We start from the raw sequence: 218,586 nt of genomic DNA on the forward strand, positions 1-218,586 counted from the left end.
AACCAGATGTAGATAACACCACCTTAAAATAACTAGGAAAGATACCTGTTACCAGAGGAGGGCCTACACTTGATGTTTTACATTGTGGGGAATCAGATACAACATCAAATTTACCATTTTAACTATTTTTAAGTGTAGAGCTTGGTTCTATTAAGTGCCTTCACATTATTGTGCCACCAGCACCACCATCCGTGTCCAGAACATTTTTATCTTCCCAAACTGAGAATCTGTACCTATTAAACAATAACTCACATTTCCCCTTCCCCAGCCCCTCGCAACCTCACAATTCTACTGAATACATCCTATGAATTGACTCTTCTAGATCCTTCACATAAGTGGAATCAGCATTCTTTTGTGACTGGCTTATTTAATTTAGCCTACTGTACATGCTTGGAGAAGGACATGGCAACCCAGTCCAGTATTCTTGCCTGGAAAATCGCAAGGACAGAGCAGCCTGGTGGGCTATAGTCCCTAGGGTCTCCCAGAGTCGGACACAACTGAGTGACTGAGCACACACTGTTCCCGGTGTGCTGTGGACCAGAACTGCTGCTGGTTGAAAGTTGAATGGACCTGAATGTTTTAAGTGGGAGTCATGGAGAAGGCAATGGCACCCCACTCCAGTACTCTTGCCTGGAAAATCCCATGGACGGAGGAGCCTGGTAGGCTGCAGTCCATGGGGTCGCTAAGAGTCGGACACGACTGAGCGACTTCCCTTTCACTTTTCACTTTTACACATTGGAGAAGGAAATGGCAAGCCACTCCAGTGTTCTTGCCTGGAGAATCCCAGGGACGGGGGAGCCTGGTGGGCTTCCGTCTCTGGGGTCGCACAGAGTCGGACATGACTGAAGCGACTTAGCAGCATGATGCAAAGTCTTCTTTTCTTAAAAAAAAAAAAATGATATACCTATATCACTTTTTAAAAACTGCTGCAGCAGCAAATACATTTTAAAGCATTTATTTGGTTGCAAAAGAGGCTGGACTTTAAAGGCCTTGTTCGAGGGCTCTTAGTTCCTGGGATAGGTTCTTTTTAATCTCACAGACAAGAGGCCATCCATTAATGGATGAGACTGAGCACTGAGCTTAAGTCTCAGTTCCCTTGACTCCTGCCCCACTGCTTCTCTCTTTGCCCCTGAACCCCTATAAGAGTATAACATATGTGAGCAAAAAAAAAAAAAGGGACAAGACATGCCTTTGATCTTTCAAGTAGAATTCCTGACACAGGAATACCTTTCTCGGACCCAGATTTTGGACAGTTTGATTTTCGAGCTGTGTTCTGGTTTTTAAAGCAAATGATTTAAAGAAATTTGTAACTTTTCTCCTCTCAGCTCTAACCTTAATTTCAAAAGTTTATGCTTTTTACTGAAATAAGACTCGCCTTACCAGCTCTAAAAACTGCGAAGAACTGACTCATCAGAAAAGACCCTGATGCTGGGAAAGATTGAAGGCAGGAGGAGAAGGGGATGACAGAGAATGAGATGGTTGGATGGCATCACTAACTTGATGGACATGAATTTGAGCAAGCTTCGGGAACTGGTGATGAACAGAGAAGCCTGGCGTGCTGCAGTCCATGGGATCACAAAGAGTGACATGACTGAGAGACTGGACTGAACTGAACTACCAGCTCTAAAGATGCTTTTGAAGTGGTTTTTGACCTTATTCCCTCCAAATCAAAAAGTCCTTCTTAAGTCACTGTAGGTAGGGTGCCTGCAGTAATGGCAAGCTGAGTCCAACTTTGTGTTTTGAAATGACCAGCTGGCTCTGAAAATCATCTCCCAAACTCAGTGGACTCTGGAGTCTCTGTTGTGAAATGAGGCAAGGCTTGTCAGTAACCCACCGGCCCATCTCATTACACCCAGAGCAGGAGCCTAAAAAAACAGGAGCTTTCACAGCAGTCAGTGCACAGACACAGTACCCATGGAAATAATTCAAAGGACTACAATAGGGAGATGGAAGACACGAGTTTTTTGACCTTTTAAAGATTTTTAGATATACAGATATATCCATTTAGATAGATTCTTAAAGATTTAGATAAGATTTTCTTTTGAGGGAACACTTGTGTTTCTTACAAGTCATCCTGAGTTGGTGTTTTTTGTTTTGTTTTGTTTTTGTTTTCATAGATTTTTTTTTTTTAAGTCCTTTTTTTTTTTTCTTTCACCCTACTGAGGCGGCAAGGCTGCAGGATCTTAGCTGTTCGACCAGGGATCAGACCCATGCCTCCTGCATGAGAAGCTCGGAGTCTTAACCAATGGACCATCAGGGAGGTCTCATCCTGAGCTGTTTTAATTTGACATCATTTTCTGGAAGGTTGAAACTAGAAAAGATTTCTCTTTTCAAGCAGGACAAGAAAGTCAGTGTTCTTGTCAAGACAGCTGGAAGACAAAACGGTGTAGCCACTGTAGTTTCAACTTACAAGTTAGGCTCCTGATTGTTCCATGAACAAAGTGGAAGGGACTTCTAACTTGAGGAGTGGAGGAAAGAGGATCTGGAAGGGGAAAAGTCAAGAATGAAGAGCGCCCAAGAATGCGTATTTCTCCACTCAGCTCTTAGACGTTTTTATCTGATGTAAAAAATATTGTCCAACCCAGCCAGCCTCATAGGTATACTCTTCCCCAGCCTTGACTGAAATTCTGCACAGACGAAGTTAAAGAGACAATGCTTTGACCACGATATCCAATCATTCTGCATCTGGATTCAAGCCAGAAGGCTATGTGCTAACAGTTTGTGTTTCTCCTTTTAAGAGTGCTCTGCTTTTGCAGGAAAACTGAGGATATTATATGAGCCTTAGAAATATTGGGGAGTTGATATATTTTAAAATGAAGTGAAAGTCACTCAGTCGTGTCTGACTCTTTGTGACCCCCTGGACTATATAGTCCGTGGAATTCTCCAGGCCAGAATACTGGAGTAGGCAGCTATTCCCTTCTCCAGGGGATTTTCCCAACCCAGGGACCAAACCCAGGTCTCCTACATTGCAGGTGGATTCTTTACCATCTGAGCCACCAGAGAAGCCCAAGAATACTGGAGTGGGTAGCCTATCCCCTCTCCAGTGGATCTTCCTAACCCAGGAATCAAACCAGGGTCTCCTATTAAAGGTGGATTCTTTAACAACCAAGCTATCAGGGTATATTTTGAGTGCTATGAAATAGTTTTCCTAAAAGGGACATACTTAACAATTGGAAGTGTATTAGCTCTAGCCTTCTTTCATGGATATGTGTGTGTGTGTGTTTAAAATATATCTAACATAAATTTACCATTTTGACCATTTTTAGGGGCATCGTTCAGAGGCATTAAGTACACTTGATGGCTATTTTAAAAATCCTTTACTCCTCTGAATGCAGAGGCTCCTTCCTATTTTGTATAGATCACACCCTGAACAGTGTTCAGGGACCTTTCATTTTTCAACTTCACAAAATTATGAGTTTTCTATCACTCCTTTTTGGGGCTTCCCTGGTGCCTCAGTTGATAAAGAATCTACCTGAAATGCAGGAAACCACCTGCAATGTGGGAGACCCGGGTTTGATCTCTGGGTCGGCAAGATCCCCTGGAGAAAGAAAGGCAACCCACTCCATAGCCTTGCCTGGAAAATTCCATGGACGGAGGAGTCTGGTGGACTTCAGTCCACGGGGTCGCATGGACTGTATAGTTGTACACGACTTAGCGACTAAACCATCACCATCATCCCTTTCTAAAAACACAGACCATTTCATAATGGTCCGTTGCTCCTCTGTGGTCTTTTATCCACTAAAGATCATGATTAAGTTTATCCTAAACCTGCTGTCCCCCAAGCTAGGCGACTTCCATTTCTTTGTCTACTAATAGAAAAATGTTTCTTCCCTTAGTTCCCGCTCTTAGTGGAGACAGTATGTCTGTACGCACAGAAAGGAGGGTGCTGGTTATGCTTTCCAGAGCAGCGTGCTGCACGCTATGTCACTTCAGTTGTGTCCAACTCTTTGTGACCCTATAGACCATAGTCCGCCAGGCTCCTCTGTCGATGGGATTCTCCAGGCCAGAATACTGGAGTGGGTTGCCATGCCCTCCTTCAGAGGATCTTCCCTACTCAGGGATCGAACCCGTGTCTCTTAGGTCTCCTGCATTGGCAGGCTGGTTTTTTACCAATAGCACCACTTTGGAAGCCCTACACTTTCCAGAGCAGACTGGATTTCATATATCCTGATCCATCATCATACCTCATGGCAGGTGTTTTACTTGTTTTTTGGTTCAGAAAATATAGGCTCAGGGATTTCCCTGGCTATCCAGGGGGTGAGACTTCCCCTTCCAATGCAGAGGTACGGTTTCGATCCCTGGTCAAAGAGCTAAGATCCCACATGCCTCATGCCCAAAAAACAGAACATAAAAACAGAAGCAATATTGTAACAAACTCAATAAAGACTTTAAAAATGGTCCGCATGAAAAAAAAAATCTTTAAAAAAATAGAAAGGAACATTGGCTGGACTATTAAAATTTTAATGGAGGAGAAAGCACCCAAACAAGAGCAAGGTTGCCGTGGAGACCTGCTTGATGCACACAGGTGCTCATGGCCCCTCCCAGCGTCATCCCACAAACATGGACCCTCGGTGAATATTTGTTGACTGAGTAAATGAATGAGAGGTGGTAGGTGTTAGGTAACATTCTAGCCCTGGGTAAGCACAGCAGTCCAAAATCAGAAGTAAGGGCAGGTATGGCAAGTTGAAGTGCAGGTAGCTTGTGACCTAAGGTGAGGATGTGGTTCAAGTGGGGAAGCAGAAGTTCTGAATGAGTTTGAATTTGACTTGTACCCTTTAGGTTGTGACCACCCCAAAAGATGTACAACTGGTTTGCAAAGAATGTATCCCGTCAGAATCCTAAATAAGAATTAAATAATTAAAGGGAGAGAAGAATTTATTAATTAGTTCTCTTTTCCCTGAACTTTCCATGCTTGTCGCCCTCCGTGGGCACAATCCTGATTGTTCAGTGTCCTCCAGGAGCCCTGGCCCTTCACACCAACACAACCACACCCAGAACAAGAATATTCTTCAAGCCGCACTTTGTCTTAGGTATGCCCTTCGAGTAAAGATTCCAATTCCTCAGAACTGGAAAAGCATCAGATCACATTCCCTACACACACATAAGCCATGGTCACCACGTGCTTCAAAGTCAATACGTGCTTGAAATTACTTGGTTGAAATACTGTGCTCTGAGTCTGAACACCAGATAGACACATTTGTGTCTCAGAAGAGGGACTCTTAACCTCAGTGAATGTAACCAATGGGATGAATCTGCGCCAGTTCTGGGCAACGTTCTCCTCTCCCCACCATCAGGGTGGAAGTGAAGGAATCAGTGACTTGGTAACTGGGTTATAGTCCTGTTCTCAGCCACAGGAAGCCACTATAGATTCTGTAGGGGAAAGACATGATAAAAATGCGTCAGAGGTTTAAAAAAGATTTAGAAAGTTTGCTAGAGGAATGGCATTTGTTCTAGACCTATTGGAGGATGCTGGGAGGGTATGTCTTCAGCTGCCATCCCCACGCTTGCTGCCGTTTGGAGGACACAGGGGGCTCTGGTCAGTGTTCCTGAGGATACCGCCATGGGCTCTGAAACACATGCAGAAGACATACCGAGGCTAGGGCTCCAAAGACCAGTAAAATAAAAAAAGGGTGATCGAGTATACTTGAGGCAAACAGAGAGGAGATGGTGAAGAGCTCTGCCTCTATGGACGAGAGAGGTGCCAGCCCTCCTGAGAGAGACACCCCCAGGTGACGAGGACTGGCCCACCAGCACCAGTCATTCTGTGTGGTTACAAAAGCCACGGTTCATCCACCTGGCTCCACCACTCTGCTGCTCCTTGAGGGCAGGGGTGCTTGTGACAGATTTTAGGGTGTAGCTTTGTACACTACTAGGCATAGGGTGATCTCTGCTATATTTATTTTCAAAATTACAGATTTTCCTCGTTTCGTCTTGAAAGGTGAATAGATGGGACCTCCCTGGCAGTCCAGTGGTTGAGAATCCACTCTTCCATGGGAGGGGGCACAGGTTCAATTCCTGGTTGGGGAGCTAAGATCCCACACGCTGCATGGTGCAGCCAAAAAAAGAAAGAAAGGGCTAAGTTACTCTGTGTGAAAAGAGCACAATAGAGAAAAACAGAGAACTGGAAAATTCAGTGAGACCAGAAATGCAAACTTGGGGTGAGTAGGGGAAGGGAGGGAGTAAAGAAGTGCTGAAGTGTGACCAGGCTTCAGGGAGGACAGCCTCGCAGGCTCTGCTAAGAAGGTGGACATGATCGCACAGGCAGGAGGAGCCCATTCAAAGTCTTAAAGCAGGGAAATGATCAAGTCTGTGCCTTAGAGGGATCCCTGGTGGCAACATCAAGGTGGGCATTTCAGGGAGCACGCATCAGCCCTTGTGTGACGGGGGAATAGAGGGCCAGACATTAATGGGAAAAGTCGGAGTAGCCCTACAACCAGTATTAAGAGAATAGAAAGAGTTGAAAATGACATCAAGTTTCTAGTTTAGTTTGACACTGAGCCAAAAACCAAGAGACGTAATCGAAGAAGAGAAGCAGCCGGGGAAGGAGAGATTACTCACTCGATTCTGAATACTTGGAGTCTGAGGAGCCTACACATTTCCAGGGACAGCCGTGGGTTTGTGGTCAGTAGTATGATGCTCAGAAGAGAAGCTGGGCCCAGAGACACAGTCGGGGGTGGGAGTCAGAAGCATGTGCCCCGATGGGGAGCCCAGAACCTTTACTTGGAGGGAGAGAAACAGTGAGCCTGGGAAATGGAGATTCCCTGCCCCCTTTGTAAAGTTCACTGCCTTGCTCCCTGTGATACAGATACCTAAACAGCAGGACAAGTGAGTGGAAATGACACCAGAATCTTCCCCAGAGTTCTTTACCTCCTGCACTGTGACAGATGAGCCACCCGTCCAGGTTCCGGGAAGTTTCTCTGGGAGCTGAGTGCTGTGGACTCAGTGAAGCAGGCTCTTGTGTGGAATCTGCTCACCCCTGTGCAACATGCACAGCCCCGAAACACCTCTGCTCCAAGCCCCGCGCCAGGAGCCCGAGCAGCGAGTCAGCAGGGCTCTCATCACTAACTGTCTCGAAACGTCTGAAACGTCGTGATGACAAGCCGTCCCAGCGGTTTCCAGGGGCGACCGAAGGAAGAGACCCCCGGCGGGATGCAGGACGTCAGGCTTGAAGGCGCAGCACAGGCCTGGGGCATGACAGTGACAAAGTCTGAGGGAACGCAGACTGCGGCAGTCACTGCTGAGTGACTTCTCAGTGAGGAAGAGGAGTAAAAGGAGGCGTTGAAGAACGGGACTTCCCAGCGGTCCAGTGGCGAAGAATCTGCCTTGCAATGCAAAGGACGCGAGTTTGATCCCTGTTGGGGAGCTAAAATCCCACATGCCTCAGAGCAACTACTGCGTCCTTGAGCCGCAACAAAAGATCCTACAGGACGCAACCAAGACCCCGCGTGCTGCAACTAAGACCAACATGGCCGAATAAATAAATAAAATTTTAAATGTTAAAAAAAAAAAAAAGTTGAAGAATGGACAGGAAAACGGGTGCCTGCCAGACGTCGGGGATGGTGAGTGAGTGAAGCAGGTGAAGAGAGTCGGTAATTAGAAACTCCTGTCATAAGATGATTAAGTCTTGGGAATGTAACGTACAGCACTAGTGAGCAATATGTTACATGTTTGAAAGTGGCTAAGAGTGGGTCTTAAAGGTTTCATCACACACGAAAAATGTGTGACGATGTGAGGCGGTGAGTGTTAGCTAAACTTACAGTGGCTAAACTTATTTCACGATGTACACACATATGAAGTCACTGTATAGTGTGCCTAAAACTGATACTGTGACGTGCTTAGTCGCTCAGTCATGTCCGCTCCTCGGTACACTATGGACTATAGCCTGGCAGACAGGAGACCATGAGATTCTCCAGGCAAAAATACTGGAGTGGGTAGCCATTTCCTTCTCCAGGGCATCCTCCCAACCTGGGAACTGAACCCTGGTCTTCTGCAGTGCAGACAGATTCTTTACCATCTGAGCCACCAGGGAAGCCCAAAACTAATACCTGTGTGCATGCCAAGTCGCTCAGTCGTGTCCAACTCTTTGAGACCCCGTGGGCTGTAGCCCGCCAGGCTCCTCTGTCCATGGGATTCTCCAGGCAAGAATACTGGAGAGGGTTGCCATGCCCTCCTCTAGGGGATCTTCCCCACCCAGGGATCGAACATGAGTCTCTTATGTCTAACCTGCTTTAGTTCATGTCAATTGTATCTCAATAAATGGAGGGAGTCAGGGGGAAGAAGTGGAAGACTAAAAACTGGAGGGAGAAATAGCTGTTGAGGAAACAAACTCAACAGTCATCCCATGAATATTATTACTTGATTAAAATAAGCCTTGACAGATAAGCACATTGAAGAGATCAGCAGAAATATCTTGCTGGGGATGCAGTCAGGGGAGGTGTTCTCCAGGATGTGGAACTTGAACTAGCCCTTTAGGCGCACGCAGAGAGAGAAGGGAAGAGATGTGGTCTCACACAGAATGGTGTGAACAAAAGAGACAAGCTTGTGAACAAACTGAAGTGATAATTGAAATGAAAGTGGCTATTTCAGCAACCTGAGATCTAACCAGTCCATCCTAAAGGAGATCAGTCCTGGGTGTTCATTGGAAGGACTGATGTTGAAGCTGAAACTCCAGTACTTCGGCCACCTGATGCAAAGAGCTGACTCATTGGAAAAGACCCTGATGCTGGGAAAGATTCAGGGCAGGAGAAGGGGACAACAGAAGATGAGATGGTTGGATGGCATCACCCACTCAATGGACATGAGTTTGAGCAAGCCCTGGGAGATGGTGAAGGACAAGGAAGCCTGGTGTGCTGCAGTTCATGGGGTCACAAAGAGTCAGAGACGACTGAGCGACTGAAAAAACAACAAATTATTTTTAAATGTTATTTATTTATTTTTGACTGCGCTGGGTCCTTGTTGCTGTGAGGGCTTTCTCTAGTTGCAGCCGGCTGGGCCTCCTCTCTGGTCGTGGTGTGCAGGCTTCTCCTTGTGGGGGCTTCTCTTGCTGCAGAGCACAGGCTCCAGGGCATGCGGGCTTCCACAGTCGGCGTACGGAGCTCAGCTGACCCGTGGCATGGGAGATCCTAGTTTCCAGACCAGGGGTTGAACCTGTGTCCTCTGCATTGTTGGGCAGATTCCTAACCAGTGGACCACCAGGGAAGGTCCCCTGACCGTTTTTTAAAATGGGAAAATACAGATTTGTGGGGGGAGTTGGAAGTTTCATTTTATCACCATCTTAGGTGAAGGCGAGTCCACTTTTTGGGTTGCTTGGAATCACTCTTGGCTTCACTTTTAAAAGTCACATCCCACAAACTCTTCTTTTAAAATCTGGCATCTGACTATCTCTGAGTCCCTCCTGCTCACACCTGCTCCAAGTCAGTAAAACCTCTAAGCTAGATGGCCAGCTCAACTGGGACCTCACACGGGCTGTCTGACCCTTGCCCTCGGACAGTCTACCGTCAACATTGCGCCAGGAGGACCCCCAAAACGCCCATCAGATCAGGCCACTCTGCTCTCTTTGCAAAGCAAAAGCCCTGCCAGTAGCCCAGGAGGCCAGGCTCACTCCGCCCGACTCTTCAGCCTCTGAGCTCATCTTCCAAACTTTCTCTCTCTTACCACTCTGGCCTCCCACAGGCCCCTGCCCCGGCCCTGGCCCATACTCTGCCCAAAATGCTCTTCCCCCATATAGTTGCCAAGTTAACTCTGTTCAAATGTCATGTTTTAAAGGCCTGCATGCCACTGCACCACCAACAATCATCTCCTCCTCCAAGTTACACAGGAGAATTTCCTCCAGCCCTTGTTACAGATGCTTCTTAAATATTCTCATCTCACAACCAGCTAGGGCAGACCTCCTTCCTTCCAACATGCTATGGTGGGACCCAGGCCAACGAGTCCAAGTCTTACAGTCAGGGGCTTTTATAGCAAAATGCTGACCATGACATACGTTGTAACAGGGTGGGTATGCGTGTGTGCTAAGTCACTTCAGTGGTGCCTGACCCTTTGCGACTCCATGGACTGTAGCCGGCCAGTCTCTTCCGTCCATGGGATTCTTAAGGCAAGAATTCTGGAGTGGGTTGCCATGCCCTCCTCCAGGGGATCTTCCCCAGTCAAGGATCGAACCCAAGTCTTTTATGTCTCCTGCATCAGCAGGCGGATTCTTTACAGCTGAGCCACCAGGGAAGCCCTGTATCAAGATGCAAAGAAATAAACATAGGAGAACATTCCTCACGAGAGACTTCTAATATATAGACTTGTCTTGACCTAAGAAGAATCCACTTACGTTGCTACAGACTTTAAATCTAGTTTTATAAACATGATTCACAACTTGATTCTCAGGAAATGTAAACACCTATTATACTTAAACAGACTTGAATCATTCTTTTCTATTATAATCTTATATATTGCCTCTCCCAAACAAACATAATTACACCTTTAAAAATTGTATAATAAGCTTCAAATTCCTTTATTTTGAGAATATACACTTCCTCCTTCAAACATTATTGTTTTCATTTCCTAAAGGTTTAAAATTAGCAAGATCAAACAAATCAGCCTAGAAATGTACAGTAAAAGCATTAATCTCAGAGAAGAAAGAAACAATAAGGCAAGGAATCACTGGACTTGAGATCTATGGGGCAGCTTCAGGCTGCAACACCAGCTTGACTCCTCCACCTTACTGTTAAAGAACTAGAGCCCTCGAGAGTGTGAGTAGGAATCACTCAGCTCGCTGACCACAAGCTGGTTCTGGAAGCCAGGCCTCCCCAAGGCTGGCAGATAATGTCGTTATTATACCAGACCAACCTGAAAATCAACTGGGGTAATTATGCAGCTAGCCAGATTTCATTAGTTAGTACTAGCTGTTACGCTCGGGGAAAACCAAGCCATGCACCACGATACCACCACTCTTACACGTACAGTGAGATTTGAGAATGTGCCACGGCTGTAAAGTGTGAGTAACTGATCTGGCAATTCACCCACTCGTTTGTCACAAGTATTAACTCCCTGTACCTATGTGTGTATTTATGACTATTTCTTAGGATCTAATGAGGAAGACCTGGATCAAAGAAGAGTGGGATGGGCTAGTCTTCAGGAGTGAAGACACAATGGAGACCTTGTCAGGTGAAATTATGGAGTGGAATGGTATCACCATGGTAACCAAGTTGGGACTTTGAACTTCTGAGGAGATCAGCCTGCCTGCTTATCCCCGGGGTATTCCCAATGCCAAGTTCCTAGTGACACTTACTCTCTTCTCCCAGTTCCCACCCTTCAGTCCTCAAGAGTTACAAAAATAAAGAGATGTTTTGGAGATATTTGTTCCATAATCTACAATTATTATGAACAAGAAATAAATTGATGGTAGCTCAGGGCATTCATACAGGACAGCACAGGACTGAAAATAGATGTTTATTCCTCACGTTACCATCTGGGTAGGAGTTAATTTCCAGAGTAATTTCAGAGATTCTGCAACTGTTTATATACCATTTGAAATCCTAGACCTCTACTCCCAGGAGACCATCACAGTCAGACTGTTTATGTCTCTCACCAGCTGAACGAGAGTGACTTTATTATCTTAAATGTGAACCCCCCTCCATCTTGCCCTCCTTCCTGTCAACCACCCTTCACCAAGAGATTGGAAGTGACATTAACAATCAGGGGACCTGGGAGCTTTCAGGATAAAGTCTATTTTCACTGAGATATAGAGATTTCACGGGCTTGTTCTATGTTTTCAGAAAAAAAAAAAAAAAACATATTCTGAGACTCAAATATGTTTAGCAAACTTACTTGTGCTCACTTCAAACTAAAGAAGGAAGCATGGCATATTTCTCTTTTACAACTCACTGTCCCAGGGTCTTAGGTATTTGGAATGCAGACTCTGCCCTGTTGGCAAGAATTCGGAATCAATTTACAGTGTGTGATATGATAACACATGTTCTGGATCAGTGGCAGGGGAATGTTTGGAGCAGTAATTCTGTCTGTCTCCCCATTACCAGAAAGGCTTGCTAAACTCACAGCTGGAGAAGTGTCTAAAGAGAACTAGGCTCTGTGCGTGCGCTTGTTTATAAAGGCAACACAAAACCCAGCCTCCAGGATAAATGCTAAATTAAGGCCATCAAAAATGAAATGGTATTTTCATCACAAGGATAAACTGGTATCAAGTCAAGATGACTACCTTTCTCAGCTAGAAGTCCTGCTCTATCTCTTCAGACAACTGGTAACACGTGATGGTTCACAGCAGCAGGGAGAGAAAACAGCCTTAGACCTGTGTTTACAAGAAGGAAATCAAAAGAAAGTGTTCATTTTTATAAGACACAGAAGGTGGGTGCGTTGCAGGGAGGTACAGAAGAGTCAAACAACGGGAACTGAAACTTGATCTCTCTGAAGCGTGAAGCAGAAGCGGAGACCTGGCTGGCGAGCCAAACGGTAAGGAGACATGTAAGTGCAAGTACGCAGCGAGCAGAATGTCCCGGCCTCATGGAGCCACGTGATACGCTTAGACAAGAAAGATCAAACGTTGTTCTTTCCAACGAGGTGAGTTATTTACTCATTGTGGTCAGCAGGAAGGACAATCTGTATAACGTGTCCCTACTTTCATATTTCTCTGTTTCTGTCATCTGTAGCATTCTGTACCTGTTTCTTTACACTTTACCCTACGTACTCCTCTCCAGATTGCCCTGAATGCACGAATGATGAATGGAGCGGTCGTGCAATTAAAATACTCAGAATACAAACCTCATGGAGCCAATCATGGCTGATTTGGTGTTTTAGACTGTTTCTCTAATTCAGTTAATTCATTTAAATAGACTGGCTTAAAGATCACGAGAAATCTCTTGAAAAAGAGTCAAAGATACAAGCATACAATTTTGCCACTACTTGTTCAAAACTAGAACCGAAAGAATTTATAAAGCCACCTATCCATGTAGGGTTAGAATTAAGAACACACCAGCTAACTTTGCAGCCTTTTTCATAGAGTGACTCCCTAGTCTCCAGAGGAGCCTTTTCCAGTTGGCACAGGGCCTCACCTATATTGTTGTATCTAATCCTCTCGACCTGCGTCTTACCTTTTAAAGTTACCACCTGGGCTTCTTTTTCAAAGGTGATCTGAAGTGTTAGGTCTTAATACTTGAGCAACATCTTCCCAGAGCCCTGTCTTCATTACGTCAACTTCCTTTGACAGCTAGAAAGGCTGTCTTAGCCATTTCCTGTTCAGAGTCCTGCCTGCTCTAAGCCACTGACCTGCACACTGGCTTCCGGCCTCAGGGCTGCTTTTTGTTAGTCACTCACTGGAGGGGCAGAGAGAGAACTGGCCACTGAGCCCATGCCCACTGAGGTGATCAACCGCACTCCTCACCACCTCCTCTTCTGCAGTCTTCCGATTGTTTATGACTATGACCTCCTGGGCTTCCTTGATGGCTCAGTTGGTAAAGAATCTGCCTGCAGTGCAAGACACCCCGGTTCAAGTCCTGGGTCGGGAAGATCCACTGGAGAAGGGATAGGCTACCCACTCCTTATTCTTGGACTTCTCTTGTGGCTCAGCCGGTAAAGAATCCACCTGCAATATGGGAGACCTGGGTTTGATCCCTGGGTTGGGAAGATTCCCTGGAGATGTGAAAGGCTATCCACTCCAGTATTCTGGCCTGGAGAATTCCATGGACTGTATAATCCATGGGGTCGCAGAGAGTCAGACACGACTGGGAGAATTTCACTTCACATCACGACCTCCTGAGTTTTCAGGTCTTGGTTTCTGTTTGTTTTTTAAACATTTATTTATTTATTTGGCCATGCTGGGTCTCAGCTGAGGCATATGAACTCTTAGTTGCAGTGTGTGGGATCTAGTTCCCTGACCAGGGATAGAGCCCGGGCCCCTGCATTGGGAACATGGAGTCTTACCCACTGGGCCACCAGAGAAGTCCCGTGGTTTGTGTTTAAATCCACACGCCTCGTCGTTGTTGATCCTGGCACTCACAGCCTTCCAAGTGGAGTTGCATGTCCCTTCCCCTTTCACAAGCCCCAGGTTCTGCCCAAATGAAACACCATTCTCTACCCTCTCCCGGCTTTGTTGCCACAAGTCCCTTTTGCTCCAACTACACAGTGCACTTTTTTTCTTTGTAAAAATCTTTTACATATTGTCATTGTTCTGAGTAGCTTTTCACAGAATCTATCATAGTTATCTTTGCCATTTCCGAGTTAGTGGATTTATTTTGGGTATTTCCAATTTGGAGCTATTTACAAGGAACATGGCCATAAATATCTTTCATTTAAAATTATTTCCTCAAAACAAACTTCCAAGAATATTACTATGTCAAATGGTATGGTCATTTTCACAGCTCTTGTTCTGTATTCAGGTTACCCTCAAGAAGTATCCGTTTGTCCTACCCTTGGCACTGTTTAGAGTGGGCTTCTTTGAATTCCTCCCAACACTGGGTTTTATAATAATTTGCTTTGCTGTTGTCATTCATTTAACCATCATGAAATGCCACTGGGAACTTATTTCAATTCTAAGTGAGGCTGACCTGTCAATAAAAAAATGTCAAGACTGAAATGTAGAGCAAAATAATAATTTAACGTAGAGCAAAAGTAACTTCCAAGTGGAGTGGGAGTGGGTCACATTTTCAAATTTATCAGGCCGACTCAGAAGAATTTGCCTACACGCTGGCAGGGAGAAACTCTTGATGGCTGTTTAGCCAAAATTGCCATTACCACTCTGGTCTAGAGTCTTCTCTCCTCACCGGTGACTGCCAAAGTCTCTTAACAAATTCACCAACCTTCTACTCTCCAGGTCCTTTACCCACAGCTCTGGTTTATGGCTTGGTTGATAAAGAATCTGCCTGCAATGCAGGAGACCTAGGTTGGATTCCTGGGTTGGGAAGATCCCCTAGAGAAGGGAATGGCTACCCACTCCAGTATTCTTGCCTGGAGAATCCTATGGACAGAGAAGCCTGGCAGGCTACAGTCCATGGGGTCGCAAAGAGTCGGACATGACTTAGGCATGAACCCCCACCACCACCAGTTTAAAGAGCTCACAGAGGAAATAGGGTGGGGGAAGGGTCAGGGGCACAGCCTGTTTACCGAGCTTTCTCCTGCATCTTGCGCTTCTCACCACTTTCTGAGAATCCAGATGCCTCGGAAGAGCTGCTGGCTGATGTTGGAGGCTCTCCCTCCAGCCCTTCAGCTGTAGGCGCCGCAGCCACTGTGCAAGGCTCACCCGCCGCTGTGCGTGATTCTGCCCTTGGCCTCTCGCTGCGCTGGAAGAGCTGAACCCCAGTTCGGGATGCTCCTGCTCTCACTCCAAGCTGTTGTTGGCGGCAGGCTTACTCAAGGTTGTGTTCCCTGTCTTTTGTCTGCCTGCTGCTTGGTTTCTAGGGCTTGCTTTCCCGAGCTGCTGGCGGTCAGGGGATCCCTAGAATGGCCAGGTGCAGGGAACTGATTTTGTGCGCAGTAAAGACTCTCCCTGGTTGCGTGTCTGCAGTTCCTTTCCCTAGGGAGGGGTGTGGGAGCTCTGGGTTTAGCAGGATGTGGAGTCCTTGTGCACCCTGAGCGGGAACGGTTCGATAATCCAGATCAGATCTTAACGGAGACGTTCCTTTTCCAGTGGGTGGGTAGTTTTACTTTGCAGTTGAAGGAAAAATAAGGAAGTCCTATATTGGCTTGGGCACCTGGGAATTGAAACACAAGTCACAATAAAATAACTGAAGTGGGGCCCTTTCACAACCTGAGGGCACTCGGTTCACACTGGCACTAACGGTGACTGGTAGAAGCATCTTCAAGGCCATCCCCTGAGCAACTCTCCTGCTGTGATCCTACCCACGCTTCCACCTGACCTCCTTCAAGCTCCCGTTTTTTCTTAATACAGGAAATAACAACCAACCAACATGTGCCAGGCGCTCTTCTACAGGCTTATATATAGGAGCTCAGTTTTCTGCTGCAACTTACGAGGTAGACGATTATCTCCATTTTACAGGTGAGAAACTGAGGTGCAGAGAAGCAAGGTAACTGGCCTGGACTCCCCAGCTAGGACCCTGGACTCTGCTGGCTGTGCTCTTAGCCAGTGGCCCGAGCCTGGAAGTCCAGGTCTGAAGCTGCAGAAAGAAGAGTCCCCCTTATCTCAGAACCATAACATCTGGCTCCCTGCTGCTGACCTGGCAGTTTTTTATTTGAATTTGATGTGCCAAACTTAACATGATTGTAATCTGAAAGCACGCAGATTCAGGAAGCTGTGAAGCTGCTTTACTCAGTGGATTTTGGAATAGTAAGAAATGAAAAAAAAAAAAAAAAAAAAAGCAGGCTTCCTGCTCTCAAGTCATCAAGTCTGGACAGAAAATCATTCAACATTCTTTACATAACATGTAAAGGACATTAGAGGTCATATTTTATGGCTTCACTTAAAGTCAAGAAAAAAAAGCTCAGCGATCTGAAGTGCCTTGTTCAAGGTCATGAATTGCAGTTAGATTGTTTAGATGGGTAAGTCAGCTAAGTGTTGCTGAAATGCTACTATTAGGATGCTATCTAGTTAAGGAACTCATGGCATTAGTTCAGGGAGTTCCTATAGCAACATAGGTTCATATGGCTTATTTCATATCCTATATCAAGATTACCTCACATAGACAGATCCATTTTCAACACTAAGCATGCCATTCTTTCTGGAACAATGACACATTCAACATCCAGAAATTGGTTGCACAGTATCAACATCCTCTCAAAGACAATTGTTAGTCTTCTTAGTGCCATTATGGCCTTTAATCAGTGTTTCCAATTCCTGTGTGCTTTGCATACATTTCTAATGATTACCATTCCTTCACTTCCCATTCACATGAGGATAAAGGTGGTTTTTCTCTGATGGTGAAAAATGTGGTTTCCAAATCAGCCTAGGTTTGCACCTTATTGCTTTGTGACCTTGGGCTAGTTGAGTTGAGGTGAGTTCAGTCACTCAGTTCACCCCACGGACTGCAGCACGCCAGGCCTCCCTGTCCATCACCAACTACCGGAGTTTGCTCAAACTCATGTCCATCGAGTCGGTGATGCCATCCAACCATCTCATCCTCTGTCGTCCCCTTCTCCTCCTGCCTTCAATCTTTCCCAGCATCAGAGTCTTTTCCAACGAGTCAGTTCTTTGTTAGTTCCCCCTCGCCTATCTGTGCCTCAATTTTTCCATCGGTAAAATAGGGACAACAATAGTACCTATACCCCACAGGATTGATGGCAGGATTAAGTGACTTAGTACAAGCAACACTTTTAGGATAGGGCTTAGCATAAGCACCGTATGAAGGTCATCATTATTTCTAGAAGAGGAAGCTGAATTATAATGGAATCACTTCAGACTGTTAAATGGAGCTGAAAAAGTACTATTTCTGCTTCCCAGATGAAGGCTGGGCCTGGTTTTATTACAGCTTAAGTCAGACCTTAAAAAAATAGTTTTTCCAAGATCATCTTCTAAGAAATTGACTCAATTTACAGAATTGGAATTCTTTTTTTTTTTTTAATTTTACAATATTGTATTGGTTTTGCCATACATCAACATGAATCCGCCATGGGTGTACACGTGTTCCCCATCCTGAACCCCCCTTCCCCCTCCCTCCCCATACCATCCCTCTGGGTCATCCCAGTGCACCAGCCCCAAGCATCCTGTATCCTGCATCGAACCTGGACTGGCGATTCATTTCATATATGATATTATACATGTCTCAATGCCATTCTACCAAATTGTCCCACCCTCTCCCTCTCCCACAGAGTCCAAAAGATTGTTCTATACATCTGTGTCTCTTTTGCTGTCTCGCATACAGAGTTATCATTACCATCTTTCTAAATTCCATATATATGCGTTAGTATACTGTATTGGTGTTTTTCTTTCTGGCTTACTTCACTCTGTATAATAGGCTCAAGTTTCATCCACCTCATTAGGACTGATTCAAATGTATTCTTTTTAATGGCTGAGTAATACTCCATTGTGTATATGTACCACAGTTTTCTTATCCATTCATCTGCTGATGGACATCTAGGTTGCTTCCATGTCCTGGCTATTGCAAACAGTGTTGTGATGAAACTATAAGCAAGGTGAAAAGACAGCCTTCAGAATGGGAGAAAATAATAGCAAATGAAGCAACTGACAAAGAACTAATCTCAAAAATATACAAGCAACTCCTGTAGCTCAATGCCAGAAAAATAAACGACCCAATCAAAAAATGGGCCAAAGAACTAAACAGACATTTCTCTTGAGCAAGGTGAGGGAGGAGAGTGAAAGAGTTGGCTTGAGGCTCAGCGTTCGGAAAATGAAGATCATGGCATCTGGTCCCATCACTTCATGGGAAGTGGGTGGGGAAACAGTGGAAACAGTGTCAGACTTTGTTTTTTGGGGCTCCGGGATCGCTGTGGATGGTGGTTGCAGCCATGAAATTAAAAGACACTTGCTCCCTGCAGGAGGAGTTTTGGCCAACCTAGATAGCGTGTTGAAGAGCACAGACATTGCTTTGCCAGCAAAGGTCCGTCTGGTCAAGGCTATGGTTTTTCCAGTAGTCATGTGTGGATGTGGGAGTTGGACTGTGAAGAGACCTGGGTGCTGAAGAGTTGATGCTTTTGAACTGTGGGGCTGGAGAAGACTCTTGAGAGTCCCTTGGACTGCGGGGAGATCCAGCCAGTCCATTCTAGAGGAGACCAGCCCTGGGTGTTCTTTGGAAGGAATGATGCTGAAGCTGAAGCTCTGGTACTTTGGCGACCTCATGCGAAGAGTTGACTCATTGGAAAGGACTCTGATGCTGGGAGGGATTGAGGGGAGGGGGAGAAGGGGATGACGGGGGGTGGGGTGGATGGATGGCGTCGCTGACTCGATGGACGTGAGTCTGAGTGAATTCCGGTAGCTGGTGATGGACGGGGAGGCCTGGCGTGCTGCAGTTCATGGGGTTGCAAAGAGTCGGACACGACTGAGTGACTGAACTGAACTGAGCCAATAATACCGAAAGAACATGGATTTATTTACTGTACATGTCTTTGAATAAATAATACTGTTATCCTTAAAAAAAATAAAAATAAAAAATAAACAGACATTTCTCCAAAGAAGACATACAGATGGCTAACAAACACATGAAAAGATGTTCAACATCACTTATTGTCAGAGAAATGAAAATCAAAACCACAATAAGGTACCATTTCACGCCAGTCAGAATGGCTGCTATCCAAAAGTCTACAAGCAATAAATGCTGGTGAGGGTGTGGAGAAAAGGGAACCCTCTTACACTGTTGGTGGGAATGCAAACTAGTACAGCCACTATGGAGAACAGTGTGGAGATTCCTTAAGAAACTGGAAATAGAACTGCCATACGACCCAGCAATGCCACTACTGAGAATTGGAATTCTTGCCAACCTTTTAAATGAAATCTCTATCTTTTCCAATAACAAATAAGAAAGGAAGAGAAAAATAAATTCTATTCTTTGTTCTACATTTTGAGTTCCCAAGTAGAACATTTTAATAGCATGTATAAACAAATAAGTTAACGCAGTCACTATTTTAGAGGTTTACACAAATAACCTTCTCAAATAGACTGTAAGCTAGTATGTACAAAGGTCAGTAAAGGGACAAGATCGGTAAGTCCAAAAGTGTTGTGGCTCCAAAGAAAAATGAGAGATTTTTACTGAATTTCATCTTGACCTTAATTTGTCACCTGGCAGGTGCATAGATGGGGTATGTTTTGTAGCTATACATGCAATAGTAACTCATTCTTAGTGACTATAGCTGGGCCTTCATAGACTTTTCTAAACCTTCCTACAAGCATCCTAAAATAAGTAGAATTAAAACACGGGCGGGGGGCGGGGTGGTGGTGGAATGGAAGTTTCCAAGTGAGTTCTCCTTTATCTTTGGAGACTGTATGACGCAGTAGAGCTGGAGTCCAACTTTAACTCCAGAGCAACAGTTCACAGTCAGTTTCGGTTTGTAGCAAGTGAAATAAGGACAATAAGGCTAATCCCACCTCATTTTTGCAAGGTTTATGTAAGAGCTGCATATAAAGTGAGTGCCCAGTGACAGTTCTCGCTTCTCTTTTGTATTTTTCAAAGATTTACTTACTTTTTGGCCATGCTGGGTCTTTGCTGCTGCGTGTGGGTTTTCCCCAGCTGCAGTGAGTGGGGGCCACCCTCTCGTTTCAATGCACAGGCTTCTCACTGTGGTGGCTTCTCTTGCTGGGGAGTGTGGACTCGAGGCTCACGGGCTTCCGTAGTTGCAGCATGTGAGTTCTGTAGTTGTCACTCACAGGCTCAGCTGCCTGGCGGCATGTGGGATCTTCCTAGACCAGCGATTGAACCCGCGTCCCTTGCCTTGCAAGGTTGATTCTTAACCACTGGACCATCAGGGAAGCCCCTCCTCTCTCTTTAGACGTAAGAAATAATATTTTGTGCTGGAGAGGGTGTGCAAAAACAGAACCCTCCTACATTGGTGGCCACTGTGGAAAACAGTACGGAGGTTCCTCAGAAAACTAAAGATAGAGTTGATATATGATCCAGCCACCCCACTCCTGGGCATAGATGCAGACAAAACTATAATAAAAAAAGATACACGTACCCCTATATTCATAGCAGAACTATTCACAATAGCCAAGACATGGAGACAAACTAAATGTCCACCGACAAATGAATGGATAAAGATGTGGTACATACATACGATGGAATAATACATAGCAATGAAAAAGAATGAAAGAATGCCATTTGCAGCAACATGGATATACCTAGAGATTATCAGACAGAGGAAGACAAATACATTATGTTATCACTTATACGTGGGATCCAAAGTGAAAGTGTTAGTTGCTCAGTCGAGTCAGACTCTCGGCGGACACATGGACTGTAGCCCGCCAGGCTCCTCTGTCCATGAATTCTCCAGGCAAGAGTACTGGAGTGGGTAGCCACTCCCTTCTCCAGGGGATCTTCCTGACCCAGGGGTACAACCTGGGTCTCCTGCATTGTGGGTGGATTCTTTATCATCTGAGCCACGTGACGCAAATGAACTCAAGTACGAAACAGAGACAGACTTACAGACACACGGAATAGACTGGCTTTGCCAAAGGGCTGGTGAGGGAAGGATGGAGTGGGAGTTTGGGATTAGCAGAGGCAAACTGTTATATATAGGATGGATAAACAACAAAGTCCTACTATCCAGCATAGGAACTACATTCAATATCCTGTGATAAACCATCATGGGAAAGAATATGAAAAAGGGAGTTTATATATACACATATATGTATCTGAGTCACTTTGATGTACAGCAGAAATGAACACAACATTGTAAATCAACTATACGTCAATAAAAAAAAGAATATTTTGATTAGAAAAAGCTGCCTCTTCCCGGAGGATGGAAGCACGCAGTGTCCTGGGTCTGTGGTTCGGGCTGTAAGTGCCCCTGCGGAATCAGAAGGCAGCTCCTCTCACTGCAGGAACCCTGGAGCCAGGGCCTGGCTTGGTGCGTTTGAGCTGGAGTCCAGTCCCCGGGCTCCACAGACATGAGCATGCACAGCAGCAGCCCTGTGTCTGTGATGAGGAGGAGCCAGACGTGTGCTTGTAAGGACAGAGGGATTTCTGAGAAGAGAACACAGCAAGTACAAAGGCCCTGGGATGGGGATCAAGCCTGGTGAGCTTGGGGGACACACAGTCCCCGGGCTGAAGAGCAGTTATCAAGGGGAAGCCTGTGGAAGATGAGGCCAGAAAGGCAGGCAACGCCAGACTGATCGGTTCCTTGCAGGATGAGGACAGGAGTTTAGATTTTATCCTAATTATATGGGAAACCACCAAAGGGTTTTATAGATGATATGAAATCTATGTTACAAAGATCATTTTGGCCACAGTCCAGCCAAGATATGTGATGAGCGTGGAAGCAGAGGGACCAGTAGAAGGTAACCTCGGGTGTCTCCATGAGCGACGGGGTGCTGACGTCCCAAGATTCAGAGGTCGGGCTAGTGGCTGAGGAATAAAGGAGAGGGGAGTGCCTCAGGACTTGGTCAGAGAGTTAGAGGCTATAAAGGAAAGTGGAATTAAATAGACTCCTTGCATACCGTCCATGAGGTTGCAAAGAGTCCGACACAACTGAGCAACTTTCACTTTCACCTGGCATATTACAGCCATAAAGAGGAACGAATCTGGGTCATTTGTAGAGACATGGATGGACCTAGAGTCTGCATATGGAGTGAAATAAATCAGAAAGAGAAAAACAAATATCGCATATTAACACACATATGAAATCGAGAAAAACGGTAGCGATGAACCTACTTGCAGGGCAGGAGTAGAGATGCATAGAGAATGGATATGTGGACGCAGTGGGAGAAGGGCGTGTGGAATGAATTGGGAGATTAGGATTGCATATACACGCTCCCATGTGTAACACAGATAGCGGGTAAGAACCTGCTGTATAGCACAGGGAGCTCAGCTCAATGCTCACTGATGACCTAGAGGGGTGGGAAGACAGGGCCGGTGGAGTGGGAGAGAAGCCCAGGAGGGAGGGGATATACATATGCATATAGCTGATTCCCTTTGTTATACAGCAGAGACCAACACAACACTGTAAAGCAACTATATAATTTAAAAAAAGACCAATTAAAAAAAATGACTCCTTGACTTTTGGTTTCAGCAACTGGGTAGATGGCTTCCCTGATGGCTCAGCGGGTAAAAAAATCTGCCTACAATGCAGGAGATACAGGAGACTCAGACTTGATCCCTGGGTCAGGAAGATCCCCTGGAGGAGGAAATGGCAACCTACTCCAGTACTCTTACCTGGGAAATCCTGCGGACAGAGGAGCCTGGCGGGCTACAGTCTATGGGGTCACAAATAGTCAGGCACACATGCACAGGTAGATGGCACTGCCATGGGCGGGAGGTTAAGAAGAGTAGGGATATAACAGGTTTGGATGGATGCAATCAAGAGTTTGGACATGTTCAGTTTGAGACACTTATTAGCCATTCAAATGGATATGGCAAGAGGCAGTTGGATATGTAAGTGTGGAACCTTAGGTTTAGGCTAAAATTCTAAACTTGAGACTTTTAGCTTATAAATAATAATTAAAGGCACAGGGCTGGATCTAGAGAGAGAGAAAGAATACAGGACCAAGACCTGAGTCCTCTTACTTTCAAAGGTTGGGCTTAGGAGGTAATGGCTGCAAAGTAGATTGAAGAGGTGAGGACAACTTCCTGGACGGTATAGAGCTGTCTATCACGGGGGCTGGGTGTGTGGTTCCCACAGACTTACAGGGACGGCCCTGGGGGGACAGGCTCCTCTCTGGAGAATAAACTAGTTTACTAAGTAATAAACACTGTTCCTCTGCAGCTATCAATCAGTATTTATTTTTGTTGCTTTCATTTATTTTGCTAATTTAGTTGCTATAAAATGATATGATAGTTCTTTTAATTTGCACTTGTAAAACAAACCAAGTATTACTTTACTGTTTCCTCTTGTTTTATGAGCATTCTGTTAATATCTTTGAGACTGGTTCTTGTAAATGATTATGGTTCACTTCCCTTTTTGTATTGATTTTTTCTTTCCTTCACTTGGGATTGTTTTTGACTGGAAGTAACAGAAAACTTGACTACAATAAGAAGGGGTTATTTCTGCTTACAAACAAGATGTTGAAAGGTAGACAATCCAGCAATTCTAGAAATCCTCTAGGATCAACACTTCACCTTTCCAATGCACCATCCTCAGCAGGGGTTTGCTTCCTCAGGCTTATCTGAAGGCTGCCAAACCTCAGGGCACTGTACCTATATTCCAGCAGGAAGAAGAACACGGAGCAAAACTCTTGTACTAGCTGAGTCTGTTCCTCTTCATCAGGAAAACGATAACTTTTCTTGAAGCCATGCCAGTAGAAGTCTGCTTACATCACATTGACCAGAAATTGGCCAAATAGCCATGCCAAGTTGCAAAGGAGGCTGGGAAGGTGACTACTTTTTTTATTCATTTCTCATTCATTTAATCATAACTAAACATGTAGCAGGACCACACTCAAGGCATCCTGTGTAAATCACATTCTAGCTTCTCTTTAAAGTTTTTTACTTTAATTTTATTGGAAGCTATCTAATAAAATTTAATCAGTTAATTTTTATACTGTAAAAATGTATGTTTTTTATTGCATGGTTTTATGAGTTTTTAAAAAACACAGAAAAGATGAGTTTTTAACTGTGGCTACTGCTGCTCCTGCCAAATTGCCTGATGTTCCAACAGTGGGAAAGGACAGTTATTCAACAAAATGTGTAGTTGGAAAAAGGTGTGAATACTTAATTGATGCTTCCTGAGATGAGATAAGGGCTTCCTTTGAGGTTCAGCTGGTAAAGAATCTGCCTGCAATGCGGGAGACCTGGGTTCAATCTCTGGGTTGGGAAGATCTCCTGGAGAAGCTAAAGGCTATCCACTCCAGTATTCTGGCCTGGAGAATTCCAGCAATGAGTTCAAGTGGAATAAAGAGTGAGAAGGGTCCTCTTGAGTCATGGGGGCAGGCTGCATCTCAAGAGTTCTCGACCATAATCCCTAGGTTTCTGCTAAGCTCACGAACCATCCCTTCTGTGCTTTTCTTCCCAGGCTAGGAAGAGGCTTGTGTCCCAGCAGTGACTGCAGTGATGATTTGATAGGAGACTTAGTTTTGTTGTCTCCACTGGGGTGAGGCCATGAATGTAAATGAATAAATGAACTAGAAAACAGCTGTTACGTGTACATTTTCATTAATCATTCCCATTTCCAGCATGTCTGAGTGATAAGAGATGACAGTGAATGGCAATGAATAGGTAATGCAAGTAACTGAACGTCAGTATCAAACTTACCATATACATGAAAGGCTGGCACATCCCCACAGGGTGAGCATATGGTAATGCCACTACAAGCATTTAGTGAGCCCACCTCCTGGATGCTTACCCTACAGTCTCTCATTTAATCTTCACAACCACCTTGTAACCTGGTGTGTTGAATCTTCTCTGGATTAGAGATAAATGATTTGGGCTTGACCCTTCCCTGTCAATTTTCTGTAGGATATGATGAGATATAACTCATATTTATAAACTGGCTTGGTTTTCATCTGTACTTGTTAAAAAAAAAAAGAACAAGGGTAAAGTAAGTCAAAAGCATGGTCAGTATCTTGCATGTTTAAAGTAAAGGTAGATTTAGTTGCTCTTAGACGTGGTTTAAAAAAAAACATATAGATCTAATTTAAAACTGATATACTCTGGTAAAATGTCTCTTTTTACCTTCCATGCTTTGATCTTCTGTATATAATTTGCATATCAAGTTAAATCATGTTTACATTAATTTTTTTCAGCTAACATTATTTCATACTTCTCCATAACTCTGCCACTGTAATGTGGATATTTCTCATCTTTTCTGGGCTTCAGTTTCTTCTGTAAAATGAGGCAGTTAGGCTATTATTTAATAGCAAAGTTTTTCTAGCTCTAATAGAATACCTATTATCACAGGGGAATAATAGAAATATAGCATGAATGACACAGGAGTCTTTTCTGGAGAAGAAGTTTACTTCAAAACAGGGATGCTACTTAATGGGCCATAACTTTCCTGTTGTTCATGAGTCAGCATGAAAAATACCTCCAGAGAAGGCTAAGTAGGTCAGATTTATCTAAGAAGACAGCTGTGTAATCCTGTATCCCTCTCCAACCCCATGGCACTGCAGACATACTTCTGGCTTTTGAACAACAGTCAAATAGCATTACCAACTCTGTAAAGTCCACAAGACCACAACTTGAAAAATTAAGCTGACCTTTAAAAAGCTTCAGTAGAAATACAAAATAGAGCTGTATTTACATACTGTCTATAGCCATTTTCTTCTATCTGTTAAGCCATTTTCATTGATTCTATGGTATTGGCTGGTGTGAAAAAGTTTCAGTAAAAAGTAAAACAGTTTAAAAACTAGTAAAAAAAAAAGTTTTTGCCTGTGACTGTTTATTAAACTATTTAATAAAACCTGTTAGGTTGCCGATGTTTGCTTGCTTTTCTTTCTAAGTAGTATGGTCAGAGACATATAAATACACATTGTAGGGACTTGCCTGGCAGTCCAGTGGTTAAGATATCATTTTCCAATGTAGAGGGTGGAAGTTTGATCCCTGGTCAGGTGGATCCCACATGCTTCTTGGCCAAAACCCAGAAAACATAAAACAGAAGCAATACTGTAACAAATTCAAAAAAGGCTTTAAAAATTATTTACTTCAAAAAAAATCTTAGAAAAAATACATATTGTAAATAAACAGGTCAATGAGGGAACTTTCATGTAAAAACATACTTCGAAGGTGCAGTTACTACCTAAGTGGACTAGGCAAGTATTCTTAAGAGGCCTCCTTAACACAGGAGAAGATAGACCTTCAGAGCCAAAGGGGCAAAAGCAAACCTAGAGAAGTGAAATGAAGAGAAAAAAGGGACATGCTGGTTTGGGACTGGAGATTATTGCTAAGGAAAGGTAGATGCTGGCAGGCAAGTGGGAAAAAAAGGCAAGGGAGGGGAGGATACCAGAGAGTAGATAATGCAACATGCTTTGTATTTTTAACATGGACGTTTTATGTTTATGCTAATCTTCTTAAATGTTAAGTTCTGGCCAAGCCATTATGCTATTTAACCTTGTTTAGAGTTATGCCCAGACAGTGTGAGGCTGGGTACACAGTACTGTATTATGTCCTTGGGAAAGAGAGGATCCATAATTGACTTAGTTCCCTCCGCATCTGTCCTGCTATTCGACCACTGCTTTGCCATTGTCTAGACTCTAAGGCACCAGAAGCAATTAAACAGAGGATCAATGTAAGCAGACAGGTGTGCCCCGGTCACTTCCCCTCTTTATATTGCTTTTATTTTCTGAATTTCATACAAGCTACTCTGGAAGCAGCAAATTAACTAAAAATATCTTAAGACTGCCAATACTTCCAGCTTGTGTAGATGGCTTCCTGAATAAACCTTTGCTGTTGATCCCGTTGGCATAGCATTAACTTAAAAGAGATCTCCGATCTTATGTGTACTTTTTGGTTCTAGGCATCAAAAAATGGAGCCAGAAAACACATTTCCGAGTATCACTTATATTTCCGCGGGAATGTTAGAGACAGGCAACTGACCACGTCCCAGACCGCAGCCAGATTTCAGAAGAGGCTGGCTAAATTTTGCAATAGGAATCCGAAGAGGAGTGTGTGCAGGGTCTTTGAAACTGTAAATCCTCTCCGAAGAGGCTTCCCCACCTGTCACAACTGGACGGTCTCCACCGAGGGTGCCGGGCGCGCCACCGCCACGCGGCGCTGAGGTCAGCCTCTCGGGTCTTGCGGGAGCTCTTTTTATGCTAAATTACAGACTTCGCAGCCACCGGATACCCTCGTTGCAGACTGGCAGTAGCCATGTGGCTGCACTCGCCTTTCCAGACAACCAGTGCATTATTTCCACTAATAGCCTGCCCAGAGCCTCCAGCTGGGCGACTCTTCATCCCACCACCCACCATCACCCGGCGTCCCCGTGGGTCATAACGCGATCGTGGCCCGCGTGCCCAAACCAAGCAGAAACCACCTCAAAGTTCCTGGCGACAGTGGCCCGGGATCCCTTCCGCCGGCTCTCAGAGCCCCTGTCACGGTCGCGGAAAATGCCCGGAGCCCCCGCCTCGGGGAAGGCGGCCGCCAAGGGGCCTCGAGCCGGGCCCGCGGCCGTGCATTCCGCGCGGGGCGGGGCGGCGGCCGCGGCGTTCGCATTGTCCACGTTCCCCGCGCCCCTCGGCGTTCCGTCCCTCCCTATCTGTGGCGCACACGCGCGGAGCGAGCGGCGCGCCCGAGGCGGGCAGGCAGCAGCTGCGGCGGCGGCGGCGGGGGCGGCGCGGCGGCGCGGGGCGGGGCGGGGCGAGCGGGCGGCGCGGGGGCGGGCCCGGGCGAGGCGGCCGGGGCGCCAGCGAGCGGGCGGCGAGCGCGGCGAGCAGCCGAGAGGAGCGCGAGCAGCAGCATGGCGGGGCCCCGACGCCCGCAGCCTGGCTGCTACCGCCGCACCGCCGCGGCCGTGAACCTCCTGCTGGGCGTCTTCCACGTTCTCCTGCCCTGCGGCCGCCCGGGAGGGGCTCAGGGACAAGGTCAGCCTGGCGCCGCTCCGCGGGCTCCTCTCTCCACCCCGCCCCCCCCCCCCTTTCTTTTGGGGGAACCGCTGAGATCTGTAAGAGGGCGAGGGGAGGAACGGGAAAGGGGGAAGGAGAGCCTGCAATTCCGGGCTGGTGCCCTCCGCCCCCCGCGGCGTCCGCTCCCGCGCCCCCGGCCACCCGAAAGCTGGGCAGTCGCGGGGCTCGGGGACCGCGGCGCGGACCGCTAGCCGCGCGCGCCCCGGAGCCTTTGTGCGCGGGCCCCGGGCGCCCCGGGCGCAGCCCCCGCTTTGTGTGGCGCGCGCTGGGGCCCCGCCGCGGCCCGGTTTCCTGCAGCTTTGTTCCCGGAGCCCGGCCGCCAGGGCCGCGTCCGGCACTCGCCCGCTGCAGCTGCTGCGGGATGCGGAGCGCGGGGTCCCGTGGGGTTCCGCGGGGTGGCCTGCCTTGCTCCCAAGCGCGAGAACCCGCGAGCCCGCACGCAGTCGCCTCACAGTCCGAGGGGCTGCCGGCTCGCACCGGGTGCATTGTGTTCCGATCTGCGGCTGGCTCTTCGGGTGGCCTCCGCTTCTGGAAGGGAAGGGAGGCTTGTTTTGGTGAGGCGGGTGCACGGAGGAGACGATCGGGAAACAGGAAGCGTTTCTTTTCCGTGCATTAAAACCGCGGTATGTTTTTTGGTGTTGGTGCAGCGATCGAGCCCATGCCGAACGTGGTGGAGCTGTGGCAGGCGGAGGAAGGGGAACTCCTGCTGCCCACTCAGGTGAGGACGGCCGAGGTGACAGGGCGGCTGCCGGGGAGCGGGGCGGGGGGAGGGGGAGAGGCTCCGAGGCCGCGGCCCCCCCGCGGCGCGGGCGCTTGGGCCACTTTGCAAGACAAATAAACGGTCGGGCCGAGCCTGAACACCTGGCCACGGTGGCCTGCGCGGCCTCCTCCCGCGCCATGTGACAGGGCGTGAGTCACGCCGGCCCCAAGTTCAGGAGGTGGGAGCCGAGGCCACCTCAGCAGGGCCGCGGCTCGCGGCGCCGGTGCCCAGGGACAGGGCGGGCCCCTCGGCCGGCTGTGGTCCAGGGTGGGCGAGGGGCCCGTGCCCTGATCTCTCGGTGAGCCGTGCTGTGTGCCTGAGGACCACCGGAGGATGCAGTGTTGATTGCAGAAATGTTAGTGAACGGTCCTTGCCATTGGCCTTAAGTAGCTTTGTTTGGATGAAGATGGGACTTTAAAGGATGGTGATCTTGGATCTTTTCCAAGTCCCTTTAATTTGTGTTAAAATACAGCCTCTTGTTAAGAACTCGAATTTAAGGCCCCCACTCCCACCCCATGCGATATAATGATGGCACGTGGAAAAGTCGTTGGTAAAGATTGGTTGGACATTTGGCATCATCCAGAATTTACCACTGCCATAGAGTACAGCAAAGCCTTTGTGTTTAAGGTTTTTTAACTTCAGGAGAAATTTTCATTGACTGCAGATGTACATATTTAAATGTGATATTGAGTGTCTTTGAGCAGCGACAGTATGCATGCACAGCATGGGAGAAGCATGTTTTGGGTACGTGGGGGAGTGCTTTGAATCCTCAGGGAATAGTCAGTTTGTGTGCCATAGTTTTGAGGATGTTCATTACTTCCTCCATTGGTGGTAGCACTTAATTCTATGTTGTCTCTTGTGGCTGTTTAGAAAACAGGATGTGTAGCTGGAAATTGGTGACGCTGTGCAGTTTTACATTTCGGAGTGCTGCTAGGTATTTGGAATATTCGTTTTAATACAGTGCTAATGAATAACAGCTTCAAGGTGGAGAGGTAATTTTTTAGAGGAAAAATTTCCTGACCCTTCGCTGAAGGCCAGGGTGCTGCATAAGACCAGTCCTTGGAGAAAAACTCCTGTCGGGATAGGGATCAAACAGTTTGTCCTCTTAAAAGTTTATTCCTAAATGGATCCCCACCCCCCCACCCCCATTGTAAATGGCGAATGTGTAGTGTTAAAAAATGCAATAAGATAAAAAGAACAAAATAGAAATCATTCAGTTCCTGATGAGAGAACCATACTTAACATTTGACATATTTACTTTTAACAAATAAAGTATGGTCATATTTGTGTATATCAGAGTTTTCCACAGAGGTGTTAGTAACATTTGGGGCTGGAGAATTCTTTATTGTGGGCGGCTGGCGTGCTGTCACGCCATTAGAGCATCTGCCTCTATCCACTGGATGCCAGTGGCTCTTAGTTCTCTCTCCCCCTTGTCCCTCCCCCCCTCCTCCCCAATTTGTGACAGCTAAAAATGTCTCCAGACGTTGCCAAATGTCTCTCGGGAGCAGAATTGCCTGGGTTGAGAAGCACTGGTGTATATCTATACATATTTGCATTTTTACTCAATTGTACCCTCTACCTCTTAACTGGTTAGTGTTGACAGCCAACCCAGACTGAAAGGAAAGTAAATTATAGACTTTCATTTGTTACAGCAGTAGCGGAAGGCCCAGTCACTGTCCTCAGAGGTGGAAATGTCAGTCTCTGATATGATGAAGGGTTTTATTTATAGGCTCAAAAGTGATTTTATTTAATTCTTAATTTCTGGTTTTGTTTATATGTATAATATAGTTTGTTTTGGTAAAATAGTGTTAGAATTTCAGAAGCTGTCCCTCTGGCATGTTCACTATAGGAGCGCTTATACCTAAGCTATTTTGATCAAAGCTGTAATGAAAGTGAAACTGATGTTCAAAATCATTTTCTAAATATTTCATCTCTGTGTGTATGTGTATTTTTTTGAAATTGTTTTACCGTGCATGTACCTGGGTAGGGGTAGGGATAGATGTGGGTCTATTTGTATTTATCTATCTAAGCTGCATGTCTGTCTCAATGGCTCGTGTGTGTGTGTGTGTGTGTGTGTGTGTGTGTGTGTGAGTGTAAGTGTAAACTGCAGAGAATTCTGAAGAGAGTTATTTTTAGGGAATTCTTTTCAAAGTAGTTTGAATTTTTTCAGAAAAAGTTCCCCTCATATGTGTTATGGAGTCAGCTCAAAGTAGACTATTTATAGGTGTTATTTAAATTTGAAGGTTTTCTGCTTAATGAATTTGTAAGTTGGGTTGCTTTCAGGAAGACTTAAAGATGGCTTCGGAAGCTAAGATTTGTCAGTGGTTGGTAAGATAGGAGTGTCCGAAGCTGTGGTGTTGCAAAATTGAATACTAACACTGGCCGACACTTGTCATTTGCACAGTTCTCTCTTTTGGAAATGTTTTTTTGTCAATTGGGCCTTTTTTCTTTTTTTCTTTTTCTAATGGCTCTCTTAACGGACCAAGAACTTGAATAATGCATCATTAGTAAAACCAGATATAACTGAGTTGTTATAAGCTGCCAGACCTCCAGGGTTTGACTCGGGGCTCCGTTCTTCCCGCCTCTCTATCCTGTTTCTTCATCCGCAGAATGGGGTTAATAGTGGTGCTGATCTCAGGATTTTGTGCCGATTAAGTGCCTTGAACTTAGTGCTTAATACAGGTTTCCTATTATTGTGGCAGTATTCTCATCTGACCCCTATATTTGGTCACTGGAGAGTGTGGAACAGCTTTCCTGCTTTGAAGGGGCTGAGCCAGTGCAGATAACTGAGCAGTAGTATGTGCCTAGCAATTGCATAGTGGCTCAGACTGTTGCAACAGTCTGTCTGCAGTACAGGAGACCCGGGTTCAATCCCTGGGTCAGGAAGATCCCCTGGAGAAGGGAATGGCAACCCACTCCAGTATTCTTGCCTGGAGAATTCCATGGACAGAAGAGCCTGGCAGGTTACAGTCCATGGGGTTGAAGAGTCAGACACAACTGAGCAACTCACATTTATTATGTGCCCAGCAATTGCATAGGTAAGTTATATTATTCATATCTTTTTGTTATATACTCTTGTTTTGTAAAATATTTTGGTCTAAGGACAGTAAAACTTGATCTGTGTTGATAACAAGAAGGGAGAAGAAAACATGTTATTTTACAGTTAGATTTACAGAATTTTCCCTCTCCTCTGATTGTGCTTCATCCAGGCTTTCACCATGCCAACTCCCAAGCAAATGCTTTTGTCAAATATTTTATTGTCAAGAAGTAGTTGCGTGTGTGCGAGACACTGCTGTGTGCCCCTTCTTACTCTTCCTCCAAGGTCAGAAACTTCCGGGATTCCCTGTGAACCATTTGACCTGTTCTGGGCCTGAGGCCTTTTGTGATCTGACCTTGTCCATGGCCTTGCTCGCTCCTCCAGGACACTCGTCTGCCCCTTGGCTAGCCAGGCCCAACACGGGTCTGTTGAATGGAACCATGAATTCTGTTGCCTTGCCGTCTATCCAAGACCAGTCCTTCCTGACCCCTACCTTGGCATTGGCACTGTCTACATTTCTCTTACCTCTTTGAGTTCTTTGAGGGTATGGATTTGTTTTCTTTCTCTTGTGTATGCCTTGTTGCCCTAATTGGGTTTCCCTTAAGAGAGTTTGGGCGTCTACGCTTGGTGGCCCCATTGTGGGGCATTCAGGGGTTCTTCCTGCTGAAAGAGGAGCAGTGGTCAGTGTCTTTTCTAGTTCCCTGTTTAGGAGGTTAGTCTTTCTCAAAGATTGATGGACTATCTTAGACATTGAGTTCTTATTATTAATAATCACATTTCTATTAGTTCTAGGCACAAGAAGGGCAATCTAGAATTTATTAATTTAGTCTCTTCAGCCTTTGCTGGGGTGAGAAGCCTCACTCCTAAGGGTCTGAGCCTTGAACATGGCTGCTGAGGAGGAGCAGCTGTTACCTGGTCCAGAAGCGTGTTGGTTTGGGATGGGGTGGGATGGGATGGGGAGGCCACGCTCTTCTGGCCTGGTTGGTCCATCTAGCAAAGAGCTGACCTGGGTTCAGATAGTACAGTGTTGAATAAGAAATGTTTTTGCCTTTAAAAATCCCACAGCTTGTTTATTTTACCCTCTCAAGCCTGAGTGTGTAGATAACGGAAATCAGTGGAAAAGTGAAACAGGAAATGGCAGAGTATCTCAGGTACTAAGGAAATAGCCTCTTGCTCCAGGCCAGGAAGCACCGCCTAGTATTTGGAAAGCTTTTTGTCATAGAGTTTTATTTTTGGTTACATCAGATTCCACTGTTAACGTCAAAAAATACTAACATGGGATGAATACTGCTGGCATTGTTTAAAAGCCCTCGAGTTGTTCAGTTCAGTCACTCCGTTGTGTCTGACTCTTTGTGACCCCATGGACTGCAGCACACCAGGCCTCCCTGTCCGTCACCAACTCCCGGAGCTCACTCAAACTCATGTCCATTGAGTCGGTGATGCCATCCAGCCATCTCATCCTCTGTTGTTCCCCTCTCTTCCCACCTTCACTCTTTCCCGGCATCAGGGTCTTTTCAAATGAGTTAGCTCTTTGCATCAGGTGGCCCAAGTACTGGAGTTTCAGCTTCAGCATCAGTCCTTCCAGTGAACATTCAGGACTGATATCCTTTAGGATGGACTGGTTGGATCTCCTGGCAGTCCAAGGGACTCTCAGGAGTCTTCTCCAACACCACAGTTCAAAAGCGTCAGTTCTTTTGTGCTCAGCTTTCTTTATGGTCCAACTCTCACATCCATACATGACCACCGGAAAAACCATAGCTTTGATTAGACAGATCTTTGTAGGCAAACTAATGTCTCTGCTTTTTAATATACTGTCTAGGTTTGTCATAGCTTTTCTTCAAAGGGGCAAGCGTCTTTCAATTTTATGGCTGCAGTCACCATCTGCAGTGATTTTGGAGTCTAAGAAAATAAAGTCTGTCATTATTTCCCCATCTGTTTGCCATGATGAAACTGGATGCCATGGTCTTAGGTTTTTGAATGTTGAGTTTTAAGCCAGCTTTTTTACTCTCCTCTTTTACTTTCATTAAGAATCTTTTTAGTTCTTCACTTTCTGCCATAAGGGTGGTATCATCTGAATATCTGAGGTTATTGATATTTTTCCCAGCCTTCTTGGTTCTAGTTTGTGCTTCATCCAGCCCGGCATTTCACACGATGTACTCTGCATATAAATTAAATAAGCAGGGTGACAATATACAGCCTTGATGTACTCCTTTCCCTATTTGGAACCCGTCCGTTGTTCCATGTCTGTTTCTAACGTTGCTTCTTGACCTGCATGCAGATTTCTCAGGAGGCAGGTCAGGTGGTCTGGTATTCCCATCTCTCTTAAGAATTTTCCGTAGTTTGTTGTGATTCACACAGTCAGAGGCTTTGGTGTAGTCAATAAAGCAGGAGACTAACAAAAAGAAGAACTGTCTGAATTTTTCTGTGATCCAGTGGATGTTGGCAGTTTGATCTCTGGTTCCTCTGCCTTTTCTAAATCCAGTTTGAACATCTGGAAGTTCACGGTTGACGTACTGTTGAAGCTTGGCTTAGAGAATTTTGAGCATTACTTTGCTAGCAGGTGAGATGAGTGCAATTGTGTGGTAGTTTGAGCATTCTTTGGCATTGCCTTTCTTTGGGATTGAAGTGAAAACTGACCTTTTCCAGTCCTGTGGCCACTGCTGAGTATTCCAAGTTTGCTGGCATATTGAGTGCAGCACTTTCACAGCATCATCTTTTAGGATTTGAAATAGCTCAACTGGAATTCCATCACCTCCACTAGCTTTGTTCGTAGTGATGCTTCCTAAGGCCCACTTGACTTCACATTCCAGGATATCTGGCTCCAGGAGAGTGATCACACCATTGTGATTATCTGGCTCATGAAGATCTTTTTTGTACAGTTCTTATGTGTATTCTTGCCACCTCTTCTTAATATCTTCTCCTTCTGTTAGGTCCATACCATTTCTGTCTTTTATTGTGCCCACCTTTGCATGAAATGTTCCCTTGGTGTCTCTGTAATTTTCTTGAAGAGATCTCTAGTCTTTCCCATTCTATAACACCCTCGGATGTTGACTCATGCTAAGACTCCGGAAGCTATGAAGTGTTGAGAGCTGATTTCAGATGAGGAAGTTGAGACCCCACAGTGGGTAAGTAACTTGTCCAAGGTGATAAGCACGCAGCAGTCATGGAATTTGAACCCTGGAGACGTTCAGCGTGAGATCGGGCTTTTGGCCCCCTTGCTCCTTTGTGAGTTTTAGCACCGTCTGACCAGAAAAATACTGTGGTGCTGATAAAGTGCCCATGTCTGAGAGAAATAAATGGATGTTCAGTTTCAAATTTTAAAAATTTGCTTAATTGAGTTTAAAAAAATAGTTATATCTACTGCTATTAACATTTTTAATTGGAAAAAATTTTTATTTAGCTATAATTGACATAAAATGTTCCATGAGTTTTAGGTTTATACCATAATAATTCTATACTTGGAGCTGCTGAAAAATGATCACCACAGTCAGTCTAGTTAACTTTTATTTATTTTTTAGTTTTTGGCCACGCCATATGAATCTTACTTCACCAACTAGGGATTGAACCCGCACCCCCTGTATTGGAAGCCTGGAGTCCTAACCACTGGCCCACCAGGGAAGTCTCAATAAGTCTAGTTAACATCTATCACCATACCTAGTAACAAACATTTTTTTCTTGTGATGAGAACTTATAAGATTTACTCTCAGCCAATTTCACATATGCTGTACAATATTATTTACTGTGGTCACCAGGCTCTACATTATATCCTTGTGACAAATTACTCATTTTATAAATGAAGTCCGCACCTTTTGACATCCTTCATTCATTTTGCCCAACCCCCGTCCCCCTGCCCCTGGGAACCACCAATCTGTTCCCTGTATCTGTGAACTTGGTGTTCTGTTTTTTTTGTTCTGTTTTGTTAAAGATTCCACAAATGAAGCGAGATCATACGGAATTTGGTCTTCGACTTATTTCACCTTGCATAATGCCCTCAAAGTCTGTTCATGTTGTTACAAATGGCAAGATTTCATTTTTTTAATATGGCTGAGTAATATTCCAGTGTGTTTTCATACCACATGTTCTTCATCCATCCATCCATCAGTGGACACTTAGATTACTACTTAGGTTGAGTCTTTGTGTTGGCTACTGTAAATAATGCTGCAGTGAGCTTAGATGTGTATATCTATCTATCTATTATATATCTCTTCAAGTTACTGTTTTAGTTTCTTTGGATCAATACTCAGACATGGAGTTGCTGGATCGTATGGTAGTTCTGGTTTTAATTTTTTGCGGAACCTCCGTACTGTTTCCATAGTGGCTGCACCACGGTACATCCCACTGGCAGTGCCCGAGGGTTCCCTTTTTTCCACATCTTCTCCAACCTTTGTGATCTTTTGTCTTTTTGATAATAGCCTTCTGACAGGTATGGGGCAGTGCTCACTAGTATTTAGGAAACAGATTGTGCTTAGCCCTGCAGACATTTATGCACACATACTGTGGGCTGAGCACTGTTTGAGGTGCTGAGGCTGTCACGGGGAACAAGGAAAGAAAACCACTGCGTGCACTGAGCTGCCTGTTTAATGGAGGCACATGGGTAATAAATGAGAAGTAGACAAAATTGTAAGTTATGTAGTCTGTTAGAAGGGCATCAGTGATAATGTGGTGGCAGACTGGAGGAAGATTTGGACAATAGGAATTACAGTTTTAATTTAAGAGGTCAAGGTAGGCATATGACTCTGCAGTCCCACGCCTGGGCGAGTATCAAGAGAAAAACATGATCTAAAAGGATACGTGTGCCCCAGTGTTCCCTGCAGCACTGTTTACAATAGCCAACACATGGACGCAGCCTCGATGTCCATCAGCCGAGGAACGAATCAGGAAGATGTGCTGCATGTATGCAGTGTACTGTTTCTCAGCATTAAAAAGAATGAAAGCGCCATGTGCAGCAGCATGGATGGACCTGGAAATTGTCACTGAGTGAAGTTAGAGAAGATATATCGTATGATATCCTTTATATGTAGCATCTAGAAAGAAATGATAAAATTAACTTCTTTACAAAACAGGGATTTACAGACTCAGAATGAACTTATGGTTGCCAGGGGGTAGGATGAGGGGAAGGGATAGTTAGGGAGCTTGGGATGGACACGTCAGTTCAGTTCAGTTGCTCAGTCATGCTCTTTGTGACCCCATGGACTGCAGCATGCCAGGCTTCCCTGTCCATCACCAACTCCTGGAGCTTACTCAAACTCGTGTCCGTCACGTTGGTGAGCCATCCAACCATCTCACCCTCTGTTGTCCCTTTCTCCTCCCACCTTCAGTCTTTCCCAGCATCAGGGTCTTTCTAGTGAGTCAATTCTTCGCATTAGGTGGCCAAAGTACTGGAGTTTCATCTTCAGCATCAGTCCTTCCAATAAATATTCAGGACTGATTTCCTTTAGGATGGACTGGTTGGATCTCCTCGCAGTCCAAGGGACTCTGAAGAGTCTTCTCCAACACAACAGTTCAAAAGCATCTATTCTTCGGCGCTCAGCTTTCTTTATAGTCCAACTCTCACATCCATGCATGACTACTGGAAAAACCATAGCTTTGCGACTAGATGGACCTTTGTTGGCAAAGTAATCTCTCTGCTTTTTAATACGCTGTCTTGGTTTGTCATAGCTTTTCTTCCAAGGAGCAAGCGTCCTTTAATTTCATGGCTGCTGTCACCATCTGCAGTGATTTTGGAGCCCCCAAAAATAAAGTCTGTCGTTGTTTCCCTATCTGTTTGCCATGCAGTGATGGGACTGGATCCCATGATCTTAATTTTCTGAATGTTGGGTTTTAAGCCAGCTTTTTCACTCTCTTCTTTTTACTTTCAGAAATCAAGACGCTTTTTAGTTCTTCACTTTCTGCCATAAGGGTGGTGTCATCTGCATATCTGAGGTTATTGATATTTCTCCTGGCAGTCTTGATTCCAGCTTATGCTTCATCCAGTCTGTATTTTGCGTGATGTACTCTGCGTAAAAGTTAAATAAGCAGGATGACAATATGCAGCCTTGAGGTACTCCTTTCCTGATTTGGAACCAGTCTGTTCCATGTCCAGTTCTAACTGTCGCTACTTGACCTGCATACAAATTTCTCAGGAGGCAGGTGAGGTGGTCTGGTATTCCCATCTCTTGAAGAATTTTCCATAGTCTGTTGTGATCCACACAGTCAAAGGCTTTGGTGTAGTCAATAAAGCAGGAGACTAACAAAAAGCAAGAACTGTCTGTCTTTTTCTGTGATCCAGTAGATGTTGGCAATTTGATCTCTGGTTCCTCTGCCTTTTCTAAATCCAGCTTGAACATCTGGAAGTTCACAGTTGACATACTGTTGAAGCTTGGCTTGGAGAATTTTGAGCATTACTTTGCTAGCATGTGCTGCTGTTGCTGCTGCTAAGTTGATTCAGTCGTGTCCGACTCTGTGCGACCCCATATACGGCACCCCATCAGGCTCCCCTGTCCCTGGGATTCTCCAGGCAAGAACACTGGAGTGGGTTGCCATTTCCTTCTCCAATGCATGAAAGTGAAAAGTGAAAGTGAAGTTGCTCAGTTGTGTCCAACTCTTAGCGACCCCATGGCCTGCAGCCTACCAGGCTCCTCCATCCATGGGAGTTTCCAGGCAAGAGTACTGGAGTGGGGTGCCATTGCCTTCTCTGTGCTAGCGTGTGAGATGAGTGCAATTATGCGGTAGTTTGAACATTCTTTGGCATTGCCTTTCTTTGGGATTGAAGTGAAAACTGACCTTTTCCAGTCCTGTGGCCACTGCTGAGTTTTCCAAATTTGCTGGCATATTGAGGACAGCACTTTCACAGCATCATCTTTTAGAATTTGAAATAGCTCAGCTGGAATTCTATCACCTCCAGTAACTTTGTAGTGATGCTTCCTAAGGCCCACTTGACTTCATACTCTGGTATGTCTGGCTCTAGGTGAGTGAGCACACCATTTTGATTATCTAGATCATAAGACCTTTTTTGTATAGTTCTGTGTATTCTTATCACCTCTTCTTAATCTCTTCTGCTGTTTCTGCCCTTTATTATGCCCATCTTTGCGTGAAATGTTGGTATTTGTAATTTTCTTGAGATCTCTGGTCTTTCCCATTCTGTTGTTTTCCTCTATTTCTTTGCTGTGGTCCACTTAGAGTCCTGCTGTCACAAGGGGGCATGTTTTATGCTTGTGTTTTGAATGGGAGCCAGAACCCTGCTGAAGTGTGGCTGTAGAGATTGGGGTGAGTGTGTCAAAGTCAAGTGTCGGTTGCTCAATTCCCAGTTCAGGAGCTTGGAGCCAGGTTCTTGAGCAGAGATTAACGTGGTGACCTTGACTGCCGGGTTCTGTAAGTAATGACTGATGTTGAGGAAGATGGGCCACTCAGGGACTGACACACAGGATGGGTTGAGTGCAGCAGTCTTTTTATTTGTTAAAATTTTATTATTATTTTTTATTGGAGTATAATTGCTTTACAATACTGTGTTAGTTTCCACTGTACAATGAAGTGAATCAGCTGTGTGTGTGTGTGTGTGTGTGTGTTCGTACTCAGTTGCTCAGTCATGTCTGACTCTCTGCAACCCCATGGACTGTAGCCCTCCAGCCTCCTCTGGAGCCAGTTGCCATTTCCTATTCCAGGGGATCTTCTTGATCCAGGGATTGAACCCGTGTCTCCAGTGGTGAAGAGTCAGCTATACGTATTCACGCATCCCTTCCCTCTTGAGCCTCCCACCCTCCCCCCTCTCTAGGTCATCTCAGAGCACCGAGCTGAGCTTCCTGCGTATATAGCAGCTTCCCACTAGCAATCGGATTTACTCATGGTAGTGTATGTATTTGTCAGCCCTAATTTCCTGATTCCTCCCACCTGCTCTCCTCCCCACCCCACGTGGCCACATGTCCGTTTTCTATTTCTGCATCTCTGTTCCTGCTCTGCTTACTTGGTTCATCTACACCATTGTTTAAATCCCACGTATATGTGTTAACATAGATATCTTTTCTCCTTCTGTCTGATTTTGTATGCAGACTCAGTGGCAATCTTTAAATTTTTTTTTATTGAGGTATAACTGATGTCAGTATTAGATAAATTGAGGTGATTCTTCTGCCCCCATCTTGTCCCTCTCCTGTGCCGACTCCTAGTTTCTTCTCTATGTCAGTGCGTGTTTTTTTTGTATTCCCTAGTTGTAATTTTTTTTAGATTCCACATGCAAGTGATATCATACAGTATTTGTCTTTCTCTGTCTTATTTTCATTTTTTATGGCTGAGTAGTATTCCATTTGTGTGTGTGTGTGTGTGTGTGTGTGTGTGTGTGTGTGTGTATCACATCTTCATCCGTTCATCTGTTGATGGGCATTTGGGCTGTGTCCATATCTTAGCTCTTGGAAATAGAGGTGCTGTGAACACGGGTGCGTGTATCTTTTTCGAATCAGTGTTTTTGTTTTTCTCAGATACATACTCAAGCGGAACTGCTGCCTATATGGTACTTCTGTTTTTAGTTTTTTGAGAAACCTCTGTAATACTCTCTGTAACCCCCATTCCCACCAGCAGTAGAGGAGGGTTTCCTTTTTCCACGTCCCGGAAAGGCAGCAGCCTTCCATAGCCTGGAAAGCCGTTACAGTGGTCATGTAGGCCTGGGCGCTGGTGGCTCGGGCTCATTTGCAGGCAGAAGGGGTGGAGAAGGACAGGTCTGCTGAGGGGACAGATCCTCTGCTTGGGGGTGACAGGTTTGCCCAGGGGTCAGGGGGTGTGAGGGCCTCCTGGACATGAGTGGGCCCTTGGCAGGGACCCCTGACGTTGCGAGTCTGGTGTGGCTGTTTCCGGGAGATGGTGTGCAGACCCTGGAGCTGTTTGGTGGTGGCGCTGCAGCTAAGTTAACTGGTCCTTCCCATCCTGTGGGGTCTGACTTAGCTTGTTTGAGCCTCAGCTTTCATAGGAGGGTGGGCATTGATGTAAACGTGTTTGAGTGAGAGGTTGGGGCTATAGACAGGGATTTGGGCCCTGTGGCTCCAGGAGCAGGTTAACAGTCAGAGGGCGTCAGTGCATGGAGGTCTGGGCTCAGGGGGCAGGGCGGCCGGGGGCAGGGCGGCCGGCAGGGCGGGGGGCTGGGGCTGGGGTGCGGAGGAAGAGGAGGGCTGGGTAGAAAGCCGCCCACGGTGCGGCTTCGGGAGAGGACAGAAGCCAAGGGCGTGAGTGCCCGCACTCGCCCGCGCAGCGCTGAAGTGGACCTGCCCTTTTGCTCCTGTTGCAAGTGCCTTGTCTTTTCACCCTCTTGGTGCATGTCTCCTGGCCACAGTGTAGCATGGTAGGTCGCAGAGGTTTTGGAAGTGGATCGGAGTTCAGTGTTTATGCCATTCATAGCATGGTCAGCTTTTTTATGTCGGAGTCGACATATATAGGGTGTTCATATAGGGGATTCTGAGCTATTCAGTACAGTTTTTATATTTGGGGATTTTAATTATCATTAAACTTTGGTGTGATTAAGCTTGAACGTCAGAAAAGGCTTTTGGAGAGGAGAGTGGTGTCCTGCCAGCTTTGAGACCGTGCTTTGCTGGCAGTCTTAAACAGGTAGACCGTCTGCTTGCAGTGTGCATCTGAGGAATCACTTGGTGGGCTCCGGCTGTCAGTGCACCATTATAGTGTCATTCTTTTCAGTAAGTGTTTATTGAGTGTGTGCTGTGTGGCAGGCACTGTTTTAGACAAGTTCATCACCCTTGCGGGATTTGAAGAAGGTTTTATTTTTGTTTTTTGGGAGATGGTGTGTTTCTCTGAAACAGCTGCTAAAGCATGTTCTTTCTCAATAGGGTGATTCTGAAGACGACACAGAGGAGCAGTCTCAAGAACAGAGGTAAGGAAAGGATGGGAGCGAATCCGGGTAAAGCTCCCTGCCCGCTTTGGATGCTGTCTCACGTCTTGGAATGTGTGTTTATGTATTTAATAATACCTGTGAGAAATGTTTCTTTTTGACATTTGGGGTATCTGGACTCTCTAATAATACGGTTTTGTTTGAAAATGAAGTTGCACCGAAAGCTCTGGAGACACCCCCCGTCCCAGCTTCACGCTCCTGTGACGTCCTTGCACGCTCCGTGCTGTACACGCTCGGTTCTGTCTACACACACCTGTTGGTCATCACGGTGCTAGGAGCCGAACACAACACTTTGACTAAGACCTGCTTGTGTGCAGTAGGGAAGCCAGACATTACTGTAAATAAAGCAAAACAGTTATGTTTATAATAAGAACTATCAGTAATTCAACTGCTGTGGGAGAGATGAGTGCGGTGGGTCACGTGGACAGGTGGTCAGAGGTGACGCTGGAGCTGAAGTGTGGGAATGCGTGGGGGCAGCCACGTGCCGGGCGGAAGGAAGGGAGGGTGCCAGGGCCCGCGGTGGGAGGCACTGGAGGCGGTGCAGGGGCCTGGAGACGGCCAGTGCGTTTCTGTAGGATCAGGGGTGAGGCGGGACCTGAGAGGAGACCACAGTGACGAGATGCAGCTGTATTTTTGTAAGCGTGAGGTGAGTGGGTAAAAGTGGCCGGCAAATCAAAAGATGTAAAGTCCATTTTTAAGAGAATCTTTGGTCCCAGGGCCCCCTGGGTTCACTGCTGTCAAACTGGGGTATCTGGTACCTTGGAAGGACCTCAGTACTCTCTAAGTGGTGCCTGGGCAAGAGGGTATGTTTCAGAGAATCGGCTTCTGGCTTCCCAGCATCCGTGTACCGTCCTGAAACTGATCTGAGATCGCAAGTCATCGTTTCCCACCTCTTCTCTCACAATCTCACTCCTCTGCTTTGCCGAAGAAAGGCATGCCTTTGACCGGGGCCTCATCTTCCTTTGTGCTTCACCTTGGGCAAAGGGACAGTTTAAAATACTGTTACTGGTTAGGAGAAAATGATTTAACTCTGATTGGATCACAGTGTCATTGGTAACTCTAGTGGTTTTCCCGTCTTTACTTTCTATAAAATTGAAGGAAGTGAAGTGAAGTCGCTCAGTTGTGTCCGACTCTTTGTGACCCCATGGACCATAGCCTATCAGGCTTCTCTGTCCATGGGGTTTTCCAGGCAAGAGTGCTGGAGTGGATTGCCATTTCCTTCTCCAGGGGATCTTCCCGACCCAAGAATAGAACCCGGGTCTCCCGCATTGCAGGCAGACGCTTTACCGTCTGAGCGGACCCAATCAAATTGGCAGTTGTTTAGACTATCAAAAGTTCTTTTTCTTTTTATTAATTTTTGCTGGTGTATAGTTGCTTTATAATGTTGTGTTAGAACACTGTACAGAACATTGCTGTGTAATGTATAGCAAAGTGAATCAGCTAAGCATATACATACATGCCCCCTTTTTTGGATTTCCTTCCCGTGTAGGTCACCACAGAGCATTGAGTAGGGTTGCCTGTGCTCTGAGTTTGGTCCTCATTAGTTACCGGTTTGATACATGCACGCATGCATGCTAAGTCCCTTCAGTCGTATCCAACTCTGTGCCGCACTGTGGACTGTAGCCTGCTGGGCTCCTCTGTCCATGGGATTCTCTAGGCAGGAATACTGGAGTGGGTTGCCGTGCCCTCCTCCAGATCGTATGCACAGTAGTATATATACGTCAGCCCCAATCTCTCAGTTCTTCCTGCTCCCCCTTCTTTCCCTGGTATCCATAGGATCTGTGTGTCTGTGTCTCTGTGTCTGCTTTGCGGATAAGCTCATCTGTAGCATTTTTCTAGCTTCCACGTTAACCATACTATACAATGCTTTTCTCTTTCTGACTCCTTTGCTCTGTATGCCAGTCTCTCTGTGCATCCACCTGTCTGCAAATTGCACAGTGTCATGTCTTTTTGTGGCTGAGTAATACTCCATGGTATGTATGTATACCATATCTTCTTTATCCATTCTTCTGTTGATGGACATTAGGGTTGCTTCCTTTCCTGTCTATTGTAAATAGCACTGCAGTGGATATTGGGGTGCATGTATCTTTCTGAATTTTGGTTTTCTCTGGATGTATGCCCAGGAGTGGGATTGCTGGGTCATATGGTAGTTCTATTTTTAGTTTTTTAAAACTAAAACTGTTACTGTTCTCCACAATGACTGTACCAATTTACATTCCCACCAACAGTGTGAGAGTTTCCTTTTCTCCACACCCTCTCTAGCATTTATTGTTTGTAGATTTTTTTGATAATGGCCATTCTGGCCGGTATGAGGTGATGCCTTCTTATAGCTTTGATTTGCATTTCTCTAATAATTAGTGATGTCGAGCATATTTTCGCGTGCTCGTCGGCCGTCTGTATGTGCGCTTTGGAGAACTGTCTGTTTAGATCTTTCACCATATTTTGATTGGGGTTTTTGCTTTTTCAATATTGAGCTGCAGGAACTGTTTGTACATTTTGGAGATTAATCCCTTGTCAGGTGCTTTGTTTGCAAATATTTTCTCTTAAAAGTTGTTTTTAATGATAGACTTTTGGCTAAAATGCTGAGGGAGTTTAGAGCATGTCGGGACAGTGCTGTAGCAAAGGTTGTTCTTCCATTCACACCTATATGAACAAACTTTCTCAGTGCTTACATTAAAAAAAAAAAGGACAAGGAAAATAAGAACAAATTGATGCTAATTAAACTTGTCTCATTCTAACAGTAATCACATACATCAATTAGGAGGGAAAAGACAGTTTATTCATCTCATTAAAGGATGCAATTTCAATAAAATTATGTTCAATTACCTCTGAAAATTTGTAAAATTTCTTGGTTTGATCAGTTGTGTGCTAATAAAATTATAATGATAATTCAGAAGAAAAAAATGAACACTTAGATCCTATGGTCATAAGATATTTTAAAAAATCCTGAAATCTCAATTAGAGCCCATAGTTTTGTTGAAAGAGGCTTTGAACATAAAGCTATTTTAGGTTAAAATCCTTTTGAGAGAATATCCAGCAGTACAGGAAAGTCCATCTGTATATTTTGATGATTATGAAAGTTATTGCAGTGGTATTTAGATTCCTTTGAATATAATTGTAAAAGTGTGAGTCGGATTAAAATTGCCAGTATTTACAATATGTCAGAAATTACATTTTTTGTAACCATTTAGATTCACGGTATATATAACATTTTAGCTGTTTGAGATTCCTTAAATATATGGGTCAAAGCTTGAAGTTTGTCACAGTCCAGTTTGAGGGTCTGGGAGCAAGAGCAGCCGAGTGCCGATGGTGGTTCCAGCGTGGCTGGCAGCGGGGGGGACGGAAGACACGGGCAGTTCTGCGGTGAGCTTTGGTTGACTCAGTTGTGGAGATGGAGACAAGCCTGGAGCAGCGATGATGTGGTGGGAAAGGTCTGGCGCAGGGCAGGCGGGAACTCTGCTTGGCTGCCTCCTAGGAATCTCAGACTTGATGAGACAGGAGGCAGTGTGGGCTCGGGAGTGAGTGTGAGCTGCTGGGAGCTGGGGGATGAGTGTGGGCTAGGGTGTGGGCTAGGGAGGCTAGCCTGCATCTTCAGGGGCCTTGTCCTTTGTACTTTTGCCCTGGATTTCTGCTTTCATAGATGCTTCTTTCTTATTACTAAGAACTAGTTTCTTCTCATCAGTTTCCCGCCACACTTAAAGATACGGAGTCGATTTTGCCCTTCTTCCTCTTTTGACGTAGATAATTGGCGTGCGGGTGTAGGGGGCGTTGAGTCAGTGGCTTTCAGACTTAGGGACAGCAGCTCAGTGAGAGACCTTTTACACTGTGATTACTTACTACCCACAGGCAGTTAATGGGGTGTATGACTATGTACTCCTGCTTATTTATTTGTAAAATAGCACTTAACCTGTGCTGCCTGTGGTGTACTCTGTTTTCTTCTCCATTTTAAAAAATTGTGGCAAAATCTGTGGAACCCCACCACTTCAGCCAGTCTGAAGTGTGCGCTTCTGTGGTGCTGAGTATATTCACACTGTCGTGCAGCTCTCGGCTCCACAGAGGTTGTTTCATTCTCTTTCATTGAAAAAACACCGGCTGCCACTGCCGAACTGATTGCAGAACTCCTTCATCATGACTCACTGTTGGCTCAACCCTGATTTGTATGTTTTAATCTTCTCAAGGACCAGTATTCCAGCGTTTTGCTGTTACTTTATCCCTCGTTGCTTTCCTTTTAGCTGGACTTCCAAGCCTCTTGGGTTTTTCTGTTGTTGTTGTTGAGTTTTTTTCCTTTTGTGTAAAGGCAAGATCATGATGAAGGTTGGATGCTGCAACCAGAAAACCTTCTCTGTGTCCATTTTCTGAAAATGTTGCTTCTGGCGATTTCACCATGAATTCTCTGTAAGTCTTACATCCTGGGATGGGTCTTACTGTTCATTTACCTTCTACTGTGCAGTTGGAACTTTTTTTTAAATGAAGATTTTTAGTACTTTCAAAGCTCATAGATTCTCTTGCTCCTTTTTTTTTTTTTAAATTAAACAAATTTTTTTTGGCTGCATCATGCAGTATGAGGGATCCTAGTTCCCCAACCAGGGATGGAACCTGTGTCCCCATGCCGTGGAAGCACAGAGTCTTAACCAATGAACTACCAGAGAAGTCCCTCTTGCTACTTTTAAGTGAAGCCTTTTGCTTTAGAATAGATGTAGGTTTATGGGAAAGTTGTAAAGATGGTACAGGGAGTTCCTGTCTGCCCTTGGCGCAGTTTACCCCAGTGGTAATCCCTTATGTTACTGTGGTCCATTGACGACAACTCAGAAACCAGTGTGGGTATGTGACTGTGAACTCAGCTCCACGCTTGATTCGGATTTCCCTGGTTTCCCCTAACGTTCTGTGTCCTAGGATCCTGTCCAGGAACCCACATGACTTCTAGTTGTCGTGTCTTAAGGTCCTTTTCGTTGTGACAGTCGGTCAGAGTTCCCTTGTTTTCAAAACCATGGCAGTTTTGAGGAGTTCATCCTTCAATTTGGGGTTGTCTGAGGTTTTTCCTCGTGGTTAGATTGAGGTTATGGAGGAGGAAGACCTCAGTTACAAACTGCCGTTCTTGTCACACAGCAAGGGTGTTGGCCGTCAACGGGACACCCCTTCAGTGCTGACCTTGACCACCTGGCAGAGGTACTGTTTGTCAGCTCTGTCGACTGGAAACTTCTTTGCTTACCTCTTTCCACACTGCCCTCTTTGGAGGCAAGTCATTAAGTAGAATAAGCTCCACTTACATAAATTGTTTAGAATTCCTCCATATGGGAGATTTGTCTGTTCTCTCTTACTGATTTATTCAGTCATTTATTTATGTCATGGATGTTTATTTTATACTTTGGATGATAGTCCAATAGTAGGGTTGTGCTGCTATTTTGACTTTTTATTTTATTTATTTTGGGCTGTGCCGAGTCTTCATTGCCGCTCGGGCATTTCTCTAGCCACAGTGACTGGGGGCTACCCTCTCGGTGCATTGTGGCGGCTCCTCTTGCTGTAGAGCAAGGGCCCTAGTGTGCTCAGGCTTCAATAGTTGCGGCACGCGAGCTCAGTATTTGTGGCTCCTGGGCTCTAGAGCACAGGCTTAGTAATTGTGGTGCACGGGCTTAGTTGCTCTGTGGTGTGTGGGATCTTTCCATATCAGGGATCGAACCTATGTCTCCTGCATTGGTAGGCAGATTCTTTACCACTGAGCCACAAGGGAAGCCCTGCCCTGCTATTTTAACACCCTTTATTCTTAACCTTATTTATAAAGTCATTAGTATGTCCTTACACATTTTTCAAACATTTTTGTGATTTTCATTTTAATTACTACCCTGCTGTGCCAGCGTTAATGACATCGAGGTGAACTGGAAGTCAGTGCAGGCAGCACATATGAATTCCACAGAATGAATGCTCTGTCTCTGAGAGAACCTGTGTAGAGGAACAGCTGCTAACTTGGGCAATAGATTTGACCACAAAACAGTCTCAGTACGTTCTCGGAAAAGTGGCGGTGGCCCTGACCTCTGGCACTGGAGAGAGTGCAGACAGAGAAGGGGGCTCTGTGTTTCCCTCCAGACTAGCCAGGGTGGGGTCCTCGCTGACTACTGTAGATTCTGGGGTGTGGGGTTTCTAGAGCAGCTTGCCTGTGATCTCAGACAGAGTTTGGGAAAGCTTTTAGGGTAATTGGCCTCATTGAAGATTTTGTTTATATTATCTTGACTTCATCTTCTGTGAATGCTATGTAATTGTACTTGGTTGAAAGCCAGAAAAGCAATATTTGAAAAACTTTCTCCCCTCGCTCTTCTCCATCCCCATTTTTCTCCTGGGTGTTCTCAGATATCAGCAGTAATCTGCTCCTCTGCTGAGAAGGATTGCTGTTGGGGATTCAGTGGCGGGAGCAAAGGGGAGCTGGCTGGCTTCAGCCCTTCTTAGAACTGGCTGCTCTCTGGATGCATCTCTGAAAAGCCTTTTTGGGGTCAGTTTGTTAGAATGTGAAAAATTTAAGCGTTGGCAAAGTATAAATAGTATGTTATTTCCTCTTTTAAAATGGTTATGTAAAACTTATCCATTCTGACTGGCTCTGGGGTGTCGGGGGAAGGTGGTTGTTGTTTTTAATGTACTTTTGTCTGGTAGCAGCGGCAACATGTGTTCTCCTGAAACCGTCTCCATTAGTTAGAGGAGAGTCAGAACATGAAGAAAATCTCGTTAACCTTTCAGCAACATTCTGAAAGATGTAATTGCAGACAGTAATGGCTTAATCTTCAGGGAAGCTTCCTTTTGGCAATGACTTGGTCTCAGAGCCCCCACAGGAACGGAACAACTTTCCGAAACTCTTCTTTGTTTTTAGCCCTGGAGTTCCTTGTCTGTTGATAGGGTCGTGCATTTTTAACCTGAGCTTGCCTCTGCCTCCTCTCCCGGGTTTTCATGGAGGAGGGACTTGAACCCGGTGGCACCTCCTGCCCCGGGTGGCACTGCGCAGTCCTGGAGGAGCACGCCTCCGCCCTCAGGAGCCGCCCCCTCCGCTGACCCGCGCCCCGCGGTCATCTACAAGCCAGAAACAGCGTTTCCCTCGCCTCCTGTCTGCTCCTTGTCCCCAGGGGGTTGCTACGTCTGGCTGCATCTTTTTCACACGGTCTGCTGCCTGGGTTTTACAGCTACCCTAGCCTGTTCTCCACGTCCCTATCCAAGTCATGTATCTAAAACTTGGGCGCGTCCTTGCCTGCCTTTCCTCTTACAAGCGGCCTTTCGGGGACCCCTTGCCTTCTGAGCCTGGCACAGAGGCCTTTTGTGATGCCGCTCTCCTCTGCACACTTTACCCCCCCACCCTTCTTGCTTCCTCTCATGCATGTGGCCCCTTTCCCTCTGCAGGAACACTTGTCTCTTCCCCGGCAAGGCCCTGACCCAGCTCTGTTGGTCCTGCTCTGCAGGGACCAGGGCAGTTCTGCTGGCTCCGGCGCTTACTCCTGTGTTTAAAGTCACCTATCTGTCTTGAGTCTCAGTCAGCGGATCCCCCAGCACCTAACCACTGGCTAACACCTAGGAGAGGATCTGCTAAATGAAGGGACAAACCCTCCTATCTTTAAGTCTCTGAAATTGATCGCTTGTCATACTTCATGTGCCTTTCGTATCCAAGCACACAAACCATACTTGTCACTGAAACCACGGTACTGGTATTCCTACTAGGGGTTGTGGTTTTTAAATTGGATTGTTGCAGTTGGTGTGTTTTTAATGAGAATGGGTTGTTAGCTCTGTCCCTGTGCCCTGCGGTGCCTTCTGCAGGGTCGTGGGGCCTGAGGGGTGCGGAGTGGACGTGTTCAGTCATGGTTTTCGTGGCTGTGACAGTGTGAAGTGAATTTCCTTAGACTGTAATAGGGCTCATAATTTGGGTGTTGGCCTTAGGATTACAAGCTTTTAAACAGGGTTCTTTGTACTTATTAAATTTGTTAAGCCACAAAATCCTTTTCATCTGTTTTAGGTGGTGAAATTTCTAGCAAAGCTTTTTTGACGCTTATATAATTTTTAGGCCTCAACTGAAATCACTTGGGAAAATGGTATAATAAGATCAGAATCTTATACTGATTTTCACGGAAAGTTTTGCTTTTCTTGAATATATATTTTTCACACACTCTGGTGTGATTCAGTTCAGTTCAGTCCCTCAGTCGTGTTTGACTCTTTGCAACTCCGTGGACTGCAGCACACCAGGCTTTCCTGTCCTTCACTGTCTCCCAGAGCTTGCTCAAACTCATGTCCATTGAGTCAGTGATGCCATCCAACCATCTCATCCTCTGTCATCCCCTTCTCCTCCTGCCTCCAATCTTTCCCAGCATCAGGGTCTTTTCCAGTGAGTCAGCTCTTCACATCAGGTGGCCAAAGTATTGGAGCTTCAGCTTCAGCATCAGTCCTTCCAGTGAATATTCAGGACTGATTTCCTTTAGGATGGACTGGTTGTATCTTCTTGCACCCCATGAACAGTATGAAAAGGCAAAAAGATATGACACTGGCGTGATTAGACTTGTGCTAATTTGTATCTTTAATTAAACAGGATATTTGAGCCAGCTTTAATGATTCCAGGTGTATTTTGAAGGGTTATGTTGATATTCCCGAAATAAAAAAGGGGACTTGGAGATCCCGAAACAGAAAAGGGGCATTGGAGAGGTTGGGTGTGTTTCTTAAGAACCTCTGTGTCCATTAACTTAGACTTGATCAAGTCGCCTTTAGGAGAAGTCGCTTAACTCGGTACTGAAGGCCCGGCCTCACCAGCGTCCTTCCCTAGGCCATCGCGTGGCCTGCCTGGTTACTTACTACGTTTCTGTAAAGTTCTGTAAAGATGTTGGAGACGTGCTGTGACATCAAGCCTCTTACTGCTTAAGGTGGCAGAGCCTGGGATTTCAAGGTTCAAAGAAATATAATTTCCCAAGGCAGTATTCTGTGTCTGGGAACACCAGTAATGAGATAATGGGGTCTCCTGGGAGCTTGTTACTTTTAAATGAATTGTCATCAAATTATTAGTTTGTTGTTAGAGTCTTGCACATAGGAAATAGGACTCCAGAGTAATAGTGATCCCTCCTCCCCAGTAAATGTGACAAAAGAACATTGCCACTTTACAAATAATTACTGCAGTAGTCTGGACAGTGTTTCATAGAGGTGCTCAATAAAGATGTTTTTGGAACCATTGCTTTAGGATTTACCATTGCATCTACTTTGTAAATGATGTGAGAAAAAGTCTCATTTGTGAACTGTAGTCCTTCCCAATGTTTTCCCCCAAAGTAGTGGGAATGTAGTTTTGAAAAGTCTGCTGTGGGTATGAAAATTCTTTTAAATTAAACAACTTATTGAGAATTTTCAGTCATTTAAAAATTACTCACTGATTATTCCTTTTTTTTTTTTCCTTCTGAAATCTTTTAATAAAATCCATGTTTCAGGAACACAGATAGCCTGTGTACCTTCTGGCATTATCTCTTCTCTGCTACACAGATGATGCTTACCCCAGTCTGAGAAGCGTGGGTTTAGTGCCGTTCCTGCTTTTACCCCTTACTCCAAGTCCCGTTGTTTCTACCCGTTTGTTCAAGTAAACACAGCTCTGCCTTCAGAGCATGTGGCTGTTGGGCTAAAACGACACTTGTCCAGTAGGAAAGATGATTTGCTATTTGTGGTATGTCCGGAAGTGCCCACTGCTGTGCTTGAAGTAGTTCCTAGGGAACAGCAAAGGCCACAGTGTGTGACCTCCCAAGTTGACCTTTGTGAAAATGTGCACGTTAATTCATGTTGATGTCATGCCTGGTACAACAGTGACTTTCAGGATTGTGCTACCCTGTGAATGTTCATTCCTTTATTTAGCTGCCACTAAATTGTTGATAATAGGTGAAGTCCAGTTTGAATAACAATGCAGCAGTGTTCCAAGTGATAAGTTAACAGCAGGTGTGTGTGTACATACTGTGAATTTTTGGTGGAGTAATTCTTCTGGGAACATGATTCATCTTTCTCTCTTAAAATCAGGCCATGTCAATCCAGTTAATCCGTTCAAAATCAGATTTAAGTCATTGCCCTTGTACTTAGAGTTTGCAGAGTCCTTTCTCGTGCATTGTTCTTAGAAAACCAGGTGGATGTGTGCTGGTTTTCCCATTTTGTAGCTGAGGAACGAGTTCATAAAGCCCAGCAGTTGAAGATCACAGAGCTGTGTGGTGGCAGGCCCGTAAGTGGAAGTGTCCTCTTTGTAGGTATACCCGTCTGTCTTGTCTCTAAAGAGGAATCGGTTAGATGACTCTTCTCCCAGTTAGATGTACTGGTGCCTGGGATTGATGGGTGAAAGCGGTCCAACTCTCTAGTAAGCTTTGGTAGTGTAGTGTACCTGGCAAACCCCCTGAAACAAAGGAGCATGGCACTTGTAAGACAGACCCAGAGCTGGGTCTTCAGTCAGCCTGCACGGGCTGCTAGATAGCTTCTTCTGGAGAAGGCAGTGGCACCCCACTCCACTACTCTTGCCTGGAAAATCCCATGGGCGGAGGAGCCTGGTAGGCTGCAGTCCATGGGGTCGCGAAGAGTCAGACACGACTGAGCAACTTCACTTTCACTTTTCACTTTCATGCACTGAAGAAGGCAATGGCAACCCACTCCAGTGTTCTTGCCTGGGGAATCCTAGGGACGGGGCAGCCTGGTGGGTTGCTGTCTCTGGGGTCACACAGAGTCGGACACGACTGAAGCGACTTAGCAGCAGCAGCAGATAGCTTCGTCAGTTTACATTGTTTCTAGGTGCTGCTCACCCACTGCCTGTCAGCTCCGTAGCTTTTGGAATAGTCTGGAAAGTGCATATCTGGACTTTTAGTACTTGGTGGAACACATGCCTGTGTAATACATGCTCAGAGGTTGCCCTCTGTCCTGGATGGACATGTTATCCTGTTAGCTTGCTTTGCGATTTTCAGCTTCAAGTAACAGAAAGTCCTGACTCAACAAGCTCAAACAATGAAGGAGTTATGTCACCTAACAAGAAACCAGGAGGCAGGGTGGTGCTGGTTGGATTTGCTGAGCAGTGGGCGTTGGCCGCGGCAGCCCTTCCCACTTGTCCGCGCTGCTGCGTCCCACCGCGCCCGGGTGGTGCTCACTGCCTGGGTGAGCATCCGTGGGCAGGTGAAGAACCTGCCTCCTGGGCCCCTTTCTCAGGAGCACTCCTCAGCGACTTCCCCTTACGCCTCACACTTCAAAATAGGTCCATCTCAGCCCGAACCCCTCCCGGGCGTTGGTCGTGGTGGGGCTGCTAGGCTTGGAAGGGGTGCTCCCTGCCTGGCGCAGGCTTTGTCTTTGAGGTGGGTGGGTGAAAGGGGATGGAGGGCAGGCTGGCTGCAGGGGTGCCAGCAGCTCCTCACTTGCGGCCCGGGCAGCGTTTCTGGACGAGCAGTCCTGGAACCAGCAGAATCAGCACCACCTGGGAACCTGTTAGGCCGGCTCCCAGACCCCACCCAGCCCGGCTTCTGAATCAGAAGCTCCGGGGCGGGATCTGCGACCTGTTTTCACAGCCCTCCGGGTGATTCTGGCGCGGGAGGTCCAGCCGAGGCCTCCGAAACGGCACATTTCAAGACACACCTTGGGTTGAAGGTGCAATGATGGGCGGGGGAGGCCGTCTCGGAGGTGAAGCCGGGAGGCCGCCTGCGCTCAGCGCGCGCACGGGCCGCCCCGGGCTGGGCGCAAACCTCGGATACCTGCACGCCCTTCATGCGCGCGCGCCGATGCGTTTCTCCTAAACGAGCTCTGTCCTGGTGATGGGCCGGGCGGGTCCCCCACCCGGGCCCACCGTGTCCCCGCAGGCCGTCGAGGTCGGCTTCCTGGGAGGAGGGAGGAACTTTCTGGGGATAATTCATTCATTATAAGGGGAAGTGAGTCTGGCAGAAAACCTTGGCCCAGTAACAGAAAGTCTCAGTTATGGGAGGGGAGTGGCCACCGGCGGTACAGGGTGTGTGTGAGCGCGCATCTGTCCCTGGCCCAGCTCCCTCTAGGCACGTGGCTCTGTGTGTGTGTGTGTGTGTGAGTGTGAGAGAGAGAGAGAGCGCGCGCGCGAGAGCGAGAGAGAGCGAGCACGAGTCTGTAGGGGGTTTGTTGGGGCAGGAGGATATTAAGTAAAAACTGAGAGAAATGTTCTAAATACTCTGTGAGGACCTGGGGTCGGGGGGGGAGCGGCAGGGGCGCCGCCCACTCTGGGGGGCACCTGGCCATCCCGCCTCACACCCCAGCCCCGTCAGGGTGCCGGCCTGGCTGCAGGAGCCGGGATGGGACCCTCGGGTTGGGGGAGCTGGAGAGAAGGGCGATGGTTGGGGCCGGGGCCTGGGGCGGCGGAGCCTTGGGAGGGGGGAGGCCTCCGCCAGCCAGACCAGACAGGGATTTCCCGGGGCTCTCGTGGCGCAGTGGGGGCTTTTGCCCCAGAAGGGGCAGGAGGCGGAAGCCCAAGCTGAAGCGTGCTGTGTTCGCTTCCTAGGGCGGCCATAGCAAAGGACTTACCAGTAGCTTGAAACAACAGAAGTTTATTCTCAGTCCTGGAGACCAGGAGTCAGAGCAGCGCCCCTCTGCCTCCGGAACCCGCAGGGACTCCCTCCTTCCCCCTCTTAACTTCTGCTTCTTGGGCCATGACCTTCGCCACTCCGGCTTGCAGCTGCATTCCTCCGGCTCCCTGTGCTGTCTCGGTATCTGCACATGGCTGTCTCAGAACAGCAGCATACTGAGTCAGGGGGCCGCCCTACCCCAGGATGACCTGATCTTAACTAATCATTTCAGCGACCCTGTTTCCCGTAAGGTCTCATTCTGAGGTCCTGGCGGCTAGGACGTCAGCGTGTCATCCTAGGGGGACACAGTTCAACGTATTATGTACAGAGGCTCATTTGTGAGCCTTTCGAGGGTCTCCTCACCCACACCCCGTGCCCTCCCCTGACTCTGGGCCTTCTAGGAATTAACTGGTGTTGGGCTGGGCGTTTGCATTCTGAGAGCTGCACTTATAGTTAGGCAGCTGTATTTGTAAGAGCACATCCATGGGAATTCTTTTTTTTTTTAACACCAAATTGTGGACACCAAGTACAAGTATTTTTTTATGATTTTTTTTTTAACTTGGTGGAAAAATTGGGAAGGTGGAAGAATATTTCAGTATACACCGAAGCTTAGCAAATAGGCAAAGCCTTGCAATCAAACCACAGTCCTTAGGTTAGAATTCAGAAAAACACAATTACTGAAACTGCTGCCGGGTGGTGTGTGCTGTGTTGGGGTGTGTGGACGTACCTTAAACAGGTTTCATTCCCAGTTTAAACCCAGCAAGTGAATCCGTGTGGGTTGACCCACATGCTGAAGCAGATCCTTGTGAGCCATTCATCAGTTTGAAGGGAGAATCCTTTTGTTGTTCCCTGGAAGTGCTTGAATCAGCATGAGTCTTTTTCTGCTTCGTGTACTTGGCCTGCGGTTACCCAGGTGTCTGAGAGTGCCAACCGTGAGGCATCGGTGCTGGTGCTGTGGACTTTAATACTTCATCTAGCAGTCTCCTTTCAGGTGGATGGATGTTCCATTCAAATTGCCTGTTGGTTTGACTTTCATGTAACTTTAATTAGTAGATTAATGCTTTGGGAACATCTGATCTGTGATCTTGAAATTGGTTACGGTTGGCGTAATTCATGGGTAATTAGGTGCCTTCGCAGTGACTCCTCTAGTCATTAGAGGGCTGGGGTAATTTGAGGTTGAAATGTGAGAATGAGGTGGAGAAAGCTCTTGTGCTCTATCCCTTAATCTTTTAATCCATTTAACCTGGTTTGTAAATTCAGGCTTCGTTTTAATTTGAAATATATTTAGGTAGCTTGAAGAGGTTTCATTAATTCACCACATTTAGACCATAATTAAGGGAGGGAGGTTATTCCTAATTGCCTAAACTCCTTAAAGTTACCGTGGGTACAGCAAGAATCCATTAAAAATGTGTTGCTCCCTGTTGGAAACTGAAATTCCAGGTTGAAAAAGTGAGCTGACAACCAAAAGAAACAGGCATGACAAAAACAGAACCCAGTTCGGAAGTATGTTTGTGGCATGTGGTGTAGAGTTCGTGGACACACACCTATGAAGTAACCTGGTTTCTTGCTGAGTTTAAGGAGCATCTCTCACTTAAATGCACACTATTTACATTTTCTTTTTATTTCTGCTTTTGAATTGGGGGTTAAAGGGGAAACTGGAGAAGGAGAGAGATGCTTCAGGAGACCTGCACACCTGTAATACTGACTAATAAAAGGAGGGAAGGGGGAAGTAAATGGAATAAGAAACTGGGACAAAAAAAAAAACCAGCTAGATAGAGGGTCTGGATTGCATGCATTTGGGGGTCTGTGCCTTCCTTGCAGCTTGGAATTTTGATCAGGTAGATGGTGGTTATAGGTGTTGGTGGTTAAGATGTTAATTAAGTCTCCAGTCTTTTGTATTGTTTTCTTAGTGACCTATGTCAGTTTTCTGTCCCTCTATAAGTAAAATCCTTCAGGTGGTTGGTAAAAATCACTTTATTCCTGTTTAGCAACAACTTTAAATATGTTGTCACACTAGTCATTTTTTTCCAATTTGTATGGTTTGCATTTTTTTTTTAAACATAGTAAAAGCTCTCCATACACATTTTATATAGTTTATCTCTGTGTTGCTTTTTAGTAGTACAGATGGTCTCTGACTTAGGATAGTTCAGTTTACAATTTTTCCACTTTACAGTGTCGCGAAAGTGATACACATTCAGTAGGAATTGTATTTGGAGTTTTGAGTTTTGGTCTTTTCCTAGGCTAGTGATAGGAGGTGGCATTCGATCTCATGATGCTGGGTGGGGTGGCCATAGCTCCCATCAGCTCCGCCATCACAAGGGGAAGTAGCTGATACACTGACAGCCATTCTGCTCCCCACTTTTAGTACAGTGTTCCGTCAACTATATGAGATCCTCAATGCTTTATTATCAAATAGGCTTTGTTGGTACATGACTTTGCTTAACTGTGGGCTAACGTAAGTGTTCTGAGCACCTTTAAAGTAGGCTGGACTAAGCAATCTCTGGTGTTTGGTGGGTTAGGTGTATTAAATGCATTTTTAACTTACAGTGAGTTTGTCTGGATGTAACCTCATGGTGAATAGAACTTCCGTACTTCTATAGAGTAGTTTTTTTTTTTTTTTAAGGTTTCTTTTTGGTTTCCCAAATAAAGATTCTCAGTATCTGAAAATTACTTAGGCTATTACAGTATGTAAGTTTTCTAAACGTATATAGCTTTTGGAGTATTTTTCCTGTAATGTCTAGTTCTGGATGTGTTTGGTGACACTCAGTGCATGTTACTTCTACTGTAAAATAGAAACCTGAGTAAGACTTTAGCATGCTTACTATAGTAAGTAAATATTTAGCTTTTATTTCTTATGAAAAGACCTGAAAAGTCAAGTTAGTTCTGGTCTTCAGGGAGGAGGGCTAGGAGGGGAGGTTGACGTGACCATTTGACGTTGTATATGCCGCCGCACATGGGGTTGTCAGATTGGCCCTCTGCCCTTGGAGCTGTGTCCTCCAGAGGGGGTGTCTCATTCAAGTTTGTACAAAAGCACCATATGGGCACGTCCTGAACTTGGCTCTGCTTGCTACAGTTTTTATTATACTGAGCATTATTCCTTTTGTAGCCTTAAAAATCCACTTAGGTATTAATTAAAACGTTAATTCTTTAAGCATGCTTTAGCATACTGGTTTTCCTGTGCACTTGCTAACCTGTTGCACTTTTCAGTGTAAAGCACATAGCTTTGTGTTCTCATTTGATCCATCTGACCTTGTAAAGGAGACACCAAGATTCTGTGTGTAGAGAACTGACATTTGTTGAACATTGAACATTTCTAGGGGTTTTCGAAGTATCAGCTTGTTTAATTCATAGGCCAAGAGGAAGTAGCTGTCTCTCCATTCTGCTGTGACTCTGAGGCTGTGCCTCTAGAGGCCTGAGTTCTCCCACAGCCGAGAGGAGTGGAGCTGAGATGGGAGTCCAGCTGTCAAACCACCAGACTTTGGGTTTCTCCCATCTATAGGTGTGATGTCAATGATTAATAGAAGAATTAGAAAATTCTCACTTGCTCTCATTTCTGTCTTCCTGCTCTAGTTTCCTTTTATTCTAAGATGAGTAGAACAAGAAAAACAAGATGGAATAGTGCCATTTGTTTACACGTCTTGAAATGTTGTTAATCCATGTAAGCTGGAAAATGCAGCACTGAGTTATGGGATCTTTGACCTAAAGATTAAAAGAACAGTGAAAAAATACATAATTTAACCCAAGGGAAATGATCTAATATCCACCGTGATGGTGACTTACAAATTAGCCTGTGGTTGGATTGTAGGTAATTCTTAATAATTAAATGTGTAGTATTATTTTTCTTTTGAGTTCACCCTGGATTAAAAATAGAGGGAGCTTGCTGAAGATCTGTGTTTTCATCCACCCTTATTCAGGTCTTTACATTTTACAAATTTTAATGATGTTTCAGCTGGAGATGTTTTCAACGACTATTTTGAATTGTCATTAATAAATGACTATTAATAAGATTAATAATAATTAATAAATGACCAACCAGTCCGTCCTAAAGGAGATCAGTTCTGGGTGTTCATTGGAAGGACTGATGCTGAAGCTGAAACTCCAGTACTTTGGCCACCTGATGCGAAGAGTTGACTCATTGGAAAAGACCCTGATGCTGGGAGGGATTGGGGGCAGGAAGAGAAGGGGACGACAGAGGATGAGAGGATGAGATGGCTGGGTGGCATCACCGACTCGATGGACGTGAGTCTGAGTGAACTCTGGGAGTTGGTGATGGACAGGGAGGCCTGGTGTGCTGTGATTCATGGGGTCGCAAAGAGTCAGACTCGACTGAGCGACTGAACTGAATAGACATTAATAGATATGCTCAAACTTTGTTTAAATCATTGTTTGAGTTTTAAGGTTAGACATTAATAGATGTGCTCAAACTTTGCTTAAATCATTGTTTGAGTTTTAAGGTTATCCATAAAATAGCTCATATTTCCTACATTTTACCTGGGGAAAATGACTTCTGCTGTACTCAGTGGTTAAAAGATAACATGCCAGTAATAGGAAGCTGGTATTTCATATTTCTGGAAAGCCCTGAAGTGTGCTGGTTAAACTAGGACATTATGAACTCAGGATCTGCTCTCAAGGATTGTGCATCATTTTAAGGGAAGGAACGCATGACTTTGAGGACACCTGGATTAATGTGTGTTTATGCCCTGGGTTGTCAGCTTAGTTCTTTTTATTTACATCTTCCCTGGGCTTCCTATGATATTGAATTGGGGCTGGTGGGGGAGGAACAGAGAAAGTGTGACGTGGGGAGGTTGAGGAGTTGTGGATGGGAGTGGAGGAGCCTTTCCTCTTCTCTCAAATAGGTGTTATGAATAATACCTCCTGCGGAGTTTGTTGTAAGAAATAAGTACGGTGTGGTATTTGGAACAGTCCGGCGCGTGTAGGAGCTCCAGTCTCACCTGCTCCGAGGTGGAGAAGGTCGTCCTTGTTTCAGCTGTGGCTGCCTCTGTATCAAGGGGCCCTGCTCTGGCTGCACCCGCCCCTTCTGCAGGGGAGCATGCTTTTTAAATGAATGGTTGCATTTGAGAAGTCAGCACTAGAGCAGCCAAGGCCCCAGGCTCAGAGTTTGAACCCTGTTTGTGTGGCTTTACCAGCTGTGAGATCTAGAGCCTCAGTTTTCTCATCTATGAAACTGGGACAGTCACGGGATCAAGTGAGGGTTAAAGGGGTTATGTGTAAAAGAACCTCTTCAGCATGGAATATGCAGCACGTATCAGAGCGTGTACATGCTTTAAAGACATTATACTATGTGTCTTAATAAACAGCAGACTGTTTTACAAAGACTTACGTAAAATGATATTCTTCTTTCTATGGTGAGAAAAAATTGAGAACAACCTAATTTCTATGGGGAAAGAATTAGGAACAGTGCATGTATCCCACAGTACATTCGTATAGGTGGCAGTGAAATGTTTGCAAGAGAGAGAGGTTCATGATAGTGAATTTTTAATAGAAAAAAATTACAGACGGATGTTAACTAGACTTACTGTGCTGCTTATTTTGCAGTCTATACAAATGTCAGTATGTTTGTACATATGAGACTAATAATAACGTCGTATGTCAGTTGTACTTCAATGATGGAGTCATTTGTCTTAGAGGGTGCTGTTGGCTCGGTGGGTCTGTGCCAGGTACTGTGATAAGCTTCCTTGTGTGTTACTCTGTTTTGTTCTTCTGACAGCTCCCGGCCTGCTGCCCCAAAGGCGGAACTACCTGTGTGACGCTGCACAGAAGCATTTGTGTAGTCTGGAGGAATACGCTACAAGTTGTTACAGTGTTTTCATTTGGTGGTGAAATGTTATTTCTGGTTTTACTATACCGTAATTATACGTATACCATATTATACCGTAAGGTACATTAAAAAATAAGGCACCTTGGCTTAGGGAAACTCACAGTGAAGAGGGGAAATAGACTGAGAGTAGCTAACCACATTCCCTAATCGCAGCTAAGCACGGCCACCGGGAGAGCCCCTCCCGGAAGGTGGTTCAGTCCAGTAGTAGACCTTGCTTGAGGCCGGTCACCTGCAGAGCTGTTTGGTTACCTGGAGCTGGGTTTCAGAGGGGCGGGAGAGAGCTTGTGGCCTCAGGGGAGGGCAGTGCTCTGAACCCTGGCTCTTGTCTGACAGGGCTCTGCCAGCTCTCTACCCTTTCCTTGCTCCATCCTGGGGAGGTGTGAGGGGCACCAGGGTAGGCGTAGTAGCTCTTTATCAGACAAGTGTGACATGCTTCGGCCTGTTAAAGGATGTGGCTGTGCCTTAGGGTTAGGGAGTGGCCCGCCCTGGCCAGAGAAGAAGCTTGAAGCCGAATCCCTTCCCTTGAGGACCAGCGGGGTCCGGGGCCCTGGGGTGGGGTAGCTGGGGTCAGAAAGCGTGGGTTGGAGAGAAGACCATTTGGAGTCAGGGTGTCAACATAGATCGGGCTTTGGCTTTCATGGACAGGAATTCTTTAGAATGGTACCAAATAATCCTTGGCTAGAAGCTGAGCCTAAAGAACAGTTTTAAAAAACTGTAAATCACTTAGAAAACATGTAAATCACTGAATGCTTTACCTAAGCAGAATTTTCTGTAGAAGTCAGGTAGACAAATGATAGACACAGGCTGCCTTGTTCCCCCAGGGTTGGGGAGGTTCCCGGAGGCACAGGGGTATTTTTCTTTCAAGACCCCCCCATGTCATCATTCAGCTGGGGCGCCTCCCACGGCCACCCCTCCCGTAGCCCCCGAGGCAGCGTGCAGTCAGCCTGAGTCAGCCCCATCTGCACGGATGTGTGTGTGCAGGGACCACGGCCGTGTCACAGTTGTCCCCTCACTTTTGCCCGGGACTGGTTTAAGACTGGACGTTATGAGGACGGTTTTGAAGGGGACACTTTTGGGGACTTGGAGGAGCATCCTCCCCAGGTCCCTGGAGCACTGCTGAGGCTGTGATGCTGGGCAGAAAGATTGCACGGGTCCCGCGATGTCCCCGAGCTGCTGAACCAGACAGACCGCTGGGGACTGTGTGCTCCAGGCGGTGGGTCTTGTGAGTCATGTGAGAGAAACGCTCCTGTTTACCTTGTTTCAAGTTCAGCTTCGTGCTGCTTGAAGCTGAAAACATCCTGTTACACCTGTGTTTTAGGCGTCTCGTCTGCAGCCCCTGAGATAAACAGATCACAAACCCGAGACTCTCTCCCAGTTTGAAACTTTTTGCTCCATAGAATCGTCTGCCTAGAGAGTTAATTTGGTTAAATTAGGCCTTATATTTTGTTGTCCATATATTTAAAGATGTATTTTTGAAGTCTGCATCTCAGAGCATTTTCCACGCCGTAGTTGAAACGCGTCTACTGGTGCCACTGGGTCCTGTTCTATAAAAGAATGTTAACTTGGGCTTTGAGCTCACAGCCTTTGTGTCCGACTCTTTGCGACCCCATGGGCAGTAGCCTGCACCAGGCTCCTCCGTCCATGGGATTTTCTAGGTAAGAGTGGAGTGGGTTGCCATTTCCTTCTCCAGGGAATCTTCCCAACCTAGGGATCAAACCCAGGTCTCCTACATTGATAGACAGACGCTTTACCATCTGAGCCACCAGGGAAATCCTGAAAGTGAAGTTGCTCAGTCGTGTCTGACTCTTTGCGACCCCATGGACTGCAGCCTACCAGGCTTCTCAGTCCATGGGATTTTCCAGGCAAGAGTACTGGAGTGGGTTGCCATTGCTTTCTCCAGGGGATCTTCCCGACCCAGGGATCAAACCCGGGTCTCCCACATTGTAGGCAGACGCTTTATCCTCTGAGCCACCAGGGAAGCCCTGAAATTAGAAAGTGCTGGCAAACATCAGCACCTGGATCGCTATCAAAGACTGCTCTTTCCCATTTTTTACCGTTTCATCTGTGTTCCCAGAGATGCCTTTCAAAATGCAGAAATTTCTTCTCTTGACACTTTTCAAACATAAAGGAAATGTGTAAACATTGTAGAATGGACACCCAATGCCGTTTTTCCGAGATGCAGCTTCTGTTGGCATCCTTAAAGCTTTTGATAGCAGAGGCCAGTGTTTCAGCATTTCGAAGTTGCTGGCTAAATTAAGAAAAACACTGTGTTGCCTTCCCTGCCTTTTCACATTTTCAGATTTAAGGCAAAGCTCCTTTTCTGTCTACCTGCTGTTCTCTGAGTCTGTGTAAGTTTGAGGGGGTGGCTGGGAGAGGAGAGTGGAGGCCAGAGGGAGAGCATCTTGCCTTATCCACACGCCCTGCCCAGTGGGTTCTGGGCAGAGACAGGGGTCCCCGGGGGCCTGTGCAGGAAGCCCTTTCCCTCCAGTCCTTTATCATCTTTTGCCCAAAGAGGGTGAGGGAGATAGTGAGGGGCCCTGCCCTGCTAGAAACTGTTCCTCAAAGTCCACTCTAGGCAGAGAAGCAAGGTTGCAGCCGCAGAGCCGGGCCCAGGCCAGCTCTCCCGCCCCTCTGTCTCGTTTCCGGCTCGCTGGTTCATTTGAAATCTTGGAACATGTGTGTGAGTGAATTGGTTCATAAAAATGTTTTTTGCAGGATTCTGGAAGAGAGGCTGCCCATTCTTTAGTATGGGTATTGCACAGCATACATGGGCATTGCACTATGTGTGAGAGAGAAACGTGTGTGTATTTTTGGGGTGGGTAAGGAGGTAGAGGGTGAATACAGTTCTTTTAAACTCTGTCTTCACAAGATGCAAATTATTTCCTGCCTTAGTATGTATGCAGAGTGCAAACAAGGAAGAGTTGAAATGCCGTGGTCCTCCGGGACCCTAGGATCTTCTCACTCAGTCCTTCTGCGGGAGGCTGGGGCTGCCACTCGCCCTCATGCTTTCCTCTTTCAATCACTTTGGAAACTAATAGTTAGAAGCTGGAAATCAAGAAGTTGCCATTTGGAAGTTTACACAGCATATGCGAGAGGGTCTTTCCAAACTTTGCAGTTGTATCAGCTTGGAGCTTTTGCCAGCCCTTCTTGGAAAAAAAAAAAAAGCCCTTTGGAGTTGAGAGAAATGTCCCAGTCCCGCACAGCCCGGCCGGGTGTGCCTTGTAGTGTGGCAGCCTGTTCCTGTTGTCTTTCTCTTGGAATGCAGTTTTAGTAGAGAACTTGGGCTGCCTCTGACTTTCCAAAACCTTTATCTGGCTTATCTTAGGCATTTTTTTTCTTCTTCTGTGAGTATTGATATTGAGGGCTGGGCCAGGCCTAAATGCACTGTTTTATGGCTCTGAGATTACGCCTTATGCCTTGTGAGCGCTGGTCCCTTTCCCAGGGTTGGTGATGCAGAGATGGCAGACGCTGGAGTCCCTGCAGGCTCCTGGAGGTGTGGCAGCCACCAGCGCCTGCCGTCCCCTCAGCTCCTATTACCAGGCCCAGGCATGTCCTCTGGAGCCTCAGGCCTGCTGGGAGTCGTCTGACCTCCTGCCAGTGAAGAAGTCAGTCCTGCTATAGCGTCCTCTACGCTTGATTGGTTATTCAGCCTCGGCTTGACCTCTCCTGGTGATGGGGAGCGCGCCTCCTCCGAGGCTGGCTTCCCGTGGTTGATGGTCTCGTTGCTGGGCTGTCCTGAGCTGGGTTCCCATCCACTGGCTTGGCCTCCACCAGCTGCGTCCACGCAGCCTGAAGCCACGCAGAACGAGACAGCCCTGTCTCCTGGAGGACAGAGTTCTTCACAGGTTTGAGAGACAGTTGTCAAATCTCATCTCTTGATTGAACATCTCCAGGCTAAATTATTCCTCATTGTTTTTCAGCTCTGATGTTAACTTGATCAGAACTTTTTTGAGAGTTTGACCAGTCCTGGATAAAGAATTCAGTTGAGATCTGAACGGTGCCACATGGAGAGAACTAATTTCTGTCTGGACTCTCTTTGTCTTAATGAAGCCTAAGAATTTCATGAGGACATCTGCACAGTCCCTTCCTGCTTAGACTGTGTTGATCTTATGGCCAGATGAAAACAGGAACAAATGCAAAACAAAACAAAAGCCTTTAAGCCTTTCTTTTTCTTGTATCCTTTTTCTTCTTTTTGCCAGTTCTCTTTCTTAATATTTACTCAGGTAGTCAACTGCCCTCTTTAAAAAAATAACACTTTAAATGTAAGTATTTACATTGGGTCTTATAAGGTTTCATCCTGTTGATTTAGACCTGTATTAGCCTGGTGGCTCAGAGGTTAAAGCATCTGCCTCCAATGTGGGAGACCCGGGTTTGATCCCTGGGTCGGGAAGATCCCCTGGAGAAGGCAATGGCAACCCACTCCAGTATTCTTGCCTGGAGAATCCCATGGATGGAGAAGCCTGGTAGGCTACAGTCCATGGGGTCCCAAAGAGTTGGACACGACTGAGAGACTTTACTTCACTCACTAGCCTTTTGAGCCAAAAGAAAATTACACACACATACACAAACACACAGGCACTTTTTCCCCCTAGTTGTGAAAATTGAGTCCCAAATGACCATGTGACTTAGTCTCCTCTCTCTCCCCAGACCTCATTTAATATGACAGGATAGAAATTTAAAAGGTAGAAAAAGCCCACAGTATACAAGTGTTTGGGGGAGGAGTTACCAGTTGATAAGAAATTTCTAAAAAATCCTGGAAGATTGAAAATAGATGAAGATGGTGACTGATGAAGGAGACCAAGGAAAGCCTACAACCTGGCTCTGAAGGGATCCTCCAAGTATACTGTGGGTCTTCAGACCAGTAAGGAGAAAAGATTGGTTCTTGAAGGCTTCTCTTGGGAGGCATTGAGACTGGTGGGGAACAGGTCAGGTCACTAGTGAAGACACCACGGGGGGACTCCTGGTCAACCCGTGCAGGATGGCTAATGAGGGCATGGGACTTAGAACGCCCACCTCATGAGGCTGTGGAAAGTGTTCAGTAGTGTGTGCAGAATGCCCACTGTACTTTCCTGGGGAGTGGTGAGTGCTGTCCAGGTATGTGCAGATGTCACTGCTGTTCTTACTATTGCTGCGTCTGCTCTGCTCCCTAGGGAAGTGGCGTATTAGGGCCAGAATCAGCTTCATGAGACAAACTCAGTGCCATAAACAGGATGGCAGTGGGGTAAACAGGACAGATGTTCACCTTGAGGCTGTTTATCTGAGAGCCCAGCGGGCAGGTCAGGGCTGATGTGATGGTTCCATGTTGGGGGTCCCGTTCATGTCTGTCCCATGGAGGAGGAAGGTGCTGCAGTAGCTTTTGGCTACCCCCTCCCCCAGGTCACTTCCTGGAGGTAGTCCCCAAATTTCAACACACATCTCATTTCCAGAACTTAGTCACGTGACTGCATCTCAGTTGCAGGACAGGCTGGGAAAGGAGTCTTCTACAGCCATATGCCTAGTTAAGCATTTCTTTTAAGGAAGAAGGAAAAAACAGCTGTTGGTAGCCAGCATCTTCCTTGTTGTCAAATTTTACTTGTTAGTAAAAGCAAGAGAGTTCCAGAAAAACGTCTATTTCTGCCTTATTGACTATGCCAAAGCCTTTGACTGTGTGGATCACAATAAACTATGGAAAATTCTGAGAGATCGGAATACCAGACCACCTGACCTGCCTCTTGAGAAACCTATATGCAGGTCAGGGAGCAACAGTTAGAACTGGACATGGAACAACAGACTGGTTCCAAATAGGAAAAGGAGTACGTCAAGGCTGTATATTGTCACCCTGCTTATTTAAAGTATATGCAGAGTACATCATGAGAAATGCTGGGCTGGAAGAGGCACAAGCTGGAATCAAGATTGCTGAGAGAAATATCAATCACCTCAGATATGCAAATGATCCCACCCTTATGGCAGAAAGTGAAGAGGAACTCAAAAGCCTCTTGATGAAAGTGAAAGAGGAGAGTGAAAAAGTTGGCTTAAAGGTCAACATTCAGAAAACTAAGATCATGGCATCTGGTCCCATCACTTCATGGGAAGTAGATGGGGAAACAGTGGAAACAGTGTCAGACTTTATTTTTGGGGCTCCAAAATCACTGCAGATGGTGATTGCAGCCATGAAATTAAAAGACGCTTACTCCTTGGAAGGAAAGTTATGACCAACCTAGATAGCATATTGAAAAGCACAGATATTACTTTGCCAACAAAGGTCCGTCTAGTCAAGGCTATGGTTTTTCCAGTAGTCATGTATGGATGTGAGAGTCGGACTGTGAAGAAAGCTGAGCGCCGAAGAATTGATGCCTTTGAACTGTGGTGCTGGAGAAGACTCTTGAGAGTCCCTTGGACTGCAAGGAGATCCAACCAGTCCCTCCTAAAGGAGATCAGTCCTAGGTGTTCATTGGAAGGACTGATGCTGAAGCTGAAACTCCAATACTTTGGCCACCTCATGCGAAGAGTTGACTCATTGGAAAAGACTCTGATGCTGGCAGGGATTGGGGGCAGGAGGAGAAGGGGACGACAGAGGATGAGATGACTGGATGGCATCACTGACTCGATAGACGTGAGTTTGAGTGAACTCCGGGAGTTGGTGATGGACTGGTGTGCTGTGATTCATGGGGTCGCAAAGAGTTGGACACGACTGAGTGACTGAACTGAACCAGATCCCAAATTCCTGGAATATAAGATTGGTTTCACCTCGTTGGGATGTCACACAAAGGTTCATTGACATATTAACTAATAAGTTGGTTGATTTATGAGTTATGTGTTAAACCAGGCATTAAACCACAGAAGCTTTTAGTATGGCTGAAATTCATTTAATAAGAGCTCCACTGAAAAAGTTCATTTGAGCATTACTTTTGAAGGGAGCTGCTGATAAGGAGCACATTGGAAATGATTGAGATGGTCTTGTGAAGCTGATTTCAATTATGCTGTCCTGGTGTGGAGACAGTTTGCACAGATTGCTTGGACTGACTGCTTACAGTGGTCAGTGTTTGTTAACTTCTTGTGATTTGATCCCTCTGCCCTGCGAGTGCTTTGAGTCTCCATCATCACTCCTGGGAAATCCGCATCTTAGATTTTTCACATTATTCCCGTGTGTTAGGAGGATGAGCATGGGGTCCATGACCCTGTTCCTAGAGATGAAATTTCTAGAAAGCCAGTTACTACAAAGTCTCATCTTGTAGGATGTTCTTTTTTTTTTTTTTTTCCCCAGCCTTCCTGGCTATGTTTATTTCTCTGGACCCAAATGCTTGAGATTTATTTTTAGTTGGAAAAACTCAGAGATGCCTCAAGGTTAATCTTAAACTATATACACTGTAAATTGAAGCTAAAGACCTAATTTCATTTTCTTACACTTTAACTCGAAGAGTACTTTTTCACTTAGGAAATTTCTCAAGAACTGTTAACACTTAGCAAATGTTCATGTGATGTTTTCCATTGCTATAACTTTCTTGTTCAGTTCACTTTTTCCCTTACAGCTTTTTAGAATGCAAGAGAATTTTCACATTTCAGGGATTTTGGTTATTATTCCTTCTTGCCCTTGGAGCATAACGTAGCTTTTAAACATAAGCCGGGACAGGACTAACCATATTAAGTAGGGTAGAATTGACTAGGCTAAGTGGCTAATGGATGGCTATTTAAAACACGGTGAAATGAGTAGATTCTGTCTCAGTGACTGTCGTTTTCAAATTCAGTCATTATTTATTCTAAGTTCTATTTAAAGCAAGTACTAGGATATAGCTTTGAAAGAATTGTTAGGATATATATGGGATAAACCTACTAAATAGTTAAGAAAAAGTGTTAGGTGTGTATTAAATTCATGCTTTAATTCAGTTTCATGGCCAGAGCCAGGACAAGGATCGAGGGAACCTGGGTCCTGCCCCTTGCTAGTGATGTGACTTGGGGCAAGTCATTTGATTGCTGAGTTTACTTCACCACATGCAAAATAAGGCTACTTGTGTACCTTGGCAGCCTCACTGTAAGAATTTAATACTGTGCTGGTTATGGAAGTGCTTTGAAAATGATTGAGGGTCATGAGTATCAGGTTGTTAATGGAAGAATCACAGCTGAGACTAGAAGCAAATCTTTAATAAGGAAGAGGAAACAGAAAACTCCCTGCTTTTCAGTTATTTTTATATATATATATATATGTCTTTGCTTTTAAGTGAATAATGAAAGCTAAATGCATTGGTTGGTTGTATTTTATCCTAAGCAAGGAAAATATTGACTTGTTAGAATAATTATTTTGTGGCTTGGTTAATCTGAGTTGTAATACTAGCTTATAAGTGATGATTTTTTGTGTTTTCATTCATTCCATGAACTAGCAAAAAATTCTTTAAACAAAGTTATCAGATTTTCTCCTGTCAAAAGGCTTTTTCCTACAAATGAATGAAATTTAGGGTATATGAAAAACAGAATTGTTGACTCTGAGCCTCTTCATCACTTCAGCCCGACAAGATGCCTTTGTCAAGGATAGATGTGCTCACTTAAATCTTAGCTTGTTTTCCAGAGTGAGCAGCGTCGCTGAGCAGTGGCAGAGCTTGGGGTTCCAGGGGGCCTGTGAGAGGGGGGCTGGGGCTGGCCAGGAGTGCATTGTAGTGTGAGAGCGAGTGTCCGGGGACCTTGGAGAGGGGATCGGCACAACCTACATGTATTTTTGCCCGTAAATAGTTGCAGGTAATACCTGTCTATCAGAGAAGGCAGTGGCACCCCACTGCAGTACTCTTGCCTGGAGAATCCCATGGATGGAGGAGCCTGGAAGGCTGCAGTCCATGGGGTCGCTAAGAGTCGGACACGACTGAGCGACTTCACTTTCACTTTCATGCATTGGAGAAGGAAATGGCAACCCACTCCAGTGTTATTGCCTGGAGAATCCCAGGGACAGGGGAGCCTGGTGGGCTGCTGTCCATTGGTTCTCACAGAGTCAGACATGACTGAAGCGACTTAGCAGCAGCAGTAGCAATACCTGTCTGTATTCAACTGCTAAACTCTAAACTCATTCTTTAATTATAAAGAATTAAATTCCTTATAATTCATTCTGTTTGGAAAAATGAGTTGTAAGCCCCATGACACATCAGTGGCATAAGAGTACTGTAAGTTTATTTCCTGCTGATATATCTCATGCCACTAAAATGAAGTGAACAATAAAGTAATAAGGAGTCAGAAAATGCGAGTGTACACACATTTGTGTATCACTTGAATTAGAATTTGAAAGCATGTTATGTACTGAAAAGAAAAGAAAAATGTTAAGTCGTGATTCTCCGTATTCAGGCTGTCATTCTGTTTGGAAGAATGAGTTGTAAGCCTCATGACACATCAGTGGTATAGAGAGTGCTGTGAAGAAGGCTGAGCGCCGAAGAGTTGATGCTTCTGAACTGTGGTGTTGGAGAAGACTCCTGAGAGTCCCTTGGACTGCAAGGAGATCCAACCAGTCCATTCTAAAGGAGATCAGTCCTGGGTGTTCTTTGGAAGGAATGATGCTAAAGCTGAAACTCCAATACTTTGACCACCTCATGCGAAGAGTTGAGTCATTGGAAAAGACTCTGATGCTGGGAGGGATTGGGGGCAAGAGGAGAAGGGGACGACAGAGGATGAGATGGCTGGATGGCATCACTGACTCGATGGACGTGAGTCTCAATGAATTCCGGGAGTCGGTGATGGACAGGGAGGCCTGGCGTGCTGTGATTCATGGGGTCGCAAAGAGTCGGACACGACTGAACGACTGATCTGATCTGATAAGTTTATTTCCCACTAATATATCTCATGCCACTAAAATGAAGTGAACAATAAAATAATAAGGATTCAGAAAAATGGAGGTAAGAGAGAGACTCATCAGTGAGCAGGAGAGGACTTGAGAGGAATCAGATCAATTTGGGCATCAAATTGGAAGCAAGACCCAGAATTTTGCCAGGGCACCTCCGGCCAGAGCAGAGGGGTTTTATTGGTGTGGCAAACATAAGTCACGTGGGTGTGTTATACCAGGTTTTGATAGCTTAAGCCCTTACCTATTTTTGGCTGTGCTGGGGTCTTTGTTGCTGCGGGCTTTTCCCTGGCTGTGGCAGCTCTTCTCTAGCCGCGGCGTGCAGGCTTCTCGTCGTGGTGACTTCTGTTGTGGAGCATGGGCTCGGGTGCGCGGGCTTCAGTGCTTGCAGCCTCAGAAGCTGTGGCTTCAGGGCTCTGGAGCGCAGGCTCAGGAGTTAACGGCGCACAGGCTTAGTTGCTTCGAGGCCTGTAGGATCTTCATGGATCAGGGATCGAACCTGTGTCTCCTGTCTTGGCAGGCAGATTCTTTACCACTGAGCCACCAGGGCAGGTTGAATTCTTGTGTGAGGAATTAAAACTTTTTCATGAAGCAAAAAGGATCAGAGAAAAAGTGAAGTAGAAGATGATAGCAAAGAAACATGTATGATTGGACTGTGAAGGAGAAAAACAAAGTTGTTTGGTGGTACTAATATTTAAAATCCAGGAAAACTTTCCAAAAATAAAACAAGACTTGAATTTGTGAATTGGAAGAGCCTGTCAAGTACCTGGGGAAATTAACCCAAAAAGATCAAATTGGAGATATATTCTAAAGAAAAAGTATTAGACTTCAAAGAAAAGAGAAAAAAAAAATTCTCAAGGACTCCTTGCAAAAAGATTGAATAAGGCACAAGGGCGATAAGGATTTGCTTATCATCTCATTCCTCAAAATGACACGTAAAAAGCAAGGCCACAGTGGAGCAGCATTTGCAGAAGATCTTAAAATGGTAATCATGGATTTATGTCCAGACAGGCTTCTGATACTTGTCTTGTCCTTCAAGTATCAAAGCCAGAAAACCAGTTTTAAACATACACCACCTCAGGAAGTTCTGCATCTTTATGCCCTTGTGGACGAGTTTGTGAGAGAATGAACTTCATTTAACCAAGGAGTGTCTGGGGAAGCTTTAGTAAGATGATTGAGGGTGAGTGTTTTGTATTCTGTTTGCAGATTTAAGACTGGAATGGAGGAGGAGACAGGATGGGAGAGTAAAAGCCACCCCCATAACTGTAACCGGAAGCTCTTGGCAGTGGTTTCTGTCTCCCTGTGGGTTCCCAGGAGTAGATGCTGAGCTGGAGTTTGGTGTGAGGGATATTTATGAAGGATTAACGCCTGTGGAAGGGAGGGGGCAGAAGCAGGGTGGGGCAGAGGGAGGAGCCAGCTGCCCAGTGGGTCTGCGGAGTCTTGGCCAGCACTCCAGGGAGCTTCAGAGTGTTTATGGCCCATCAGAGTGGTCCAGGCTTGGGCTGAAATAATTGGGCCCTTGTCCCCCATCTCCATCAGTCAGTGGGTATGGCCTGCCCTTTGAAGGGCGTGTTTTTGATGGGTGGTCCAGGCAGACCCTGTAGGCCCTGGAGACTGTCTGCCCACCACCCTCTGGTTGAGCATCTCCATGCCCACCATCCTTTTCTTTCGTAGAAGACTGTGGTCAAAGTGATCATTTAGAAAGATGAATTTCTTCTCGTTGCCGTTGACCCCTTTTCTTTTGTGGTTTCCCTGAATCTTCTGAACATCCTTGTCATATCTGGGTATCTCTCTGTATTGTGAATTCTGACTTTCCCCAGAGGATGCACAACAAAACCCCCAAACCGAAGAACCCCTCGCACTGTATTACCAACCTCTCTTGCTGTTAGGCTGCAGACATTTGACCTGAGTGCTGCCAGCTAGAATGTGAGCCCCTGGCAAGACTTGGATTTGAAACTGAAGTGTGAAAAATGCCGGCGGGGCTGGAAATGCCCATTTGATGCTGGTGCGGCTTCAGAGGTGGCTTCTGATCTCAGTAGAGCTGGGTGTTTCTGGCTCCCTTACAGGACCGAGCCTGTAATGTGGTTCAGCCTGGATCCTAGGCCCGGGGTGACAGCTTCGTCCTCCGCTGCAGAAGTGCCTGTGAAACATGTAGAATGGATTCTGTGATTGGCAGCTAAGAACCTGACACACGCACATAGTAGATTGTGGGGAAGCCGGCGCGGGGCAGGGGGTCAGCCAAAAGACCCTGAGCGCAGTCCAGGGAAACTGGTAAAGGCCTGACCTAGGAGGGACTTCGGAGAAGGCGATGGCACCCCACTCCAGTACTCTTGCCTGGAAAATCCCATGGACGGAGGAGCCTGGTGGGCTGAAGTCCATGGGGTTGCTAAGAGTTGGACACGACTGAGCGACTTCACTTTCCCTTTTCACTTTCATGCATTGGAGAAGGAAATGGCAACCCACTCCAGTGTTCTTGCCTGGAGAATCCCAGGGATGGGGGAGCCTGGTGGGCTGCCATCAATGGGGTCGCACAGGGTCGGACACGACTGAAGCGACTTAGCAGCAGCAGCAGGAGGAGGGACTTGGTAGAACCTGAGTGGGTTTGAGAGAGTATAAAGAAGCAGTGAGTCACATTTAATGATGCTTAGATAAGAAATTGATGGGAAAAAATCAGATAGCATTCAGCATTGCCTCTCCGGATTGGATTTGGGTGTGATGGGGATGTTTGGGTGTATGGAAGTGACAGGGAGGCAGACACAGTTTTCAGCTTTTACCCCGCCATGGGTTGCGTTGACTGTTTGCTTACAGTATTTTCATAATTTTAACAAAGAGAGCTCTGAGGTTTGAGCCAGAAGGATTAGAAAAGTTGGGGTGTGGAAGTATCAAATTTTGATGTATGTCTTATACCTGTCTTTGAGCGTGTTAACATGTTTTTTAATCTGAGAAGTCAAATGAACAATGAAGACTGAATGGTATAGTTAGAAAATTGTATTGACGTGCCTCCCATTTGAATCCTAGATTCAGAACTTGTGAAGCAGTTACTGAGATTCCCCTGTGCATCACACGATGTGCTAGGTTTTGTAAATGTCTTCTCGTTTAATACTTTCTTCTCACCTCTATATTATTTACTAAATGCATTCCCAGCACACACTGATTAAAGATGTCTCCTATAGGTTTCCTTGAATTAAAGATTTGATTTAATGTTTACTTTAAATGGCCTCTTTGAAATAACTTAAAAACTTTGTATATGGAGCTCTTGTTCTCCTCTTGCTCACTGGAATATGATCTGTCAGGAAAGGGACCACATGTTTATTTTGTAGAAGTCTACATTTTCATTTAAAGTTGGCGGCATGTCTGATAATGTGAGAGGATATGAAAACACTCAGCCTTACGTTGTAATTTTGATACCTGACTCTCCTTCATCAAAGAATATGTGTATGAAACAGCCCAGATTAGAATCAGATTTGGGGTAATTTTTTCTTAATCTCCATCCTGTGCTTCTTAGAGCTGCGGCCTTCAGAGCCAGGAGGATACACACCTGGTGAAGCCTTTTCCCCCGGATATACTGGCACCTGTCATTTAAAGGGAATCCATTTCAGATTCTTCAGGCTTGCGTGTGACCAGCCTTAGAATTGACCTGCCTGAGAAAATGCCTGTGGGCCGGGTGGCCTGCTCCTTACAGAATTACCACCTCTCACCCACCTCTCACCATCTGATGCCCAGCAAAGGGATGATGAAAAAACTGGTGTGACTGCTGAAAGTGAATGACTCTAAGCACTGGGTGAAGGTCCTCTGCAAATAAATTCCCCGTTCTTTACTTTCAGTAAAATTGAAAGGAGGCCGACTGAGTGGTCAGCTGAGAAACTTTGAGTATCACTGCCATGGATGCATAGTATTTTGCTTTGCTAGAACAATCTTTTTCCATTTCCATCTGCCTGTTTGTGTGCGTGCATCTGTAAGAACTAAACAGTCTTAAATTGCATGCGGTATCTTATCTTATTCCAGTAATAAGTGATAATCTTCTACACAGAATAAACTAACGGGAGGGGGAGTACCATCCATGTCGTTCAGATGTACATTTCCAATACAATTTTACTTAGAATAATTTGTGATATTTCTTTGGTCAGTTTTGTCCTTACAATACTAATTGCATTTACCTCAGTTTAGAAGAAACTTTTAAGACTGATTTTTATGGTTAGATATGTAAATCTCAAATTATTTACAGGTTTTTGAGGTGTGAGGGACTTTAATGCATAAAAGTGTATTGAGATTCAGTAGTCTGGGGAGAGTGGAATGGGAAGATGAACTCAAGGAGAAAGGAAAATTATGTACAGTTGCCAGCTCTTGGTTGATTCGTTTACTTTTTAGATATATCTTGGTAGAAGATGATAGAATTTAGACTGGAAGATATATATTTAAAAGTGATATAATAGTTTTATTTAAAACAATATTCACAAGTAAGAAGTTATCTTCTCTGCATCCACTTAAAATGACAATGTGAGATTTTAAATGTTAGCTTCAAAATGTGTGCAGTACACAGCTTTTCCAAATCCTTTTTGGGATTATGCAAACAAAAACATTCAGGCCCATCACAGGGGCAAGGATGAGGAGGAAGACAGATGTCATTTATTTACTTACTTTTTCTTTAGGTAAAATACCTGGAAAGATGACACAATTCTGTATTTTTAAGTGTGTCAGGAGTATTTTAACAAAAAAGGATAGTTGCCAAATATTAATATGGTGTTCAAAAATGCTCGCTCTTCTTTGTTTTTAAAGATCGCTTAACTTTTCCAGGCCCAGTCTTCTCTGAGCCTTTGTTGATAACATTCCTGATATCTCCCTGTCATCTGCCTTCCTGCTCAGAGAATGTCTTCCAGTTTAGATATGCAGGCGCTTTGCATTTATCAGCAGATATTGCTGGGGTTTTAACTCACCAGTTTGTCACGCTCAGGTATGCCCTTATCTTTTGCTAATTTTCATTTTTATCTGCTGGTTCTGATTATCAAGGAGTCTAGACAGCTTGGGAATGCCTGAAGCAGCACATGTGGCCCTGGAGAAAGTCAGGGTACTCTGGGACCTCCTGCTGCACGCTGTTTGCGTGTGCAGATATTCTGTGTCATGGTAATGTGAGGGGGAATTGGTGTGTGCCTTTTCCTGACACCATTACCTGAGCACGTTTGTGTGCTCATTAGAGAGAACCGTGAGATTTGACTACCAGACGCTAATTCTTTTGGTTCTAGGTCTCGAGTAGGTAGGATTGGATCGCTATCTTTTTTGAATTGTTTGATAATTTGAACAGATACTACAATCAAAATATACTTAATAAAAAAGTAAATTGAAGATTGAAAAAGGACAGAACGCATTTGGTTACATTATGTGAGCAGATCCGGTATTGGGAAAAACAGCATAGGTATTCTTGACCATGACCGTGTGAAGTTGCTCAGTCGTGTCCGACTCTTTGTGACCCCATGGACTGTAGCCCACCAGGCTCCTGTGTCCATGGGATTCTCCAGGCAAGAGTACTGGAGTGGGTTGCCGTTTCCTTCTCCAGGGGATCTTCCCGACCCAGGATTGAATCCAGGTCTCGCGCATTGCAGGCAGATGCTTTACCGTCTAAGCCACCAGGGAAACCCGTTTTCTTGCTTCTTCTCTGACTTTCAGTACTGAGTTTGCATAGTATTGCGGAAGCTGTCATAATGTAAGATATTTAATAATAAATGTAGCACTTGTAAAGTTGGTCTCCATTCAGACATGCCTTCCTGCTTAATACTAGCTTCTGTTCCATCAAGGTCCCTTCTGACTGGTAGCCAGTGTCTTTGAGTTCACGACTGAAGAAGAGAAAATTGACACAGATGATATGTTTGATGCTTCAGAAGAGGGGGGTTTAAATGTCAGAGCATCAAGGCACGCCCTTAGTATTTAATTAAAATTATGTTTAGTGAAAATAATATTTAATGTTTAATGAAAATTAATACAGCCCTTAAATGTTTTAGCAAAAATTACTTCTGTCATATCATGCTAGTATTTGTCAGCAATTACACTAAAAATTCTCAACTTCTGACTTTGTTTCTACTGAGATTTAGGGCATGGTTAGAATTATAACATAATTTATTAAATATAAAACGTTGATTTTTGTAGCTTAGTGTTTTGAAGGTTAAAGTCCCAGATAAGTCTGTCTGTCTTTGTTTTTTTTTTTTTCTCTCTCTCTCACTTTTGTGGACTTTAAATAGATTCCTTTGAGCTCTTTTTTTTTTTTTCCAGGTATCAGTTGCCCCTTGGATATGGCAAAGTATAAGCTTTGGAAGTATAAACCTAGGTTTGAATCCCGGTTTAGCCCCTTGCCTTGGGCAACCTTGGTCAAATAAACCCCTGCAAGCTTTGATTTCCTTCTTTTAAAAGGGGCCTACTGATACCTTTCCCAGAGCATGCTGGGAATGCAGACTGCTTACAGGGCACTCAGCTGGAGGCTGTCGTCAGGAAGGGGCCCTGTTACTCCTGCACCTTGTTTACTTTGCGCTTGGCATTTGTCTCAGTTGACGCCATCCCTGCCTCTTAAATGATGAGAAACGAGTCAAGAACGTGTTAGTGATGTCAGTTCAGTTCGGTCGCTCAGTCGTGTCCACACACGTGGACTGCAGCATGCCAGCCTTCCCTGTCCATCACCAACTCCTGGAGCCTACTCAGACTCACATCCATCGAGTCGGTGATGCCATCCAACCATCTCATCCTCCGTCGTCCACTTCTCTGGCTTTCAGTCTTTCCCAGCATCAGGGTCTTTTCCAGTGAGTTGGTTCTTCGCATCAGGTGGCCAGAGTACTGGAGTTTCAGCTTTAGCATCAGTGAATATTCAATGAATATTCAGGACTGATTTCCTGTAGGATTGACTGGATCTCCTTGCAGTCCAAGGGACTCTCAAGAGTCTTCTCCAACATCACAGTTTAAAAGCATCAATTCTTCGGCGCTCGGCTTTCTTTATAGTCCAACTCTCACATCCACACATGACTACTGGAAAAACCATAGCTTTGACTAGATGGACCTTTGTTGGTAAAGTAATGTTTTGCTTTTTAATATGCTGTCTAGGTTGGTCATAGCTTTTCTTCCAAGGAGCAAGCGTCTTTTAATTTCATGGCTGCAGTCACCATCTGCAGTGATCTGGGAGCCCTGAAAAATGAAGTCTCTCACTGTTTCCATTGTTTCTCCCTCTATTTGCCATGAGGTGATGGGATCAGATGCCATGATCATAGTTTTCTGAATGTTGAGCTTTAAGCCAACGTCTTCACTCTCCTCTTTCACTTTCATCAAGAGACTCTTTAGCTCTTCACTTTCTGCTATAAGGGTGGTGTCATCTGCGTGTCTGAGGTTATTGATATTTCTCCCGGCAATCGTGACGTCAGTAGGAGGCCATGTTTCTGTTTTCAAAATAGAAATCATTTTTAATTTTAAAGGTTATAATAATAGCTGGGCTTCCCTGGTGGCTCAGCTGGTAAAAAATCCACCTGCAATGCGGGAGACCTGGGTTCAATCCCTGGGTTGGGAAGAGCCCCTGGAGAACGGAAAGGCTACCCATTCCAGTATTCTGGCCTGGAGAATTCCACGGACTGTATAGTCCATGGGGTCACAAAGAGTCGGACACAGCTGAGTGACTTTCACTTCACTTCATTCAGTTCGTTCAGTTCAGTTCAGTCGCTTAGTCGTGTCCGACTCTTTGCGACCCCATGGCCTGCAGCACGCCAGGCCTCCCTGTCCATTACCAGCTCCCAGAGTCTACCCAGACCCATGTCCATTGAGTCAATAGCTGATTTTTAAGTGCTTACTTCATGGTGTGTTTGTGCAAGCGCCCGTGCTTAGTCGCTCAGTCGTGTCCAACTCTTTGTGACCCCAGGGACTGTAGCTGTCCAGGCTCTTCTGTCCATGGGATTCTCCAGGCAAGAAGACTGGAGTGGGTTACCATTTCCGTCTCCAGGAGATCTTCCCGCCCCAGGAATTGAACCTGTGTCTCCTGCAGTGGCAGGCAGATTCTTTACAACTGTGCCACCTGGGAAGCAGCCCCGTTACATTTGGAATCTCATTTACTGCTTTGAAAAAGCTATAAGTTAGATGCTGTTAAAATGGGTACTGCTGCTATCCTCGTTTAATAACAGGAAACCAAAGTTAAAGTTAGTACTAACTCAAGCTTGCCCAGCTGGTGTTAATTTTTTCTTAGAAAATATTATGAAATATAAAGAAAATTACAGCTATGTAAAGTATGGAAATAACTACTGTATTTTTAAAAATAGCAACTATATATATATATAGAGAGAGAGATATCTGAATATGTGTATGTACATATATAAAATATATATGTACTGAATGACTTTGCTGTACACCAGAAACTAACACAACACTGAAAATCAATTATAAGTGGAAGTGGGTGGGAGAGGGTTGGGAGCTGGGATTAGCAGATACTAAGTGGCGTATGTAGATACAGATAAATAACAAGGTCCTACTGTATAGCACAGGGAACTATATTCAATTTCCTGTGATAAGCCAGAATGGGAAAGGATATGAAGAAGAATATATATATATATGTATGTAAATACACGTATGCGTGTAACTGAGTCACTTTGCTGTATAGCAGTAATTAACACATAATTCAGCTATACTTCAATAAAAAATAAATTTGAAGAAACATGTTTTAAAAAGTGGCTTTATTGAGACATGGTTCACACAATGCCTGGTAAATGCCTCCTGTTAAGGTGTACAGTTCCGTGGTTTTTAGACTATTAACAGTGTGCAGTTCACGCCACTATCTAATTTTAGAACATCCTCATCACCCTGAAAAGAAACCTCACACCCATTTCCTGTCACTTCAAATCCCTCCACTCCAGCCCCTGACGACCGCTCACGAGTCTGCTTTCTGTCTCTGCAGACTTGTATTCTGAATATTTCACATGAATGGAATCGTGTCCTATCCGGTCAGTCTTGTGAGCGGCTTCTTCCGTTCAGCAGGATGTTCTCCTGCTTTCCCAGGTTGTGGCATCTGTCGGGACTTCTCTCCTTTGTGGTACCAAATAATGAGCCTTTATGTGGAGGCACCGTCTTTTGTCCATTCATTCATCAGTCGGTGTACGTTCGGATATTTCAAGCTCTTGACTCTTACAAATAGTGCTGCTGTGAACACTGGTGTACAGGCTTTTGTGTGGACATATGTTTTTAATTCTGTTAAGTATATAAGAGTGGATTTGCTAGTTCCTATGGTAACTCTATGTGTAACATTTTGAGGAGCTGCTGAGCTGTTTTCCAAAGCGTCTGCCTCGTTTTACATTCCTTCCAGTAGTGAACAAGGGTTCTGATTTCTCTGCATCTTCACCGGCACTTCTGAGCTGACTTTCTGATGATAGCTGTGCTGGTGGCTGTGAAGTGGCGTCTTGTGGTCGGGATTTGTATTTCACGAAAGACTAATCATATTGAGCATTTTTTCATGCCCTTATTGGCCATTTGTTTATATTCTTTGGAGAAATGCCTGCTCAAATCCTATGCCCATTTTTTAATTGGATTCTTCGTGTCTCTGTTGTTGAATTGTGTATTTTAATGTTTTAATGTATCCTGCCAGAACGCTTTTCTATTAATAAAGCACTTTTTTGTGTTTTTTGTTGTATTATTTTTATTATATATTTTTAATGGGATTATTTGACACACGATTTTGTAACCTGACTTTTCCCCTTTTTGCTAGTTTTATTGAGATATCACTGTGTAAGTTTAAGATGTGCAACGTAGCGATTTGACTTACTGTGAAATGCTTACCACAGTAAATTTAGTTAGCATCCATCATCTCATTTACATGCAATAAAGAGAAAAAGCAAAAAATGAAAAAAAATTCTTTTCCTTGTGATGAGAACTCAGGGTTTATTCTCCTAACAGCTTTCCTATGTGTCCTATGGCAGTGTTAACAGTGGTCATCACGTTGTACATATATGCAGAGTACTTACATGTCTCATAACTGGAAGCTTGTACATCTTTAAAAAGGTTTTATTTATTTGGCTGGGTTGGGTCTTAGTTGTAGCACGTGGGATCGTCATTGTGGCTCGCCGGCTTCTCTCTGGTTGTGGCATGGTAGTTGGGCTTAGTAGTTGCCCTGTGGCATGTGAGGTCTTAGCTCCGTAATTGGAAGGTGGATTCCCAACCCCCGGACCACTAGGGAGGTCCCTGGAAGCTCGTACCTTTTGACCAGCTTCCTTCAGGTCCCCGTTCCCTAAGCCCCTCCTTCTGCTAACCACGTGTCTGATCTTTTTTCCTATTTTTTTTTTTTTTTTTTTTAAGATTCCACATACGAGTGAGATGATACAGTATTTGCCTTTCTCTGTCTGACTTATTTCACTTAGCATGATGCCCTCAGGGTCCATCCATGCTGTTGCAAATGGCAGGATTTCCTTATTTTTTATGGCTGAGTAATAGTCCATTGTTTATATGCACCATGACTTCTTTATTCATTCATTGGTGGACACTTAGGCTGTTTCAGTTTTTGGCTATTGAATAATGTTGCTGTGAACATAGGGTACAGACATCTTTTGAGTTACTGTAGCTTGATTTTTTGGAGAAGGCAATGGCACCCCACTCCAGTACTCTTGCCTGGAAAATCCCATGGACGGAGGAGCCTGGTAGGCTGCCATTCATGGGGTCCTAAAGAGTCGGACACGACCGAGTGACTTCACTTTCACTTTTCTCTTTCATGCATTGGAGAAGGCAGTGGCAACCTACTCCAGTGTTCTTGCCTGGAGAATCCCAGGGACGGGGGAGCCTGGTGGGCTGCTGTCTCTGGGGTCGCACAGAGTCAGACACGGCTGACGCGACTTAGCAGCAGCAGCAGCAGCTTGATTTTTCAGCTTAATATTGTTTCTAATGACTGCTTTGTAGTACATTGTATGAATGTTCCATAATTTAAAATCTAATACTTTGTATAAGAGGTTTATTTAAGAGGGGAAAAAGAAAAAACTCAACCACACTGTATCTGCCACACTGCATCTGCGTCTTTGAACAACCCTTTCTTTTTTTTAAAATGCATATGTATTTGTATGGCTCCATAGGTCTTAGTTGTGTGACATGGGTTTTTTAGTTGCCCTGTATGAACTCTTTAATTGTGGCATGTGGGATCTAGTTCCCTGACCGAGTATCGAACTTGGGCCCCTTGCATCTGTGGAGTCTTGGCCATGGAACCACCAGGGAAGGCCCACCAATATTTTCTTACTCTTTGTAATTTTAATCTGTGGTTGTGGTTTAGTCGCTAAGTTGTGTCCGACTGTTGCAACGCCGTGGACTGTAGCCCACTAAGCTTCTCTGGGATTTTCCAGGCAAGAATCCTGGAGTGGGCTGCCATTTCCTTCTCCTGGGGGTCTTCCAGACCCAGGGATCCAACGGGGTCTCCTCCATTGCAGGTGGATTCTTTACCAACTGAGCCACCATGGAAGCACATTTTAATTTTAATCTAAGAGGCCCTAATTGGTATTATATGCTGCTCATTTGCATTCATTTGTTAATGAGAGTAGTTGAAGTTTTTTTTTTTTATTCCCACCATTGGACTTGTTCCCTGAGCCTGGAGGTCTCCTGTACCTCCTCCAGGTTGATTTCTCCCTGAACACCCCCTCGTCTAGGAAGCCTTTCTTGCCCTTCCCCCAACCTGCGCACACGTGCGCGCGCGACACACACACACACACACACACACAACACACACACACTCTCATTCTCCATTCATGAGTCCTTTCCAAGACTGGGAGGAGCCTAGGAATGTGTTCACATGGTTACGCTTTTTATTAAATTTTCAAAAGTAAAATACATTGTGTATTTTTTCCCATTAAACAGCACCCTTTCCACCTTCCAAGCAGTAAGTTTCAGGCCCCATGAAAGCAGTTCTGCCCCTGCCTGAGACCCATCTGGTGTTCAACACAGAGCTGAATTGAATTGAACCCATGAAGTGTAGCGCTCGTTAGCTTTTTTAGCATTTAGGTAAGGAACCTTTTGTTTGTCTGAGGCTTGGTTCCTGGTAGGTTCGTGGTAGCAGTGAAAGAAGCACTCTCCGAAGGTTTTCAGCGGTTAAGATAATTCTGTGTGCAGTGTGTGTATTTATGCAATCGTGTGTTCCCAGACTCTGTTAGCCAGACGCTGAAAATCTATTTCGGCCCATTGCTGATTTCCTGTGATAATCGGGTCACATTACTCACTGCCCTTCTAGCCTCTTTTTAAACTCACTCTGTGAGTCACCTCTTTTGCCTTTTGCATGGAGTAGGAGTCTTTTGGAACCCTATTTTTATCTTGGAAATTTGCCCCACTTGAGTGGTGGTGTTTCAAGGTGATTTGTTTATCACTAGTTTTCCATATTTTCCTAAACTTACTGTGTGTGGGTTTCTAACCGCGTGAGAAGAACCCAACAAACAGTGAGCGCCGAGACCTACGTGGAGAAAGGGGTGCACACGGAGGGCGGTAATTGGACCCCCACCAGGTCCGGGTTTGGAGCTGAGGCAGGTCAGCGGGGGTTTGGCTTCTTGCCAGTTCCCCCGGACGTGTCTGCACTGTGGTTGTCAGATTGAGCTCTTACCGCAAACGTGCCTCCTCGTCTCCTGAGCAGCTTCATCTTTGGCGAGCACTGCTGGATGCTGCTGAGTAGTTCAGAAGGTGGTGTTTTTGGTCTAAGAGAAAGCTGTGTCGGCCAGGGCTGAGGCAGGATACCCCAGAGCAGACCCAAAGAGAAAACAGAATCAGAAGGGACTGAGCCCAGTGTCAAGGTCTCTGAAAATAAGAAGCAGGCATAATTAGCTGAGAAACTGTTAATGGAATAGAAAAGCTGAAAACAGTGAATAACTGAGTTTTTGTCTCAGCATTAACTCACCCTGGAGAGAAGGTCTGTTTGTGTGTGTGTGCTGTATCAGGGAAAGGGGAAAGACTGGTGAGCCTCTAGTATGAGTCTAGTATGCAAAGGGATAATTTGGTAAGGCATTGAGAAATTTCCCATTGATTAAATCATGTGTGACAGATTCAGAAAAGAATGACAGGCTTTGGTATATGTTAGTATGTGTTTACTATGGGCTCAGTCGGTAAGGAGTCCACCTGCAATGTGGAAGACCTGGGTTTGATCCTTGGGTCAGGAAGATCCCTGGAGGAGGGCATGGCAACCCACTCCAGTATTCTTGCCTGGAGAATCCCCATGGACAGAGGAACCTGGTGGGCTACAGTCCGTGGGGTTGCAAAGAGTTGGATATGATTGAACGACTAAGCACGTGTACTCTAAAACCCGATGTCCTAACTTGGTGCCCAGGCTCTCTCTGAGGTCTCCCCGTCACCCCGAAGATGGATCAGACCTAGTTTTCGGCTTTTTGATGTGACACACATGCTATCATTTAGCTGTTTGCCAGCGGGGCCTCCTCTTCTGTCTCTGCCCACTGTCAGGACAGGGACTGTCTTGGACATCCTACTTGTTGGGGCCTTACAGACTTTGAGAGACTTGAGCCAGTGGTTTATTTGCTATGTTTTCAACTCTTGATCACCAACCACTTACGTGCCCTGTGATCAGCGTGTAGTCTTCATGTGCAGAGCTTTTCTCCTGGCCCTGCTGTGGCGGGGGCGGGTGGGGCGGCGTGGGTGTGTGTGTGAGGAGCCTGTTGCAGGGGTGGTGTGAGCCAGCAGCCGCAGGGGGCATCCTGGGTGTGCTGGCCTGCTGGAGAGATTGGGGAGAGGTGTACAGTGCTGCTGCTCTCTGCTTAGAAATTTGGTAGAGAAAGTTCTCTGGGATTCCATCAACACTTGTTCTGATGTCTTGTGTAAATATTGTCTTTCTGAGTCGCTTGCTTGGGGCCGAGCTTTCAGTCAAAGTTGCTGAAGTGACAAAAGCTGTGATAGAAAATTAATGTTGGTGGCCTCGTATACAGATTTTTGAATCTGAAGACTTTGTACCCAAATCAAATCACTTCTTACTCATGCCGCAGAAATTTGAAGTTTTACTTAAACTTCAGGTGACATTAACACCATAGAAGGAGAAAAGCTGGGAGTAGACACTTTAAATTGGCCATCTTTACCTACTAGTGAACACGTTTACAGTATGGAAAATGAAAAATTTGAAACTTTAATTCTTGGGTGTGCATAGGAGGGAAACGACAGGCAAATGTAATTTTAAAGCAGATACGTGGACTTCCCTGATGGTCCAGTGTTTGAGTGTTCACCTGCTGGTTCCATCCCTGCTCCAGGAGGATGCCACATGCCAAGGAGCCACAGGGCCCATGTACCACACCTTCTGAGCCCTCTAGCCCTAGGGCCCACGCTCTACAACGGGAGAGGCCCGTGACCACAACTGGAGAAAGACCCAGCACAGCCAAAAGTAAATCATATCTCAAAAAAAAAAAAAAAAAAATCAAACCAGTTAATCCTAAAGGAAATCAGTTCTGAATATTCATTGGAAGGACTGATGCTGAAGTTGAAACTCCAATACTTTGGCTACCTGATGTGAAGAACTCCCTCATTGGAAAAGACCCCGATGTTGGGAAAGATTGAAGCTTGGAGGAGAAGGGGACGACAGAAGATGAGATGGTTGGATGGCATCAGTGACTCGATGGACTTGAGTTTGAGCAAGCTCCGGGAGTTGGTGATGGACAGGGAGGCCTGGTGCTGCAGTCCATGGGTTGCAAAGAGTCGGACGCGACTGAGCGACTGAACTGAACCTCAAAAAAAGTCAGATACATGAATGCAGTGCGTATGTGATCTGGCCAGTTTAGCAGCAGGGATGCAGGGAGAAAGGCCCTCCTCGCTGGTGGGGGTGCATCTTCCTTGGTCCCCATCAGAGCCAAGCGGCTCATCAGGCTTAGAGACACACACTCCCTGAGTCTCCAGAAGGCAGCTTGTTGGTTCCTACCACACTGTCCTTTCATACAAGGCCTTCTGAAGAACCGGCACTGCCAAGTGCCTCTTCTGTGTAGGAAACAGGATTCAATGCCGGGGGTGAATAGGGAAGTTTGACAGCCCTTGACCACGGGGAGTTTACACTGATGCATGTGAAAACAGAACCAGTGGGGTAAAAAGCCCGGTGCGCGTCACATGGATGAGGCCGGCAGCAGCACCAGCCCAGGGGTTCCTGTCAGGCCAGGAAGGGGCGCCCCCTTTGCTTCCTCCTCTCTGGGCTGACTCGGGGGTGGGGGGTCTCTGGAGGCTTTGGGCATCATCCTCAGTCTGTCTTTCTAGCTGCTGATTTTACTTAAATTTGGAAGGGAGTTTTTTGTTTTGTTTTTTGTTTTTTTAATCTTAAAATGAACCCTAAAGATGGAATGTTTAGTTTTCACCCATTTTAAAAATAGACAACTAGCCTTTAATTAGTTCTCACATTTAAGGCAGGAGACCTTGGAGGCCTCAGGCTCCTGGAGTTGAGTGTTCTCTGTTGGGAGCTGAGGGCAGGTGGAAGGAGCACTGGTGGGAGCGGAGAAGGGCTCAACCCTGCGCAGACCTCTCCCTTCCCTTTGCTCTGGAGTTAGTTAATGGGAAGCCCTGCGGAACCTTCTGGGGGTGGTTGTGGCTTCTGCTTTTTCTCTTGAAGTCTTTAGATCCAGCACGTCCACGGCTTCCTGCAGGTGTAGAGCAGTTTCAGTGGGAGGAGGGGGTGGAGAGCCTTGCAGTCCACCCTGGGAAGCCAGTTCTGTGTATGTGACTCAGGGGTGGCTGGGGTGATGGGGGGTCCACGCTGGGAAGCCGCTGGCCCCAGGTGGGCAGTACCCAGGCTGCAGGCTCTGTTGGCCGTGTTGCCTCAGGCCTCGTTTCCTCATGTGTAGTCTGGGGGTCGTGTCCGCTCTTCTCGCTGATCTTGGGTGTGGAGAGAATGTGGATCAGGCTCCTGTGTACTGGGGATTCAGCAGATGGTGGCGGCGGCCGAGGTGAGGGTGATGGTGCCGGTGTCCTTGCGGGGAAGGTGCTGGCTGCTGCTTCAGGGAAGAGTCTGGGTCCTGGCCTTTCAGGCAGGTCTCTCTCAGTACACACGTCCACCCTTGACATTCTGGTTAGGAATTAGGTAGTCTCCTTGATAACTGCTAGAAGCATTGTGCATTACTCGAAAAATATATTAAATTCAGATGGACTCTACTTCAGATACAATAAATTCCTGAAGCTTGTTCCTTTTCAAAATTTATTTAGTAGTGATACAATATATTTAATATGTCATATAAAGTTTGCCATTGTGATCATTCAGTGGCATTAAGTCCGTTCCCACTGTTGAGCAGCTGTCACCACCATCCATCCACGGGACTCTTTGCTTCTTGCAGACCTGCAGCTCTGCTTTATACACACTGGCTCCCCATTCCCTGACCGCAGCCCTGACGGCCACCCCTGTGCTGTGCATCACGATGAGTGTGACCACGCCAAGCACCACGGGTTACATGGAGTTGGCAGTGTTTATCCTTTCGGGCCTGGTTTCTCTCCTCAGGGTTCATCCGCGTTGAAGCCTGTGTGCTTTGTTTTGGTATTGGTCTCCTTTTGTTCTTTCTTACTTTTATTACAGAAGAAACGCAGGTTTATTTCAGTTTTTCAGCAATACCGTAACTGTCCTCCCAGCCTGACTCTCGGCGTGTGCACTTCTGCTGAGGCTGTGTCTCAGAGTGGAGCGGCTGAGTCTCCTCGTGCACGTCCTGGGGGCCCTGCTCCCTGTCAGATGGGGGGCCGTGAGGGGACGGGGGCTCTCCAGTCGTGGGGACAGGGGGAGTCGAGCGTGTGTCGGCAGCGGGGAGAACATGGAGCCGAGGAGTGGGAACCCTCAACCGCCTTGTATGAAGTGGGACATTCTCACCTTTGAAGCTTCAGCTTGTGGCTTTTGAGTTCCTGTTTTGTGCCCTTTAATTTCAACTTTCGAAGTTCCTGAGTTTGTAGTAAAGAGATGCGCTGGCTTTCACTGTGTGTGAGTCTTAGGAGGCCTCAGAAGTGGGGGCGGGCTGGGAGGGAGACCTTGTGCTGGACCCCAGGGCGAGGAGGGGGCCCGGGATGACGAGGTGGATGCGGTGCCAAGAAGGCTCCTCCCTGGGGCCTGGGGTGGCCTCCCCTAGCCCTTGACTCCTTCTAGAACATTCTGCCTTCCGCCTGCCCCAGTCTCAGTCTCTGGCTTGTCTCCACCCACTCGATGAAGGTCTTTCACAGCAAGATCCTTCTGTTACTTTAAAATTTTTGTATCCTCAGCCCCTCTCTGAGTGCCTTTAACAGATGTTTTTTCAGTGATAGGAGAGCCTCCCCAGATGGTCGGTCCCAGGTTTCCTGGTTAACACCACGCCCACTTCTGTTCCTCCACCCTTTGTAACAGGATAGAAAGGGGCAGGGCACAACTTCTGAAAGAATGACATAGCCCAAGGACACAGCATAAACCAGTTAGAATCAAATGGGACCAGTGGCAGGCAAGATTAGACCTTGATCCTCAATCAGCAAGTAATATGACCCACCCAGAGGTGCCATGGCAGTTCCAAGGCACTGTTAAAAGACCAAGGAGTGAGTGGTGGCCCAGATCCTGGAAATCTCCACCCCTTCCCTAAAATAGTTGGAATAGTCCTCCCACTCATTAGTTCAGTTCAGTTGCTCAGTCTTGTCCAACTCTTTGCGACCCCATGAACCGCAGCACACCAGGCCTCTCTGTCCATCACCAACTCCCAGAGTCCACCCAAACCCATGTCCATAGAGTCAGTGATGCCATCCAACCATCTCATCCTCTGTCATCCCCTTCTCCTCCTGCCCTCAATCTTTCCCAGCATCAGGGTCTTTTCAAATGAGTCAGCTCTTCGCGTCAGGTGGCCAAAGTATTGGAGTTTCAGCTTCAATATCAGTCCTTCCAATGAACACCCAGGACTGATCTCCTTTAGGATGGACTCGTTGATCTCCTTGCAGTCCAAGGGACTCTCAAGAGTCTTCTCCAACACCACAGTTCAAGAACATCAACTCTTTGGCGCTCAGCTTTCTTCACAGTCCAACTCTCACATCCATACATGACCACTGGAAAAACCATAGCCTTGACTAGATGGACCTTTGTTGACAAAGTAATGTCTCTGTTTTTTAATATGCTGTCTAGGTTGGTCATAAGTTTCCTTCCAAGGAGTATGCATCTTTTAATTTCATGGCCGCAGTCACTATCTGCAGTGATTTTGGAGCCCCCCCAAAATAAAGTCAGCCACTGTTTCCACTGTCTCTCCATCTATTTGCCATGAAATGATGGGACTGGATGCCATGATCTTTGTTTTCTGAACGTTGAGCTTTAAGCCAACTTTTTCACTCTCCTCTTTCACTTTCCTCAAGAGGCTTTTTAGTTCTTCTTCACTTTCTGCCATAAGGGTGGTGTCATCTGCATATCTGAGGTTATTGATATTTCTCCCGGCAATCTTGATTCCAGCTTGTGTTTCTTCCAGCCCAGCGTTTCTCATGATGTACTCTGCATAGAAGTTAAATAGGCAGGGTGACAATATACAGCCTTGATGTACTCCTTTTCCTATTTGGAACCAGTCTGTTGTTCCACGTCCAGTTCTAACTGTTGCTTCCTGATTTGCTTATAGGTTTCTCAAGAGACAGGTCAGGTGGTCTGGTATTCCCATCTCTTTCAGAATTCTCTACAGTTTATTGTGATCCACACAGGTCAAAGGCTTTGGCATAGTCAATAAAGCAGAAATAAATGTTTTTCTGGAATTCTCCTTTTTGGAACTTTCCCACTCGGAGTATGAAATCACCCAGCGTATAAAAACTAACCACTGCCACGTTTCGCAGCTGCTGCACTTGCCTTCTGCGATGGCTCACACGCTGTCTGTGGAGTGTGCTTTTCTCTGAATCTGAATAAATTTGCTTCTTACCTATCATTTTGTTTCTCCCTGAATTCTTTCTGTGATGGGACATCAAGTTGTCTCTCCCTGAATTCTTTCTGTGATGGCTTCGTTGGGTCCTGACACCAGGTACTGTGGGTTTTGACTGGGTCCGAGTCCCAGGCAGGGCTTTGGCGGGCTTGGGGCCCCGCACGTGGGTTGAAGCCCCGGGCTGTGGTGAGCGGCTTCCCCTTTCTTAGCGGCGTGTTCCCTACTCCCCCGCCACGGGGCCTCCCCGGTCCTGTCACTCCTGCTTCCCACGGACCCCTTTCTGCCCTGCGTTTGCCTGAGGCCCTGCGTCTAGTTACCATTGGTGGTTTAGAAAAATCAGAGGAAAGCCCCGAGGCCTCTGCCAGGGCTCCGGGCTCTGGGTTTCCCCTTAGCCCCCTCTGGTACTTGGTGGTTACACTTTACAGGACTGAAGGATTGAGTAGGTTTTCGTGGCTTTGTCTGTTGACTTAAACATTGTGTAATATTTCTGAGGTACTGTGTTTTCTTTGGTCTTAAAAAAAAAAAAATGAAGACTGTGTGACTGTGGCATTACCTGTATTTTTTTGCCTTGAACATTTGTTGTCTTTTTAGCATTTCATGTCAAAGTAAGACCTGAAGTAGTTTCCTGTGAATGTAATTCCCAAATACTATGTCAGTTGTTGGCAAACTACATTGGTTAAAGCCTCCAGCACGATGTTGCTCCCTGAGTATTGGTGGAATTTGGGGATTTCCTCCGTTTGTCTCCATGGCTGTGTGTTGAATGGGACTCCTTCTGTAAGGCGTGAGGTTAGGCGGTTTGCCTAAGGCTGGAGAAGGGCACAGTAGCCTCAGGAATGAGCTGGGAGAGAGGCATGATAGTAAGCAAAAAATTCAAAATTTGAAGGAAAAGCATCCCTTCCTTGTGTAGGAGGAAACCAGGTCTGATGCAAGTCCAAAGGTAAGATTTGGTGTAAAAAGAAGGGGAAGTCATTGAGGAAGAGGAACTGAGGTTTAGAAATGCAAAGTCCGACCTTTGCAGAGTCAGTTGGCTCCCTGCTGTGAAGGGTGCTGTGGCGAGAGCTGTCAGAAAGGAGTTTGGTTGCATGCTTCTAATTACCCTCAAGTTTTATAGTTGAATTTCCAGGTGATCATTAGTTAACATACTATTACCAATAGTGCTGTGGCAAAAGGTCTGCAGTTAGCTAGTGTTAACATTAAAATTTATGTCTGAATGGGCGCCACACCCGGCAGAGAAGCTGTCGCCCGGTTCCTGCAGCCAACATTATGCGGAAAGTTTCATTTTTTACCCCTTGAGATACCCTGGGTTCCAGCCAATCAGAGGAGGTCTTAGGCAATCAGGAAGGAGAGGCCAGCCCTGTCAAGTGTCAGCCCTGCCTTTCATGACGGAGCGTTCTCCCTGCATTTCTCATTACAGAAGTCATGTTTGTTGTAACAGGATTAGGTAATTCAGAAGAGAACCACAGAGATAGAAATTGCCCTCTTCACTCTCCTCACTAGCACTACCTAACCTGCACACCTTACTCCAGGTGTGGGACTGTTTTTGTCTCCATATGCTTCCCCTCTGCTTGACTTTTTCAGGCTCTCCCTCAGAAAGTCTGGTGGGAAGCTTGGCTGCTGGCTGTGCCAGGTAAAGCTTCACATCCCGAGAATTCCCTCCCAGCGCTCGTGGTCCCACAGAGGGCTCTGCTGGACCTGCCTCGGGTCACATGCAGGTCCTGGGGAGGACACACCTCTCCCCGGCAGGAGAAATGGCCAGAAGCCAGGGCTGCTCCACACGTGCCTTCTCCCAATACTCTGTAACTTTAAAAAAACTGCCAAAGAAAAAGCGGTAGCTAATAACAAGCGCACAGATACGTAATTTGTAATGGCTGACACGGTTGGCAGGGAAAATGTGTTACGCAGGAATTATGTTTTTATTTATGTGTGTCCTGTTTTGGAGACAGCATAAGTAATCATGGGTGTGTGTGTGTGTGTGTGTGTGTGTTGCCTGTCTCCAGCGTAAGTAATCATGGGGTGTGTGTGTGTGTGTGTGTGTGTGTTGCCTGTCTCCAGAGTAAGTAATCATGGGGGGGTGTGTGTGTGTGTGTGTTTTGCCTGTCTCCAGCATAAGTAATCATGGGGTGTGTGTGTGTGTGTGTGTGTGTGTGTGTGTGTGTGTGTGTGTTGCCTGTCTCCAGGGACTTTTGTACAGAGAAGCTTGTCTGGTCGCGCATGACGGGTGTGCAGGAGGCATAGGGTTTGTTTCCAGGTTGGCTTTTGACTGGATTCCTGACTGTGGGCAAGTGACCCTCTGGGTGTCCATTTCCTGGCCTGGCAAAGGAGAGACTCAGACCCTGGGGTGTGTCAGGTCACTCTGACACAGAATTTCAGGGGCTTGATTTTCATCACTGCGTGTTGTGTAGAGGGTTTGTGGCTGTGTTGAAGATTTTGTGCAGCCCTGGTGTGCGTGTGTATTTGGTGCCTTTGCCAGGCTGTGACTCTTTGTGCCGTTTCCTGTGGGGAGATGTGATTGGCTTTGTGTTCCTCTGGGTTTCTGGGCTTGTGCTGTAGGGGAGGCGGGGACTGTCCCCGTGGAGGGTGGCCCTTGTTACGACCCGCTGTCCAGGAGGTGCCCGCCCTCCGTGGGCTGCCTGGGGGACCTGCACAGGGTCCCTGCATGGACGGCGCCCACCGCTCTCCCTGCGCTAGCTTTTCCTGCCTTCATGGACATCCTGCAGTTATTGCTCTTTAGCCTCATCTCTTCGGCACCATGTTTTTGCAGCTTGAGAGGCTTCTTTGAATTTTGGTCCCATGTGTTTCAAGCGTTTGCTCAACCGCTGCGTGAGCGGCTGGTCTGCCCTGCGGTCTGTCCTGAGTGTCCCTGGTCTGCCCTACAGTCTCTCCTGAGTGTCCCTGGTCTGCCCTGGGGTCTGTCCTGGGTGTCCTTGATCTGCCCTGGGGTCTATGCTGGGTGTCCCTGGTCTGCCCTGGGGTCTGTGCTGGGTGTCCCTGGTCTGTCCTGGGTCTGTCCTGAATGTCCCTGGTCTGCCCTGGGGTCTGTCCTGAGTGTCCCTGGTCTGCCCTGGGGTCTGTCCTGAGTGTCCCTGGTCTGCCCTATGGTCTGTCCTGAGTGTCCCTGGTCTGTCCTGGGGTCTGTGCTGGGTGTCCCTGGTCTGCCCTGGGGTCTGTGCTGGGTGTTCCTGGTCTGCCCTGGGGTCTATGCTGAGTGTCCCTGGTCTGCCCTGGGGTCTGTGCTGGGTGTCCCTGGTCTGTCCTGGGTCTGTCCTGAGTGTCCCTGGTCTGCCCTGGGGTCTGTCCTGAGTGTCCCTGGTCTGCCCTGGGGTCTGTGCTGGGTGTTCCTGGTCTGCCCTGGGGTCTGTGCTGGGTGTCCCTGGTCTGCCCTGGGGTCTGTGCTGGGTGTTCCTGGTCTGCCCTGGGGTCTGTGCTGGGTGTCCCTGGTCTGTCCTGGGTCTGTCCTGAGTGTCCCTGGTCTGTCCTGGGTCTGTCCTGAGTGTCCCTGGTCTGCCCTGGGGTCTGTCCTGAGTGTCCCTGGTCTGCTCTGCGGTCTGTCCTGAGTGTCCCTGGTCTGCCCTGCGGTCTGTCCTGAGTGTCCCTGGTCTGCCCTGGGTCTGTCCTGAGTGTCCCTGGTCTGCCCTGGGTCTGTCCTGAGTGTCCCTGGTCTGCCCTGGGGTCTGTCCTGAGTGTCCCTGGTCTGTCCTGGGTCTGTGCTGGATGTCCTTGGTCTGCCCTGGGGTCTGTCCTGAGTGTCCCTGGTCTGCCCTGCGGTCTGTCCTGAGTGTCCCTGGTCTGCCTTGGGGTCTGTCCTGGATGTCCTTGGTCCTCGTGGCCGCCGCCTGCGTGCCCGGGACGGCCCTTCCCACAAGCTCTGTGTCTGTGAGAGGGACAGCAGTGTGGTGCCTATGGGTTTTTAGAACTGGGGGTGAAGTAAGTAAGCCTCGCTCACTTTCAGATTTTGGCCTTAGATAATGTACAACAGATTGGAGCTTGCCTCTTCAAAGAGTGTATTATTTAGTTGTAAATATGGAAATTTATTGAAAGAACCTAGGCTGTGAAAACAGAACCGAGAGTAAGTCAGGACTTGGGCTCCTAGCACTTGGCTTTGGTAGATTTGCGTGGGTTGAAAACCCTAAGTTTTGTATTTAGTGTATCCTTTTCCAGGGATTGGAGAAAACCATGAAGCTGTTTTAAAATATTGAGAAAAGAGGACTGGTTTTAAAAACAGTGTGCAGACTGGTTGCCGTGATACTGATCCACCATCCACCTGTGGAGGGGTAGGGGAAGCCTCTGGGTGGAGAAACAACAGGGCCATCACCAGTGAGAGCAAGAGTCGGCTTAAAAGCCGGTAGCGGAGGGGAAGACTGACTTCAGAGCGTGAGGAAATAGCTTTCTCGTGCCCATTTTCTCCTGTGGTCCCCCTCTTTCTTCTTTGAAAACACTGGTCTTGTCTCTTGGCTCCCTTCCTAGGCCTGTCTCATAGTGTGTTGGTATCAAAGTTCGATTACAGCATAGGCCTCAGGTCTAGAGTTTCTGAGCCCATTAGAGCGCAGGGAGGAGAGGGCTTGCTGGGCTGGGGGTGGAGGGGCTGAGGGGGAGGGATGTGGGGGTGGGGGGAGCCAGCCCTCCTGGGAGAGTGCGGCCGAGAGGGGCTGGATCCTGTAGAAGCGCAGCATGCTTTCTTATCTGAAGTGTGTGGTGTGGGTCACAGGAGGTGCTGCTCTTTTGCTCTTTCTGCGGACAGACTGTTCAGTGTGGCCTGGGGGGTGAGGAGGCGTGCCTTTGCCCCGACTGTCCAGAGGGCTTGGACACCACTGTGGCCTCTTCCGTGATCATTCGTGATTTCTGGGATGTGTGTGTGCTCAGTTGCTCACTCGTGTCTGACCCTTTCTGGCGCCATGGACTGTAGCCCGCCAGGCTCCTCTGTCCATGGGATTCTCCAGGCAAGAATCCTGGAGTGGCTTGCCATTTCCTACTCCAGGGGATCTTTGCAACCCAGGGATTGAAGCTGTGTCTCTTCCATCTCCTGCATTGATGGATGAGTTCTTTACCATTGCGACACCTGGGAAGCCCGATTTCCAGTATATTTTGTGATTAATTTTATCTTGGTGCTTCTGAGAAATTACACTGAATTTAGCATCTGTGAACTTTGACTTTCATCTGTATAAAATAGAAATGTTCCACATAGACTTGGTGCTACTTGCCAGTAGTAAAAGAAATGATTGATTACTTTGAATTTTCTATTTAAGGACATTGCATACAGCGTACTTCTAAACTGTGGTAGGTGGGATGGAATCCATTTACAAAAGAAATGAAAGTAACATTTCCACTTAAATTAGCAAACGTTTGTGGGTGTGGGCCTTCCTCCTCTTCAGTCACACCTTGAAGAGAACTCACTCGGTGTGAGTGTTTCCACTGAATGGAAATAAGTATGTAAAGTAAGAGACCTGTGTGGACTCATTTAGAAACAGGCTGCTGCTTTGGAAGGGAGTGGGTTGAAAGAAGTGAAAAACCAGTGAGAAGAGAAGACTGAATCTTCAGGGGGGAAGTCTTCATGCGGGTCAAAATAAGGTACCAAATTAATCTTACTCATTAGAGAAGACAGATTAGAATTTAACACACACATGACTCACACTTGCTGCCTGAGTTAGGAATGATTTCATTGCTCAGAAGACCTCCCTTGCCTCCTTACCCCATCCAGGTAACTGTGGGAGAGTTTTCAAATTTGACATATGCCCACGTTTTGAATTCATATGGTGTATTGAATTAAGTAAGATCTGATTGCAAAAATGGACTCTGTGGGCTGTTACACAAGATGTTACCATATGTTCATTTCACGAAACCATGCTTTACGAAGAGAACCACCATCATTATTTCAAGTCTGAGTAGTTCATGGTTCACATTGGAGTCAGATGTTCTGTTTGCAGCACTTAAAATTCTTGCTGTGTCTGCTCTTCTTTTTTCCTAAGTCTCTGCCACTCCTGTAAGAATAGCAACTCCTTGTTTGTGGTCAGGGGCTTTTATGCATTTGTAGCATCGCATACTCTTTTGGACATATGGTCCAGAAAATACCGTGTAAAAAAGGCTGGTTGAATTTGGGCAGATATTGATAATGCGATTATTACAATTTCCCAGTGAAATTAGTATATATGTTTAGTAGAAGTTAGTATGTTTTAAAAATTAATTCTATCTCTTCAATGTTATATCATTAATTTGTTGCATGACAGAATTTGGCGACAAAGAGTCAGCTTATTGAATGATAAAAATCAGAACCCTAAAAGATCTAGACTGATTGCATTATGAGCTGAATCATAGAAAAAGAAATTCAAAAGGTATCATTAGGTACAGTAGTGGAGTGAGGATTGGCCCCACAGGAGGGAGAAATGGAAAGGAGAGAGGCCTGCGGAGGTTGCAAAGGGGAGGGAGACTGCTTGGTGCTGAGTGCTGTGTGTTAGAGGTGAAGGCCTCTGCTCAGAGTGGGCTGGCTTGCTGGCTGCAATTCTGGGGACCCCAGAGTGCAAATGTGTCCAACTCAATGCTTCAGGAGCATTCGAGTGAGTGCTTCTTCCCACATTCCGACTCAGTGACCATCAGGTGTAGGACAGCTTGTGGTGGTCAAGTCCTGGGGTGCTCCTGACTCAGTGGTTCCAGGACGGCCTCCCTAGAGGGGGGCTCCACCTTCCCTGTGGGACAGAGGCCAGCGCCCATGGTAGGGCGGTTCCCTGTTGCTCTGGGGCTCCTTTTTGGAAGCCCAGGCTCGAGCCTTCCCTCTTGAACCTTTCAGTGATCTCATGAGCACTTAATTCCCTATGTTAAAATCCCTTTCTGCATAAAACAGCTAGCTTGTTTCCTGCAACCTGACTTTTGCTGAGATGGAAATATTTTATCAACATAATGGGAATAAACCGCATTGGAAATAGAAGTACACTGAGTGGATTCTGGAATAAGCCACAGACAGACGGATGAGTGGATTTGCTGTTTCCAGATGCGTGACTCCTGCTCTCCTAGTGGGTGCAAGAGCAGTGGATTGCTTGGGGGTGTTATTCCCAAAACAGGTTGCCAGGCTCTTTCCCCAGAGATTCTGATTCAGGAGGAAGTAGTGGATTCCTGGAATTTGGATTTTATTTTATTAAAAAAAAATTTTTTTTTGAATGTGGACCATTCTTAAAGTCTTCATTGAATTTGTACAATATTGTTTCAGTTGTTAAAGTTCTGGCTTTTTGGCCACGAGGTATGTGGGATCTTAGCTTCCGGACCAGGCAGCTAGCTAACGGCTGGTCCATTTGGGAAGTTTCTGGAATCCATATTTTAAAAAAGCTGTTCCTGGTTATCCTGAGAGGTGGCCAGGTTGAATTCCAGTGGACTAAATAATTTCTTGACTCCATGATCTGGTGCTCACGATGATTCTTTTTAAAAGGGAGGAAGTGTTCAGGAGCTACACATTTTAAAATTCCACTGCAGGGGATTTACCTTTTCTTGGATTCAAAGGGATTAATTCTGTAACTAGTGCCAGAATGTGGCAGAATTTCTAGTGTGGAATATACAGGATTTCCTTCTTTTGTTACTAGGAAAGTAAAGAAATAGAGATTTTGGAAAGAGTGTTCCTGAACACAGAATAAAAATTGAGTTGTTTGTCGCTCGAGAGTTAAAAATGTAATACTTTATATGCAGTGTAGTTATTGTAGTAACTGTGGCATGTCACAGTATAATCCCCCGATTCATTGTATAAAGTACTGTTAGTGTATGTTCTTATCTCTGTTTATAGTTAAAGGAAAACCACAATGGAGACTATTTGAAATACGGAAATGCCTCCTCAGAGGAGAGGTCATAGGATTATTTGGAAAACTGGCAAATTGAGAGTCATTGAGTAGCACTGGAGTTCACTGGGCCCTGGAGGCCAGGCCGCGGAAGGTCCCGGCTCCCAGGCCTGTGACGATGAGAACGGGGGTGGACACAGCAGGGGACGTCGTTTCTCCGTGGAAGCGCTTGTTCTGCTCTTGTTACATTTCGTCACCACCTGTGCATCCTACCCGCCCCCGTGCCCCCCCCCCCAAAAAAAGGGCCACCAAAAACAACCCCTCCGCCCCCAAACTGCTCCAGTCCTAATTTCTGCCTTTCTCTTCATCTTCTCATGCTGGCATTTGGAAGGCCCGTGACAACAAATGAAGTCTGAGAGTGCCTGCTTGATTGCAGTTGATGAGCCCTAGATAATTGGGGTCCTTGCAGCGGCAGGGGTTGTATGTCAGATGGCCTCGACTGAAGGGCAAGGCTGTTCTTCCCCGGCAGCTGTCAGACTGCTTGAAATTACGCAGAATGATTTTGCACTTGGATAATAGGCAGGCATTAACTGCAGCTTGTTACAGAGTGCTGCATAATAATGGGAAACGTGGCCGTGCTAATCAAAGGCATCTGCATATGGCATTTTCATTTTGTATAGGAGGCATCTGTGTGCACGGAGAGGAAATGAACTTGCATTGTGGCGCTTCCGTGTTTGAGAAGATGTGTCTGCAGAAATGGCCTCCTTCCCTTCCTACGCTGAATCCTGACAGAAAGATGGAATTAGGAGGCTGGCCTTGCCTCCTAATGTGTATACTTGCCTTTTTTTTTTTTTCTGAAACCACTTTATTGAGATACAATACACACAGCCTACAATTCACCCATCTAAAATGTGCAGCTATTCTAATACATCCACAGGGTTAGGTAGCCACCACCACAATCTAATTTTGCAATGTTTGCCTCTCAGAAGAAGCTGTGGTGCTTTTATAAAGACAGTGTTTAAGGGACACTTTTTTTGGGTCGAGATGCAGTTTTTTTTAGACCTTTTGCACAGTCACCCTGTTTCTCAGAAAGCATTTGTTTTCATAAATAGCAATAAAATGTATTTTAATGTTTCAGAGGTTACCTGCAGTCCTTATTTTTGGACCCAGTCTCATAAATTAGATTTTAGTTCCTGGGCTTATCTAATGATTAGCTGGGGGGTCTTTTTACTCTCAAGTGACAGATTCCAACTAAAAAGAATTTGTTAGTTGTCATAGCCTAAAGAAGGACAGGTGATGGCTTCTGGGATAAGCAGTCAGGGACTTTCTGTCCATCCTGCAGATCTTTCATCCCCATGTTGGCCACGTTGCCCCCATGGTAGCTGGGGGACTGGGTGTGGCTGTGGGGGACACGTCTCTGCACTCGGCCTTGAACGTGGAATGCACCTGAGGTAGCAGACGCGCGGCCGAGGACGTGGTGCTGAGCTCACGTCAGCGTGCCTGTGTGCTTGTGCACCTGCTGTCTATAAGTACGTAGGTTTTTTGTTTTAATTGGGCTGTGCCAGGTCTTAGTTGCTGCATTTGGGGAATCCCTTTTTTGTTTGGTTTGTTACTTTTAGTTGGGGCATGCGAGCTCTTCAGTTGGGGCTTGCGGAATCTACTTCCCTTACTTTTAGTTGGGGCATGCGAGCTCTTTAGCTGGGGCTTGCGGAATCTACTTCCCTGACCAGGGATCGAACCCAGGCCCCCTGCATTAGGAGTGCGGAGTCGTAGCCACTGGACTACCAGGGAAGTCCCTAAACACTGTAGATTTTGGTTTATTTCTTCATTCTGGGATTCTGAATCCACTCATTCAAATAGTGGAACCAGAATTGCCATCTCAGGCCTCTTGCTGCTTCGGGGCCTTAGTCAGACAATTTTAACAGGCCCAGGCCTGGGATGCTGCTTCCCAGAGATCCTTCCCAACCGGGGGTTAACAGAGGGGATCTCGTACAGTCCTGGCTTAATCTCTCCGCATTGCAGCGCCTTATTTTTCTCAATAGACTCAAGATCCTTTCTTTTTAAAAAAAGTCTTAGTTGTCTCAGCATTATATTAACAAGTATAGCATTTGTAATTTAGTAAGTCACTATAATTTGTATACCCTTGGTTTGATTAGATCTGACTTTTTTTTCTAAGGTGAATAAAAAAATAACTTACCTGACATTGGTTTTTAAAACTATTTTATACATAGTTTTTTTTCCCCTCTCTCACACATTTAAAATGTGATATGGTCAAGGCTTACATTGAAATTTGAGAAATCTTTTTTCATGACATTTCCTGTGGTCTCTGGTATATTTTGGTGAGGCTAACTTTAACTGGATAATTAAAAAGATATTCTGAGGCTTGGATTGTGGTTTTAAAGATCCATTACACATTTCACCTGTGTAATAAATGCTATTGAGCAACTGTTCTCTAAATTCTTGAGACACAGTTCCGTACAAGTTCAGTTCAGTTGCTCAGTTGTGTCCGATTCTCTGCGACCCTATGGACTGCAGCACAACAGGCTTCCTTGTTCATTACCAGCTCCTGGAGCTTGCTCAAATTCATGTCTATTAAGTTGGTGATGCTGTCAAACCATGTCATCCTCTGTCGTCCCCTTCTCCTCCTGCCTTCAATGTTTCCCAGCGTCAGGGTCTTTTCTAATGAATCAGTTCTTCACATCAGGTGGCCAGAGTATTGGAGTTTCAGCTTTAACATCAGTCCTTCCAAATAATATTCAGGACTAATTTCCTTTAGGATTGCCTGGTTTGATCTTGCAGTGCAAGGGACTCTCAAGAGTCTTCTCCAACACCACAGTTCAAAAGCATCAATTCTTCAGCACTCAACTTTCTTTATGGTCCAACTCTCTGGACTATACTGTACATGACTACTGGAAAAACCATAGCTTTGACTAGATGGACCTTTGTCCATCTATCTCTGGTTTTTAATATGCTGTCTAGGTTGGTCATAGCTTTTCTTCCAAGGAGTAAATGTCTTTTAATTTCATGGCCGCAGTCGCCATCTGCAGTGATTTTGGAGTCCAGGAAAATAAAGTCTGTTACTGTTCCCATTGTTTCTCCATTTATTTGCCATGAAGTGATAGGACTGGATGCCATGATCTTTGTTTTTTGAATGTTGAGTTTTAAGCCAGCTTTCTCACTCTCGTCTTTCACTTTCATCAAGAGGCTCTTTAGTTCCTCTTTGCTTTCTGCCATAAAGGTGGTGTTATCTGCATGTATGAAGTTGTTGATATTTCTCCCGGCAATCTTGATTCCATCTTGTGCTTCATCCAGCCTGGCATTTTGCATAATGTACTCTCCATGTAAGTTAAATAAGCAGGGTGACAATATACAGCCTTGACGTACTCCTTTCCCAATATGGAACTGGTCCATTGTTCCATGTCCAGTTCTAATTGTTGCTTTTTGACCTGCATACAGATTTCTCAGGAGGCAGGTAATGTGGTTTGGTATTCCCATCTTTTGAAGAATTTTCCACAGTTTCTTGTGATTCATACAGTCAAAGACTTTAGTGTAGTCAATGAAGCAGAAGTAGATGTTTTTCTGGAACTCTCTTGCTTTTTCTATGATCCAACAGATGTTGGCAATTTGATCTCTGGTTCCTCTGTCTTTTCTAAATCCAGCTTGAACATCTGGAAGTTCTTGGTTCACGTACTATCGAAGCCTGACTTGGAAAATTTTGATCATTACTTTGCTAGCATGTGAGATGAGTGCAATTATGCTGTAGTTTAAGCATTTTTTGGTCAGTTTTCATTCCAATCTCAAAGGCAATGCCTAAGAACGTTCAATTCCGCGCAGAACAGACCAAAACCCCTGTCCTGGTGGTGCTTGCAGTCTGGGTGTGGGAAAGAGGCAGAGAACCTGGATGCAAGGAACAGCTGCATTGTATGGCTTTTGGAAGGTGATATGTAGTGTGGAGAAACTGGAAAAAATGGGGCAAAAAAAAAAAAAAGAGATGAAGGGTGGGGGCTGTCATTATAAACAGAGTGTCTGGGCTTATTAAAGAGGTGAGATTTTCCAAAGATTTGGAGGAGGTGAAGGAGATCGCCATGAGGCTACTTGGGAAAAGAATGTTCCAGACAGAATGGCCAATGTACAGGCCTTTTAAGATGGGCATTTGTGCCTGGAGTGGTCCCAGGGCAGACAGAAGACCGTGGGCTATAGCAGAGCGTACCGAAGAGGGAGCAGATTGAAGGTGAGTCACTGCAGTCCATGGGGTCGCGAAGAGTCGGACACGACTGAGCGACTTCACTTTCACGTGTTGGAGAAGGAAATGGCAACCCACTCCAGTGTTCTTGCCTGGAGAATCCCAGGGACGGGGGAGCCTGATGGGCTGCCGTCTCTGGGGTCGCACAGAGTCGGACACGACTGACGTGACTTAGCAGCAGCAGCAGCACAGGGTGATGGCTCTGTGGACTCAGTTCACGAAAGCAGTGAATGTGGAGTCACTGGGCCTTTGAGTAGAGCCGTGAGACTCTGAGTTCGGTTCTGAAAGGCCGTCCTGGCTGGCATTGACCTGCACTGTGGGGAGGCCACTTGAGGTCACTTGATTGCAGTTGGTGGTGAAGTGTCCAGGCCTGGTGGAGGTGGGAAGGTGGTGTGGTTCTGGATTTGTTCTGCACCAGAGCTCACAGGATTTCCAGTAGATTGATGTGGAGTGTAGGGCAGAGAGAGCAGTTAAGGATGATTTCAAGATTCTTGGCTGGAATAGCTGAGCCGGGATGGCTGTCGATGCAGCAGTGGAGGGTTTTGTTTTTTAATGTCTTTGAGAATTCTCAGAAGACCGTTGGGCTTCCCTGGTGGCTCAGGTGGTAAAGAATCGCCCCGCAGTGCAGGAGACCCAGGTTCGATCCCCGGGTCAGGGAGATCCCCTACAGAAGAAAATGGCAACCCACTCCAGTATTCTTGCCTGGGAAATCCTATGGACAGAGGAGCCTGGCATGGGGTTGCAAGAGGGTGACTTGACTTAGTTCCTAAACTATGCTGCTAGTAGTAGACCTGTGTGTGGGTGGGCAGCTGGAAAGCTGGGATTGGAGAGAGGAGGGCTGGGTTGGAGACGTGAATTTCAGGTGACAGAGCTTGGAGACTGGATCAGATCAGCCAGTGAGTGGCTGTAGATGGGGAAGAAAGCCGGTAGCTAAAGCTTGGGGGTCTCTGAAAGAGGTGGTGGAGGAGGCAGAGCCTTGAGAGACAGGGAAGTGGAGCAGAGTAACAGGACACTGGGAGTTGAAACTTTTGTTAACTTTTCAGTAGCTTGTGAACATGAAAATATGTTACTTGATAGAAAAGTAATTTCAAATTGTTTTTAATAAGAATATACCTTCCTGTTGCTCTTGAGTTTTCTAAAAGCACATAACTGAAAATTGTTAATATTCTCAAAGACATTGCTCCATGTAACAAATTTGGAATATGGGGTGGGGTGAGGGAACCGTTGCTGACCTTCCCCCATCCTAACGTGGCCGGTTAGTATTTGAGTAATTGCCTGCTCATTTTCCTTTGTAAGTCTTTCATTGTAATCATATTGCACAGGACAGTTGTGTTTCCTTTTATTTACTTGTTGTCAGCTTCCCCCCCCCCCCATGTTGCTATTATTATCTTAAGAACAGTTTTACTGGAGCGCTCTCCTTTTGCAGTTGGTATTCATTGATAGAAGGATTGACTGGCTGAAGGTACCTTGTGGCCCGCTGATCTTGACTTCCTCTCCTCTCCACTGGGCTCTGGGACCTCTGTGGGCTTCATTTAGTGCTTGGTCTGGGCTGGAGAATGCTGGGAGGAGAGGGGAAAGAGTTAGAGAAGAGACAAGACCCTGGCAGGCCGGGCCCGTGAGAGGGGACCCAGCCCAAGGGCCGCACAAAGGGAGGGCGGCCTGTGCCCAGGGCCGCCTTCTGGGCCATTGTTTCTTCTGTAATGTCTTCAGCAGTAACACTTCAGTGCCTCAAGAAAAGAAAGAAAAATTACAATTTAAAAGGAAAGCCCTTCATGGACTATTTGCATATGAGTGGCATCTGTATAATTAAGAACAATTAAGTTCCCTGGGCTGAACTGAAAGGGAGGCGACTACTGCTAACAGCCTGGAGCTGTCAGTTCCCTGGGATGGTTGGAAGCAGCTCAGCCTCCGCCGCCACCCGCCTCCTCAATACACACAATTCTGGAGCTTGTTTGGTCTTGCCCTGATTTGCTTTTGGAGAGTCCATGGAAATCAGAACATGAATCTTGGCCATTTCTGCTGACTTTAGAGCTGACACCCCCATCCTCTCCCTACCCCAGGCACTCTGCACAGCTCTGTGGCTGTGTTTTAATCCTCACAGTGGACTTCAGAGTGTTATCTTAGTTTTATAGTAGTGGAAACGGAAATTCTGGTCACGTGACTGTTAAGATGCTCTCGTGTGCTCGTCTAGCTAGTCGCTTCCACCTTTTGAGGGTTGATCTCAGCTGGGGTCCCAGTGACTCTAGGCCCTGGGAATTTTGCAGATTTCTTCCTTCCACTGCTGTAACCTTTTTGGACCGACTAGGAAGCAGGACACGGTCTGAAGCTAGAGGCAGCGCAAAGCATGACGGAGAGAAAATATCCCTCTTCTGGTTCTGCAAGAGCTCTGCACTCGGGCACCTTGTTGAAGGGCTCTGGACAGGGCAGGAGATGGCTGTTTCCTGTTGTAAGGTTCCTTCAGTCAATCCTGGGAAGGAGCCATGTATCCATAACTGAGGAACTTCCAAGCAGTCTTTCAAGAGGAGGGTAATTTTGCTCCTTGTCCTCCCTGCAGTGTATTTGGTGTTGGACTGAGCTCTGGGTTCCCTGCAGTGTCCGACAGTGGTCCTGCAGTCCCCGCACGGGACGGACCTGCCCCTGCACGTGCAGTTACGAGGCAGAACTAGAAGGAAGTTTCCAGGCCCCTTGTCCTCGGGGCAGCTCTTGTGCAGGCGTTTGTCAGTTGGCACCAGCGTGTGGCCAAAGCCACCACGGGCCCCCAGCATCATCGGTGGCTTTTCTCCGCGTGGGGCAGCAGGGACTGTCTGAGAATTGTCTTTGTTTTGCTGTCAGATTTGGGTTCCTTTTACTGCTGTAGCCATTTCGCCTTCTCATCTGTCAGGAAGCTCTGGTTCTGGGCCACATGAAAGGCTAGCACTGCGGGAACCTGCCTCCCCAGGGCAAGCAGCAGCTTGGAGGGTAGGGCTGTTGGACAGTGTGAGTTCTGTTGAGCAGTGACCACTGGCCGTTCTGGTGAGAGCTGTTTCAATTAGACTTAAGCTTTAAGGTAACTCAGTTACAAAACACCAGCAATTTAAAACAAGATAGTTTTTCCTCTCTCGTGCTTTGCGCCACATCTGGTTCCAGACAATCTTCAAGGAGCCCTGCCCCTCCAGGTCCCCCCTCCCCAGGATGTACCAGCCTGGTACTCAGGATGTGAGGTGGTGGCGTCTGTGCGTGGCAGCCGGTGGAAGAAAGGGTGGAGGGAGGGCCAGAGGGTTTGTGTCAGAAACTTGCTCCCCATTTGCTGGAGCCTGGTTCCATGGCCATACCCAGCTGCAGGAGAGCCTGACAGATCTGGGGAAGAAGCTGTGAAACCGCAACCATTATTTCCCAAGAGCAAATGCTTTTGATGTAGCACATCCCAAAATGACCACTGCTCCACCCCCTAGAGAAAACCCTAGCCCCTGTGGCTTGTGTTCAGGAGTCCTTTTTCTGGGCACATTCAGACGGTTTCTCCGGTGTCAGTAAGCCTTGGGCTTCGCATGAGAAAGCTCAGCGTTCTCATGGGAGTGGTAGTGGGATTATATCATATAAGCCATGAACTGTGAAGAAGGAAATGGCAACCCACTCCAGTGGGATCCTGGGAAATCCCACGGACAGACGAGCCTGGCAGGCTGCAGTCCGTGTGGTCGCCAAGAGTCAGACACGGCTTAGTGTCTAAACGGCAGCAGCAGCAAGCCAGGAGCTTGGTGGTGGGGAGTTACGCTCTGCAGGCAAGCATGGGGTCTGTGCCAGTGTGTTACAGGGACACTCTGTGACAGACCAATTAAAAGAGTTTCTTCTCTATTCCTGTTTTCAAAAAAGGTTTGCATTCCGAGGTTGGATTTTGTTTTGTTCTTTTCTTTGCAAGGGAGAGCCCTGAGATTGTTGGCTAGTGCACGTTGTCCAGCTGGTCGGAGGGGCTGGAACGCCCGGCACTTGCGTCCTTGCTCTCCCCGTGTGCTCATGCTGCTGGCCGGGGGGCAGGCCCTGCACAGGACAGTCAGAAAGGGGAAGCGTTTCTCGTAGATTTCCCCCATATATTGCTCATATCCTTGTAGTTGCCTGAAGATTGTTTTGGTATACTTGCTCCCATGGGGATTTTAAAAAAAATCAGTTTATTGTGTTTGAATTAAAATTTTGGATCATGAAGTTACATAGGATTCTTTCATTGTACAAAGAAACTCTGAAAGATCGCCTTAGGTACATCTGTTTTTGTGTTACCAGCCTCCCTGAAGTCTGCATGCCTTCATCTTTGCTTTTCCCTTAGTCAAAAACTCCTTCCTCCCTGTTCAACTGAACGCAACATATCCAGCCTTCTCAGCCCCACTGAAACGTCGCCTCTTCCAGAAAGCTTTTCTGAACCTGCTTTGCAGCATCTTTCCCGCGTATGGGCTGTGTTCCACCTGTGTGAGATGTGAGACTGTAAGCCATGGGAGTTAGGAGGCTTTTTATTCTTGTTTGACTTCTTGGGTCAAACTGCCTTGGCTGAGGTGTAACAGCTAGTGCAGCTCAAGTGAAGGAATTGGTGGGGTGGGATTTGACCCCGCTGCTTTTTTTCTGGTGATGGTGGTTCCATCACCAGAAAAACTAAGGAAGTTCCTCTGGAATACAAGCTGAAGGTGCTACATCCTGTTTGCCTGAAAGCATCATATGTGAAAGTAATAGCTTTTTCAAGCTTTACATTTATAGAACCAATCTAATTAATCAAATTTGCTGTGACCAATCCAGAATATTCACACTGCTCTCCATCCAAAAGCATTTCCACGTCAACTAAGGTAACATTTAATTCCGCTTAAATATCAAGGCGATTGTATTTTGGAAGTCATCTGTGAATAAATATGTAAGATACGTGTATATTGAACATCCATGTTTCACCATGTGTTAGGAAAGAAAATTATTCTGTTTAAAATAACGATGTTTATATACCAAGCTCCTTATTGTTGTTCAGTCGCTCAGTCATGTCTGACTCTTTGTGACCCCGTGGACTGCAGCACACCAGGCTCCTCTGTCCTCCACTGTCTTGCGGAGTTTGTTCAAATTAATGTCCATTGTGTCGGTGATGGTGTCTAACCATCTCATTATCTGCCTCTCTCTTCTCCTTTTCCCTTTATTCTTTACTAGCCAGCATCAGGGTCTTTTCCAGTGAATCAGCTCTTTGCATCAGGTGGCCAAAGTATTGGAGGATCAGCCTCAGGATCAGTCTGTCCAGTGAATATTCAGCGTTGATTTCCTTTAGGATTGACTGTTCTGATCTCCTGGCTGTCCAGGGAACTCTCAAGAGTCTTCTCTAGCACCACAGTTAGAATGCATCAGTTCTTTGGTGCTCAGCCTTCTTTACGGTCTCACATCTGCACATGACTACTGGAAAAACCGTAGCATGGACTATGTAGACCTTTGTCACCACAGTGATGTCTCTGCTTTTTAATACATACACTGTCTAGGTTTGTCATAGCTTTCCTTCCAACGAGCAAGTGTCTTTTAATTTCATGCAGTAACCGTCTGCAGTGATTTTGGAGCCCAAGAAAAGAAAATCTGTCACTGCTTCCACTTCTTCCGCTTCTATTGACCATAAAGTGATGGGACCGGATGCCATGATCTTTGTTTTTTGAATGTTGAGCTTTAAGCCAACTTTTTCACTCTCCTCTTTCAATTTCATCAAGAGGCTCTTTAGTTCTTCACTTTCTGCCATAAGGGTGGCATCATCTGCATGTTTGAGGCTGTTGATATTTCTCCCAGCAGACTTGATTCCCGCTTGTGCTTCCTCCAGCCCAGCGTTTCTTATGATGTACTCTGCATATAAGTTAAATAAGCAGGGTGACATTATACAGCCTTGTTGTACTGCTTTCCCAATTTTGAACCCATTGTTCCATGTTCTGTTGTGTTATTTCTTGACCCGCATACAGACTTCTTAGGAGACAGGGAAGGTGGTCTGATATTCCTGTCTTTTTTAAGAACTCTCTAGTTTGTTGTGGTCCACGCAAAGACTTTAATGTAGTCAGTGAAACAAAGTAGATTTTTTTTTTTAATTCCCTTGCTTGCTCCATGATCCAGTGAATGTTGGAAATTTAAGCTCTGATTCCTCTGCCTCTTTGAAACCCAACTTGTACATCTGGAAGTTCTCAGTTCAATGTACTGCCAAAGTCTAGCTTGAAGGATTTTGAGGAAAACCTTGCTCGCATGTGAAATGAGTGCAATTGTATGGTAGTTTGAACATTCTTTGGCGTTGCCCTTCTTTGGGATTGGGATGAGGACTGACATTTTCCAGTCTTCTGGCCACTGCTGAGTTTTCCAAATTTGCTGACACATTAAGTGCAGCACTTCAACAGCATCATCTTTTAGGATTTGAAATAGCTCAGCTGGAATTCTGTCACCTCCATTAGCTTTGTTAGTAGTAATGCTTCCTAAGACCCACTTGCCCTCATATTCCAGGATGTCTGGTGTAGGTGAGTGAGCACACCATGATGCTCATCCAGTTTATTAAGACCTTTTTTGTAGAGTTCTTCTATGTGTTCTTGCCATCTCTTCTTAATCTCCTCTGCTTCTGTTAGGTCCTGGCCTTTCTGTCCTTTATCGTGCCCATCCTTGCATGAAATGTCCCCTTGATATCTAGTTTTCTTGAAGAGATCTCTAGTCTTTCCCATTCTGTTGTTTTCCTCTATTTCCTTGCATTGATCACTGAAGAGGCTTTCTTATCTCTTCTTGCTAACTTGTCTTAGAGCTGAAAGAGAGTGCAAAATGTATTTTGTATTTTGCAGGTTTAAAAATCATGTTTAAGTATTTTAACATATAGTAGCCTGGGAAAAGATGTGAAATCTTCAACTCATAGATGAGAAGCCATGCTTTGCTGTAAAGAGAAAGTTGGACCAGGGATAGGAAACATGAGCTTAATTACCAGCCTTTTCTTTTATAGGTTTTTGCAAGGCTGTTTAAACACTTGACTAAAGTTCTTTATAGCATGTGGACTGTGATATGATTAAATGTGTAAATCCAGTTATGGATTTTAAAATTCTTTAATGTGCAAATGAAACGACTTTTGAATGTAAGGTCCTGCTAGTGAGACTAGAAGGAGGGGACCGCTTTGCATGGTGTCGGCGTGTGGGTCCCAGGGTACCTGTCAGTGTTGGCTATGTGTGGAGTTAGAAAGCCGGGAGATGTCGCGGTTGCTGGGGGGCTCCGGGCTGGGCAGGTTGGCTGTCGCTCACCGGGAGGGGCAGACCATGCTGTGAACCGCTGGGGAGACCAAGGCAGATGCTGAGCTCCATCCTGAGTCACAGTTGGGGGGTGCCAGGGGTGGGGGCATCTGCAGGATAGCATTGCCTCAGATGGAAACAAGAGTCAGAAGCTCAGCAGAGGACTCCAGGCCACAGATGCACAGGCTTGGGAAATGAATCAGTCAGACCACAGAAACCGACTCTGGCTGATTTAAGCAGAAAAGGAATTTATTGAAGAGATGTTGGGCAGCTGACAGAATCTCGAGGAAGTCTTAAGAACCTGGCTCAGAAAACAAACAAGCAGAAAGGGGACTTAGTAGCTCGAACCACAGCCAGAGTGTGTTCTGGAGGGAGACTGCCCGGCACTCCCCGGCCTACCGCCGGCCATGGTGCTCGTTCCCCCGAGACCCCCGGCCCACCGCGTGGCCATGGTGCTTGTTCCCCTGAGACCGCCCGCCTCCCACCGCCACTGCCCTGCAGGTGTATCTGCCCAAGTCTGGGTTGTATGCTGGCCCCCTGGCTGCAAGCAGGGCCACTGAAACTAGGACGGCTGGCCCTTGAACAACTCGAGTTTGAGCTGCGCTGCTGCTGCTACTGCTGCTAAGTGCTTCAGTCGTGTCCGACTCTGTGTGACCCCATAGACGGAAGCCCATCAGGCTCCCCCGTCCCTGGGATTCTCCAGGCAAAAACACTGGAGTGGGTTGCCATTTCCTTCAAGTCCACTTAAACGTGCTTGCTTTCTATAAATATGGACTCCATGAGCCACGCTTGGTTGACTCTGGTGCAGAACCAAGAATATGGAGCAGATCCCCAGGACCAGCTGTAAAGTTACACACAGACTTGTGACTGTGTGTGGACGGAGCCCCGGAGCCCCAGTGTTGTGCCAGGGTCACCCGTAACTGGCCCTTTTGCCAAAGCCCAGAAGGGGTGATATCTGGGAATGGGGTAAGGGAAGCTCTGATGATGCTGAACAGTCAGAAGAACCCAGATGTCTCTATGGGAAGCATCACACTGTTGGTGATGGGTGAGCCTGGGGGTGAGGACTGAGGAAAGGGTGGCCTGGGAGAGGTGAGCAGGGGAAGAGGGCCTGGAGGGGAGCTGAGCGGGAGCAGCCACAGGGGAGGGAGGAAGGCTGGGCAAGACTTCTAGGAACCACAGAAGGGCAGCTCAGGAAGGAGGAGCTGGCGGAGCGGGTAAGCCAGCTCAGCACTCAGGTCCCAGGTTGTTACCCTTGGCGACCTCGGCACAGCAGCCTCAGTGAGGGGAGGGGCGGGCTGTGGGAGAGAAGTGGGGTGGGGGGCAGATGGGGATGGGCTCTGGGCATGTGCTCACAGGCCCCTTCAGCCACCAAGTGGGCCTTGGCAGGTTGTTTAAACACTCGGCACATCTGTGTCTGTATGCATGAAAATGTGTAGTAATAGTCTCCATCGGTGCACCAGTATCCATGGGATAATCAGATGCTTGGCACAGCATCCTGTATGCTCTAAGTGTTCAATAAATGTGCGTGCTCCCAGTGGTATGTTCACCGGCAGTTTGACTGCAAAGGGCAGAAGGGGGATTGGAGCAGGTGTAGAGCATCAGGGCGTCTGCTCAAGTGAGGGGGCATGAGTTTCATGTGTGTAAGTGGAGGAGGAGGTGCGGGTAAGGAGATGGTGAAAGCCCTGGGGCGGGCAAGGCAGGATGGGGCTGGGAGGTGGGGGGTCGTCCTTGAGAGAGGAGCACCTCCTCTGTGGCTGGAAAAGGTCATCAGCAACTCACGGTACAGAATGACGTGGAGGACTTTGGTCCTGTCCTTGGAGTGCTTGACCACCAACCAGCCAGGTGGCTTAAAACCCCAGATCTCTTGTCAGGGAAAGTGTTATTTGCTCAGTCATGTTCGACTCTTTGCAACCCCGTGGACTGTATGTAGCCCACCAGTCTGCTGTGTCCTTGGAATTTCCAGACAAGAATCCTTGAGTGGGTTGCCATTCCTTTCTCCAGGGGATCTTCCTGACCCAGGGATTGAATCTAGGTTCCCCCTCATTGCAGGCAGATTCTTAACTGTCTGAGCCACCAGGGAAGCCTTTTCACTGAGGGTGCCTCCGATACACCACTATTGATGTTGCTCCAGGAACTTCCCTTGGCTTTGACCTTGAAGCCCAGGCCTTCTTTTAGTGGAAGAAACTAGGTGACTTCCTTGGTGCTGCAATGGCTAAGACTTTGTGCTCCCACTGCAGGGGCCCGGTTCGATCCCTGGTCAGGGAACTAGATCCCACATACCGCAACTCAGACCTGGCGTGGCCAAATAAATAAATAATATTTTAAAAAAGAAGAAGCTAGGAAAATTGTGTCCTACCAAATGACTTTTTCTCCGTGGGAACTTAATGGGGAAGAATGTGGATTTCTGCCTCCATTTTTAAGTGGTTGCTTGCAAGTTAATTTACCAGGAAGAATGACATTTCTAACTTAAGTAGACATGCCTGTGTATTTCATATTTTTTCCTTTCAGTAAACTTCTGGGGAGAAGTATTTTTTTAATTTAAAGCAGAAAGCGACTGGTAGCACCATGATTATAATGTTATAACTCATGTAGTTACAGAACTCATTTCATCAGTCATGCAGCCTGGGCATTTGTGTTTCCACGGAAGGCCCTCAGACAGGTACGGGTGGGTCCCAGGAGTCCTCACGGCGGGCAGTGCTGCTGGTGGGAGCTGCAGGTCTTGCCCTGAAGCTGCCCATCTGACTGGGGGCTGCAGGAGGCTGGAGCTTCCTATATCCCTACAGGGTGGGTGCCAGGCCACTGCATAGAGGGCCAGAACTGAATTCCTCTGGGACCCCTGGGAATGGCAGCTGACTCTCAGAAATCCCTATTTCCTGCTCAGGGCCCAGGGGGATTAATAGTGCAGGAATCCCTACCTTCCTAGAGGTTTCCCAGCTCTGGGATCTGAATAGGTGCTCAGCTTCTTAATAAAAAAACAGCCCAGTAAGTGGCTCATTAAGGAGCTCATTAGCATAACCTGTTTTTCCTCAACACCTCAGCATCTAGACCGCTGCAACCTTTTCATCCTTATCCAGTGCCTAAAGCCGTTGTCGTCAGTTCAGTTCAGTCGCTCAGTCCTGTCCGACTCTTTGCGACCCCATGAATCGCAGCACGCCAAAGCCATTGTCGTGGTTGACCTTAAAAAAAAAATGTGCTCTTTCTCTCCGCCCCTCCATTGAAACAGTTTGGCTATAAAAGGCAGCTGGCTGTAGGCGGGACTTCGAGAGGCAGATGAAAACCGGTCCATTTAGGAATGTGGACCACCAGGCAGCCCCACCGTCCCTTCGGTAGTCACTGCTGTTTCTAAGATCTCTGCTGGAAGGTGAGGTTCCTTCCTCCCTGGTTGGGGAGAATGCAGCCCCCACAGGCTTGTGGACTGCTGCGGTTTTCCCGGAGACCAGTGAGACCTGGAGGAGAAGGTCCAGCGCAGGCCCTGCAGACCTCACGTGCTGCACCCACTCTCGGGGTCCAGGAGCCGTCTCAGGGCTGCCCCCATCCGCCCGCCCCTTCCTCCCTGCTCATGCGCCCTCCTGTCTCTGCACTCCGCACTCTGCCGCTTGCTTGGCACCACCAGATGCTCAGATGGCGTTCTTCAGAGTGACCTGTGCTTCTTGAAGCTGTTGGCCTGGCTGGGGGCACCTCCAGGGTAGCTGTCTGTGGAGCCCCAGCCCTGAAGCCCTTTGTGACTCTTGCAGGAAGTTTCTCCTTCCCTCTCTTTGCACTGTCTTGATCTGTGAGTTTTGCCTGTTGGCACGTGAGCCTGGCCTTCTGCATCATGATCTGGAGGGGAGGCTCCTCTGAGCTGGCTGCGCCCCCCACCCCTTGCAGCCCGGTGCTCTGAACTCAGGGGGCTGCTAGACTGGAACCAGCCCCTGAGCCCTGACGCTTATTCCCAAGATGGGAGCCTTGGTTAGATAACACGTGTGAATGGCCAGAACAGTTGCTTAGAGTTAATTCATTTTTATACCTGTTAGTGGGCTGGATTTTTTAAAGGGTGTGCCTGATATTGGCAGATGGATATAATTTTCCTAGATGTAATTTACACCTGAGCCCTTTTCTAAGGATCTTGGCACATCCATCCCATCCCCCTTGAGGAGGAGACCGAGGAGACCAAGCCTTGTTTCACATAGGAGCTCTTGGCTGGGACCTTCTCATTTCACTTCTCATTTCCAGGGGAATTTTTTCCTCTCATACTAGCCACTTTTTCGAACTGTGTTTCTTTATTTCATATACAGAGATAAATGATGGCCAAAGTTTTTTTTTAAAAAAAAAAGAGAAGATAAAGTCAGATACTCTTAGGTAAAGACACTCTTTCATAAAAGCATGTGTGGAATTCCTTGTCCACATGTCCTGCAGCTGAGGAAGGCATGGCTCTTTGCAGGAGGTGGACGTCTGCAGAAAAAGTGGGGGTGGACAAGGGGGTCCCTACACCCCGAGCCTTGCCTCGGGTTGCTGTCACTGTCCTGTTTTGGCCCCGTGCCTGTCCCTGCTGTAGGTGCAAAGTCGGCTCTCCTGCTCCACACTCTGTTTGTGTAACTTAATCCAGTTTCCAGATTGTAAAAGTCAGTTGAGCTAAAACTGACTGAAGGAGAAAGATGTATCTGTTCTGTGATTTTTAGAAGAAATACTGACATGGTTTTATTTCTCCATTCTAAGATCTCTGACTTCTTTGAAGCTAGAGAAATGATGGCTGTTTCCACCCTTTTGCTTTAGGTTGACTCTTAAATGTCTTACTTTCACTGGGTATGAAGAACTTCCTGATTGTGCGCTTTAGTGAACTCTGTTGTGGTGTAAGACAGCCCAGGTTTCTGTTTCGCTTGTTCTATTCACAGGTAATCACTGCTGCTCCATTTGGGACTTCTAAATCCCAGGGTCAGCTCTGCCCGAAGCTCAGCTGGCCTCTGCATCTGTTGCCATTGCTTTTTCTGTTAGACGAGAGTCATCCTCTTGGTAACACGATCTCATAGGTATTGCGTTCTGTGCCAGGCATGACGCAAAGGCATCATCCTTTCATTTTAACCTCCTGAAAACTGTAAGCAGATCCTGTCGTCGTTTTCATATTGCGGTACTAAGTGACCAGTTCGTTCAGTACTAAACAGTGACGGCTCCAGAGCCTCTGCCTCTCCTGGCAGGCGAGACTACCTTGGCTCCTTGGGTAGGTCACAAGAACTTGGATAGGCTTGAACTCCGTACAGGGTTCATGTTTCTGACCCAGACAGATCTGCATTGGAGTTTTGGCTCTTCCTCTTAGTAGCTATGTGATCTTGGGTGAATTACTTAAATCCTCCAAAGCTTGTCTTCATTCAGAAGTTGTGTGTGAAATCTTGACGATAAATTCGCCTTCAGTATGCAAGGCATGAGGTAGACTGTCATTGACTCTTCTACTTTTTACTAGTACATTAGCCTGACTTTTCTAAGGTAATTTTTGGCATGTGAAGTTGCCTGTTTTCCTTTCTTTCTGGAATGCTGAGCCCTGGCCAGCTCGGTCTGTAGAAGGGGTGACTGTGGTGCCTCTGATGTTGGCAACTCTTTATGACCATTGGCCTCCTGTGGCTTTTCAAAACATTTCTGGAGGCAGCTGGGTGTGTTTGTGGCCTGTTTTTGCAAGCACATCATTGAGTTAGTCCTGGCCTTTTAGGGTTTGAGAACGCCCAGTAAATAGCATACCTCTTACCTGCCTGACATGGACACAAGGAAAGAAGTTGGCAGATGGGAGACTGAAGTGTCACCTTTATTATTAATAAAGATGATGCTGGATGTAGAATAAAGGAGATACAGATAAGAGAACAGAGATGGGATTCTAAGGCGAGAGGATGGAGGAAGGGAAGCTTACATGCAGTCAGAAAAGGGGAGGGAGGAGAGGCTGCAGTCGGGATCCTTCATGTGAGGTGAGGGTTTAGACGGGGTCTCTGGTCTCTGCACTGTTGCACCTTCAAGACAGTCGGGAGCCGGCCTGCTGCGGGTCATGGCAGTTCTGTGGGCCGGCAGGTGTGGAGCTCAAATGTCCACTCCTCCAGCCTCTGGATTGTGCTCGGCGCAGGGCTACTTGTGGGAAGAGGAAATGGAAAGATTGTTATTTGGGAAAACTTGTCTGTTTGAAAACAGCTATGTATGCTACATTTAGGAGCTTCCTCTAAGTATTTTTGGAATACATGGATTTTAAGATCTTGTATGACTCTGAAGTAAGTCAGAGAAACACAAATATATGATATATGGGGAATCTTAAAAAAATGATACAAATGGACTTATTAATATTTATGAAACAGAAGCAGACTCACAGAGCACAGTTATGGATACCAGAGGGGAAGGTTGTGGGCAGGGATAGATTGGGAGTTTGGGATTAACATGTACACACCGCTAGATTTAAAATGGATTAAAAAATTACTTAAAAAGTTACATGACAGTTAATAGTTTCTTGATACACATATTTTATATTATATATGCTATATATTTGTATGTAGTTTTTATATTTTATGTATTTATATATATCATTATGGCTTATTTTTAATGTGTCTTTTGGGGTATATTAATTTCTGGTTTTTGATTCTGAAGGAAAATGAAATCATAATAATGATTGACAACTGCTGAAAATATGACCTGTTGTGTGATATTTTATTTGATTTGTTAATCTTAAAGATACAGACTTGATGATGGTTTCAGTCTGAAGGGGCAACCCTTGCTCCCAGTCCTTTTCCTGTTATAACTTGTCTAATGAAAGTAGAGGGCAGAGCTCCTTCCCTCTCCAGCCCCCTACCCTCAACTCGCATCCCTGTGTTTTTTTCTTGATTTGGGGCTTGTGAAAATAGATATGTTTCCTGAATTCATCCAGAAATGAAGCCTAATCAGAATTAAATCTATCTCCATTTTTTATCTGAATGCTTATAAAAGCTGTGTATTAACCATAATCTAAGAGTATCTTGGGCTTCCCTGGTGGCTCAGTAGTATCAGTAGCATCCGCCTGCCAATGCAGCAGGAGACTCTGGTTGATTGGGAAGATCCCCTGGAGAAGGAAATGGCAACCCATTCCAGTATTCTTGCTGGAAAATTCCATGGACAGAGGAGCCTAGTGGGCTACAGTCCATGGGGTAGCAAGAGAGTCAGACACACGTTGGTGACTTAAATTTTTGCAGCTGTAGAATTATATTAGACTTTAAATAATTTAACTGTTAACATTTTACCATTTAAGATCTAGCTCAAACTCATGTTTTAGGGAGTAAAATTATATCTCGTGAGAGCTATCAGCGTAAGTATATAGCCTCTTGGCATTCAACAAAAGCATATAACAAACGAAAGTTAATCTGTGTTTTCTTTTCTTTTTAGCTTCTCAGACAAGCTATTTAGTGGAAAAGGCTTACATTTTCAGCCATCAGTTCTAGATTTTGGAGTTCAGTAAGTATTTTCTCCTTATAATTTTTAGCAATTTATTACTTAAACTATTTGCTTTAGGATATTTTTTATATATGTATGATACTAAATATATTTTAAATAGATAATATCAAGAGATACTGTTTCTAGAACTTGTTGAAAGGAACTTTTTTGTGAAAAGGAGAGTATGAGCATTGTTTTAGTCCTTTCTTTAGTTTTTAATAAATATGTGTTATAATTTAAGTCTGTGGTATTATATCCTTGTTTTTCTGAAATAAAGCAGGCTATTTTTTAATGGAAAACTACATATCAATGGTTTCTGAATTTTTAAAATTAGGTTCACTTACGCACTTGTTTTTACTACTCCTTGTTCTTTGGGATTCAAAACTGTACTGCGTTAGTTATTGTGATTGGGGTTTTGGGAACAGGTGGGGAAGGCGGAGTGGAAGCTGTAATTCCTTACAGTATCTTGTTGGGAGCCATGAGATCAAGGGGGTGATCTGAGTGTCAGGTGAGGGACTGATTTGGGAACTCAGAAATTAAGGAAGAGAAGGATGAAGTTGTTCTCAGGCGGGAACTTCAGGACTCATGCTGGTTGTAGTGAAGTTTAAGATGTGAAGTGTTCTACTCACTGGATGTAGAATTTTGCTGTACTGAACAGATTCAGTTTCATGTTAATAGAGTTTCAAGGTGGAAGTAAAAGAGTGTTTCAGGATTAAAAACTCTGCTTGTTTTAGCATCCTGCAACATCAGTTTTATGAAGAACTTTTTTGAGTTGCAAAAAAAGTTATGTGAGTGAAATAACCGTGGTGCTGGAGAGCATCTGGGGTGAGTTAGTGGCGCTCGCCTGGCGTGTCCTCCTTCATTTTGTCTGGTTTCCTTCTGATCGTCAGAAGATCAGAGCTGCAGTGAAGACTAATGAATTTTAAATTTAGAAGTACATTGTTGAACTTTTTAAGGAGAGTGTATAAGAGGAAGACGCGATAAAAGTGCAAAGGGAATTTGCTGTATTTATAAGATTCTAGGTGTCTGCTTTTTTGTTTTTGAATTTTTATATTTTTACTCAAGTAAAGAATGAGGTTTTTATAATAAAACCTCATCAGTGTCAATTTCCAAGAGATTATTGTACTTCTGTCAAAAGTATGGTTAAGAGAACTCTTAATGCAGGACCTACTTGCATATTATAGATTGGTAGATATCGTAAGAGGGATAGCAGTAAATACAGTTAGACTGTGATAGCAATTCCAGTTCATGGGACACTGGCTGTCTGTAGTATATTTACTCTGTCAGTATAAAAATCCTGCAGTCGGTGCCCATGGATGGGTGTATGCATTGTCTGCATGTGTTACTTAGCGCTGCGCATCAGTTTCTGGTTCTGATAGCTGTAAGTCATGTTGAAAAGAAATGTTTAAAGTTTTTGACGTGAAAACGTTAATAAGTTTCAGACTTGGATCGCCTTTGGATGATTCAGTTTTGTTTATGTAGTCGTTTACAGTTCTAAAAGGCAATCTTACCTCTTGTGAGTTGAGTCTTACATCAATCCTGGTAGGTTGTGGAGAAGAATTGATGCTTTTGAACTGTGGTGTTGAAGACTCTTGAGAGTCCCTTGGACTGCAAGGAGATCCAACCAGTCCATTCTGAAGGAGATCAGCCCTGGGATTTCTTTGGAAGGAATGATGCTAAAGCTGAAACTCCAGTACTTTGGCCACCTAATGCGAAGAGTTGACTCACTGGAAGAGACTCTGATGCTGGGAGGGATTGGGGGCAGGAGGAGAAGGGGACGACAGAGGATGAGATGGCTGGATGGCATCACTGACTCAATGGACGTGAGTCTGAGTGAACTTGGTGATGGACAGGGAGGCCTGGCGTGCTGCGATTCATGGGGTCGCAAAGAGTCGGACATGACTGAGCGACTGAACTGAACTGAACTGAACTGAGGATAGAGATAGGTGTTATCTGAAAGAGAATTATTTCCAAATATCTCTATATTTGAGCATGTACTATAGATGCTCATATATTTGGGCTGAGAAATAATGCATTTTTCCCCAAGGTTGTTGGTTATTTCCCTAGAAGTGGTAATAAACCTTGATTTCTAAGCCAGTATGCTCTCTGCTATTTTTCTCATAACTGAGATCTAGGATATGGTTATGGGAACATTATTTTTTGCTAAAGTTTAAAACAGTCATTCAGTGATAACAAAATACAGCCCCCCAAATTAGTCAGGTTTTATCTTACTTCTAACAAATGGCCCAGTTTATAGGCATTGCTGCTGCTGCTGCTAAGTTGCTTCAGTCGTGTCCGACTCTGTGCGACCCCATAGATGGCAGCCCACCAAGCTCCTCTGTCCATGGGATTCTCCAGGCAAGAACACTGGAGTGGGTTGCCATTTCCTCCTCCAATGCATGAAAGTGAAAAATCAAAGTGAAGTCGCTCAGTCGGGTCCGACTCTTAGCAACCCCATGGACCGCAGCCTAACAGGCTCCTCCGTCCATGGGATTTTCCAGGCAAGAGTACTGGAGTGGGGTGCCATTGTCTTCTCCAATTATAAGGCATTAGACACACTTTAACCAGCACGTTCTCCTCATTTCTTGTCTGCCCTAGGTCAAGTTTTGCTATTGTTTATTTGACATTGACCTTGAGCAAACCTCATCCCTTCTCACAGCTCTAGTTTCTCTCTAGGATACAGAATCAGGATCATGTTATTCTGTTACCCTCTGCCTGCTTCTTAGGGTTTATTTTAAGGGTTAATATTCTTCTGGTCCTGAGATTAAAAGTGCTAATCATTCATAAGAAATTTTAATCATTCTTTTCTAGTATTAAATTAATAGAGTATCTTCCAGTTGTCACTTGTGAAGCAAATTCTTATCCTCATGACACTTTTAAAAATAGAGTTAAAAAAAAAATAGGATAAAAATAGCACAGTGGTAACTAGGTTTTGGCCAGCATTTTCTGTTAGGTCTGCTGAGGTTTCTGGGGGACATAACTACTGGACTCTGCAACATGGCAGTTTTGTGTTGCTCTGGGAGACATTTGTGTCTTTTGAAACGAAAAATCTTGTATTGCAACAATGTGAATGAGATAAGTATTAGTAACTTTGCTGATTGATTCATATTATTCACTGAAAAACCCAAAATCATGGAAGTTTTTACTTAATTTATTTGAGGAAAAAGGCAGAAATGAGCCCAGTACTCCTGAGCTAGGGCTTTCTGAGGTGACCTGCTATATATGATAGTATAGACATTTTTTAGTTGTATTATTTAAGAACACTCTAAAAAAATCAAAGTTTTAATCACACTGATATGTATTTTATTTGTTACTGGTTGTTAAGGACTTTTAAAATACATATTGGACATATTAAGCCTTCAGTTAAGACTTGTGATGAAAAGTAGGAGGAAAAGTTGAAAGAAAAACTTCAAGGAATTGATGGCAAATACAGTATTTTGAAAACCCCATTGTTTGTAAGAGAAAGAGTATGCATTTAATTTTTCCTAAAGCATACATTTTTAATGTCAGAGAAATTGGAACGCAATCAGAGAAACACAAATATAGTGTAGATGATTTTTTGCTGAATTTAGAAATATGGTTGTATTTCTGGGCCGTACTGATGAGAACTGTCTATTTGGGTCTCTGCCACGGAGGGTGTTAAAACTAGAGATGACTTCAGTGAAGTTTTTTCTGGCTATCTGTTTATCACAATACTTAACTAGAGTGAATTTGGTATTGGGTGGTAGGGATCAGAGTAAATTATTCCAGGAAACGTTGCAGGTAGCTCCAGGTAGGTGGGCCAGAAACCAGTCCCTTTCCTCTTGCAGTTCTTTGTGAGAGCCCGCCTTGTAGACAGAGATCTTTGCTGAAAAGATTTGGCATCAGGGTCTCCTGATTAGGGTATTTGCTGAAGAACAGAAACTCTTACTGTGAGGGTCATGGAAAGTTTTGAAAGTATATATAAAACTTTTGTGTGCATATTTTGGATGGAGGAGCCAAAGCTTTCATTAGAGTTTTTTGAAAGACTCATGATTTAAATGGATAAGAGCCAAAGCTAGAAAGTGCTGCAGAGTTTTCATTTTTCTCAGAAGAATGGTGTTTAATGATTAAGTTTCCTTTTATAAGACTTAATAAAGTCTCTTTGCTAGTTAAAATCCATTCCCCACAAAAAGTCTATTTAAATTTATTACTCAGTAAATGAACCCTAAGAAGATTGGATTTTTCTGTGAGTACAGTTTCTTTTCTAAATATATTTTCATTCAAATTAGAGACCATGTCAGACAGGTACCTAGATCCCTCTAGGTGGTTTTTGCAAGCATTTAACAGCCTGTGCGTGCTAAGTCGCTTCAGTTGTGTCTGACTCTTTGCGACTTTGGACTGTAGCCGGCCAGGCTTCTCTGTCTGTGGGATTTTCCAAGCAAGCATACTGGAGTGGGTTGCTCTGCTCTCCTCCAGGGGAACTTCCTGACCCAGGGATCGAACCCCAGTCTCTTAAGTCTCCTGCATTAGAAGGCAGGTTTTTTACCACTAGCGCCACCTGGGAAGCCTGTTTAATGGCCTAGAGGGTTGAATTCTTCTAAAACAAAAATCAGTGGGGTGCTGCTGTGGGTTGGCATAAAGGTCTTACAAAAGAAAGAATTAAAAAAGTTTTTTGGACTCTTTGTGGATAGAATTAGCAATAGGATCATTCTATTAGCAATAGGATTGTTTTTAACTGTGTAATGAAGATCAACAGCTTTCTGTGTTAGAGTGTGTATACGTATGTATATATGTATTGATGGGTGGGTGAATGGTTAGATATTTTGTTTATAACCATACAATCCCTGGCATTTTCTTCTCTTTCCCCTCCTAGGTTCCTGGGACAGCCTGCAGCAAAGATTCTCTATGCTTATAACCCAAGCAGGGAGAGTGAGGTTGTAGTGAATTCCGTGTTTACAGCCGCGAGACATTTCCATGTGCCTCCTGTTCACTGCAGGGTGAGTGTAGACCAGCTCTTGGAAGCTAAGCTGTGGCGGGCTGCCAGCTGTTCTTGCTTTCTTTGGCCTGCAGTTTTTTTTTACTTTCTGCTGCCTGTCTCTCCGTTTTCTGCTACCCAAGCTCTTTCCTTCTGTGTGTTTGCTTTAGCATTTATTTTTTCAGTTGTTCAGATTCATAATTTTGTGGTTGTTGATATTCAAGTGGAAAGAAAAGCATGTATATTCAATATGACTTTTTCGTAGTTAAAGAAACTTAATATTGCTTATCTCATGATGGCTACAAATGCTGAAGCATGTAGTAACTAGTCAAGTTTATAGTGGTGATCTTTTTACCCGGCCAGCCTACTAGACTGTTTTCTTAGTATAGGTCTAAGAGAGAGTGAGTGGTTCCTTGTGAAGCTCATTTGCATCAACACAGAGCTCCAAACCCTTGTCTTCCAATAGTTTTAATTTTAGTAATTCAGTTTACCTTTAATTTTTAATGAAAATCCAGGTTCCTAGTAGAGTTTATTTATTTTCCTTACTATGTCTCTGTGATACCCACTTCTTAAAAATAATACTGGGACTCAGGAAGTGGTGTAAGGGGGAGCCTGGTATCTTGTTCATCGCACTCCGTCCAGATGAGTGCCGTCCTGGCTTTTATTAAGCAGCAGCATATTTGTATACTGGTGGTTCTGTTTACTTAAGTAGAAAAAGAACCGTGTAGATACTGGCCCTTGAACACGAGGATGAGGAAGAGGAGGGAAGAGAAAAGATGTGGGACACATGACTCCAGCTGGTTGAGAGTGGTCTTGCCCTAAGTCCACGGTGTTTCTGATATTTTCTGTTAGATTTTTGGGTGTTGATCTGTATGGATGTTCTCAGGGATCCATGATATGTATAAATCGAGGGTGCAAGAATATGCCAATATCTGGAATTGTAAAAAAAAGAAATCTGTGAAAGATAATTTATCAAAGAAGGGCCATTCCAAGTGGTTAATGAAGTGCCTTTCTTTCAGGTAATTCCAGCAATGGGGAAAACTTCCTTCAGAATTATTTTCTTACCCACTGAAGAAGGAAGCATTGAAAGTTCCTTATTTATTAATACCTCCTCACACGGAGTCCTCTCTTATCATGTAAGTAGCTTTTTCTTTTGGTCATATAATTTGGCTGCTGATTTAATGAAGGTGTTTGGATATTAAAGGAAAAAAAGCCTTTTGGAAATGTCACCCCCTGGTTTGTGTCATTCAAATGTAAGGCTGCTTAGTTGGTGTTCAGCTCAGCAGCCTGCCTCCTTCCACTGTCACGGGCCGCTGTCCATCCTGCAGAGTGCAGGGCTGGAACGCACCTTGGGTCTTGAGAGGTGATGGAACAAAGCAGAGAAATGCATTGCACAGTTTTCTAGTGTGAAATATAGTGGGGTTTCAAAGCTCACGCCCTCCACCTCAAGCAGTCCAGGGCTGGGGGCTGTGAGTGCCTCTGGAAATTTTGCCCCCTCCTCTGCTGGGCTCAGGACTGTTTCTGCTTGTTGGGAGAGGGTTGTGGGCTTGGAGGCCAGTCCTCAGGGGCTCCTTGTTCTAGCAAAGCCCGGGTAGGTGGGGTGGCAGGGGCGGGGAGCGAAGGACAGGAGTCTATTTATTCACAAAAACAGTCAGAAATCTTTATCTTAAGTGGTATCTGTGACATCTTTCATTTAAGTGCCAAGACCTAGCATTTTTGTGGCTAAGTCTAACTAAATTCCATTAAACTTTTGTCCCATTCAGAAGAGCTGTCTATTTCTGTAAAGATTTGCTACAGTGAGAAACACTGAGCTTAAATACAGCAACTTTTGTTGCAATTTTTTAAGTAGACAAAGATAAGTATAATAATTGGATAGTCTTGAAGGCCAAGTTGAGGAACACAAATTTCCTTTGGAAAAGTATTTCAGTGTTGTGTCAAATGTGTTTTGAAACTCAGTTTTTTTGTTTTTTTCTTTTTCTGCAGGTATCTGGATTTGGTACTCGCGTAATGTCTGCAAAAGGGTCTGCAGAGCAGCTTCCGAATGCTTACTTTCTGCTTCCACAGGTCCAGACTGTTCAGCTTTCTCAAACACAGGTGATTTTAGTAGTACCTTTATTTTGAATGCTGGTAAACACCCAACTTTGGAGCCTCTACATTTTGGTGTCTGATGAAGAGGACAAACAGCCCTTTTTACATAGTCAGAATTGGGATTTTTAACGTGTTCTGCTCTTGGGGAAAATCCTGGTACATAGGGAAATAACATGCGTGTGTAAAGTGTCAGAGGAGTCCGTGTACTCCTTTGTAATGGCTGTGTACTTCATGGTGCTGATATTTCGTAGTTGCTCAGCCCTGTTGGTCATCTGCAGTGGGTCCCGGTTTTCATTGTGGTCATTAGCAGGTGTACGTATTTTACAGCTTTCTTTGGTTTTCTTTTGGACTACCTGTTTTGTTGGGGTGTATTTTTTAAAAAGGATTCTGTAGTTAAAGACTGTGCACTGTTCTGTACAGCTTGTTAATCTTGCCAGAGTGCTCTTCAGGAAGCCAGACCCTCCCTGGTCCCCACTAATGACATTCCTGCAAATATCTTCCCTCCCCACCTGCCTCCAGTCCTGCCTGGGTGTGGCTCACCAGAAAGAAGGGTTTCCCATGTCTTAGTAGGTATATGTAATGGTACCTTAAAATTCTTTTAATATACATTTCATGAATAGCTTATAGGGTTGTCCATTTTTCCCTTTGATTATTTATATTTCTTTGTGTGGACAACTGTTGACATTCCAAAAGCTCTTGACTCAACATATTATGAATATATGTTACTCCTTATATACTACTTACTACTACTTCCTTACTGCTACTACTACTTACTACTACACTGCTCTTTCTTCTAATGAGTAAATAAAGCCCACTGCTTGGACTTCTGTAGGTCTCTGTATCCAGGCTTTCCTTCACCATCTGCCTCACTGAGCCTCTGCTCTCGGCCAGGTAATGGTCTGGCACTTCTGTCTCAATGGAGCTCTCATTCCAGTGGGGAGACAAAAAAAATTAATTTACTTGTAATGTCTGGGCAGTTTGCCACGAAATATGTTATTCTTAGGGATTTAAAATATTACTACTATTTTCATTTTTTATAAAATGAAATAGCCCTTCCTCAGAATTGTAAGGAAGATTTAATTTGCAAATTTGGATTTGCTGTAAGTCCCCAAACCAGTGGACTGTACTGAAAGGTTTTAGGCCAGAGACTGCGCTGATCTGACCTGCATTCTGTTAAGGGCTTGGGAGGCCTGGAGAAAGTTCAGTTTGCATGTGCTGACAGCAAGGGCTTTTCCTGTGAGCACTTTCAGCCTTATCTTGGGGCTGTCCTTTGGTGGCGGGAGATGGGGGAGTGAGATGGGCCAGGTTTCTCTGCTGACTGCGAGTGAGAGCTCTGAATGCCTGGTGCCGTGCTAGTGGTGATAAAAGCATTAAAAGCAAGGCGAGTGTTCAGATCTCCTCAGTTAATGGAGTTGATTAAAGGATACATGGTGTTAGGGGCCTCGGAGAGAGGCCTTGGTTCGGTGAGAGCTTGCCTGTCATCCGCTGTGTCTGGCAGAGCCCAGCCTTCCTTTGACGCCCTCTGCCCTTCCCCACATCCGGGCCTTCGTCATCTGGGCATCACAGCAGCCCCTTCCTTGGTCCCCAGTGCCTGCTTGGGCCTTTCCAGTCCCCTTCCCGAGCGGCACGGGCTGTGTCTGGAAAGCCTGGCGCAGTCCTCCCCGCCCGCGTGGGCCTCTCCCCGCCTCTGCGCTCAGGCTGGTCCTGCCACGTGCCCAGACGCCCCTCCCCGGCGTCCCGGCGTGCGCCTGCGCATCACCCCTCCTTTCTCACCGGGGCGCTCCTGGGACTTTGCTGCCTCTCCCATTCTGCTCGGACCTTGGTCAGACTTCAGTACAGCTGTGTTCTTTCCCGTTAGGACTCATATCCCTTGAGATGATCCCATACCCAGTCTCTCCTTCCCTCTGAGGAATTAAGCCCCATGAAGACAGGGCCCCCTGACTCGGTTTTCTGCCTGTCCCCGGCCCAGCCTGAGCCTGCCGTCAGAGGGGCCCAGGAAGGCGCTGCAGGTTCCCCACCTCACAATCAGGAGCAGTGGCTGTTGCTCCCTGCCCTGTGGCCCAGCACAGCAGTGGCTTTTCTTGGTTTATGTTTCTGCTCTAGCTGGTGTGAAACTTTTCTGTTTCTTTTTTCCCTTTTTGTTTATATTTAATAGCTCTTACTAACATATAATTCACATCCCACAAAATTCAGCCACTTAAAGTGCCTCCCGATCCCTCACGGAATTGTGCAACCATCACCCCGATCTCACAACCCAATTTTAGAACGTTTTCGCTGCCTTAGTCCCTGGCAACCACTGCTGTGCCTTCTGTCTGTATAGATCTGTCTGTATTGGACATTTCGTGCAAGTGAATTGTGTGGTCTTTTGTGACTGGCTTCTTTCATTTAGCAAAATGTTTTCAAGTTTCATTCATGGCATCAATCTCCTTCCTTTTTATTGCCAAATACTATACTGTTGTATAGACATATTCCACAGTTTGTTTAAACATTATCAGTTGGTGGACATTTAATTCATTTTCATTATTTTGACTATTATGAATAATGTTTCAGTGAACATTCACAGACAAGTTTGTGTGGATGTATGTCTTCTATTCTCTTGGTTTATATGTAGATGTAAACCTTTGCTGGCTCACATGTTAATTCTGTGTCTAACATTTTGAGGAATCATCAGACTGTTTTCAGAGTGGTTCCATTGTTTTATAATGTCACCACAATATACAAGGATTCCAGTTTCTTTGCAGCTTTGCCAAGGCTTGTTTTTTTTTTTTTTACTGTTTTTTTTTTATAGCCATCCTAGTGGGCGTGAAGTGGTATCTCATGTGGTTTTTATTTGCATTTCCTTAATGACTAATGATGTTGAGCATCTTTTCATGTGCTTTTTGGTAATGTGTATATCTTCTTTGGAGACATGTGTATTCAAATCCTTTGCCCGTTTTTAAATTGGGTCTTTGTTTTTATTGTTGAGATGTAAGTGTTCTTCGTATATTCTAGATATTGGACTTCCATCGGGGACACAATTTGTAAATATTTTCTTCTATTCTGTAGGTTGTCTTTTTATTTTTAATTTTTATGAACTCCAGTTTACTTATTTTTTATTTAGTCGTTTATGCTTTTAGTGTCATATCTAGCAAGGCTCAGGGTTTTGAAGATTTACTCCTGTCTTCTTCTGAGAGTTTACAGTTCGCCTCCTGCAGTGAGGTCTGTGGCCCGTTTTGGCTTCGTTTTAGTGTGGGCCGTGAGCTTGGGTTCCGAGTTCATTCTCTCCACGTGCGTTTCCGGTGCTCCAGTACCTCTGGGGAACAGACAGTTCTTCCCCCACTGGGTTGTCTCGGCTCTTCCTTGCACCTGTCAGCTTCGACTCCATTCTCAGCAGTAGAGTCTCTCCTTCCGTTTCATCTGTACTGGGATCTGTGAGTTTAGTAAAGTCACTTTCTGAGGCTGCTCCATCAGTCAGCAGAGAGTTGTTAGCTATCACTCTCGAATGTTCCAGGAAATGTTAGAGCAGTGAACACAGCACAGTGACCCTGCTCTTGTGATGTGACAATGTAGAATACATTTCAAGAGTTTGTACATAAAGCTCAGTTTTTTTGTTCTGATCTTCTGTTAGAGCCCAGTATTCAGAGATCTAAATATTAAAAAAATTCTCTTAAAAGTCAGTTACTAAATTTCTTTCATTTTTATGGTGATTCAGAAAAAGAAATTTTAAAGTCTTTTTTTAAGGCTTACTACATACACTGGGAAACAAAAAAGCCTACAAAATTTATTTTTTACAATATTTTTACCTTTGAACCACAGACATAAAATGTCTTTGTATTGTTTTAAATGGATGGACGATTGCCAGCTGTCCTTTCTCAGGAAGGAGTGTCTTTATTTTGATGTTCTTTCTGTCCTGTTCTTGTCTCCTTCCTTCCTGTTGTCCAGAACCCATCATCTGGGGTGGGTGCCGAGTTGGGGAAGTCATTTCTCTCGGAGGGCTAGGACTTGTGGGAGGGATTGCTCACAATTGCATCTTTTTCAGCATGGAGTGGGAAAGCGTATCTGGTGGAAAGAAGCTAAAGAGCAGGGTTTAGGCAGAAAGGAATATGTCCTGGATCTTTTAGATAGGGTCTTTGCTCACACTTAAACTTGCTTCCTAAGGCAGCAGCTAGAAGTTTCTGCAGTCAGAACACGTCGGCTCACTTTTCCTTGTAGCTTACCGCACACTGCCTCACTTGGAGGGACTGGCGGTACTTGGTCGTATCTTCCAAGCTTCTAAAAGATGTAGTCAGCTATTACAAAATCAAGTTTACATCATGCTACTTTAAAAATCATGGATTCATTTGATTTTTAAAATTAACAGATTACTTTCCGTCTGTGCTGGGTCTTTGCTGCCGCACTCGGGCTTTCTCTGGTCGCAGTGAGGAGAGGGGTGCTCTCTGTTTGGCATGCGGGCATCTCGTTTTGGTGGCCTCTGTGGTTGGGGAGCGTGGGTGCTAGGTGCATGGGCTTCAGGAGTCTCAGCACCTGGGCCCAGCAGTTGTGGTGAGCAGGCTTAGTCGCCCCAAGGCATGTGGAATCTTCTCGGATCAGGGATCAAACTCGTGACAAACTCGTGTCCCCAGGCAGATGCTTATACACTGGACAACCAGGGAAATTTAAAAAAAAAAAAAAAAAAAGGATTTATTTTACAGATACAAACTGGAGGAAAAATTAACTACATCCATGAAAGCAGAAGCTGATCTTCCTCAGTCTGCTTCCAGGCCTGAAAGCAGAGCTTTCCACTGAGCTTTCCACTGAGCCCACTTTATCCTGCTGGATTGTTAAACGAGCATTTGTAAAACCCCCAGGACAGAGCCCAACCTCAGCTCACAGAGTATAATTAAGTACCCTGAAAAGGGTTTTGTTTCATATTCCGTCCTCCTTTCTTAAAAGAGTGTGCATTTAGGGAAAATGGTCAAATAAAATATGTCCATATGATCTTATTTGAATGTTGAGCTTTAAGCCAGCTTTTCCACTCTCCTCTTTCATCAAGAGGCTCTTTACTTTTTTTGCTTTTTGCCATAAAGGTGGTGTCATCTGCATATCTAAGGTTATTGATATTTTTCTCAGCAATCTCGATTCCAGCTTGTGCTTCATTCAGCCCAGCATTTTGCATGATGTCCTCTGTATGTAAGTTAAATAAGCAGGGTGACAGTATACAGTTGACGTACTTCCGTCCCAGTTTGGAGCTAGTCTGTTGTTCCATGCCTAGTTCTAACTGTTACCTCTTGAGGTGCGTACAGATTTCTCAGGAGGCAGGTAAGGTGGTCTGGTTCCATCACTTCACGGCAAATAGATGGGGAAACAGTGATTGACTTTATTTTCTTGGACTCCGAAATCACTGCAGATGGTGACTGCAGCCATGAAATTAAAAGATGCTTGCTCTTTGGAAGAAAAGCTAGACCAACCTAGACAGCATATTAAGAAGCAGAGACATTACTTTGCCAACAAAGGTCTGTCTAGTCAAAGCTATAATTTTTCCAGTAGTCATGTATGGATGTGAGAGTTGGACCATAAAGGAAGCTGAGCACCAAAGAATTGATGCTTTTGAACTGCGGTGTTGGAGAAGACTCTTTTGAGAGTCCCTTGGACTGCAAGGAGATCCAGCCAGTCCATCCTAAAGGAAATCAGTCCTGAATATTCATTGGAAGGGCTGATGCTGAAGCTGAAACTCCAATACTTTGGCCACCTGATGCGAAGAACTGACTCATTGGAAAAGATCCTGATGCTGGGACAGATTGAAGGCAGGAGGAGAAGGGGATGACAGAGGATGAGATGGTTGGATGGCATCACCGAATTGAGGGACGTGAGTTTGATCAAGCTCCAGGAGTTGGTGATAGACGGGGAGGCCTGGCATGCTGCAGTCCATGGAGTGGCAAACACTTGGACACAACTGAGCAACTGAACTGATGATCTTATTTCTGTGAATGGGGGGAAAATAGTGTGAATATGTATAATGTCATGTAGATTATAATTGGTTCTGCCCTCTTAATATGAATCCTGAGTTTAAGATCTGTTTATTTTCTGGAATAACAAAAAAAAAAATGTGTTCATCCTGTGGAATAAACTAGGGTGCCCATGAAAAATTGTTAGGTTGTCTAATTTTTTCTTGTAGTATTGAGCTCATTCTGGCCCTTTTTGTGTGTGTCCATTCATATCTGACTTTTGCATTTTTCCTGCTCAGTCAAATTGGATTAAATGGCTCACTCTCTAATGCTGAAGCCAAGAGTGTTTGTGTGATTGGTGTTCTGTCTAAATTGGTGCTGGCGGGAGTTCTCTAGCAGTGGCTGAGCTCAGGGGACAGGAGGGTGCACATTGCAGCTGCTCTGGGGGAAGACAGGCGGCCGACACAGGGAGTTAGTTGCCTTTTCCTTTGGTCCTCCTCTTTTATTTGTTTTGACCTTTATTGAGCGAGCATTCCTGGTGGACAAGGTGTCACTGTGAGTGGGTTTAAGTGAGATTCCCAGGCCGCTCCGCTTTGTTGCAGTCTTGTCCGCGTTTGGCACCTGGATCATTCTGTGGTCAGGCTTTCCTGCCTCCAGTGCACCCGCCACACGGCCTGGTGATGTCTCCTTAAACAGAGCTCTTCTCCCTGGTCACTGCATCGCTGGGTCCCCGTTGTTTGCAGGACCCAGCACAAGCATCCTGGCTTGGCACCTGGGGCCCTTTATCCCCCAGGTCCAGCGTCTTCTCCATCCTCAGAGATACCCCTGCTCTTCTCAGCTTTGGCCTCATAAACCACTCTTGCTTGCAGCCCTTGTCATCCCTTTCTCCAAGCAGTCTCCCCATTCACAAGCTTTTTTCCCATTCTAACTCCAGTTATCCTTCTGTTTCCATCCTTTGAGACCCAGTTCAGCCACCCCTTCCCAGATCCCCAGGGCCAATGTCTGCTCAGGTCCCTCGACACGTGGTTCAAGCCTGCTTCAACATTGAGGTTCCTGGGCTGCCTCCTTCCCCTGCTCTACCACGAGGCTCTCTGGGCCCAGGCCTGTCTCTTCTTCGTTTTTATAATCTCAGCATCAGCTCAGCAGTTAGTACATTGAGGGCAGCCCCCAGAGTTTTTAATAGGTAGATGAGTCAGTGGGCATCCGAGTTAAGAGCCCCAAATAGCACATCACCTCGACATAATATCTAAGATTTGTGTAAGTTCACCTTTTCACCACATCAACCAGATGACCTTCTACAGATTTAGTACCAGGGCAGGTGGTATTAAAATTCTTATTTTAGAAATTGTAGAATGGTCTTAGAGTTTAGGTTACTTGGTGGAGGTTGAGGACACAGCTAGGATTGGCAGTCCCGGCTGAGTTTGCTTTAAATTTTTCCCCAGGTAATGATTTTCATATTGTTGACTTCGTAATTGATGTTCCAGGAAAGATAAATGCGGATAAAAATTTTTTTGCAGCATTTATATAATGGCAAAAACAGTAGAAACAGCTTAAAGGCTCAAACGTGGGGAAAGGGTGTGATAAATTTAAGTGTGTCAGCATAGTACAATATTAAGTCATTGTTCCAAATTACAGTTATAATGCTATGTAGAAATGTCTGCAAGCAAAAAATATAAGCTAGACTGCATTCTGTGATTATAACTAGAAAGTATATAGTGGGATGTAATATGTAAATAGAGTTGTGTTAGGCTCACGAAAAAGCAGGAAGTTCTGTTTTTATTCATTTGGTTTTTGGCTGTGCCATGCGGCGTGTGGGATCTTGGTTCCCGGACCACGGCTTACACTTGCCGCCTGCAGTCGAAGCACAGAGTCTTAACCACTGGACCACCAGGAAACTCCCAAGAAGTTCAATTTTTTTAACGTTTTTCTTTAATGTTGTTTTGGATCCAAGCCATTGAGATTTGAGAAACTTTTTAGTGATTTATTTGAGCAAAAAAGAATTTAAAATTAGCATTCTCTTAGAATCTGGCATATAAGGCCCCTATAACAATGACGTTGTCTCAGAGAGTTAAATAATTATTATTGGAATCACTGTAAAATAATATTTATTGTCAAAGATGGAATTATAAGGCAGTATGGGAAACGGAGAGGCTTTAAAGGGAAACCAATGACACACAGTTCCCACCGAGTAAAAGTGCTTTTTCTTTATATGTGTGTCCTAAGATGGTATCATAGTATTGAATTCTCTCAAAGGGAGATTGTGATGATGATAAATTATAGCGTAATTTTAAGAAAGCGCAGGAAACCAGAGGAGTGAAACATTAGAGCTGGGCACCAGCGCCTCAGCACTGGGAGCAAGGGGCACGTGTCCTCACCTCCTTGCTGAGCTCTCCTGTGTGTGTGGTGGGAGCCGTCCTCCCGGCACAGCGTCCTGTTACTAGATTGTGTAAAGGGGAGATTATTTCTGGATCTTCTGGGTGGTATCTAATGTACCTCAGCCCTGGCGTTCCTGCCCGTTTAAGCCTGGCGCAGGCTGGCTTGGGCGCGCCGCCGGGCCCCGGGCCTGCCCCCTGCCCCCCCGGCGGGACAGGTGTGGGCTGGGCCACGGGGCCAGGCTGGGCGGGGGTGGGGGGGCGTGGGGGGCGCCCCAAGTGCTGTCCTGTGCCTCGCTGCTGCCGCCGAGGTGCTGATCCCTGTCAAGTGAGGGTGGCCGTGCGCAAGGGAAGCTGTAAACTCTGCTGGGAGGAGGCGAGGAACGGCTCCAGCCACAGTTTGACGGAGAAGTGGAAAGGGGCGTGTTTCTCACTCACCAGTTGCAAAGGTCTGAACGAGGATCTGGAGCTGGAAAATAAAAACAGGGAAAGGTTAAAGGGCTCAGTAGCTGCCGTGTTTTCCTGAGATCTTACATAATTAGTTAAATGAAATACACAGCTTTTCTGGGTGTGATAGTTAAGAATTCCTAACAGTCTGGGTAGAATCATAATGTTTTTAATAACACTAATTTGCCTGATAAAAGTTATCTTTTTTTTTTTTAACATAATAACATTAGGCTGTCCAACTCTGGAGAGTTATTACTGTATGTTAGGAAAATATATTGCATTACCTACCTATCTCAGAATACAGCTTTTAAAGCAAAGAAACTGCTTTATTAAAAAAAATTTTTTTTTCATTGAAGCCTCCAGTGAAAATGACTCAGTGGGATGGGAGTTCGGAAGAGATAGAGGATTGGCAAGTAGCAGCCAGGAGGGATCCTGGTGGAGCCCAGGAAGATACCCAGAGGTGTGGGTGTGGTATAACCCTGACCCCCCAGCCAGGGGCGTTCTTCCCCCCCGCCCCACCCATCAGCCCCTGCAGCTCTGAAGTGTCTGTTCTCTCGGCAGAGCTCAACAGTGTTCTGGAACAGTTTCCTGGTCGCTCTATTAACTCAGCATTTGCTTGGTCCCTTTTTTGCCTCCTGGGAAAATTGATTAGCTCCTTACTGAAAAACGTGAGAGACCCCAGTCGTAGCAAGAATAATATGCTGGAAGGTTTTTTTGGTGTGTGTTTTCCTTCACTAAGATTATAAGCACCGTAGGAGCAGCAATCATGTTCTAATCAGAATTTTTTTTTATCACCTGGCACAGAGCCTCAGCCTCATCAGATAACTTGTAGTAAATAAATGCTTGAGGATTGAATTGTTTTTGTTCAGTCGTGAACTGCAGTGTGCCAGGCCTCCCTAAGGACTGAATAAATCACCTTAAAAAGCAAGAAGGTGCAATTTCAGCTATTGACAAAGTTATGAAAGGAGTCTTTTTTTTTTTTATTAGTTAGCTAATTTCCTTTGGGCTGTGCTGGGTCTTCGTTGCTGCGCGCAGGCTGCTCTTCGGTGGCGGCCAGTGGGCTGCTCATGGTGCTGGCTTCTCTTGTTGCCGAGCGTGTACTCCAGAGCACTGGCTCGGTAGTTGTGGTACGCAGGCTTAGCTGCCCTGAGGCACGCAGGATCTTCCTGGACCAGGGATTGAGCCTGTGTCCCTGTGTTGGCAGGCAGACGCTTTAGCACTGCGTCACCAGGGAGATTCATGAATCTTTTTTGTTGTCCTGCCAACATTAACTGTGTTCGAATATTCTAGAAGCTTTTGTTAGAGAAGATTTGAACATGTCTAATAAACAGCACTTTTCCCCTTGAGTTCTGACTGGTGGATAAGAATCAGAAGCTGGAACACTAAAATGCCTTCTTTATATTACTGGTAAGCCGCATTCTCCTGTGTCAGCTGACAGTTTTGAGTCAGAGGTGCTAACTCCCTGTCCCCAAGAGTAGACCTTGGTGTGGCCCATTGGAAGGGACTTTTTTAAAAGTTGAGGAAAGGTTGATGTGTAGTGTTATGTAAGTTACAAGTGTACACTAAATATAGTGATTCACAGTTTTAAAGGTTATACTTCATTTCTAGTTGTAAAATAGTGCCTGTATTCGCTGTGTTGTACAGTGTATCCTTGTGGCTTAGTTTATGTGACAGAATGGTTTATATCTCTCAATCTCCTGCCTCTGTCTTACCCCACCCTCCTTCCGTCTCCCCACTGGTAACCACTGGTTTGATCTTTATGTCTGTGAGTCTGCTGCTTTTTTGTCTGATTCACAAGTTAGTTGTAGTTTTTAGATTCTACATGTACGTGATGCCATACCATATTTGTCTGACTTACTCCACTTAGCATAATAATCTCTAAGTCTATCCACGTTGTTGCAAGTGGCAAAATCTCATTCTTTTCCATGGCTGAGTAGTCTTCCATTGTATATGTATATTCCACTTTTATCCATTTATCTGTCGTTGCTTCCATATCTTGACAGTTGTAAATAATGCTGCTAGGAACATTGGGATGCATGTATCTTTTTAAATGAGTGTTTTTGTATCCTTTAGATGTATACCCAGGTGTGGAATTGCTGGATCGTATGGTAATTCTATTTTTCGTTCTTTGAGAAACCTCCAGACTGTTTTCCACGCTGTGTGTGATAGTCACTCAGTTGTGTCTGACGCTTTGCAACCCCATGGACTGTGGCCTACAAGGCTTTTTTGTCCGTGGAGATTCTCCAGGCTAGAATACTGGAGTGGTTTCCCGTGCCCTCCTTCAGGGGATCTTCCCAACCCAGGGATCGAACACTGCAGGTGGATTTTTTTACCGTCTGAACCACCAGGGAAGCCCTGGTGTTCCAGAGTGGCTGCACCAATTTACATTCCCACCTAGAGTGTACAAGGGTTCCCTCTTCTCCGCATCCTCACCAGCACTTGTAACTTGTGGTCTTTTTGAGGATAGCTGTTCTGACAAGTGTGAGGTGATACCTCATGTGGTTTTGATTTGCTTTCCCCTGATGACTAGCAGTGATCCGTTCATGTGCCTGTCGGCCATCCACATTTCCTCTTGTGGAAGGGATGTTTGAATCCAGGACAAGCACCCTTCCCCAGGGTGTAGAGAGGAGGAGGAAAGAAACCAGCTCCTCCGATAGTTCCCAGCCTGCCACCCTGCCTGCAGTACAGGCTCCTTGTCTGGCCCACTCATAGGTGACCGCCTCCGCCTTGAGGGGAAGGCAGGCTGGGGCAGAGGGGCGGGAGTATCCCTGTTTAATTTCCTTATTCCATTGGCTCCTTGGTTTTGTACCTTTGACATATTGGACTTACCTGTGGTTAAGCCTCCCCCCTGCCCCCCACCCCTGACACGGAGGTGAGCTGACTGCTTGTGGCCATACACTTTCCTTTCCGAGCCTGTTCCTTCTCCTTTCGGTTTACCAGCCCTCGTTTGGGGGACTACTGGGGCGCGCCGTTGGGTTTGCCCCGGGAAGCTCTCAGCCGCACCGTAGTAACCCATCAGTGGTCTGCTCCAAAGCTGCTCTGTGCCCCGAGCCTGAAGTGCATGTCCTCATGGTTCCCATCCCAGGTTCTTTCTGAGTATCCAATATAGCTCCCCAGAGCTTTGAAAGAGGCTCAAATAGCAGAATTAAGATATTCCAATTAAAAAAACAACTCCAGCCTTGTACAGATGCCCCATCCTAGAGCTGTATAGTGTAGTAAATAAAGTGAATTCTAAAACCCACTTGGATTAAAGTCTTGGTTCTGAGTAATCTTGGCCGGATTACCTAATCTTTTTATGTCTCAGTTTATAATACAGATAATAGTGCTACCTCTTAGGAGTGCTGTAGCTGTTGAATAAATTAATACATGTAAAAAGTTTAGAACTTATCTGAAATGCATTTATCACTTTAAAAAGTTTTTGTGTATCAACTCTCTCCTACTATGAAAACTCTCAGGGAGAAATTTAAAATTCAGAGATTCATACAACATGAAAGTTGGAGGCTCTACTCCCATATCAGACTTTGTTGGGCTGTGAGTTAACATGCAGAGCATTTGAAGTCCTCCCTCATTCCTTATTTTGTCTTATGTCTTAGGGAGGTGCTCCGTGCCTGTGTGCAGCAGGGGAGCCAGCAGCCCCAGCCTGGCCCCCACCCCTCCCCGCGAGGATGTGCGTGCTTCCCCGGGGCTTCAGGAGGCATATAGTTCAACACCAAGTCTCTCTTGATCTAGAATTCTGACACGTAGGAGTATTACATTATCAACCTTACATCCACCAAACTTGGAAAGCGTGCCCCCCAGCCCTCAGGGCATGCATTCTGAGCAGAGCTGGCCCCGGTATTTCGTCATTTGCCAGAGAGAGTGGTGGAGGTCGAGAGAGAGCACCTGTGGTTTCAGTTTCAGTGTGTGCCGGTTGTTCTGAGCCTAAGACCTGTGCCCTTTAAAAAAATATATAAAGTCTTTATTGAATATGTTACAGTATTGCTTCTGTCTTTTTTATGTTTTGGTTTTTTGGCCATGAGGCAAAAAACTCTGACCAGGGATTGAACCCGCACCCCCTGCATTAAAAGGTGGAGCCCTCACCACTGGACCTAAGCTCCACGGGCAGAGGTTGCCTGTCCAGAGGGGAATCGGAGGTGGAGCCGCCTGCGCCTGCCACCTCCTCTCTTGGGAAGCGACTCCGAGAGGCTTGCAGTGGCCGTGCGTCTGTCCCCTCCCTGCTGCAGGGAGCCCGTGTTGCAGGCATTCCTCTGCAGAGTGGAGCCCCTGCTCTGTTTCGGGATGGAGTAGCGGGTGGGGAGTACTTTGAGACCTGTGCCTGATGTGGGATGTGGTTTCCCCGCCTCTCACAGAGAGTCCTGGAATCTGCTCTGTGGGAAGGTGTTGCCTTTTCATCCTGCTGGTTTCGGGTGGAGCTTGTTTGCAGCAGACTCCTGACGGGGAACTGTGGTTGACATTCTGGGGGCTGCGGGCCCAGTGGGGGGTTAGCACCTGGGCCCCAGTTCCGTGCCCCCTCCTCCGGCTTGTGCGCCTGCCATTCTTTGCCCTCAGGCTGTGCTGGTTTATTCCTGTCCCCTCTTCCGTCAGCGAGGCTCGGATGAGTCTCTGTTTAACCAGCTGCTTTTGCTGGTGCCTTGTCCCTCCCACTTGTAAGCTCCTGCTGTGTGCTGTAATTGGTGCAATCCCACTGCCCGCTTTCAACCTTTTCCTTCTTGTTTGGTCTAGAAGTAGTTTTTCCTCGAGATGTTCCTCTAGATATTTTCTTGTGAGTTCTCCCAAAGCATGAGAGGTACAGTTGCTGGGTTCTGGGTCTGCTGAGTTTGTGTCTCTTCCCCACACTGGGTGCTCGTCTGTTGGCGACGCCTTCCCAGTAGACCAACGTTGAATACAGGGCTGGGGTCAGTCTGCCTGGTTCTCCCTGGCTCCCTTGAATGGGTCTCCTCGATGCTTTGCCTTCTGTCAGACTGAGCCCTGATTCCATAAACTTTGGAAGCGCGTTCCCTCAGGGCACAGGCCTCTTCCTGCCGTCTCCCTGCCTCGCTGCCTTCCCGGTTTCTGTAGTCCTCGGCAGAGCTGTCTCCATCTTTAGAGATGCACGTGGGTCCTCAGTTGTCTCACTGCGGGTCTGTACCCGGCTTTAGAAGTGTGTTTCCCCAAAGCTCCTAGAACTGAGTCTGTTGCCTTTTGAAGGAGCAGTTCCAGTCCTCTGAGATCTTGCTTGTCTTCCTTGAGTAGGAGAGTTTTGGTGGGTTTTTAAAGCTCAAGCAAGCGCAAAGATGCAGCTCCATCACTTGAGTTGACTCCAGGCTGTCCCTGGCTGCCCGGTGAGCCGGGCAGCGTGATCTCCTTTTCTGTTGTATCTTGTCTAGTTATTCCCAAAGGTGTCAGCCTTTCTCCAGAGGGCAGCCCTCTCTTCCTCCTGCTTCATCAGTCTGCCATCCTCTTTTTGTTGTAGTTCCTCTTGTCCTGATGGGAAAACGAGAATGTTTCTCTAACCGCTCTGATTTCTGGAGTGAGCCTGACCGTTCCAAGGACAGCCCTTAGCGGTTGCCTTCTTCACGCATGCAGTGCTTTTGTTACGTTGCTTCTCTGCCCCAAGCCCAGATGACAGCATGTCTCTTTAATAAGAATACCCTTATTGCTTCTTTAGGTATTGTAAGAGCTGCTACCCCTGGATAAATCTACCTCTTTGGATCTTGAAAATCGGAAGTGGCAGTTGGCATTTAGACGGTTGTCAGCTGTGGGGCCAGTGAGTTAGAGAGGAATTCTTGAGTCTGCGGACCAACCGCATGAAAGTAAACAGACCCTTTCACAGTTCTGATTCCTGGCCTGAAGATAATGCATAAAAAGGAACAGAATTTGGAGCAGCCTGTCCATACTGCCTGCCTGGTGTTGGACTCAGTGCAGCTCCCTTCGTGTTCTGGAAGCTCTCTCTATCTTGACGAGAGCCCTGACTCTGGGATACCTTTTGTCCCCCCTTTTCCTGTGGTAACCCCCGATTTGCTTACCATTTTAGCCGTTTTTAAGTGTACACTTCAGTGGCATGAATTACACTCACGTTGCTGTGTGGCTACCACCCCCATCCAGCCCCAGAACTTCTTTGTCCACCCAGACTGAAACCCTGCCCCCATTAAGCAGCGATTCCTCCTTAGTCCCTTGTAAACCTTATTCTACTTTCTGTCCCGAATTTGACTGTCCTGTGTTCCCGCATATGTGGACTCGTACAGCATTTGTCCTTCCGGGATTTCCCTGGAGGTCAGTGGTTGAACTCTGCACTCCATTGCATGGGGGTACAGGTTCGATCCCTGGTCAGGCAGCTGTGATCCTTAATGTTGTGCGGTGCAGCACCCCCAAAAAAGGATTTTAAATTGTAATAAAATATACATAATCTAAGCTAAGCTAAGTCACTTCAGTCGTGTCCGACTCTGTGCGACCCCATAGATGGCAGCCCACCAGGCTCCTCCGTCCCTGGGATTCTCCAGGCAAGATCACTGGAGTGGGTTACCATTTCCTTCTCCAAAAACAGTTGTTTTAAAGGTTTGTCCATTTGTGACTGGCCTTTTTCATTTAGCACAGGTGTCTTCACGGGTTAGCCATGTGGTAGCAGGTGTCAGAATTCCCTCCCCTGTTGACTGAATAATACTCCCTTCTGTGTATATCCCGTGTTTATTCTTTCAGCTGTCTGTGGGTTTTGGGCTGTCTCCATCTGGCTACTGTGGATAATGCTGCTGTGAGTCTAGGTGTAGAAATACCTGCTGGAGCGCCTGCCGTCACTTCCGGGCGTGCACCCAGGAGCGGATCCGCTGGGCCATGCTGAGGTTCCGCGTTTACTGTTTTGAGGAACCACCATGCTGTCTCCCACGGAGACGCCCTTTCTTTCACAGCCCCCTCTGTGCCGTGCCTACTTGGGTCAGAGTCGTGTGGTGTTGCTCCTGAACTCGTGCAGGGCGGGCCCCCGCTCAAGGACGGGCCAGGCCTTCAGGGCTCCCTTGCCTTTGCTTAAGGCCCGGCATCAGCCAGTTGTATAAAATAGCTGCTTGCCGTTGGGTTGAGCCGCCGTGACCCACTGCGGTGGAAGCCCACTGAGGCCCTGAAGCTGCCAGCCCAGCTGTGGTAGCTCAAGCCAGCTGCCGGCTGTAGAGGCTAGGAACGTTGCACAGGGCAGGCCGCTGCCACTTGGTCCCACTGGACATCTTCGTAGTCAGTGTTAGCTTGCTCTCCACACTGCGTTTAGCCTTTCATGATTCCTGGCACATTTCAGGGGTTGGGGGAGTGGGAGGTGGAGTACAGTGGATGACTTCTCTCTCTTTTCTTGAGTTCTGAACCAATTACGAGGTAAGACAAGAAGAATTTGGAGCGTTTAAGGGGAAAAAAAAGTCCCTTCTCTTGGAAACCAAAGGTTTGGGGAGAGGAGTTTCTTTTCTCACAACTTTAAAAAAAATCATTTATTTGGCTTCACTGGGTCTTGGTTGCAGCTGACAGGCTTAGATGCCCTGAGGCTTGTGGGATCGAACATGCGTCCCCTGCGTTGCAAGATGGGTTCTTAACCACTGGACCACCGGGGAAGTCCCCCCTTCTAACAACTTGGATGTGGAGAAAATACTTTCTAGAAGCATTTAAGTTACTTGTGGGATTTCATTAATTGAATGCATTAATTGTGAATAAACAAGCAAATTCTCCCTTTGAGGGTCTGTTTGGTGTGCTGTGATTGGCATGTGTCTCATTTAACGCTGCTGACACGTCCATGAGCCCATTACCTCTGCTTTATGCAAGAGAAAGCTGAGTCCTGGAAAAGGCTCGTAGAGAACATCCCCAAGGTTTCATGTCTGGGGTTTCATCCTGAATCTGTGTTGACTGCAAAGTCACTTGGCCGCACTGCCTTTTCTAAAACGATGTGGGTAAGGGAAAATATGTACGTGTGCTGAACTCTTTTCCCTTAAAATAAATAAATAAACTCATTTCAGCCAGTTCTTAGGATTTTACAGATACTTTAGTGAGTGGGCCTGGCAACATAAGTAAATTCTGTTTCAGTGGTTACATATGTGAAAACCAGGTTAGTGGTAGTGGTGAGGGCTGGTTAATATCAGGGTAAGTTAACCCTCAGCACCTGTTGGTGAGTCAGCTGAGCCTGTCTGCTGCATAGGAGACGCTAACTTAGGACTGCGGTTAAAGAGTGTGAGCGCTGTGTAGAAGGGACCAGGAAAGTACTCATTTTATACAAAATCATTTCCTGTATGGAATGTGTTTCATGTAGCACCATGTGGGTGGGCCACTGGCTGGAATGATCGGTCACATGACTTACGTGGGCTCTGTGTTCCAAAGGCACATGTGGGCAGAAGAGATTTACCTGGATAAGACCTCTAGGGTTTAGCATTCAGAATTGTGAAAGGGGGACTTCCCTGGTCGTCCAGTGGCTAAAGCTCCGGGCCCTCAGTGCAGGGCACCCAGGTTTGATCCCCGATCAGGGAGCTAGATCCCACATGCCGCAACCCAGCGTTCATGCACTGCAAATGAAGATCCTTCGTGGTGCCACTGAGACGGGCACAACCACACAAGTAAACGTGTTTAAAGAGAGTCAGCACGTGTGAGAAAAACCGTGAAAGGGAATCTACTAAGTAATTGGGTAATCTAAGTAATTCTTTTATATTTCATGCATTATATTCTTTAAATGAGAAGTTTTCATGTGTGATCATTAATGGAAACATCATAATTTCAAGTCTCTTGTTCATTCTGAGTTAATGCATTATAGACTCTCCTATACTTTTGTCAGGATATGGTTTGTTCTTGTCAATGAAAATCATCTCAAATGACTTAGAACTTTCAGCCCATCATTTTCTTTCTTGTTTGATTGCACACAGCCCCCCAGAATCACCCTGTGCCCCTGCCTGGTACACAAAGACCAGTTTTTTAAGCAAGTAGAGGGAGGTAATTTTTTTCTCTTTTATCTCATTACCTAAGTTTAGACTACTTCTCCACAAAACCTTAGAAATACATGCCATACAAAAGGCATCTTAACAGGGCTGTTTTCTTGACAGTTACATTCTCTGTTGGTATAGTTTTCTAAGACATGTTTTCATGTTGAAGAATTTTTAGGCTTGCAAGTACCTGAGAAATAAACATGACCTGTTCAGATTTACGTGGAAAAAATACTGATGACTTAATAAAAGAACTGCTTTTATTTTCTCCCCTGTTTTTCCACTAGCTAACCTTTGGGGACCTTTGATAAGTCATTTAAGCCCTGCAGACTGCATCTTTTCCCACCATACACTTATGTGAAAACTGCTGAGGAGTTATTGTTTCTTTCAGCTGTCAAATTTATGAACTAATTTGTTAAAATAATGTGGGAGGTTTCAAAAGAAAAGTAGGCTTTTGTTTTTCTTTTATAACCTGCCCAGGCACACTTGTGCCTAAGCGGTCCAAACAAATGTGCTCAGCTGGGGTTCTTTCAGAGGGAATTTATTATCCCAGTGTGCCAGTGGCTGCCCCACGTGGCGCGTGTTTTGGTTGTACTTTCCCTTTTTAAGTCAAGAGTGCAGTACTTTTGTTCTTTTGGGAAAGAGACGTGAACATTTAAATTTCTCTTTGAGAAAAGTCTGCATCTTCAAGGGCAGTTTGGAGGTGCTGGCACTCCCCCTTGTGGGGTTCTGAAATATGTTGTACAGCAAATAAAACGACATAATTTATTTTTGTTGTTTCCAACTGATAGAAGAATCTTATTTAACATGGTAAATTATAAATTCATTCATCCAAAAATTTACCAAGAATGACAAAATAGTGGGCTCTAAAATCACATCAAATCACTGTGTAGGTAGGATTTTTAATCATGTTCAAAGTCATAATTTTGGACTTTTAACTTTATTTCAACCTGTGAAGAAATATTTTAGGCAAGAAAATTGCCTTGTCAGATTAAGACCTATAGTTAAAATGTTGTAGGTTAATTAAACAAAACCCAACCTAGTCGTAAATGTGTTGATATGGGTTTCTCTTTAAACTTTTTTTGGGGAAAGTTTCAGATCAGAAGCACATGCCAAATATCAGGTTCCGATGCACACTTCTATTTTAGAGCCATTGTTTATCTTTAGTTTCTTGCCCCTAGCAGGCTTGCACCTTTCAAGTGAGCATTTGTGACACTTCTCTTCCAACATCAGCTGTCTACTGAGTGCTGATTAAGTGGTAGACACTGTGGTAAAAGCATCAAACAGGGTGCTTACGATCTGCTGGGGAAGGCAGACCTTGAACAGGTTGCTATAGCGTCATGACCTATGGCCTGAATGTGAGTGCTGGCATTTACCCCCGTGGTGATGTCAAGGACCACCTCCCTAAGAGTAGTGTTTCTGCTGGGACATGAAGGATGAATCAGATTCAGTTAGGTGGAGTGGAGGATGGATTGGGAATGAGAGTTCAAGGCAGAGAAACAGCACGTTCAGAGGTTGACGGCAAAATGGAGCAGAAGGTAGATGAAACTGAAGCATAAGCACGGAGGTAGAGAAGAGGCAGGTGCCCGGGTTTTTGGTGCAGTAAAGGATGTGGGGCTTTGGCTGAGCAGGCAGTCTTGGCTGGGTTCTAAGCAGGTAGTGATGTGACTTGGTTTGTGTGTTAGTAAACTCATTCCTGATGCATTGTGGACAGTGCAGAGGAGAGAACAGGTAGACACGCGGAGACGGGGAGGGAGTTGCTGTGCCAGCTTGCTGCCCCCTCCTTCCTCCCACCAGGGCAGAGGTCCGTCAGCTTTTTCTGTAAAGGCCCAGAGAGGCGTTCGTTTTGGGTTTGTAGGCTGTTGACTCTACTGTGCCGTCTTTGCCTGAAGGCAGCCATAGGCAGTTTGCGAAAGAGACAGCATGGCCATGTTCCAACAGGACTTTATCTGCACACAGGCTGGCTTTGGCCCATGAGCACAGTGTGCTGACCTGATCCTTAGGGTGTTTGTTAGGAATGAAGGGAAGTGAACACATCCAGGGGCTGCAGAAGACGGCCGCTCAGTACGCCTGGGTCTGGGTTGTTGGGGGAGGCTGAGTGAGAAGGCACGGGGAGGTTGCTTTCCAGGTTTCTGGCTTAAACAGTGCTATGAGGAGTGGTGTGCAGACGCGGCCCCCGGCAGGGGCTGTGTGTGAGGGTGCAGGGGGCACCCAGACACTGGCTGCACTGTGTGTGAGCAGGGACGCCTGCACCAATGAGATAGCGTGGGTGGCTTCGGCGTGTCAGGCGAGAGGGCAGGGTCACCCCTCTTGTCGGGCGAGAGAGCAGGGGACAGACGGAGTCTGCAGTGACTGTAACATCTGTGCCAGAGGCAGCAGAGCCAGCGGACGCGCCAAAGAGGACGAGAGACACCAGGAGACGGCCAAGTGGGGAGCAGGGTCAGGCAGAAGAGGGGTTTCTATTGGGTTGGGATACACGGGGTCACTTGTAGCTCGACTAACAGTTTCAAGGAGTAGGTGGGCTTTCTTTGTTTATGTTTTTGATGTGAGACTTGGCTCACAGAATTAAAAATCTAGCTCTTCCTTGAGATTTGAGGTTCAGTTTACAAATGATATTACTGTTTAAATCTAACTGATATGAGCAGTTACTTTTTAAAAATTAATTTATTTTAATCGGAGGCTAATTACTTTACAATATTGTGGTGGTTTTCGCCGTACACTGACATGAATCAGCCACAGGTGCACATGTGTCCCCCATCCTGAACCCCCTCCCACCTCCCTCCCCACCCCATCCCTCTGGGTTGTCCCAGAGCACCGGCTTTGAGTGCCGAGTTTCATGCATGGAACTTGCACTGGTCATCTGTTTCCCATACGGTAATATACATGTTTCAGTGCTATTCTCTCAGATCATCCCACCCTCACCTTCTCCCACATAGTCCAAAAGTCTGTTCTTTACATCTGTGTCTCTTTTGTTGTCTTGCATATAGGGTCATTGTTACCATCTTTCTAAATTCCATATATATGTGTTAACATACTGTATTGGTGTTTCTCTTGAGCAATTATTTTTTAAAAGAGCCTTGGCTAAACGTTTGGTCCGATTTACAACCTTGGTTAAGTGAAAGTGAAAGCCGCTCAGTCGTGTCCGAGTCTTTGCCACCCCGTGGACTACAGTGGACCCCATAGATACAGTCCATGGAATTCTCCAGGCCAGAATAATGGAGTGGGTAGCCTTTCCCTTCTCCAGGGGATCTTCCCAACCCAGGGATCGAACCCAGGTCTTCTGCATTGCAGGTGGATTCTTTACCAGCTGAGCCACAAGGGAAGCCCAGCTTGGTTAAACCCCTTAACTATTTTTACCACACTTTAAAGTGTAATATGCCATGGTCCCTCAGCGTCTGCAGCGGGTGGGATCCAGGAGCCCCCCAGGGACCACACTCCCAAGAATGCTGATGTTCCTTCCAGTCTGCTTCCACGGAACTGAGGATCAGCTAGCTATATTTTATTCTTGTTTTGTACATTAATTGCTGAATGACAGTTGAGGTAGTTAAAGATGTATTTTTATATAATATACTTAGATATTCTTATAAATCTAACAAATTAAACATAATTGTGGTGATTCTGCTTAAAATGAAATCCTCCTGGAGTGAATTGACATGTACCCACAGGTGAGTCAGCCAAGGATGTAGGGAATACCTTCATGCCTTGCTGAGATTTTCTCGTGTTCTGACTGAGACTGCCAAGCCATGTGCCACCTTTATAATTACTATGCCAGACGTGTCAGACTCAAGAAAAGAGGGAGTCCTTGAGATGGACGTGCTGCACTGCCTGACGTTGCTGTGTGCTCGCTGTTGCTTCCCCCTCCCTCCCACCCAGATGGCCACGTGCCTGGATTGACTTTGCATTTCCTCGGTATCATCCCATGTGTTAAGATCTTTGAACTTTATGACATTCTGCAGTCTTTTCATATACTTTTGTTTCTTCCATCCACCTCTCTTCCACCTCTTAAAAATTATAGCCAGTTGAATGGTGGACCTTCTCCTATGGTTTTGTCGCAGCATCTAAGTTCACTCTACTAATGAGAGCCAGGCATCAGAACCATTAATTGGCTCTGCAGATGGTGACTGCAGCCATGAAATTAAAAGACGCTTGCCCCTTGAAAGAAAAGCTATGACCAACCTAGACAGCATATTAAAAAGCAGAGACATTACTTTACCAACAAAGGTCTGTCTAGTCAAAGCTGTGTTTTTCCCAATAGTATGGATGTGAGAGTTGGACTATAAAGAAAGCTGAGCACCAAAGAATTGATGCTTTTGAACTGTGGTGTTGGAGAAGACTCTTGAGAGTCTCTTGGACTGCAAGGAGATCCAGCCAGTCAATCCTAAAAGAAATCAGTCCTGCGTGTACATTGGAAGGACTGATGCTGAAGCTCCAATACTTTGGCCACCTGATGCGAAGAACTGACTCATTTGAAAAGACTGTGATGCTGGGAAAGACTGAAGGTGGGAGGAGAAGGGGACAACAGAAGATGAGATGATTGGATGGCATCACCGACTTGATGGACATGAGTTTGAGTAGGCTCTGGGAGTTGGTGATGGACAGGGAAGCCTGGCATGCTGCAGTCCATGGGGTCACAAAGAGTCGGACACGACTAAGCGACTGAGCTGAGTGAACCTACTTTCAAATAAGGGCAGGCTCCTGTGTTGGAGCAGAATGTTCAAAAAATATAAGAAATGCCAAGCGACAGTGTTCCTGTGTATATTTAGAACATATTTATCTGCTTATTGCCATAACAGGAATTTTCATGTTGCCCATGGGAGAGCTTGTGATTTCCATTAGATGTAAGCTCAGTGACAGAAGAGATTTTTCTGTTTTATTCACTATTGTATTCCCAGCAAATAGAATTTTGCCTAACATTTAGCAGAGGCTCAAATACATGTTGAATGAATAAAATGAATGAAGAAATCTAATTTCTGATTAAGTGATAGATTATTTACTATTGATAGTAGATTGAGACTTTTGCTTCCTTGTAATTTCTTTCCCTCCTTTTTCTTCTTTTAGGCGGAAACCACTAATTCTAGCCTCTTGCAGGTGCAACTGGAATGCAGTTTACATAATAAAGTGTGTCAGCGACTAAAGGTAAAATTAAAAATTTAGTGTTTTCTTCCTGCCTCTTTGTTTAGAAATAAAAAATAAAACAGCATGTTTATTTGCAGAATTGCATATGCTTTTCCCCTAAGTGCTTTTCACCCCTAAAATTTGAAATAAAAAAATTCAGTTGATTTTTCGAGTTTTTCCTTTTTTTCCATCCCTCCGATCTCAGAGTTGTTATGTGGAATCGGATGACGTTTTACGGCTACAGATGAGCATAATTGTAACAATGGAAAACACCTCAAAAGAATTTGAAGAAAACACACAAGATTTGTTAGATCATCTCTCTATTATTTATGTAGCTACAGATAAATCTGAGAGCTCAGGTATGGCAGACTCTTTAAACTTTTCTGGTAAAATATATTTTGGTTCACCTGCATCATCTTTCTGTATCATTTACTTAGAGATCGCAGATTGCATTGTTGCAATCCCAGACAAAGAGATTTTGCTTTCATTATTAATACACTGCAGTAGTAACTAGTTTTCCATCTGCATCTGCTCGTAAGCATGTATTATTTTAAAGTAAATTAAGTGGCACCAGCAAACCATTCTGTGTTTTCCCGAGGAATAATTTTCTTGACATTTTGAAGATGGTGAACAAATTAAATGGGCACTACAGTCTAATATAAATATTTACACAGTATTTTAAGTCTTGTGTCTTGGTTCTGTTTTATGATTTGCAGAAGCTCAATTGACCAAGTCATGGTGCTTGTATTTTTCATGGTTGAGGGTGTGTTCCTGGTATGGCTGGATCCTGGATGCCTGACAACTTAGAGTAGTGTGAATTTCAGTGTTCCTGTCTTTGAATTTTACCTTTGAAATTGTGCGTCCTACTTGCCAAGAATAACCTTGTTTATCAGTTTAAGTTTCTGAGAGATTTTGTAGAGGACATAGGATCCATGAATTTTACCATGTCAGCTTTGCCATTGGTTATCAATACTGTTCTGGTACCGAAATACAGTTTTACATTGGCCGTCTTAATTGTTGGTCAAACATGGTTTACTTTCCCATCCTCAGAATTGATTACATATGTCATGGGTCAGCAGGAGAGCTTTCTTGTCCTGGGGTTCTGAGTTTCTGTCGGTTCCCAGGATGGCCAGGTGGGCATCAGTGTAGGGAAGACTCCTACAGCGTGGGCAGCGTTTCTCTTGGTGAAGATTAAAGGGAAGCCTGGATCCTGAGATCCAGGGTTTTATTTTTTCCGAGTGTGGTTGTCCAGTAAGGAAGTGAGGGGCTGTCTGGTCAGTAGGAGACCTCAGCTTTATTGGAAGCGGTCCAGTTGGTTAGTTTCATCTAGGGAGCAGGAGTGTGACCCTACACTCAGACTTTTTCTCCTAGTACTTCATCATTAGAGAGTCAGTGTTGACAGGTCAGTCTTTTTGCCAGAGTCCTTTGTCTTCTGACTTCAAAGAATACCCACCAGAAAACAGCTCCTCATTTCAATTTTAGTGTTGGAAGATGAATTGCATTTTTTAATAGAAATGCGTTCTGTGATGCTTTAACTTCAGTATGAAAATGTGAGAATGAGATGGCCCTTTGTTTTAATCTCATTACTTTGATTCTTTTGAACAGACGATTCAGCAGTGAATATGTATATATTACATTCAGGAAACAGCCTTATATGGATACAGGTAATTTTAAATACTTGTGTAAAGTATAGTTTAAACTTACAAGTGTATATTTAATTACAGAACATGAGGATTTTTGAGAGAACACTTGTCTCTGTTATCTTTTGCTTCCATTGAAACGCATTTTCCCTTGCTCGAGCCCATATTTGGGTGAAGGTTGTCAGCACCCCTTCGTGCTATTACAGAATAGCACGTGTCATTACCCTTCTACTGAACAGTTGCTCTCTGTGCCAGTCTGAGCTTCTCAGCCGTTTTGACAGGGTTGATTCAACCTGGATCAGCCTCCACCCCGCTAAGAGCAGTATTGTGGATTGTTTTTTTTACAGGATGTACGTCATTTCTCCCAGAGAGATGTCCTGTCTCTGCAGTTTGAACCGGTACTCCTACCTACTTCCACAACGAACTTTACAAAAATTGCTTCTTTTACTTGCAAAGGTACAGATTTTTAAAACGCTGGAGACTGTCTTTTTGTTTTCGTCGTTTGGTCGTTATGACACTAGTTCTTTCTGTGATGACTCAGCTACAGCCTAGGCAAGGCTTTTGAAGCCAGTGGGCTTCATTTCAGTTCCACAGCCTTGACAGTTCTGAGAGGTAACCTGATGGTAGAGGTAGTGGTGTGCCGCTTCTGTGATGCCACGTGAGCAGGATTTTGAGTTTATAGGTCGTAACTCAGTTGGTGGTTTCAAAGGCCAGGTTGTACGTGTGTGACGGACGTACTGCTTTTACAGGTAGGGTTGTGCATCCCCAGGTTGGTTTCTTTGTGTAGAATGCAATGCAGGATATCTAGTGAGTGTCAACCCAGTCCTCTCCTCAGTCTTATTTATAGTTCAGAAGGTTTCTACAAAGGAATGAAATGCATTTTAAATATATGAAAACAAGACCCGACTCACTTATATTGAAAGAAATGTTAATTTAAAGCAGTAAGTGAGATATAACTCAGGACTTAGGTCTGTAAAGATTAAAAAGATTTGTTAGTATTCTGTGTTAGTAATGCCTAGAAAGAAAACAACACTGATTTTTTGGACATGAGTATAAATTGATGCATGCTATTTAGGAGGGAAAATTGGCAATTTCTCTGAAAACTTAAGATGTGCATATATGCTCTCTGATCCTGAATTCTACTTCTCCGAGCTTATCCTGGGAGTGTATCTTTATGAGAGATACACTTGTATATATTCAGAATTGTAATAACAAAAATATGCATTGTTTGTGGCAACAGAACAGGAGATTGGTTAAATTGTAATTCATCTGCATGGGGGTGGAGCCTAGGCCTTTTTAGGTATAAGAGTCATAAACAGGTGTGCAGTGTCGGCAGGGTGGTTCTCTAAGGGTCCCTGTGGGTTTGCATGTGTTAGAGCACTGGAGAGATGCTCTGTAGTCTGCAGTGTCGGCAGGGTGGTTCTCTAAGGGTCCCTGTGGGTTTGCATGTGTTAGAGCACTGGAGAGATGCTCTGTAGTCTGCAGTGTCGGCAGGGTGGTTCTCTAAGGGTCCCTGTGGGTTTGCATGTGTTAGAGCACTGGAGAGATGCTCTGTAGTCTGCAGTGTCGGCAGGGTGGTTCTCTAAGGGTCCCTGTGGGTTTGCATGTGTTAGAGCACTGGAGAGATGCTCTGTAGTCTGCAGTGTCGGCAGGGTGGTTCTCTAAGGGTCCCTGTGTGTTGCATGTGTTAGAGCACTGGAAGGATGCTTGGGAGTCTGCTGCCAGTTGTTTCTCTCGTCTAGGGAAAGGTAGACATTTATTTTCACATCTTTTTGTTAGTGTTTGAATTTTAGGAGGGGAACATATATTAACATACAGCTAAAAAAAAAGTCAGGTATTAGTATCAGAGTTAAGAATTTAGTCCCAGTGTGATGGTGTCCTGACCTGGCTCAAGGAACACATACGAGTGATTGATGATTCAACAGTGTTTTGGCAGCGAGGTCCCACTTTGGCTGTGAGGCTCCTCTGTGATCTTGGGTTCACCTGTTCATTTCTGGCTTACACCTCCACAAGCATCTCTTCACCCACCCTAGTGGGCTTGACTGTTCACTTTTGTCGTCTCTGCAGACCCAAGGACTTACCTATTAGTTCAGTTCAGTGGCTCAGTTGTGTCCGACTCTTTGCGACCCCATGGACTGCAGCACGCCAGGCCTCCCTGTCCATCACCAACTCCTGGAGTTTACTCAGACTCATGTCCATTGAGTCGGTGATGCCATCCAGCCAGCTCATCCTCTGTTGTCCCCTTCTCCTCCTGCTTTCAATTTTGCCTCTTAAGATCTTTACAAAAGGAGAGCCACAAGGTGTTGACTCTCTTCTCCTCCAAAAGAAGAAATGAGAGGTTGGTTTAGCAAAGAGCTGGGTAGTACCATGTTCTGGGTAACTGACAACCAGCCAGTAAGGAGGAAAGATAGTGTTCAAGAAAGGATTTTACCATTTATATCTCATGCGCAATTATAATGGAGACAAAAATGTGAAGTAATTAAAATGTTATAAATAAAACAGTTATTTTCATTTGGGCAAACGAAAGAAAAGATACTGCTTCTTCACATTTATTTCCTTCTGCCTCCCAACAGCTCCATCCTGTGAGAGTGGGGCGAGAGAAGACGGCAAGAAAAAAGATACCCCGACACTAAAAGCATGCCTCTCCTCCCCTGTGGTTCAAGGGTGGGTTTCACTCCTCTTTCCCTGAAATTGTTCGGTTCCCCACCCCGCCGTAGCCCGGAGGTGATTTAACAAGGAAGTGATAACGTGTATGATTCTCTCTCTGGACTTGCCTTCCAGAGTTAGCAATGCTAGCAGGCTGTGCAAGGGTGGTTTGCAGGATGGGAAAGGGGAAGCTGAATGATGGAGGTGGTGGATGGGATCCGGGCCGGGCAGCTGTGTGTGGAAGGAGGAAAGCATATTCCCGCCACATTTCTGAGTTACATTCGGGGCCTGGTTTCTGCCTTGGCCTCTGTGAGCTGTCTTGGTGCTGGCCACACTGCACCCTTGCGCCTCCGGATGCTCCGCTTGTGGGCAGGAAGGCTGAAGAAGGTGCTCACATTCATTCTGTGATGCTTTTATGCAACGATGGTATTTTTTTTTAGGCTAGGTTAGGGTTATGTGTGACTGCTGTGTTGCGGTTAGAGGCTCATTCTCGCCCTTACGGTTGTCTGTATACACGGGACTGATGTCATGACTGTCCTGTGTTCACAGGTATTTTCGAATGGACCCTTCTGCAACCCAGTTTCACATAGAGAATCACGAGAATACTTCAGGGCTTTGGTCATTGTGGTACCTCAACCATTTTGACCATGGTGTTGTATTAAATGATGTGTTTGTTTCCAAGGAGACCAAGCACGTTTTAAAGGTACATATGGTATTTTTATTTAAGTTTTAGCCTATTTTAAGCTTTGTTTAAGGTCAAATACTATGAAATTAATTATTTATAAAATCTTTCACTTACAAATTTTAAAGCAAGTATGTTTCTTTTAAAATTTTCAGAATTACTTTTAGGCTCTCTTTATTTTTTCAAACTATTGTTCAAGGAGCTCAAAGGGACCAGGGTATATCCCATTAAAGATATTTATTACTACCATTATTTAAAAATATTGTAAATTACAATTTATCCTAAGAAGATTACATTTAATAAAAATAAGCCTCGTTCATGATAAAATAGTAGGTTTTGGTAAAATACTGGCTATGAACATATCAAGATTATTTTGTGAAATTTAAAAACAAGTGCATGTTAAATATTAAATGAAACCTATTATTTATAGAAAAATATGTCAGTATTTGACTTGGAAATAATTGAGTAACATTTTATTTCTCAAAGTATAGAAGAACTTTAGTATCACACAGTATGATGATTTTAATCATAATTAGCATTAGTTAGGAAAGTAATTTCTCTTACTTCTTTTCTTTTTAGATTCTGAATTTCACTGGCCCTTTATTTCTACCTCCAGGCTGTTGGAAAATATTTTCTTTGAAACTTGCTGTTAAAGACATTGCCATAAATGTATTCACCCATGTATTTTTGACTACAAACATAGGTGCTGTTTTTGCAATACCTCTTCAGATTTACTCAGCGCCCACCAAGGTATTGTTTACACACTCCATATGTGTTATAACTTTTGTAATAATTGCTATTTCTTCTTATTAGCTTACCTTATGGTGCTTGGATTTTGTTGATGGACTTGACCTCATATTTTCTAAGGCTGTCTAAGAAATTAATGGATATTACCAGGCCAGTCTTAGATGATAAATTGTTTAGTATGGAAATCTATTTGAAAACAGCTTCTCTTTTTCGTAAAGTAATACATGAAGTAATTTTCAAGTGAAAATAAGGCATTACAAACCGATAGATCTGATTTTCACTTATTTCCAAAATGAGCAAGGAATATGTGCTTGCTATAGTAAACACATTTGTGCCATTAGTACATATTTGCAGTGATTTCAAATAAACTAAATTGTTAAATGCTTTATTTAGACCTCTGGTAAGTGACTCTCAGCTGCTCATAGTCCTTGAATTTCCTAGTGGGCCATAATCTAAAGCCTGAAAGGATTCGCGATTAAGCAAATACTTTCTAAAGTCTTTGTATATTGTATTTAATTTAGATCTTACCTTGAACATGTCTCATTTTTTCTTAATGTTTATTTCTTTTCATTTAGTTACTGTTATTGCTTCTTTTTATCCAAGCTCTTCTGTATAATGCTGGGTTCTAATTTTTCACTATGAGACATTCATACAACCATCTTTATGATTTTTCTCACTTATTAGCGTTGGTGTTTCATAGATAGAAGTGCCTCATGTTTTGCTAAAAACTTAAAGATAGGGTGTCTAAAAGTATGCTAAACAAAATGTAAGGTTAATTTTATTAATCCATATTTTGAGCAGGGGAGATTTCTTAGATATTTCCTTTTTCCATCAAGGGCTGCATATGAGAAGAGTGACTGGGAGGGAGCAGGCAGGCTGCAGGAATGTGTGGAAGAGGCGATCTATGCTTTCCCAATTTAGGAAGTGGGACATTCATTTAAATGTCCTGAATAGTTTAGGAGTTACGATGGATTAGAATGCAGTGTTTTACAAATCCTACTGAGAATATCCTGAGACTAATTTAGTCTTTAATTTAGAAGGCAGCTTGGTGTCTGTAGGGCCCTGGGGGGTCACTGTGGGTGTTGATTATTGCCCAGAATCCACTGTAGTGACCCTGCTATGAGGGACAGTCAGAGCTCTCAACCAAGGAGAAAGAAGGCCAAGAAATCACTTCCTAGTTGTTTGGCTTCTGGTTAAAGGGACGTTCGCAGAGGTGGAGGCCCATGTGTGCTGTGCGTTTGAGTGCATTAGGATTTTTGTGTTTAGTGTTGTGTTTTAAGTTATTCATATATTACTTTTCAATCTAGGAAGGGAGTCTGGGTTTTGAAGTGATAGCACATTGTGGCATGCATTATTTCATGGGAAAATCAAAAGCAGGTAAGTATTCTGCCCTTAGGCTTTCTGTAGACCTCTAGTGTTGGGTGGGGTGGGAAGTAGTGAGGAAGATTCACATTTGTAGATGGAATGATTAGTCCTTTAACATCATTGCATCATATTCTATTCTTTAAGAGCATGATCATTAACCGAATGACTTCCAGAACCATCTGAGGTGCCTGTGTAATTAACACCCCCTTACGTCTTAACCTGCACTTCTGTAAGGGACTTTTTCAAACACGATGTTTGATCATAATAGCAACCTTGTCACCAGGAACAGTTGGACTCTGATTCTTTTATAAAAGGGCCGACTAGAAGTTAGTAAAAAAAAAAATAATAATAATTTGGAATTGTCTTTGAAGAGAGTATAAGCATCTTATAGGGAGCACTCGTTGTTGTGTGAGACTGGAGGCCAAGGTGTCGATAGAGAAAGCTGTTCCGAGTTTGCTTCCTGCCTGTTGACTTATTGAAATATATAGCCTAAGGAGAGAGTTCTAGCACAGGAGTTTCCTTTGCATGACTCCCACTTCCCCACCCTTGTCTTCTAGCACAGACAAGGCAGGGCAGACCAGCAGACAGGGACCCGTTTATGAGTGTAAACGCGCGCCTTTAGGCTGAGCCCTGCTCGCAGCCCTCGTTTCTGAGGATTGCTGCCTGTTGGCGCGTTGGCCTTCTGCCCAGTAACCCAGCGCAGAGACGACTAGCACGTACATGACGCAGTTTTTAGCCTTTTAGATTTAAAGCTGTTGAACATGGTCTGAGTATGATTTTTACCTTGTTTCAGGCTGTATTCATGAGCCATGTGTCTTTTATGTTATTACCTTCCCATAATTCGATTTAGTTTTGTTTTATACATGTTCCTTTGATTTGATATCTCATTTGCCATTGAGTTAGAGGGACTTGTAGTAAAGCAATCAGCCGACAGGAGTCACTGATCACTTTACTGTCCTCTGCGTTTGAGAAGTTTTAGCCCTCAACCCTTGGCATTATTTACTAAGTGAATTATGTTTCCTGTGCGTCTAAACAGTAAGTCTGGTCTAACTTGTAGAAAATCCTGACTGGGAAGGGAGCCTTTCTCTGGATCCGTCTGCCTGGGATGTGGATTCGAACTTGCAGATACATTATATGAAAGATGGAAGAGGTTAAAACATGGTGATGTCTGCACGTATGTTCCCCTCTCTTTGTTTCTTTTGTTCAGCACTGGGGGGACACTTTAACATAGTCTTTGTTGACATTTCAATAGTGAATTTTTAATATCCAGCCTTTATTTTGACACATTTCAAACCTCAGAAGAGTTGAAAAGTATAATATGATGAGTACTCAAATATTCCTAATTTGGACTCACCAGATGTTTACATCTTACCACTTCTGCTGTTTTTTTCTCTCTCCCTACCTGTGTCTATATGCACACATACACACACACTTCGTTTTTGCCGAGTCATTTGAAAGTAAGCTGTGGATACCATGACACTTCAGCCCTTAGTACTTTATTAGGAAAGACTTTTTTTCCTAAGGCACATGCTCCTGCATATACCTTCACTGTCATTACATGCCCAAGAAGCTTAACACTGATGAGGTTATATGAACTAATAAACGTCCAGATTCACATTTCCCTAGTGTGAAAGTGAAAGTGCTAGTTGCTTAGTCCGCCTGACTCTTTGCGACCCCGTGGACTGTAGCTTGCCAAGTTCCTCGGTCCATGGAATTCTCTACAAGAATACTGGAGTGGACAGCTCTTCCTTTCTCCAAGCGATCTTCCCAACCCAGGGATTGAACCCAGGTCTCCCACGTTGCATGCGTTTACCATCTGAACCCAGGAAAGCCCCTAGTTGACCCCAAAATATCCATTATAGCTGTCTTTTCCTTTTTGTAAAATCCAGGATGCATTCAAGGAGCGTGCATTGTATTTAGTCATCATGGTTCCTTAATTTTCTTTAGTGCCCCCACCTTTCCTCATCTTTCATAGTGTGGTGTTTTAAAGCGTCATAGCCAGCTGTCTTAGGGAACATTCAACACTCTGGATTTTTTGGGATTGCTTCTTCAGGTTTACATTCCTGTTAAACATTTTTAAAATTAGTAAGTACTAATTACTTGGTTGCTCTTGTGTGCTTATAATTGCGTCACCTGAGGAGGGACATAAATATCAATTTGTCCCATTATTGACATTGTTTGGTTAAATCATTTGACTCTCTCTATTGTAGACTATGTTTTTCCTTTTGCAATTAATAAATGATATGTGCTATGATAGTTTGAGTCTGTACACATTTCCTGTTCCCTGAGAATGTTTCGCTGTAGCATTTTGGCACCCATTGATAATCATTGCCTGAGATCAGTTATTGAATTGATGGCGGCAAAAATGGTGATATTGCTAATTATTTTATTCATTCTACACTCTTGAGCATCACTATGAATTCTTTGGTCATTACCATCATTAGCATCATTATCATTTTTGATGTCGATTTGTCCCAGATTAGGCTGATGGGAGCCCGTTGTGGCAAGCTTTTGGGTCTTTGGTGTGTACCCATCATTCTTTGAGCACTTCCTTGCTTTCTAGTAAGACGGGATGTTCCAAGATCATCTTGTACTTTGTCTCCCCCATACCCTGAATAGACTTCCCAGGTGGCTCGGTGGTAAAGAATCTACCTATAATACAGGAGAGGCAGTTTTGATCCCTGGGTCTGGAAGATCCTCTGGAGGAGGGCATGGCAACTCACTCCAATATTCTTGCCTGGGAAAACCCATGGACAGAGGAGCCTGGCAGGCTGTAGTCCATGGTGGGGTCACAAAGAGTTGGACACGACTGAAGTGACTGAGCACATGCATACCCTGAATAAGCCATTTTTTTCCAAGAGACTCTTGTTACTTTTAGTTGGAGTGATATTTAGTGATTTCTTTTTTATATGTCAAAATTATTTCCTGTAATTTCTTTCTTTACGAATTTCACAGAAGGACTGTTTTAGGAGTGACTCGGTTTGCCCATTCAAAGAAATCCAAGGAGTCGGAGCCTTTTGCTGTCTTCCTGCCTCGTTTGGTCCCTGAGCCTGGCCTCGTGTTGAACTTCAGTGCCACCGCCCTGAGGAACAGCATGGTGAGGCTCCCACGTCTTCTCATTTCTTCATCCGCGACACCTCGGCTCTTGAGCTTTACATTAACCAAGTATTTCCACCTTGAGATACTGTTCCAGAATCAAAGTTAGTTCAAATTTAAGTGACACATGTATGCTATTCAGCGCTTTTAGGAGGGAGGTGTCGGAAGAACAAAATAAGGAATACTCAGGAATAGACTGAAATGCTTTAAGCAGATACATGTTATGAAGTCTGTATTCAGCTCAGAATCCACCAGCTAAGAGAGTACTTAGCTGTAGCCGCAGAGGAGGTCGTGGCTGACACAGGCTCAGCAGAAGTGGGTGAGTTTGCAGCTCAGAAGGGAGCATCCTCTGTCACTTGCTTGCATCCTCGGCTCCCTTCCTGTGTGCAAGCTTCTCCTGAGCTGATGGCGGAGGAGGGCAGAGTGAAGGCAGTGACAGCAGCCTTGAGGTTTTATCTGGAAAGTCTCCTTACCTGAGAGCCAGGTCACTGTGGTCCTTGTAATAATTTATATTTCCTCAGGTACTCATTGAGCTTCTTAGGGAAGACATCCCAAGACTGCTTTTTTTTGTGTGTGTGTGTAATAGGGTTTTATTAAAGTATAAAGGAGATAGAGAAAGCTTCTGACATAGGCATCAGAAGGGGGCAGAAAGAGTACCCGCTTGCTAGTGTTAACACTGAGGTTATATAATCCAAAGAATGTCTGGAGGTTGTAAAGACCTCATCAGACCTACTCCCATAATTTACATTTTAAGATAACACTGTCCTCAGGCAAGATACACCCTTGTAAAGACCAGGTCTACTCCCATAATTTACATTTTAAGATAACAGAAGGGTGAATCCAAAGACTGTCCTTAGGCAGGATACATTATTGTTATATAATCCTAAGGAATGTGGAGAAAGAAAAAAGTTTGTCCTTTCTTCCTCCTTGAGAATTCCAGACCCTTCTCTCCTTGGGGACCCCTAGACTCCCTATCAACCTGCCTAGGAAATAACTCTCTCATTCCCAAGACTGCTTTTTAAAGCATTCTATTTTGAAAAAGTTCAACTTAAAGAAGAGTTTCAAGAGCAGTACCAAAAACTCCCAGTTGCCCTTCATGCAGATTCATCTATTTTTAACATTTGTGCCGACTTGGCTTGATGTTTCGCCTCTCTTTCCACACACGTGTTTTTATGAGCTGTGTGAGAGGGTCGGACATGATGCCCCGACTCCACTTCCATGTGAATTTCTTAAGAACTAGACATCTTCTTGCATATCAGAGTCTAACTATCAAAATCAGAAAATGTAAGCATTAAGCACAACAGTTATGCCTGATCTGCGGTCTCTGTACAAAGGTTTCCACTTATCCCACTCACATGCGTACTTTACAGCATCCAGCCCAGGGCCTGTCCTTGCCTGGCCCGGTGGCCTGCGTCTCCTTCCATCTTCTGCAGCTCCTCTACCTCACGTTGTGCAGCTGTTGTGATGCACACAGGCTGTTGATTCTCTAGACCGTTCCTGGAATTGCCTAGGTGATGGTTCCTGGTGAGATGCAGGTGATCAGTGTCTGTAGCTGCATCTCAGGGGTGGTGCTGTCTCCGGAACTGACTCTCCTTCCCTCACGTCTAGGTGAAGTACTTCGTGGTGAAGAACCCCTCCTCGTGGCCAGTCTCCCTGCAGCTCCTGCCCGTCTCTTTGTACCCGAAGCCTGAGGCCGCTGTGCGCCTGCTGCACAAATGGTAACGCCCAGCGGGTGAAGACCTCTCACGGGGCAGGGGTGGTTGCTAGGAGGAGTTGAGGGCCTGTCCTGTTAAGACCCGCAACTGTTCAGCGTCCTTTGCATTTCCCCTGGTTCTGTGCATGGATGTACATGGGCTTAGCCTGTGACATCCACCCCTGCCCCTACGTGCAGACCCCATGGCACGTGCCAGTCCCGTGCATCGTGTGGCTCTTCAGTGTTACTGTGTCAAGTTCAGGGCCCAACAGCATTCTTATCAGGGAAGCTTTCCCACCATGATTTTTCACATATACTCCTAAAATTTAGAATTGAAAGCAGTGAGCGCCGGGCAATGCAAGCAGTGAGTTTAGTGGTGGTTTAGTATATTTTAGCCTAGTGTTCTGATACAAGGTAAGATCAGAATTTGTATCTGTTAATCTTATCTTTGTACAACAGTCATGGTTTCATTTAGAACATTTCCTCTTCTGGCTTAGTGACACCTCCCCCCCATGTCTCAGCTTCAGCACTGCTGGTGTTTTGGACCCTGACTCTGTATGATGAGAGAGGAGATGTGCTCAGTGCTTTGGAGGTTGTTTGGCAGCATCCCTAGCTTCCACCCAGTAGATTCTGGTAGGACTTCACCAGCCGGGCAATCAAAAGTGTCTCCAGGTGTGGCCAGGGGGCCGCTGGGAGATAGCGTTGTCCTTGGTTGAGAGTCACCTCCTGTCAGCTTCCACAGCTTTGAACCATTTGGAGGAAAAGAATTGCTTCAGATTGGGAGCTTTTGTCACCCAAGGAGTCTTTACATTCTGTGCTGCCAACACTATTCATTCCATAGCATTCATTGTGCTCTTACAGCGTGCCAGGTGCTGTGTGGGGAGCTGGGCACAGGAATGAGAGGTCAGGGTGAACTGGACATGTGTGAAAACACACACATATGTTCTTTCTTGGTGATCTAAATGTTATTTTAAATGTTTTTTTTTTTTTTTTTTCTTTATAGGTTTGGCACCGATATGCAAATGATTAATTTCACAACCAGTGAATTCCAGCTTACCAAAGCTTGCCCTTACCTGGTAGGATGTCATCTTTAAACAGAAAAAAGAATGCTGACAAATTAGACTCATAGCATATGGGCCTCACTGATTTATGTTTCAAGTGTCTTTTCGTAATATATGTGGCTGTCTATTTTTCTATTCTAGCAGTTAAGTATACATAGCAGCTTTTTCTAGTTAACTAATGCAGCAGGAGCCTGGGGTTCATGTGAGCCTGTAAATCATTTTAATTTAATTATTTAGGTTCATGTGAGTGAAGAAATAACAATTGAATCAGACCTCTGTAGAAAACTGTAAAACTTGAGACCCCAGAATTTATAATTCTCTTAAAATTCCTCAGCCCCATCAAATTCTTTTTGGGGTAAGATAAAGTAAAAGCAAACACTTTTTTTTTTTTTTTTAAGTCTTACTAAGCTGGCTTCATGTTTTTAGCAGATAACCCAATTTCTGTGATATCGACCTTACCTATATAAAAGGATTTCTCTGAAATTCTTGCACCTCTGGGCCCTCATGAAGTCTTGCATAAGTACTCTGGAGAGGGAGTAATAAGCATGTCACGTGGCGAGGACGTCGCTTGACTAGAAACTGAGTTTTCACTCATTCCTTCTGTGGGTCCCTGCTGTAGCTGAGTATTTTACTTACGGGTATTCTGTGCTTGGGGTTTCCCTGGTAGCTCAGCTGGTAAAGAATCCACCTGCAATGCAGGAGACCCTGGTTTGATCCCGGGTCTGGAAGATCCCCTGGAGAAGGGCAAAACAACCCACTCCAGTATTCCTGCCTGGAGAATCCCCATGGACAGAGGAGCCTGGCGGGCTACAGTCCTTGGGGTCCCAAAGAGTCGGACATGACTGAGCAACTGAGCAGCACAGCACAGCATTCTGTGCTTGAGGTTAATTAAAAGATGAAGCATCTCCTAAAGAAATACAAACACGTGTAGACATACTTATGCGTATCACTGTATTTTTAATGCACACACATATTTAAATGTCATAGATGTTTTCTTCTTTCTCTACTCATAACCCTCCAAAGATACACTGTTGGCTCTAGAAACTTGAAAGAGGGAGGCCACAGATAACGTCCAGTGTGAGTTCAAACAGAATGAATCAAAACAAAGTTTTTAATGGATTTTTAGCAGAGACTTATTTGCAGTAAGAGACCGAGCAGTAGTGCTCCTTCCCTTTGTCAGTGGTCCAGGCAGCAGAGTCCTGTGCTGTTGGGCTGGTCCTGCTTTTGCCCCCTCCAACCAGGCAGCTTCCCAGGAGTGCTGGGAGGTATAGCGAGTCCTCTATGCTAACAGATAATTTCGCCCCATGACCATTTAATCATATGTAATCTGAAATTCCAAAAATGATGCCTGTTTCTTTTACACGTTAGTATTCTATTCAGGCTTAAGCAAATGGTGCACCTCACTTGGAAAAGGTCTTTAATCTGTGATTGAAGATTTTCATAGATTATTACATTTTTTATGACAAAGGAGATTATCCCCATTGTTAATTTATTACATTTACAAAAAGCGATAGTATCAACGTTCCTTTCTTTAAAAAATTTTAGTTGGAGGATAATTGTTTTACAATGTTGTGTTGGCTTCTGCCATACAACAGTGTGGCTCAGTGATAAGTATACATGTATCCCCTCCCTCCTGGGCAATATCAGTGCTTTTGACACACAAGTTTAACTTAAAGTTTTTAATAGAATCATTTGTCGTTTAAGAAAGGCCTGCATTTTTCTTTTGTTGGTTTGCTTTTAGACGTGTAGCTCCTTTGGTTAAGAGCATGTGGAATTGGACATTCAAAGTTCCAAATCCAGGTACCTCCATGTGGTCCTGGGTAAATAATTTGGCCTCTCCAAGTCTCCTCTTTCTCACTTATAATGATGTTTGAAAATTTCATAGTTTTATAGAACACTTAGCATTTTATATACCTAATTGTAGTCCAGTGCCTGGCATATAAGAATTACTTAATAATTAGTGCATTGTTCTTATACTTTTAATACTTAAATTGGCAACTTTTTTCAGTATTCGTATGTGTATACAGCAGAATTCCTTCATGAAGTTTATAATTTTAATGAAAATGAATCAAATGGCACTACTGTTTCTTCTTTCAGATAGTATGGGAAATGCTAGTAATAACTGAGGGATAAAACAAACGCAAAAACTAAAATACAGAAGAGAGATATTAGGCAGATTACATGGTTAGAGCTCTGAAAATTAATAAATTACTTTTAGTGAGAAAGAGCTAGGAAAAAACAATGGAAAGAGGGAAAGTCTATCACAGTAATGAAGAGCTAAATCTTGAATGTTAAAGTTAGAAGGCAATTTATTCAGAGAAAGTTAGAAATCTTGGGGAGAATAAAAGGAGGGTGTGAATAAATAGGTCGTTCTCCTGAATGGAGAGACTAAATGTAATAAAGATGGCTTCTTTTTAAACAATAATGCAGAGAATTTAGGGCTGTCCAGCAGTGGAAAGTGTTCTGGTCGGATCCCTGTAGCATTCAGGCAGAGGCTGGTGGTCTGTTTTCTCGGTGACGTTTTTCATTCAGGTGAGCTTGCTGATAAGGTCTGTAGCCCCAGCTCGCAGCCGATCCAGGAGGCCCAGCCCCTTTCCAGCGTCCACACTGGACTGTCCTGCAGCCTCTGCCTCTGCTTCTCAGCTGGGCTCAGCAACTGTCGATGGGCGTGAACTGTCGTGATGAACAAGTTCCACGGGTTGATTTGGATGGTCAGATCCCCATGTTAAAGGAACAGCAGTCACATTTATGCATTTAATGAGGATAGAGTCTTGCTCTCCAGAAGTTAATTGCGTTTATTGGTAACTTTCAGGGCGTGCAGTCTGAGGGATCCAGGTTTGGCATCCTCCACTTACATTTGCAGCCTTTGGAAAGGAAAAGGGTTGGTGTAGTGTTCACTCCAGCTGACTACGGAAAAGTCAGCTCCCTCATCCTAATCCGGTAGGTGTGTCTCTGTTGCTTTCTTGTTGACTGACTCTTTCTCTCAAGAAGACATGATCTCTTTAGCTAAAAGAGATTTCCTCAGGCCCCCAGTGATAAGCTGTGTTGCAGGACTGGAAAGGCAGTGGCTGAGGAGAGCAGCTTCCCGAAGGTCCACATTTAATCTCCCTGGGTGTCAGGCTCCTCCCTGGTACAGGCAGAACGTGTGTGCTCCCTTCACACGGTGCCTCATCCACCATCACAGAGGGCAGAACACACACACACACACACACACACACACACACACAGGAACACACATGCGAACATACACATGAACACACACACAAACACAAGAACACACACACATGGACACACACACAAACACAAACATACACGGACACACATGCGAACATACACATGAGCACACACGCAAACACACACGGACACACACACGAACACAAACATACATGAACACACACGGACACACAGGAACACATATGATCGAACACATGAACACACAACACACATGAACACACACGTGCACACACATGAACACAAACACATACAAACACACGAACACACACACGAACATGAACACACACACGAACACACACAGAGACATGAACACACACACGAACACACACAAACACACACACATGAACACACATGAACACGAGCACACACACGAACACACACACATGAACACATGAACACACACATGTCCGCACTTTTCTGTCCTCAGCTCAGAAGAATAATTGGAGCACTGCTGTATATGTTTTCATTCCTCAGTGTTTGGGTTTATACCAGTCTCATACCTGTCTGTCTTGCTTCTGTACTTCTTGGTAGCACCAGAGGATAATGAAAAAAGTGCTTAGTTGAGCCCACTGGCTCTTTTTACTTGCCAACTGATTTAAGCAGCTAAATGTTTTTCATTTTTAAATTTATTGAGAGTCTTGTTTCAAAAATTTACAGTAAATATAGATTGAACCTCTCTCTGCATTGGTGAGATGTCTAACACAAATTAATTTTTCATTAATGATGTTTAGATATTTTTTGATTTTATGTTTTATTTTGGCCACATCATGCAGCATGGGGGATCTTAGTTCCCTGATCAGGGGTTCAGCCTGTGCCCCACCCCTGCAGTGGAAGCGTGGAGTCCCAACCTTAGTTGTTTTTTTTTTTTTTTTTTTAATCTCTAGTTTCAGAACAGCTGGCAAAAACTTTCTTATTCTTGACTTTCTTTGATATACTATACGAGTTTATTCTTCTGCAAGTGAATGCTACTAGAAAGAAAGTACACTAAAATAAAGTTCTTAAAAGAGTCTGTTTCGTTAAGCATTTTACCTGATGCTTAGGGCTCCCCTGATAGCTCAGTTGGTAAAGAATTCGCCTGCAACGCAAGTCCCCAGTTCGATTCCTGGAATGGAAAGATCCGCTGAAGAAGGGATAGGCTACCCACTCTGGTGTGTTCTTGGGCTTCCCTTGTGGCTCAGCTGGTAAAGAATCTGCCTGCAATGCGGAAGACGTGGGTTGATCTCTGGGTTGGGAAGATCCCCTGGAGAAGGGAAAGGCTACCCACTCCAGTATTCTGGCCTGGAGAATTCCATGGACCGTACAGTCCATGGGGTTGCAAGGAGTTGGACACGACTGAGCAACTTTCGCTTTCACTCAACTAATGCTGAGTAGAACCGGTAGCTAATGTTCTAATAAGCATGTTAGTGCTCTGCTGACAGGTGCTTCACTTTAAACTCACTCTCTGTTGATGAACTAAGGTCATGGGAAGTCTAGAGTTAAACTTTACCTTATCCCAGCTTCAGCTATCCCAGACTTGAAAGTCTCGGCTTTTTATAGTCGCTAATTTATTCTTGGTAGTTTCTGTATTGAGAGACACAGTATTTTTCTGTAAACAATATCAATCATCTAACATCACTTAAAGGCTTTTAAATGGTTCAGTAAAGGCTTTAGTCCTTTAGATGCAGATGGAAAGCTATCTCAGTGTGTTCTGTGTAACTAGGAATGAATTCTCTGTCTGCTTCTACCGTTTACATTAATGATAACTGCCTTTCAGTGCATCATTTAAACATCATTACCACTTCTCCATCCTCAGAATTATGATTTCCGTTAATGAAAAGGTGAAAGCTAATCTGAATTACTGTTTGATTAATAAGAACTTGAGTACATTCTTGCTATTTGAGGGCTGCTATTTTAAATCTTTGGTTCAAAATATAGGGTGGCATTTCATTTCTAGCAATACCCCTAAGGAAGAATTGCTTATAGTCGACAATTACTGTGGAAACTCCTTAATTCACCCTGTAAACAGTTTTATCGATTTGTCTACATTTATTAGTATTTTTCTGTGGCTCCCAGTTTACTCGCCTTTGTCACTTGAATGTCTGATCACTGTCCTGGTGCCTGGTTAGAAAAATGCGGGTTTCCATTCTTGGGTGGAAATTGGAGAGTGATCACGGTCATTTGCTCGTTTTTGCCCAATTGGCTTGCCTTGACTCTGGTGCGTTTAGCAGCTTCTCTGCTCCGAGATGGCTGGAGATGCCATACTATTTAAGTTGATTTTTCTCCAAAACTTTAGAAATGCTTTTTGGCTAATGAGGAATATTTAAATTCAAGGGCGTTGTATGCTGTAACTCTGTTGCGTTGCCTTTTTGTTTGTGTCTGCTCTCTCTGTAGGAATAATTTGACTGTTATCGACATGATTGGTGTGGAAGGATTTGGGGCGAGAGAGCTACTGAAAGTGGGTGGAAGACTGCCTGGCACCGGGGGCTCACTGCGGTTTAAGGTGCCCGAGTCCACGCTGATGGACTGCCGGCGACGTGAGTCTGTGCGTCGTCTGTGCACGGCGCTCGGGCCGGGGGCTGGGTGCTGAAGCCAAGGGTGCTCAGGTGGGGGGCTGGGTGCTGAAGCCAAGAGTACTCAGGTGGGGGGCTGGGTGCTGAAGCCAAGGGCGCTCAGGCAGGGGGGCTGGGTGCTAAAGCCAAGGGCGCTCGGGCAGGGGGCTGGGTGCTGAAGCCAAGGGTGCTCAGGTGGGAGGCTGGGTGCTAAAGCCAAGGGCGCTTGGGCAGGGGGCTGGGTGCTGAAGCCAAGGGCGCTCGGGCAGGGGGCTGGGTGCTGAAGCCAAGGGCGCTCAGGCAGGGGGGCTGGGTGCTGAAGCCAAGGGCGCTCAGGCAGGGGGGCTGGGTGCTGAAGCCAAGGGCAAGAGGTGGTTATCAGAGTCTTTAACAGTTTACAGTAATTCGTTGTACAGATGCAAGTAATTCAATCAGGCAGGCATTTGAGCATATGTAGTCTGGTACCACTTGGTTAGGAAACAACAGTTTAAATGTGTAACCCAACTTAAATAATAGATGGTAGTTGGGGGGAGTATAATGTTAAGTTCCCAATAGTGTTAAAATATAAGACCAGTCTTATGAAACTGTTAATTTTGTTATCTGTTACCTAATCATGGAAACTCACACCAAGTGTCGGTGGAGAGGGGCTTAAGGGAGAGCTGCCCAGTAGCACCGTGCATGTTCTGCAGTGACGGAGATGCTCTACGTTTGTGTCGTCCAGTGCGGCAACCACGTGCCACACGTGGGTGATGGGCGCTTAAAACAGAGCTCGTGTGACTGAGAAACTCGGTGTTCAAGTCTATTTAAAGTGGCCATATGTGTCCAGTGGCAACTATATCAGGCTATGCAGATTTAGAAATTTATTTAAGTGTTCCATTAGAAATTTCTAAATTTTGCATGTATTTAAATGCTTCTAAAGTACTTAAATTAGTTTTAAGAACTTCCTCAGGAACTGAGACAAAAGTCAAACTGTAGATATAAAATGTTTTTGATAAATTCTGTCTTGTTTTCCTACTACTAATTTTAATCTTAGGACACACTGAAAGTATTTTAGAGTAACAGTATATTTCCCATGGAGAAAACTGGTGAAACCTTTGGATAACTTGTAGAACTATTTTAATGCCTGATTGGATTTTTTTTATAAGAAAACTGTGCCAAATGAGCACTGTCTGAAAAGATTAGCCATTTTGCATTCAAAATCTTCATCAGTGTTCTTTAAATCATTCCTTCACTTACTCATTGAATAGTTTAGAGTTGACCTTAAAAGCTAGAATTAAGGAAGAATATAAAAACTGTGGAACCAGATAAAATGTTAGTCCTAATATGGAGTAGATTGTAGATTATGGATATATAGGAATATTTTACAAACTGATACTTCCTCCCTTTTTAAATGCCCAGTATGAAATGTGCTCTCACTTACTTACAAAGATTTTGCTGCTTCCTGCCCTTCACGTAATGAGAGTTTTAACCATATTTCTCGTGTCTGTGGTGTGTTTACGCAGAAGCGCACACACCCTCCTGACTGGCCCTGTTGGGTTTGAAAGGATCCTGGGTGCCTGTTAGCTCTTGGTAAATCCAAACTAGGAGGCTTCTGAGAAGAATGAAATCTTCTACCTTCACCTTTAATAAGTAAAAGAACAAAGAAGAGGTTTTGGTTACTTTTGGTACCTAGGCAGGTCACTTAACTTAAGAAAAATCTTAATGAGTTAAGTATTTTTATCATATCTTGGTAATATAGCAGCATCTAGAACTGTTCTAGAAATTAGTTAGGAATCATGCTTTGAGGTTATATTGAATTTTTCTGCATTTTAGTCATGTAGATCATGCTTTGTTAATTCTGTAAATGTTGATTCAGTAAATTATTTGAAAATAAATTTTGCAGTTCATCTGTACTAAAATCTCCATTTTCATCCTCCCTAGAACTGAAAGACAGCAAGCAAATTTTATCAATTACGAAGAACTTTAAGGTTGAGAATATTGGACCACTTCCTATAACTGTGACATCTCTGAAAATTAATGGGTATAACTGCCAAGGTTATGGATTCGAAGTGCTGGACTGTCATCAGTTTTCCCTGGGTCCCAACACGTCCCGCGACATCAGCATCGTGTAAGCACTGGGTTTTGACTTCAGTTCGGGGGCGCATCCACTATACTGTGGGGAAAACCTTTGTCACTGGTAAGATTGTCTTAAGTTGTTTTCATGTAAACAATTGTCTTTTAGAGGTAAAAATTCCGCTGTCATTAGGATTATTTTGTTTTGTGCCTAAAGTGAAAACCATCAGAAGTTCATAACGATGCCTCTTGTCGTCAGGTTTACTCCGGACTTCACGTCTTCCTGGGTCATCCGCGAGCTGACTCTGGTCACAGCGGCAGACCTGGAGTTCCGCTTCACTCTCAACGTGACCCTGCCTCATCACCTGCTGCCGCTGTGTGCGGACGTGGTCCCGGGACCCAGCTGGGAGGAGTCGTTTTGGAGGCTCACTGTCTTCTTCGTTAGGTAGGCCACCCCTGCTCCACTGCGCCTCCTCACCAAGGGAGACGCCATCCAGCCGAGCTGCAGGGAATGTATGTGGCCTGGCAGAATCGAAGCATAGGGATTGAGTGGATTACGTTGCTTTGAGAACCCTGACAGTCATGAAGTAGGCGAAGTGGTTCCCGGTGAGCTTTAAGAGAACAGAGAACTAAGTGTAGGAGAGCTCGAGGATCTGAGAGTGTAACAGACAGTTGCACTCCAAGTATGTTCATTGGCAGTCCCGGGGAAGATATAGATGTTGTGTATAACGTTTAAGATATATGCACATCACCTATGGTATATGGTGTTATTAGCTTAGGGCAATGGCAGTTTGAGATTACAAGACTAGAATGAGTCTTTCGGATGTGATTTTTATCCTGGAAAAATCTATAAAAATTGAATTGAAATGTCAGAATGATAACTATTCACCTGTTTAGAAATTTTGCTTTTTGAAATTTTGAGACATCAGAAATTTTAATGTCGTACGTCTTATAGAATCTGAGTAGTGTCTCTTTAGACGTCTGCCACCACTCATTCCCTTCTTGTAGAGCTTGTCTTTTTACTGCTACTCAGAACCAGGCAGGAATGAACGTGTTGTTTTTGTCCTCAGTCTGTCTCTGCTGGGTGTGATTTTAATAGCCTTCCAGCAAGCACAGTACATTCTGATGGAGTTCATGAAAACGAGACAGAGACAAAACGCCAGCTCCTCTTCGCAGCAAAGCACTGCTTCAGTGGATGTACTCAGCGCTCATTCTCACAAGTAAGGGTTCTTGTCGTGGGGTGGGGGAGATGGTGGCAGGTCTCACTTTTGATATTACTTCTGATTTTATGCTAAGGTGATATACCTTTAGAATCTGTACAGTTCTCCTCAAGTCCTTGTGTGGCAGCTAAGCCGTCCCTTCTGGGATATGCTAGACTTCATGTAAGGGCTCAGTTTGTACCTTGTGGAGCTTGAATGAAAGGTGAGAAGCCCTTAGTACACCCCGCCCCACCATACTGACTGCGCCGTCTTTCTCCTGCAGTTGGAGAGGAGAGGTTTGTTCAGCTTGCCTTCATGTTAAATGTTTTTCTTCTTAAATTCAGAAGCAACTGCAAGAACTTTCTCGATGCCTACGCCCCCTCCGACAAAGGCCGAGGGAAGAGCTGCCTTCCAGTCAGCAGCCCGCAGAGCAGGACCCAGAATGCGACGAAGAGGAGCCCGGCCACCTGCGGCCATTCCCAGAAGAAGCACAAGTGCTCAGTGTACTACGGGCGGCACAGAGGCGGCGTGGCCGTGGCGAGCAGCGCCGGCGCCCCCTCGGAGGACAGGCCAGCCCCGGCCAAGGCGGGCGGCTGCCCTGCAGGGGCGGGCGAGGCCTGGGTGGGCCTCAGGTGCGCCGGGGGCCTGAGCGCCAACCTGCAGAAGAGCTTAGCGCTCCCCAGGAGCTTCCTGGGTAAAGACGAAAACACCCTGAAAAGCGCAGTTGCTGCCAGTAGCCCTTCTTCCGAGTGCCACGTGAAGGAGGGAGCACAGACGTGTGTGTTTCCTAAGGAAACGGACTTTCAGGTTTCAGAAAGCGTAGCTGAGCTCAAGGAGCGAGAGGTCTGTCCCATGAAGACCCCTAAGAAACTACCTGAAAATCATTTGCCGAGAAGTTCACCTCAGTGCCAGTCAGACTTGCCAGACATTTCCAGGAAAAATAACGGTAATCTTTTCCTCCTCCTCCTCGGTGGTTCTTCTGTCTGTCTGTCTCCAGTGCGTTCTTGGTGCAGTTCGTTTCCCCCTGTGACTTCAGTTCGAATTGTGGCTGTTGAATTTTTAGTTCATGCCTTAAGTTTTATTGGCGCAGGTGTAAATATTGAAATACTGTTTGCTCGATGGAAAGTGTAGGGTGGGACACCAAGTTTTTAGAGCTTTGCGGTTAAGTTTTCTTTTCTAGTACATTCGTTGGGATGATGCAGGTGCCATGTTTTATTGTTGGACACCTATCCCTAAGTATCTTTTGTTTTGGCCTTTCAGACTGTTTGCAAAGATCAATCAACCTATGCTTCTGATAGAATGAAACTTGCCAACTTCCTGGGCTTAACAGCTGCCCCCATAGCATGCTGCTCATCCCTGGTTCTTCTCTACGTGTGTGCTTGTTTTTGTGTATCCATCTTGACCATTTTAATAAGCACATTTCTGTTCCCTTCAGCAGTCGGATTTTTGACACTTTTTAATCTTGAAGAATTCGTTACCTCCGATCTTACTTGAAACAGCAGAATATAAATAACTTCGTATTTTTCACTCCTTGATATTATAGAGGAAGTCATATATTGGGTGATGCTGACGAGCTTTATGCATTTAACGGGGACAAAAACTCCAAGCTGAATTTTAAATGTTCCCTCAAAGGACATTTCTAATTTGAAAGGAAGCCGGGGTGCTCTGAGGAGGACATGGTTTGGGCCACTTGCATCATTCCTGGTGCCCCTTGTCCGCCCTGCTGGCATTGGCTCCGTGCAGCAGTGTCTGCTTGAGGACTCCTGTCCCTGTGGCCTCTCCCGGCATGCGAGGGCACCCTCGAATGATGCGCTCAACCACATCTTCATCAAGGCACAGCGTTGCTTGTCTGAGGGTGCCGATGGTGGGGCTGTGGGTGCCTGTTCTTCCCTTTCTGTCCCAGATGTTCTCTGCAGCTCAGACTACAAAACTCTTGTGAAAAGGGTGAAATTTTGGAGTGAATCTAGCTGAGTATTTCTCATTTCATGCATCACATAGGCCTGAGAACAGTATTTGACATAGACTGACTTTACACAAACTTAAAATCAGACTTGTTTGAAGGAATTGTCGCTCCACAAGTGCGTCTTCTGTGGTCCGTTGCATCTGTCGGACGTCTGTGTAAACGTGCCTGCTGTGTGCAAGGGCTTGGTCTTGCAGGATGGATGGACCTTCTGCTGCGTCAGAGCACTTTGAAGGGTGTGGACCTTCAAATGAGAAATTGCCGGGAGGGTCAGAGGATTCAGGTCCATGCTCCTGGATCCTTGTCTACTTCTTGCTGTTCAGTTCCTGTAATAGAGCCTAGATGACCATGTAATATCTAATAGCACTCAGGAAGAGTGAATAAATTAAATAGAGGAGCCCACAAACATAGAATTTGCTTTTGTATCCTTATAGATTGTAGATGGTTACTCCCCGCCGTCCCCAAACCTTCCTGCCCTGTGCAAATGACTGGTATGTTTAGGATGCTTTAAATGGAAACAAATATCTCACTTCAAGAATTTTTTAGAAACTGCTCTTTGGCTGACGTGTCAGCCTGTTAAGCAGTGTCGGGGTGATTGTGGGTCAGATCAGATCAGGGTTGATCAAAGATCTATGGCTTTTCACCATGTTCGTACCAGCAAATTCAAAGGTGCTAATTCACAGGCCTGTATTTCTCCCCAGAATTAATCTGTCAGCAAGAGGCTCCTCACAGGGAAACCCGTTCACTGACATGTATTTGGTTCTGTCTTCTCTTTACATCACTATTGTAGGAAAATATCAAAGAGGTTAATAAGGAAACAAATGGCCCACCATTAATTTGTGATTTAAGCATTTTAAAGAATTGAGAATTTTAAAAGTAAGAACGGACTGAGAAATCTAGGGCAAGAAAATTGTAGTTTAAAGATAGGATTGGGGTTTATGGTAATCCTGAGGGTTCAGGGTTCTCTTGTCAGATATTAAAGGATGGCATTGTGATAAGCTGGCAGATGGTGACAGGCGGGGAGTCGTCATGTATAAAGAATACTCAAGAATGAGAAAACCAGAAGTGTTAGACCCTTCTGAGTTTTCACTTCCAACTTTGGAGCATCAGTTTTTTTTCTATCTTGAAAAGGATTTCACTTTGTGTTTCCGTCTTAAGATCCTTTCTAGAATCTGAAGAACATAGCTTCAGTCTCGTGAGCTGAACTCAGCCCCCCAGGAGCCTCTTGGGAACGGAGGTACCACTCCGCTGAAACCAGTCAGCATCTGGGCCGTGTTCTCCTCCCAAAGCGCCCAGACGCTCGTAGAAACACGCCTAGTGACAGGACAGCCTTTGGGAAGAGGGTCTGGGGAGGCGGCCTGTTTGCCGAGAGCACCGAAAGTGGGGTCCTGAGCCCGGTGGGACTCCGGAGCGCCTGAGCGCTGTGCCTTCTCACTCTGAGGCAGTGCTTTTTCTGAGCGTAGCCTGCTGTATGAGAATAGTCTTCTGAGCTGTGTGTGAATGGCTACGTGCTCACCATTATTCTGGAGAAACTGTTTTCTGAGTAACAGAAAATGTGTCATCCCTTTCATGCTCTTTCTTCTGCTTCCTTCTGAGAGGCCTGTAGTAAATAATAAATTAAAATTCATGATAGACGTGCAGTCTGCCGACAGATTCCTCAGGGCTCTGTTTGACACACTTGTCTACGGCCATCAGCCTGTCAAATAGCTGTGAAACAGTGACACCCTCGAAGTGTGTGTTACATGGTCCAGAGTCTCTTGACAGTCTGACAGGAGCAGGGCTTTATGTGTAGTGTAAATAAGTGATCTTTTGAAATATATCTCTTTTCAAATGTTTGTAACTATTATTTTTTCATTATATGATCAAAATAATGTAGATTTAAAGCTGGGGACCAATTGCTCCTGGCCTCAGCATGATGAAAGAGGAATATTTGGCAAATTTTTTGTTGTCTCTGCTTGTAATAATGTAAGGGATAATGAACTTTTAAATTTAATACCCTAAAGCCTTGAAATTAACAGTGCTTGGAAGTCTTTAATGAATTGGACAGATACTTACAAAATTTCTGAAATACCGGTATTTTCAGAAATTAAAAAAAATAATTTCATTTATTTAAATACTTACAGATACCAAGAACTAGAAATGAAAATCTAGTGGTTTACTCAAAATACAGCATACAACTAGATTTGATACAGCTCAGAAAAAGCACTGCCTCAGAGTGAGAAGGCGCAACGCTCAGGCGCTCCGGAGTCCCACCGGGCTCAGGACCCCACTTTCGGTGCTCTTGGCAAACAGGCCGCCTCCCCAGACCCTCTTCCCAAAGGCTGTCTTGTCACTAGGCGTGTTTCTAAGAACGTCTGGGCGCTCTGGGAGGAACGGCGAGAACACGGCCCAGATGCTGACTGGTTTCAGCAGAGTGGTACCTCCGTTCCCAAGAGGCTCCTGGGGGGCTGAGTTCAGCTCACGAGACTGAAGCTATTGTTCTTCATAGCTTCAAAACTCTGAGCAGGATTCTGGCCCATTCCTTGTTTCTATTCTTCGATTGTTTTTTATTTTTTATCTTCCTTTTTATCTTCTTTTGTTCTTTATCTCTGTGGCTCAGACATTCCTGCTGTGGCAGAAGAGCGTGTGAGCCCGTGAGCCCGCACACTCAGTAGCATGCCCGGGGGTGGCTCCATTTTTAGAGCCAAGTATATGCTCACGGTTATTTCTGAATTCTTGAGTATTGCCATGTTAGAGTTTCTGGAAGACCAAATTTGAATTCGTTTTATTATTGGTCCTGATACACTCCAAAGGGTCACAAAGAGTCAGACACAACTGAAGTGACTTAACCCGCCTGATTCTTAACCCCCACAGTAGGTATTAGCAATTTTCTGAGTCTGTGCTTTATCCCTTTTAAGGGGTGGTTTAGTGTTAGATATTAAGTTTGGATCCTTTCTAAGAAACTTTGATGTCTGATACTTTTAGTACTGTTCTTGGCCTGAAGAAAACTTGAGGAAAATAATTTTCTCGTGAATTAAGGTTCTAGGAAATTCATGGCACATTTTTAGAGAATAACTGTATTCTGGTCACATGGATGGCTTCAGGAACCCAAAGTGATGTCTTTGTGACATTATTTTCTGTTTCAATCCTGTCTCCCTTGCTCTTGGCTCTTTCTCAACTCCTTCGTGGTGCTAGATATTTTTTTTAAATTAATTCTAATTTGAGGCTAGTTACTTTACAGTATCGTGGTGGTTTTTTCCACACATCAACGTGAATCAGCCACGGGTATACATGTGTCCCCCAATCCTGAACCCCGCCTCCCACCTACCTCCCCATCCCATCCCTCTGGGTTGTCCCACAGGTGCTGGATATTTCACCGGTGGGTGTCTCACACCTGATCTGTGTTGCAGAGGATTTCATGTTCCCCGCATGTTTATAGCTACATAATATTTACATAATTTTCCATTAACAAAATAAAAGAGCACTTACCTTGTAAGTGTTACTGATACAGTGGGTGCCTCTTGCCTTGAGTCAGCTTGATGTGCAGCTTCAAGGTTGCAGAATCTGGAGGGCATTTGACTGCTCTCCTTGTCTGTGTTGAGGGCCTCGTGCTGCCCCAGGCCCCTCAGCGAGCAGATGACAGCCTGTAGCCTGCTCGGCTGCGGTGTGTTTGCAGGCAGGCATCTACACTTCCCCAGGTGGCCAGGGTGTTATGAGGGACTCTTCCTTAAAGAAGAAAGGGGAAGGTATGAAATCCTTTCTGACTCATATTAGTGTCTTGAGGCCAGTTATCATGGGGCTGAGGTTGATTTACCTTATTTTGAAGTCAAGGATAGAAGAAGAAACACACTTAGGAATGAAGTTACTTGGAAGAACAACGGAGAGATCACATTTTCAGATGGCGGGTTTGATCCCTGAGTCGGGAAGATCTCCTGGAGAAGGAAATAGCAACCCACTCCAGTATTCTTGCCTGGAAAATCCCATGGGCGGAGGAGCCTGGTAGGCTGTAGTCCATGGGGTCGCAAAGAGTCGGACACGACTGAGCGACCTCACTTTCCTGCTGATGCCGACCTTGCCTCGTGAGTGGCTCGAGCCCAGTTCTCACCCGAGGGTGCTGTTCCCCTGGCAGAAGGGCATCTCCTGCAGGAAGACACCATGTCCTCCCGTCGTTCGTGTGTCTGTCCGTGATGACCCTTAATATTTTTGTCTTTTCTGGTTGCACCTTTTTAACAGTCACTCAGGGCAGGTGGATAAGGTGTGTTTCACTTCATATTTAAGAAAACTGTAGCTCAGACAGTTTAAGAGACTTACTTCTGATCATAAAACTGCTGCTGCTGCTGCCAAGTCACTTCAGTCATGTCCGACTCTGTGCGACCCCATAGACGGCAGCCCACTAGGCTCCTCTGTCCCTGGGATTCTCCAGGCAAGAACACTGGAGTGGGTCGCCATCTCCTTCTGCAGTGCATGAAACTGAAAAGTGAAAGTGAAGTCGCTCAGTTGTGTCCGACTCCTAGCGACCCTATGGACTGCAGCCCACCAGGCTCCTCCATCCATGGGATTTTCTAGGCAAGAGTACTGGAGTGGGGTGCCATTGCCTTCTCCATCATAAAACTGATCAGTGTCTGAATCACGTCCATAACCCAGGAGTTTACCTCCTCCTCCAACTTAAAAAAAAATTGCATGTTAGATCCTGGTCGAGGAACTAAGATCCCACAAGCCACATGATGCAGCCAGAAAAAAGCTTTGGTAAAATAAACAAGCTGAAAGTTACCATTTTAAATTATGAAGCTCAGTGACGTGAAGTCCATTCACATCATTGTACAGCCGTCACTGGAAACCATTGGTTTCCAGGGCTTTTTTATCCTCCCAATAAAGCCATCAAGCAGTGACCACTGAGCTCTGTCCCCTCCAGTCCCACAGCCACCATTCTCCTTCTTATCTCATGAATTTGACATCTCTAGGTCCCTCAGACAAGTAGGATCACACAGTATTTGTCCTGTGACTGGCTTATTTCACTCAGTACAGTGTCTTCCCTGGTGGCTCAGATGGTGAAGAATCTGCCAGCAATGCAGGAGACCCAGATTTGATCCCTGGGTCATGAAGATCCCCTGGAGAAGGAAATGGCAACCCACTCTAGTATTCTTGCCTGGAAAATTCCATGGACAGAGGAGCCTCATGGGCTACAGTCCATGGGATTGCAAAGAGTCAGCCACGGCTGCGCGACCAACACTTTGACTTGATGATGTCTTCAGTGTTCCCGTGTTGTGTCGTATGCTGGAACTTCATTCCTTTTTCCCCTTTCTTAACCGTTTTTGTTTGTATGTTCAGCAGTGCTGATTATATTCGTATTGTAGTGTGATGAATCATCCTGTTTAAAGCTAATGGTGTTCCATGCTATTTACCACATTATCTTTATCCATCCATTTGTCTGTGCTCAAATTTGGGTGGTTTCTACCTTTGCGCTTTTATAAACAATGCTGCAGTGAGTAGTGATGTGTCCCTCCTCTTTCTTCCCATGACCTCTCTTAATGACTGTTTGGAGAACTCGATATAAGTGCATTTTCACCTGTAAACAAGATAAATTTTTAGAGCGTTCATTGTGGATGTCAGAAACAGCCCTTAAGTCTAAGCCTCATTAAATCAAATGAGATTGCGTGGTGTAGGAATGAAATTTAACTTTGGGGAATGTGAATGGAAATAATTAGCTAGAAATTGAATCATTTTTATTTATTCAAGGGAATAACCAGCAAGTGCCTGTCAAGAATGAAGTAGACAATTGTGAAACTTTGAAAAAGGTTGACACAAAGTCTTCTTCAGAGAAGAAGATTCACAAAGCAGCTAAAGAAGACGGATGTTCTGAGAAACAGGACATACCTTCAGTCGAGGTCTGTATCCATTTTTTTCTTGCCTTTTAGAACAAAACCCAGTTTTAGGGCTTTAAGTTGCAAATATCTGTGTAATAACTCTACATTTGTATTTCATACTTTTTCATACTTTTCAAAGAGGATTGTTATATATTTTGACTTCACATGGATAATTGGTGAGGTTGATGTGTTCAGAAAATTTATCTTCTAATTCTATAGGAGATACTAAAATAATTTTTGATGACATCAGATAGCTTTTATCTGCAAGAGAAGCTGTTCTTAAGCAAAATGGGTTAACTCCTGGGTAAAATTGGTAGAGCAGAACCAGGTCACATATATCTTCTCTCTAACTGTTACCCAACATCCTTTTTAAGGGCAGAGTCTTGCTGATTAGAAGCATAAGCCAGTGTCCCACAGGAGAGGGATGTCCATCTAGCTTCAGTGTGTGGGCCCTGGCAGGATAGACTCCCAGAAGAGAGAGCAAAGCTTGGGTACTGACCCAGCTGGCTCTGTACTGTCCCACCGTGTAGACCACTGCAAAGTGTCTAAAAAGCAGAACCCAGCCTTGGATCTGATAGGAACCAAAGTTCCCAGATAAAGGTGGGAAAGGGATTTAGGAGAATTTATCTGCTTTACCTCAGAACAGAGCTGTCTATGTATTAGCACAGGCACAGTGGGAAAAATAGAATTGCAACTCTGCAGATATACTGTAGGAAAAATGAAGAAAAGGAACAGAAAGTACCAGAAATAGACCAAGGTTCCAATCCAGAAAACCTATCCAGAGACATGAAGGGAACTTTGAGAACACCTCACACAGTAGACTGAATTCAGTAAAACATAAGCTCTTAAAGGCAAATTAATAGGTGAGGATGTAGTTGGAAGAGGTGTATGGCAGTGGCTGAAAATGACTTATTGAGCCGAAGGAAAGGCTTAGAGATAACCAGAGTGAATGTGGAGGAAACATCTTAAGAGATTGAAGATTTTAGGGAAAAGATGATAATAGATAGGGGGAAGTGAAGTGAAGTGAAGTCGCTCAGTCGTGTCCGACTCTTTGCGACCCAGTGGACTGTAGCCTGCCAGGCTCCTCCCTCCATGGGATTCTCCAGGCAAGAATACTAGAGTGGGGTGCCATTTCCTTCTCCAGGGGATCTTCCCGAAAGGGATTGAACCTGGGTCTCCTGCATTCCAGGCAGACGCTTTAACTGCTGAGCCACCAGGGGGACAAAGACAAAAACAGTCCAATGTAAAAGAACGATGGTCTCAGTAAGTGACCCAACAATGGATCAGAAAAGTATTCAGCGATGTGATAGACGGAGAGTTTCCCAATGTGACGGTAAAACCGAATTTAAAGATTCAGAGACACTGTACACCAGAAATGCTGATCCGTGTAATAAACGTAGGCACATCCTGGTTAAGGTGTTGGACTTAAAGCTTAAAGAATTGTGCAGAGAAGATGGGAAATAAATATACATATGTCTATGGCCGATTCATGTTGATATATGGCAGAAACCAATACAATATTGTAAAGCAATCATTCTCCGATTAAAAATAAAAAATTTTAAAGAAAAGGCGGGAAAATCTGACTTTGTAGAAGCATCTAACATCTGAGAGCAGAAGTGCTCTCTCCTTGAGACAGTGAAAATGTGAACAGGAACGTTATGTCCAGGGAAGCTTGCACTGAGGCTCAAAGGCAGTAAACACACATCTGTAAACGCAAATGAACTTGGCAGCCTTGCTTGAAAAACGAAGGTAGTGAAATTTAGGCACCCAAGATAAAAATAAAGATAGACTCAGGATCGAGGAAGCAGTGTTAAAGATCTTTTGAGGTTTCTTCCTATTTTATATCCAGAACGAAGGCTGAACAGTTGTCAATTATGGTTGCAGAACAGAATTCAAATATTAAAACTTTAATGAAGCAGAAATAGAAATAAAATCAGCAAAAACAGGAGGTGGGATTGAAAGATGAGTGTAAAGTAAGTTTTAATTTTCTCTTTCTTGGTAGCGAGCCAATTTTGTACAAAACTGAAGCATGTAGTTTGAAAGGGTGAGAACCTACAAAATGTGCTTCACCATCTTCCTCTTAGCCTTAGAGACATCCTTGGGGAATTAATGCCTCACGTGGAAAAGAAACATGTATTGAAAGTTGCATTCCTTTGGTTCTACTTGATTTTCTTCTGTTAGGTTCAAATAAAATTGAGCCTTAAGTTTTTATTTAAAACCAATACAATATGGTAAAGTAATTAGCCTCCAATTAAAATAAATTAAAAAATAAAATAAAATCACGAAAAAAAAAAACCCAAAAATGCATGGTGTTAGTTTTCTAAATTACTCCCATCATCTGTCCTGCCACCCTTATGTACCTATAGGTTTTGAAAAGTCATGTTAAAAAATAAGGTTTGCTAAATAATCAATGGGAGAACTGGGTTATTTCTCAGTGGTGGGATTTTGCATGATTTCTTTTTTTTCTTTTTTATACTATTCTGTTTTTGTTTAAACTCTATAAAAAGCATGAATTTTTCACTGAAGTAAATGAGTGTGATACCATATAAGAAAATCACAGACATTCCAAGCCAGAAATTTGTGGTCTGTCGAGAAAGACAAGCTATTTCCATGTAGTCAAGTGCTCAGGTCAGCGCGTTGTCACAGGGGTTTCAGAGGTGGGAACATCGGCTTAGCCTGCAGGGCCGTGGAAGCCCCGAGCAGTAAGGAGCTTGTGCAGGGGGTGTTCGGAGAGCCTGGGGAGGGCAGATGGGCACCCGGCACACGGGACCCTGAAGCGCGGTCGGGAGCCACAGCGAGGGAATTGTCTGACCGAGAAGCAGCTCAATCAGGAGGGGAAGTTGGGGAGGCAGAGTCAGAGTCCAGCCAGCTTGCCAAGGCCTTTCAGGCCGACTCAAAGTGTAGATTTTAGTCCCTGAATCTCAGTTGGATTCAATGAAGTAAGTGAGCACAGGCCCTGGGAAGGGATGCTTGCCTGCTCAGGAATTCCAGGATCAAATTTTTAAAAGCACTCTGGCCCAAACAAAAAGTCTCTTTGGAGGATTTGGCCTGTGGGTGGCCCGTTTGGGGACCCTGCTGCAAATCATGAGAGCTGTTGAAGGGTTCTGCCCTGGGCAGGGTCGGGGGCTGGTGAGGCAGGATGACAAACGGAAAACAACCTGCAGGCTGCCGTCTTCGTGAAGGTCGTGATTGAGGATCTTTAAATTCAGTTTCATAAAGGTGGCGAAGTGCCTGTGATGAAGAGCCAGTGTGGCGGTTTGGCACGTGCTCGAATGAATGTGTGAATAGGGTATTTCTGCAGGACCAGTCTGGGTGTTTTGGAGGCTGGGTTGGGGGTGGCAGGGATGGGTGCCGGCTCTCTTCTCACCAGGACGCTGTTCCTCTGCTGGGCGGTGTGATGTAATCAAGGCCGGGCTTGGCAGGAGTGGGTGTACAGGATGGGACAGTGTAGGAGACAGACCTCAGGACTTCTGAGGACCTCAGTGCTTGAAGGAGAGGAGCCATTTGCAAAAATAGGTCCAGGGTTTGAAGTCTGGGGAACTAGAATTTGGGGAATCGGGACTTCCCCAGTGATGCGTTCCTGTTCATTTCAGGGCAGTGTTGCCTAGTGGTTAAGCGGCATGGTTTTTTGTTTTTGTTTTTTTGCAGCTGATGTGAATCCAGCCCCTCTTACTCCTTAGTGTTGGGTGAGTTACTCAACATCAGTTTCCTCATGTGAAACATGAGAGTAGTGATGGTGTTCCTACCTCTTAGGGTCTCGAGGATTAGAGGAGTGACTGTGATAAGTGCTTGGGACGGCAGCCCTTGGGAAGCACTGCCCAGTAGTTAGAATCAAGGAGGTGACAGGTGTGACCATGATCACTGCCAACAGAGGGGAAGCCAGACGGGCACGGGAGCACCCAGTGGGTGGGTAATGCGGAACTGGAGCCGCTGTTGCGAGGCAGGCCCAGGGCCCGGGACTCGGGAGCGTCCCCGTGGAGGTTAGCATTGAAGGTGATGTCAGCTCTCTGACGCGGACACCGAGGCCAGCGGCCTGAGTCTGCTTGACGGGGCGAGTGGGACAGACAGACAGCAGGTGAGCTGGCTGGGCCACAGAGACAGGACGCACGGTCAAGAGCAGAAGTTGAGTCCGTGGACCTGGGGGAGAAGGGACTGGAGGCAGCTGGGAACACGATGCTGTGCTGCCCTGTGGCGAAGGGGAGGCTGACTCCAAGGGCTGCCGACCCCGCTGCCCCCTGGCCATGCGTCCTGGGAGGGGAGTGGGGAGCCGATACCGGCAGGGTCCTCAGGGCAGGGCCGCCAGGCTGGAGGTGTGACCCTGTCTGCGCGTGGGGGGGCGCCGTGCCCCCCCCCCACGCCCCCAGCCACAGAGCTTCCCTGGCTCCTGTCCAGACTCGCCCTCTGCATCGGTGCCTGCGTGCACGGAGCCCGGACGCTCGTTGGACTCTGGTCCAGGGCTCGTGTAGGCTCCTCCTCCCATCCTTGCTCTGTGCTGGCAGTAGGCTCCACGGGGGGCCACACTGGGGCCAAGAGTCTGGGGGCTCGGGCTGTGCTCGGGGGTCCGAGGCTCCTCACAGTCCCTGAGTGGCTTTCCAGGGCAGCCGGGTTGGGGTGGGCTGTGGGCAGTCCTTTCTGCTGGCTCTGGGGCCTGCTCTCCGTTTCGTAGCCTCTTCTTTACAAACCCTTGAGTGTACTTTCCATTTCATTGTTCATTTGGAGAAAATCATTCTCAATAAACACATTCCCAAGTGCAGTGCTCAGCGTTTGTTTTTCCTGTGCATTCTTGGGGCCTAACTTTGCAGCTTAGAAGACTGTTTAAATCTGTCTGTAGCACATGGGGAGCATTCCTCCAGATTTATTGGCGAAGGAGGTTGAAGCCCAGATTTGGGAGCCACAAACCAAATTTTAGTCCCAGCCCTGGCTGTTTATTTTCTTGTAAGCAGATCTCCACCCGCCCCCCGCTTAGAAAAGAAATTCATGACTATTATAGAAGCGTAAAGAAGGGAGGAAAAGATGTGTCCAGAATGGATCACTTTTTGCATTTTTCTGTATTCTCTTGCCTCTCTGTGCAAGTATTGAAAAACTCGGGATAATTATATTATTGTGTATACAGAGCTGTGTTGTAATGTCATAATTTTGAATTTTCTCGTGTTAGAAATTAATGAGGAACTTTGTTTTCAATGGTTATATAACATTCCATCACTTAATTGTGCTGTAATCCAAACCATTTCCCTGCAGTTGAACATTAGAGTTGTTTGCAGCTTTTTATTTTCATAAATAACAGGATGGTGAACTAAGTCTGGCCCGTATACCTGGTATATCCTTGCTATAGGTTTCTAGAAATAGAATTAAAGAGTATCAGCTGTCAGGGTCCCTCGCGTGTACCTCCAGCTTGCTCTCAGAAAGGCGGTGCCTGTCTCCCTTCGTGCAGGGTGCATGACAAAGGTCGTATTAGTCCCGTCTCAGCAGCACTGTTCTTTGGCAAAATCTTGGTCAGTGGGATAGGTAAACAGTTGCATTTTTTCATTTCAGTTTGCATCTCTTACTAGAGAAAAGTAAGGATTTTCCTTCATTCTTTTTGTAAAATTCTGAAAAACACAAGATACCATTATCTAAGATCCTACCACTGATGTTTTTTAAAATTTGTATTTTTTCTAAGTTAAGATGTGAATGTCCAAGCCAGTTTTGCTCGCCCTGCTGAGAGCACTGCCCCACCCCTGGCCTGTCCCTGTCTTTGCAGGCATAAACACGCAGTGTAAACACACTTGTGTTTTTAAAGCCAAAATGGAAAGATGAGATACAAGTTGGTCTATAATTTGTCTTTTCTAAAGACATGCTTTATTATTAAACATTTTGGAGGAACTCTTCGTGTTTTTGGCCTTCTCTGTTTTGTGAACTTGCGTTTCATGTCCTTTGTCCACTTCTCTGTTGAATGTGTTTTTCCGCCCCTTGTTTTCTTTGAGGACATAGGTGAAGGTGTTAACTCTTTGTCAAATAGTAAAACAATTTTCTCCCGTAGTTTGCCCTTCGCTCCTTTTATTTGACTTATGTACAGTAGCTTTAAGAATGCCTTTGTGCAGTCTGTGATTTCTTATTTCTTCCCTTGCTTTTATTATTAAAGCTTAGGAAATTTTATTTCCCCACCCTGTGGTCAGTTAAGTTGTCCCTCATTCAGGAAGACCAGGTAATTCAACAATGATGATGATAACAGCTCAGTCTTACGGATGCTACTTACTTTGTGTCATGTACTTGAAGCCTCACAACAGCCTTTTGGAAGACTTGGCCATCTGAGGCAGAGGGAGGTGAAGCTACTTGCCCAGGATGACTGAGCCTGTCACACAGAGTGGGGTTCAGGTCAGGCGGTTCAGCCTCAGAGACTTAATTTCAGATCTGCATGGACTCTTCAGACCCTGGTTAGCCCTGCCTCCTCACCACCAAAAACCAGAGACCCGCTGTCCCTGTCTTCCTCCCGCTTCCCGACAGTCTGTAGCTTCGGTTCCCCTCAGCTCCACCTGCGGCCTCAACTGCTGGCCTGTCTTCCCCTAGCTAACCCTGGCCACCTGCTTCTGCACCACCTGATGCTTCTCTTTGACACACACAGACACACAGACAGACACACACGCACCCTCTCCCCTGCCGCTCCTGTGTTTGCTGTGGACGCCTTGACCAGCATGTCCCCCACTCTCCTGAGGCTCACTCTCCTGAAGCCCACAGGCAGCCCTCCCTCTGGGGTAGCCCTCCGGCGCTCCCCTCTTGTGAGCCACGACGCCGCTCCCCAGGTTGCATGAAGAAGGCGGCCACGGAGCAGAGCGGCTCTGGCCCAGCTCGCCCTTCTGGCTCCATTAGAAGCTGGCCCTTCACTTGTGGGTGACCCTGGGACAGAAAGGCTCAGATCCCCGCTGTGTTGTGTATTTCCAACTTGTGGTGGGGTAGGGGGAGAGTGAGGTGGGGAGGAGCCTGCTTTTCCCCTACCTGACCACAAGTTGCAAAGAGAGCAATATTCAAATAAAAGTGTTTTGTATTTGATGTTTAAAATCGCACCTTCTCTGACCACACATCTTTAGTGTGTCTATTTAGTTTCAAACTTTTCGGCACTAAGTCCTATAGGATAGGACTTTGTGTGTTTGGCTGCCATGTTTTAAAAGTACTCTCAGAATCAGGAAAAAGTTAATACTTATTTGGGGGGGGGAGTAAAGGTTAAAGATAGCAAAAATACAATAATCCCACCACATACGCAGTTTAAAAATATTTTATTTCTAGTGTTCGTTTATGGTAGTGATATCTATCATATTTCTTTGATAGATACATGAGGCTTTCACTGCCCCAGACATGTAACATGCAGGCATCTGAAACCTTTTATTTTTCTTCTGCTTTTAAAGGGGCAGCATGGTAGAAGAAAGAAAAAAAGTTTTAGAGGACATTAAAGAGATGAGCTACTTATTTAAAGGGCAAGTGGACCCCTCCTCCCCTTGGGTCTGTTAGAAAAATATGACCATGCCTCACATTTAAGGGACTTCTCAGGTGGCTCAGTAGTAAGGAATCCGCCTGCCAGTGCCGGAGCCTCAGGAAACACGGGTTTGATCCCTGGGTCGAGAAGATCCCCTGGCGGAGGAAATGACAGCTCACTCCAGTATTTTTGTCTGGAGAATCCCATGGACAGAGGAGCCTGGTGGGCTGCAGTCCACAGGGTCACACAGAGTCGGACACGACTGAGCATGCATGCCCTTCAACATTTGAAAGAGGAAAAAACCCAAATTTTAAAAATTGATATATAATATATGTATGTCTCACGCTAAATTTAAGTTTTTCAGAACCACATTTAAAAACATCAAGCATATTCTTGGTTTTGTTTACTTGAAAAGCTTAAACTAGTTTGGAGTATTCTCTGGAGTTTTGGCTGTTCTCCTAAAGTTCATTTATAAACAAATAAAAACATAAATACACAAATTACTCCTCTAAGTTGAGTTTTTACATGACTTTTCTTCAGTAGTAATTCATGTGAATTGCACATACCAAATAAACAGGTGAAGGTCAGAGGATTTATTGCTGTTGAGGTTAACAGCAAGCTGACCATAAATTGCTAACAGATGTCTTTCCTTTTTAGCCCCTGAGAAATTTTATAGGCAACAGTTTGTGTTTTTTTTGTTTTTGTTTTTCTTCTTTTTGCAGAGGTTGAAGGAGGTAGAAAAAGAAAGGAAATGAAAACAGACTAGAGATTTAGAAATATATGTCCTCGGTGTTCACTAGTTCTGGAATGTTCTGAATTCAGATGGGGTTAATCTTCAAAAGTTAAAATCACACAGAGGTTTTTCTGTGTATTAGAAAGGTGAAGCCTTTACTAACATTTTCTTTTTTTCCTCTTTAGCAAGAAGATCCTTATAGGAAGAAGGCACTTCAGGAGAAGAAAGAAGGAAATGTACAAAATTTAAATTGGAATAAAAATCGAATGTGCAGAAAAAACAAAAAAAGGGGTGCTGCCCAGGTCTTGAGGTGTGTAATTTTTACAATCCCTTTAAATTTTCAACTATTATTTACTTTGTAATTTTACATTTAGCGGTTATATTTCAATCTTATTTTTGTTGAGTTGGATACAATAATGTGAGAGTGTAGATATTTGTGTTTTGAGAGGAAAATATGTTGTTATTAATATTCTTAAAATTAACATATCTTCTGGTTACTTTTGTTGTTGTTGAAAGCCCCTTAAAGTGAACAAATTTTTAAAATTTTACTTGGTAAAATGCAAAAAGCCATGGGAGGTTTTAGGGGAAGACCTTGCCTTTCCACCTCGCCAGGGCCTCTGTTCTTCTGCCTGTGAAGTGACGGGAGCAGGTGGTAGAGAAAGCCCTGGGCTTGTCTTCCCGGCCTGACCCTGAGCTGTCTGGGGTGCCTGGGGTCCTGATAATGAACGAGAATGGCCCCAGGCACTGGATCTTCTGCTCCGTCTTGCGGAAGAAAGGTTCTTCCATGCAGGAAGTGAGGTACCGACGCTACGAGGTTGGGCTGCACCCAGAGCCAGAGGTGACCCCAGGCAGTTAGACACTTTTGTTGGTAAACCTTGGTTATCTGCCAGTGAAGGTTCCACCAGGATTTGTGAGAATCCCATTTGCCTGAGTTTCCACAAGTGGCTCTCTCAACCTAATTTTGCATCAATTCCACAGCTCGAGGGTTTTCCCCACTAGATCAATAGTGTGTCCATCCTGACTCCGTGTGCGGAGCGCCTCCCGCCCTCCGCAGGTCCCCGGGGTGCCTGCTGAGCGGCCCCACGCTGACGGGCTCCCTGACCCGTCTGGGCGGGTCTCAGAGTCTGCTCTCCCAACGTGGAGCCCTCCCGTGGACCCCGCCCTCCGCAGGTCTCCGGGGCGCCTGCTGAGCGGCCCTGCGCGCTGACGGGCTCCCCGACCCCTATCTGGGTGGGCCTCAGCCTGCTCTCCCGCGCTGCCCCTCCCGCGGACCCCGCCCTCCACAGGTCCCCAGGGCACATGCTGAGCTGCCCTTCACTGACAGGCTCCCCGACCCCTGTCCGGGTGGGCCTCAGAGCCTGCTCTCCCGTGCTGGCCCTCCGCCCTCTGGCTTGTCTTCTGTTGGGCACTGGCTTCTGAGGTTCCTCTTTCTTGTGAGCTCAGCTAGGTGGTTACATGTGTGTCTGTCCCATTGTTCTCTGGCAGCTCCACATTTGTGTGGAGAAGAGTCCATGTTGCTGTGGTAGTTGCTCTCATGGTTGGAAGGGAAGTCTGGCAGAACAGCCCCTTTGGCGGCCAGGACCCCCGGGTGGGGGCACCTAGATGTTGCTCACAGCATCTGTCCTTTGTTTGGATCCTTGGGATGCAGCCCTGTGACATGCCCACCCCCTGCCCCTCCACTGCCCCTGTGTGTCCTGCTTTACGGGGAGGAGGGCCGAATGACCCCAGGGGGCCTTTTTTTTAAAGCTACTTATTTATTTGGCTGTGCTGGGTCTTAGCTCCAGCACACAGATCTTTAGTTGAAGTATGTGGGACCTAGCTCCCTGACTAGGGGCCGAACCTGGACCCCCTGCCTCGGGAGCTTGGAGTCTTAGCCCCTGGGCCACTAGGGTCGTCCGCTCCCCACCCCCCGGGGGCCTTTAGGCTCTGATTCTGTGCCCTGCAATCAGCAGCATGCAAATAGGAAAAAAAAGACAGATACCCACTGTTAGATTATTGATGGGTAATTATTGATCTATTAAATTGTTAAATACTATTTTCATGGGTAATTATTCTTACATTATTTGAAAGCTGCAATGTGGTCTCCTATAGAAAGGAAAGTCATCCCTTATATTCTCATAAAAAGTTGATGGACTTATGTGGTTCCTTTAAAGTGGTGTATTTGCTTGATATGGACACACACAAAGATAAAAGGTGAGGGCGGAATTTCATCAATTGAATGTTAAGATATATTTTTGAAAGCAGATTTCTGACATGCGAAAGAAACAAATTTAAGTTATTACAGAATAACTGTGAAGTATCTTATAGGTGATCAGATGAGCACGTGATGCTTATGTAGCTGACGGTTCTTGGCCGTTCTGCTCCCGTGGCTCCTGCTTCTGTCTCTACTCTTTGCCCTGAGTGCTCAGAAACCAGGGAGACCACCGACTCCATCTCACGCTCAGATCCTGCAGTCGTACCTGACGTGAGGTGCAGAAGTCGGACTGTGTGAAATAAGCACCTAGGCCTTCCTGTAGTGTTCTCAGCACAGTTCTGTGTCTCCATTTATAAGACCTGTATTTCAGGTCTTCCTTCAAGTTCATGGTCTAGTTAGAGAGATGTAAGTGTGGGACGGTGAATTCCTTGGGGAAAAAATGTTCTTCTTTATAGATACTGCACCTTTCCTAACAATATGTGACTCGTGGTGGTCACTGCATAAACGTTTGCTAAATGAATGAATGAGAAAAGATAAGTTAACACCGAGACCTTCCCCCAGACACCAGGAAGCAGGATCATCCACCCAGAGTCGTTTTACACCAAGTCCGAGGAAGAAACGCCGAGAGTTGTGGGTTTTAGACCTGCACCTGCCACTTAGCAGTTGGCCTTGGACGACTCATTTAACCTGTGCAGTTTCACTCCGCTCACTGTAAAATGCAAAGCGAGTAAATGAACTCCACCTTAGTTCTGGTTCTAAAATGGCAAAGTCTTGTCTTTCCTGATCTCTGTGCCCTACTCATCATCACCCCCAGAGAGAAGAGGGCTTGAGTTGTCACAGATTCATACTCGCACCTCTGCTCATTCTCAAGGAGAGCAGGTATGTGTGTGTGCAGGATACCGTGCAGACGGGATTTTCCGTGGCTCTTCCAGGCCTTCCGACCAGAGCGAGTTAAAGCTGGTGTGCAGTGAGTTTGAAAGGTCTGAGCTGAGCAGTGACATCAACGTAAGGAACTGGCGTATCCAGGAAAACCCTGGGGAAGCATGCAAAGCAGGTGCCAGCTCTGGAAGCAGCTTACCTGCCACGCAGGGAGAGGCAGGTACGGAACCGCATTGAGCTACGAACCCACTTCTGCTGGGCTTGTTTCCGTGGGGAAGTACCGGGGTGAGAGGTTATCACTTCCCAGGCAGAGTGTCGTCATGCCTGAATGGAGAGCTGTTGGATGGGACAGGAGGCTGAGGCTCTCCCGAGCCCTCACGTTGTCCCTCTGACCTCCACACCCCTGAAATCTGGCCATTTTCGATGGTGTCATGTAGACGGCCGGAGGAAGAGTGGGTGCTTGCTCGAGACAGGACCCCCTTGGATAGAGGGGAGCCGGGGAGAGCCAGGGGGGAACAGTGGCTGTTCTCCCGCCCCTGCCCCAGGGGGCAGGCACCTCTTGCAGAGCCGGCTGCCGTCGGCAGAGGAGTGGGTAGTGCCCCCAGGAGTGGGCAGTGGAGGTGCCGGGGACCATCTAGGGAGGGCAGAGAGCGGGAGAGGAACAGCCGTGGATGTGGCAGCACCGGGGTGGGGTGTAGAGCGGGCAGTCACGATCCTCCTACCAGCACCCACATTCCCAGCCATGTGCCCACCGGGCTGCACCCAGAACACAGACCTGATGGGCTTCGCCTTCCTGCCCTGCACACGTGGGTCTGCCCAGACCTGGGTCTTTGTGGTCTTCCTGGAGGTTCTTCCCACCCTCACGTAAATAATATTCTGAAATGCGAGATGAACATTTTAAAAAATATTTTTACTAGAGTATAGTCAATTTGCAATGTTGTGTCAAGTTTCAGATGTACAGCAACATGATTCAGTTTTATTTAGACATTTGAATAGAAGAAATGACCTCCATGTCTCCAGCCCAAGGAGAGTAGTCTTGATTTTCTGGAGAGAAATCCTTGCTGTTCCCAGAACTATTGTTAGGCTGACGTCACCCGGCTGCTGGCGGCCTCACCCCGATGGCGTGCATCGCCCGCGGAGTGTGGGGGCGTGTGGTCGGCAGCGGCTGGCTCAGGCCAGTCCTCAGGCTCAGGGAGCGTCTTCCTCCCGCCGGAGGGGCAGAGGGAGCGCGGCCTGAAGCCGAGCCCTGCCTTCCTCCCCACCCGGGCACTCTCCTCTTCTGGAAGTGGCCCAGCTCCTCTCTCGCTTCCCGCAGAGGGTTACTTTCAGAAACCGGGGAAGAAGGGCGCAGAGAAGTCCTGCTCAGACTCCGGCTCAGACTGTGGCAGCTCCTCAGGCAGCGTGCGTGCCAGCCGGGGCAGTTGGGGCAGCTGGAGCAGCGCCAGCAGCTCGGACGGGGACAGGAAGCCGGCCGTGGGCCCTCCGCGCTGCCTGCTGCCCGGTAAGTCCGCGGCTGCGCCAGGGGCCTCCCCCGCCCGCGCAGGGCCCGCCCAGGCACAGAAGGCTGTGCGTCCAGTGTTTGCTTTGCTCTGCTTTTGTTTTAATGTTTGTTATCTATTTCACCTATTTTGGCTGTGCTGGGTCTTCCTCGCTGCACAAGCTTTTCTGTAGTCGGGTTGGTGGGGGGTGCTCCCTAACTGCGGTGCACGGGCTCCTCTTCCTGGCGTCTTCTCTCGCTGCAGAGCACAGGCTCTAGGGTGCCGGGGCTTCAGTAGATGCGGCTGCTGGGCTCCAGACCACAGGCTCAGAAGTTGTGGCGGGCTTAATTGCCTTGTGGTAGGTGGGATCTTCCCAGAGACGGGATGGAACCTGTGTCTCCTGCGTTGGCAGGCGGATTCTTGACCCCTGAGCCACCAGGGAAGCCCTGTGCTTTCTTCCTCCCTCCTTCCCTCCCTCACTCTATTATCATTATTTTAAGTTTGTATCTTGAAAACAGCTCAGAGAACTTCCATGTTTATTTTTTCACTTGTACATGTTTTTATTATGGTAAAATACATGTAAACCCAAATTTACCATTTTAACAATTTGTAAGTGTGCGGTTCAGGGGCATTAGATACATTCGCATTATTGTACAGTCATTGCCACCATCCGTTTTCAGACCTTTTCCCCTTCCCAAGCAGAAACTCAGTACCTATAAATCCACAGCTCTCCCTTCCCCGTGCCCTGCAACCCTGTGAACTTCTCTGCTTTCTGTCTGTGAATTTGAATACTCTAGTATCTGGTAAGTCAAGTCATACCATACCTGGCCTTCTGTAACTGGCTTATTTCATCTAGTGTGATGTCTTCAGGGTTCATCCCCATTGTGATGGACCAGGGTTTCCTTCGTTTTAAGGCTGAGTTACTATTCATTGTGTTTTCATAGCACAGTTTATCTGGCTGTTCATCTCTTGATGGACACCTGGATTTTTCTATCGTTTGAGTACTCTACTAATGTTGCTATGAACAGTGGTCCTCCCTTATTTTTGAAAAATTTACAGATATAGGAAATGTCAACGAAGCACCTATATTTTTATCACCTAGAATGAATAACTCTTAATTTTGTCATATTTACCCTCATTTTTTTAATGTAATGTGTCATAGTCTGTTCCGCTTCCCCCTCCTTGAGAGACTCACTGTCCGCTGTGTTTTATTTTACATTCATACATCCATCAACAAAGTAGAGAATCGTCTTTAACGTACGTAAAGGAGACCGTGCTTCAGGGAGCATGCTGCGTTGTTAGCTTCTCGCTTGGCGTGGTTTGCTCTAGCTCTGTGTCTGTGTGAAGATTTAATCCACTTCTTTCCACTGTTACAGTCAGCATGGCACAGGTTGAGCTCTTACCAGGACAAGCAGGGAGACAGGGGTTCATCCTGGGGGCACTCACTGTGTGTGTGCGTGGTCATGAGTGGGGGCTGGCTCCCTGGCCCCGAAGTGTCTGGCCCGGAGAGGTCACATGGCTTGTTGGACACCCAGAAACCCATGGCTTCCCAGAGCCCAGCCCCTTTCCCAGCCTCCTGCTCCTCATAGAGACCTCTGCGCTCTCTCCTGCCGACAGTGATACCTAAACAGAAGCTCTTGTCTTGGGGACCAGGACCCTGATCCCATAAAAACCGAGACAGCCACCTACTTGTTATTTCCGTCTTTCTTCTCAGCCTTTTTCTCGTTTTTGGCTTCTCCTGCAGGCATCTTTTTAGGCACTGCTTGCCTAGTGACCCCCCCCATAAAATTTCAGTCCACCTGCATACAGCAGACATCTCTCTGTGACTGTCCTGTGTCTTACACATAAGTCATCAGCTGTTCTCCAGTCCCCTCCTGAGCAGGCACGACGCCCCCCGCATGGGGAGCGCGTGCAGCCTGGGTGCAGGGCGGATTGCAGTATTTGTTTGTGGTGGGCTTGGTGTTCTTGGCCATTGAAGGCAGTTTGGCTGTTGATGTTAGTGGGGTGTTTTTAAATTGGTGCTTAACATGAACAAGAACAGAAGAGCAGCTCTTGCCTGTGGGATGCGGCCCACAGTAAGAAAGAGAGAACGGTGATTGATGCCTTCCTGTGACGCAGGGCATTAGGTGCAGTTTCCTTGTGTTTGGAGATTGCATAATAAATATCAGGAAAATGTCCCCAATATAATAATCATGTAGAAGACCAAAAGCAGAAAGTGTTTTTAAAGTATGATCCCAATTTTATATATATTTATACATTAAAGGTTTTTTAATTAAAAAATTACTGGATGTGTGAATAGTGAAAAACAAGTCACTCAAGGAGGTCAATAATGTTAGCAATCTGCATCTTAAATGCAGAACAGATACAGTTGAATTATGCTTATAAAAAGTTCTGATCATCTTTTTGTTTTTATGCAGGAGACAGTGTTTCACAAAATGACTTTTCTTCTGAAGCTCCCATCTCCTTGAATCTTTCTCGTAACATCTGCAATCCCACGTAAGTGTTTGGTTTTCCAGCTTTTATAAATATGTTTCAAGTACTGCTTTTTTGTTTTTTTTTTATTTTGTGTGTTTCTTCTTTGTTTTCAGTTCTGCAGGCTAAAAATAGGAAAACCTTTTAATGATATGAGAGTAGAATTGGTTTTATTAATAATTTAAAACATACATTCCTTCCAAGATAACACATTCATGCAGGAGCATCTCTGGTATCCCTGGTCCTTTCAGTGATATGGCTGTGTTAGAAAAATTCTATGTCCTGAAAGTAGAAAGAACAGTAGTTATAATAAGAATGGGAGCCAGGTACTCTGCTGGGACTTGAAATAAAACAGCATTGATGGTTCTTAGAAATGTGAAAGGACCTAGTAGACCATCACATGTTTACAGCTTCACTGTGTGATGATTTCCACAGCCTCAGACAACATAAACAAGCCCATTTACTGAGCGGGGTGAGGGGGGTAGGGTATGTAAGGTGGATTGAGTTTCAGAGTGAGGGGGCAGATAGGTTTTAGGTGCCACGGGACAGGGGGATGTCACAAAAATGAAATTGGATGAGGAAAGCTCTGCGCTTTCTCTTTGGGGTAGAGAATGAGCACAGGGTGGAAGGTTGCTGCCCGCTGCAGGGAGGCCGAGTGGGAACTGCAGAGCGTCTGAGCTACTTTAGTTAAAGTTGTGCAGGTGCTGTTTATTAAAACAAGACTTGGCTGGGTCTTAGGAATCTAATATCCTTCAGCCCTTTTTGGGTGTATGCCTTCACGTCTGTAGTATCTATCTGTTTTGGTGTGGGGAAGGATTTATGTCAAGCCCCAGTCAGACTTGTTTGCAGACACTCAGCGGCTCCTCTTCTCCTTGCTCTCCCTCAGCGATGTGAGCGGCCTCCCCGCGCCTGCAGATGCTCCCTGCCCCAGCCTCCCTGCTGGGCCTGCTGCTGCTGAAGAGCAAGGTGAGGCCCGTGGCTCCTGCTCCTGCTCAGGTGTCCACGCCACCCTGCTGGCCACGGAGTTTGAGGGCGGACGGAGCCGGCCTGGGAGTGAGGCCGGACGAGGCCCCCACCTTGGGCTCCTGAGCATCCCTGCCCTCCACCCTGGTGTTCCTGGGGCCCCTTCTGCTAGGACCCTGACCTCCTTCCTGGAAGGGAAGGCGCAGGTGGCCTGTGGCCCCAGAGCGGGGTGGAGCCCCTCAACGGGGTCTGCCGCTGCCTTTAGTTCCTCTTCTCATCTGAGAGGGCGGAAAAGCAGGGAGCAGACCGAGCGTCCAGTACCTCCATTAGCCACGTCGACCACACCCATGTCTTTCCCTGCATGAGCCAAGGCCACATGCTGAGCTCCACGGCCCCTCTGAGCAGGGACAGTGGGGACGGGTGGGGACAGTGGCCGGGGCGTGGACCTGGGGCTGGTGGGAAGGAAAGCCGCTCCGCCCAGGGTCTGTCCCGGAGGCCTCCCGCTCTTCCTCCTCCCCTCTCCTTCCCATCCCTTCTCGTGCCCTTGTCTCACGTCTCCTGTTTTCTCCTTGGGCCTCCATCCTGCCTCGCCAGGCTCAGGCTACGCCTGCTGGTCACCCTCAGGGGCACCGTCTACCTCTTGCTTTTGCTCGTGTCCCTGGTGTAAGGTAAAGGCTGCTCGGCGCAGTGGAGCACGTTAACTTTGAACGCAGGAGGAGGCTCCGTGAGGCTGTCCGATTATCACCAGATATAAGTTATTTGTGAGTCCAATAAAAATAAGTGTTTTCTATGAAAAAAATACTGTTAAATTCAGTAGTTCTCTGAGACAAGATTTAGAAAGGTTTTTTCTTTGAGGTGATAGAGGGGAGAGAGGATTTAGCTCATGATGAGGAAGAAGAAAGCCTGCGTCAAAGCAGGCACGCCTCCCACTTTCTCCTGTGTGTTTCTGTCAGTTGGAGAATCTTTTCTCATCTGCCTGTTGTGCGTATGTGTTTCAAGTGCGTTTTTGCCTCGTCTTTGTTAACAGTCTGCAGTTTACTTTTGTTGTTTAGTTGCTCAGTCGTGTCTGACTCTTTGTGACCCCATGGACTGCAGCACGCCAGGCCTCCCTGTCCATCACCATCTCCTGGAGCTTACTCAAACTCATGTCCATTGAGTCGGTGATGCCACCCAACCATCTCATCCTCTGTCATCCCCTTCTCCTGCCTTCAATCTTTCCCAGCATCAGGGTCTTTTCCATTGAGTCAGTTCTTTGCATCAGGTGGCCAAAGTATTGGAGCTTCAGCTTCAGCATCAGTCCTTCCAGTAAATATTTAGGGTTGATTTCCTTTAGGATTGACTGGTTTGATCTCCTTTCTCTCAAGAGTCTCTTACTACTCTCAAGAGTCTTCTCCAGCACCACAGTTTGAAAGCATCAATTCTTCAACTCAGCCTTCTCTGTGGTCCAACTCTCACATTCGTACATGACTACTGGAAAAACCACAGCTTTGACTACACAGACCTTTGTCGGCAAAGTAATGTGTCTGCTTTTTAATATGCTGTCTAGGTTTGTCATAGCTTTTCTTCCAAGGAGCAAGCGTCTTTTAATTTCATGGCTGCAGTCATCATCTTCAGTGACTTCGGAGCCCAAAAAAATAAAACCTGTCACTGTTTCCATTTTTCCCCCATCTGTTTGCCATGAAGTGATGGGACCAGGTGCCATGATCTTAGTTTTTTGAATGTTGAATTAAGTTTGCTTACTTTACTTTTTGGTGACCTGTTAAAATCCCTATTTAGGCCCTTTAGTTTCTGCAGAAACTGCCCTTATTCATAGTCCTTGTCTGCAGGGCCTATCTCAAGCCTCTTCTTCCGCCCCACCCCTCAGCCCCCATGCCAGCCTCTGCCCTCTGCCCCGCTATCACATCCCTGCTGAGCCTTCTCCCCTGTACTGCACGCACCTCCACAGCCACAGGCATGCTTTTGCCCAGGTTTTCCGGCTCCTTTGCCTGTGGCTGAGAGAGTGGAGAACAGCACACATGACTGGTCGGCCCGCTGTGGACCCCACCCTCCCCACTCCCACACTCAGCGCTCTGCCCCGTCTTCTCTGCCGAGGCCTCCTGTTTGCCTGGGGCAGAGAGGAGCTGGTAGAGGCCTTCAGAAGCTCCGCCCGCCCTGTCCTCCACCCTCTGCTGCAGCCCATGTGTCACAGTGCCGCTGCCGGGCTCTCTCCAAGTGGGCAGCCCCCTCTGCACAGCAGAAGCACTGGGAGCCTCCCTGCCTCCCTGGCCTGAATGCAGCAGCAGCCTCTCTCCCTTGGCCTCCCGGGCCTGGCAGTCTCTGCAGAGCCGCTCAGAGCAGCATCTGCCTGTTGACAAGCCTCCCGTCCTCCTTGAGGCTGCGGGGCTGGCTGTGCGGTGATGCCTGTGTGTCTGGGGCCCCGCTGCCTCTGTGTCTGTGAGCCCCACTCTGTCCTCAGTCTCCACGCCCACCCTGCCCCTTCTGCTCAGGCTGTGACCTGGGGGTCCTGGTGCAGTCCCCCTCCAGCCCCCTGATGGCCCCACCTCTGCTCTGTCGGCCTGGACCCCGCACCACCAGCTGCCGTCTGCTGTCTGTCCTTGGGGCTTTGTGGGCGTCCCAGACTGAACACTTCCCTCCTCAGCCTGCTCCTCACACAGCCTCCCACTCGCACTTTCTTGTTGCTCAGGCAGAGGTCTGGGGCTCATCCTTGACCTCTCAGCCTCTGCCTTTCACATAGACCCAGAGTCTGAGCACATCTCCTCTCAGCCACCGTTATTTTTCACGTGGGGTATCACCACAATCTCCTGACAAGTCTCTGCTTCTGCTCTCACCTCCCCTCACTGTCTCATCTTTTGTTTTTTCTTTTGAGGTATAATTGATACATGCATTTTATTAGTTTCTGGCATATAAGTAATACAGTGATTCAATGTATGTGTGTGCACGCATGCTAAGTCACTTCAGTCATGTCCATGGGATTCTCCAGGCAAGAATAGTGGAGTGGGTTGCCGTGCCCGCCTCCAGGTTTCAATATACGTACATTTTACAAAACAGTCGCCACAGTGAGCCTAGTCAACATGTGTTGCCACCTCACCGTCTGTTTTTAGTACTGCAGCCAGAGGGTGGTGTTGGGTCTGAATCGGATCGCGTCACTGTGGAGAGCGGTGAGGGGTCTGCAGTGCTCACCTGAGCTCAGGCCTGCCTGCCGTGATTCTCTGGACGCTACCAGAGGACAGGAGGCTTGGGTCAGAGGCACAGGATGCTTAGCACAACGAGCAGCCTGAGAGCCTCATAAGCACACTTCTGCAGGTCCTCAGACTTTGAGGGGTGATGTGGGGGGCACCCAGGGCCCACCTGCACCTGCAGTGCTCTGTGGTCGCGTTACAGGAAGGGAGCCCCACGCTTAGGAAACCTACGTGTTTTGGTTTTTAATAATAGGTAGGAGATGACGTCTTTATCACGTTGGACAAAGCAGACTTGCCCCTTGCTCTACACTTGAGACCTTCCCCACATCTCCTGAGACCTTGTTCAGTGGCTGTCCTTGGAAAGACAGGTCAGAATGTGGGCGGCCAGAGCCCCCTCTCGGGGGCGTGGAGACGCCTGAGACCCCCAGAGACAGTCTCACAGCAGCACGCACGCACCTCATCTCTGTGTGGTCCTGGCCGCTGGTTCGTTTGCTCGTGAGCATGTGACTCTAGAAGCAGTTCTTGGTGAATTTGACTGACAGAACGGGAACCAGATCTCTTCATCAGCTCATCCAGCCTCTGGTTCCAGCGGCTCTCACCAGGACTCGGGACAGGATGCATTGCCCTTCAGGACTGAGCACAGGGTCTGGGCCCAGCCGCTGAGCCAGCCCTAAAGCACCAGGGTGGTCCTAGGAGGCAGGCCTCATCTTTGAGGTACCCCCACTGCTGTGGTAGCTACGTCGTCTCCAGTGGTGTTTCTTTAAATGCTGGAGGGTCACTGGGACCATCTTGAGCTGCACGTCTCCAGGTCTGCAGGCGGGTGATTACCACCAGCTCCCCGAGGGCTCATAGGATGCCTGCAAAGTGAGTGTTGTGTCCACACGCTGGGCCCCCACGGTGGACCCGCCTCCTCTAGGAGCACAGGCAGGCAGTGCCCCCGTGTGGCCGGCTGGCTGGTGAATCTTTCGGTCCCGAGTGCATTTCCAACAGCTGAGTCTAGTCTTTCCTTGTGGAGGCCCGGCCTGTGTGCAGATGGCCAGCTTGTCTCTAATCTCTGCCACCAACCAGTGGCGTGTGTCTGTCCGTCCAGCTCTCCGTGCATCCCACAGATGGCTGGGCAGCAGCTGTGGTGGTGAAGGTGGAGGCCCGTGTAAGTCTTGGCAGGTGCTGGCTGGGAGGAGCAGAGGCCTGGGTTCCCCGGGGCAGCTTTAGGAGACGGTTCAGAACCGCGTGGCGGGTGTCGGCTGACCCGCAAGCAGGCCTTCCACAGCACGGGGGAGCCGGGATAGGTACCTCCCAGGAAGGCGTGGGGGCGGCTCTGGACAGCGGGGCTCACTCATGTCCACCCCGCCCCCGCGCCCTGAGCCTCCTGGGGCCGAGGCCGCCGCCCCTCCTCTGCCACAGAATTACGTGTCTCTTGTCACGGCGCCATTGCCCCAGCTTCTTCCTGCCTGTTGTGTCTCTGCTCACCTGAACGTCAGCCTGTTCATGGCCGTGTCCTGGAACCCTGACGGGGCTTTGCAGGAAGCAGGCCCTCCATGCTGAGGAGTCACTCCCGTGACCTCGTTATCCGCGGTGCTGGGCGTGGCAGGCCCGTGGGGGACGTGGGGGTGCTGTCTGGGGGCGAGGAGGTGCGTGCCCTGCAGGAAGCGGGGCTGAGAGGGCTGCTCTCTCCCACAGGTCTCTGTGCTCCAGGGGACCTGTGGCCCGCGCAGCCCGTGTGTGTGACCGGCGGCTTCGGCTGCGCCCTGGAGAGCGGCGGGCCGGCCGCGCTGCCCCCGCCCGCCGCCGTGCCCAGCAGGTACGTGCTCCCGCGGCCTGGGGGCCCCGCGCGCGGGGCTGGGAGCAGGTCCTCACGGCAGCCTGGGTGCGCCCCGGAGAGCGGCAGGCCGGCCGCGCTGCCCTCACGCCCTGTGGTGCCCAGCAGGTACGTGCTCCCGCGGCCTGGGGGCCCCGCGTGCGGGGCTAGGAGCCGGTCCTCACGGCAGCCTGGGTGCCCAGCAGGTACCTTCTCCCGCCCGGGGCGGGGCTGGGAGCCTGTTCTCGCCGCAGTCTGACCCGGCTTCCTCCGCAGCCTCTCGGCGGGGTGTTGCCATCTGCCTTTCGGACTTGAGTTGCGATGTCTGAGAAATTGTAAGCCAGAAATTGAGGGAAGCCCGGAAGGAAGCCAGTAACCACACCAGTGCTTTCCTTTTTAAATGGAAAAGATGAAAGGAACAACTGAAAAAACAAAAACAGCCCGTCATAATTCCTCCTCGCTAACGGAACAGGAATTTCTGTTTTCCACAGCATTAATCTTGAACACATTTAAAGCTTTTAAAGATCGAATATTTTGCGTATTGAAAAATAGTTACACAATGGCCGCGTCTTAGACTTACCATTGGATTTATCATTTGATGATGAACACTTGAGAAAATGTTAATATCTGTGTTTTATCAGAATCCATTTGAGGTTTTTTAGGGGCTCCAGCTTATTACAAAGTTGTTACTTTCTTGTTCTGTAATGAAGATCCAGATTGCAATCGGGATCAAAGCATCTACCGAGAATCCCATTCTGTATGGCGCGGTTCACGGGAGCTGAGTGCCGGCCTGGCCAGCGGAGGTGGTCGTTAGCGCGGGTGTGAGAGAGTCCCAGAGTGGGTGCCCGAACCCCCAGCGGCATCTGGCTCTCCTGCTGCAGACAGAGCCACAGCCGTGGATCCTGCCTCTGGTTTCACTTCACAAACCTGGCTGGGTTTTTTTTTTTTTTTTTTCAGAATATGATAGCTATTAGTTAGAAGGGAGAGCAGTTTTCTTTCAAATATTAGTCCTGCTTACATGGCTGTACACCTAACTAGGGGTGAGAAGTTTTTGCAGTCTGAGTGGAAGTACTTCTCTGGCAAACTGAAAGCCAGGTTTTGATCCATTCCCCTATCCATGCAGAATTTATTTGTTTTGCTTCATTTAGAAAGAGCTCCCCTGCTCCCCTTTCACCCAAATACTCACTGGACTCAAGAGCTCAAACTCTACCTCTGACTTTCTTTGGAATTATAATCAATGTGTACAGCATGGTGATTTGATATTTTTATAGTTACAAAATGATCATCATCACATAAAGACTTACCTCTGTCTCTCTCACCAGAGTGCTACAGCATTACTGACTGTGTTCGCTATGCTGTACATTAATTACGTCCCCTTGATGGACCTAGAGTCTGTCATACAGAGTGAAGTAGGTCAGAGAAAAACATATATATTAACGCATATATATAGAATCTAGAAAAATAGTACAGATGAATCTATTTGCGGGGCAGGACTAGAGACACAGATGTAGAGAGCAGACCTGTGGACTCAGCAAGGGAAGGAGCGGGGGACGAGGTAAGAGCGTAGCCCTGACGTATATACACTACCGTGAAAAAATAGGTAGAAAGACCCTGTTGTGTAGCCGTGGTAGCTCAGCTCGGTGCTCTGTGGTGACCTAGTGGGTGGGCTGGGGCGTCGGGGGAGGCCCCCGAGGGAGGGGGTACGTGTATGTGCACGGAGGTTCACGTCATCGCACAGCAGAAACTCACATGACGTAAAGCAGCTGTAATCCAGTAAGAGAAGGGAGGGGGGGTGTCCGGTCCCAGCCGTCCCTCCTGCCGCACTGTATTGTTGGTGGTGAGCCTGGAGTTGGTCTTTGATCCTGTGACGATAAACTTCTTTTTTTATTTTCGCAAACTGAAGAACTCGCAGTGATGAGGATGCTGGACAGTAAGATCCTTTTCCTCTTTCTTTCCTTGGTCTGTCGACATCCTGTTTCTGAAACTAGACCCCTTGTTTTCTATAGCAGTTTCATTGATTGGAACGCCACGTGTGAAGGCCAGTTTCCCAGTGTGTACTGCCCCCTGGAACTGAACGACTACAATGCCTTTCCAGAAGGTAAAGCTGCTTGGACAGTCCCAGTGACATCCTTTTATTCTCAGAAAGTCAAAGCCGAAAGGGTGTGTGTACTTAGGGCGCTGCTGCTGCTGCTGCTAAGTCACTTCAGTCGTGTCTGACTCTGTGTGACCCCATAGACAGCAGCCCACCACGCTCCCCTGTCCCTGGGATTCTCCAGGCAAGAACACTGGAGTGGGTTGCCATTTCCTTCTCCAGTGCATGAAAGTGAAAAGTGAAAGTGAAGTCGCTCAGTCGTGTCCGACCCTCAGCGACCCCATGGATTGCAGCCTACCAGGCTCCTCCATCCATGGGATTTTCCAGGCAGGAGTACTGGAGTGGGGTGCCATTGCATTCTCCAACTTAGGGCGCTAGCTGCAGAGAAAGTGCCTTTGAGAGTCATCTTCCAGCTGTCCGCTGAGCCTTCATGTGGGTGCACGCTTGCCTTTGTAATTTTATATGGCCTCAAAAAGCCTGCTAGACCCAGGGGTCTGGGGACATGTACAAATAACCCTGCTCTGTTTAGTCCTTCAGATTCGGTGGAACAGGGCCTTTTGGACCTACGTGAACCTGAATGGGCACTATCTGTTGGGGGGCTGGGTCTTTCCCTGTTAGTTACTCTTTTCAGGCAGACAAGTCCCAAGGGAGGTAGAATGATTCACGTGCTTGTTCCTCAGCATGTTCTGACTCTTACACCCCTGGATAGCGCTGCAGAAGGAAGGGAAAGCGCACGGAGGGGAAACTGATGAATTGCAGATGCTTGTGCTCAATTGTGTTGATGTGCAGATGCTTGTGCGTATCTGGGTTCTGATACATGCAGTGCTGCATGGCAACCACAAGGGGGTGCTGTGGTCGCTGTCTTCCTGTGCGTGAGGCTGTGTTTATGCCTTCTTACTGCCGTCTGAGAAATGCCTGGTCTTCTCCTGCCTTTATCAGTGCATGTGGTGTATGTGCAGATGGCCAACGTTGGCATGACAGGCAATAAAAGAAAAGTTTAAGGACTAGAAAGAACCATGACACTCTAAGTGTACAGTAGTATTTACTACTATAAAGCATAGCAGTATTACAGCGTACTCTGTATATTACAGAGTCCCGCCAGATTATCACACACAGAAAATGAAGCCCAGAGGAAGAACTTCCTCACTGAGGGCTTACCAGGTGCTGTGTTTCATGGAGTAATTATTTTATGTCTGTCTTTAACTTGTCAACACAGTAAGTCCTTGAAAGCTTATTGCCTGAGGATGAGAATTCCATTCTCTCCTGAACTGTGTTCTGCTCTGCTGATGTCTCCGCTCTTTGCAGAAGGCATGAACTACCCCAGCGGCTTCCCCTGTCCTGCTGAGGTTCAGACGGACTTCATTGACCACAGCTCCCCGTCTGCCTGGGGCAGCCCCCCCAGCGTGCCGACCGCCTGGGGACACGCCAGTCTCATCAGCTCTCCGGTCAGTGCCGCCTGCCCTGCTGTGCCCTGGGTTCTTCCGCCGCCCCCGTCATCCTGGGTTAGGGTTGGGTTCAGATGCACCAGAGCCTGGTTTGCTCCCCTGGGTCGCTAGCTCCTCTCTGCAGGGGCCTCCCAAGTGGGCGGATGGACGGGGGCCTGCAGACGTTGGCAGCCAGGATGCCCTAAACCGCATCAAGGAGAGAGGGTTGTCAGTGACGCTGCACCTGGGCCAGGAAGCCCTACGGGAGGCAGGTGGGCTCCTGTGGCCCCGCTGACCTTCCGCCTGTGGGAGGAGAGGAGATGAACCTTCCAGGAAGGTCAGGCAGGGTCACCCGTGGGTCTGGAGGGCTACCCCCAGGTCACACCTGCTCCACCGCGTTTTTACAGATAGAGGGCATTCGACCTGAAATGAGCTTATCTAGTTGGATGGGAATTTCATGACCTTCTGTTTGAGTAAAGGAGTTAGAGACACCAAGGTGGTTGAGGATAGTGTGGTGGCATCCAGGCGGCCGGGGTCCATTCCACTGCGGCAGCCCCGAGGATGCAGTCAGCCTTGACATTGCTTTCTAAGGCTTCTTTATTTCTTTACATATTTCCTTTCTCCCCCCTCCTCGTGCATGCCTCAGCCCTACCTCACAAGCACCCGAAGCTTGTCTCCAATGTCTGGACTTTTTGGTTCCATCTGGGCCCCGCAAAGCGACGTGTATGAGAATTGCTGCGCCATCAACCCCACCACGGAACACTCGGCTCACATGGAGAACCAGGCAGTCATGTGCAAGGAGTATTACCCCGGGTTTAACCCGTTCCGTGCCTACATGGACCTGGACATATGGACTAGCACAGCGAACAGGAATGCAAACTTCCCACTGTCGAGAGACTCGAGCTACTGTGGGAACGTATGAAAAGGATTCGAGTCTAAACAATGTGAATAAAGAGGCTTGTGTTTGGGTGACTAGCGTAAACTGGTGTTGAGATAGATTGACGTTGGTGGATATTTTGGCACTTTTATATGAAAATAAATTTTTTTATGAAATCTGGGTGCTCTGTTTTTTTAACCCTTCACAAATCGGTGATAGAAACAAAGCCTCATGACTCCAGAAATGCGTCGACATGCCAGATGTTCACATCGGAACCAGGACGGCATCTAAGAAGGTAAGAGTGGGGAAAGAAGGGGCTGTGGTGGGTCCACCTCCATGAGCATCGGCTCCCCGGGAGCTTGCAAAAAGCCACCTCGATCGGCTAGCATTCCCAGGTATGCTGTCATAATTGGCCCACGGCTCAGGTGGGGAGATTTTGTTGAAACAAGCCTCCGGTTTTGGGAACCTCATTGCCAGTCACTTGCCTGGACACACCGGTCCTGGTGGGCACGGCTGCGGGGTGGAGCAGAGCCCGGCGCTGTTCTGCTGACACGTGGCAGGCATGTTCCCTCGTCTCCATCAGGCCAGTCCCGGGGGGCGGCAGCAACAGGGACATGCCGGTAAGTGTGTCAGGGTTCCCTCCGAGCGAGCAGGCCGAGTCCACAGACGAACTCTGAGCAGGTCACAGAGCTGGTGCGTGGTCACCAGGCCAGTGTGTATTTGCTTGTCAGTGATTTTAGAGATTCACCTGATGTTGGAATTACCTGATTGCATGTATAAACTTTGAAAACTTTTCAACTTTTAATAAAAATGGCTTATTTTTACATGTTGTGTCTTTATTGGAATTTGAGTGGGATGTCAGCTTCGCTTGCTTTTTCTTTCTCATGGTCTTGTGGGGCCTGGGTGAGGAGGGTACTGCTGCTGCTGCTAAGTCGCTTCAGTCGTGTCCGACTCTGTGCGACCCCATAGACAGCAGCCCAACAGGCTCCCCTGTCCCTGGGATTCTCCAGGCAAGAATACTGGAGTGGGTTGCCATTTCCTTCTCCAATGCTTGAAAATGAAAAGTGAAAGTGAGGTCGCTCAGTCGTGTCTGACTCCTAGCGACCCCATGGACTGCACCCCACCAGGCCCCTCCGTCCATGGGATTTTCCAGGCAAGAGTACTGGAGGGTAAGTGGGCTGTAATCTGGGACTGCCCTCCTGCAGGGAGCACCAGCTGGCACGTGTGGCTGCTGGAACGCTCAGGCTACTGACCCCGTCCTTAGAACTGAATAGTACTGAAAAGTCGTTTGGGTTCTAGGTGTGCACCCAAAGGAACAGAAACAAACCCTGTGCACCGTGTTCACTGAAGCACTGTTCACAGTAGCCAAAAGCGGAAACAACCCCAGTGTCCACTGACGGGAGACAGCTAAGCAGACTGTGGTGAGTGCACAGCGGGCACTGGTCAGCCTTGGGAGGGAAGAGAGTTCTGACGCCTGCTGCAGTGCGGGTGAGCTCGGAAAAGAAGCCTGCGAGTCAGCCTTGGGAGGGAAGAGGACTCTGACACCTGCTGCAGCGCGGGTGAGCTCGGAAAAGAAGCCGAGTGTAGTAGCCAGTTACTAAGGGCCAGGAGTACGTGATTCCACTGTGATGAAGAGTTTAGTGTGGTCGGGGTTAGTCAAGAAATGGAATAGAGGTTACCAGGGGCTTGTGGGAGTGGGGGTGGGGAGTGGGGCTGGATGGGGACCAGCCCCCATGTAGGGGACAGGTACATGCTGGCTTGGGGGAGGCTGGCACCTCGTGTGCAGACAACGTGGGGACTGTGGCCTCAAGAAATCTGAAGGTTGTGGGAGTTTAGGGCTGGAGGTAGTGGGGGTGTCCATCCTTGGCCTCTGTGGACGGTTCTAGAGGGGCCTCTTTGGGAGATGGGGCTGGAGCTCTGAGCCAAGGCCCCTGTTTCGAAGAGGAGGCAGTGGCTGAGAAGACAGGAGAAATTGCTGGGGAGGCAGAAGGGGAGGCAGTGGCCACGATGGCGTGAAGGCAGGAAGGTGGTCAGACGAGGAGCCCCGAGGGCTGGTCAGGCTATGACCTGCCTGGTGCCCTCAGCCAGGCCAGCCACAGCCAGCTGACATGGGAGACGAGGTGGCCATAGAGAAGACTCACGGGGGAGCGAGGTGTGGGGTGCGGGGTGCCAGGGGCAGGGACCACTGGGCAGAAAGGGAGCAGGCAGGCCTGGGGGTCACCTGCAGGCACCTGAACCTTGGCACACAGGGCAGTGCGTCTCCCGGGGCGGGTGGGCAGCGGAGACCTGAGTGGGGTGAGTCTGTTAGGAGAGAAGGGACAGGATGCCCAGCTGCGGGTGGCACGTCACGGCCTGTGGACTGTTGTGTGGATCAAGTCCTGGAACACAGCGACTGCTGACTTCACCCAGCAGTGCACAGCCTGAAATGCTCGTCCAGTCCCTCGCAGAGAACATCTGTGGCCTTTGCTCCGGTAACAGGACAGCAGGGGCCGGGCCTCGTGGCGGCAGCACACGTGTCTGCTTGTTCGGCTACTGCTGTGTGGGGTTTGTGTGGCAGCCTCAGAGCTGACACGGTCCTCCCCTCGCGTCCTGTTCATTGTCTGGCATAGTGTGTGAATCACGGGAGTGTGTGGGAAGGAGTGAGTGGAGGGACGTGTGTGAGCACCAGTATCTTGTAGCTGAAGAGGTGAGTCTTCATGATTAGAGAATAATTCCATTATTCTGTGGCTGACCACAAGCAAAGGCAAGAGAATCACCACAGTTCTTTACGTGCTAAACGTACTTCCTTGCTTTTACAGGCTAAGCTCCATGTACAGAGCTCTTCAGGACAGTCGTCACGATGTTGAATAATACTACCACCTGGGAAACTTGTGGACGCCTAGAGTAAGCGAAGCAGCAGAGGAGGCCAACCCTGCCTTCCAGGAGCTTTGATTTTAGTGGAAGACTTACCAATTAACATCCCCTTTGGGACCAGACTTTGTGGGGTCTTAACTCCAGCTTTATCATATATTTAACTTTCTCATTGTTAAGTTTGAGCAAGCTCCGGGAGTTGGTGATGCACAGGGAGGCCTGGCGTGCTGCAGTCCATGGGGTCACAAAGAGTCCGACATGACTGAGCAGCTGAACTGAACTGAACTAACTTTCCTGTGCCTCGGTTTCCTCTTTCTGTAATATAGGGATAACAATGGTAACATACTTCATAGAGTTGTGAGGATTAAGTGAAAGTCGCTCAGTCGTGTTCCACTCTTTGCAACTTCATGGACTATACATGGAATTCTCCAGGCCAGAATACTAGAGAAGGTAGCCTTTCCCTTCTCCAGGGGATCTCCCCAACCCAGGGATTGAACTCAGGTCTCCTGCATTGCAGGCGGATTCTTTACCAGCTGAGCCACAAGGGAAGCCCAAGAATACTGGAGTGGGTAGCCTGTCCCTTCAGGGAAGGATCTTCCCGACCCAGGAATCAAACTGGGGTTTCCTGCATTGCAGGTGGATTCTTTACCAACTGAGCTCTCAGGGAAGCCTGAGGATTAAATGAGTGTTCAGATAGTGCTTGGCACATAGTAAACGCTTGGCTACCATTAGTATCCTATGTAATTACTAACATCAGTTTAAATGAACACAAAACAACAGGATACACAGGACGTTAAATCTCAGGTTGAGTAGCGGCCAGGCGAAGCAGGCCTTTATACGTTGCTGATGAGATGGTAGCATCTTTGGCAATGTGTATTAGGTACCTTGAAAACTCTTCTAGGAATTGACTCTTAAGGAAAATAGTTAAAAAAAAAAATTCATGCACAAAAATCAGGTATCACTTTTCTGTTGTTGCTTTAAAAAGTTCCCACAAACTTAGTGCCTTAAAAGAATACGAATGTATCATCTGACAGCTTTGTAGGTCAGAAATCCAACACAAGTTCTGCTGGGCCAAAATCAAGGTGTTGGCAAAGCGGAATTCCTTTAGGAATTACCACCTAGAGCAAGGTGATGCTCTGGGGAAGAATCTGTTCCTTTCTTGACTTGCCCAGCTTTTAGAAGCAGCTTACATTTCTTGGCTCGCGGCCCCCTTCTGCCGTCTTCAAATCCAGCAACGTGGCCTCCCTCTGACTCTGATACCATTGTCACATCTTTTTTTTTCTGATCACAGTTGGGAAAGGTTCTCTTCTTTCAAGACCCGTGTGATTAGATTGGGTCCACCCAGAGAATCTCTCCATCTCAAGGTTCCTAACTTAATCATGCCTTCAGAGTCACACGTTTTTGCCGTGCAGTCACACGTTCAGAGCCTCCAGAGTTAGGACGCGGGCATCTCTGGGACAGGGGCATTGTTCTGCCTCTGATGTGTTAGTATATTCGTCCCAGTGTTTTGAACAGCGCTGAGCTACAAACACTCTACAACAGGAATATGTTTAAATTACAGTACATACAGATGTTGGAGTACGAGGAAGCCTCTAAAAATCATTGGAAGAGGATGACACGGGCAGTGAAAGGCAGGATGCAGTTTCTGAGCAGCAGGAGCCCATCTGGACTTGGGGGAGGAGGGGGCGCACCATTTGGTGGGCGGTATTGTGAGTGGTTTTCATTTTCTTTTCTTTTTTTGGTATTTCCTATTATAAGTATGTATAACTATTATTCCCCCTTCTCTAAAAACTTTTAATTAAATCTTAAGGGAATGTATGTTTTATTTAACAATGGTGAAAGTAAGTATGCTAAAAACAAACGCTAAAGTCAATAAAATTTACATTATGCTGTAAAAGAACATAATTTAAAGGCAAAGGCAAAGTGAAACTTTCACTAAGCATTCCCTAATAAAAACCCTATAAAATGAGGCATGTAGTAATTACTTGGGCTAGGATTAGAGGCACATAAGAATGTCTTTAAACATTCTATAGCCAACATACAAAATGTAATGCAGTCTAATTATAATTAGTTAAAATACAACTTAAAATATATATGTTTATGCAAACTCAACATTTCAAAATAATTATTTCTGTGTGATCCATACATTTGCATAATTTAATACACTGGAGTGCAGAGAAGATGTCAGTAAAACAATGTATTTATTATTTGTGTATGCATAATATCGGAGAAGGAATGGCAACTCACTGCAGTACTCTTGCTTGGAAAGTCCCATGGACAGAGGAGCCTGGTGGGCTGCAGTCCATGGGGTCGCGAAGAGTCCCTTTCACTTTTCACTTTCATGCATTGGAGAAGGAAATGGCAACCCACTCCAGTGTTCTTGCCTGGAGAATCCCAGGGACGGGGGAGCCTGGTGGGCTGCCGTCTCTGGGGTCGCACAGAGTTGGACATGACTGAAGCGACTTAGCAGCAGCATGCATAATATATGTAGTAATTCAAAGGAAAACTCTTAATTTAGAAGCTGAAAACAAAAACTTCACCCAGTGTCATCTCATCTGATGGATGTGTATTTCCGTGACCTCAGGACTGTGTGGACAGTGACACTGACAGGAAACGCGGCCGCTTGGCCTGCTTCACTCTGCAAAGCAAGTCCTGCCTCAGAAGCAGCAAGCAGTCTGGGTGAGGCCGTGTCCCCCAGTCCAGCTGCTGAAAAGAAACCAACCACACATTTGCCTGCCTTTAATTAAAAAGGTCATTAAATCAGAATAATGTGTCAGAATCGAGAACTGGTCGTGTATTAGTTGGGATAGGCTAGGTTTCAGTGCAGAACAAACAGATCCCCAAACAGGGCTCGGTGACACTTCAGGGCAAGGGCCCCCTGCGGGACTCGGCGTCCAGACCGTCCAGACCGCTGAGCTCGGGCGCTTGGCGTCTCCGCGCGGTCTCGCTGTTGACACCCACAGGAGTGGCAGCAGGGCGCAGCGGGTTTGCCTGGCTCGGGCTGGGGGAGACTCACTGTGCTCTGACTGTCACTTCTGCCCACAGCCGGTTGGTTGACTGGAACCAGTCACATGGTCCCAGTCGAGAGGAAATAGAGGCTTCCATGCATCAGAGCTGAGGCAAGTGGATGCTGCTGAGCATTCCTAAAACTGAACGGCACTGCACAGTCTTGGAGAAGTGTCTGTCTTTGCCTGCTAGCTGGAGAGATTCATGGTGTCTAAGCCCAGGCGGCCAGCACAGCCCAGGCCACCTTGTGGGGAAGAGGTTCCGCAGAGCCAGCAGACACTGCCTTTCAGCCCCGCCATCCCAAGAGCGCCCCAAAGTCACTCACCCAAGGCAGCAGCGCCCGCGCCAACGGGCTCCCACATCCTGGGGGAGCGAGATGCAGCTCATACCCCCGTGGAGATCTGACTCCTCCAACACAGTGTGTGTTCCCTGTGTGGCTGCTGCTTCAGAAAAATAAGGCCTAAGATCACAGTCACATGTGTCAGCTGCTGAATAGCTATTCACAAACAGCCTGCCAGAGTAACAAGTAAGCCTGAAATACTATGAAGGGAGCCATGAAGGGAGTCACTGCTGGAGGAATTCTGAGGCAGAACTTGGAGAAACAGGTAGTGGCTATACTGGAAGTAACACGGTTTCCTGTGTTTCACTTCTCGATGGGAAGTGAAAGTCTGGTCAAGTTCATCTGGGGATAAGATGAAGGCTGATGCAGTTTTAAGCTCATGATTTCATGCCCAGCCTGTATTAAGAAGGATGATCAAAACAATTCTGGGATGTTAGTCTAGCTGTCCAATGCAAGACAGCCTCCGGGGCTGGGCAAATGCTAGATAAGGCAATAGACATGCGAGTGTGCATAAAAGAATGGTTAGGCTGGTATGGTGGCCAGAAATGAAAAGCGGGCCTGAGACATGTTTCAGAGATGGGGACTGTAGGGCCAGGCAGAGGGAACGTGGCCACAGAGGAGGGGTCATCGCTGCCGATAGCCAACACCAAATGCTTTCTCACTAGCCCAACCAGAAATCTTGCTTTACAAACGCCTAGGGTTTTGCCCACAGCAACCAGATCCTTTCCCCTCCCTCTCACATGGTTACTCTTCCACCTGGGTATTGACTTAAAACCGCTGTGGGCTCTTGAGTCACTTTTTAAGAATAAGTGGAAATACATTTATTGTTTCTTCTGTTTGTTGTAGAAAATATGGATAAGCAAAAAAAACAGAAAAGAAAACCAGTGTAATCCTACCACCCACCAAGCAACACTTGACATTTTGGTACATTTCCTTCCAGACTTGTGTATATGTGTGTTTTTACAAAAATAGGATATACACACTATTCTGTGAAATACTTTTCTCATTTAATATTCTGTAAAAAGCTAGATTTCTTTCTGAATGCCTATCAGAAGTTTGACTGATATTTCTCATTCAGTGTGTCAACACCAAACACCACTTCTTATCTATCCCTTATTAAATCTATGCCTGAGTTTGTTCAGTTACTAACATATTCCTTGTTGCATCTTCTGAGCCCACAATAGGGGCCCGGACACTGGATAGTTACAGATAAGTCTGCCCAGACACTCTCTCTTCCCAACCGTTTTCATGTTTAATTGGTCACTGAGTCATTCATTCAACACATAGTTATTCCATCTGTCCTGACACACCTTGTGAGCGGTCTGTGTCCTTATGATGTGCTCATTCAATAACTGAGCAACTGTTGTGCACCAGACTTTGTTCTGTGCTCTGGATGAACCAGATAGGCATACTCCCTTCTTCAGGGCGCCAGGAATCTACGGGGGGAAATGAACAGTGCAACGCTGCACTAGTCCTTGATTACTGCAGAGCAAATGACCCCTGAGCTTAGTGACTTAAAATAACAAGTCTTACGTCACAGTTTCTGCGGGTCAGGAATCGTGGCTCCGCTCGGCGCCTTCTGCCTCAGAGTTTCACCCACACCTGCAGCCGGGGTGTGAGTCAGGGCTGCAGTTGCCTTCAAGTTAAGCAAGCAGCAGGGCGGCGGGGGGAGGTGAGGTTCATTTCCACACTCATTCACATACATAGTCGTCGGCAGAATTCAGCATCTTGCAGATTGTTGATGGCAGACTGCTCTCTCCAATAGGATAGCTGGCTTCAACAGAACAAGCAAGCGGAGGGTGGAGGCGGGAGAGAGAGGGAAGGGAAGAGAAAGGGGAGGAAGAACCTGCATCTTTGGGACGCAGTTTCAGAAGCATGCCATCACGTTGCCACATGCTCTTTGTGAGAAGTATGTCCCTAGGTCCTGTGCCCACTTACGGGGTGGAGACAAGCAGTAGTGGGGGTCCCGGGGAGCCATGTTCAAAGGTTGCCTGCCCCTATCACAAGTGGACAAGACAGCTCCAGCTCCAGCTCAGCACTAGGAAGGGGGCGAAATGGGAGAAGACGAAGCGTGCCTGGGAGACGCCTCAGTGAGCCGGCAGGAGAGACCTCAGGCGAGAACAGCTGCGGGGCCCGACGGCAAGCAGGGGCCTGTGTGCGAACACCCAGGCTCTCCCTGACGGAGGAGCAGGAAGCGTGAGCGCTGCATGCTTGGAAAAGAGCACAGCGGCCAGTGACACGGAAGAACACAAGTGATGGGGACACCGTGCCCGGTTAGGGAAGAACTTAGACCTCCTAACAGATCGCACGAGGCAAACGTTACCCCTGCTTTGAGATAGCAAGTGACGTCCCTAAGATCACAGCTCGGAGGTGACGCAGCACATGCAGGATTTGAACTTGGGTCTACCTGACGTTGGGATGCATGTGTCTGCGGTTCACTGCAGGATGAACTGCCCAGGACGGACCAATTTCCCGGGAATTGAGACTTCCATGGCTGAGACCAGGACAGTCCAGAGGCAGCAGGGTAGTGACCCTGGCTGGCCCCCTCGAGTGAGAGCACGGCACTGGGGCTCTTTGATGTGGTGTTAAGCCCAGGCCAAGCCAGCAGCCGCGAGCCAGCCTGAGAGGCTCAGCTGTGTGTTCTGTTGCCAACAGAATAAACCGGCACAGCCCCGCCTTGCTGTTAAAATATGTTTACTCCAGTTTTGTTGCCTTTTGTTTTTCTCAGGTCATTCATGTGAGAAAAGCTGACCCAGCTCTCAGGCATGGCCAGGGGACCTGAGGGCTGGGAGAGACCGAGGCAGGTGCCCTGTCTTCAGCCACCTAGCAGGTCACAGGAGCAGAGCTGGGCCCCCTGGGCCTCGGACAGCTTCCCACTGGGCACCCTGCTCTCAGCACACATGCTGGCATGGGTGCCTTGCACCCCTGCCTGAATCCTGCCTTCCCCTTCCTCCTCCATGCAGCGCTGGGCCTGCTACCTGGCAGTCCAGTGACAGTGACCTGTGCACAGCAAAGTGTGATGGGACCGGACAGGCCACACCAGGGAGAGCTGCAGGCTGAGCTACAGGCATGGCTTGGCTTTGCTCACTTTTCCATATCCTGGTGACTTGAGGCAGGAGGTCAGTGGCTCAAAGACTGTCCCATTGGGATTGGTCACCCCTCATCTAGGCAACCGATCCTTCATTCCCCTGCAGACCCCCTCTCTTTGGTGAACCTCTCTTACAAACTTTGTGACCTGGAGGTTCTCCTCTGCTCCCTATATCCTTTCCTCTCCTAATTCCTTTCCTGGCCTCACTCTGCCTTGGAGAGTGAGTGATGCCGAGACTGGGCTCTTAGGCTCCTTGTCCCCCTCCCCGGAGAGCCCCACACTGGGTTGGAACCTGCACTTCTAAGCTGGAGACCTCCTGCAGGGATCTCAGACCAGACTGACTTGATTCAGAGACTATGGTAGATCATGCGTGCTCACTCTGAGTAGCACCCTCTGTGGATGGAACACACTCCATGCACTGTTGTCGGGCTTGGCCTGATGTCTTGCTTTGGCCTGGAATGTGGGTGGAAGTGACACTGTGCTAATTTCCAAGAGAAGCTTGAACAGGTGCTGCGTGGCCCTTTATCTCGTTCTCTTTCCTTCTGCCACGGAAGGGCACGCTCAGAAAGAGGCTTCTTTTTCAGCCTGGGATTCAGAAGGAGAAAACCAAATGCCTCTGGTTTTCTCTCTGTTTTCTCTAGAATACCCAAAGCTAATGGTAGCATAAAAAGCACATCATTGAAAAGTGACTATTTGCAAATGGGATCAGATCTCTGAGAGTGACTGAATAGGCATCTCTCTGTTTTCTCTAGAATACCCAAACCTGATGGTAGCATAAAAAGCACATCATTGAAAAGTGACTATTTGCAAATGGGATCAGATCTCTGAGAGTGACTGAATAGGCAGCTTCTTCCCAGTAATTATTCAAGGTGAAATGGAGAATTGATACATTCTGAAAGAGCATATAAAATAATGCCAAGAATTGTAAAAAAAAAAAAAAAAGGAGAGACATCACTTTGCTAACAAAGGTCATCTTGTCAAAGCTGTAGTTTTTCCAGTAGCCATATATGGATGTGAGAGTTGGACCATAAAGAAGGCTGAGTGCCGGGGTCCAGCCCTGGTGGATCCAGGGAAATTCGAAGGGGAGACGGCTTTGGCGATCAGGATACGATAGCTTTAATTAAATATTAATTAGAGATATAAAGAGTAATAGAATGAGGATAGCTCAGCAGGAAAATTCAGTGGAGAAAAGAGGCTGAATAACTTGGTTTACATGGAAAGCCAATAAAATTCCAAGGCAAGGAATTTATGTCACTTACGTAGGCTGCAGGCATCCTCCCGTTCTCCCGAAGGAGAGGAGACACTAAGGCCTCCCCGGTCAGATCTTAGAAGCCCAGGCCTAATTAGTAGGCTTGACGAGCCTCCACGTTCCAGATAGGGATTCAGCCAGAAGGTGAGAGAAAGAACAACATGGGGAGACCAGTCTTTCGAGGAACTGATCCCATTTTTTATTTTTCCAGGGTCTGTTTTTATACACTGAGATGTTATACAAAAGTCACGTGGGGTCAGCAGTCCTGACTTTTATTAAAGTCAGGTGCTTCATACAAATGTATACAGAGGTCTTAGGGGTGTTACATCATCTTCTGGCCAGGGGGCCTGCTGACAATTTATGACCCTCTCCTTGTGACAGTGGTCAGTCAACCAGAACACTTATTTCTCCAGGGATGATGATTATTAAAAGAGACGCCACCTTCTGAAGGTACCAGATAAAGTTACATTACTATAGGGTGAGGGTGTAGTGGGTTTTAATTAAGGAAAGAATTTGCTTAGCCTAAGGTCTAATGTGATTAATATCAAAGGTTAATACTTATTGCTTCTATATATTCATTAATGTGTGTAAGGGCAGGGGATGTGGAGACTTAGCAGTAAACATTGGCTCAACAAATGAAAAACCCTTCACCAATACAATTTCTAATCAGCCCACTATACTATACTAATAGTTTTCTAACTTCTCTAAAGAACCTGTTTTTAGAAGTTTTAAAGCATCTCGTGCCTCTCACGGTTGGGAGGCTGTGAGCAATCACATGTGGCCGGACAAGCCTGTCAGGCAGGCTAGAGAACCTTCAGAGGAGTTTCTAAGTTTGGAACACTCCTGTCACGCCCAGGAATTATTATTAACTGGAGCTCTAAGTTAACTCCTTCTCCGAAAGAGGTGGTGGGGCCAGCCACCCGTAAAGTCAGAGGTGTAGGTGAGAGCACAAAGTGGTAAAGTAGGCAGGCTCTGGTTATGGGGGTAGATGCTCGAGAATTTCCAGGGGGACTCCTGAGGCTTGATCCCGCCTTTGCGTATGTCGAGCCTCCTTCCTCATGACCTTTGCCACAGGCGGAGCTCCTCACGCTGGCTCCCGGCAGCTGAGCACCGAAGAATAGATACTTTTGAACTGTGGTGCTGGAAAAGACTCTTGAGAGTCCCTTGGACAGCAAGGAGATCTAAAGGAAATCAACTCTGAATATTCATTGGAAGGAATGATGCTAAAGCTGAAGCTCCAGTACTTTGGCCACCTGATGCGAAGAGCCAAGTCATTGGAACAGACCCTGATGCTGGGAAAATTTGAGGGCAGGAGGAGAAGGGGACGACAGAGGATGAGATGGTTGGATGGTGTCATCTACTCAATGAACATGAGTTTGAGGAAACTCTGGGAGTTAGTGAAGGCCAAGGAAGCCTGGCAAGCTGCAGTCCATGGGGTCACAAAGAGTTGGACACACTGAGTGACTGAACAACCACCACCAATATTCAGAGACCAATTAAAAGTTACCTATGAGAGAGCCAGGCTTTAGGAGGGCTCTGCCTGCCCCACCCCTCAGCAAAGCTTGGATTATGGAATACAGGGGCTTTTGGTTTGAAAGAGTGGGTACTGAGATGGTCTGTTCTTAGAGAGCAACTGAAAAGGGTCCTTTCAGCATACTGGCCCGAGTCACACTTCCACTCTGTACCCACTTGGGGCTTCCCATGCTGCCCAAGAGCTGTGACACCACAGATCCTGCAGGACCTGTCTGCACCTCCTCATCTCCTACCCTGGCTATTCTCACCACCCAGGGCACTCACTCCCTCGATGGCCCCATGGTACTCCCTCTCTCTGTCGAGGTTTTTATCCAAATATCACCTGATCGCTTTCATGGAGATTGTACTTCCTTGCCCATCATTACTGCTTCTGTTAAAATCAAACACAGATAGAGACCAGACTTGAACATTTCCCAAGGGATCACACAAACAAAGCTTAGTTTAACTTATTTTACACAGCAAATGAGGTTACTAATTTCTATTTAAGTGTTGCATCGGTTTTACTTCTGTATTTTCTGAACTTTGGAAGCGTCAGACAATGACTTTGAGCATGGATCGTGTCACTCCCGGGTTGAAGCACTTCAGAGTCAGTGAATAACGTTGATGTCTGCCCTCTTCTGCAGTCACAGGGCAGAGCACATGTTCCAGATGATTTGACCACAGGGTGGTGCAACCGACATCAGCTAAATTGCTGAGTCACTACCTGGACCGAGGTTTCCCTGGAGACTTGTCTGGACCCACGGGGGACTCTACACTTGTTACAGCAGCATAACCTAAGCTTTCCTGATTGATGCCCGTTCTCACATGCCCTCAGTCCCTCTCCCCATACACTACTCTATTTTTTCCATAGTATTTATCATCACTCGACACATTGTATATTTACATGTTTGCTTATGTAGGTCATTGTTTGTTGCTATTGTTTACTCGATCAGTTGTGTCCAGCTCTTTTGTGACCCCAGGGACTGTAGCCCACCAGGCTCCTCTGTCCATGGGATTTCCCAGGCAAAAATACTGGAGCGGGTTGCCATTTCCTTCTTCAAGGGGTCTTCCTGATCCTGTTCAAACTCGAGTCTCCTGCACTGCAGGCAGATTCTTTACTGTTGAGCCACCGGGGAAGCGTAGGTCATTAATGCTGCTCACCAAATATTTCCATCTTTCCGTTTTCTGGGCATGTAGGCTGGTTACGAGGGGCCATGTTCCAGAGTCCCGTTGTCACAGTCCCACGGATACTGACAGAACACAGGAGACCAGCTTCTCTCTCTCAGCCAGGGCAGCAGCTAGCGCAGCAGCACTGTGGGTAGTTCACTGAGCCCAGCTTTCCACAGGGCAGGGTGAGGAGGCTGCACACACAGTGGGGTGTGTAATGGAGGAGCCTGAACTTGGGGAACGCACAGCTTTCCAACTGGGCAGTCAGCATGCCTGCTCTTTGCTTCCAAGGCAGTACTATCTCTTGCAAAGCTGAAAAGTAGTAGTGAGAATATTAAGCATGAGAACAGTGGTTTTAACTTACAAACTACTTTTCACCTCTACTAAATTTATCTTAACAACCCTGCAAAAATGCAACTTTCTCAAGAAACTGAGGCCCAGAAACACTGACTGACGTGCATAAAACCACCAACCCCATAAGAGAGGGGCCACTGTTTGCTGTCACTTTCCATTCTGCTGCCCTTGGCAAATCCATCTACTGTTTGTGCAGCTCTTCACCCGTGTAAACAGGTATTCAAGTGCTCACCCTGGTGACATGCATGTGGTAGAGACCAAGCCAGCTAACAGAAAGAATTAGGTGTCTGGGAGTCAGATCCTGACTGTGTTTCTAAACTGTGTTACTAGATCCTCTGACTTCTATGAGCCTCCATTGGCCCATCTGCAAACTGGGGTTCACGATTCTCCACGGGGTTGCGGAGAGACTGCCGCCTACTTGTAATGTTTGTGTTGTTCCTCTTGGAATTACTTGCGTGTGTAAGACTGAATTTCTGTTCTCGATTGAAGTATATTTGACTCACAGTATTAAATTAGTTTCAGGTGTTGACCGTAGTGATCTGACACTTTTATAGAGCACACTCCACGTAAAGTTGTTACAGAACATTGCCGTAACGCCTGTGCTGTGCGTTACATCCTCGTACCTTCATGTTACCCCAGGGGTGTGTGCCCCTGAATCCCCCTCTCATTTTGCCCCCCACCTCTCCCCTTTGGCCACCGTGAGACTGGTCTCTGTATCTGTGAGTCTGTTTTCTTGTATTTGTTCTTTTTTTAAACTGTGAGCTTCTCAAGGGCAGGGGCCATGACTTTGTGCTGTTCACCCCGGGCCACAAACTCCCTGCCTGATAGAAGGACACGCTGAATAAATACGGCTGACAGGAAGCAAAGGCCTGATGCCTGCAGGGGCCTGATGCCCCGCTGTCTTGCCAGCCTCCCTTTTCAGGTCCCCACTTTCTGGGCTGGCTTCCTGCACGATGACTTGTGCCAGCCTGGGGCGGTTTCAACACCGTAGGAAGTTCAGGTTCTCCGGAGCAGTCCCTTTCATTTCCTAAAACTGAAATTTCTGGAAACATGTGAGGCAAGAGTGGAATTTCAGCACAGTCACTCCCTGGGTGGCCCGCAGCAGGACAGAGCTTCCTGGCAGAGATGGGGCAGGCTCAGTTGCCCAACCTTCTGTGATTTCAGGCATAGTAGCTCTTCCCCTGCGTCTCGATGCCAGGGGAAGTGAGTGTCCTTGGCAGAGCTGGCCACAGCCTTGAGAATAAGAGTCCCTCCCCTCCCAGAGCCCGGGACTTCTCCCCTCCAACAGGAACAACAAGTTATTGTTGGGCCTGCGGGTTTGGCCTGGAACCCTCCTTTGACAAAGATACACACACTTCCTCAAATGAGGTTTTCCTGGCCTGGGTTCCCCCTACACCTTTCTCGGCCCCTTCCCTTTTCCTGGACTCTGTTCTCTGCTGCTGCAGGGGTCCCCCTGCTCCCCAGCACTTGGCCTTCATCGTCCCAACTGAACTGCCTGAGGCCACACCCTCTGCTCACAAATCGCACCTCCACCTGTGTCCCCAACACCCTCATTTCCTGAGAGAAACTGAGCTCATAAAGTTGGCAAGAAGGAAACAGTATTCATCCTAAAGTTGAAAGCCCATAATATTTTTATTCCTTAGTGTATTTACTTTTATCCAAGGGCCTTATTCATCCAAGTGAATACTTTCTATGGCACCACTTTCATGGAGACTTTCTGCCCAGTTAGTCCTTCCCAGGTCCCTCAAGGAATAATTCTTTCTTGACAACCTTCTGCCTTTCAGAGTGAGACAAGAGGAGGGTCAGTGACTTGGTATTTGGTTGACTTTGGATAAGGCTTTTCTTTGCCTATTGGGTCTTCTGCCCTCACTGGACCAGAAAGATAGGTTTGGGATCCGATTATTTGAGTGGCAGCTGTTATGTGGTTATTTTCCTGGCAATCAGCTTAAGAACAGAAACAGATGCTTTTTTGGAATGAGTGGGGGGGAAATCTACCCAGATGTCCACAGCCATTCACATCATCTGAATTTTTATCCAACGCAGTTTGCACTCTGCAATTTCATGTGTCTAACTAAGAGTTCTTTAGTCAATTGACCTACAATCCAATTTCTCTTCTCATTCACCCTATCATTGCATATTTTTGAGGTTATTATTATTACTCACATGCTGAATGTGTGTGTACATATACAGACAGGCAGCTTCATTTCTCCAGTTGATTTTCCACTAAATAAATACATTTATTCATTTGGCTTTACTGACAAACAGCTCCTTGGAAGGAAAGTTATGACCAACCTAGATAGCATATTCAAAAGCAGAGACATTACTTTGCCAACAAAGGTCCGTCTAGTCAAGGCTATGGTTTTTCCAGTGGTCATGTATGGATGTGAGAGTTGGACTGTGAAGAAGGCTGAGTGCTGAAGAATTGATGCTTTTGAACTGTGGTGTTGGAGAAGACTCTTGAGAGTCCCTTGGACTGCAAGGAGATCCAACCAGTCCATTCTGAAGGAGATCAGCCCTGGGATTTCTTTGGAAGGAATGATGCTAAAGCTGAAAGTCCAGTACTTTGGCCACCTCATGCGAAGAGTTGACTCATTGGAAAAGACTCTGATGCTGGGAGGGATTGGGGGCAGGAGGAGAAAGGGACGACAGAGGATGAGATGGCTGGATGGCATCACTGACTCGATGGACGTGAGTCTGAGTGAACTCTGGGAGTTGGTCATGGACAGGGAGGCCTGGCGTGCTGCGATTCATGGGGTCGCAAAGAGTCGGACACGACTGAGCGACTGAACTGACTGACTGACAAACAGCTCATAGCAAACAGCTCATAGCACTCTCAAAGGTCAGGCACTGCTTGTGCTTTGCAGAAGGCCCGATGCCTAATCTTCATAACAATCCTATGAAGTTCCTTTTACAGAGATGATAACTGGTGAGGATCACACACCTCTCTACTGCACTTTCACAGCAGACATGTTTTTAAATCACTTTTAAATATTGTTTCTCATAACAAACAAGAGTCATGGCATCCTAACTTTCTAAAAGTCAATCTGGATTGTCCAACAGGTACACAGTTAAGGGAGGACCAGACCCCACTGGACACAGAGCAGGTTCATGATTGGTGAGTGATATTCCTGCTGTTCCCTAGTGCCCTGTTTTCCCAGATTTGGGGTGGGGTGGGGGGGAGGCGGAGGATTACAGGTAGTGGCCCCTTGAATCGGAAATAGAAAGGTGGCTGTGGGCAGACCAAGTGACTATGTGAGATTCCTTTCCCTCAGGACAAATGTTCTCATTATTTATTTCCGGATCCATCAATAACTTGATTAGACTGACTGACCTACAGCAAACTAGAGCAGGAACTAAATCCCCACAGTTTAAATGCTGCTGGTGGTGATGGTTTAGTCTTGCAAGCCCATGGACTGTATCCCTCCAGGCTCCTCTGTTCATGGGATTTCCCAGGCAAGAATCCTGGAGTGCACTGACATTTCCTTCTTCAGGAGATCTTCTGGACCCAGAGATCAAATCTGGGTCTCCTACGCTGCAGGCAGACCATCAATGGAGCCGCCAGGGAAGCCCCTCTAATACTGGGGACTTTGTTGACAACAGCAGCTAACACTGAGCTCTTAACCAGGTTCGGGGCATTGTAACAGACATAAAACCTGAGTCTCATGGAAGAGGCAAGATTTTAGCCCACGTCTCTCAGGCAAAGCTGCTGCCCTCACAAGCCGTGCTGCCCTATCCCTGCAAGGCTACAGAGGAGGCATGTGACCGGTTGTGCTGAGTCCTGGAAACCAGTCCATTGGGCTTTGGATCTGTGTTTGTGCTGTGCGTGGGTCATGGTTGATGTCCGCCCTAAGTCCGTTCAGAAGCTGACTTATGGCAGTGATTCATGTAAGTCCTCTAGAGCCAGAGTAGCATTTTTTATGAACCTGTATTTTAGTATGTATGCAGAAAATAAGTGAAACACTGTTGTAAGCCAGGAATGAATATTGATTCATAAAAATCACTTAAAAAGGTTTGTTTTGCTTAAGAGTCTCATATGAGGCAGTCACACTTGAATCGTGCAGTTCATATGGACAATATTTGTATGAAGAAGTCTTGCAACAAAATAGGGGCGTATATACACATACATACTATAAAAACTCTAGCCTTTTCTATGATTTGAGTGTTCATTCACATTCTCATTGAATAATATTATCCTTACTAAGACAAGCAAGATTATGAAGCATAGGAAGCTGTCTATGGAGATCTAGTGACAGGCGTGGCATAGGGACTTTGAAATCACACAGACTGAGGTTCCAATCCTAACTGTCACTTGACAAGTCCTAAACCCTTCTGAGCTGCTTTATATTTAAAATGCAGGTCATGTTTGCCTCATAGACTTGTTGAAGCATTAAACAAATACACATTAAACTACAAGCAGAGATATTAACACAAAATGAGGTCTCAACAGAAGGAGCTACCTCCCACTCCTCCATTTTTGTTTTGGAATCTACCTGCCAAGTTTGATAGTGTTTCCTGACTTCTCCTCGGTTCTTCAGGCTTCTTTCTGCACTCCATTTTGTAGTTCTTTATCTCCTGAGTATCTTGATTTATTCAAGAGTTT

General features: G+C 46.2%; 1 protein-coding gene and 1 non-coding gene across 2 annotated transcripts; one reads left to right on the plus strand and one right to left on the minus strand.

Moving 5' to 3' along the window:
• Positions 1-27,878: 27,878 nt before the first annotated feature.
• Positions 27,879-201,199, plus strand: TMEM131L (transmembrane 131 like). The gene is given in 36 exon segments (XM_070386671.1): positions 27,879-28,072; positions 28,762-28,832; positions 41,712-41,755; positions 115,318-115,386; positions 120,200-120,323; positions 121,321-121,437; positions 122,285-122,395; positions 145,082-145,159; positions 145,344-145,497; positions 146,744-146,802; positions 147,126-147,234; positions 149,352-149,442; positions 149,974-150,127; positions 150,686-150,856; positions 152,161-152,230; positions 153,276-153,329; positions 153,332-153,392; positions 155,174-155,315; positions 156,923-157,032; positions 158,011-158,083; positions 160,881-161,008; positions 163,673-163,815; positions 165,751-165,937; positions 166,142-166,327; positions 166,953-167,102; positions 167,426-168,027; positions 174,757-174,905; positions 183,250-183,374; positions 186,191-186,357; positions 187,453-187,638; positions 190,033-190,111; positions 190,974-191,053; positions 195,910-196,030; positions 198,037-198,125; positions 199,425-199,564; positions 200,190-201,199. Coding segments are annotated over 36 exon segments (4,794 nt in total). The 5' UTR covers positions 27,879-27,948; the 3' UTR covers positions 200,466-201,199.
• Positions 98,220-98,292, minus strand: TRNAR-CCU (transfer RNA arginine (anticodon CCU)). Its single transcript has one exon. It is a non-coding gene; the product is annotated as a tRNA-Arg (tRNA).
• Positions 201,200-218,586: the final 17,387 nt, after the last annotated feature.

The sequence above is a fragment of the Bos mutus genome, chromosome 17 (assembly GCF_027580195.1).
Source record: "Bos mutus isolate GX-2022 chromosome 17, NWIPB_WYAK_1.1, whole genome shotgun sequence".
NCBI classification, from domain to species: domain Eukaryota; kingdom Metazoa; phylum Chordata; class Mammalia; order Artiodactyla; family Bovidae; genus Bos; species Bos mutus.